Source organism: Mytilus edulis, chromosome 14, assembly GCF_963676685.1.
Source record: "Mytilus edulis chromosome 14, xbMytEdul2.2, whole genome shotgun sequence".
NCBI classification, from domain to species: domain Eukaryota; kingdom Metazoa; phylum Mollusca; class Bivalvia; order Mytilida; family Mytilidae; genus Mytilus; species Mytilus edulis.
Genome location: NC_092357.1, coordinates 50,062,979 through 50,351,336, shown reverse-complemented (window position 1 = coordinate 50,351,336; position 288,358 = coordinate 50,062,979). Strand labels below are relative to the sequence as shown.

General features: G+C 32.7%; 8 protein-coding genes and 1 long non-coding RNA gene across 14 annotated transcripts; 3 read left to right on the top strand and 6 right to left on the bottom strand.

Annotated features, from left to right (window-relative positions):
- Positions 1 to 22,643: 22,643 nt before the first annotated feature.
- LOC139502615 (importin subunit beta-1-like) lies at positions 22,644 to 53,682 on the bottom strand. Of its 3 annotated transcripts, none has more exons than XM_071292147.1 (24): positions 53,507 to 53,682; positions 48,744 to 48,802; positions 48,231 to 48,413; positions 47,442 to 47,642; positions 46,896 to 46,972; positions 43,539 to 43,614; positions 42,993 to 43,061; positions 40,918 to 41,007; positions 40,336 to 40,446; positions 39,846 to 39,959; positions 37,025 to 37,196; positions 35,610 to 35,854; positions 34,790 to 34,920; positions 34,239 to 34,314; positions 33,043 to 33,114; positions 32,580 to 32,648; positions 32,170 to 32,320; positions 29,023 to 29,105; positions 28,473 to 28,580; positions 28,023 to 28,166; positions 27,061 to 27,166; positions 26,558 to 26,672; positions 25,849 to 26,007; positions 22,644 to 24,995 (listed from the first exon to the last, which is right to left on the bottom strand). In XM_071292147.1, coding segments are annotated over exons 1-24 (2,652 nt in total). In that variant the 5' UTR covers positions 53,547 to 53,682; the 3' UTR covers positions 22,644 to 24,994. The 3 variants fall into 3 exon arrangements, with proteins under 3 accessions (XP_071148248.1, XP_071148250.1, XP_071148249.1); XM_071292149.1 differs by having other exon boundaries at positions 39,858 to 39,959; XM_071292148.1 differs by lacking the exon at positions 22,644 to 24,995 and having other exon boundaries at positions 25,845 to 26,007; positions 39,858 to 39,959.
- Positions 53,683 to 75,207: 21,525 nt separating this feature from the next.
- Positions 75,208 to 82,466, bottom strand: LOC139503713 (uncharacterized). Its single transcript, XM_071293563.1, has 4 exons — positions 82,315 to 82,466; positions 81,235 to 81,633; positions 78,283 to 78,380; positions 75,208 to 76,848 (listed from the first exon to the last, which is right to left on the bottom strand). Exons 2-4 carry the CDS (start codon positions 81,631 to 81,633, stop codon positions 75,267 to 75,269), a joined length of 2,079 nt encoding a protein of 692 aa, XP_071149664.1. The 5' UTR covers positions 82,315 to 82,466; the 3' UTR covers positions 75,208 to 75,266.
- A 10,178-nt stretch (positions 82,467 to 92,644) lies between these two features.
- Positions 92,645 to 128,531, top strand: LOC139502579 (uncharacterized). The gene is made up of 24 exons (XM_071292084.1): positions 92,645 to 92,719; positions 98,506 to 98,535; positions 98,855 to 98,890; positions 99,987 to 100,034; positions 101,193 to 101,258; positions 102,819 to 102,878; positions 104,473 to 104,517; positions 106,092 to 106,148; positions 107,060 to 107,149; positions 107,805 to 107,876; positions 108,784 to 108,834; positions 109,643 to 109,687; positions 110,632 to 110,679; positions 112,263 to 112,328; positions 113,844 to 113,903; positions 114,730 to 114,780; positions 117,925 to 117,978; positions 120,542 to 120,631; positions 121,882 to 121,947; positions 122,472 to 122,495; positions 123,608 to 123,634; positions 126,796 to 126,956; positions 127,656 to 127,784; positions 128,389 to 128,531. Exons 1-24 carry the CDS (start codon positions 92,695 to 92,697, stop codon positions 128,482 to 128,484), a joined length of 1,497 nt encoding a protein of 498 aa, XP_071148185.1. The 5' UTR covers positions 92,645 to 92,694; the 3' UTR covers positions 128,485 to 128,531.
- A 22,436-nt stretch (positions 128,532 to 150,967) lies between these two features.
- Positions 150,968 to 153,261, bottom strand: LOC139503188 (uncharacterized). Its single transcript, XR_011659054.1, has 2 exons — positions 153,180 to 153,261; positions 150,968 to 152,491 (listed from the first exon to the last, which is right to left on the bottom strand). It is a non-coding gene; the product is annotated as an uncharacterized lncRNA (long non-coding RNA).
- A 6,944-nt stretch (positions 153,262 to 160,205) lies between these two features.
- Positions 160,206 to 229,878, bottom strand: LOC139502816 (frizzled-5-like). 4 transcript variants are annotated; one of them, XM_071292421.1, is made up of 4 exons: positions 229,748 to 229,878; positions 194,856 to 194,907; positions 182,296 to 182,335; positions 160,206 to 163,481 (listed from the first exon to the last, which is right to left on the bottom strand). In XM_071292421.1, exon 4 carries the CDS (start codon positions 162,811 to 162,813, stop codon positions 161,014 to 161,016), a length of 1,800 nt encoding a protein of 599 aa, XP_071148522.1. In that variant the 5' UTR covers positions 162,814 to 163,481; positions 182,296 to 182,335; positions 194,856 to 194,907; positions 229,748 to 229,878; the 3' UTR covers positions 160,206 to 161,013. The 4 variants fall into 4 exon arrangements, with proteins under 4 accessions (XP_071148522.1, XP_071148523.1, XP_071148521.1 ...); XM_071292422.1 differs by lacking the exon at positions 229,748 to 229,878 and adding an exon at positions 218,942 to 219,045; XM_071292420.1 differs by lacking the exon at positions 229,748 to 229,878 and adding an exon at positions 216,307 to 216,436.
- LOC139504299 (probable DNA double-strand break repair Rad50 ATPase) lies at positions 223,200 to 223,751 on the bottom strand. Its single transcript, XM_071294363.1, has one exon. The coding sequence runs from the start codon at positions 223,749 to 223,751 to the stop codon at positions 223,200 to 223,202; it is 552 nt and encodes a 183-aa protein (XP_071150464.1).
- Positions 229,879 to 236,273: 6,395 nt separating the features above from the next.
- On the top strand, positions 236,274 to 245,537 carry LOC139502813 (uncharacterized). The gene is made up of 4 exons (XM_071292397.1): positions 236,274 to 236,401; positions 239,528 to 239,716; positions 242,533 to 242,640; positions 244,631 to 245,537. Exons 1-4 carry the CDS (start codon positions 236,348 to 236,350, stop codon positions 245,150 to 245,152), a joined length of 873 nt encoding a protein of 290 aa, XP_071148498.1. The 5' UTR covers positions 236,274 to 236,347; the 3' UTR covers positions 245,153 to 245,537.
- An 8,993-nt stretch (positions 245,538 to 254,530) lies between these two features.
- Positions 254,531 to 259,782, bottom strand: LOC139504298 (tereporin-Ca1-like). Its single transcript, XM_071294362.1, has 3 exons — positions 259,738 to 259,782; positions 255,404 to 255,655; positions 254,531 to 255,037 (listed from the first exon to the last, which is right to left on the bottom strand). Exons 1-3 carry the CDS (start codon positions 259,780 to 259,782, stop codon positions 254,639 to 254,641), a joined length of 696 nt encoding a protein of 231 aa, XP_071150463.1. The 3' UTR covers positions 254,531 to 254,638.
- A 12,030-nt stretch (positions 259,783 to 271,812) lies between these two features.
- On the top strand, positions 271,813 to 279,819 carry LOC139502695 (uncharacterized). Its single transcript, XM_071292237.1, has 6 exons — positions 271,813 to 272,039; positions 272,987 to 273,050; positions 274,185 to 274,255; positions 276,429 to 276,677; positions 277,700 to 277,825; positions 279,309 to 279,819. The coding sequence occupies exons 2-6, from the start codon at positions 273,021 to 273,023 to the stop codon at positions 279,478 to 279,480; spliced, it is 648 nt and encodes a 215-aa protein (XP_071148338.1). The 5' UTR covers positions 271,813 to 272,039; positions 272,987 to 273,020; the 3' UTR covers positions 279,481 to 279,819.
- Positions 279,820 to 288,358: the final 8,539 nt, after the last annotated feature.

The window sequence follows — 288,358 nt, the reverse complement described above, 5'->3', positions numbered from 1 at the left end:
TGTATGTCTTTTATATGTTCTTTCTTATGTTTCCTCGTTTTATATCGATCTGTAATTGGATCTTATCTACAGCTATTAACATATCACAATAGCATCTGATTTATTGCTATCAAAACTTATCTACACGAAATATCTTGCATAGCAATTAAATTACAAATATATCAATATTCAATTGCACGAAGCTTTACTATTTGTGCATTTCATACTTTGTAAAAAAAAAACGCGACTCTGATTTGTCAGATCTTATATAATACCTAAATGTTTGGTAGTTGGGTGTGTTGCTGTCATTCTTATGGATTCAATAAAAAGGTTTAAGAAAAAGCTTAAATTTTCAGTTTTTGGTTATTTCAAGATAGTCATCTTTAATTTTTTTCATAACTTTTTCAAATCAACTTGCATTTTCATAAAACTCTACTGCTATATCATTTTTATATTGATCTTACTGAATGCCAGGCTGTTTAGTACTTTGTTTTTTTTGCTGTCATTTTATGGATTTAGTTAATAGGTTGAAAAAAGCTACAATTTTAAGTTTAGACTAAGTTTTCATTTTTTTTATAACTTTTTCAAATCAACTTAGATTTTCATATAACTGTACAGCTATCTCATTTATATATCGAGCTTAAAGAATGCCAGGTTGTTTTATAGTTTTGTGTTAAGCTGTCAAATTTAGGAAATTAATAGGCGAAAAAGGCTGCATCATTAAAGTCAAAAACATGTCTGCCTATATTTGCTAAAAAAGACCATATTAAATTTCTTTTTTGAAAAGTAGAATAGATAAAGGGACATTGATATTTGAACTATAAACATGTTCTGTTATTAGGACAATAATTAGTAATTCAGTATATGATAATATGTTTACTAGTCCAAGAGTTATTTTTTAATTTGTCCCTTAATTTAAATTATTTCCTTTATTTTAAATCAATATTGTATTTGAGGCTAAACATATAAAATCAAATCTGTACATGTATATTCATACTGGTTTTGAAAATCAATAAAATGTATATGGTTCTGATACACACATAGATATATACATATAGAATTAACTAGCACATTTTAAATTTTGTATAAAGCCTATTCTTTGATTTCAAGACATAAAAATTTAAAAACTTAAAGATAGAAAAAGAACCTAAATCATTTTTGATTGTCTTTATAGAGTTTTAGAGGGGCAAGAACTTTTTTTATAGATTTTTTTAGATGGGCAAGGACTTTTTTTCAGAATTTAAAAGGATGGGCAATAACTTTTTTAATGAAACAATATTAAGAATGCACCGGCCCATCCATCTGATAAATATTGAACGGTCCCTAAGGACTATGTCTATCAACAAAATATCAATGGTAAGAAAAGAATGCGATAAATTTCAGCGTGTGCATGCACTCTTGTTTCGTGTTTACTTGGTTTGGTCTACCTATAGATTCTGCAGGGCCTCGGCAACCGGGTTTGTTAAAATAATTCATCCACAGTGAAAGAGCATGCATATACAACACAGATCGAGGCAGGTACAATAGGTTAAGATCTTAATGACTATAGCATTGCAAGTTCTTGTCGAATGTCGATAACCTTCTCCGGGAAATCCGGCTTCCTCCGTCACTAAAACCTGGCCGCCATGCATGATACAACCATGGTGCTGAAGGGTGCGTAAAACACAGACAATTAGTTACGCATTTAATATTTTACCCAGAAAATTTAATATATTCTTAAATACTCTTTAAGAATTACGATTCAAAGACATTTTGGTGAATTACAAAAAAATATATTGTCGTTTTTGTTTTACCATACATCTCCATGAAAAACCCAGAGAGAGTTTTACCGCCAAAACGGACTATATTTTTTTTCAAAATCGCTCAAACCAAGTAAACCTGGAACTATCGGTAATTTACCACATTATTGATGATCGAATTGTACATTATTTGTTGGAAAAAACGTTCCGATTACAAACAACATTTTTTTTAATTTGTGCAGCAACTATCTTTTAAACAATCGACGCTGAAAACAATATAAAGTAATCAATACATTTGTTTAGTTTTTCTTATCCTATATATGCATGACATATTTGCCACTGGACTTTACATGTATACATCAATTACAATTGTAACACCATTCTAACAATCAATCAATTGGTCAATACATCATTTTGAAGTCCGTATATATATAGTAAGTCAAATTTCATAAGGCTTCGGACTTATGTTTGTTTTTGTGAATTTGGTATTATAATTGAATGATGAATTTACACGTATTTAGTGAAAAACGAATGAAAAACCAGGCCTTTACTTACTCAATGAGATCTAAATTTAGATATAATTGATTTTTCCATATTTAAAGATACATACATCTCTGCTTCCAGATATTTTTTTCAGGATTTCAAAATCTTCAAAATAATCTTATTGAAAGATTAAAATTCGATATACATAAGGGAACAGTATATGCTTCTCAACGAAACTTTACCTATACTAGTATTCCCAAGTAATGGATGTAAAGCGAACCAAATATTCTTTAAGAGGTTGATTTCAAATTCATTACTATAAAAGTATCAAAATTCAACAGAAGATAATCAAAAACGTCTCTTCCGTTTTCCCCTCAGACAACACCCTTAAATATAGTGATAATTGCAATGTAATACACGTCCAGAATTAAAAGCACTCACATTACCGGGTATAGCGGAAATAATAAGCGGCCTTTTAAAGCAAGTGAAATTGCCGATTATAGCATTGACAATTGACAAAGAAAGGACGATAAGGAAGAGGACAATGGCTCGTCTATAATGTCCGTTTTTTAATTGCTTGAAATACACTTAGTTACCTTCAATAGTTAATGACAAGTTGAAGGTCGTCTGAAATGTCCATCTGTCGTAAAATGTCTGACCACTGGTAATTTTTTGACATGTTTTGCCTTATTACGATAATTACAGCAATTTCTGCTGAATGATGCAAAAGCTTTTAACTCTCGACATAGTGAATGTTTCATTTTCCCTTAGAAAGTTAGTCTAATGCCTATATATATAGATTTGCAGATATTGGAACTTTTATACAACTTTGAAATGCTTAATCGGGAGAGGAGCACATCGTTATCATATTTTGATCATAGAATTTGGTTTTAATATTAAGCAAAACAATTCAATACTTAGAATACCTGATAAAAACGATATGATGCATAAAAAGCGTACAAACTAACATCATATACATCTATCAATAAATATTTCGGATAAAAGATATCCTGCATGCACCTATGATTTGAAAATTTTAACGCTAACATGTTTAACCCCGCCACATTATTTATGTATGTGCCTGTCCCAAGTCAAGAGACTGTAATTCAGTGGTTGTCGTTTGTTTATGTGTTACATATTTGTTTTTCGTTTCATTTTTTTAATATAAATAAGTGCGTTAGTTTTCTCGTTTGAATTGCTTTACATTGTCATATTGGGGCCTTTTATAGCTGACTATGCGGTATGGGCTTTGCTCATTGTTGAAGGCCGTACGGTGACCTATAGTTGTTAATGCCCGTGTCATTTTGGTCTCTTGTGGACAGTTGTCTCATTGGCAATCATACCATATCTTCCTTTTTTATATGTAGCAAAAGTGCGTTCAGCACAAATCATTTAACACATTTGCATGTAATGTAGAAGGTACACAGTATTTGTAGTCTTGCAAGTTACATTGTAAAATATGGTTTGTTTCGTATCAGTGGAGTAATTGTTAAAAGACTAGGTATATATTCAGCATGTAGTGGCGCACTCAGAAATTTTCATAAGTGGGGGCCCACTGACTGCCTAAGAGGGGGTCCAGTCACGCTTTAGTGATTCCCTATATAAGCAACCATTTTTTCCCAAAAGGGGGGGGGGGGGGCGGTCCCCCCTGGGCCCCCTTAATCCGTCTCTGTTCAGTATTTTTGCTTGCATTGTTTGTTTCCACAACCCTTACATGATTCCGCTAATGTCATAGAGGATAAATCATTTCTTACCAACAAGTCTTAAGGCTTTCTGGCCTACGGAAAGATAGGATTGGTGACTTGATGAAGATCTTTGATAGTTTAAAGAAGTTTTTTTTATTAATGCTACACACGTATGAAGGACGAAATTATATATTCACATATCTTTATTTCAAACTTTCAGACATGGTAAACTGAGCATCAATATCCGTTTCTCCTCTGGGTTCTATTGTCAAATAAAACACTGCATGCAACATGTCACTGATTCAAGAGCATACTCTTCCACCAGTCGGAATAAGCGGGATTAGGACTACGACTAGTGGAACACCTATAGATAATATCTAAAAAATGTGGTAAAAAGGGGGAGGGAGGTCAAAGAGTCTCAAACTAGGGATTATTGAACACAGTATATATTTATGTATATTTGTAATTCTAAATGTTACTCATAAAAACAAGATTAAATTTAATGATGATTGAAGGTATTAAGTTGTCCTGCAAACACAATAAGCACATAAATCAAGGTACTAGCACATTTGTGATAATCCGACTGCTACAAAGTAGTATTGTTTAACAGGTCATCATTTATCCCTACTAATCCGTTAACTGTCGGATAATCTCACCTATTCATATGAAATGTACATTATATCATTTTTGTTTCTGTTTAATTACGTCATTTAACGAGAAATATTTCGGGCTTAAAATAATAAAAGATATTGAACCCAGAAAAATCGCGACACAGCCGGTCGGGGTGTTTGTCAAAAATACGAGCAAGAAAAGTTAAACACAAATTTAGCTGCATCATTTATCCCTACTAATCTGTTAACTGTCGGATAACATCATGAAGTAAAATGAACAACTTATGCAGCTTCAGCAATGGACTCTTTCAAACAAAGCTGACTAAAATAGAATTCATGACCATTTTTTTTTTGTTCTGATAATTTCTGCTGTTTTCAGTTTTCTTCTTTTTTCTTTAGTTTTCAATTTGGCCAAAACACAAAAAACGGTAAAACTGAAAAATAGCAACTGGATGATTGTCATGATTATGGTGATATTTGGACCAGGTGTTTCAGAGAAGAAGGTTAACAGTGGTTAACTTTAACGACGCAACCAGGAACACATATATTGAGTGAGAAAAGGTCTATTTATACATCCATCAAGCTAACGAAAGATACTCAGAAAAACTACTCGCATTAAGAGTTATCATCAACAGGTTAACGGGTGTCTATCTAATATCTAAGTTAGTCTATTGAATTCTGAATATTTTAAGGAGGTCGTCTTTCACACCAGTTCATCACACTTAAGATAAATGTAGACTTATACAAGACGTTTGCAATAAAAAAAAATATTTCAAGAAAACATCAAGCATCTGCATCAGCAACTTTGCAGCGGAAGATGGAAAGAGCCGCGTATTGTAAAACGCGGCTTTTCCATATTGTCATTTTGCATCACGAATTCTAATAATTGCATTTGAAATATCTGGCAATGCCCTTGTTTATGAGACAGTGGAACATTAGAAACGAATTCCCAAAGAAAATATTAACAATATAAAATAAGATCAGATATTGTTTCAGTTTACAAATTATCGGCTTCGATCAATATGTTTTGCCATTTTATGTAGAACCTCGGCCGGCGATTTGTTTTTCAATGAAATTGTATTGCCAACATTATAACATCCCAAATATTTGCTTGACAACCAAAAATAGATTATTGACCCGAAGTGGGCCCGACACGTTATGTATTTTAAATAATGGCGAAACGTAATTTACCGTAAACTAGTTTCTGATAGTGTCGTAATAATCATTGAACAAACAGTGGTTACTCAATAGCAAACAATATATCGTCTGGTGTAAGAAAGTGATTATACTTAGGGTCAATATTCTGTCCAAACACATTGAATAGCTTCTGAATTAATCTCTTGGGAAAATACTTCGGTTGCTCAACAAGAAACATAATTCCTGTATAACAGAAGTCTGGAAATTATAACACCCGTCTGAAAAAATCAGGGTGTCGTAAATACCCGATAAGGATAAGTTGTATTGTTATCTTTACCCGTTCTGGCACATTCAGCACTTACGAATATGTTGACCTCATTCTAAGGTAGTTTAATTTTTTTAAATAAAAAAAAATATATAAAAAAATAAGATGTGGTAAAGTTTCCATTGAGACAACTCTCAACAAGAGACCACATGACATTATAGATCATTGTACGGCCTTCAACAATGAGCATAACAACTGTAGATTACCGTACGGCCTGCAACAATGAACAAAGCCCATACCGCATAGTCAGTTATAAAAGGCCCCAAAGGACTAATGTAAAAAATTAGAAACGAGAAAACTAACGGCCTAATTTGTGTACAAATAAATGAATGAAAAACAAATATGTAACACATCAAAAATCCACATCCACTGAATTACAGGCTCCTGGCTTGGGACTGGCACATGCATACAGAATGAGGCGGGGTTAAACATGTCACCAGATGGATGCAAATACATATACATCTATCAAAAAGGCAGAGTGGACGTGGCTGGATACTTGTATATCCCAACAACAAAAAGACACTATGTCTAGATCTGAGAGTACTCGCAGTTACTGACAGCTAGTTCAAAGCCACTAACAATAAAAAAAATCATGCATCTCAATCATCAATCAGTACACATCCAACATCCAATGGGTTTAGTGTAAAGACGTCATAAACCGTCAGAGAAAAACCATGACATTGTGCCTATATTGTCGGATAAACAAAAGCAAAAACAAAAAACAAAAATAGAAAAGCAATCGAATTATTGAAAAATATGGCCAGCATGAAACCTGATTTTTATCATTATTTCTATAAGTTGCAGATGTTTTCATTAAAATTAAACGTAAAAAAGCTTACTTTTCTGTTTCGAGTGTTTTTATTCTTTAAACGTTTTCAGGTGACAACACGTCAAGCTGTGTCGTTAATTTAAATTGGTTTTATAACACCGTTATACAATCAGTGCACTTATAGGGAAAACGGTAGTATTACATTTTCCTAGCATTAGGTTGGCCTTTTGTGTACCCAAGACAGGTGAAGGAAGTCAACTTAGGAGCGCCGTGATTGGATGTAAGGGTACAATATATTTTTTTATTTATCTATGAATAACTGCAGTGTTTATATTTACAATATAAATTTTAAAACCTATTGAAATATTTTCTAGACAATCATTCGAAAAGGCTTTCAAATTTTTTTAAAATTTGCTGCAAAATGACGGTTGGCATGGATAACATAAACAAGCTCCGTTGGAAATTGGTCATGATACTATTTGGCTTCAATTTTTAAAATAGAGTAATAAAGTACTAACACCACACATAACTGTTTTATCCAGGTTTTTATTATAAAAAGTGGTAAAATTAGAAAATGTTAGTATTGTCGCCTATGGCAGAATAAATAGTACCGTTTTCCCTATATATATTATATACAACTCGTCTAAACATCAACCCAACAATGTTAGATCTGTAAATTTGCTTTCGCAAATTTTGGGTTCTTCCCTCGCCGGGATTCGAACCCATGCTACTGTGATATCGTGACACCAAATCGCCTGATATATATAAGTCCAAAAAATGGACACCTGCTTATACTGAATACACAGATGATAAAAACTGTAGACTTCAATAAGACAGCAATCCAGAAACAAAAATTAACCGACCAATGCACAATAATCAAAAGGCTTAAAGCTCCCCTTTTCAACCAAGTACAACTCTAATTACTTATACCATAAATGTCATATATAAATTTTCAGCTGGTTGAATAATTATAAAATCTCGTTGATGATCATTAACTATCTGGTTATAAGTCGCCAAATTATTATGTTTTCCCTCCAGTCCTTCATAATGTTTGAGAATCGTTCTTTTATTAAATCGTTACTGTTGAATGTTGATCTATTTAATAGTTGTTCTTTTTTTCTTTCTATAATAATATTGTGCTCATTTGGTTTAGTTATTTGAAAACATCTTCGTCGCATCACTTTGTTCTATTTTTATTTTGAGCTTTTTTTTGTTTTTTTTTTTACTTTTATATTTCGCTTTCCAAACTATTTAATGATGAAGGTTATTCACGAAATACGTATAGTGTTAACTTATAGTGGTTTTACTAAAATTTATAAACACTTAACTTCTGACTAAGAATTAAGTTATAGTGTTTTACCAGCATTTATAAACACGTAACTTATGACTAAGAATTAAGTTATAATAGTGTTTTGACTTACATTTATATTAACTAAACTTGACTAAGAATTAAGGAAGTACAACGTTTTTTTTATTTATTATATTTCCCTTTCCTGATGTATTGATTTGGACTTTAATCTGTCCCATATCTCACTTTCTCTATTGTAGTCTGGGTTGTTGTATTCTTCAGCTGCAGGTGTGAGAAAGTTCTGCACTATATTGCACTCAGGGTTGTTTCAATTATTTGTAAATAAAAAAGTACTAAAATCCCAACAGGGGATAGTTTTAATAAATACCTCCTTCAATGGAAAGACCTTGACATACTTAACCGAGAATTTTTTTCGGATGTAACAAATTGTATTAAATCATCTGCCCTTCGTTGCACGCAAGTATCTTCTATGGAAATTAGGGTCATGGGTCAGGTTCGACTCATCGGTCAGTTTTTCATATTAAAAACTTGAAACCATTCATTTTCCACTCCACTTGTGCAAGGCCAGTGATTCAATTGAAGAATTATGTGACAGGTCAGGTTGACATGGTGATAATTGATACACGTTGACTTTGTTCAATTTTCTAGTGCGTTTTTACATTGAATTGAATTCGTTTCTTTAAAATGTAGTCATTTTTTGAACAACAGAAAATTGAGGGTTGTCTGAATGCTTTAACAGATAATTATTGTGTACTTAAGATTCAAGAAGACAGATGATTATGATGCGCTGACAGATTGTCTGAGAAAGTTACATCACCAAAATTTACACAAATAGTTTTCTTTTTATAATTTTTCTTTGACAATAAAGAAAACAAATGCAAAGAACATAATTTCTTATTAGTTGAATATTTTTTCAAAAGATTATTTAGAAGCGAATCTGAAAATCTAAAAGCAGCGTTTATATTTTTGTCTTGAGCAGAACGGTTGCATATAATTGCCTACATCTACTTCATTTTAACTTTGGTTGATATATAGTTGACTCTTTTCTATCTTCATTGTTCTTTAACATTCTTCAATTTAATGCCATTCGGAATTTCCCCTCTATTTATGTTTTATAATATCATTTCATTTTAATTTTTTAAATTTGCTTCATCATCCTCTACTTTGCTTAATTTGTTTACCGAATTTCCTGTACCCTTTTTGTGGTCCATTTTATAAACCATATGTATCCTAACTGTCATCTTCATAGGTTGTTAATGTCTGTGTTATTTTAGTCTCTTGTGGACAGTTGTCTCATTGGCAATCATGCCACATCTTTTTTTTTTTTATATAATAGGTAAAAATGTCAAAATTGCAGCAGTCTTCTCATTTTTTTCTGAAAAAAGTAAAAACACTAAAATACTTAGTCAAAAGTTAAGTGTATATAAAATACAGCAGTCAACATTTGATCTGTCCTTGACTGACAATAGACAATTTTTTAAAGTGCAATATAATTAAACGTTTCATGAATTGCAATACTTACGCTGTTACACAAGGACGAAATGTAAAAACTGATATGAAAAACACCATATGAAGGACAAATTGTTTACTCAGACAAGTCAATTGATGTGTGTGAGTGTCTAACACCCGAAATTGTGTTATGCATCACCTAGATAGGTGTGAAAACACACTTTTTACTTAACACTTAAAAGTGTTAACTTTGGTGTTGTGCAGCTCGCTTCTCGAATTAGTGCAGCCTCTGTGTATATTAAGTATTGCGAAAGAAAGCTATAATTGACTTTCCGTGACCAAATCTTTAACATTTTAATTTATAATTTTTTTCTATATTAAAGATGTCATAAAATTTTACCATTGAATAACTCCAAATACAAAATCCCAGGCCAGGAGCCTCTGGCCTTTGTTAAGTCTTGTATGATTTTCAATTTTAGTTTCTTGTGTTTAGTATGACGTCCATTATCACTGAACTAGTATACATATTTTTTAGGGGCCAGCTGAAGGACGTCTCCGGGTGCGGGAGTTTCTCGCTACATTGAAGACCCATTGGTGGCCTTCGGCTGTCTGCTCTATGGTCGGGTTGTTGTCGCTCTGACATATTCCCCATTTCCATTTTTAATTTTATGACTACATCGACTACATCCCTTCCCATCCAATCCCAAACAGGGGCGTAGCTGCCGTTAGGCACTTTAGGCACGTGCCTACACATATTTTATTCACAATTTTTTTTTTTCATTAAAAAATATAATAAACAACGTTATATGTAGATGAACTCCAGTGAAGTTGTCACAACTCGAATGTCATGTGTACGCTAGTCTCTCGTCTTTAGTGAATGGAATATTGGATAGAATTGAATGTTTTTAGGTGTGTACCTTATATAGAAACTATAAACTAGAACTTTGGTTCAGAGCATTTCAATTCTATCAACAAAAATTGAATGAACCTCAATTTAGACACATGAATTTTTAATTAGTTGTTGTTAGTTTTCAACTAGCTTTCCACTTTGTCTTCACCCGACTTGTCAGTGTTGGTCGTCCGTTTGGCTGTGCAGGATGCATAAATACGTAGTCACGTCTGGTCAGAATGGGGACATTTAATGTTATGCCTAGTTGTAGAGAGAATGCCATTCTTTGAGGAGTTCGAAGTTGGTCTACTGAAAGGCAAAGTTTCTGCTCCTATCCAATAATCCCTCATTTTCCAATTTCCAGACCTTCGTCCTGTACAACACCTATTACAGGACTAAGTTCCCTGTTGTGTTTATTGTAAATAATCAATTTGTTTTTTTTTGTTCTAAACTTGCATAAATATTTTACACAGGATGTTTAGAAATCAATCTATCAACTAGCTTCCAGTCGTTTTGAGTACTCTCAGATCTACGAGTAATGACCACAATTATTCAAGTTCCTAAGCAGGTAGGGATTTTACAGCAGCGCGGTATATAAAGAAATACGAATTTCTTGAATTTTGTTACGTTAGTATGAACAGAACAGAACTTTTGCACTAGGCATCGACTATGTGTGTATGTGTTTGTGTGGCTAGGGTGAAGGTTTAAGAATCAAAATATTGATGGTTGACGTCTTTCTAGCCAAAAGGATAGTGTTATTATATAGTATAATATCAGTGTTTACGGGCACGTGCGTATTTTTTTTAATGAAGGATCGTCAATTTCTCTTGAACTGAATTTTGATGTGCGTATTGTTATGCGTTTACTTTACTACATTGGTTAGAGGTATAGGGGGAGGGTTGAGATCTCACAAACATGTTTAACCCCGCCGCATTTTTGCGTCTGTCCCAAGTCAGGAGCCTCTGGCCTTTGTTAGTCTTGTATTATTTTGATTTTAGTTTCTTGTGTACAATTTGGAAATTAGTATGGCGTTCATTATCACTGGACTAGTATATATTTGTTTAGGGGCCAGCTGAAGGACGCCTCCGGGTGCGGGAATTTCTCGCTACATTGAAGACCTGTTGGTGACCCTCTGCTGTTGTTTTTTATTTGGTCGGGTTGTTGTCTCTTTGACACATTCCCCATTTCCATTCTCAATTTTATCCATTAAGTTAAACGTATATATCGATCATAACGGAATAGATTTGAAAATACCAAACAGGGTTTACTGCTTTATTAAAGGGATACGCGGATCTATGATGGGCAGTACATACCGTAAATATTTTCTTTAATATTTCATTTTCCAATTGTACTTGTTATTTTTAAATTCCCCATTCAGATGTTATGGTAAATTATTCATAATTCTTCGAACTTTTCATCATGTATATTATAATTATCATGATTAAATGACCAGAAAATTTAATATTTTTGTGCATAAATTTTTGCAGCCAAAACCCTGAAATCCGTTTTCCGTCGGGGGGCTTCGCCCCCCTGAACCCCCTACCAGGGCTGTGCCCTGGACCTGTTGGGGGCCTTTAGCGGCCCCCAGACCCCCTGCCGATTTCTGCCTACAGCTGAATGAATGCCTAGCTACGCCCCTGCCAAATTTCGGGCCATACAAAGGATACTTTTTTTTTATTAACAGGTAAATGTGAAATATCACACAGCTCAAGTTGTTGATTATTCTAGAGATATTAGGTTTTAAAAATCAGTTTCATGTTTATTAGGCCTAGAGGCGGATCCATCCATTTTAAAAAGAGGGGGGGGGGGGGGGGTCTCAACCAACAGTAAAAAGGGGGGTACAACTATATGTTCCCATTCAAATGCATTGATCGACCAAAAAAAAGGGGGAGTCCAACCCCCGGACAAGGATCCCCCTCCTGGATCCGCCATTGAGACCCGACATATACTATTCAGTGTCGATGTGAACATAGTCATTTTTCGATTAATTATGCATGTGCGACTATTCCCTTTCAAACGTATTTTTGTTTTGTAATTGAATTTTAATATTGATAAATTCGAAAAGCTTAAACCAACAGTTTGTTAATTTTGAATATCATAGCAGATTTTAGGTGTAAGAGAAGGTTCCAAACCATCTGATATCTTACTTAACCTCATTTATCACCGAAATTAATCTCTTGGTAATAGTTAATTAAGATAAATAAATGCTATGTCAGTCTTATCCAACTGCCAAGGTCATTATCGTAACATCCAAGGTTGTTGATTACGTATCTTCCATTCACAACTGGTTCCCGATTACGTGAGAAAAGCCTTTTATCTGGTTCCGCCTTATCAGTCAAAATTTACATTGTAATATTAAGGGTTAACTAGGGACAAGGATGATTTGCCAGAATTAAATGTAGTTCCTTGGGGGAAATATACATTACTAGAATTTTCTTATTTTTAGCATCAGCTCCCATGGGATCCAGAATCATCTGAGAAGTGTATTTTGGGCTTTCGATTTTACTGAAGTGTTTCCGTGCACAAGATACGAAAGGTCTATCCACGAAAGAAAATGGAACACGAGTTATCAAAAGTATGATATTTCGTTATACAGAAAGGAGCACTAAATTGTAACAATTCAAACGCAAAAGCATACTAGCAACCGCTTGCACAATCTCCGGCGCAGAGTTCATATCCGTTCCATACATGCTTTGCAATACTGCACTTAATATTGAGTGTAGTGTTACAAAGTATTGAACGGAACGGATATGTGATCTCTGCGCCGGAGATTGCCGCTTGCAATGATTTAAATGAAAATAGTTCTACAAAAACTATATAATATACTGAACTGAATGACACATAATAAGCTTATACACAGATGTGATATTTTAGGAAATTTGGAATAAATGCCAATCAAGGCAACTTTCCACCAGTTACCAAAAGATGATGATGGAAACAATGTTATAGATCACCGTCCATTTTTCAACAATTGACTAACCCAATATTGTATAACATAATCTGTAAACGACTCCAGACTTACAAAAAAATATTCGGGATATATACCGAGTGTATGATTAAAACTCACAATTCTAATGAACAGTGGCGGATCCAGGGGGGGGGGGGGGGGGGGGTTCCGGGGGTGCGCACCCCCCTTTATTTTTGCCGATCAATGCATTTGTATCGGGACATATGTTTTGCACCCCCCCCCTTTGCCCTGGGTGCCCTGGGTTAGCACCCCCCCTTTCGAAAATTCCTGCATCCGCCCCTGATGAAACTGACAATACCATGTCACAAACGTGATTCGACAAACAAGTCACAATCACAAAACACAACACGAATAACTAAAGTCTAACTGAGCAACAATAACCCAACCGCCAACTTTGGAGGCGATCTCAGGTTCGCAGATCCCGCTCCACTAGTAGTACCTGTTGTGTTACTCATTGTATGTACAAATTCGGTGATGAATATAATTCAGTGATGAGTATAATTCGGGAATTAGCTACGAGATGATTATTCACTTTTAGAATCTAATTTGATTGACTGATTCGATCCACAAAAACTAGTTCTTATACAAGTAAAAACATACAATTTTAATCAATCAAACACACCTAGAAAAGTAGAATTTCACGAGTTACATCTTTATATCGGGTTATGTTACCATCGGCAGTCTTTAGAGATCAACTCGATGGTCAATTAGAAGGCGTCTAGGCTAAAATATACACGAAATGTTGATACATATTATCGAGCCCATGCATTGAGAATTGTTTATTTTAGAATTTTTAGAATTTGGATATACATATATATACGTTTTAGTATGTTTTAAATCAAATATTAGAATTTTAGCGAAATCGGTAAACATTAATTTGACAGCTAATGCCCCTTTCAAGAATTGTGTCATACAATTTGTTTGGTTCATCTTACTGGTCAAAATATCGGCGCAGAGTTCATATTCGTTCTGTATGTGTTTACAGTACACATTATACGGCGTAGTGTTCCTTGTATAATAGTATAGACCCGAATTGTCATGACCTCCTACATTTGCATATTGCCTTTTGGAGTGAGAAATTCATCGGCTTTTGACGCTAAAATTGCGCGTATCGTTGATGAGTTTTATATGATACTGACCCCCGTTCGTACAATACATATTTTCGCTAGATACTCTTCAACTTGAGAGCATCATCTTATTTAATCAAATTACAATATAGCTAAATTGCTTTGTGTATGTATTTTCTAATGTATACCATAGCTTGCTAGCTTATTGTTTTATATTTATTAGTTTTGAATGTTGTTTGCTCTCTTGAAATATAGTTGAGTTTTGGAAGTCGGGTCGTGTTGTTATCTCAAAATTGATAATAGTCTAAAGAAGGATAACTCTATGTTGTTTTATGTTATGATCATTTTATCAAAATTGCAATAATCGCTCAACACGATATGCGTTTAAAGAAGGACAGCTCTATATCGCTGAGTTGTATGTTGTGGCATCATAACCATGTTTTAATAGAATCTTTCAGAAGGTAACAGTCATGTATTTCAACTGCAGTTGCCTATGCATGGAGTGATATATAAATACTCTTTTTTTCTGATTTTTTTCTGGACAATTTTTTTTCTGTTTATGCTGAATTGAAATTTTAATTAATCTTTGAAGATGTAAAAAAAAAATTGTATCTTTTTTAGGGAAGTTAACCCAGGCACGTAAAAGGATGTCATGTTTATATAGCTGAGTTTTATGTTATGCCCATGAGAATTTTTCGAAAGGATACGCGTTAAAAGAAGAACAACTCTGTAAATGTAAAAAAAGAAGATGGGGTATGAATGCCAATGAGACAACTGTAGGTCACCGCACGGCTTTTAAAAATTTGCAAAGCCCATACCGTATAGTCAATTACTATAAAAGGCCCCGAAATAACAATGTAAAACCGTGATTCAAACGAGACAACTAACGGCCTTATTTATATATTACAAAAAAATGAACGAAAAACAAATATGTAACACATAAACAAACGACAACCACTGAATTACAAGGTCCTGACTTGGAATAGGCACATACATACATATGTGGCGGGGTTAAACAAGTTAGCGGGATCCCAACCATCTCCCTAACGTATAACAATACAACATAAGAACGAAGTATCAGTTGAAAAAGGCTCAACTCATCAGATGGACAAAAATACAAGTGGACGTGGCCGGGTACTTGTACATCCCAACAACAACAAAAAAGACACTAGGAACAGATCTGATAGTACTCACAGTTATCCGACAGCTAGTTCAAACCCACTAACAACTAATAAAAAATCATGCATCTAATACTAAATTATCAATCCGTACACATCCAACATCCAATAGATTTAGTGTAAAGACGTCATAAAGAGTCAGAGAAAAAGATGACCTTGTGTAATGCCAAGATACAGGTATCGACAGATTGTAGATCCATGAATGTGTATATGTATATAACATACTAGTAATATTTAGTTTGCTTTTAATTCACTGATAACAAAATCAATATTTATACCAATAAAAACAATATTCAATTATTTTATTACAGTGTTGAATTGATAACCTTTTAGAAGAAGTTTATTTAAAGGAGCAATAAGTTTACAAGGATAGTGGTGTTTTATTTTTAACATGTTATAAATTGAATCTATTATTCAAAGGAGCACTAGCTGCCAAATTCATGTTCACTGATTTGACTCAAATTTTCCCTATTTGATTTATAACATACTTAAACGTATATCCAATTTATAGAAAGTCTCAAATAGACAATTTACAATGCATAGGATTGTAAGAAGCTTCTGCAGTCTAAGTTTGGTAAAAATTCCAGGATAGTTTATGAATTTAATAAATGTTTTAAAAACTTTATCTGCAAACTGTATGTTATGTTTACAGGAAGAAAAGTCCATTTATAAAAGAAATACAGATCAACAAAATTTACCTTTGAGAGCTTTTGATTATAAATAAGCTTTTGTCCAAGTTTGGTAAAAATCCAGGATAGTATAAGAAAGTTATTAATTATAAAAACTTTAACCTCCGAGTGAATGTATTGTTTCCTTGCAGAAAAACTAAGTCCATTTATAAGTAAAATACGGAAAAAATGGAATTTTATTTTTACAAAATTTACTTCTGGATACTATCTTATGATCATAAACAAGCTTCTGTCCAAGTTTGGTACAAAGCCAGGATAGTTTAAGAAAGTTATTAAAATTTCAAAAACCACAGAGTGAATACTTGTGGACGCCGCCGACGGAATGTAGGATCAATATGCCTCGCTTTTTCGATTAAAGTCGAAGGCTCGACAAAATTGTACCATCTAAATCCACTTCTATCATCTGTCTCGACGAAAACAAAAGCTCCACAACCTGGTCAAGAAGTCGGGTAAGACAAAGGATTGAAACAAATACAAGAACATAAAAAATGGTTATACCCTTCTTCATTTTGACCAAAGAATTATTAGGCCTATTAAAATATATAAAAGCTAATCTTGGAAAACCCACACCGATGATGTCACCAAGAAGGCAAACAACACCCTGACTTTCCGAAGAAACATCGGACATTGCTCATCAAAAGCATTTAGGACCTTCGTCAGACAAACGGTAGAGTACGCCACAAGTGCATGGTCCCCATACAAAATGGACCATCAACCAACTTGAAATGGTACAACGTAGAGGGACCAGATTTGTTTCAAATGACTACCAACAAACAAGCAGTGCAAGTACCATGCTCACCAACCTGGGATGGGAAACCCTACAATCTTGAAGAGACAAAGTAAAAACCATTTTACTATCGGGTATATAAAATAGTCAACCATCTCTTAGATATCAACACTCATACAAACTAGTGTCTCCACTCGAGTACATAATATTTGATACCTCCAATTACACTGTCGAACCCTAGTCTACCAATATTCCTTCTTCCAGAGTGCAATCAGTATTTGGAACTACCTACCACAAACACTGATCAGCTTGCCAGCAATCAATGGGTTAAAACAGGCACTGCACCATCTCCTAACTTGTAACTATTGGATTTTAACTATACACATGGAAAAAGGATTGCAACACCTTGATTTTTTAAAACTTGAAAAATCAGCCTCTTTTTTTGGATGAAATATAATAAAATATATGTATAATATTATTGAAACATAGTTTATGATAACATTGGCATTGAAACGAACAAAAAATGTTTGAAAAAAAAATGATTTATATAACCACAATTTTAATAACAAAATGAAGTGTTTTTTGTACAAAAAAAAACATTTTCCAACTTTTACTGAGGGGGGGCAAGGGGTTTAGCTGTTATGCTGTTATGGGGCATTTTAATTCTTTGTTATCTGTTATTTTCAAAATATATTTGCTGTTAGCTGTTATTGTCTTATTCTTTGTTAGCTGTTATTGGGCTTTTAGTTTTTTTGTTATCTGTTATTGTGATAATGTTTATGCTGTTAACTGTTATTGAAAATTGGAATGTTAGCTTTTTTTGACAGCCAAAATTCGGTAGAAATTGAACATAATTGGACATTGGAGTCTACCACTACTAATATGTTGGTCCCGTATTCGGAGAAGGACTCCATTAACATATACCCATCACAGAAGTGAGGTCCATGACAATATTCCAGTATATCTTATGATTATCCTTTGTAATACATTCTAATTTTTTGGAACATTTTTTTAGAAATATATCTTATTTTTTTGTATGAGGATAATGTTCCTTGTTTCCCGTACGAACATATTAAATTATAACAACTCTTAATATGACAAAAAGGAATACATATGGCCAGGAATATCTGACAAGGATCTCAATTAAGGACTAGGTCCTTACAACCAGTTAACCTTTTATATTATATGGTATAGACTCAGCTCTTTTCAAAGCAGAACCAAATACATTTTACAATGAAAGTTCCTAACATTGTACTAGGTTCCGAAGCTGCACATAACTGTATATTTTAAAACAATACATCAAAGTTTCATGAAAACTGCTGAAAACATTTTTGAGTTACTTTCCGAAAACTGGAAAATACCATCTTTTTTAATGAATAAACCCCTTAACTGAATAACATAAAATCGAAAATTAATAAAAAAAAAATTGAAAGGGCGCTTACAACAATAGATATAAACAATTCAGCAGAGTTTCATGAGAACTGCTGAAAACGTTTTTGTGTTAATGTCCGAAAACTAGAAAATCAATTAATAAAACCTCATAACTCAGAAACGTATAATTTAAAATTTATAAAAATTGAAAGGGAGTTCATGTCAATAGATATAAACAATTCATCAAAATTCCTTGCAAATTTGTGAAAGGATTTTTGAGATATTATCAGAAAACTGAAAGAAACACCATTTTTATTGAAAAAAAAACCAATACTTAAAAACTCAAAATCTAAAATTAAAAAAAACGATAGGGAGCTCACGTCAATAGATCTGAACAATTTCCCAAAGTTTTATGTAAAATGATTAAAGAGTGTTTGAGCAGAGACATATATACATACACATGTGTATATATGTCTCTGGTTTGAGTTAATGTCCGACATGTTGACGACGGACGGACACGAATATACCATTTCCATACCAAATACACATCTAGATACATAATTCTAAAAAACATTTTCATAGAAAATGGACTTCATTACAAAGGATTACACCCGTAATAAGAAATACTGGATTTGTCAAAGACCCGCCTTTTTTTAATATTCATTTACTGTTATCTGTTTTTGTCCATTTTAATTGTCAAGGACCCGACATATTTTAATATTTAATTTACTGTTATCTGTTTTTGTCCATTTTAATTCCTTGTTATCTGTTATAAGCCAAATCAATTTGCTGTTTTGCTGTTATTGGGACCCCCCTTGCCCCCCCTCTTTACTGTAGTCGAACTTTACAATGTCAGACATTTCAAATGACTGTTCACATCATGGTTGTTCGTTATACGCCAAAGAATTAGTACTTTGTGCGCAGCCTCCATTCAAATAGATAACCGCATCTTAACGTCTTCTGATTCCTGCCATAAATCGACTAATTTGTTGCTAAGGTAGCAGCAACCATTTTTGATGAAGGGCATTGTTTATTTCATGATGTGTTTGAACTGGGGTGTCCTTTCGCGCACTTTCCGACCAATAGTGTCTCAAATATGCTCGATATGGTTCAAATCCGGGCTACGATCAGGCCAAGGAAGATGAACCGAATTCCATTTGAACATTGGATCTTCCTCCACGATGCTAATTTCCAACTTTGGCGAGCTCTGCACTACGTGTGATACGGAAAACTGTGTGTCTGTTCGTTAGCAAAGGTCTCCGAAATGGTCTTGTCGCACGATAACCAGTAGCGATTAGTCGATCTCGAACAGTTCTTGTTAAAAGGCTCCTGTATGGCCACCACTGACTTTTTAGGATTGTCTTGTATGCAATGGGTTTCCTTCTGACCAACCTTCATTATGCTTGATTTTCCCTAGCAAATGGTATAGGGGGTCTTCATTATCTTGGAAGGTCTTTAACAGCGTTTATTGCCGGATTTATATTCTCAAAACGACTTATAGTGGAATGGTGATGACCAACAATACGTGCAGTTGTTACAGCGACATCCCTGCTTCTCTTATGCTGATAATCTGCCATCTTGCTGCAGTTAAGAGTTGTCAAGGACCCATTACAAGGTGTCAATCACATAACTTTAAAAACTTGGTTTTTTAAAGTGTTGAAAACAACGAGGATGAAAACATCTGTTTTGTTGTTTACGGGTACAGTAGCTGCATGTGCAGATAAAAACTTATCGAGTCGATATCTATTGATTAAACTCATGTGATACTTAAATAATGTTTAACTAGTTCTATTTTACCAAATTATATCACAAAAAAATAGTGTTTTTTTAATTTCAATTTCAATTTGGTGTTGCAATACTTTTTTCCATGTGTATATAAATACACATTTTTAACTCCGAATAAGAAAAAGCTGTACTGCTATGGTACGTATGCTTCTGTGTGAATATACTCAAAATAAGTCCTACACTTAATCAGAAGAAATATTTCAGAAGGTAGATCTTTCATACTTTCTATAAGAGTATTTCAGATGTCTTATATTATGAAGTTTTAGTAGTTTTTGTCGGTTTTCTTATTCTGTATGCAATAGGTCTACCGTATTTGGTGTATGAAAAGATTGCTAAGTGAGCACGTCCAACTAGCAGGTGTCATCTGACCATTGTTGTATTAGCAATGTATATTTTGGTGTATGGAATGATAGTAAATTGTACATGTATTTCTGGTTTGGTTTGTGTGATACATGTATTTGTAGTAACGCTTTCAATTCAGGACTATCAACATAACATCAATGGTTAGTCAAGATGGCGCAACATTTTAGCATGTGCACTCTTGTTTAGCTTAACTTCATTCACTCAGGTTTTCCTGAACGATCCACAAATGTCTTCTCAACAACACCTACATAGGTTTTGCCCATCACAATATCTATAAATTGGTCCAAAATTAACTTCGTGCCCTAACCCAGTAATTTCATTTTGTCGATAAGTTTCGAACATGAACCACTCTAGAGTTTATTTTTATATCCTATTAATTTTCCAGAATTGTGTATCATGGTATGCTTTTTTTGTGCATATTAAAATTGTTGCAAGAAGAAAATGGCCTTGAGGATACCATTGAAATTTAAATTTTTTTCACCAATTCCAACAATTAGGTAAAGTTTCTACTAAATCAATACTAGGAAACTCAAGTCATGGTACAATATGTGAAAAATGGACTAAAACCTGACAGTTAATGTCCAATAACTCTAAATGACAAGCCAAGAGGAAATCAATTACAGAAAAGGAGAGTTTAAAAATAATATGAAAAATTGCTTTACATCTAAGTCAAAAGTTCTGGTATTTTGGAAGAATGTAGGACAGAAAGTCACAGGACAAAAAGTCAAAATTCATTTTTTCTGATTTTTTTTTGAATTATTCTATATAAACCAACTTTTTTAAACAAAATTTATCAAAAATTTTTCAATTATGATCAAATAATTCTTAAAAAAAATAACCAAAATGTCGAATACCCCATTTACACTGGCAACGAATTTAAATCGATCTTAAAAAGACCAGTTCGCGTTTACATTGCACAAACAAGATGGATCTTATTTAATCCAGTGCGTTTACACTACAACATAAAAAGAATCGGTCTGACCTTTATTTTCCTATCTAAATACAACAAACACCTGAAAAAAGATCGATCACGGTTGATCTAAGCGTTTACACAAAAAAAAAGGTGATCGATTCAAATAAGATCGATCTAACCCATTAACACTGGACCAAAGGACGATTTTTTGTCAGTGTAAAAGGGGTCTTAGTAGCTTGGCACTTCAATGGCTTCATGGTGCCAAGAAATATATCCTTTGCATGATTTAAATTAAATAAATCTTTATTTTTCAAATATAATGACTCATTTCCTGAACTTTATTATGCATATATGTATTAAAATGTTATTATTTCAGGATATTTCTCTTATATATTCAACAATTGTCAACAAATTATTTGTGACTTTTTGTCCTATCAAATTTGTGACTATGTCCTGTGACTTTGTCCGTTTACCTTTTGAAATGGGTCAAAAATACACCAATTCTAGTTCTATTTTTGTTCAGGTTGACTTTTGTAGATTTTGATAATATTTAATTATTGATTAATGTTCCTCTACCATATATTCCTTTCAAGACGATTGCCAATTTAAAAGATGTATCATAACCAGGTTTATTTAGGCAAAAGAACATTAAACTTCAACAACTGGTCTTTTGAATTTGTTTATCCAGTTAGCCTGTTATATAAATGTATATTTTTTTTGGTGTTGTGAAATAAAATACAAAGTTCAAGTAACCTTTTATCTAGCTTAATAAGGGTGAATTTGCACTCTCCCTAAATTTACCTCTGGCAGAAAATTGCCAGACAATATAATAATGTTTTCAGAACCTTAAACCAGACACTGAATTTTCAATGTTATTTCAAAATATGTGATAAAAGGCAACATAAATCATAAATCATAGAAACAAGAAATTTAGGGTTCAATTTCTCAAGTAAATAAAATATGCAATGCCTTCCTAACATCTCTTACAATAGATATTGTCACTATTTGCACTCCATTTACAAGCTTTCAGACTTGAATTATTTCTTTTGGGGGTGTGTGGATCAAAATAGGACGCTGAGCAACTATCAATCAACTAAGGTGTTAAACATATTTCCATGAAGATACATTTCTCAGATGTTGTTTCATTCTGGCTTTTTAGAACCAGACAACTGTATGAATAGGAAAGACACCATATTATCATAATTCATGCATTTAGAAATTTAATTTATTTATACTTTCTCAAATATTTAAGTAAGTTCACATATTCACATTTTTAAATAACATGTGGCTTCCAAAAGGAAAAGTAACAATGCATTTTTAAAGAATACACAAAACATGCCTTTAAAAACAAAGAATATCTAGGAATTTTTACAAATGAAAGACATAGTATATATCTCACTATTTGGTGAATTTCTTATTTGTTATGCAACAAATAGGCCCAAAAGTACAAATTATTGTCTATGTAGAAAGAAAGTCCTACATAATCATTTGGGCCAAATTCATAACTAAATACATTTTTTAGAAACAGAACTTTTTACTGACGACTTTTAAGTCTCTTATCATTGACTTGTAATTCAGATATAGTACTTTGTACCAAGGACTTGTAATCCTTTAAGAAATGAAACCTCGTATCATGTATATTTTAGTAACAGTTTTAGCACTTCTGTATAGCACTCACACTTAAATTTGATTATAGCACTTTAAAGTACAAAAATATCTAGCACTTTGTATTATCACAATTGTTGTACAAGTTTGCGTAAGCAATATTTCGAAATTTTTGTTTTGTAAAACAATTGGCACTTTCATTTCCAAAACACACAGATTTTTCTGAAGTACAGTAAAGTCTTCCCTTCATAATATTTTTTTTCAGAAAAGTCCATTCAACTAAACTTAACTTTTTGAAATGAGCTGAAAATCAAGAATTAGCATCTTTCTACCAAACCTGGTAATACATTAGAAAATGTGAAATCAGAAGGAATAATTCTACATGAACTATTATTAAAGCAGTCAGAACAACTGAAATTTTTGTAACAAAAAATATCTCAAATAATAACGAAACACCAGATTCAGATGACACTATTTTCCAAGTTTATATTTTAGGCAAAATAAATGACTTCATTTTGAATGGTTTTCCCATCAAAAAAGTGATTGCTCAAGAAAAACATTACACACTTTTACAAGATGCAGAATAATTTTCCATAACTAAAACTGGCCGAAATATGAGCAAAAATTTCAATTTTTATGAAATATTTGGAAAAAATGAAAATAACATCTGAATGTGGCGTTTCTTACACAAAGATTCAGTTCTGAAGACATGAACACTTATAGCAGCTACTTCTACGATCATTTTGTAAATGATTACAATATTTCAGATCCACATATTAAATGTTGTCCTTTGAAATATTTATTTGCGTCATGCTTCAAAGCTGATGAAGATTTCTAGATCTCTCATTGTCTACGAGTCAACGATCTTTCAACAACCATGGGCGATTAGAAAGACTTAGAAATGACCAGGAAACAAATAAAGGAAACTGTCCATGGTGTATTTAGATTGTTGCTCGATAGACCAACTCCCGTACATCCTCCTGGAGAAACATCTGCCTCGCGCTACAATGTATTGTGCAGAATATTTCATCTCTCGAACGTCTCGTGTTCTTCACGCCTCCACACTAGCTTGTAATGATGGAATGCTCTAATTATATGAGTCAGTAGGACACATGTTGAAGGGAAATCAAAAGAGAGGCAACTCTTGTTCAAATTCACAGCAGAATTTTCTAGGTTAACACAGAAGATAATTCATCATATATAACATTTAAAATTGGAAATTTAGCTGAAAACTGCTAATATCAGAGTAACTTATTAAATCATGAAGAATTTGATAGCCAAGAGATTCAGGTTACAAGACAATTTCTACAATAGCCATTACGGTTACAATAGTGATTCAAATCAAGATGCATTGTTCATTTTGTATCTGGCAGACCATAGTCACTATCAGAAGATCAGTTGTTGTACACCAGCCTATTTCCTCCAGAAACTGCAACAATATATAGCTTATGGTGTATACCTTCATCCAACAGATTCACCTTGCATTTAATTTTTGTTTGTTACATAAAAAATTATTTAAATACTGTGTTTTACTCATGTAAGCTATACTTAAATTCATTTTCAACACTATAAAATTGTTTGGCATTTTTCTACAGGCACACATGCTGTTTGTTATTATCTATATAAACTATTTCATCAATTCAAAAAGCCACTGCAAAGAAGACCAAGACCTGCCTCTCTTTGATTTCATTTCCAATGGCAACACGGCAAGATAACACACTCTCTCATTGTTGAACAATGTCTATAAATAGAATGTGATTACATCATGATTATTTATATCTCAGGTCAATAATTAGCACTTCAATAGTGTCACTATGGAGACGGAATCGTACACTCTCTCTCCCACCTCTCTCACATAACTCGAAAAAAACACGAGTTGTGTGCATGCAGGACGATGGTTATACACAAGTCCCACACTAATTTTGTTCCTAAAATCTCAGATCTGGCTCTTTATCTGAAATAGAGAAAACAAATGTCAACACATTGGAATAAAACAACAAAACATATCCAAGTTATTTCTTTCTATATGTGTGAGAGATAAACCAATAAGCTTGAAATATATTAAACATGTATTGTTTGATATCAGAAAAAAAATCTTTATTCATATAGTGGTAAACATTTACTTTTCATTTTGATGTTGAACACCAGTTGTTTAAGTGGCCAGCCCTTTTATCCCTCACAAAATGAAACTAACACAAGTAAATCTGAAGTGAACATATTTTTTTTTAATTTTGTATGTTTTCATTTATTTCTAACAAAGTTTTATCAATACACTTTTTTTTAGTGTTATTGGGTTGCTTTTTTGTGTTAATGTTCATCACAAATCTCCTTTTTCCCACTTGTTTATTTTACATCAATATAAATCAACCATCTTTTTGCATTAGGATGTTGCTCATTATTTATAGAGGGTGTTAAAGGGTAGTTTTAGTGCAACGTGTTTTGCCATTTTTATTTCACTTGCAGCTGTAAAATAAAGTTTGTTATTCACCGTGTTTCGTGAAATGGGTAAAAAGATCAACGTGCAAGACATTTTTAATTGTTCATTCATCGTGAAATGGCAATGTTATTTTGCGTTCTTTCGTGCAGATACCCCCTTTTTTACACGCCTCTTCAATGAGTGACTGAACAAACACAAATTCAAAAATGCGAGTAGAACACGAGTTTGTTGTTTGGTCACAAGTTGAATATTTTTTTTTAGATGACATTGCAATTGGGTTTTTCATGAAATTAAAGAAGAAAATCTAAGGAACTTTTTCAACACATTCACAATTTGTTTTTCATTATGTGTGCCACATGAATTTACTCACCAGGAAGCGTTTTTTAATTTGCGAATTTCTTTTGTGGCCCATGTAGCTAATGTTCTAGATTTACTGGCCTTTCCTCTTCTACCTTTAGAAATAAGTCCTGTGATTGGTTCTTTATCGACCAATGGCAACATACTAGCACCAAAAGCTGTACAGAGGTCACTGCAATAAGTAAGGTCATGAATTAGTTCCTTGTCAATTAAAGGTTACACACAAAAGTCAAATGTCACTACAAAGAGAATTCACATATTGTTGCACTGAACACACAATGGAAATTAAAAGTATCAGAAAACAGAAAATAGGTATCTAACAGATCCAAATAGTGCACACAAGTCTTATTCATTACTGTGAAAATGCTGAATCATTATGAAATTGTTCTCTTCACTAGGGAGACAGAAACAAGAGAACATGTTCTCTCTAAAAGTTTTAATAATACATGAGTTGATGTCATAGTATTTTTCCATTAAGTGTGTGTGAAGACTGAATTAGCTAAGAACACCAAGAGTTTTAACCTTTCAGATATGTATACTATATCAGTCTGCAATGTTAGGCACTAGTTCATGCCCCAGACTTATAATATTTTATTTGACTAGTAAGTATTTGCAAAACTTTGTTTAGACACACAATTGGACTAGAAGTTGGAGAAAGCTTTTCTTGCAGACTACTATATGCAATATTCTATGCATTAGAAATTAGATTACGTTATATTTACCCTATCAAACCACATGCAGCTGCTACGTTTTCATCGCTATGGTCTTCATCTAATGCTATATGTTCCATAAACGACATTATATGTCCTACATGGGGCTGTATTAAATTTACATCAGCTGAAACAGAATAAATGAATCACTATATTGGACATCTAATGCTATATTTTTCATAAACCACATTATATGTCTAATTCTTTATGTCAACTGAGCCAGGAATTTTGCTTTTTTTTTTTCTCTAAATTTCCTATGCTTAGCCAAGAAGCAGAAAATACTTATACAAGACACTGGCTTAAATCCACAACCCCACCCCAGACAAGCATACTACCAAAAAACTTTATATATAAAAAAAAAAAAAAAAAATAGTTGAAAAATAAGACATGTCATTCGGTGAAGATTATATGCAGACATCTAGATGTTTTTGTTTTTTTATGTTTTTTAAGTTATGTTGCTGTTTCAATGACACATATCCCTTTATTCAGTTCTATCCGAGTGTGTTTGTACCCACCATTTGGTTGATCTCCTTCACCTTTTAATCCCTGGACTATTCCTGTGTACGCCTCTAAACATCCTCCACGTAATTCATTTAAATAATCTATCATATCATAATCAGTCTGAAATACAACAGTGTCACATTAAAGGTTGGAAGGAACTCTTCAGCATTAGAAATTTTCTTTAAACTATGATAAGGAAATGAAAAAGACAGTATAAAGTGCATCACTTTGTGACAAAAAGAATTGTCGCAAATTAAAACCCAAGATAAAGGGAGTGGCTTAATTGCTTTCCTTAAAGTCAGTCACAGCAAGACCTTCAACTGTGCATGTCAGATCACATCTGCAGGGCAATTCTTAACAAATACAAATCATATCTGGCAAAGATATCTTATACGGTAATATACTGCTGTTTTTTGAAGACTATTGTGTATGGTTACCCTCAAGATAGATGTTACAGAGAGTCTGTTGCAATTGGCCGTTTCAGAATCTAAAGCATCATGGGTAATTTCATTGTTCGTACCCCAAAGTGAAAATAACGTTACATCATTGGTTGAATTTCGATTGTTTAGGACTTTTTAAACCAATCAAAACGCTTTGGTGTACGCTTTTGAAAATATTACCCAGGATGCATTAGATTCTGAAACGGCGAATTGATTACATACAAAATCAGAGTAATCAATTATTAATCAAATACACAAAAATCCTTTAAGTAATCAATTATTTTTTAGTAATCATGCTCATCGCTGACAGTGACCTTCTGTTATGAATGCTGATGCATTTATCAGTGATAGAAAGAAATGTGCGGTTACCCTCAATAAAGATGCTTACTTTTATACCAGCGTATTAATGGTTTGAGTGTGATATTATTTTTTGCCCTACAAATATATCTATAATTTTATCTCTAAAAATTGTATCTGAAGCTGTGATCCAAGCACCAAATTTTTTACCCTGGAATACAACTAAAACCACATCTTACCTTATCCACCTGAGCTTGAGAAGCTTGCTGTAGTGTATTTAAAACATATTCTAAATAGTTTTTGAAATATGGACCAATGGCTAATGCTATATCACCAAATACTGATAAAATCTGTGGTTTTACTGATCGATGGACTGTGGAATTCTGCAAAGACAATGATAGCATCAAAGTTAAGTAAATATCACATACTGTACCAATAGTTGCCCAATCATCTTTTTTTGGGGTGTTAATTCTGAAATCACTGAATTTGACTTTCAAATGTCTACCTCAGTATCTGAATTTTCCCCCATATAAACTGTGTTAACATGATGCTTTAATTTCTAAGCAAAAGATGGTCTTTCAAATTTCCCTCTTAACAGTATGCTATATAAAATGTGAAAACGCCAATAGCAATTAATAGTTTTTAAGCTGTAGACGTTCAAATAGCGCTATAGTAAAGATTCTACTTACACCTAAATTTTCTAACAACATCATCATAATCTCATCACAGTAAGGTAGTACTTTCTGACCTAAAGCTCTACATAAATCTCCTACTAAACCAACAGCAGCTAAACACACCTGAAATAGACAATGTGGGTTGTACTTTCTGACCTGAAGCTTGACATATCTCAGCAATATACTTATAGATCTCACACCAAGAAAATATATACATTCTGTATTGAAATAATCTTTTTGTTAAAATATTAATTTAAATTTCAGGTCATCTTTTACTGGAAAATACCTATTTATGTTTAGTGCATTCAATTTTGCAATCGTTAATCAAGCGAGATTCATTGTTTCAGGAAATTCTACATACATTACCATCAAATTCTAAAAAGTGGGTTTCATTTTTGCAAAACTTGACACAATTTTCCCAACAGTAAAAACAGCATAAATGTTTCTGAATTGACAGTAATAAAATAAAATTATGACACATGCATGTGTTCAATCTCAAATTCTTAAATAGGACAAGTTTATAGAAACAATATGTTGATATCTTCCAGCCTTTAATAATACTTACTGTATATTCTTCAAAGTTTTTTAAACTGACACCCAAGTATGGTTTAAATGCTTCCATGTAATTTAAGAAGTTTTCACCAAGAACTGTAAAATAAAGTATATATACATCAATTCTTAATGTTTCTCTTAGGCTAGATTTAGTAAACAAAATCTAATAGAGAAGCTCCTTGTAAAGTGATGTTTTCAATGTTACACAGTCGGCACTGTTAGCCACTAGTCCGATAATCTTGTACCAGTGTTCTCCCCAGGCCCTTAAAGGACCACGGGCCCGCGATGTATAATTTTCTGCCGCGGTGGTATCGTTCTTGCCGCGATGTATAATTTTTTTCCGTGGTGCTAAAGTTTTCGGTAAAAAAAATCGTATTAAAATCGGTAAAATTTCAGATGACTTCAACTTTACATCAAAATTGACCAGTTCTAACCAGTTTAATCCAGTATTGACAAGATGATTGTTTACACCACGTGATCGATTTACCTGTTGAGGTTAACCTTGATGATTGGATTTAATCGATGTACATGATTCTTTTGTGTTTAAATTAATTAAGAGATCATAATTTAAATAACAGACTTGTGAGGGACAAGCAGACATTTGTTAATGAACCCTATTACGCCAGTCTCAAGTCAAAATAATTTGCCTTTTAGGAATTAATTGTGGAGTTACTTCCCCTGATTTTGCTAATTACAAATAAATGCTCCTCACATATAATTTCTCATTGCAAATAAAAATAAAGTACAAATTGAATGCAAAATTATATTAGAATGTTACATTAAGGATGAAAACATTCTTAGAACATACCAACAAAAATGTTTTGCAAATTATTTTTGAGAATCATACCATTAATGGGCATTATTGATGCACAGACATATTATAATAAATGGGTAAATTATATGATGTTAAAAATATTTGACTGTAACAGGTCTAAAAAGCCTACTGCCACAACTCTAATACATTCCCATGCAGGACTAAAGCTAGGGATGAACCATGTGAATAGAAAACTCTTTTAAAGTACTCTCCATGTCTGTAACAAAGTATTAATCATAAAAACAAATTTGTTGTTGTCTAAAAGAATCAGATCTAAAACTATGGAAAATAGCTTTTAATTTACTGAAGGTTCTGTATCAAAAATCTTGTTCAAAGTTCATTGTTATGGGGAATGTGTAGTGTAACTACAAGTATCGGGACAAAATGGCTTGATCAAAATATAAGAAGTGACTTTAGCTTAAAGACTAATTGTGCTTTCTTTAAGTTTTATTTATTCTTCAAAGATATTAAAGTATACAAACTGTTTATTAATTTACTTTTTCTACCAATAATTTTCTGACCCAAAGTCCTACAACACAGTTCCACAGTAAACAAAACAAAGGCAAACAGGTAATGACAAAAAGTAACAAGAAAAAAAATAAGCGACGCAAAGCGACACAAAATACTGTAATATTCATTTCGTCACGCGTTACCCTGGTGCTATCCAAAAATCCTGGGGAGAACACTGCTTGTACTGTTGCAGTCTGGTCAAACTATATTTTGACTGGGAAGTATTTGCAAAATTTTGTTTTGACACATAGAAATATATCGTAATATTGTCTTTATGAAAGATTAAAGAACCTTAGTGAGCACGCTCACATACCCCACGTCCCCACATTGTCATTGGAGAAATTAAATAAGTATAAGAAAAAAAAATTGTATAAGTAAAAATATTGAATAATAATTTCCTGTCAATATACATAGTATGTCCTTATTATCTGAAAAGGTTTCATGAAATTCTGTTGTGTGGTTTGAGAGGAGTTGCGATGACAAGAAACAGGACTGACTGACGGACGGGTCAAAAACATTATACCCTCCGCAACTTCGTTGCGTGGGGTATAATTATGGTGCTAACTCATGTTATGCATGTCATTATTGTAATTCCAGATAGATTTCGTCCGTAGAAAAATGTCACTTGGTTCTGACGTGTTTCAAATATATACTTGATTTTACCAGTAGACAAGGTTTAAACGAGTTTTATCAAACTGGCCAAGGTCCTTAAATTGATTGCCCTACAAATACTGAAAATGCATGATTTGGTCATTGCCAGTACTATAAATAAGACTAAAACTGGTCTTGTATAAAGAGGATCCTTTGATTTTATTTTGATAAGAAATATCATTACAGTTTCCTATATCACTAGAATTACACAATTACACCTTTCTGCTTTCAATAATCAATTAAGTCTTATTGCGAACCAAATGGAAGTTTACCACAGTCGTCTGCTGTTGATCAAGGTATTTAAACTTTGGTAAGTTTTCCTGTCCCATTGAATCAATACAATAGCTATTGTTCTCTGTGTAGTTTATTCATTTGGGACCTTTAAATTTATTCTAGAAGAAATCTATCACTCATTGATTAATTTACCTTACCAAAAAAATATCATCTCTGTTGATTGAAATACATGTATAAACTCACTTAAACTGCATGTGATACAGTATTTATTCAATATCAATAATATATTTTCAATCTGTTTAATATAAACACTGATTCAATTAAAAAGTTTATTTCTTAATAGGTGCATTTTTTGGGGGGTTGTTCAGTTATAAAGAATACATTTATGAAGATCTTAATTTAAACATTATCATTTTCAAATTTTTATTTGTGAACACACTAAAAAGGCAAATTTTAATAGGTAAAATATTGAAAATTTGATCAGAAATCAACTTTTAATTTTTAATTCAGTGTTAATATCAAACAAATTGAAAATGTGTTATTGATATTGAATAAATACAACATCACATGCAGTTTTATAATTACTTATTTGTACATGTATTTTCATCATTATGAATGACAGTTCAATTTTTTGTTCAGGTAAATTAATCAATGAGTGATAGATTTCCCTTGGAAGAAATTTAAAGGTCCTGTTGAATAAACTTCACAGAGAACAGTAGCTATTGTATTTGTTAGATGGGACAATATAACTTGCAAAAGTTTAAATCGACAGGTAACTTGCAGATGAACCTATAGCAAACTATCATAGGGTTCGCAATAACATCTGTATAATTTGAATACATTCTCACAAGACATCAAGGTGTTTCTACTCTGTGTATTAAAAAAATTGTTCAATGTAATTCTAGATCCTTACATTTTTACTCATCATTCCTTTTTGTTTTTTGTACATACCTTCTACTAACGTAGATATAGCAAGAAGAACGTCCTCCTGTACCCCGCCTGTTTTTATTTGGGCAGAACTACTCAACATTCGTAACAAAGCACTCATAACTTGGTCGGATATCTTAGGTGCATCTTCTGGAGTTACTTTTCTTAACACACTCTGAAAGTCAGATTCACTCTTCATAATTCATGTGTTCACAAACATACAATACTGTTACATCATATTTTCTTTTCTTGCAAAATTTCCAACCTTTTTTTCTCTCTAAAGACACATTCAATTCTATTTTTTTTCAATTCTTCATTTGAAACTAATGAATTTATGAACCGATAGTTCGATGTCATCAATTTTGGCCATTGACCTTTGGTTTAACCGGTGTAACTCATTCTTAAAATGAAGACAAGATTGTTCTAGTACATACCTGTAAAGTTGCACATAGGAGGGACTGTAAATCATTGTACTGAGCTTTATCTGATGCCATCATAATATTCTGTTGAAAAAAATAATCAAATAAATGTCAACTATAATATACTAATTGTATTACCAGATATTCTATGGAAATGGACAATTGCTTGAAACTGTCAATGGTGGTATAAAAGTTCCTTGAAACTTGACTAAGACAAAGAAATTAAATTCAATTTTTTTGCGGTTTCTAGTGTTACAATTGATGACATATGTCTCGCCTGACTGTAATTGCATATGTTGAAATTTAACACTCGTATAAACTTTTAGTCAATAAACAATTACTGAGGGGGATTGGCAAAAATAAACTCCAAAGAAAAGAGGTGAGCTAACAAACAAATGCAGACCAGAAAACATTGCCCAAATACTATTGTATGCTGAGCTGGATAACCTAAAGGTAAAAATAACTTGAATCTACTTACCTCCATTTGTAGAACTCTATCTAACTTTTCTAATATAATTAATGTTGTTTTCTGTACTATTGCATAACAATCCTGGAAATACACAAATAAACATCTCATCAACTAATCATAAACATCAAGGCTTCATAAACCAGAGAAAAAAAATACAATTAGTAATATTATGAAAGAAATAACTTACAAGCTTCAAAATTGATTTAATGTTCAAACTTAGGAATGACTGACTGCAATTAAGATATATAACACTTTAAATGAGAGATGTGCTGCTTCTTTTAAATCATTTATGTTAAACATAATCAAAACAAGCATTCTGTGAGTATTGCATGGCAAAACATAGTCCCCTAAGGATTAAAAATTTATTGTAATTGAGCAAACCTACCACTAAATTCTTCAAACAATTTACTACTTGACCTGTAACTTGTCATGATAAAACAATACACCAAATATCAAATAAATATCTTCAAAGATGAAGAAAAAATGTCTGGAAAACTGATTTGTGGACTGACAGAGTGCAAACCTAGTCGCCTTTGACTTCCTGGGTAAGGGACTAATAAACTGTGTTACTAAGAATATACATGTAGGTTTGAAAATGGTCTACACAATTGGTGAAATTCTGTTCTGAACAACAAATCAGAATTGTCTAAAATGAAAAAAAAATCATTTTCAGTTCCTTGGACTAGTTCACACAAAGTGGTCATTTTTAATTGGTTGAGGGAGTAGACCGGAAAACTGGCCATCCTTGTCTATTAAGATAATTTCTAGAGTTATATAACCTTTAAGGTATGAACAGAATTCGCAATTAATGGTGTTTTTGAACATATTTTCTAAGAAAAATTTCCCAGGACCCTGGATATTATACAAAATTTAACTTAGGGCTATTCCAGAAAAAAATGTATGGGGGGGTTAAAGGCACATTGTATTAATAATACATGGGTGATGGGTATCAGAGCAACTTTTCACACTATAATTCTCAATTACAATTGTCTGGGTGGCGGGTGCTGACAAAAACTGCCTTCCAACCCCCCCATACATTTTTTGCTGGAATAGCCCTTAGGACTATTTTTTACTAGTACTTACCCCCATGTTTTATGACTAGAACTATTTATCTCCCAAAATATAGTTTCACTGTAGGACTATTTTCCAAAAAAAATTAATTATCCAAAGTCTGATAATAATAACAAATCTCCTGTGTCACTAACCTTAGGACTATTTTTAACCATTTCCATCAGAGCTTCATAGGCTGCATTTCTTAAATTATGCTGGTTACCATCAGCTCTACAAATATAACAATCAGGATTTTTTAAAAACACTTACAGTATTGTTGAATTTTACAAATTAAAAAATATTTCAGTTTTCCACACCTCTACGTCTCTTTAATTGTTGTACAGTTATAAATATTACATGATTAATAAAGACCACAAATTGAATGTAATGTTAATCCTGCTTGTACTATAGCAATTATAACGTGAGAGCTCCTTGTGCAGGATTTGATGTTTGGCACCATCTGCAGTACAAATAAATGGGGAATGAGTCCATGGGACATAGATGATGATGCCTCTGCTTGCATATAATGTTATAAAGGGACCCAAAAACTGGGGACATCAAAAAGTGTCAATAGACAAATTGCTTTAGTTATGTTTGTCAAAGAGACAGCAACCGAACCGTATAAAATCTGGGTGATCTATCTACATGATAGGTCTATTGTCTTTTATGAAAAAATTATCTCTGTCCAATAGGCCTAAAAACTTACCTGTCTGTAGTCTGTAATAACTTATCAACAACAGATTCAAAATAACTAGATAAACAATAGGTGTTTGGTTCAGCATTCTCGTCTGTAGTTTCTGCGTTGTCATAAGCTGCTTCAGCTAAACTAGAGAAAGCCTACAAATGGATAGTGTATAATAAGCAATTACACAAAATGACTATTTAGAGCAAAGCCAATGAGGAATTTTGACCACGACATCAGGAGTGAAACTAGTAAGTTTTTTTTTTTTAAACCAATGTCATTTGAGCATAGTTGTCTCTTCGTCAATAATACCACATCTTCTTTTTTTTAAAGTATAAAAAAATGTCAGCCCATTTATGGTTTGTGACCAGCTTGTAACATTTTAAAATATGGTTTTGTGAATCTTTAAGCTCAAGACATAAACACCATAGCTTCTTGTGTAACAATTTGTTTTGATCTTTTGTGACTGACTGCTTGATACATCTCTGACACATAGAAACATAGTAGAGGTTTCAATGTTTACCAGTCCTAAATTAATATAGTGTTTGTTTCCCCAATCCCAACCCTGCCAAGCAAGATGTGGGTAGGTAGGTAGGTAGGGAAATAATTTTATTTTTTTTCCAAAAAGCTTGAACAATATCGGACGATGTGGCAAGCCTGAAAATCATAAATGAATAAAATAATTTTCGACTTGGTTTTGACAATAAAATTTAATGAGTAGCACCATTTTTGCAGGGTCGGTCGGGATTGGGGAAACAAACAATATTTTATTTTAGGCCCAAAACATACATTTCTTTTGACACTTGATCCAGATTTTTTCCAATACTTAAGTTTGACTACCTACCCAGCATACATTACTGGCAACTCTTGGTTCTGCTGTTAATCCTTCTACTAAGGCAATTAATAATGGATTTAATGTCTTTTCATCAATCACAGAATCAGGTAATAGTTCACAAACACGTCCAACAGTCCATGCTGCTGTATCACGCACTACAACACTAGAGTCTTTTAACAATTCTATTAACATTGGCATTGCCTGTTCTACAATCGGTTTTAATTTCTGTGGATCTGGTCCTTCTAAAACTGAACCTATGGGTAAAAGAAATTATATCATGCATGTCAGTTGATAAATAAACTAGTGTAGAGAAAAGATATCATATATCAAGTTTAATGGATGTTCTGACTAGTTTTTAGCGTGTTGTTGACAGAGATGCAAACAGTTTTTTTTTCCTGTCAGACAATGGGGCCTACAGGGTACCAAGTTTTGCCAGACCCATATTTTCACTCAAAAATCAAATGAAATTATGCTATTGAACAAACGTACATCTGATACGTTTCCCGTGCGAAATACAAATTGTGCAAGTCAACACATTGTTGTTATAAAGTAACCATGATCTCCCCTCTTGCCATTTTGGGTTGAATGACCTTTCAGGTCGTTTCTCCTTTTCGTACAAAGACCGCTTTACAGCTTTATCAACTTGAATAGGTGACTGGTTTGGTCTTTTACCGGGTTTCGACCCACTTACAAATTTTATCGGCCATGACATATTTCCTGAACTTATCAACTATGCTTAATAGACCTCCTTCCTAGAGAGCCAATTTCTAAAACAAAAAACATGACGGAAATACGGAGAATTGTTCGGGGCGAGGTGGACAAGGTACGAAAGACTATTACTGGGCGGAAATACTGGTTCCCGGAGTTAGAAAATGCGGGGGAACAGGACATTTACTTTTATTAAAGATGATCGCAATTTTATAAAAAAAAATACTCTGCCGGGACCGACGGGGATTTCAGTTTTGGCGGACCCAAGCGGACTTAAATATTGCCGGCCATCAGGTCCTGCACAGCTACGAGTTTTGCCGGACCTGCATAAATTCTGCCCCTTAGGTCCGACGATTAGTTGCATCTCTGCGTTGATGTCTTTTCTGTTTTCTGGTATTTATTTCACAAAAATAAAAAAATTGCCAAAATTTCTGAATGTACAGTATCATCACATATTTCAAGCCAATATTATATGTAATACCACTTTTGATTGGATGAGGCCCCTCTTTAAATTCTTAGTTGAAGATCAGACACTAGCAACAGCATGGGGCAATTAAAGACAGATGTTTTATTTTGAACAGTATGTTAGTAATGCATTAGAATGGAAATATTACCAGTAGTGTAGTGTATTTGAAGAGTTTCCAACCTCAATCGGTCATTTGACAATGCAGGCTCTAGAAACATGTATCTTGATTTCACATTTCTATAAAACTTACCAAAAGCCATAACAGCTGCATCTCGATATCTCCAATCTTGATCACGGATGTGTTTTTGGACGAAAGGTAAAACATGTGGTACGACATCATCTTCACAACATGTGGCCATTAGCATGAGACAAACACCGGCAGCTTTACAAGGATTCCATTCATCATCATCATCTAGTTCTTCCTGAAAAACAAAATACACGGGATCATAGTTAAAACATCTACTTTAATGGGAAAAGAAGTTAATGTTAAAATCCACATCATTTATTAGTTTAAGGAGATAGACCTAGGTTAAGGGAAATAACTCTTAAAATCATCAGTACGTTTTTAAAATCATCAGTACGTCAACCATTTTCGAAAATAAAATTCTAAGCTTCTAGGTAACATAGATTATTTCCAATCTGTTTCAGGTAAATGCTTAAAATGCACTGATGAATTGGACTTATTCAAACGCATAACTGATTTAAGAAGTTATCTCCCTGAACCAAGGTCTACCACCTTAAGTTCCAGTTCACATAGATTTAATCATTTTCAATCTATTCACTTCTGATAGGTCAACGTAACCATAGATTTATTTTGACATCTTAGGCATAAATACATTACTATTGATATAAGGTTCAATTCTTATGATGAAAGAACAAGAACGTGTCCTAAGTACTCAAATGCCCCATCCGCACCATCATTTTCTATGTTTAGTGGACCGTGAAAATGGGGTAAAATCTCTAATTTGGCACTAAAATTAGAAAAGATCATATCATAAGGAACATGTGTACTAAGTAAGTTGATTTGACTTCAACTTCATCAAAAACTACCTCAACCAAAAATATTAACCGGAAGCTGGATAAACGGATGGACAGACTAATGAACGAACAGACAGACACACAGACCAGAAAACATAATACCCATAAATGGGACATAAAAACAAATGGTGCATCTAATCTCCACGGCTAAATCAAAGTTAAGCACAGTCTTTGCCCACTTATATCACGAAGAAAAGGAAATGAAAGTCAACTTTTCAGCAGACTATGGAAATTTTAGATTTTAAATTTCAAACTTTATTTAAAAAGAACTTGCTACAAGTCCATGCTGATATTTACAATGCATACTAGTGGTCCCCCCCCCCCTCTTTTCAATGAGACTGAATAGCAACTTATTATGAGTAGGACCATTTATGATCATATTTTACACCTAAACAAGTAAAATAAAATGTTGGTTTACTGCAATTTCAGTTAGAACTTATTCTGATTTTATTCTTTATTGGTTGTCAACCTCTTAAAAATTATTGTACAAACATGTAATATGATAATTTTTAATGGAATAGCAATTTGAAGGTATTAATCAAAATCATTGCAGTTTAAAATTAATGTATATCAAAAATGTCATGCAGTTCATACATTTTAAACCTAGAAAGATGTGTTATGAACAAGGTGATTTCTCTGTACCCCCAAACTTTAATTGCAGAGTTATATTAACAGAAATTGTGTGCATTTCTCTCGCCCATTGGACAACACCTTTAAACATCTCAGATAACACAAGAACAAATTGCAAGATGCTGTTGTTTAATTCAAGCATCACAATTGTTTTACAAACCAGTTAAGCTATAATTCATAATGCTGTTGCTATAATAACTGGTAAATCTTGATTAAATCAGTTAGTGTTAAAGCCAAAATGCTGATACAATCGTATAAATAGAAATACACTGCAGAAAAGCTCATCTCCAAAAAATAGCATTTCATTTTAAGATTATATACATATATAGATGTAATATTCTTTTTGTTTCTTTGTTACCTGCTGTTCAGACCAAAATAAAAATGTGTCCATAGTATACGGATGCCCCACCTTGCACTTTCATTTTCTAAAACCTGAAGCAGGACTGGACGGACAAGCGAACAGACCAAAATCATAATAACTGTATGTGGGGCATAAAAACATTACTTCTAGCAAAATTATCTAAGAGGTTGGACATTTTTTCTTGGTCTCTAACATTTGTATGCCTCTTAATTTTTTTTTATTAATGTTAATTTCATTAACTTTTCTAGACACATCTGTTTTTATTCTTTTAACTCAATATATAATTGTATGGCCCTTGGAAATATGTGCAATGCTACCACCAAGTTAAAGATATTCATAATACAGTTATAAATTAAAAATAAAAACAACTGAAAAGGCCAAGCAAATGTTCACATATTCTAAATAAACTGTCCCCAAAATAATGTTGAATTACAAACTTGAATAATTGTTGAAACAGCCAACTACAGAAAAAGGATATTTCTTTGTTGAAATATGCCAAAATTAACCATGGCTTTATGATAATAGTAAGATACTTTTTAAAATAAGGTGGGAAAATCTTGAAAGTTGATTTTTTCTTATGTTAGAACATTTAAGCTGATGTTTTTGAAAAATAAAAACGATCTACAACAAAATCTATTTTCAAATGGTTAGAGTTTATATTAATGCCCCACTCCCCTAAATTTGCTTGGCCTTCTCAGTTATTCTACAGCATCTATGAATCTTCTATCTCTTCCCACTAGCCCAAACTTTAGTCAAATCATTTTCCTGATACTTAAAAATTTGCTGCAGAGTCAATCTCCTAATTTTGACCACACATTACAGTTTGCATCAACTGCCAAATTTCATAAACTGAATGGAGTATTCTATGAAATTGAAATACATTAAAAACAAAATTCACAAGCATGTCCATGTAATGCATCATATCAAACATAGCTATGCAATGTAAATTCCTCCCCATGCCTATATTATAGATAGAAAGGCCATATAAGCTGTAGTCTTATAAATAGTGTAAAGGTTAGTTATAACTGGAAATAATACACACATGCCCGGTTACCTGTTTCGTCAAACAGACGAGTAGAATTGGACACAGGTACTGGAGAGCTCCTTTGGCATAGAATCTACTTGTTCGTTCTGGTGGTCTACCTTGTTCTGCCGCCTAAAAAATCAGGATACTTTTGTACAATGTATACTTAAAATGTACATACATGTATTATAATCATAACATCAACAGTCACAAAAAGGAAATTTTGGCATTGAGATTGACAAATCTTTAAAGTGTATGCAGCTCAGTGTATGGAAACAATTATATGTATGAAGGTAAAAACTATATTCTGACCTTAAATCAAGGTTGGATGTTAGAATGAGTTGCTTTTAAAACATAAATTGGTCTTTAACATTAATAACAATCAATGACATATTGTATTTACTGAGTACATGTACTATCTTCATAAAATTGGCACCCAATAGACATAAGTTTAAGGAATATCACAAAAAAGAAAACTTGTGTGCATCATACAATTCCCCCTACTTACTTCAGACAATTCTATTGCTAGATCAACTTCTTCATCACACACAGTTGACCAGAATTCAATTCCTTGCAATGCTATCTCGTCTACGTCTGATTTCATGGCTTCCATTGTTATCTGTAAAAAACAAATATATGATTTAATACTGTTAAAGTTCTGCATTTTGCAATTAAAAGTAAAGAATAAATCATGAACATTATGTGCCTGCTTCCACCAAAAGTCAGCCAACCAAAATGATGCAAACATCTTCATCACTTTATAATAATGTATCAAAAATCAGATCAATACTTGTATTGTGCACAATTTATGGAAAAAGTCAGAACAACTGCTTCAGTTCAGAATGACAGACAGGTAAAACTAAATACAAAGGAGAAAAATAAAAACAACAATTTTTGTTTTCCACTCTTTTAACTAATAGTTAATTTGTCTTGAATGATCAACATTTAAAAATAAAACTATCATTATAAAAGACATAAGAGTTTCAGCAGACGATCCAACACTATGTTTAAATATATAGTACTTAATGAATTCAAAATGGGTTACATCAAATGTCAGTTCTTAATTTTTCATCATTAACATATCACTTACTGCAAATAAAGCTGGTCCCATATAATGTTCCATATAGGTATAATATAATGACATTATCTTCACCAGACACTGTAGAGCAGCTACACGTACCTGAAAACAGAACCATACGTTGTCTCAATCTTATGTTATATTATTACGTTCTTGATAACAAGTGATCTGCTTGATACTTACAGAGTAAAAATTGTTGCAAATATATGCTGTAACAAATTAAGGTCCTCATTTCAAACTATATTTACACATATATATATATAGTTGAGGTTGGGGAGAACAATACAGTAAATTTAATTACAGTTAAGTTTGTGATAATCTTATGAAACAAATTGCAAACGCCAACAAGGTAAGTCAGTGAAATAGACAGGTTAACCCTTTCACCGATTGCTGCCCAGACAGAAGCTACTCTGAGACGATGGCTTCCCTGGCTACTATTACTCAAGTGGGAGATCTTCATAATAAATGTCAATAAAAACTTGTTTGTAGTTATTTGTGTATTTATTTCATTCGCTAACACCATGTTCACAATTTTGTTCATGTTTTTTGTTCATGTTTTGATAATTTTTTCTTCATAAAATGGTCAAATTTTCAACATTTTTTAGGTGAAATTCTCAAAATTCCGCACTTTGACCCCAAATCGTAATTTTTTAACCCAAAACGGCAAAATTTTGAAAAATTTTATGAGGCTGTACAAATTCCTCACACTGAACGATGTCCATTCCAAGTGTTTTGTACATAAAACGACATTTCATGTGAAAAAAGTATACTAGTTTGGCTTCAATTCTTCCATATTCTTTCAAAAAAAATGTTCCCTCATTTCAAATTCTCGTAAATTCCGTAAATTTCCTCTGATTTTGACACGATTTTCAACAAACGGTAGCGCCATGTTTACACTTTCATCCGGGTATTCATCAAAGAAAGATAAATCATGTTTGCACTGTTTTTAGCGGGAAATATAAAAGAGATATTCCGATCCCGGTAAAACAGGACTCATCGTCAGCTGTCTGAAGCGTGAATCCCGGTAAACCGGGACTCAATGGCGAAAGGGTTAAGGTTGATGAGAGGGGCTGGTCATATTGGCTGATTTTTTGTTGGACTGCAACATTTACTAAACATCCTTAATTTTGTTGTGGGCAAATTCCCCTCCTTACCCTCCCAAATCCATTTTAAAAGAAAAGTCCTTAGAATACCAATCTCAGCAAGACTAATCAAACTGATTTCATTACAGTTCATAAATAGGCAAGTTTGTCATCATTTATTGGTTAATAAACCCCACAGATATTTCAGAAATAGATCGATTGTTGATTTCCTTATTTTACTTCCTGCAAATATGTGCCAAATTTTCTTTTGCCTGCATATTCTGTTAAAATAGACTACAGAGATCAGGAAAGAACCTCCAAAATTCTTATCTTTTGAGTAAAAGTTTCAGTTCAAATGGTAAAACAAAAATAAATTACATTGTTCACACATTCAAAAGGAAAATTGATCTTTCCTATTGCAATTTATCATGGTTTACCTGTTCACAGGAAGAGGACTTAAAAGTAGCATTATAAAATATCTTTAACTGGTAGTTTGTAAACCAATAGCATTAAAAAAAAATCGCTATTGAAATTTTGTAACATATAAACTTGGGACACTTCAATTAGTTGGAAGTTTATGGGTGTTGGCTCATTTATGAAAGTGGTATGCGTCTATTTGACCTAATGCTTTTTCTAATTTTATTGAATAGCGCTTATGCCAATCTCAGCAAGACTAATCAAACTGATTTCATTACAGTTCATAAATAGGCAAATTTGTCATCATAGATTGGTTAAAAAATCTGAGGCTCTTGACATCATGTCATGAGGAAATCTTCTTTTTTTTTTAACAATAAGATGAAACAATTCAAAATATTTTAAAGTCAATAACATAAAGTCAAGCAATTTTATTCATTTCAAAATACCATGCTATTCTTTACTTCTAAGTTTTTATACTCAACAACAAAGTAGCCAGAAAATGAAAGTAAACAGGAAGGCAATTTTACAGTAAAATATCACCAGAGATATATGAACTAAATTACACTTGTTAAAACTATGTCAACTTACTCCACTTATTCTTGTCTCAGTTGACTGCGTAGCTTCACATACCACCTGCATGATGAAATGTCTTTCCGTCTGCAAATTAAAAATAATTATTGCAAGTTTACTCTGAAACTTTTCAAAATATAGTATCATTATTGCATCATTCAGCCCTCATGCAAAATTTATAAATCACACCATTTTCATTTAAAGAATGATGTATAAAATGCCTGTATTTTATCATTTAAATGTCCTTCGATATCACTTGTTTTTCTTGCTTTTGTCGTTTTTTTAAAATCATTATTGAAAGGTAGATTTTATTTTGTATCAACTATTAAAAAATTGTGCTGTGTATGAAACTAAACTTAAAAAAAAAAGGATTTTTATGTGATTCCATGTAGAAGCTGACTTACTTAACATGTTTAATATTGCTTATTGAATAATATCAAATAGTAAATTGTAATAATTTGTAAAATTTAATGCTTTTTATGTTCTTTTCAAAAATATATTTGATTAATATAAACAATAAGACGAAAAGATAAATAGCTTATATTTGCCTGTAAAAATATTCACCTCTTTGTCAAAGTTTGCCTTTGTAAATTCCAGGGAATTAAGTAAAGCATTTGTGGCAGCCAGTCTGACATAATTACTGAAATAAAAAAAGAATAATAATTCTACTTCATAATTATATTGTAAATCTGAGAAGTTACGTCATTGGGAGAGCAGATCAAACACATGTAACAGGGTTTGAAATAAGCAGGAGTCGGTTACATAAAAAAACATGAACAATTCAGTATACTAAAGATCAATTTTAGTCGTAAGTTTTTGTGAAACCCACTCCAGGGGCCCACTCGCCCATGGCCCCTAAAATATGGGGTGGGCTACCATGCCAAAATTTCAACTCCAATCCCTGATGTAACATAGTTCTTATTTAAAGAGGGGGAAAGTATATATATTTCACACTGCTCTGCATACAATTTAGTTGTGTAATTGTTCAGACAATCCTTATAATTCTACTGACCCTAAACCCCACACAAATCAATTCTTGGACAATCTCGTGATTTTTTTTTTTTTGAAGGGGGGTGGGGGGGAAACACCATAACAATAACAATCTCAGCAAGACTAATCAAACTGATTTCATTACAGTTCATAAATAGGCAATTTTGTCATCATAGATTGGTTTATAAACCCCAATGTTATTTCAAAAATTAGATTGTTTATGACTTCATTTTACTTTCTGCAAATGTGTGCCAATTTCTTTGACCTGCATTATTAGTCGACATAGACCAAGGAGATTAGAAAAGAATTTGCAAAATCCCACTTTCTTGGTAAGAAGCTTGCATTTCAAATAATAAAACAACAATAAACAAGAGGCTGTCACAACGACAGCAAACCGGATTTATTAATATCTATTTGTGTCCTGGCAATATCACAAGAACCATTACTGATGAATGGTGAAAGTGAAAATCGTCAATATCAAATTTGACCTCCATTTTGTCATCAGTATCAACATATTAAAATTTGAAAAGCTTAGATTGAATGGTTCATGAGTAAATGCAACAACGTGAATGGAAACGCCATTTTACAATCTTTCAAGAACCATAACGCCTGAACGGTAAAAGTCAAAATCGTCATTATTGAACTTGACCTCTATTTTGTCATCAGTAACAACATATAAAAATTTCAAAAGCTTTGGTTGAATGGTTCATGAGAAAATGCACGGACACGACTGGAAACACCATTTTTCAATCTTTCAAGAACCATAACTCCTGAACGGTAAAAGTCAAAATCTTCATTATTTAACTTGACCTCTATTTTGTCATCAGTTACAACATATTAAAATTTGGGAAGCTTTGGTAGAACAGTTCATGCGTAAATGCACGGACACAACTGGAAACTCCATTTTTCAATCTTTCAAGAACCATAACTCCTGAACGGTAAAGGTCAAAATCGTCATTATTGAACTTGACCTCCATTTTGTCATCAGTAACAACATATTAAAATTTGGGAAGCTTTGGTAGAACAGTTCATGCGTAAATGCACGGACACAACTGGAAACTCCATTTTTCAATCTTTCAAGAACCATAACTCCTGAACGGTAAAAGTCAAAATCGCCATTATTGAACTTGACCTTCATTTAGTTGTCAGTAACAACATATTAAAATTTTAAAAGCTTTGGCTGAACGGTTCATGAGTTAATGCACGGACAACATTTGATTGCCGCCCGCCCGACTGCCCGGCCGCCAGCCGTACATCCCCAAATCAATAACCGACATTTTTGTCACAAAAATCCGGTTAATTACATATTAAACATGTTCAAAACTAAAATTGATTTTTTTTCTATTGCATTTTATTATTGTACCACAATTAGCATCAAAACTAACAGGTTTTTTTCTCTCTCTGGAAATCTTGTAACATTACTTAGGCCAAAAAAAAATATATGTCTGTTTCCTGCTGCCAAGGCAAATAAATCAGGGTCGGTAGGTCGGGATTTTTTTTTTTTTATTATTTTTGCACTCCCTGTCAGATTTGCAGTCGGTTAAATGTCATGTTTGGTTAGGGTTCTGTACCCCAAAATGATTTAATCCCTTGAAAGAAGTTTTAATTGAATAATCCTACCGGTTCCGACATTTTTTAAACCTTAATTGTAGCACATTTGTGCTGGGAGCAGCCATTTTGATTGTTTGGGCATAGTAAGATACGGATCTGGATCGGACCGGAAACGATTTTTTTCCCGGATCTGAATAAAAAGATCTAGGGTCGGGGGGGGTTTGAGTCAGGGTCGGTCGGGAAACAGGAAACAGACATATATTTTTTTTTGGCCTTAGGGCTATTTAATTTTAATTAATCTGGGAGGATTTGTAGTAGTACATGTCCATTTGATCTAATACTTTATTCCACCTTATGCCAATCTCAGCAAGACTAATCAAACTGATATCATTACAGTTCATAAATAGGCAATTTTGTCATCATAGATTGGTTAAAAATGTTTTGGTTTAGTCCTGTCCAAAGAAATTCTCTATGCTTACATAATAAATCATTATAGTCAACTTGCAGACTAAATAGAAGTAGTTGAGAAAAGTGCAACTGATGGATTTTTTTGTGATTGCTTTAAGACATATCTTTTAAAAGTTCATTCAGCATATAGAATTTATTAACAGGAAGAAGGTGTCCGACAGATATGAAAAGTGTGCACACATAACAACACATCATAAACAAGCTGCTGATTACATATGAATACATTCTGTCCAATTGGGGGAGAAGAAATTAAGCTTCATTCACCATATTAAATATGAAAGTATTGACCAACAGGAAGTACTTGTAAGACAGATCCAAATACCAGCACAACTGTCTCCGTGTACTGAGGAGCCAATCCAGAGTTCTCAAAAAGTGGTAGTCCAAACTTCTGGTATTTAGCAGGACGACAACAAGATGTTTTAGAACTCTGCCAATCTCAGAAAGACTAATCAAAGAGATTTCATTAAAGTTCATAGAAGGCAAGTGTTTCATCACTGATTGGCTACTTAGAAATCGATTTATTTCATCAACTTGTGTTTCTTGATTGCTATCTTGTGTAGAACCCCCCTACCCCATATTATTGATATATCGTAAATAGTTTGAAAAAAAAGTTTTCTGGATTATTGTATTCCCTGTTATTTTGGACAGTTTTGTGGATTCCTGTTATTTTTGTGAATACTAATATAAATTATTATTTATTCATTTATTTTTGTGAATACTAATATAAATTATAGTTTATTCATTTATTTTTGTAGAATACTAATGTAAATTATTATTTATTCATTTATTTTTGTGAATACTAATATAAATTCTGTTGAATGATGAAAATTTGTTGCGATTACTTTATACCTTGATTTGACAAAACTGAATAGAAGCTTTACATAATTTATAATACATAAACAATGTAAATACCTGGTTTCTTCTTTCTTCATTCCATGTACAATAGCAGTTAGAATTTCATTGGACTGTGTTTGTAATATCTCTGGGTCCTGTAATATAAACAGAGAATTAAATTTAGGCTTCAACAGTTGTATCTCTAGGACATATAGATTAAAATATACAATTCCACTAGAATGTGACAAAAGAAACATGATTTAGTTAGACAGCTGAAAACAAGTGTTCTTTAAAAGTAGGAGTCTTTAAATACAAATGTTTAAAATTGAAAGAATTGCTACACAGAATAAATGTGCCTGACTCATCACTGTCTAACTGTTGTCACATTAAACATGGCCAATCTCTTCTGTAATGCATGAGAAATGATGACAATATGGCTGCAGTTTAGTCCCCACAAAAATTTAACAGTATATACTTTTTTTAACTCGTAAAAGTTTGATAAAGTTGGATACAGATTTTCGAGAGAAAAACATTTTAACATCATAATGGAGGGAATGGTTAAGTTAAAATACTTATGCAAACAAACCGTAAAATTGAGAATGGAATCATCCTGTCTATACTTACAATATCCATACAGATATAACCAATGGTCTCTAGTGTTGATTCTTTCATCATTTCTGTACTCTCAGGATTAGTCACATTGGTGGTGAGGGCAGCAATGAGGTCAGGCCACAGACCATGAGGCAACTCTGTACAGGCTATGTATGCCACACACTGTGCAGCAGAACTTGGACGGATGGTTTCTGTTCCCAATGCTAACAGGACCTGTAATACATATTTACAAGATATAGAAGCTTATTTATAACAAATAAATGTTGGGCATACTGCTCTACTAAATTAAATTAAATAATTATCGGGAAAAAATGTAATTAATTACAATACATTATGATTACACCATCCCTGACATGTATACCTTGTTGATGACAACTTCCTGACAATTCAGTACTTGTCAGTGTGTACAATAGTACATTTTAAATGGCTCAATTCTACAAGTCTGATGAACCTGAACATCTATTTAATTGGCTTCAACTACACATCTTTTTTAACTCTCAACTGTTATCTGAACATACAACTCACAACAATTATTAATGAGGCAACTATAGTTATGTAAAAAACATTTTTGGGATACATGTACTAAAATAAATTGAGATTATTTACACATTATCTGATTATATTCTATTTTCCAGCATCAAGCCAATGTTAATTTCTTGTTATGGCTTTTATTATTATCAAACTCACCGAAGTTCGTTCTATATTTTCTTCATAACATTGTACTTCATTCCCCAACATGGCCTGAAGGCATTACAAATAATTAAAGGGTTTCTTTATACAAGTTCATTATAATGCACTTACATTTTGTTTGATGTAGTTGCGGATTTCCTCAGCAAATGTCAGCCATCTTTGTTGATGTTCTTGTCGTATGGTTTGATCTTTGGAATACAATGCGTTTTTAAGCTGAAGACCAGCCTGCATTCGAACCACAGCACTGTTAGCTCCATTACGTAGAATGTCAGACAAAGATTTCAATAGTTCTTGCTGAAATTAAAAAGAAATTGTTGTGTTCCCAATGATTAAATAAAAACAATCAACATAATCAAACATTTATAACTAAATTTGTACTGAGAGTCACCTTGTTTTCTCCAAATTTGAAATTATCTGTCAGGAGAAGTCTAGAATGCAGGATTTGGCTTCATTTACACCAAGAGCTTCTAGAGGTCTTAGGCAGCCCCCCAAACTCCTTGTCGTAATCTCTTGCATGTCTGAGGAGGGCAAGTTATTCTATATATTGATGCCCAAGGCAGGCAATGCTATTTTCTTAACTTAACGGATTAATTTTTTGTCACAAAATGTAGTTATCTAAATTACCAAATTATTTTGAGATGCCTCTTCCAGAAATCTTTGGGCAGCTTCCAACTCATTTTGATCTGTAATAAAATAAAGAATACATTTTAACATTATACATAAACAATTTGGTGGTGTTAAAATATTTTGTTATTAGTTTTTACAAAAACATAAGTGTATGGAACTATTTCCAGTTGTCATCAACCTGTAATCATGAAATAATAAATTCACTTCAGAAACTTCTTATTGCCATTATGGACACAAATTACTTCACTATTTTCCTTGTTCCATTTCTGCATAATCATCACTTCAAATCTCACAAGTTAGATACATGTATATGTATGCATAATATTCAGAACACATGACATAACAGAGCTCCAGTTATAAGAATTCAAGAAATGTTTTTTTAACCCATCAATTTTGATTTAATTGAGTGAAAAATTTCGAGAGTTAAGTATCTTGTGTTTTATTAAGGTTTATAATTTTTTTTAGTCAATTGCCTGAGGTCTATAGCTAAGTGTCTTGGATCAGACTTATATTCATTTACATCACAAACAGCAGCAAACTTTTTGGACTCTTTTTGTTGTGCATGATGATGTATTGATTTTGAGTCATTGATGGATATATTTTGTTTTTCTATATACATGATATATATCTAATTATAAGCATTTGATTTACAAGGAAAATTTTATCTGAAGATGTAAAAATTTCAATTGAAAATGGTTTAACAGGTCAGTGATATTGTTTGCCTCAAATTACAGCCGAAATTCGGCTTTTTCCCCTAGAGAAAATTTCCAATAACTAAAAAAATGGCTTAAAATTACTCACAAAAAGTTTTACATTTTCCCAAAACAGTGATGGCATTAGGGTAATGTTTGTAAATATCGTATTCATGTCATTATTATGATAATAGAAAGCACTTTTGAGATCCAGATTTCTGATCAGAATCATCATGGTGTTTGTAACACATGTGGTTTTCAATGCATTAAGTACCATCATTGCGTCTGTTTGACAACCAAAATATACATGAAAAAACAGTGCAAAAAAAGACAGCAAAGGTCAGCAAAATATCAGAGATGTGTTTAGAATAAAATAAACAAATTTCAAAATTTCAATAAAAAATATGCATTTTCCCCCAATAAAAAACGATAGAGGTAGTTTTGAAAAAAGACAACAATATCACTGCAGGTTGGGGGACAATTAACTATTCCCCAAATGTGGTAAAAAAAGGTTTTCTGAACAGTTTATTTTATTAAAATCACACATTCTGATATTCATGGAGAATGTCTCCAACCTGTTAAATAATGCCCAAGAATATGCAACCAATCGATCTCTGAAATGGAAAAAATATCAGTCCAAGAATAGCAAAAAATCATTCCAAAAATATAGCTGAACCAATTAAACAACAGCTGGAGGAATATCTTACCAACACTGATACATATGAGCACCAAGAATCTCCATTTGGTAAGGCTATTAATCAGGCTATGGATATGCTAATAACAACAAAAGTAGACATAAAACTGATAGAACCAGAGTTTTACCTACAAGCAGGGATCTCCATGGCCTGTTTAATGATGGCGACCCGCCATCGTTCAAATGACTCGCGCCATCGTTAAATTGTCTTGCGCCATCGTTCAAAACTTCATCGTTTTTTAAAGCCAGACGCCATTTTTTTTATCAATTATAATCAAATGCATGTAATTGCATGAATAACCCTTAGACCTTTTATGTTATAATACAGTTCTGACGCCTGAGGGATATCCGGATCAAGATCGCGAATCACTTGTACCTGAGCTTGTAGAGGTAGATCAACAAACCAGACAAAATACTATCTGAGGATAGACGATCCATTTGTCGAATTAATCAACTAAGTTTCAGCAAATGATTATGATAATTTAGATTAAATAAATAAATTAATAATCCAGTTACAAAGAAAACAGTTTAACAAGTCGAACACGTGCTTTATTTTGACTTACGCAATCAGTATCCCCCCTTTTTTAAGAATTACAAAATAAGATGCAAAACAGTAAATATTATTTCATCGCAAATAACTCGAGTCCTGCTGTAACGATAATTTAGAATTTCTTTAAAAGTTTAAAAGTAAAAAACTTAAATATTTCCTGTAAAGAAATATCGTATAGTAATTCCAAATTCATTTCGTATGTTACAATCAAATTGATACATCCGCGTTTCCGGTTTCTATTCAGACTCGAAAGATGCATGTTGCACAACATCAATTTGCCAGATAAAGTCATTAAAAAACCTTTTCATTTGTCAATGTTTGCTTTACAAATCTCTTTAACCCTTTAAATAACCCGTACGAATCGTTTTGTTGGTGCTGCAAATCAGCCATACCGGTAATGGGTTCTGAATTTAACAGTGTCCATGAAAAATAAGCTCCACATCATATGATTTTTAACCCCCATAACAATTACCAAAAATACAAGAAATCTACATGGGGACCTTCATGACAGCTTTTGGTCATTCTTGACTAAGGGGGTCCATGAAGACTTGGCATTTGAATGGTTAAAAACGGCAATAAATGAAAATATTGATACTTCTAATTCTATAATGAAAATTCAAATAATTTACATAAGCAATGAATTAGCATGTTCACCATTCCTTGTATGGAGGGATAAAATACTTCCAATCGCGCTACACTGTACAGCGTAGACACGGTTTGTAATGGTGAAAGTTCCTCCATCGTTCAATTTCCATCCATGGAGATCCCTGTACAAGGCAGGAGTAGACTTTATGCTGATGAGAGCACCAAGCTACTGCGAGTTGTTTTGGAAGCTCTAAAAACAGAACTGCAGAGCAAACTGCCCAAAGCAAACAAGTAGTACAAAAACTTATGGGAGAAAACTCCGAGTCAACAGCTATCGCATTTACAGATGGCTCCTGTCAGGGAAATCCACGACCTTGTGGAGCAGGAGCAGTTATATATACTGAGAACCAACAAGGAACTAGCCTAAAAAGACCAGTAGCTAGAAGAGGTTCAATACTCTTAGCGGAACTCATAGCTATCCTTATGGTCCTAGAACACTGCATTTACACACTTAGAGAACAGTTCACTGAAATAAAGATCATATCAGATAGCCAGACAGCGGTTGGCATCTTGACTCTCAACTGGAAGTTATCGAACTATACAGACACTATTACAGACATGAAAGAAAGCATTGGGACCATCCTGAGAGGCAGTATACAAACTACCCTATCTTGGATCCCAGGCCATGCTAATATAGCCGGGAATGAGATAGCGGACCAGTTAGCAAAAGATGCAGCACAGGAGGCCTCAAATCTAAATGACCAGTAAAACTTCATAACCACGTCTGATGTAAAAAGCACAGTAAAGATGTCAACCAAACTAAAATGGCAAAATAGATGGACTAGAAGTGAAACTGGGAGACAACTACACGAATAAGTTCCTATTGTAGGCAAGACCCATCAACTTGATTACCCGAAACCAAACTATTAGGAGAATCATGTCTGAATTCAGAACTGGCTACAATAGGCTAAATAAATATCGTCATCAGATACTAACAGAGAAATTTAGTACCAGGATTTTTCATTATATGTAATATGCCGTCATTGCACAACTATTCAAATGAATCGACCATAGTTTACATAAATAAAACTGAAAACAAGACAGTGGCCTCCAAAATTGAAGTTGTGCAGGTGTCTTCGTACATGTCAACAAATATTATATCTGAAAATATATTACTTCTAATTGGTGCTTTTTCTACTAAGAATTTTAACTTCAGAAATAAAATATCTTCAAGTTACAATGATTAAGGTTCATGTGGACCCTATGGCTAAAATGGCTGTATTTTCACCTCAAAATTTACTCTTGAGTACAGGCAAACCTGTGCATCTGAAAAAGTTTTAAGGCATAGCATGCCCTAGATAAATAGAATTCAAATGCATTGTATGAATTAGAAAATTCACAACTTAACTGGAATTTGCCGTTCACTTTTTTTCGTCCCTGCAGAAGATGATAAAATTAACAGTTGAGTTTACCTTGATATGGTCCACTCAGGTACACACTTTAAATGACCAATTATTGTTAGGTATCTATTGTCCATCTCATGTCCATGTCAAGCAATACAGCTCACTTCAATTATTACCTGTGGGGAAGTTCTCAAACCTGTTTCCCAACTTAGTTTATTTTGGCACCTTCTGGAGGAATGAAAAAAGTGCACGGCAAAATTCTGGTAAGTTTTTATTTTTCTAAAACAAATTTGAAATTTATTTATCTAGGGCATGCTATGCCTGGAATTTTTTACAGATGCACAGGTTTGTCTGTACTCAGAGTAAATTTTGAGGTGAAAATACGGCCATTTTAGCCATAGGGTCCACATAAACCTTAATGACCTTTCATGATCACATACAGGTCAACCAGTACAGTTCATTTAAAAATCAAAATCGTGATTTTGTTAGTGATAACTGTTTCTGAGGTATAATAGCCATATATCTTCAAATAAAGCTTAACCTTATTGATCATTTTCAACTGCTGATATTCAAAATAGATACAATGGACAATTTTGCTACTTGGCATTTCACAAAGTATGGTGTTCGTTTTTTTTTTATCGTTGATCAGTCTAGTTCAGGTTATGTGATGGATTCTTTTAAGAAAAATAAACATCTCCGATCTTTTCATAAGCAACAAGTGAATGTTGACAAAATAAAAAGACATTAAAATATATTCAGAATCCCATGCAGTCCGCGAGAAAATATGTGAACAATGTCAACTGGTGAATGAATGAATGTGGAAAAAAGTGAATTACCAGGCGAAATTGTTTTCTCTAAAATGCTAACAAGGTCCATCTTGATGTCTACAGTGTAAAAATGTGTTTATATATTCTGCTCGTTCCTGAAATTTCTTTAAATTGGCCGGTCAGCCAGTTCCCATGTGGGAAGCGTGATAATCCAAGATGGCGAAGAGAAGGTTTGCCGGCAGAAGTCAGCCGAGGTATTTTAAAAGGCTTGTTTTCATTGGACGAAAATGAACTATTTGCAGAATTCTTGCAAAATGTATCCAACCAAATTAAGGTTTATTTCAGAATGAACTATTTCACATCCTTTCTTATTTTTGCAGTTGACTGTAAAAAAACTCGAAAAAAAAGGAATCACTTGACATTGTTTGAATTTCAAAATACAATGAGAATAACAATAAAAGGTATATTTCGACTTTAACTACCAAAAATAATAAATAGATTTTATGTATCCGACAAGAAATGTGATTCGGCCAAAACATTTTCCCGCCAAAAAATGAATACTATCTACTTGCAAGCTTGCAGTTTCGCCAATTTTTTTCATTCCCCCAATCAGGGACTTATAGTATAGAAAGTCCCTGCCTCAATCGAATGATATCAATTGCCTGTAACCTGTCTAAGAGCACCCATCAGTCATCTTGTGTATTTCAAATTATTTGATTCTAAAGTTTCCAAAAAAAAAATCTCGGGTTGGAACAATACTGAATTATTTTCTCCAGGAACATAAAGTTGTTAACAAACTGTTCCCAGCTTTCTCAGACAGTATTGAACATAAATATACAATTAAATGATTCATATTACTTGATTTTATTGAATGTTATTTTTTAATCTTGAACTATATTGACGTCACTTTGTTTATGCCCTTAATTCGACCGGAGTCTGCATGGCCTGCATGAGAATACAATATTCATCTGACATCTATCTGGGAACAGTATATCTAACATAATATATATGTTCCTGCATCTATAGAATAGAATACGGAATATTTTTATTTCCCAAATAACAGGGCCCATTAAGGGCATAAAATCAGATACAATTGATTATAATTGGTAACCGTCAGTACAACAATAAAAGTCACAGAGTACATGATATAAATACATATTTAGTAGAAACTGTATATTAGCATTGGTCAAAATCAAGCCAAAAACCATATATTTATTGTGAATAAAAGATTTTTTTTTACATTATATTCATTCTCAAATCATTAACGAGGGAGGGTAGGAGGGTCCTGATCCCGAAATCCCGGACTTAAAAACACCAGATCCCGAAATCCCGGGCTTAAAAACACAAAATCCCGAGGTCCCGAAATTCGAAAAAAAGAATTCCCGGATCCCGAAGGGGTCAATCACGAAATCCCGAGCTTAAAAACACCCGATCCCGGAGTACCGATAAAGGTCCTATCCCCCTCATTAACTTGACTTTTAGTGTCAATACTCATACCTGATCTCCTTAATTCAAAACAGTCACCAATATAACAGCCCAGTTTTTACATAAGAATTACATTTTCTTTGGTCAAGGGCCATAAACATTTAGAAGATTTATTTAAGATTTTAAAATTACATCAATTCGGTTAGAAATGTATTGAAAAAAGGAACTGTATATTTGAACATACAATTGCTTGATCTATATAAGTCTGGGTGGGTTCTTCATGAAAGCGAAAAACAATTAAACTGCACCCCATGACATACTGAGAACCCATGCCCGATGTACAGTAAATATTGATGCACGTGCTTCCCTCGACCTAACACGGGTGTCCACCGATGCAGGACGTGACAGCCATACTGCCATGACGTCCACAGGATGTATCGGTCATACCCCGAAAAGATGAAACGGCCACACGACAAAAACGGCCATACTTTGTAAAGACGTATCGTCCATGGTTTTTTATTTTTATTTTTTATAGATGTTATATATGAATTATTTTGATACTTATAGATGGTTATTATAACTTTTGAATAAACTATACTGTTTTTACATTATCTATCATGTTTAATTTTGTTAAATCCTCCGAAAGAAGGTTGTTAATTGCTTATTATTACTCCTTTGATGAACACAAGTATTAATTATGCTTTTGTCAAGAAATTATAAAGGAAATATAATATATTAATTCGAGATCACTATAAAAATACAGCACCCAAGCTGAGACTCAGAGTTCAAGCGGAGTGCAAACATACATTACGTAGTAAACGAGATAATGGGTCAAAAACTGGCACAAAAGAAGTTGTACCCGACAGAATTCAAACTGCACGCAAAACTGTCTATGCTCTAATGGGCGCAGGCCTCCATGGCCTTAATGGTATGAATCCAAAAGTGTCTCTTCATCTCATTAACTGTTATGTAATCCCAAGGTTATTGTATGGATTGGATGTGATTTGTCTGTCAGCAAAAGATATTAAAAACCTTAGTACTTATTTCATTAAACTCATGAAACAAATACAGCACCTACCAGAAAGAACTGCTAATACTGGTACTCTATTGTTACTAGGTCAGATCCCAATTGAAGCTGTTGTTCATAAGCGAATGTTATGTACTTTTAGAAACAGTGTAGCGAACAAAAACTCTGTTGAATATAATATTGCCAATAGACAATTAGCTATTAAAAGCAAGGCATGTTCTGAGTGGTTGGACTGACATCCATAAAGGCGTACCACATGGTTCGATACTAGGGCCATTGTTGTTTAACATATTTATAAATGATATTTTTCTTTTTGTTAAAAATGGTAGTTTATATAACTGTGCAGATGACAATACTTTGTCTTTTTGTACTCCAGATTTCGATTTATTAATTTCAACTTTGGAAAATTGGTTTTCAAAGGTTTAAACAAATTACCACCAGTAATGCAAGTCTTAGATAGCATTTCATATTGTTCGGCATTTTTTCTCTCTTGCAAAGAAACCGAACATCAAGTAAATCCCTCACATGTTAGTTTACTTTTGTCTGTATTTCATTGGTACGTTAATGATATATCACTATATATAAAGTTCTATCCTGTTACCGAGGCCGTAACTAGGCATCTTATTTTAGTGAGGAGGGTATGAAATGAATGGTGCAAAATCCTGCATTCTAGGCATTTTTAGAGAGTTTGATAATGTTTTGAATTGGACACTTTTTATATAAATTTTTCATATTTTAAGACTTTTACTAACACCAAATTTTTAACAACTTTATGTAAATTTATATGTAAGATAATAATCCAAATATCACTGATTTGAGTCTGCTGCCAGAACATAGAACAAACATAGATTCAGAAGAGTTTGTCAAATTTTTCTATGGCCGGTTCAGTCAAATCGTTTTAGAATCATAATTTGGTCTTCTGATATCCTTATCGCGATGAACATGGAGCATGGCAAGACCGCACAATCTCTCGCTCTTTTCCAAGTTTTCAGTCGTTTCAGGGCAGTCTGTGTTCCTAAAAGTAGCACATTATCATCAACACAATGATCAATGTCTTCTTCCAATTCCTTCTCCATCAGCAATTCGGTAGCAGCTTTTGTTTGCAAAAGGGAATTAAGCTTTCCTGTAAGCACCATCAGTCGCAGTTACAAAATATTAAACTCGCTTTTATGCTGACAAAGAGTAGACAAACTAGGGATAGAATGAGATAACATACATGTATATGATTCTATCTATAGAGTAAGTATATATGATATGGGTACAGGGAAATTGGAATGGAGTTTTTGACGTTTACATGTAGTTCCGTAATTTCAAATTATTTCTGGAAATAGTTGGTGGTATTTTAGTTCCAGAATCTATAAATTTAGGGGTTAGGGGTTGGGGTGTCCGATTCCGAAACCCCGAATATAAAGAAACGAAATTCCGTAGTCCCGAATAAGTAAAGACAAATCCTGTGTTTAATTAATTTAATAAGGTTCTACCATTCCTCAATAATATGGGATATTCTTTCAATTTTTAAGGTTAAAGAAACATGGATAAAAACTAATCCATGCATTCATGTTTCATATTATTTATATTTTATTTATCTGTAAAGAGAAAGATTAAAGTTCGTGAAATGAATACGCAGATAGCACTGCCCCCTTGCGATGCCCAGTACTTGATTTGTCAAAAGTTGGTGAAACGGAGAAATGAATACGCAGACAGGACTGCCCCTTTCCGAAGACCACTACTTGATTTGTCAGTCTACTTATCGTTTTTGGATTGTTCTAATGAAGTTATATGCAATACTCAGACTCTGTTCACAAAAAAAAAACTAGTTTACTAGAATTATTCCTTCTTTACCTTCAGTGTCGCTTTTCCTTTTTCTGCAAGAGCCTGTTTTTAACTAAAGATCCATGATGATTATCGTTACTAGATTAATGTTACCGAGAAACATCACCCGTTGAGATGCTGAGTTATATCCAGGAAGAATAGTTTAAAAGGAATGATGACAAGTTATAGCAATTAAGGTTGAGACAGAACAACAAATGACTATTATCTATACTATTAAACGAGAAGACCTCATTTTTGGTGTCGCTTCTCCTCCTTTCACAAGAAAATAATCATCATGCCTCTGTGTCCTATAGGTAACATGTATAGTCGCATTTGTCATCCATTCTTATGATCATTAAGTTTGGGTTATTTTGGGATAAAAAACGAAAAAGAATGCGTCCGGATATTTTCCCGTCATTGGACAAAACTTTAAGTCAGATTAGACTTCCGGTTTGTGTTTTTCTGTACTTCGAACATACAAAGACTATGAAATAAAGTATATGAATTTGCTTTCTGCTATCATTTTGAGATCTAGCATGTATCATCCTTGCTTAACGTGTTTCAGTTTGGGTTATTTTGGGAGGAAAACGAAAATGAATAATATTTGCTATTTACTATCAATTAGTTTACAGTGGCGGATCCAGAACTTTTCATAAGGGAGGGGGGGGGGGGGGGGGGCGTTGACTGACATAAGGGGGGGGGGGGGTTACTCTCATGTTTCCCCATATAATCTACAATCTTTTTTCAACGAAATGGGGGGCAGCCCCCCACCCCCCCCCCCACCCCATATGTATATAAGTACCTTTGACTTTTGATACCTCTCCTGAAATTCTCTGTATTGAGTAATTAAAGTATATATGCATGTTCATAGAGTACAGAAAAACAGAAGGTATAAAAATCTGTATTTGGAAAATAGGAGGAGGGCAAAAAAATGTGCCCAGTCCCTAAGTACCTTTGAATTTTGATACCTCTCCTGAAATTCTCCAGTCAGTATATTTTTTTTACAGTTTACATACGCTCTATTTCCCCGCGATTTCGCGGGTGTGTTCTAGTATTTATATATATGTATAAAAAAAAAATAATCAGTGTCGAAATTTTAGTGAGGCAATTGCCTCACTTGCCTCAAGGGTTACCTTTTTGTCTATCCTGTTACCGATATCAGTATTTCTCCTGCAAATGCTAAATTGGGAAGATTTTTTTCATTTCCTGAGGTTGACTATTACTTTGAATAAGTACTGTTATGCCAAAGGGATCAGACCGTTATTTATGATTATGTATGATTACATATACAAAAACCCATCATAAATCATATTAATCCAATCATTGGACGCGTATCTCTAGTACTGATCTGTTTAATGCAAATTCAGTTTACAAATTTCGGAGGTGTTAATCCTTTAATTAGTTTACGTGATTGCCAACCAATTATCAAACAAATTTACAATTATTAACGTGAAGGTGTATGCTGTATGGTTTATATGTGTGTTGTATATTTGTTTGTCTGTATGACTGAATGAATAAATAAAATATATTAAACGAAAATATTATCTTTTTGTGTTTCTTATACTATATTGGTATGATTGTCCATAAGCTTCAGACAGTCCATAATACATGTCTCCATCAACAAATGCACAAAAAGGGGAACATCTAAATCGTCAAAAAAACAGTATTCAACCGTGACAATGAACAAAGCAATACGAACATTCCTGAAACCATAATTTATCATGTTATTAGGAATGACTCTAAACTATAAGAAAGAAGAAAAACACAGAATTATTAAACTATATATATGATGATCAGGACAAATATAACTCGAATTGCCTTCCGTAGAGTTAACCTTTACACTGAGTACTGTTTGAAATTTCACTTAGACTGATTTTCTCTACAAATCTTTTGACTCGTAAAAGTAGACTATAAAATCATCACAGATTTGTTTAGAATAATATACCTTTTACAGATATAATAAAAAGATCGGTAACATGTGCTTGTAATTTGTATTTATATATATCGTCATCGACAGCGGCAGTCAACTCCTATAGTTTCAACTTCATATAAAATATATTTCTTGAAAATTATATGCAAGTCAACTAATTTGTTTTCCTCTAACAAAACTATATCAAATATTGTCATTTATTACCCTTTGTATATTTCAATGATTGAATTGTGTATATACTAGTAATATATATTGTAAATTAATGTATGAATGTATGAATGTTAACTGTATGCATGTATTTTGTTTGAGGGCCTCAATGAAAATTAGACTATTTCTAATTGAGTTACCCTCTTTAAATAAAGAATTTATTATTATTATTATTATTATTATAAGATGCCTTTATATCACATCATATTTATGTTATTACTATGAATGCATACTTATTTTATTATTATACTTTATGTTATAACCTCAATAACAAAAAATTAAAGTGTGGACGATACGTCTCACAAGGTATGGCCGATACGTCCCATGGACGATGTGGCGGTATGGACGATTTATCCCCGGCTTAGTATATATCTAGGATTTTGATTGGTTAACGCACGTCGTTACAAAACCCATAGCCCCTGGGTGTTGCTAACCCATATCCCCGGACGTTGCTAACCATTGTCCCGGGGAACTTCACGCAATTTTTCCTTCGTTCCATGATTGCTCCTTGTGAAATATTGAATTCTGTAGATTATCCATGATGTTTGTAATGAAATATTTAATTCATTACAATTTTGTCCTATTATGTCGATCATTTACACTCATTTCATTAAATGCATCACTTGACTACCACATTTTCAAGGAATGGGACTACTGACCTAGCAATGCAAATGACCCATGTTGACGTCACACTATCTATGACGTAACTATCACAACATTGAGCGCCAAATTTGACTCAATCAAGTTTCTCTGTCTCCGTATTAAAAACGACTTATATTTGACTACCTGTAGGGTTCTACCAAAGGTAGTACCCTACACCCCGTAGAAACTATGTAAAATTTCCAAATTTCAATAAAACTTTTTTAGATAATGAAGAAAACGTTGTTTTCACGTTACACTTTGTACCCAAATTTCCATAAAACTCGTCCGATTCGGACTAAGACCGGGGATAAATTCGTTATCTACGTTCATATCCGTAGATATGGATATTTTAACACCCTTCAGTACCCTGTACACCCTTCGGCTACGCCTCATGGTGTACTTAGGTACTTCAGGGTGTTAAAATATCCATATCTACGGATATGAACGTAGATAAGTATAGATTATAACATGGCCTTTTCCATATTGGCCCTGGTATCATCCCGAGACTCCCATATCGGCCTCGAGGCTTTAGCCGAGGGCCGATATGGGTCGAGGGATGATACCAGGGCCAATATGGAAAAGACATGTTATAATCTATTTATCACATATCTAAGTTCTGCAGAATAGAGACACAAAGTTTAATTATACCAATTTAATGAAACATAACAGGTAAAATTTTAAATTTTGTATCACAAGAGTGTCGTCAAGGACGCAATGACGTGACGTCATTTGGAATCAGGGCACAATATCAATATCGTCTTTTTTGCCCCGGGCAATTTTGAGGTTATTGCATATGCAAAACCCAACGTATTCGTAACAAATATGTGATAACTTATAATATCCCAGGGCCGTCATGGAAATATGGCCGTCGCGTCTCGAAAGGCCGTGTCCACTATGATGGCCGGCCCGTGTTAGGGGAGTACTGTACTATATAATTCTAGACATAAGTAATATCACAACAGGTTCGGTAATAATTTGTGAACGAAAACCGCATGCTCTAGACTACTATACTAGGAAAACAGATAACACGAGCTTATTTTACTCAGTTGGGAAAATAATTATATTGATGTTTTATATTGTGGTTTTGGGACGCGACTTTCCTGGTATGGAACTTGCGCCCTATTTACCGTGACTTATCGTGAATGTATTTGGAAAAATTCTTAGTGTTTCGTGTGTTTTCACTACACGTGAGTTCTAAAGTTGGGAAAATAATCTGCAATACTTATTTTTTATATGAGCAAGATATTTAACCTAAAGAAACAGCAAACCAACAACACAACGTAATAAACGATATACAAAGTATTGCCCGCTGAACACATTGCTCAGGGTGCTGTGTCTCAGCTGTCGGACAAAATATTTCATGATTATTTGATTATTTGATCATCTAGGATTGTTTTTGTGATTGTTTTATTATCTTGTTTAAAAAAGTTATTAACGATTATGTGACAATTTTGGCAAAATATAGTGATTATGTGATTACCTTCCCCTCCCCACCGAGGGGCCTCCAATTTGAGCATTATAGATCTCACTTGCATAGTTCTATCCTCTTAATAATTGTTTGTATAACCTTGTTACCAAAACAAATAACTTTTTCAGATCCTAAAACAACATATTTGTTGTACGTTGTATAAAGACGTTACTCATTTTTATGAAACAAAAATGGACTTATAACTAATACTTGTCTGTATTAATAACTAGATTATGTACTATAACAGTCATTAGTCAAATACACGCATTCCTCTTTACCCTTCTTTCTTTTTTTCTTGGTAAAAAATTGGGGAGGCAATTGCCTTACTATACCACAAAGGAAACTACGCCACTTACCAAAATGGTCCCCTCGTCAGTGGCTTTGAACTAGCTGTCAGATAACTGCGAGTACTCTCAGATCTGTTCCTACTGTCTTTTTGTTGTCGGGATGTATAAGATCGTATAAGTACCCGGCCACGTCTACTTGTATTTTTGTCCTTCTGATGAGTTAAGCCTTTTCAACTGATTTTTATAGTTCGTTCTTATGTTGTACTGTTATACCACTGTCCCAGGTTAGGGGGATGGTTGGGATACCGCTAACATGTTTAACCCCGCCACATTATTTATGTATGTGCCTGTCCCAAGTCAGGAGCCTGTAATTCAGTGGTTGTCGTTTGTTTATGTGTTACATATTTGTTTTTCGTTCATTTTTGTAAATAAATAAGGCCGTTAGTTTTCTCGTTTGAATTGTTTTACATTGTCGTATCGGGGTCTTTCATAGCTGACTATGCGGTTTGGATTTTGATCATTGTTGAAGGCCGTACGGTGACCTATAGTTGTTAATGTATGTGTCATTTTGATCTCTTGTGGACAGTTGTCTCGTTGGCAATCATACCACATCTTCTTTTTTATATTAAACATATCGACTGTTTCATTTGATAAATTAAACAAAAAGCGTAACGTAAAAATGCGTCTTTTAACCCCCTGGTACCCTCTCACCAAGTGTATCTATTTTACACTTTGGAAAATGGTTGACAATTATGGAAGACCCCAAACGTTTTCCGAGATTTTGTTTCCGTGTGTCTTCTGTTGTGTCATGTGTACTATTGTTTGTCTTTTTGTCTTTTTTTTTTTTAGCCATGGCGTTGTCAGTTTATTTTCGATTTATGAGTTTGACTGTCCCTCTGATATCTTTCGTCTCTCTTTTCTGACGGCAGCCGAATTGGAATTCTTTGCAACGATATTATAAATAACAAGAGGCTGTCACAACGACAGCAAACCGGATTTAACATTTATTTGTGTCCTGCCAATATCACAAGAACCATAACTGTTGTATGGTGAAAGTGAAAATCGTCAATATCAAATTTGACATCCATTTTGTCATCAGTATCAACATATTAAAATTTGAAAAGCTTAAGTTGAATGGTTCATGAGTAAATGCAACAACATGAATGGAAACGCCATTATTCAATCTTTAAAGAACCATAACTCCTGAACGGTAAAAGTCAAAATCGTCATTATTGAACGTGACCTCCATTTTGTCATCAGTATCAACATATTAAAATTTGAAAAGCTTAGGTTGAATGGTTCATGAGTAAATGCAACAACATGAATGGAAACGCCATTTTTCGATCTTTCAAGAACCATAACTGATGAACGGTAAAAGTCAAAATCGACATTATTGAACTTGACCTCCATTTTGTCATCAGTAACAACATATTAAAATTTGAAAAGCTTTGGTTGAACAGTTCATGGGTAAATGCACGGACACGACTGGAAAGCCATTTTTCAATCTTTCAAGAACCATAACTCCTGAACGGTAAAAGTCAAAATCGTCATTATTGAACTTGACCTCCATTTTGTCATCAGTAACAACATATTAAAATTTGGGAAGCTTTGGTTGAACAGTTCATGCGTAAATGATTGGACACGACTGGAAAAGCCATTTTTCAATCTTTCAAGAACCATAACTCCTGAATGGTAAAAGTCAAAATCGTCATAATGGAACTTGACCTTCATTTTGTTGTCAGTAACAACATATTAAAATTTTAAAAGCTTTGGTTGAACGGTTCATGAGTAAATGCACGGACAACATTTGGTTGCCGCCCGCTCGACCGCCCGACTGCCCGCCGTACATCCCCAAATCAATAACCGACATTTTTGTCACAAAAATCCGGTTAAAAATGGGGACGACCATGATACTGTTTGGAGATAGAAAATATATCCAAATAGATTCATACACCATTTATGTGCTACATCTGCATTATATTAAGTATGAACAGGTAGCGTTTTTACCTCACCGTGTCTAAAAGTCTAAGCAGTGTTATTATTAAGTGTCCGTCATCTTTTCGAACAAAGGATTCAATGTCTTGGGCTATAAAAATCCATATAAATAAAACAGCTAAATGGCAAAACTGATAACTATGCGCCAAAGATTTTAGCAAACAACTTTTACTAACTTAAATCGGTACTTTTTGTCTTGAAGAGAAACTTCGCAAAAAAATGAAAAAAATTATATTATGTCCATTTTGTATAAAAAAGCACAAATTCATAAATTAAAATATTAAAGTTTTATTCCGCTAGATAAGAGATCACCATCGATTTTGAATTAGAGTATCAATTCTCTGCGTGCGGCCATTTTGATATCTTCTCGGTTTAGAAACCACGATTTATTTTTTTTGCGTGTGATTCTTTCAGATTTAATGAGTTTAGCCATTTCCAACAGATTTTTACATTTCACACCAATGTCGCAGGTAAGAGGAGGATTCAGCGCTTATGTTTTTCTGTTGTGAAAAATAACTCTTGTATGTTACGCATTAAAATTGCAGCATAAAGGGTACACATATTTCAGTTGCTTGTTTTTCAGTTTGAACTGATAAGATCCAAAGGAGAAGGTCCGATAAGGGCCGATTTTGGCCTCAAATTTCTGGTTCATCTGACGAAAGATTTTTGGACACTTTTTAAACACTTAAGTGTCTATTTCAGTTGACTCAATAAGTTTATGTGAAAGATTTTAACTGATTTGTTCATTAAAAACGCTAAGATTCAATGTTTAATATATAAAAAATATGCAAAAAAATTTCACTTTTCAGATGATTTTCGTCAAAAATGAAAGTGGCCGCATCCGTGTTCATCCTCAACCTTTATATAATATTTTATGTATCATCATCAAATACAACTTACATTTCAATATTAAAAATGAACACAAATGCGGCCACTTTCATTTAAGACGGAAACCGTATTTTTGGACCAAAAAGGGGTCTTACTGGACCTAGTCCTTTAAACTACTACTTTTCATCTGTAAATGTTAATCGAGAGAACGTTAAACATCATCATTTTTATTTACACATTTTTAACGATGACCAGCATCGACGACCAACAATCTGTTGCAGATCAACCTTACTCACAGTGCCGCAGTGAATGGTTTGAAGCTACAGGTGATGGAGTACCAAAAGTGCATGTAAAAGTGCATTTGCACGCTGAAATGCCTCACATGCTTTGCTGATGATTATGATTGATTTAATGTTTGAAAAATGTTTCACCACAATAAACAAATACTTGATATCATCAATGATTCATATAAATGAGGTCAAGGTCAGATGAACCCTGCTATATAGACATGCACACCCTACAATTATTCCATATACCAAATATAGTTGACTGCCGAATATAGTACCCAAGCAGGATATAAAACCACAAAAACTTAATCTTGACCTATGAAGTATACAAATGAGGTCAAGGTTAGATGATAGATGTCAGGCAGACATTTGAAACTTAAAATAATTCTATGTATTAAATACTGTTGTTCTATTGCTTATAGTATCATAGGAAAAAAAATGACCAAGGTACCAAGCAAATGAGACCAATGTCAGACGTCCCAAAAAGACATGTACATTTTACAATCATTCCATATACACCAAATGTATTCGACCTATTGCCTATACTATCAGAAAAAACGGACGTTATCATGTAATGAGGGCGTAAAGGGGGGTATCTGCACGGAAGAACGCGAAATAAAATTGACATTTCACGATGAACGAACAATTAAAAATCTCTTGCACGTTGAACTCTTTACCGATTTCACAAAACACGGCGAATAATGAATCACGTGAAATAGATATGGCAAAACACCTTGCACGAAAAAAAAACCTTTACCACCTTCTGTAATTGTAATCTTGATTACTGATCAATGAAATGAGTTCAAAATAAGTTGAATCCTGTTACACTGATATATAGACATCACAAGGAACCCATATACAAAATATTATTATCCTGTAACGCACCAAAATGGGAAAATTACTTGAATAAAACCTCTAGTTTTTTTCAGGCAATAATTGAATCTTGAAAATAAGTGAAGTGAATTTCGTCGAAGGTAAATGCGAAAACATCTGTTAAAAGAGGCAACTCTTATACACATCGACTAAATTTCAAATATCGAGTTCTCAGACGTTGTATTTGGTGTGTAAACGCCCCCCTCCCCCAACCTACACTTTTAAATATGAAGTCTCGAATTCAAGTTCATTAGTATAAAACGCTGGACGTTTCACCATTTATGACAGTGACACTTGTAATAGAGGTCGGTCTTTTAAAGACGTATCAACCGTATCATATACGTTCACGGCCGACACTCGGCTAACCGAGAGATTGGTCGGTTAATATATATTGAGTATGCGGCTATATCGGCGGTTGGTCTGTTAATCGGGTTGGCTAAAGTCTGTTAATCAGGTGTTATCGAGAAAATCATTGAAAGTTCAGCATGTTTCATTGTATAACTTTTTAAATATATTGTTATCATAAGAATTATTCATGTCTAACAAAACAATTCAATGTACTGAATGCAGTGGTGTAATTATTATTTTTCTAGCTTCAATGTACGATCTATAAAATGAAAAGGCGGGTTACTCATCAATAAATTTATACACATTTTACACACACATAAAGTACACAAAATGACACGTTGGTTGAATTTACTTGCATGCAATAATTTGAACATCGAAAAAGTCAGGCAATTTGTTTGTTAACCATATTGATATCATTGTGTGAAAAATCTACAAGAAAATCTGTGTTTTCGTAACATAAATCAATTTTTATTTAAAACCTGGTCTGTTAATGGGTCGGATGTATAAAACCCGGTCTGTTAATTGGTCTTTTAAGAGTAATGAATGGCAATAAAGTATAATTCTATTGCTATATTGGGTGTGATCGAATCAAATGGGTAGGCTCAAGACGAGCGGCTAAAATAAACGGAAACCGCAGCACATGGGCAGTGAAACATATATATATACGGATACAACACATGAACATAACAATTTAGACAATGGAAAATGAAAATTGATAAGAATGGTTTCAAAAATATTGTAGTAATATTAATTTCATCCAAGAATGGTCGCATATATCATGTGGATTCTATTTAATTGTCATGAATGCCACCAATTTGTCATCTGCATTGGTAACCAGTATATAAATCAGAGATAAACGTCTTAATGTAACTCAACATCAGTAAGTAAAATATATTGGGATGCTAAAATATAAAGAATAGAGAAAGAATAATGAGTAAGATAAATAAAATTGAAAGAAAGTGACATAACAATTTTAATAGCACAAAAATAAACAACACCCCGATCCGGACCCGCGTGGTATATACGAGAATCTGGATGGAGACGCAGAATATCGAATAATAGATAAGAACAGTATAGACTGATGCATTGCTAAAAAAAGAGAGAACAAATAATATTTTTTTAAGAATACAGACATGAAACCCCTGAGTGTTGAAACAGAAACGGATTGCGATGTACTCATATTGGTGACAAATGCTAGAAGTTTACATGTGTAGTTCTCCTCTGCACTTATGTGGAAAAAAACTAGAAATGGAATGAAATGAGTTAAAACTTAAGATAACCGTATGTAGCTGCATTCGCTCTTTTCCATTTACTTCTTCAGAATGATTTGTAAACAACATATGATTATGTAATAGAAGAAAAGAATCAATTGGATGATTCTGACGAATTAGGATTAACGTCCAGAGACAAACATTATGTGCATATATGAGAACGACAACACGTTATATATACCCTGTGCTGTATTAGAAAGACACTTTAAGTCGGATTTGAGAACGTGCTACTCTGAACACACACACAAAAAAAGGCTGATTGAAAACGTTAATAATAAATGCATGCATATTCCAGCGGCCAATCAATAGACACATTCTTCCATAAAATGCAAAGAAAGTCAAAATAAAAATGCTCTTACTAGAAGGATACTGTTGCATCGTATTCAGTGTCATTTTTTTTTACTCAAGAACATCTCATTCTTAACTTTTTCAATTAGAAAATATCAAGGTAGCAAAACTATTATCGTGGCTAAATAACTCTTAACTGACACAATTTCAATTGTCCAACCCATTAACAGACTTTATTCCTATAATTTTCACTAAAACGAGGTATTATTCACGTTATATTACAATTATGAAATATTTACTAATGTTAATTTATTTTTTAGAACCAAAGTACTATTTTGTGTCCTTTAAATGATATCTAAATTGTTTTTTTCGCCTTTTATTAAAAAAATTTCTATGCGTATAAGCATAAATAAAACATACTTGCGCGACGCCTTTTAGTTTTACTGAAAACTGTGCAGACTATGAAATGTTTTTACAGGTGGAAAATATTCTATGATAGATAACATTTTGTCAGACACTTTTCTTTTTTTTATTTGGTTCTTATAATATGCAAAAATTCTGTATATTAAATAGAGTTTAACATTAAATTGTGCGTTTTACTCTTAACAGACGTATAACCAACCCGATTAACAGACCAGTCGCCAATATAGCCACATACTCAATATAGATTAACCGACCAATCTCTCGGTTAGCCGAGTGTCGGCCGTGACGTTGACGTATCCGCATCTGCAGATATACCAAAAAACAGTATGTGATCTAGAGTTTTAATTTTATGTACTTTCAGTAATGCAAATGGGCAACTGACTAATTTCTAATGCAGAAATTTACAAAAGAATTAGGAAATATCGAGTTTTTATGAAACACGTAATCCGACTTTTAAAGATATTCCGGATAGTTGGAACAGTTTACAGGCATGATAGGAGTGAATACGGTAAAATCGTGTGTTTGTGTATGAACTAGTGCTCACGTACACGGCCGACACTCGGCTAACCGAGAGATTGGTCGGTCAATCTATATTGAGTATGTGGCTATATCGGCGGTGGGTCTGTTAATCGGGTTGGCTAAAGTCTGTTAATCAGGTGTTATCGAGGAAATCATTGGAAATTCTGCATGTTTCATTGTATAACTTTTTAAATATATGTTTATCATAAAAATTATTCATGTCTAACAAAACAATTCAATGTACCGAATCCAGTGGTGTAATTATTATTTTTCTAGCTTCGATGTACGATCTATAAAATGAAAAGGCGTGTTACTCATCAATAAATTTATACACATTTTACACACACAAAATGTACACAAAAAGACACGTTGGTTGAATTTACTTGCATGCGATATTTTGAACATCGAACAAAGACAGGCATTATGTTTGTCAACCAAATTGATATCATTGTGTGAAAAATCTACACAAAAATCTGTATTTTGGTGACATAAATCAATCTTTATTTAAAACCTGGTCTGTTAATGGGTCGGATGTATAAAACCCGGTCTGTTAATTGGTCTGTTAAGAGTTATGAATGGCAATAAAAGTATAATTTTATTGCTGTATGGGGTGTTATCGGATCAAATGGGTAGGCTCAAGACGAGTGGCTAAAATACACGGAAACAACACATGAGCAATGAAACATAATATATACGGAAACACTGACATGAACAATGAATTTAGGCCATGAATATTGAAAACTGACATAAAAAAAAAGTGTAATATTAAAGTATTATTATACATCATGTTAAAATGCCATATTTTGATTGCCTAATACGAAGGTGTTAATTTACTGTATCACATGGCTGAGCGGGTGACAATTTTTTGGAATGTCACCCTCTCGGCTAGACCAATCAAAAATCGGCAGTTTAAACGACAATGAATTGAATCTACATCAAGTTATTTTATAGACAATGCTTAAAGTTCTAATTTACTATACAACGAAACGTGGAACGACTCAAACTTATTTCTTTTACAATTGTTGGAAAAACGTATTTCACTTGTTAATATTTTTACTTTAAAACCTATAAATCATTGTGTGTTATGCTTATTGTTGATATTAAACGCATTCGTTCACCATCGATGGGTTTCAACTGGTGATGTACATTTCATCATGTTCATTGTGATGTATATTTCTCAGCCAGATATTAGGCCTTTTGAAAGGGGTATTTACCCAAAATTTAAATAAAATAAATAACAATAACAAAATAACAACAATTGAAAATATTTTTTTTCTTGATAGCAGAGCTTTTTTCCCGTTTCGGGCCTAATCCTTGTATCGTTTATATGTCAAGTCAATGCATTACTATTGTCTATTTACTTCACTTCTGATGATTTTTCAAATACCCGTTACGCTGTCAAGTACGTGACTACATAGAAAATACTTTATAATAAAACTCATCTGTTAAAGAAAATGATGATAGGACATTCATTATAATAAATCAAATATCACATTGCTGAGAGGGTGATAGAGCAGATCGGTATCCCTCGAAAAAACATTGTCAACTTTGGCTTCGCCGCGGTTGACAATGTTTTCTCGGGACCCAATCTGCTCTATCACCCTCTCAGCTATGTGTTATTTATATCTTATCACATATTTGTTACGGATACGGATACATTTTTAAGATTTACCTGTTATCATGGTTATGTTTCATTAAATTGTTATAATGAACTTTTTTTCCCTCTTTTCTGCAACACTTAAATATTTGATAAATAGCTTAAAGATTATAACATGTTTTTCCATATTTGCCCTGGTATCATCCCTCGACCCATATCGGCCCTCGGCTAAAGCCTCGAGGCCGATATGGGAGTCTCGGGATGATACCAGGGCTAATATAGAAAAGGGCATGTTATAATCTATACATATTGATTTCATCCAAGAATAGTCGCATATATCATGTGGATTCTGTTTAGGTTGTCATGAATGACACTAATTTGTATCTAAACAGCTGAAGGACGCCTCCGGGTGCGGGAATTTCTCGCTACATCGAAGACCTGTTGGTGACCCTCTGCTGTTGTTTTTTATTTGGTCGGGTTGTTGTCTCTTTGACACATTCCCCATTTCCATTCTCAATTTTATTAACCAGTATATAAATCAGAGATAAACGTCGTAATGTAACTAAACATCAGTAAGTAAAATATATTGGGATGCTAGAATATATAAAGAATAAAGAAATAATAATGAGTAAGATAAAATAAAATGTAGAGAAAAGTAACAGACAATTTAAAGAATACAGAAATAAACAACACCCCCAATCCGGACCCTCATTGTATACACGAGAATCTAGATGGAAACACAGAACATATAGAATAATAGATAAGGACAGTAGGAAGTGATGCATTAATAAAAAAAGATAGAAAGAAGAAGAAAAAAATAATAACTGTTTGAGAATAAAGACATGAAACTTGAGTGTTGAAACAGTAACGGATTGCTATGTACTCATATTGGTAATAAATGCTAAAAGTTTACATGCGGACACCTGCAGTTCTCCTCTGCACTTATGTAGAAAGGAACTAAACGGAATAAAATGAATTAAAACTTAAGATAACCAAATGTAGCTGCATTCACTCCTTTCCATTTACTTCTTTAGACTGATTTGTAAACAACAGATGATTCAGTAATAGAAGAAAAGAACCAATCGGATGATGTTGACGATTTATAGTTTAACTCCAGTGACAAATATCATGTGCATATGAGAACAACAACACGTTATATGTGCCCTGTGTTGTATTAGAAAGACACTTTCGGACGGATTTGAGAACGTGCTACTTTGAACAGACAAAAAAATTAAGGCTGAAGAAAACGTTAATAATACATTCATGCATATGCTAGCAGGCAATCCATATCCATATATTGAAGTGACACACTCCTTAATAAAATGCAAAGGAAGTCAAAATAAAAATGTTCTTACTAGAAGGATACTGTTGCAGCGTATTGTCATTTTTTTTTACTCAAGAGCATCTCATTCTTAACTTTTTCAAAGGGAAAATATAAAGGTAGCACAACTATTGTCGTGGTTAAATAACTCTTAATTGACACAATTTCAATTGTCCAACCCATTAACAGACTTTATTCCCATAATGTTCACTAAAACGTGGTATTACTGACGTTATATTACAATTATGAAATATTTACTAATTTCAATTTATATTTTAGAACCAAAGTACGATTTTGTGTCCTTTAAATGATATCTAAAATTGTTTTTTTCGCCTTTCATTACAAAAATTTCTATGCGTATAAGCATAAATACTACATACTTGCGCGACGCCTTTTAGTTTTACTGAAAACTGCGTAGACTATGAAATGTTTTTACAGTTGGAAAATGTTCTATGATATATATCATTTTGTCAGACACTTTTCTTTTTTTGATTTGATTCTTATAATGTACCTAAAATCTGTATATTAAATAGATTTTAATATTAAAATTGTGCGTTTTACTCTTAACAGACGCATAACCAACCCGATTAACAGACCAACCGCCGATATAGCCGCATACTCAATATAGATTAACCGACTATCTCTCGGTTAGCTGAGTGTCGGCCGTGACGTAGAACCAAATTGTTAGTTGACAAATAGAGTGATACTCAGTACTTTTCTATTACCTTTTATGATAACATCGCAAATGAACAATATTCAAAGTTCCTTACATGTATATAAGAAGTGCATTTGATTTTTTTTGTGTTTATTCATGTAAGATCTTGAAATATTTTTTTAACTAGATATTCGTATACCTGCCCTACATTGGCTCCCTTTTAAGGGCATGTAAAAGTAGTTGATAGAACCCCTCATTTTTTGTTGAGCCTGCAACTTTTGTTGTAGAAAACTCGACATAGGGATAGTGATCCGGCGGCGGCGGTGTTAGCTCACTTCTTAAAAGCTTTATATTTCAGAAGGTGGAAGACCTGGATGCTTCATACTTTGTATATAGATGCTTCATGTTATGAAGTTTCCGTCAGTCACATGTCCAATGTCCTTGACCTCATTTTCATGGTTCAGTGACCACTTGAAAAAAAAGTTCAAATTTTTTGTAATGTTGAATTCTCTCTTATTTTAAGTAATAGGATAACTATATTTGGTATGTGCGTACCTTGCAAGGTCCTCATGTCTGTCAGACAGTTTTCACTTGACCTCGACCTCATTTCATGGATCAGTGATTAAGGTTAAGTTTTGGTGGTCAAGTCCATATCTCAGATACTATAAGCAATAGGGCTAGTATATTCTGTGTATGGAAGGACTGTAAGGTGTACATGTCCAACTGGCAGGTGTCATCTGACCTTGACCTCATTTTCATGGTTCAGTGGTTATAGTTAAATTTTTGTGTTTTGGTCTGTTTTTCTCATACTATATGCAATAGGTCTACTATATTTGTTGTATGGAATGATGGTAAGGTGTTCATGTCTAGCGGGCAGATGTCATCTGACCTTGACCTCATTTTCATGGTTCAGTGGTCAAAGTTAAGTTTTTGAGTTTTGGTCTTTTTATCTAATACTGTATGCCATAGGTCAACTATATTTGGTGTATGGAAATATTTTATGATCTTTATGTCAGTCGCGCAGGTTTTATTTGACGGTGACCTCATTTTCACGGTTCATTGCACAGTGTTAAGTTTTTGTGTTTTGGTCTATTTTTCTTAAATTATAAGTAATGGGTCAACTATTTATGTTGTATAGAAGCATTGTTAGCTGTACATGTCTGCCTGGCATGGTTCATCTGACCTTGACCTCATTTTCAAGGTTCATTGGTCTTTGTTTAGTTATCTTGGTTAATGTTAAGTTTATGAGACAGTTGTAATAAAACTAAGCTTTATACTTAGGACTATCAACATAATATCAATGATTAGTATAGAAGGCGAGACATTTCAGCGTGTGCACTCTTGTTTTACAAAACACCACTATTACAAATATTGAAAGTGTATGTTTGATTGTTTCGAAGAGATTCCAATTATTTTTTTTTTTTAAATGAAGCATGGTCTTATTAATAAGCTCGGGATCACATACTATTTTTTGATATATTTGCAGATGCGGATACGTCAACGTATACGATACGGTTGATACGTTTGTAAATGACCGACCTCTAATAGAGGTCGTCATTTAAAGACGTATCAACCGTATCATATACGTTGACGTATCCGCATCTGCAGATATACCTAAAAAAACAGTATGTGATCTAGAGTTTTAATTTTATGTACTTTCAGTAATGCAAATGGGCAACTGACTAATTTCTAATGCAAAAAAATAACAAAACAATTAGGAATTATCGAGTTTTTGTGGAACATGTAATCCGACTTTTAAAGATATTCCAGATAGTTGGAACAGTTTACAGTTACAGGCATGATAGGAGTGAATACGGTAAAATCGTGTGTTTGTGTATTAACTTGTGCTCACGTAATACCAAATTGTTATTTGACAAATAGAGTGATACTCAGTACATTTTTGTTTCAAATGTATTCATATGACATCTGAAGACAACTCGTGTTTCTATAACCTTTTATGATAAAATCGCAAATAAACAATTTTCAAAGTTCCTTACATGTATATAAGTAGTACATTTGATTTTTTTTTGTTTTTGTTTATTCGTGTAAGATCTTGAAATATTTTTAAAGTAGATTATTAAAGGATTGTGTACGAAATTCGTGTACCTGCCCTACATTGGCTCCGTTTTAAGGGCATGTAAAAGTAGTTGATAGACCCCCTTATTTTTTTTTACAAAACACCACTATCGCAAATATTGAAAGTAAATGTTAGAATGTTTCGAAGAGATTCCAATTAGTTAAAATAAACGAAGCAAAGCGTATAATGGTCTTTAGCTCGGGATCACATAATATTTTTTGATATATCTGCAGATGCGGATACGTCAACGTATACGATACGGTCGATACGTTTGTAAATGACCGACCTCCATTGGCAGTGTAGATTGACATGGTGGATGATTAGCAGGAGACACTCCTGGTTCTAGTTTCGTTTGGAGATCGTTTTTGTGTATTGTGTCTTTTGAATCGATTTCTGTGAATTGCACCACATTGGTAAACAGTTGTTCTATGTATCATATGAGTAAAATATTAGCTGCTGTATATGACATAAAGAAAAAGAAAAATCATTTAATGAACTTCTGTACATTCTGAAAAGATAAATAGCACATTTATAATATACAAAATGTATTTATTTCTTAGTATATGTCTTTTCCCATGGAAACCGTTTCCCATAGTTACAGAAAAACATCAAAAAGACGTCTCCATCATGACTACTAGGTAGATTGTCGCCTTGAAAACGGTATCTTAGCAAATAAGCATCACCCAAATTATCCCCATACATTTTTGGTTCTTTAGAGTTAATGTTTACAACACCAGAACAGCGTTCATATTTTGGTGGGTTTGAGCCTTTAACGTGGCAATGAGCCTCACAAACACGTCCATTGGGATCAAAAGCTGTTACAAATGTTTGGACTGTTTCACCATCACTTGGGCGCTTTAATGCAACATATGCTACAGCTTCGTTGATTGGTTGCCGTTCATCAACTATAGCATACTCTTTATATTCTCCTTTGTAGGATAACCCTGTGGTTTCAACATATATTTTAGATTCCCCAGATCCCTTTACTTTGAATTCACCAAATGAAGCAGGATTACCCTCTCGAATTTTTTCCCAAAGTCTGGGATACGCCCGTGGATCGTACAAATCGCCATCTTCAAAATGCAAACTTTCTTGTCTTTTGTGTTCCGCCTTTTCTTCCATAACTCTTTGATACTTAGCTGTTCTTATATTAAAACGGCAATTAGGTGGACGCTTATATACAATTCGTACTGGTATGTATGCCCAATTTTTTGCGGAAACCACACCATTTAACAGGAAGTCATTCTGGATGGGTTGATTACCAGATGACACAGAATTGGATTTGCTAACAGACAATTTGTGAACATCTGCTGATCTTTTAGAGATTTTGCTTGGCTTGTTTCTTTTGTCATTAGTAGAAGCTACGAAACCCTTTGTTATCTTAAATGCTTTTTTAAAAAGACTCCGCATACCTTGATTCCGACGCACAATGAGATCTTGTGAAGAATCATATTCAGCAGAGTAGCATACCTTCCTCGTATCATTTCTCTTAATATGGGGATAGTTGCCACAGTTTGGATATTTTGGTGATTTTGCAAAATTTATTAAAAATTTATCTGAGAACATATTGTGACTGCATTGTGCTTGGGTAAGATTAACCTTCAAATAATCTGCTATCATAGGAAGGAGCCGGTCTGGTTCGTGTAAATCCATAGTGTTGTTAGGGTAATCACTGCCCGGATCTACATTTTTTCTCCTTTGATTTTCCCTAAATTTTTCCCAAACATAATCAATGTAATTATGATGACAAAAGAAAAATGGATCATTTGGTGCGAAGTTGAGATCACCCATAAGACCCCCAATATACACATGAGGGTTGTTGTGTTGTCTTTCAATTTGGCCCAAAGTTGTTCCTAAAGTGACCTCTCGCATATGTTTAAGGGACATAGTTTGTTTATATCCTTCATCTGTCATATACGAACCAAAACGTCCACCATCTCGTTGTAAAAGTACGCCTGCAGTCGTATTCCAGCGTGTTAACGCGCCAATTACAACAAGTCCTCGGAGATTACCGAAATACCGTTGACTAAATAAAATACTTTTTTTGGGGTCTATCATGTTGTGGTCCAAAGTTGTGTCACAATATGGTAACATAACTCGGGGATTCTTATCCCAGAGAGCAAGCTGTAATCTGCAATGTAAATAATTCACCATTTCAAAATCTAAGGGAGCAACCATTTAACTTCAAGTAGGAAGGGGGAGGATTATAGATTTTTGTCTGATTTTTGATTGATCTTTGTTCAAAGCACGATCATTTGTTAGTTTTCGACCCTATTAATCAAATTTTTTAACACTATAAAGTATATTGAAATCTGGTTTCAGTTTTTTTTTGTCATCTGCTTGACCACAATATTTTTTTTTTATCAAACTGGGGATCAGAATATTTTTTAAGGAAAACACGAAAATGGGTAAATTCCCACCGATTATTGGACAGGAAACATAGGGTCGACAACAACGATCTTTTAAAATAATGTTTGTAAAGACATTTTACTTGTTTACCTTGAAAATTTAAGTTTGTCGAAGCCTGCGCTCCATGTTTTCTGGTCCTAGATTTGATTGAAAGTTGTCCAATTTTGTGCAATTTTGCCAAATTTCTAATCTGGACCAATTTTGGATGTAAAAATCAACGCTTTAGAATAAAACTATGACAACAATAGTCCTATTGAACTTTCTCACATGTCTTAAAGTCAGCTTAAAACATTTTCATCATTTTTAAACATTGAAGTTTTTAATCGGGGCCAAAAGTAGCCCTTACCGAACTTTATACATTTTTCCAAAGTATAACATATTAGTTCTTATTGTAATGCATTAGAATCGGAACAATAGAACTATATTGAACAGTTGCCACCGTCAATTTTGATTTTTTCCCCGTATTATTGTCTCTGATAAGAGTCGCCGGTTAAACTGCATTTGCGACTGTCAAATCGTCAATTGACCCGGCAACTCCTCAACTACAGTACTGTTATTCCTTAAATAGGACACCATCGATAAAAATATTAGACAGCTTAGACTTCGAAAACATTGCGCTATTGAGTTCAGGCACAAACAAATATATTCGTGATGGGGACCGTAAAACTTCTGGTATGTCTATTTCGAATATACCAGTTTATCATAACAGATTCCCCTGACAATAATCGATCAGTACAGGTCACTATGTAATGCTCACTTGAATCTTTTTTAAAAAAGCGTACACTCAAACGTTGTGATTAGTTAATAACGTCATGAATATGGTCATACATAAGATTCTATTAAAAGAATATCATTATTTCCATTATTGTGAACGCACATTGAATAAACGTGATTTTGTAAAAGGGAAATTTCGTACTTAAAGTATTGGCAACCGTAAAATTGTTCGAGTGATGATAGAAGGATAGGCTAAATATACCATTAACTGATTTATGTCTGATGCATCTCCAGTAACATACTTGCTTTTGGTGTCTTCAATAATAATGAATTGTGTTGCCTCGACAACAATCCAGTTGACTGCCTTTAAGTGAAGCGGTTGAAGAGAAGTAATTTACAGGTAAATGAAACAAAAAAACATTATAGAAAAAAGAATACTCACACTAAATTATATATTCTGTGCCATCCTAGAAATCCAGGTCCAAAATGTGCACCCATTATGGCTGTCTGTTGATGAAGTCTTGTAAGGGCAAAATAGGACTGTAAGTAAAATATTTATTCAAATTTGTTCAATATAATCAAAATATCTAGACCATAACTAATATGACCCTGAAATATTTAAATTAAAAAAATAATTTAAAACAAATTCAACCTTAGGACAAATGAAAGTATTCTAACATGACGATCTCCTTTTGATTTCTAAATTAAACAATGTTCTAATCCCAATTAAGCATGGAGTGTTTGTGTGTAAAATCAAAATTATAACGTCAGCCGCCGTAGATCAAAATTTCTGTTGGTGTTTTTTGCTAGGAATTGAAAAAATGTCTTTTGATGGAGCACGTTTGAATTGTAAAATGGATTGTTTGTTATGCTGTTTGAGCTTGTTTATTCAAAATGTCCGATTATTACAAATTGAATAGCAAAATGAACAACATTTGCCTCTCCGAAACGGCACTATTTAAATGGATAAAATCTTTATCGTCACACACAACTTTTCCTTTATATTTCATTTAATCTACCTTTATTTCAAAATCAAGCACGGTTATTCCTGGTCTTGAAAGTAACTTGACATCCGTGATGCTCGACAAGACAACTTCAGAAACAAAATAACGTTGCATGAGACGGACAAATTATTACGAGTAATGTAGAATCAGTTTTACAATTGAATTTGTTTCGATTGGTTAACATATTTTTATAACAGTTTTCTAATCTTTCGAAAGAATTACAACTCGTTTTAAAAGATTTTAAGGTTTAATGTTAAGAGCATGATGTACATGCCAAGCTTTCCACCAAAATTTCTTTTTAAATCTTAATTGAATATTCATTATTTATATATGTTTTGTTTAAGTTATCATTTTTTTACAAATTATAACTTGTTTGTAGAAATTGTAATTTGTCAAAAAAATGCGTGTAAAAATTTCAACTTTTACAAAATTTGACTCAAATTGACATATAACTGGCACAATAATTTATAATGTGGATTTAGTTTAAAAAAGTTTTGATGCACACTATCGAATTTTATATTGAAGGACCACACAATAAAATCATACAAAATATTTGCAAAACACAAAAACTATCATTTGTTTGATCATTTGAGTGGATTATGGTATCAGGAATGGCACAACATCTTATGATTTTTCAATTCCCATTCAGAATTGATGCACTTACGTTTTTGCATCTACACGAAAGAAAGCCTACTATGAGTTTTTATAGTTTTTTTTTAAACTACTTCATGTAGCAAAAGTTGAATATCAGAAACCATTGCTGAGAATAAAAAATGTATTTAAAAGCTTCAATTTGATTTCTTGATAAATATTCTGTTAAAATTCCCAATTTTTTTCCAATGTGGTACATAATAATACCATATTCATCAATCTTGCCTAAGATTCTGTTTTATTTCGAGGATTAGTTGCGGCAAGATCAGATGAGGAATAGGCATATTGACATTATTCATCCCATTTTTTTTATATAAATTCCAATTCGTTTTCATGGTAAGATATTCGACTTTGATCTGTTAGCGAGCAACATACGCTTCCAGGCACGTATGGTACGTGCTTTAAAGTATAAATGAATTTTAGTAAAATTTTACAAATTGTAATTTGTACAATTTGTTTTGGACAAATTACAACATGTACAAAGTCAAAACACAAATGATAACTTGTACATTTTCTTTTTACACATTAGAATTTTATAAAGCAAAAATAAATCATGTCTGCTTCATTTCAGTAGAGTTACAATGTAACTAATATCGTCTCCTTTTGCCAAGTAACATTTTGGCGTGTTTTAAAAGTTCAAACACGCAATATGATCGATATGTATTTTCACCCGCCAAAGACAAAATTTTTAGAATTTTTGTTCCCAAACGCATGGCTGTAATTCAACCAGATTATTTCGTATAGATCAGTTGCTCAATGTGCTACCTTTCAACTCAAATAGGTAGTAAAAAGTAAAATCACAAAAATACTGGAATACGAGGAAAATTCAAAACGGAAAATCCCTAATCGAATGTCAAAATCAAAAGCTCAAGCACATCAAACAAATGGATAGCAACTGTCACTTGGCAAACGCATTCTCTTTTAAGTAGAAAATGGTGGATTGAACATGGTTTTATAACTTGCCATACCTCTCACTTGTATGACACTCAAATCAAATGGCAATAGCCAACGATGTGCGAACAAAACAAAGAGACATAATTGGCAAAAATGTCAAAAATGATAGATTGTGTTTGCATATTGTAAAATAATATGTTGTTTTTAGTCATTATTTTAACAGATGTAGCTCTTTCCTTTGGCTTAAACCCTACGATTTTGATTGTTTCAGTAGGTTAGGATTTATGGCAGAAAAAAAGATTGGGTAAAACTTTCTATACGAAACAAGAGAAATATTTTGGTGTCAAAAGTTGAAATAAATCTACATTGTAATGCCAAAATATTCCTCTTATCGAATTCATATATTCCCAATTTCCATTCTCAATTTCATATATAATTTAACAGAATTTTAGCAGTGAAGTCTCACTTAGCCGATCATATTGGATCATTCTTTATCGGCAAATGTGCTAGTATTAGTAAGATGATTGTTCTTAAAAGTAAATACCAATAAAGCCGTCATATCATACTTGATCACTATAGAGCTTGTTGGTCCCACCGAGAACTAACAATTTACACACAGTGGTATTAACCCAGTGCTAGTACGTGATTTGCGTTGTCTGACATTTTGATTAAAACTCTTGTATCGTGATCTGCAAAGTGCAACTAACAATATGCTAATGCTTATTTAGTTTTTGTTACATAGTCGAGGATCAATCCCGATTGATCTTATAATCAAAATGACTACTTAAAGTGAACATAACATGAACACTTCCGATTATTTTGCAATATGAATTTTGAAAATATACCCCATCTTTATGTAAAGCTTTAAGAGCAGCAAAATAATCATCAAGTTCTTTGTTTGTCATCGTCCGGATTTCCTTTCTTTGATTATTCCACTTCCATTTAGCACTTCTTTTCCTTCGTTTGTATTCGGACTCTAGTCCCTGCAGTCGACGACCAAGATGTTTAAAGTATCGTTCGTTGTCCTCGGTTACCGGACTGACCACATCATTATCCACATTATTGTAAGCAACCTGGTAATTTTTACACTCGAACAGGATATCAAATGCTGGTATTCTTCTCGGGGAAACTCCACGACTACGATCCATTAAGCATTTCTCCATTGGACCAGGGAACCAGTCCTTGTAAATGAGAGCTTCGACTCCATTTATGATAACTAGGAGAAGAGCAAAGTACCAATACATCTAAAGTGAAAGAATAAGAAAATGTTATTCCCTCATACACAATTAATCATTTTCATTCCATAGTTTTGTTACATTAACACTAGATATATAACTTTGCGATATAGTACGATACAGTACAATGCAATGTAATATATTCCGATATTTTACTGCTTAATGTCACATTTATCTTTAACGTCTGTTTGGACTGGTCATCCAATTTTATGATAATAACGGAACTGCAATCAATTATCAATCAAGTCAGATTTTTTTCTTCGCAAAACACATGTCAGAAATTTGGCAGCCGTTTTCACTTGTTCCGTTGATTTTTAGCATTTGATTTGGAAATTTAATATGGAATTTTCTTTTGGGAATTTAAATTGGAGGTCAGTATTTTTGTTAGACTTTGTGGATTTGTTTTAATCTGCACGCGCTTTTATATAGAATTCCACATCATTTAGTCTAATAAAATAAATTGTGTCCTAAAGCAAAAATTGTTATAATGTATATACATTTAAAGGGACTCTAGCTATGAGATATATATATATAAAATAAATTAAAGTATGATTTTTTAATTATTAATGAAAGTGAAATAGTGAAATTATAATTATCTTTTAGCAGACAGTATGGTTCAATATTGTCAAATTAACCAAATAAACATTTATGATGCATTATTCACTGCAAGTGAAAAAAAAAAATACGTACCTTTCTCCTGCCAGGATTTAAGAAGTGAGTTAACTAAGATTCTAATTGATCAGAAGAAAGTATGTATTGATAAGCAATTGTTCGTAGCATATGTCACCGATTGAAATTAAAAAGATCACACCTACAATGTAAAAACAACTAATAAACTATATAGTCAAAGGTATTATTCTTTGTTTACTCAACCTCAAGTAAACACAATAAGATTGATTTCATACATAACTAAGTTTTACATTAATTAATATAGTAAAAATGTGAAAACATCTACTAAGTATAAGAAAATTAGTGTTTATTCCATACTCTTTATTATTTACGTAAAATGAAAAAGAAACTAAAACTTCCGTCTTTACGTTGATATACAGTGTAAATTAATTTATATTCAGTACTTCTGAATAAGTTAAATAAGCATATATTTTTAAAATGAATAGTTAATCATAACATTTGTCAAATTGGCAATTAAATCTTTCCATACAATTTGTATTTGAATTAGACAATGATGAAGCTGGTTGTTATGCTGTATATATACGAAATATATTGACGTATGGTTATATATTAATGTAAATTTCAAGGCATTGTCCTTTGGAACTTTGAAATTATGCATGATCGAATAGATATATTTGTTAAGGTTACTAGTACGGAATATTGTTCGCCGACTTAATACTAGTATACCAAAACTAAATATTCTGAATATATGAACAGTTTGGTTAGTGATTCTATGTTAACTTCACATTAAACGTTACGGCAGAATTTACTTTTTTTTTAAACCAATCTCCTTTCTGACAATGTACTTAATCATTTTATCCCCTGGTTATTAATTCTCGACATTTTTTTTCAAAATAATTTAAATATAAAATACAGTTGTTATACTAATATCTTCGCCATAGCAACATAACAACTTAAACCCGAGTATTTAGGTTAAATACAAGAGCTTGCAGCCAATACCCAGACTTTTCAAACATCATCGGTGTCTGGGCCAATAAAAAATGAGCCAGGGTTTTGCCAAAGAGCGTCTCGTCCTTTAAAGGGGCACTAGCTGTCAAATTCATGGTCACCGATTTGATTCAAATTCTAGCATTTGATTAATAACAATGAAAACATTTATCCAAATCATAAAAAGTCTAAAATATGCAAGTTGCATGGCATAGGGTCATGTATCTAGCTTCGTTTCGTGTGTATTTAAGTCTAGACGCCATCTAATTAATTATCGAGTTGGCCTCCAAATACTTCCGATGACCATATAAGTGATATAAACATAAATAAAAATATAAATAGATGAAGCGAACTCGTGTAATTGGATTTTTCTATGTCTGTTTAATTTCATATTATAGATTAAAAATATAAGTTAATCGTCGTTTTTATCCGTATAAGAATGAATATAAAAAAGAAGATGTGGTATGATTGCCAATGAGACAACTATACACAAAAAACCAAAATGACACAGACATTAACAACTATAGGTCACCGTACGGCCTTCAACAATGAGCAAAGCCCATACCGCATAGTCAGCTATAATAGGCCCGATAAGACAATGTAAAACAATTCAAACGAGAAAACTAACGGCCTTATTTATGTAAAAAAATTATAGAAAAAACAAATATGTAACACATAAACAAACGACAACCACTGAATTAAAGGCTCCTGACTTGGGACAGGCACATACATAAATAATGTGGCGGGGTTAAACATGTTAGCGGGATCCCAACCCTCCTCCTAACCTGGGACAGTGGTATAACAGTACAACATAAGAACGAACTATAAAAATCAGTTGAAAAAGGCTTAACTCATCAGATGGACAAAAATAAAAGTAGACGTGGCCGGGTACTTATACATCCCGACACAAAATGACGCAATGAACAGATCTGAGAGTACTCGCAGTTATCTCACAGCTAGTTCAAAGCCACTAACAACTAATAAAAAAATCATGCATCTAAGACTAAACTATCAATCCGTACACATCCAACATCCAATGGATTTAGTGTAAAGACGTCATAAACAGTCAGAGAAAAACATGACCTTGTGCAATGCCAAGTTACAGGTATCGACAGATTGTAGATCCATGAATATGTATATGTATATAACAAACTAGTAATATTTAGTTAGCTTTTAATTTACTGATAACAAAATCAATATTTATACCAATAAAAACAATATTCAATGATCTTATTACAGTGTTGAATAGGTAACCTTTTAGAATAAGTTTATTTAAAGGAGCGACAAGTTTACATGGATCATTTCTAAATTTCCGGGCACGGTTAACAACATTTCCGTAAAAATGAGGATGTGCTATCCCGTTTGAAGTTTTTGTGGATCGAATAAATCAATTAAATGATTTACCTTTGATTCATTTTCAATGTTGACATTCTTTTCCTGTAAATAACTATACACCACGGCCGACACTCGGCTAACCGAGAGATTGGTCGGTTAATCTATATTGAGTATGTGGCTATATGGGCGACTGGTCTGTTAATCGGGTTGGTTATACGTCTGTTAAGAGTAAAACGCACAATTTAATGTTAAACTCTATTTAATATACAGAATTTTTGCATATTATAAGAACCAAATAAAAAAAAGAAAAGTGTCTGACAAAATGTTATCTATCATAGAACATTTTCCACCTGTAAAAACATTTTTTAAGTCTGCGCAGTTTTCAGTAAACTAAAAGGCGTTGCGCAAGTATGTAGTATTTATGCTTATACTGTGGTTCTAAAAAATAAATTGACATTAGTAAATATTTCATAATTGTAAAATAACGTAAATAATACCACGTTTTAGTGAAAATTATGGGAATAAAGTCTGTTAATGGGTTGGACAATTGAAATTGTGATAGTTAAGAGTTATTTAGCAACGACAATAATTTTGCTACCTTTATATTTTCCCCTTGAAAAATTTAAGAATGAGATATTCCTGAGTAAACAAAAATGACAATACGGTGCCACAGTATCCTAGAAAGAGCGTTTTTATTTTAACTTTCTTTGCATTTTATTGAAGGGTGTGTCACTTCAATATAGCGTGATATGGATTGGCCTCTGGAATATGCATGAATTTTTTATTGACGTTTTCAATCAGCCTTAATTTTTGTGTCTGTTTGAAGTAGCACGTTCTCAATTCCGACTGAAAGTGTCTTTCTGATACAACACAGGGTACATATAACGTGTTCTCATTCACATATGAACATGCTATTTGTCACTGGACGTTAAACCCTAATTCGTCAGCATCATCCAATTGGTTCTTTTCTTCTATTACTTAATCATATGTTGTTTACAAATCACTCTAAAGAAGTAAACGGAAAGGAGCGAATGCAGCTACATTTGGTTATTTTCAGTTTCAATTCATTTTATTCCGTTTAGTTCCTTTCTACATAAGTGCAGAGGAGAACTACAGTTGTCTATGGTGGCTGGTGAAGTCCATTTCACGTTTTCGCGATTTCGCCTTTCATATTCTATAGGGCGAAAAGGCGAAATCGCGAAAAGGCGAAATCGCGAAGTCGAAAACGCGAAAACGCGAAGTCAAAAACGCGAAAACGCGAAGTCAAAAAAGAGAAATCGGTTTCGCGTTTTCGCGTTTTCGACTTCGCAATTTCGCGTTTTCGCCTTATAAAATATGTAAGGCGAAAACGCTAAAGCGCTAAAACGCAAAATGGCATTAACCTGCCACCATAGTTGTCCGCATGTAAACTTCTAGAATTTGTCACCAATATAAGTACATCGCAATCCGTTACTGTTTCAACAGCCATCGGTGTTTCATGTGTGTATTCTTAAACAAATATTATTTTTCTCTCGTTTTTAGCAATGTATCACTCTCTACTGTCCTTATATATTATTCTATATTCTGCGTTTCCATCCAGATTCTCGTGTATACCATGAGGGTCCGGATTGGGGGATTGTTTATTTCTGTATTCTTTAAATTGTTATGTCATTTTTTTTCTACACTTTATTTATCTTACTCATTATTCTTTCTTTCTTTTTCACATTTTGTCATCCCAATATATTTTACTTACTGATGTTTAGTTACATTACGACGTTTATCTCTAATTTATATACTGGTTACCAATGTAGATGACAAATGTGTGTCATTCATGACAATTAAACAGAATCAACATGATATGTGCGATCATTCTTGAATGAAATTAATATTACACTTTTTGAAACCATTTTTATCAATTTTCAATTTCATGTGTTGTTTCCGTATATGTAATGTTTAATTGCTCATGTGTTGTTTTCGTATATTTTAGCCGCTCGTCTTGAGCCTACTCATTTGATCCGATAACACCCCATATAGCAATAAAATTATACTTTTATTGCCATTCATAACTCTTAACAGACCAATTAACAGACCGGGTTTTATACATCCGACCCATTAACAGACCAGGTTTTAAATAAAGATTGATTTATGTCACCAAAATACAGATTTTCGTGTAGATTTTTCACACAATGATATCAATATGGTTAACAAACATAATGCCTTTCTTTTTTCGATGTTCAAAATATTGAATGCAAGTTAATTTAACCAATGTGTCATTTTGTGTACATTTTATGTGTGTAAAATGTGTATAAGTTTATTGATGAGTAACCCGCCTTTTCATTTTATAGATCGTACATCAAAGCTAGAAAAATAATAATTACACCACTGAATTCAGTAAATTGAATTGTTTTGTTAGACATGAATACTTTTTATGATGAAAATATATTTAGAAAGTTATACAATGAAACATGCTGAACTTTCAATTATTTTCTCGATAACACCTGATTAACAGAGTTAAGCCAACCCGATTAACAGACCAACCGCCGATATAGCCGCATACTCAATATAGATTAACCGACCAATCTCTCGGTTAGCCGAGTGTCGGCCGTGTACACACACAATTCACGTGGTATACATCATGTGCTAAGGGGTTCAATGGAAGTTCATATGAATATGGATTTAATGGGGTCGTATTATTCACTTGCAAATGAATAATACGTTATCAATATTCCTTCGCTTATTTTGACAAAATAAACCCATCGTGGCTGCTAAAAGCGAATTATTATTTCACTATTTCACTTTCATTAATGATTGAACAAAAATATTATATTTTAGATTTTTTATATATCTCGTCGCTAGTGCCCCTTTAAACAAAAAATCTTCATCAGTTATAGATTCTAGGTGCTAAAAATTGTATACCTTCTTATCTAATTTACAGTTTTCTCTTTATTTTTGTTTGTGCTATTATGTTTCTTTCGGTCTTGTACTTTTGAACTAAATTTGTATTTATGCATCCCGCTATCGTGTTTAAGCTGTTGGAGCGTTCCTGGTGCAGGTTGGTCATGATGTGCGATTCGGACATAAAACGTTTTTACAGCGTGGTGATCATTTCGTGGCTCTTGTCTTTGTATTTTTATTAATCGGCACTATACCGAGAAAGAATGCGCTAAATACGAAATGTCCCATAGAATACACGCACATTTTGTTGGCGTCTTTTTCAAATTCACTTACAAGCACTAAACGTTTCTGTTTGATTCTTTGTTAGATTGATTTGTATATTTGTTTGAATGTTTTATTCAGTTATATTATATTTTTGTCAATGCTGCTTTATCTGAATAGTTGTCAAATTAACCTATTATGTCTATTTAGGTTGTTCCACCATTTTTGTTAGATACACGAACTATAAACAGCAGTCATATAAATGAGAGGTTTTGCTAGCTATATAACCAGGTATTACTACTTGTGGGAAATGACTATACAAATCAGTAATATGTCAGTTTCTTTACCGCTCATTTTATTGCTTCATAACGTGTGTTGGTGTCAGTTTTTATTAGGGACTTCTCATCTTTAAATTTGCCCAATATAGTTCGGCATTATTTCATACTCTTTTAGACTTACTTTGAATGGATATATCTTTTTAGAGTTTAAATATAAAAAATTATCAAATGTTTAATCTTAAAGACGAACACACGAACCTGTACCTTTAATTTTCCAATGATAATCTTTTTTTTCATATATCACGTATCATCATGTGGAATGTGGTTATTTAGTATTTCAGTAGAAACGATTTTTAAAAAAGTTCTTTTATAGAAACATTTCAATACGTCATTTCATAGATTTAATGGTGCAGACCTTGGATTACTACTCAAATAATTTATATCATGTATGTTTCATCCATGCAAAGGTCGTTGGTTTTCTCTGGACATTCCACGCATTAGCCCCCAAGCGGTGTTTAAAAATGGCATTGGAGCACAGAAAATCGAAAATCCATGTTTAGAATATACTTATAAAATGTTTGAAACAACATTCTTGTTACTAAGACTTGAAAAGAGACAGTTATCCTTTAACCGTGGTTCCTCGCCATCAAAATGGAGAAAATTAACAAATATTTTCTCACTGCACTTTTCAATGCCGTATACACATGTTGTTAAATACAATGGGACCTGTCCAAACCGAACGCTGTGTAAAGCAAAAACCTGTATAAACTGAAATCTTGAAACAGAAAAGATGGCACCCTTCCTTTAATGGTGAAGTAGATATAAGGATGTTAGACACACTTTGCACGATTTCATATCTCCGATTTATATGAACTTCTTCAAGAGAAATCTTCAATAAGTGGTTTTGGATTTTTTTTCTAATATACTTTCTAGAGAGACATCATTTGTAGAAATGTGCATCTGGGGCAATACAATTAGTACTGTTAATGTTATGACTATCACTGGATCGATTACTGTTAGTTCCTGGTAGTATCACAAGCTTAGTAGATATTGTTCTATTTAAAAAATATTTTGTTATAAAATTTCGAATAAAAAAGGGCAACAATTGTATTGCGATGTTCAAAAGTCATAATACGATTGAGAGAAAAGAAGCCGGGTTGCAAACTTAAACCTAGGGAAGCCATTATAAATAAAGACTTCGAGTATTACTGAAGAGACATAATTTGCGCATCTGATGCATGACGTTTATATGATAACTTCGACTTAATTGATACCTTTTCTTACTGTTCCCGGTAGTTTTATCAGGTTTAGTAGCTATGACTTCGGCAAATGCAAGAATACATATATTCTTCTATTTAAACACTTTGTAATAATGTCTCGAAATCATTTTGAATTTAAGTAATATATACCCTCCTGCATATCTCTGGTGCATTGGTAGGACTTTAGTTTGGATCTTTGTTGCTTTTGTCAATTTTGTTAATGTTTACATTATGTTGTGGTCATTTAAATAGGATGGCCTCGAGCATCACTGAACAAACATTAATGATCGAAATGTGCATCTGATACGACAAAAGTGGTACTGTTTATGTGATTGTATTGAGTATTTGAAAGGATTTGATAAACTTTATCATACACCCTTTAAACATTCAGTTATAATACTCAGTTTCAGATGTTATTTTGATTGTTTTGTGTTTATTTCGTTTATTGTTTTGTCATTTGTCAGGTCGTTTTTTTTTTTTCTTGTAGGAATTGTTGCACATTCTGTTAACTTATGTCTGGGCCATTTATTGTTGACTATACATTATTGTTTTTTCTTATTGAGACTTATAGTTGTTAACATTCAAGTCAATTTACAATCAAGTGGAAATAAACTCATCATATATATCAAGATTAAATTTTAAATTAACAACAGACGCGCGTTTCGTCTACAAAAAACTCATTAGTGACGCTTAAATCCAAAAAAGTTAAAAACGCCAACTAAAGTACGTAGTTGAAGAGCATTGAGGACCAAAATTTCTGAAAGTTTTGCCGAGCTAAGGTAATCTATTCCTGAGGTAGAAAATTTATGAATATGACCATATTAATGATAATTCATGTCAGCACAGAAGTGCTGGCTACTGTGATACCCTCAGTGAATTAAAACTCCACCAGAAGTGGCATCGACCCAGTGGTTGTAAATAAACTTTAAAAATTTTGAATTTTCACCAGACGCGCGTTTCGTCTACAAAAGACTCATCAGTGACGCTCGAATCCCCCCCCCCTCCAAAGGCCAAATAAAATACGTAGTTGAAGAGCATTGAGGACCAAAACTACTAAAAAAATTGCAAAATACAGCTTAGGTAACCTATTCCTGAGGTAGAAAAGATTCACAAATTTGTAAACAGTTAATATATAAATATGACTATATCAATGATAATTCATATCAGCACAGAAGTGCTGACTACTTGGCTTGTGATACCCTCGGGGAATTAAAACCCCACCAGCAGTGGCATCGACCCAGTGGAAAATGTCTGATAGGCAATACCATATATACTTTATCTTATTCGTTGAATAAAGTTACAATATCAATCATGCGCTGAATTAAATTTCAAATTTCTGTATTGTCTCGATTTAGATAAGAATAGAATCAAGACGGACAACTAAGGGGATGTTTCCTATTGCAGTTGGTAAGTTTGCCTCTCCAAGTTAAATAAATTACAATCATGGTATTCATTCAAAACCATTGCTTGGTTCATTATATTCTCATCATAAATAATAAGCAAGTTATCATTTCTAAATAAATTGTTTCTTTCTTAGTTTTCTTGAAAATCAATTTGTTTCAGAACAGTAGTGACCCTCACTAACTTGAGTATCACAGCACAATGAAAGTTCGACGGATTAAACTGTGATGAAAAAGGTAAACAACAGTGGATTCTAGGAAATCAGAATAAAATTAACAATTCTTGGATAAAAATATCACCAAATCATTATAAAAGACTAAATGACAAATTTTAATAAACAAATTTGGACGCATGGCAAATTAAGAAAACTCCTACGCAAACCGCGCTCTCTTCATGTTTTAATCTCACATATTTGTCACGTGTCCATGATTTGTGTTAATTGTTTTTCAAAGTTTATATCAATGAACTTCAATACGAAAACCATAAAATTATTGTACGGCTTTCAATAATGAACAAAACGTATACCGTATAGTCAGCTATAAAAAAAATTGGAAAGACACAATGATAAAAAGTTTAAAATTGAAAAGCAACGGCCTGAATTATGATTGAAGCAATAAACAATAAAAAGTTTGATTATTGGAATTATAATTATACATTTAATAAATGGCTTAAACAATACTGTATACATATTTTATTTTCTGGTGTTATTTGTTGAATTCGTGTTGAAGAATAAAGCAGATATTATAAATCTTATCTATTGTTATATATTAGCAATCGACCTTTACATAACTTCTGATTACTTATGTATTTGATTTATTTCATATTTGAGGTATACCCACGTCTATTTTTATTCACGACACAGTATATCAATAAAATAAAGTTAAGATGAACGACCTTATTGTGCTAACTACATTTTCTTGTCTTTAAAGCTCTTTACATAATCTTGTATAATGGGTACCTGGATTCTATTTGATTGATTGTACATCTGTTTTTGGTCAACATATTTCATAGGGGTATCCAAGTGAGTAAAACCTACGAACCCATGAAAGTGAAGCGAAAGACGGCCATCGATTTTCACACATTTCAGTATAAAAATGAAGATGTGGTATGATTGCCAATGACACAACAGTCCACAAGAGACCAAAATGACACAGAAATTAACAACTATAGGTCAGCGTACTGCCTTCAACAATGAGCAAAGCCCATACAGCATAGTCAGCTATAAAAAGCCCAGAAATGACAATGTAAAACAATTCAAACGAGAAAACTCAAGTCTTTTAGTTATAAACAAAATAATACTGTACCGACAGGAACATTTAATACAAAACAATTAAAAAACTGAAGCCGTCAAGTAATCACATGATCGACTATCTGTAAACATGCATTTGTTTCGATTAATAAATTAAAGAGACTGAAGAAACTTTTTTGTGAATCTAAACTCGAATGTTGAAAAGAGACTTACAAAATTATGACAAAAAAGGGAACAAAAAACGACGAGAGACCACCAAAAACATAAAAAAAAAACTAAACACGAACCCCCGAAAAATTGGGATGTTCTGATAAGTTAAACAAAATCTGCTTCATGTGAACACATATTGTGGTAATCCTGATTTGATAAGTAATTTCCCTAACTGATTATATATCACGCAATATTGGATTGGTAATTGACATTTATTCACCATAACAATGTTCTCCAAATTCATGATACCTTAAAGATTTAAAGATATAGACCACTTCCTTTACAAATAGGATTTTCTTATGTCTGAACAATACATGACGTTTTACTAATTGGTTAACCATCTTTTTCTATTGACCGAATGTGAAATATAGTCAAGATATTGAATTTAACTGGTACTCCAATATTTGTTTTTGCATAATGCAGAATTATTGTGGTGTGTTGTCAGGAGTGGGACTTCGAGAATACACTTAACAACTATGATAGACATATTTAGATCCAAATTTCAATTGTGTCACGCATATAACTGACCTTTGCAGATTTACTGAATTGTCACGAATTAGATAAGAACAGTTGAACAGTGACAAACATGGGGTTGCTTCACGTTGCTGTTGGTAAGTTTGTTAAGATAAACCCAAGTTGAACTACTGGTAACCTGTAATGTAATGCATCTTAGCCTTGCTATTTGATTTAAAATTGATTTGAGCAAAATGCACTACATAAATGCTTTCTTCAATGAGATAGTTATATAAATCTGATTTTTAGTGCATTTGTACTGCGATTATCATTTTAGTGGCATTACTAATCCATAGTTGTATTGAAATGAACCCATAATGTGTAAATAATGCCATAATGATAATATAGTAATTGTTCATTTAAAATACGACGAATTTCGTATTGATTCGTATTTTGTAAAGTTAAATTATATCGATAAATTTGTTTGAAGCTTAACTTAGATTTGATTGATTTTTGGCGTTTTCAAGCCAATTTTAAGCACCGCATTTAGGCCATTTCGTGGCGGTCAGTTTTTATTGGTGGAGGAAGCCGGAGTGCCCAGAGAAAACCACCGACCTTCGATACAATTTTTTTTCAATCCCAGTCATTTAAGATTGTAGTCGAGTGTACCCACACGAGCGGTGTTCGAAGTCAAAACCTCAGTGTTGACTGGCTAGTTATTACAGTAGTAACTACTTAGACAACTCGGCAACCGACCCCCCTCAGCTTTTCTTCGATGAAATGTCATAGTTTTTTTTCCAACATTATGTAAGTTCATTACACAAAAGAATCACATATTACACTCAGTTATGTATCTTTCTTCACTGAAATCTGTTTATCTTTTCCACCTAATGGCAAACTGTTTGTCATCCTTTTCGATTTATGCGTTTTGATTTTCTCTAGGCATTTTAAAAATCGTGTCTATCATTTATAAAAAATGAAATTCTAATAATAAAAAACGACGGCGAAAGACACGCGGCGGTATTAAATTTGCGTTTCGAAAAAGTCGCATTAATTGTGATGTTCTTATCTTAACAATGTACGTCGGTTAAAAACGGGAAAAAGCTGACAAAAAATCTTTGGATTCTTTTTTTAATTCAGTAATGAAGATAGTTGATATACGTATTCAACATTTTAAAGAACATTTTACTATAAACAATAACCACAATAAACCTATTTCTCGTATCAAACATAAACTAAAAGAACTAGCCAAGGAATTTGTTTTTGTCCCGGCAGATAAAGCTGCTAATAATATTATTATTGTTTGACGTAAATTTTACATTGAGGTTCTGAAAAAGGAAATCACCAATTCACCAACATTCCAACTGACTCCATTTTCAGAAAACGAAATCTGTAACAAACATAAACTTTTAGCCACCGCTTTACAAGCAGAGCCAAATACAATGAAAGTCCCAACTATGTATTGGCTTCCGAAGCTACACAAAACCCCTTACAAATATAGATTTATTTCGTCTTCAAGCCATTGTTCAACTACTAAATTGTCTATTCTTCTTACCAGCACACTTGGTACAATTAAAAACCTGATAATAAATTGTTCAAATAAGGCCTTCGAAAATAGTGGAATAAATTACTTTTGGAGTGTCAAGAACTCGTTGGAAGTACTTGATAAATTGCATGCTTATATTGGTGATTTTGAATCTGTTCAAAGTTTTGATTTTTCTACCCTGTATACCACATTGCCTCACATTCTCATTAAGAAAAAATTCACACACCTAATTAAATGGGCATTCAAAAAATCAGAATGTGAATATATATGTTCAAACTCTTTTAGGTCATTTTTTAGTAGCAATAAACAAAAAAACTATGTTAATTGGACATGCTTTGATACTATATATGCCCTTGAATTTTTACTAGATAACATTTTTGTTCGCTTTGGAAATTCCGTATATCGTCAGATTATCGGAATTCCAATGGGGACTAACTGTGCACCACTTATTGCGGACCTGTTTTTGTATTGTTATGAGTTACAATTTATGACAAAAATAAGCAAAGACCCATCGAAACAACATCTGATAAACAAATTTAATAATACTTTTAGATATTTGGATGACATTTTGGCTCTCAATAATGACGACTTCAGTATGTATATTAATGAAATTTATCCTGTTGAACTTACTTTAAATAAAGCTAATACTAACATTGACCACTGCCCTTTTCTCGATCTTGATATCTATATCACTAATGGAAAGCTGAATACTAAAATTTATGATAAAAGGGATGATTTTTCATTTCCTATCGTTAATTATCCGTTTTTAGATGGTGACGTTCCCTTGTCACCATCTTATGGTGTTTATATATCTCAACTTGTACGATTCGCTCGTGTATGTAACAATGTTTTAGATTTTAACGAGAGAAATTTATGTATTACTGAAAAATTATTACACCAGGGTTTTCGATATCACAAACTAGTCAAAACATTTACTAAATTTTATCATCGGTATAAAGACATCATTCGTAAATATAGCTCAACATGCAGACTTCTAATACGTTCAGGTATTTCACATCCAATTTTTTATGGTAATATTCTTTATAAAGCACAAAGGTGTCAGTATTCACCTCAGAAACTTACAAAACCTTTGAATAGACTTATTAAGAAGGGATATAATTACGATACTGTTGTCAAGTCATTAAAGATTGCATATTTTGGCGTTAATATTGAGTCACTGATAAGGTCTTTGCATCGGAACTAAACACATTTATTCTAAAAACAGTTGTTGGCATGACACGGGTTATGTTCTTCTCATATATGTTATGATGGTATGATACTAAACCCCTAACGGGACGGATTGTGCCTGATGTTCATATGATGAAATCATAATCTTTCAGTCAGTTTAATTGAAGTCTGGAGCTGGCATGTCAGTTAACTGCTAGTAGTCTGTTGTTATTTATGTATTATTGTCATTTTGTTTATTTTCTTTGGTTACATCTTCTGACATCAGACTCGGATTTCTCTTGAACTGAATTTTAATGTGCGTATTGTTATGCGTTTACTTTACTACATTGGTTAGAGGTATAGGGGGAGGGTTGAGATCTCACAAACATGTTTAACCCCGCCGCATTTTTGCGCCTGTCCCAAGTCAGGAGCCTCTGGCCTTTGTTAGTCTTGTATTATTTTAATTTTAGTTTCTTGTGTACAATTTGGAAATTAGTATGGCGTTCATTATCACTGGACTAGTATATATTTGTTTAGGGGCCAGCTGAAGGACGCCTCAGGGTGCGGGAATTTCTCGCTACATTGAAGACCTGTTGGTGACCCTCTGCTGTTGTTTTTTATTTGGTCGGGTTGTTGTCTCTTTGACACATTCCCCATTTCCATTCTCAATTTTAATTATCATTTTAATGTTGAAAAAATAGCAGAAATTCAAAATATTAAAATTCAAATCATGCAATTTAAAGCGTAAAGTTCAACTTCACGTAATCATGAGAAATCTTCAAAGACCGGTGATCAATATGTACACATCTCGGAAGTACTTACAGAAAGTTTATACATATCAAGTAAAAAATTAAGGAGGAGATTACAAAAAACACAGAAATAATATGAATTCTATCTTTCTTCAAAATGTAGGTAATCATAATTTAACTCTGATATCAAATTAACACGATTGCTAAGATAAAAATCGCTATCTTACTAATGGGCAAATACGAAATCCAGCAAAACAGAAAGATTTTGTATTCACTAATTCATTAATTTCTATAATGACATATCTGCTGTTGTATTGACCTTGTTTGTTTTAATGGCCTGCTTCTGTGCAGCCGTCTCGGTCACTGGAGTGTTATTTCTAAACATTCTCTAACAAGATAAAATCATCATAGATACAAAGATTTAAATTTTGTAAGCCGTACGCACGTTTCGTCTACAAAATTTCACCAGTGACGCTTATATGATATTTGTAAGGCCCCTGACTTTTTTTACGAATTCGGTTATCTATTAGTATGAAGAGTCAATACATTTCTTCATGTAATTATACATACTAAATATTTAGTATTGAGTTAATAACACTACTGAACATGTATTCCTTTTCCTATTCTAGTTCGTATTTTTAAACTTCTTTTTCAAGCTTTTTCTTCATTCAAGACTATGCAAGTTAGTTTACCACCACCACTCGTCATTTCTTTTATTAAAAAAAAAAATGGTAGCATAAAGTACAACGCAAGCTAGTTTATACAGTCATACATTTTTTTCATCAAGATTAAAATAGAAGTATAATGTATTGCACAAGCTAGTTTTGCTACAATTCTTTCCTGGAGATTAAACTGGTGGCAAAAAGTACTAATCAGGCTACTTTTTCAACGCCAAAACTATTCGTTTTATCAAAATCAAAATGGCATCATAACGTACTATACCTTCTAGTATAGCACACTCATTCTTTTTTCCTTTTTTCAAGATAAACATGATAGTTAATAATACTTTACAAGCTTCTTCATTATATGTTTAGGTTCATTTTTGTTATCATTGAAGAGTTATCGTCCTTATCTTTTTTTAATATCTACTAGTAAGTATTTTTGTCCTTGCTTGACGTTGGTCATCAAAAATTGGCAATTAATATCACCGATTGTATTTAAGTATTAACATAAATACCGAACTCGAAGGAAAATAGGACAGGGAAAAGTCCATAAAACCTGACAAATTAAAAGATCAAATATATAATTAAAAAGGAAAGGATAAAAAATAACTGCTATATGCTTTACTTGGTATACCCATTTTTCCTTTGTTAATGGTATATGTTTATTGTTGTTCTGCGGTTTCCTTTTTGTGTCGACTATTATATTATTTGTTTAAGCGATTATCTGTGATGAATTGCGTGTGTTTGTGTTGTGTTTCTGTCGCGTAGTGTTTTCATTTTAACGAGATGGTTTTTTTTTAACATTGTCATAAAGTGTGAGGATTGGCTATGTTAAAAAAAATTCTTAAAATGTCAAGCACTAAGTCAGGAATATGGCAGTTGCTATCGTTTCTATGTATGTTAGTGTTTGTTTTGATACACTTCAGTGTTTTCTTGTTCCTTTGTTTTAGTTTGTAACCCGGATTTATTTTTTCTCAATCAAAGTATAATATTTGAACACTGGTATACTACTGTTGCCTTGGAGTAATTCATTAATTACTCTCATTAAATGAACAATATAAGCGTGGTAAAGAAACTATTTTGTTACAAGTATATATAATGTAAAAAATGTATTACCACAACTCATCATAAATACCAGGATAAAACATGTGTACACTAGACGCGCGGATCGTCTTCAAAAGATTCACCAGTGAAGCTGGAATTTAAATATTTAAATCATTGCCAAATCAAGTACAAAGTTGAGTATTGTCCATTTGGATGCCCTTTGTATAATATACTAGTCAACAAAAGAAACGACACAAGGCAATGCATTTCCGATATATAAAGAAATCGGATACGCTGTACTTGTAATTGATTGCCCAATTGGTCTAATGTAACCGAGTGTTGTATTATTATCAGAACCATTGATTTAAGGCAAATACAAGAATATTTATTGTTTGCAATGATTGTTATTTGCAAACATCGTATTTTCACCCAAAAATTCAAAATCGATATTATATTAAATTTAAACATGGTTTGCTTAAAACATTTAATGCCTTTTCTCATCTTTGTAATTAAGTGCCGACTTTTGTCAGCATTTTCCACAAAATAAATTTGACCTCTGTGTTCAATAACACGGTATATTCTCCTTTTCCAATTTGGTTAAATTCTTTTATTCATAATTATGCAACGATTTGTAAATGATTTATTTCATTGGATAAATTAAACATGTTTTTTTCTATATATTATATTTTAGAATAAACTGGAATTGAAACTTGTGTATCGTTACTTTTGTTGACTAGTATATGTGATAATTAATGTGCCAATCATTTTTATTGCAGTTGCCATTTTGTTGCAATCAACTGTTCAAGGTATGTTAACCATTGAAATGTGTAGGGTGCTTAAAACAATCTTTTGAAAATGTTTATTTTGAAACGCTTTTTCTTTTTTTTCTTTGGATAATTAGCAACATTTTAATTTGAGATGTATCATGAATCTTAAGTCTCCAATAATCTGCTAACTTCGAAATACTGGAAATGGTTAAATCATTGGAATCCAATTGGAGACGATTATCACTACAACAATAGAAAAAAAAGTAAACACACCTATCCACACGCGAACACTCATACGTAAGCATGCCAATACACTTATTGTATTCCACTGATTTACTATTGTTTTCTTTTTTAACAGCTCAAAGTTACTGCAGAAATGATCAGTCGTATAAAGGTTGTAATATTTTATACACACACATATATATATATATATATATATATATATATATATATATATATATATAAACCTTATCGGTTGTTATATCATGTCTTCTCTTAAATGTGTTGTTTACTTGGAATTTTGATATCTTTGATTGTTGAAGAAACTGTTACAATGGACAGCGGCCTTATCGGGTTATCATGTAATATTTTGGTACAGCATCGTATCGTCTAACAGAGAAAAACACTATGTTTTATCTTGTTGGTCGTGTGAAATTATGACTCTTTTCTGCACATGCTTTTATCGAGTTATCATTAAGCGTTGACATAAAGATTATGTGCAAGATTAACACAAAGGATCGAATCGATATATTGTTTAAAAAGGCAACAGAAGTAAACATCTGTTCAATAGAAATAAATCGATTAAGCGAAAACTAATCTGGGTCTAGGGAAACACATCAACTATAACAGGAAAATAATGAAACAACAAACACACTGAACTGATATTTAAACTAACGCCAACAATCGGACTATTTGAAAAACAACTGTTGCTGAACAGTATTTCAGATCTTCGTAACAAGTCATCGTGTAACGTTCTACCACAGCACTTCACACATTCATTATCGATTTATCCTTTAATGTTACGACACAGTTTGTCAGACATTCATGTCAAGTCATCTGCACAGCATACGGTTCTAATCGAGATATTGCAAACATTTTTATCTTTCTTATTATTCATGGAAATTTTGGAAGATAATCAACAAATCGGGCTTGGACTGAATAAAACTGCATGATTATGATTCTTTTATATTAGACATTTTCCATTGATAACATTAATTTTTAAACTGAAAATAAAATATGTGTTTCCAGGAAGAAATTGTTCGAATGGATCACCATGATTTTGTTACAAGTACATTATGTGTATACATATAAATAAAGGCAACAGTATATAATATAAAACCGAACACAGTTGAAACTATATAGAATAACGAATTTCCCTACATGCTAAAAATAAGCAAATTGCAATTTAAACGCACAAAAGTACAAATAATTAGGCGAATGTCAGTTAAAAATCTTCATTTCAGAAAATTAACAGTTGTGTTTTTTTACAGCGTTGTTTAGTGCTATTGAAAATAACCCATGCCTACCCGACTCTCAAGGTAAATATATAAACACGTTATATATTATGAGATTATTTATCAGACATTTTGTATTTCATATAAATCAATAAAAAAGTCATACCAAACGAACTAGAAGCCTAACATATAAGTAAGAAGAGCAACATTCCTAAACACAAGTACAATATATACTGTGCTGTGTGGACCTTTTGAACCCTTTGTTACAGGACTAAGTCATTTTAGCTAAATTAAATAAAAAAGGAAATAGCGTAGACAATCATGAGACAATTATTCAACAAGACACAGTGCTTTAACGGCCAGTCTTATTTATATATATATAAAAATCGAATAGGATGACGTTTTACAGAGCAAATTCTTAGCATTATCTTTGTCTCTGATAATGTTCTCAAAAGCAGTTCTATATTTCATCAAAACCCTCTATATCATAATCGTCAATGAAGGAGAATGTATAGCAGTAACAAATTTGAAATATATGGACATATATATATATATATAGTAGTCTGTTGTTATAAATGTATTATTTTCTTTTGTTTCCTATTCTGACATCGGACTCGGACTTCTCTTAAACTGAGTTTTACTGTGCGTACTGTTGTGTGTTTGTTACTCTACATTGGCTAGAGGTAAAGGGGGAGGGTTGAGGTCTTAAAAAACATGTTCAACCCGTCCAAATTTTTTCGCCTGTCCCAAGTCAGGAGCCTCTGGACTTTGTTAGTCTTGTATGATTTTTAATTTTAATTTCTAGAGTATAATTCGGAGTTTAGTATGACGTCCATTATCACTGAATAAGTATACATATTTGTTAAGCGGCCAACTGAAGGACACCCCCGGGTGCGGGAGTTTCTTGTTGCATTGAAGACCTATTGGTGGCCTTCGGCTGTTGTCTGTTCTGTGGTTGGGTTGTTGTCTCTTTGACACATTCCCCATTTCCATTCTCAATTTTACAGCCTACCAACAAAAAATTATCTAGACGTTGTCTGATGAGTAATCTCATAATCGTAACTACAAAGTCGAACAAGCAAACAACATGGCCTTTCAGAAATATTTTTGAACTAAGCAGTCCTGAAATAGATGCAACTGTTCATGTTCATGTTTGCATTCATATAATAAAGAGTTTTTCCATGTTGAAATAAAAACAGTCGACACCTTGTATGTCCTATACTATGTTTATTTGTATTTCAGTTTGGCATCTATTAAACGGCATAAGTCATACTTCTTGCAAACATCTTGCAGCACAGAGAATGTATGGTATGTTTGTAAATATGAACTGTTTCAAAAATTATAATAAAAGACTTTAGACAATACGAATCCAAAATACAGCCCTTAATTAAGAAAGTGCATATGATACCAGTTCTTATATACTAGGTATTTTGCGAAGTGCTATGTATTTGGTTTTTTTTACTAAGCAGTCTCTGCCATCGGTCACTCGAAAATTCTAGATTTCTATCATTTAAAATCGCACAATGCTATAAATTAGGAATGTATGAATACACAACACTCTCTGTTCTGAATTCATACCCTTCGTCAACTTTTAAAATTAAAATTATACCAATCCAAATCAAAAAGTGGTATTCATTTGGAATGTATGAATACACAGCCTCTGTTGAAATCACTTAAAAAAAGAGGGACGAAAGATACCAAAGGGACAGTCAAACTCATAAATCTAAAACAAACTGACAACGCCATGGCTAAAAATGAAAAAGACAAACAGAAAAACAATAGTACACATGACACAACATAGAAAACTAAAGAATAAACAACACGAACCCCATAAAAAACTAGGGGTGATCTCAGGTGCTCCGGAAGGGTAAGCAGATCCTGCTCCACATGTGGCACCCGTCGTGTTGCTTATGTGATTACAAATCCGGTAAATAGTCTAATTCGGTAGGTCACATTCATGAAAGGGAAGGGGATTGTAGTTACGACGTAAGGAACATATCCGATATCATTAGTGAAGCGGTTATTCCATAACGGTCAACCAACTCGTGATGGCGTCCGTAAAATTTACGAAGGGATGATTTCAACTTCACCATTTGGAACTTTTGGTTTAATAGCTTCCTTGTGAGCAGTAACCCTCTATCAAGAAAATCATGATAGGAAATGCAAGCACGAGAATAGCGTATCAATTGGGAGATATATACCCCGTATGCAGGTGCTGCTGGAATGTTGCTACTTAGAAATGGAAAGTTCACAATTGGAAAGCTGAAATCATCTCTTTTGTCAAATTAAACTTCGACAACTTTGAAATGTTTTGCATGATACCGTTTCTAATTGAGTAGTGTTATTGATTGAGGATTTATATCTACGCAATCTCTGATGTAATTACAGTGTATTCTGTGTTATCCGAAACACTGAGAGGTCAGAAAAAAATGTCAAATTAAGCAGGGTGTCAGAATAATCAGGTTTTTTTTCTGCAAGGATAGGCATATTTTAGGACTATGAAAATATGTCGGTTAAAGCAGGATGTTGGAATACTCAGGTGTCGGATTAGACAGGTTACATTGTACTTAACTTGTGTGAAATTTTTCAGTTTCCAGTTCTTATCGCAACTTACTATTCTTTTGAGATTGTTTTAGCAATATTAGAATAATCTGCCAAGTTGCATTATTCCAATAAAGGATATCTGTCATCTTAAAACACTGCTATTGACTGTTTATTCTAATTGGTGTTAATTTGTATACTTTTTAGACATATATGTACATGGGACCAATGATAAGATACAGTTCTAGTCACATATTGTCATTCATTTTGGTTGCAAAACCAAGCAGTTTTTGTTACGTTTTTCTCAAATTAACGTATATATTGTAGATAAATTTCGACAGTATGATGTGAGCCAGTGTGGATGTACAGGACACTATTCATCCTGGCGTAAGATTGTTAAACTAATATTTTCAGTGGTGTTATTATATTCAGAAACGTAAACATATCTATTTTTTTTAAGACATCCATGTATTTTATCGATTTAGATTAAAAGGTATACTCTTTTTATTGTTTTACTGCTGAATGATTGATTGTTGGTGTTTTTAAGCCACCTTTAAGCGACAAATTGGGCTATTTCGTGGCGGTCAGTTTTTATTGGTGGAAAAAGCTGAGTTGCCTAGAAAGGGGGGGGGGGGAAATACCGACCTTCAATAGGAAAGTTGACAATCCAAGTCGATTAAGATTGGAGTCGAATGCACCCTTACGAGAGGAGTTCGAACTCACAACCTCAGTTTTGACTGGCTAGTGATTACAGTAGTACACCACTTGGCCACCGAGGCCACTGCTGAATGATGCTAGGTAGCTGTTTGATTCACAAATATCCAACATCCCCATTTTATCATACTGATATTAAACCAAATGTCATTGAGAAATATGCAAATCAGTCACTAGATGTCTTTAATTTAAAAAGAAACTCAGCTTTATGATTTTTCCATTTTGATTTAAAGTATTATGGCATACAATTTTGTTTTCAATGAGGATACATATTCTAATCCTCTGCATAACATACAAGGCACAAAATGGCAACATTACACGTAACGTCGTGACTAAGGAGATGTGGTATGACTGCCAAAGAGGTAACTAGAGTTCATTTTATGTGGAAGTCAGCATGTGTAGGTAACATATAAACGGCAACAAAAAGATAGATGCGATGTAATTCAAACAAGAACTACAATGATCTGTTTTATATAAATTCAATTGAGGAACAACAAATATGACAGACACGAACCAACGACTACTACTGAATGGTTGGCTCCCGACTTGAGACAGGCACATACAGAAAGTAGTAGGATCACATATTTTTGAATGGTGTGAATATAACATATACAATTGAATGATTAACCAGGCAAAAAAGAATCAGTGACCCTTAAATCAATGAAATAAAAATGCATATCATTTTTAAAGGAGACTCGTAGAAATAGTGTTGAGAACTCAGAGTTTTAAGTCTTGTATGTTTACTTCCAGTTTTACATTTACTCTATTATTTCATTTTTATCGAATTATAGTTATCAAATTTTCTTTATTCTATCATAATCATAAAGTTTTAAAATTATAAATTAATTTTAAACTTTATAGATTTGATTCGTCCAAAACATTGTGTTTGATATACCATCAAACCCAATAATTTGAAAACCAAGGAAGGATTAATTGTAGAATACACAAGGATCTACATGTCCAACAGGCTTGATAATGAATCGTTAAAAAATAGAAAAATCATATAAGGGTTCTTTTCACGAGAGAGTAGGCACCTCAATTCTTATAATTATCTATTTATAAATTTATCAACGATGAGGATGATTTCAAGTTATAAGAATTAGAGTTCACAAATGGCTAGTGTATTCGAAGCACTGCTCTGAATTTACTTTCATAAAGAGTGCCCTATAGAAGTTGGTTACATAATTTCATTCGATATGTAAATGCATATCCATATGTTTTAGGTAATTATTTATATACATGTATATATATAACTTTTTTTTTGTAGAATTCTCATACTCATTAAATGATCATTGTGAAAGTCATTTTAAACGTGAGTATTTTAAAATAAAATTAAATGAAAGAGCAACCAATTTATATTTTTGAATGCACAAACGAAAAATAAGATAAAATAGTACCAGGAATATAATTAAATACGTCAGACGCGCGTTTCGTCTACATACGACTCTTCAGTGACGCTCAGATCAAAATAGTTATAAAGCTAAACAAGTACAAAGGTGAAGAGCATTGAGGATAAAACAATTCCCAAAAAGTTGTGCAAAATACGGCTAAGGTAAAAGAGGGACGAAAGTTACCAGAGGGAAGTCAAACTCATAAATCGAAAATAAACTGACAACGCCTGGTTAAAAATGAAAAAGACAAATAGACAAACAAAAGAACACATGACACAACATAGAAAACTAAAGAATAAGCAACACGAACCCCACCAAAAATTAGGTGTGATCTCAGGTGCTCCGGAAGAGTAGGCAGATCCTGCTCCACATGTGGCACCCGTCGTGTTGCTTATGTTTTAACAAATTCGGTAAATAGTCTAATTAAGTAGGTCACATTCATGAAAGGGAAGGGGATTGTAGTTACGACATAAGGGACATATCCGATATCATTTGTGAAACGTTTATTCCATAACGGTCAACCAACTTATAATCTATTCCCGGGATAAAAAAAAATCCTTAGCTTAGATAAAAGCCTGATAGACGTTATTGAGAGACAATATAGAGTATGGTTGTTTCCTATCTCTCTTTCTACTTGAATTTGTGATGCGTTTCCTCACTCAGATTAAGGACTTTTTTTAATTATTATTAAGGAACAGTTAAATTAAACATGTTTTGGATAAACACTTCAAGTCCAGAAAATTCTTTGTTGTCCACGGTGTATTCTGTTATTTTTGTTATTTTGATGAATTTATTCACTAAAATAAGTGGGATACCAATTTTTGACCAATCATCGATTTTTAAGCGTTTGAGCAAAACCACAAACTTAAAATATCCATGAATATACTTATTGTTCCTCGAAAATTAGTACACGAAAGATAACAAAAAAAAGAGGAATACACAGTATATAAAATATTTTAAAAATATTTTTTCTACCTTCCGTCTTCTCTATTTTTTTTCTGTCGTGATTTCCGGGACTAAGCATAAATGGAAATATTTTGGACCTTATCTTTACTAATTCTCAATAGAACAGTTATGAACTCTTTCATGATAAAATTTGCATAATGGGATAGGAATTTTAGTTGGATATCAAATTCATGATTTTGTGAGCTGGAAGTTTTAAGACAGATTATTTTATTTAAAGCATGCTTAAATTGCATGAGACGATATCTATTGGGTCGGTTGAATTATCAAAGATTAGCACAAATAGAAAAACCTCGGCATATTCCGATGTAAAATTTGACGAGGTGACCCGAAAGAGTTCTATACTTCGTAAATGGCTTCATAATTAATTTGTTAATTGAAAAAAAAAATGACATTGTTGTATTGCTATATTTATTTAAATGGTTTATACATTTAGTGGAAGTTAGCCTGAATAAAAGAAAAATTCTTATTTGTAATCAAATTAATTTTTATTGCAATATTTACTAATTCGTATTTTGTATATCTTTCACAGGACTGCTTGACCATTATGGAAATACACATCATCATAATTGTAACTCTCATCTTTTCTGTGAGTACTGGTTACGTAAATGCCAATAACACAAAACGCACGAATTTACCTGCCCTTTTGCATTGCTGTAAAACAAGTGTAAATATGCAGAATACACTGTGATCTCACAACTTATTCATATACTAAAATATAGTTCTTATTCAAATAATATAAAGGCATATATATACTATATCTATATACAATCTGATGAAATGAAACGTTTTCAATCACGCCACGAGTGAACAATAACTTTTATATGCCCAAAGTTTAGCAATGTGCATTAAACCTGGTTTCATTATTTTTCTATTTTATGTTTTTAAAAACATGTTTCATGTCAATTATACAATTTTCTATACGGCTCTCCTATGCGACTAACGATTTTCTTATCTGGAGGTTTAAGGGGTGGGGTGAGTTTTTAAGTCTTTCATCAATTTGAAAAAGAAAGTAATAACAAGTTAAAAGTTGAGACATTTTGTTCACTCTATGACATGTTTAGAAAAACTTGTGATTTGAAATTAAAATAACATCCAGGATTTCTCAAAAATACCGAACACCGAGAAAAATTCAAATCGGAAAGTCCTTAATCAAAAACTCAAACACATCAAACACATCAAACGAATGGATGATAAATCTCATATTCCTGACTTGGTACAGGTATTTTACATATAAACTAGTACTGTTTGGTGCTTTATTCAGTTTTTCCCCTGTATGTCAGAACCGTTGTACTATATTTGTTGAGATTTCTGACTCCACATGGCATGTTTATTTGCAAAATAAGAAAATGAAATAGCAACCTCACAACAACGTTCAGATAATGACATGAACTAATGCATAGCACACCAGTTTCTTTATTTCAATAACTTTGAGTAAATGCAACCTTTGCAATGAATTTTTGATGATATGATGCCTAAACTACATTGATTTCTTCAAAGTATGGAAAGATCTGCAGCAGATACCGACGGATAGACATGGTCAATACGATCGCACTTGTATATCTGATTTGACAAAAATATTAGATACTAGTAAGTAACTTTGCTACAAGTCTTAGTTGACAATCATTTTTTTTATGTTTTTTGAACTACACGAACTTATTCTGAGAGCATTTTTTTTTCAAAATTAATTGTTTCTCATTGGAAATCTTAAAATAAATCTCTTGACTTTTGTATTATTAAATTGTAAATATTCTAAATATTATTTTGCTATGCATGTAATATTCAAACTGATATTTAAACGACACAGTAACGGCTCAGATGATATTTCTTTACTTATGTAAATGAAATATACACTTGATAAATTAACTGCGTCATAATCGCTTTTGGTGATTTCCGTTCACCAGAAACGCTCAAACCTATACATCTGTTAGCAATGAGTGTGTTAATACACCTATATGACCAACATTAATCTAAACATAATGATTAAATTCATCATAACAACAGGTATACAATGCCTGAGCTAAGTAAATAACAAGTTGATATTTATGTTTTCCTGATTAATTATCAATGAAATTAACATAATTTTGAAAGGACTAAAACATTTTACCTTTTCTCCTTTTTACGTGCTAAATATTCCCTGCTCCGTTTTTGTAGTGTTCTCGTCTATTCAAATGAATTCATCAACTGTTTGTTTTGGTTTTACTTCATTTTTTATTGTACTTATTTTTATTTTTTTTCCAACCAGCTATGCGTTCATCACCTAATAATTGTCATTGCGTGGAGACTGGACATAATGGACAATCCGGACAACAAACAGGTAAGACATATTCACACAAAAAACAGATTGCAGTAAAAAAAGATCAAAACAAAATCTAAAGTTCAAAACCTGTTTTTATATTTGATTTTGTCTGAAACTTATTGTTTTCTATATACAGATTAGAGCATTGGTTCTTATTGGGAACTAAAGTTGATACACATGTTCCACTATACAGTTGATGTCCTCTCACTAAATGCTAGTAATTCAAAGTTTGGTTATTATTTTGAGCGTATCTATCCATTATACTTTAAAAGGGATACAAACATTCAGTTTAATCTGTCTCAAATCTTGACTTGCATCTAGATGAGACAGTGATATCGAGTAGAAATTAAACATTACAACAACTGAGCTGATTTCCATTTGTATGTAGCAACATCCATCAGTGTCTATATCTGGAATATATATCTCGAAAAGAGGGACAAAAGATACCATAGAAAAGACAAACTACAAATAATAGTACAGAAGACACAACATAGAAAACTTAAGACTAAGCATCACAAACCCAACCAATAATGGGGGTACTCCGGAAGAGTAAGCAGATCCTGCTCCACGAAGTTGAAACGACTCCCTAGTATGTGAAATATCGTATTGTACTCATTACTGGTTTTGAAATAACATGAGCACAACGACGATTTCACAAGTGGTGAAACATATGATTATCCTTCTTATGTCTCGGGTTTTTGTGGTGCTCGTGATTTTTTAGTCTTTAGTATTCTATGTTGCGTTTTATTTACTTTTAAAGAAAAAGAAAAAAAATGTTAGGAAACGTTTTGTTTTTCAAACAATGCTGTTTAAAAACCCAACAATTAATGAATTTTCATAAGATGGAATAAATCAAACCTAAAAGGATAAATACGTTCTTGGGGGTTGATGTCAGTACATTATATGTTTTATTTTGAAATTTCAGATCCACCAACTACAGGCGCTCCTGTGTCGACTATGTTTATTACAACATCAGGTAACTTTGAAGATCTGGATAGCATTCCTTGGGGTTACCTCACAATGGTAAAAAAAATAAAAAAAGATGATTGTTACGTTTCAATTACAATAGGATAAAAGTATGGCATATAAGGTAAAAGAGGGACGAAATATACTAATTAGTCAAACTCATAGATAGAAAATAAACCGACAACGCCATGGCTAAAAAAAAACCAAAACAAACAGACAAATAATAGTACACAAGACACAACATATAAAACTAAAGACTAAGCAACACGAACCCCACCAAAAACTGGGGATCTTTATTACATTGCATAGACATCATTCTATGAACAAAATATGCAGGACATGATGTGAAACTTGAGCAAATATATAACTCATCAAGTTCTTGACAGAAATTACGCCGTAGTACTATCAATATTTGTAACTAGTTTGGATATTAACAGTCTTTCTGAACAGTACTTTGAATTTCAAATGACCGATTCGAACACAGATGTCTGAAAAACTTTCACAAAAGGTGTAGGAAAATAGTTGTGTGATATGACAAGATTTTTCAAATACTAAATATCTATCAATTAGGTCGGAACAATTTTATTGTCATTATTTTGGTCTAAAGTCGCAGATTATTAAAAAAAAACACGGCATTTAATTAATAGCTGCAAATAAACATAGGTCAAATCAAAACGCAAGGAAAAATCTGTTTTTACAATGTGCACTAATGAATTGCACATGTTTTTTGTTTTGTTTTTTGCTGTGTATGAACTGATTTTGTGCCATGGAGGGATACCCCATACCCTTTGTTTTTCTATTCTATAATTATTTTTTAGTATATGCTGGTTGCAACGATCACACTGCCAACGGAAAAATAACAGGTAAAATAATTGTTCCACCTAAAGTCAAGCTACAGCTTATTTCATATCATCAAGTAGTTTTTGAAAATATATAAAGAACCCTTCAACAGCACTGTTTTGTTTAAATAATACATGATCAAACGTGTAATATGCAAGAACTAATTAAAGAATGTAGATTATGATAATAAGTAATATAATATCGTTGCGTATTTGTCTAGCGTACTAGTGATATAAAGCTTTTAATCATTTCTATTTTTTCGAAACCTTTTGAGGAGAAGAAATACTAGTACATCCTCATAAGAACTTTTCATTATAATGCACTCTTAAGAAGGCTCGAGGGTATAAAAATTAAGGAAAAAAATGAAACAGTTAATTTTCATTACAAATTTTATTTATTACCTTTATTAGTTGTAACTTTATCATATTGTACAAAAATCATTAAAAAAATCAATTCGTCACAGATGACTTCTAAAATGTATGTGTCATTGAAAAACTTCGAATTATCTCCTTTTGGTGAAACAATGAAATTTTATGGCATTAAAATTGAAATATCTTTTTTTAACTCATCGGTGACCTATATTTTTTATTATAATTTTCAAATAAGCTGTACTTAAACTAAACTATTTCAAAATTTGAGCGATTTCTGTAATTTAGTTCTTTTTTTATTCCGATATTACCTCTATTTCTCCTATTAGTTCAATACAAAAAAGTACTTTTACAAAAATGTATGCTTCTTTCGAAGGCAGATTGTGAGCGTAAATGAACGGTGACCCCATTTTTTTTTTTTTCATTTTTCTATTAAGTATAAGATAAAGTTCATTTATAGAAAAATATAGCAAAATCCTATATCAAAATAAAATTTCGATTTAGACCCGCGAGCCCCCTAAATTATAAAAAAAAGCTTGAATAATCTTTCACATTTAATTATTTTAGGCGTTTAATGATCTTATATACTCTCTTTATAGAATTGTTAAATGGCCTTAACAGTAGTCCATGTATGGCAGATACTCAAGGTATATTGAATAATATAGACGGTAACTTAGAAAAGGTAACTCAAGTTGTTAACAGCATATTTGTCAAACATAACTTATTTTTATTCTCATTATTATATCCGTGAATAATTAACAAATCTGTTATATTGATTGATTGGTATTTTAACTATGCTTTACTGTGCTTTGTTATGACGGTCAGTTAACATTGGTTGAAGAAGCCTGAGATTCTGCAGACAACCGCCGATAATATAAGCGTTAGTGGAGCCTGCCACGTGTCGTATTTGAATTCACAACTTAAGAGTTGACAGGCCAGTAGTTTAGAAGTTCTACTATTACGCCTCCGAGGCCCACAATGCTACATTGTACTACATTAAGATTCATTTATTTTCGTGGGTATCAATTTTCGTGGATTGTTGAAAACTTGCATATTCGTGGATATTTAAATTTCGTGGTTTGCCATTCTCTGTATACAAAGCCTATTGAAAATATAATATTCGTTGAATATTTGAAGTTGTGGTTCTTCTTTACCCACGAAACTCACGAAAATTGGTATCCAACGAATAATAATGAATCTACAATAGACATGACATAACTAATGTTATTGAAGTTCTCAGATAAATCAGACAATCTTTTATGTTGCATCTTTCTCTTATTTGATTTTCCGCACGGCAATACTTAGTATAAGGAGATATCGTATAGCGACGAATACTATTTATTGAACACTTCCGGTTCTTGATATTAAATACTTCTTCATAAAAACTATATTTAAGTACAAATACTTTTTGGAACATGTTGCACAATGTTACAGGTTTTAAAAGATGCACCTTTTTAATCATATAAAATCTAACAAGAAGAAAATTTACCCATTTCACATTATAACAAATTTAATTTGAAGCACTAGATTAAGTATTCTCAGTGATGTTTTTCATCAGTGAATTAAAAAAATTATCAAACACATAAGCGAAATAACCCTGAAAGCGCACAAAAGGAATCCAATATGACAATATGACAGTTGTTTACTATTTGTTTGATGTGTTTAAACTTTTGATTTTTTCATTTCTTAAAGGACTGTCCGTTTTGTATTTTTGTTATTCTATTTTTTGTTTCAATGTCGTTATGGCAATTTTACTGTACTGTGTCAAGCAGCCTACTGTAGCTTCATGTAATTGAGTAATGCCTTTATATATATAAAAAGAAAATGTGATATGATTGTCAATGAGACAGCACTTCACAAGAGCCACAGAATGACAGAGAAATTAGCAATTATAGTGCACCATACGGCCTTCAACAATAAACAAAGCCCATACCGCATTGTCTGCTATAAAAGGCCGACAAATGACGAATGTAAAACAATTCAAACGAGAAAACTGAAAAATGAACGAATAGCAAATATGTAACACATCAACAAACGACAACCACTGGATTGCAGGCTCCTGATTTGGGATAGGCACATACATACAGAATGTGGCGGGTTAAAATATGTAAGTGGGCGCTCAACCATATACATGATATTTAAGACTAGATAATGTTATGAACAAAACACCATGGTTTCCTTCTCATAAAAGATGATAGATCTATCTAATAAATGATGACGATTGTTTCAGTCTGGGACTTGATTTACAACATTCGAAAGCCAGAATGCAGGCATGCGGCAGCCGAAATAGTTCATGGTATGTTTTATTAGTAGTTACATCTAAATGTATTTTATACTAGTCTAGTGTTTAACAGTATGAGAGCAAACTTATTATGAAAATGACTATCGCAAATTGAATATACTACCATTTTGAACATTGCTTATAACCATAACAAATTAAACAAGTTATAAAAGATATTTACTGTTCGTTTACGTTTGACTCATAATGCATACACGATAAGATAACAGTTTTTAAGGATTAGTAAAAAAAATACCTTTGAATTTAACACTTTTCATCTGTGGTTCCTGATAAAACCGTCAGATTAAGCTAATTTTTCACATGTTGCATATTGCCTAAAGTATGTTTGCACTATTTTACATCAGACTTTACAATTATTGGGGTTAACGAACGTAAACTACTTTTCAAAATGTTATGGTTTTTAAAGAGTTATTTGACTTAAACATCCATATCTGGGTAGTTTACAAAAATTGCGCACTTACTAGAGTACGCTTGAATTAATTTAGTTCAAACTATGTATGCATTGTTGCTTGGATTCGTAAAAGTTTATTTTTATTTTGAAGACCATTTAATCTGTCATTCTAGGGTAATAACTCTTCCAATTACCAATGAAATGGAATTACTAATTTGTCGTGCTTTAATACTTTATCCCAGTATGATAAGATTAATTTACTTGAAAATATTTCCCCCTACTTTGTTTTTTAAATTAGTGAAAGTTGTCTCAATTTTGATTTTGAATAATTCTATTTTTTTCATAGACCTTATTTCGCCTTTGTTGAAATTGGCTCAAAATATCTTTTTGTAACTACAAACATGCTAAGATAGTTCTTTTTTTGTGATTATTATTCGCGCCGATCTTGTGGTACAATGCCGCTTCTCTATATTATGATTTTAACCTAATGGATCTTATCATCAGCTTTTATCTTAATATAAAATAACTGAACATTTCCGACCATTGTATAATGGACGTATTATCCGTCCGGAAGATGCAAGTTCCTCCTCTATGTCGCTTGAGTTCCCGTTGCTTTAATTTAGTTTTTAAGGGGTGTTTGCTGTTTCTTCATTTTCCGTATGGTTGTGGTGCTGTCAATCCTTGTCTGAACTATGTTCTCGAATGCAATAACAGCTTCCTACTTCATAAAAACAAAATATGTACGTGCTATATCATTGTTGTTTAAATCAAGGCAACAGTAGTATACCTTTATTCGAAATACATAAATCGATTGAGAAAAAAACCCAAATCCGGGTTACAAACTAAAACTGAGAGAAACAGATCAAATATAAGAGGAGAACAACAACACAACAGGAACACAACAGGAACACAACACTAACATGCAACACGAACACACACAAACGAAATATGATATAACATTGGCCAAGTTCCTGACTTGGTACAGGACATTTAAAGAAATAATGGTGGATTGATTGTTTGGTGGCTAGCCAAACCTCCCGCTTTTATGGCAATAAAATATAGACTATTGAAGATTGACACTATTTAAGGAATTCTTAATTGTTTCTATTTTGTCGTTCTAGACAAACTTCACAACTTTAACAGAGACCAATGCGAATGCAGTGGTTCATACACCCAATGGCGTGAGTATAACTTTATTGACTTAAACAATGTTATATGATAGCTATTGTAAATTAAAAGCAATAACGGTCAAATAACCAATAATATATAAATTTTGTAAATTATAAATGATACCTTAATCAAATAAAAGACTTAAAATGTGTATTTGATGCGAAGGAACGTTCCTGTTGATTCAATGGGAAATTGGTTTTGATAATGGTTAAGGATATGGAAATTTTTAAATTCTGTGTGTTTATGTCAAACAAAATCACAATTTTACGGAACATATAAAGTTATTTTGGTATTTTGAACTCTTAAAAAATGGATTGTACAATTACATGGTATATATCATATACAGAAACGGAGTTAAAGGAGCTTATATATGAGAATCGAACATTTGAATAAGATTAAGAAAAAAATATCTCATCCTTTTTCACTCCATACCGATGCAAAGGGCCGTCTACAAAATGCTGTGAGGTGAGGTTTTGTTTTGGTTCATGTTGAAGGCCTCACTATGACTTCACGATGGAGATTAGCAAATCAAACACTGTTGCTTTGTTTTTTGTGTTTAGTTAGCTGTGCGTGTACAGAGACCACACTTACCCTTTTTCTAGAGAGGTTTGAATTATTAAGATAGTTTGTGATCCAACATAAAATCATACTTTCGATAAATCATCAAAATGTTCCTTCTTGAATTATAAATTGAACAAGAAGACCATTCAATACTAAACCTGCGCGCCACATTAGTGGACTAAAAATGATGGGTAAAATCAAATATGAAAACATGCACTGACCGAAAAGATTTTGAATTGAAAATGTGTTACTTTTAATGTTTTTTTTTTACTTTAGCCTTACATTCTTACAAGTATGAGTCAGATCACTGTGACAGACACTTTGGTAGTAAGTATCAGCATATTTAGTATACCTCACGATATGACAAGTATGAGTCAGATCACTGTAACAAACACTTTGGTAGTAAGTATCAGCATATTTAGTATACCTCACGATATGACAAGTATGAGTCAGATCACTGTAACAAACACTTTGGTAGTAAGTATCAGCATATTTAGTATACCCCACGATCTTACAAGTATGAGTCAGATCACTGTAACAAACACTTTGGTAGTAAGTATCAGCATATTTAGTATACCTCACGATCTTACAAGTATGAGTCAGATCATTGTGACAGGCACTTTGGTAGTTAGTATCAGCATATTTAGTATACCTCACGATATGACAAGTATGAGTCAGATCACTGTGACAGTCACTTTGGTATAAGTATCAACATATTTACTATACCTTACGATCTTACAAGTATGAGTCAGATCATTGTGAGAAATACTTTGGTAGTAAGTATCAGCATATTTAGTATACCTTACGATATGACAAGTATGAGTCAGATCACTGTGACAGTCACTTTGGTAGTAAGTATCAGCATATTTAGTATACCTCACAATATGACAAGTATGAGTCAGATCACTGTAACAAACATTTGGTAGTAAGTATCAGCATATTTACTATACCTTACGATCTTACAAGTATGAGTCAGATCATTGTGAGAAATACTTTGGTAGTAAGTATCAGCATATTTAGTATACCTCACGATCTTACAAGTATGAGTCAGATCATTGTGACAGGCACTTTGGTAGTAAGTATCAGCATATTTAGTATACCTCACGATATGACAAGTATGAGTAAGATCACTGTGACAGTCACTTTGGTAGTAAGTATCAGCATATTTAGTATACCTCACAATCTTACAAGTATGAGTCAGATCATTGTGACAGGCACTTTGGTAGTAAGTATCAGCATATTTAGTATACCTCACGATCTGACAAGAATGAGTCAGATCACTGTGACAGTCACTTTGGTAGTAAGTATCAGCATATTTAGTATACCTCACGATCTTAAAAGTATGAGTCAGATCATTGTGACAGGCACTTTGGTAGTAAGTATTAGCATAAATTAAATACCTCACGATCTTACAAGTATGAGTCAGATCACCGTGAGAAACACTTTGGTAGTAAGTATCAGCATATTAAGTAAACATTACGATCTTAAATTGATATTGATTTTACTAGGAGACACATCCCTTTATGTATATCTTAATTGCGAAACATGCATCTGGTGCACAACATTTTTTACCGTTAATATTGTCCTTCGTAACAAAGATTAATTCACACCCGTAGTAAAATCTGAATATATTGATATGACAGCTGATCGTCAACGTCATTGATTGTTTGGCACGGTTTCAATTCCCCCTCCCCAAGACGCTTACTTTCTGAGAATGACTTACCTCTTGTCAGATGGTGTAAATAAACTCATCATAGATACTAGGTTTGAAATTTTATATTTACGCCGGATGTGCGTTTCGTCTACAAAAGACTCATCAGTGACGCTTGAATCAAAAAGTTTTAAATAGGCCAAAAAAGGTACAAAGTTGAAAAGCATTGAGAACCAAAAATTCCTAAAAGTTTTGCCAAATACAGCTAAGGTAATCTATTCCTGCGGTAGAAAAGCCTTAGTACTTCAAACATTCAAAGTTTTGTTAACAGATAATTTATAATTATGAACATATCAATGATAACTCAAGTCGACATAGAAGTGCTGACTACTGGGCTGGTGATACCCTCGGGGAAATAAATCTCCACCAGCAGTGACATCGACCCCGTGGTTGTAAATATACTCATCATAGATACCAGGATTGAAATTTTATATTTACACCAGACGCGCGTTTCGTTTACAAAAGACTCATCAGTGACGCTTGAATCAAAAAGTGTTAAAACTTAAAACTTGTAACTGACGTCACGTCATTGAATTTTCACGTTAGAATGTAATGAAACTTTTTGACTGGAAAATGTACGGATGGAAAACTGAAAGACGATTAGGTATTGAAAATTTGTTGAAACCCCATCTTCTTAAATGAAAGTAGGATAGTTAATTAGATTTTCCAATCTTGTATGTAATTGAAACTCTTTTGAGTATGTAAATAGTTATTTTTTTCGTCTTTTATGTCCCCTATTGGAATAAAAATAATTCGTGGGGGCTTGAATTTATATTGATTTCACCACGAGTGAGACCTTTATGCTGATATTTAATGTTTTGCATTAAAGGCCAAGCCGCCGTTAATTCACGATAAATTCAAACGCTTATGAATCTTTTTTTCAATAAAAAGAAACGTTAATCATGGTCAATATAAATATGCTCAAACAAAATCATTTAAAAGCTAGGGACGAAGGAGTGCGTTCAAATGCTAGGAGCTATATGACCAAAAGGGACTTGCTTAGGTCAACTTTGCCTTAGTGTGTTCGAAATTCTGTTTACTGTATTCTCTTAATGAGGAAAAATAATTTTGAAAAATATGTGTAAATTATATCAGTAGCGACGCCTTGGTAACGTTACTACTGAGCTGATGATATTCAAACAACAGTGGTAAACGAAAATACACATTACCAATAAGGTGCATCCGGAGTTTTCCAATCAAGACATTTGAAAACAAGATTTCATCAATGCACAATTATTTATTGTCTTCTCGGGTATAACATACATCTGATTATTTAATGTTGATTTCATATTTGTTTGCAACTATCTATCTATTGGTTTGAAGAAGAATATCAACGCTATACAAGAAAAAACGATTCTGTCAAAAAAAAAGTCCAGTCTCGAATAATTACATTACATGTTTGTTTAATTTTGATACGTTATTTTGATTGGTTAACAGCAATCTCGCATCATTAAGAACATAACCTTCATTTCATAGTGAATTGTAACATTCATGATGACACAAGCTTCCACAATACAGTGCACAGGTAATATTTTTATGATCTTAGCATTCCAAAGTAATTGTAAGTATTGGATGCTCCTTTTTAGTAATTTTATAGGGGTGTAAAAGCATTGACCCCGCGGAAATCTCCTTCGGTCAGCGCTTTAACAATCCAATAAATGTACAAAAAGAAGCATTCAATTCTCAAATAGTGTCATTCGTTGCTAGAGTTAAATATATTAATGTAAAACAACCTATAATTATTTTGAACACTTTTGCAGGTCTTCTAGCGCATTATAAAACCTTCCAGCTGCATTGTCGAACTCATGTCTTTAGTAAGTATCATATATGAATCTTCTCCTCCGTCTCGATGTCAGCATTTTCACATATGGAAACACAGTTTGTAAATCTTTTAGGAACGATAAAGGCTGAATTTATCGGTGCAAATTCACTTTAGAATCTAAGCGGAATCAAAGGTTTATAATTTTTCTGCAAAGACAAGGGCTCCGAACACTATCATGTTAAAATGTAAATTAAAACAAATTACATGTAAGTCAAATAAAGGCAACATTAGTATACTGCTGTTCAAAATTCATAAATTCATTGAGAAAAATAATCTGGGGAACACAACTATATGAGGAAATTAAAAGTAAAATCACAAAAATATTGAACTTAGAGGAAAATCAATTCGGAAAGTCCATAATCACATGGCAAAATCAAATAACAAAACACATCAAAACCGAATGGACAAGAATTGTCATATTCCTGACTTGGTACAGGCATTTTCAAATGTAGAGAATGGTGGAATGGTGGATTAAACCTGTTTTTTTTAGCGCTAACCCTCTTACTTTGATGACAGTCTCATCAAATTCCGTTATATTTACAATGATGCGTAAACTAAACAGACACAATAAATAAAAATAGTCAAAATATGGGAACAGCAGTCATCATCGTGTAACAATTTTAAAAGGGACAATTTGACAGAACACAAAAACATCTATCTACAAACATATTCATTGATTCGCGTGTCTGACATAAGAAAATTGTATGCGTCACATATATTTGTCGTTCAATGTACATACAAACAATTTTAAAATTTCACATAGGCAATGTTAGCATACAGGGTTAAAAAATCAAAAGTATGTAAGAATAAATTTCAGAAATAGACCGAGATTTAAAATAGTCCAAAAGTTATATAGAATTTCTAAGAATCCACAAATAGTTAATTCCACTACGCGATTGAATGATTTTGACGTTTGTGGTTCAACGTATTGTGTAATTCATAATAGAAATATATCAGAATGACATATTATAGCACCATATCATACTGACGGGATCTTTTAAAGTACAGAGTCACGTTATAAGAACCGAAGGAATACAAAGGAACAACAGGAATTCTGAATTGCAACATAAACAAACACCAGAATACAGAGAAACGAACTATTTGATAACAACTGCCATATTTCGGACTTTGTACATGACATTTTTAGAAAACATTTGTCCTCAAAAGACAATATAAACAACAGCTCCAATAAACCTCTGTTCAAAACACGCCAATATTCATTATATCGACACACAAACCGTGCTTTGAAATCACATGAAAATATCTATTGTAGGCAATATGCGGATTGCCAAAAAAATAAAGATCAAGTAAGAGCATAATGCAATATTATTTCAGACCTATCAAAACTACCAGACTTATAGTTATGTACACAAGACATGTGACTTCTCCGTTTCCCATTATATCAACCTTATTCTTAAATTAAGGTAGATAGAAGAAATCGATTCACGTTTTATTACAAACGAAGAATCAAGACGTATATTCAGAGAAGGGTCTTAAATTGGTACTCTGTATGTTGTTATTATAGATTAAACGCCTTTTTAACGGAATTTATTGGTGAATAAACTCGACCAGTTCACTTACAAACATATTCGAACTTTTAATGATAAGTTTGTGAGTCACTTGCTCAAGTTTATACACCAATAAATTCCTTTAAAAGGCGTTTAATCCTTATAATTCTTTGAAATGATATGTTTGTGTGTGAATTGGTCGAGTTTATACACCTATAAGTTCCTTTAATACGGCGTATAATTCTTTAAAAATGGAGATATATAAGTAATTTATTTCACCACACTCGTAACCTCTATCACATGTAAATTGTATATTTGTTTGTGTCAATGAATTGTCCTGGCGCATGAATATAGTTGCTGGTTAACGCAAAAATATGTACTCCATGAAATTTCCTATCTGATACTAAATAAACCGAAAAAAATATTTTTATTATTCAAATGAATGTTTTGCGTTTATTATCTAACTCAATGATTAACGCGAAGTGAAAGTACATTTTATTAACGTCGAGTCGGATTGTGTTATCGGCGCCGCCATCTTGTTTACATTAGTAACGAAAAGAAATTCGGTCAACGTCGTCTATCGAAAAATAAACAACGGCAAGAACAACTACCGGAAGTCCTATCGTCCGATCAAATATCAACGCACCATAATATGCAAATCATATGAGAATTATTACAAGAGAAGAGATTTTCATAAGTTCTAAAGTATGAAGTTGATTTAGCCGCTTCGTCTTGAATGATAGCATCGTGAATTTAATCTGTAATTAAAGTGAACACGATTTGTAAATATTTTTTTTAATTATGTGTCCAATTGGACATATCACCAAATGATTACGTATCATAAGCAGCATAACAGATGTTACTAGAGGAGCAGAAACTGTTTATCGGTCAGAGATACGTTTGCCCTTTATGGTTCGTCGTTCTTTTACTGTCTTTCTGTCTGGTTTTTTCCTGCGGGTTTTTTTCTTTTTCACTTTTAGACTCACTTTTCCGTTTTTTTTTCAATTACAATTTACCTCACATGATTTTTTATAAACTTTTTTCTAGTATGGAATAATTTACGCCAGATTCCGGTTGACGATGATGGTCAATATAACTATTTGTGTATTTATCATTTAGCGCAAGAAATCAAAAATGGTAAGTTATGCTACAGACAATGTAAATTTGTTTAAAATTATTTTGTTTAATGTATCTTTAGCGCTATAACGTTCAAAATAAAGCAAAAGACGAAACTATAGCAAGGGAAAACACATCATGAGTTTGACAGAGATACATACAATGTTCTGGGTACTTAAAATGATTTAAACTATCTTTTTCATCGAGTTACGTAAATAAATTCAACTTATATTTGTAGTTAGTAAGTTCACATTCTTAAGGGCACAGTCTTAAAGTTATAGTTATAGACTAGTGAAGTTGGATTCTCATTTTTAAACAAAAACCCGTCGGTTAATTACATCGATAAAAGCTTTATTGATGAACAGGGACCTCAGTCAACATTTTAGAAATGAGAAAAACTAAAATAACTATTTGAAATGTGGGCAAAATACCAGTCAGGACAGATAGCTATATTTGTTCCTTCTAAAAGTTTAATATATATTAAGCGAAAACTGACCAGTGATGACTATATTAGTTTATGTTTTCAGAACATTCACTTATTGCTATATTGGTGTGCTGTGAAATGAATGTTCTATGAAATGAATATTAAACTTTTAAACTATAATAAAAATTATGACTTTAACTGTGCAAGGTCAAAACAGTCCTAAGCCCGGATAAATCATAAGAAGCAAATATTTTAAAAGCGCAAATTGTACTATATAAAAAGCGCAAGTGTCTTTTTTTAAAAGCGCTAGTGTCCTTATTTAAATAAGTGCAAGTGGAATTCGATTTTTTTTAGGGCATTCCAAAATAAGAACAGAAAGAAATATTAAAAAGACAATTCAACATCGACCATAAAAACACATGTGAATCCTGAAACTAATTGGAGAGTTAAGAAAAAAAAATGAAATCTGTTGAAAATTTCGTAGGCATTGTTATCGAAGTATAGAGTGTGAGATGAACTTGACTATAGATTTGGGAAATGTATTGTTGACAGATTCAAACTCTTTTCGCAAATTTATTAAAACTCCATGTGGGTCCAAAAACTAATTTTTGGATAAAAACAAATAGTATCATACGGTTTTACTATTTCCAAAGTTTTTGTTCGAAATTACATGTCTTGCAGTGATACATTGGCACAAGACGTAAGAGTTTATTTCTACGATCGTTATTTTGTTTATTGGATTTTAAATATCAAAGTGTAAATGTACCATTTGCAAAATTACAAGCGCTTTTAAAATAATATTCCAAAGTGATCATTTATTATTATACTTATTATTTTTTGTTTACAGCAATGCATTCTTCAACAAATACATGTCAATGTGGGAAAAAGACTATTATTACAACTGACGCCACAGGTACGATATAAAAATCCAACGCTCTATTATATTATCTATTATCTATAATATCCTGAAGTGTCCAGATTGAATCATTTTGTTTAATAAAAATACAGGAGATACCAACGCTGCAGTAAAAAGAAACTATACATCGACAATACAAAATACATTATAACACGAACAGCATGCAGTCCACAAAACACTTCGGAGAACATAAGACTTAGCAACATGAACATTAAAACTAAGGAAATGAAATCACAGCCTTTTAAAAAGTTCTGTTCTTTTTCACGTTACATCGCTCTTGCTACGCATTTAAGATATAAATCCTGTGATGAGTCATATCTTGTTATGTAGAAAAGCATTGAACACCTAGTTCAGATGATAAAAGAAATAAAAAATGAGGAATTTTGGCTCAACCAAAACACGTAGGTGATTTTCATGCCTTAGCAGCATGGAATAGGCAGTTCCTTCACCAGTACCAGTAATAATCCATTTGGTTGTTCACGTATGCATATGTAAAATGTATATATTTTTAAATTTTGCAGTTCCAATCACTCCGCCAACTCCAGGTAAATAACTTATTATATATCATGAATATAAAATTCAGTGTATGGTTTAAATTAAGCTATCGCCGGATGCATTGAATGGAAGAATTAGTATACTTACCCGTTTGTGCCCCCGATCCCTGTACGCATGAAATAAGGAAAATTGATAGTTTTTAGATTTATTAATACGTCTTTCAACAGCGTACCCATCGCCCAAAACGACATTCAATACGATTAACACAAAAAAGAACTAAATTTGAACCTGTGAGTCTGTCTGTTAATAGAACCATCTCAAAATTTAAATGTCACCTTTTTCGGCAATTATTCGTGGGACGATTGATTTTGTAGGAGTTTTACTCCATGCACAACAGTAAATGATACATGTGTCTCTTCGTTATAGTATTCACCACAGCATAGCATTCTCCGATTTTCAATATTTTGATCGGTTGAATTAGAAAATTGCGATTTAGAAATGTACATACCTTTCGAAGCGGTGACAATTACTCCACTCAAGCATAACTTGAAAATCCTCTAACGGTTTTTATTGCAGAACCAATTGTTCTGCGTGTGTAAATTACCAGCCGTGAAATTGTTCTTCATAAATACATGTTGATCATTGTCATTTTGCTTATTTTTTTCAGTCACCCGTTCTTACATCAGACTAGGACTTCTTTTAAATTGAGTCGTCTGCTGTGCGTATTGCTGTGTGTTTTTTCCTACTTTGGCTTGATGCATAGCGGAGGTTGGAGATTTAAAAAAGAAAATCACCACATTTTCGCACCTGCCCCAAGTCATGAACTTCTGACCCATGTTAGTTGTGTATGTTTTTTGTTAAATTTGGTTCACTTATGTGTTTTGGAGTTTAGTGTGACGTCCATTTTCGCTGAACAAGTATACATTTTTGCTTAGGGGCCAGCTGAAGCCTGCATCTAGATGCGGTATCTTCTCTCTGTGTTAAAGACCTGTTGGTTGCCTTCGGTTGTTTTTTGTTCTTTGGTTTGGTTGTTGTCCTTTTGACACATTCCTCGTTTCAATTCCCAATTATATTCTTAATTTGACCTACATCTAAAAATTGACAAAGAGATTCGGTTGAGAACTGATAATGTGTGTTTATATATTATTTTTTTTTGTTTCAGTTCCAACAGTCGCTCAGACTACGGCAGGTAAGTAGAAAACAATCTACTTGCTTTGGACAAATAATAAGAAAGTTTTGTCTTTTCATTCCACTTGATTTAGGCCACTGCTGATGCACTAATGCAGTAGATTTTAATTACTCTGGGTTAGGGCCACTGCTGATGCACTAATCCAGTAGATTTTAATTACTCTGGGCTAAGGCCACTGCTGATGCACTAATCCAGTAGATTTTAATTACTCTGGGTTTAGGCCACTGCTGATGCACTAATGCAGTAGATTTTAATTACTCTGGGTTTAGGCCACTGCTGATGCACTAATCCAGTAGATTTTAATTACTCTGGGTTTAGGCCACTGCTGATGCACTAATCCAGTAGATTTTAATTACTCTGGGTTTAGGCCACTGCTGATGCACTAATCCAGTAGATTTTAATTACTCTGGGTTTAGGACACTGCTGATGCACTAATCCAGTAGATTTTAATTACTCTGGGTTTAGGACACTGCTGATGCACTAATCCAGTAGATTTTAATTACTCTGGGCTAAGGCCACTGCTGATGCACTAATCCAGTAGATTTTAATTACTCTAGGTTTAGGACACTGCTGATGCACTAATCCAGTAGATTTTAATTATTCTGGGCTAAGGCCACTGCTGATGCACTAATCCAGTAGATTTTAATTACTCTGGGTTTAGGCCACTGCTGATGCACTAATCCAGTAGATTTTAATTACTCTGGGTTTAGGACACTGCTGATGCACTAATCCAGTAGATTTTAATTACTCTGGGTTTAGGACACTGCTGATGCACTAATCCAGTAGATTTTAATTACTCTGGGCTAAGGCCACTGCTGATGCACTAATCCAGTAGATTTTAATTACTCTGGGTTTAGGACACTGCTGATGCACTAATCCAGTAGATTTTAATTATTCTGGGTTAGGGCCACTGCTGATGCACTAATCCAGTAGATTTTAATTACTCTGGATTTAGGCAACTGCTGATGCACTAATCCAGTAGATTTTAATTACTCTGGGTTTAGGCCATTGCTGATCCAGTAGATTTTTATTACTCTGGGTTAGGGCCACTGCTGATGCACTAACCTAGTATATTCGAATTACTCTTGGTTTAGGCCACTGCTGATGCACTAATCCAGTAGATTTTAATTACTCTTGGTTTAGGCCACTGCTGATGCACTAATCCAGTAGATTTTAATTACTCTGGGTTTAGGCCACTGCTGATGCACTAATCCAGTAGATTTTAATTACTCTGGGTTTAGGCCACTGCTGATGCACTAATCCAGTAGATTTTAATTACTCTGGGTTTAGGCCATTGCTGATCCAGTAGATTTTTATTACTCTGGGTTAGGGCCACTGCTGATGCGCTAACCTAGTATATTCGAATTACTCTTGGTTTAGGCCACTGCTGATGCACTAATCCAGTAGATTTTAATTACTCTTGGTTTAGGCCACTGCTGATACACTAATCCAGTAGATTTTAATTATTCTGGGTTAGGGCCACTGCTGATGCACTAACCCAGTATATTCGAATTACTCTTGGTTTAGGCCACTGCTGATGCACTAATCCAGTAGATTTTAATTACTCTTGGTTTAGGCCATTGCTGATGCACTAATCCAGTAGATTTTAATTACTCTGGGTTTAGGCCATTGCTGATCCAGTAGATTTTTATTATTCTGGGTTAGGGCCACTGCTGATGCACTAATCCAGTACATTTTAATTACTCTTGGTTTAGGTCACTGCTGATGCACTGATAGAGTAGATTTTAATTATTCTGGGTTAGGGCCACTGCTGATGCACTAATGCAGTAGATTTTAATTACTCTTGGTTTAGGCCACTGCTGATGCACTAATCCAGTAGATTTTAATTACTCTTGGTTTAGGCCACTGCTGATGCACTAATCCAGTAGATTTTAATTACTCTGGGTTTAGGCCATTGCTGATCCAGTAGATTTTTATTATTCTGGGTTAGGGCCACTGCTGATGCACTAATCCAGTACATTTTAATTACTCTTGGTTTAGGTCACTGCTGATGCACTGATAGAGTAGATTTTAATTATTCTGGGTTAGGGCCACTGCTGATGCACTAACCCAGTATATTCGAATTACTCTTGGTTTAGGCCACTGCTGATGCACTAATCCAGTAGATTTTAATTACTCTTGGTTTAGGCCATTGCTGATGCACTAATCCAGTAGATTTTTATTATTCTGGGTTAGGGCCCCTGCTGATGCACTAATCCATTAGATTTTAATTACTCTGGGTTAAGGCCACTGCTGATGCACTTGTCCGGAAGATTTTAATTACTCTGGGTTTAGGCCACTGCTGATGCACTAATCCAGTAGATTTTAATTACTCTGGGCTAAGGCCACTGCTGATGCACTTGTCCGGAAGATTTTAATTACTCTGGGTTTAGGCCATTGCTGATGCACAAATCCAATAGATTTTAATTATTCTGGGTTAGGGCCACTGCTGATGCACTAATCCAGTAGATTTTAATTACTCTGGGTTTAGGCCACTGCTGATGCACTAATCCAGTAGATTTTAATTATTCTGGGTTAGGGTCACTGCTGATGCACTAATCCAGTAGATTTTAATTATTCTGGGTTAGGGCCACTGCTGATGCACTAATCCAGTAGATTTTAATTATTCTGGGTTAGGGCCACTGCTGATGCACTAATCCAGTAGATTTTAATTACTCTGGGTTTAGGCCACTGCTGATGCACTTATTCGGAAGATTTTAAATACCAACGTAGTATTGATACAAAATAAAATAATTATTTTGTACCTTAGCTTATTTAGAATACTTGTGTTCCTTGGGGCTCGTTGGTTTTTTTAACAGTTATGTATTTCGAGTACCAATTTTGCATATAGATACGAAAAAAAAAATGCAAGAAAGTAACCATGTGTAAATCACAAACCACAAATCCAAGATTGACAGAGCGTGCTCTGGTTCAAAGAAAAACGAAGAAAACATACATTTTAATGCAAAAGATATTAGTTGACGAAACATGTTAGAAATTAATTTGAAATGTCTTTAGCATAGTCTTTTTTATCGTAAATTTATCAATCTTATATATATTTATTAAAACAAATTTAGCATATAAAAGCTATTAATTTAAGTATATCGAATATTCAAACTGATAAAAAATAACGTTTTCCCATCATCTTCTTTTATCTGCAGCTACTTGTGATCCCGTAAAAACGTTGGCTGGTGTTGCTCACAATACGGTAGTGGGACAGACCTCGAAATGTCTCGATGGCATTCATAGTCCAGCTATTTACTTTGTTCAGTCTGCTTGCAGCTTAAACTATCGGTTGTCAGATTTATCACCAGGTCAAAAGGTAAGATTTTTTTATTGAACAATTAAAAATTAAAAATTAAACCATTATAGGTCAAAGTTCTGAGAGGTACACACATATGCAGCGGGTTACAACGTTTTAACAGGCGCCAACCTTTTGCATAATCTGCGAGTGTGGTGTAAAATCACAAGATAGAAAGACAGACTATCAAAAAAACAATTGATAAATTGAAATGGCTCAACTCAATTAAAAAGCATATTAACAAAATCAAGTAAACATACCCTGAACATTCACCCTTATCTGAAACAATCGTGTAACATCACACCATAAAGATACAAACTAAAATAACAATTTCAATGAAAAAACATATTAACACAAGTGAACATACACTGAACGAATAAATTTGATCTATGACACAATGTTATATCCACTATATTGCAAATATACTATTCCTCCGTCTGGTCATTCAACAAATACATTTCCCACACTTTTTTTTCAAAAATTACAAACAAGCAGCACCATGACCAAACTCCTATAGAAATATTCCTTAAAAAACACCTTGTTTTTCACAAACTGTTTTCTTAAATTAGGCTGTTCGTTTTCTCAATTGAATTGTTCCATACTTTTGTATATGGGCACCTTTTATGAGATTTTTAAAGCAAAATAAGTTATCGTCCTGTACCCCCAAAAAACGACCAGTATGTAACTTACAATAATTTATGTAACCCCTTTTTGTTTCAGATGAAAAATGTCTGTCAGACTCTTCCACACTACACTGCAGTGGCTCATTTTGTTGGCAATGTTTTGGACACTAGTACGACAAACAGAGATGCTGGAATTTTCATTGGATGTGGAACAGACCACTTTAAAGTAAGAAATGTCAATATGCAACGCACATCGGCAGATGTGATCTGATTGCCAATGAGAAAGTACCATTTAAACAAAAAAGGAAAAGAATGTAAAAGATAACTACATAGTACGGATTTTAGTTCTGGACGTACCCCATAAACTATAATAAGCTTTATTAGGACATGGATAAATAAATAGATGAAAATGAAAATCAATTTAAGCAAATATCATTTAAAAAAAACCAGTATGACAAATGGCAATCAACGATAACTATTGGACTATACAAGCTTTATTTAAGGAATGACTGAAATATTTTTTCTGTCTATGAAGAAATAACATAAAAAAATTGGTGCACACTGAATGACCCGCGTAGCGGGTTATTTAACAATGTGCACCACATTTTTTTATGTTATTTCGAATAGACAGAAAACATATTAGTCATTTCTTATAATTTAATTCTAAATTCCATTTTAAACCGTAGAAAACCATGAAAAAACGTTGGCGACGTCATGGTCACATGACTAAATTATGTCTATGGGCTGATAACAAAATAACGTCAGCCAATCAGAAGACGCGTTACTTTCAAAATTAAATTATTATTCATATGTTTTTGTTTTTTTCCCAGGTTGTTACAGAAAATTGTACTACTAAACTACACGTAGAGCACATTCTATTTACCGACCCGAAAGCAGATAGTTACTTTGTAATTAATCATCCATAAAATATAAAAATATATAAAATGCAGAAATAAATGGCAAAGATGGGAAATAGTTGAGTTGTTTATTACGTTTACCATACATATTACTTTGCTCCCCCAAAGTTCCGGTTTGAGCAGAAATGTTCCATATGTCATAATGACTTTTACTGAATACAGGTCAAAGCAGCAGGGCACTCCATATACAAGATGTTGTTGTTCGATGTAAGAACAATAATAACTTTGGTGTATCAATATATGAGCATATATTCAAGACACAGAATCCCAGGAATGTCCATTTCAAATTTTTAAATGAAATTGACACAACGTAAGCTCGTTGCGGGATCGTTGTTTCTGTGGATTGGATTTGCCCCACACACCCTCGAGTCCACGATTGGTACTCCACTCCATGTACTCAACTCTGTGTACTCCAATCCATGTACTCTAATCAGCTCAAGGGATTTTTTTTGTGAAAGCCAAAGAAATATTAACAGACATTTAAAATGACATATATTAAATTATTTTTTTTATTCTATTTGTAAAACATTTGAGCTTGCTTGTTCATGACAATTTGTTAAAAAAAAACAAAAAAAAAACAAAAAAAAACTCCAGCAAGGACAAATTTAGTATGAGATATAATTCATCAGTACTCATAAACATCAAACATTGGTGGTCTCGTGGTAGGATTCTATCCTTGAATGTGGATGTTCGTTGATTCGATCACGCTGTTGATTACGAATGGTCTCCCTTATACCACATACTAATCTCGGCTATCACAGTAGATTTTTAGATTTTTAATCCATGATCGCCGTATTTATTCCATAGCTATGTAAAGAGTCGATATTAAATAATTGCTACCCACGGACCCTATTGATTACACTTAAATCAACTGTTATTTACAAAGGTTGTTTTTATATTACTGTTCTCTCTTAAAAAAAAGAAGCAGGATATATACGACGAACGAGATATATGTATACATATGTACCACACAAACAGCAACACTTTTAATATACCTGTTATCTATATTATAGAAAAAAATCCTATATTTTTTTCAAAGTTTTTGTTATATCTTGATAGAAGTTCGTTCCGTTTACAAATTGAATCCCTTATCAAATCAACTTGAAAGAGTTGAAACCAATTTTATTACCAAATCAGAAAAATATTGAACCAAAAAATATAGGAAGAAGTTGTGACAATACAAAAGTCTATCCATGCATGCAGCACACAATAAAGTGATTGAGAAAAAAAACAAAAAAACTTTACATCAAAAAATTAAAATAAACCGAGCAAAATCAGGCCACGTTGAAATGGTTAAAATGTTATTGTAAATTTATTTGCTGCAAGTCATATACAAATTTCTTCTGTGATTTGGAACTTTGGTGACCTAACAGAATTAATATTTTCTTTTATATCCATTCCCAAAATGTGTTCATTTACTGTTTTGAATCACAGTGTATGGCCAATTCCGGTTAAAATCAGTTTTAATTCCAAAATAAATAACCCTCATCGCTTACTTGATGATACCTGCTTCACATGATCAATGATTTTCTAATTATACTGTGGATATTTACCCAAGAAACTGACGTGCGACATAGCGCAATGGATTGCTTTTGCGTCTTACGTTAAATCAGTTCGAGGTGTATGATGAAGACAAAATCTTTCAATCAGTTTAATTGAGGTCTTGAGCTGGCATGTCAGTAACTGCTAGTAGTCTGTTGTTATTTTTGTCTTTTGTTACCTATTCTGACATCGGACTCGGACTTTTCTTAAACTGAGTTTTACTGTGCGTATTGTAATGCGTTTGTTTTTCTACATTGGTTAGAGGTATCGGGGGGAGAGTTGAGATCTCAAAAAACATGTTTAACTCCGACGCATTTTTGCGCCTGTCCCAAGTCAGGAGCCTCTAACCTTTGTTAGTCTTGTATGATTTAGTTTCTTGTGTATAATTCGGAGTTAGTATGACGTCCATTATCACTGAACTAGTATACATATTTGTTCAGGGGTCAACTGAAGGATGCCTCCGGGTGCAGGAGTTTCTCGCTGCATTGAAGACCCATTGGTGGCCTTCGGTTGTTGTCTGCACTATAGTCGGGGTGTTGTCTCTTTGGCACATTTCCATTTTCAATTTTAGATTGACATTTTGTCTTGGAAAAACATTGTTAACATAATAGTATCTGTTGGATAATGGTACTAAAACGAATATTATGTTACGTCAATGGCCATACGATACTATAGGTTTATCCTAAATATACATGAGATATTTGCCGCTTAAAAAACACCAAACAATCAAACATTCAATCAATCAATCTATCAATAGAAACTTAAAACGATATACAAATATTTTTAATTAAACATTTATAATTCAATTTTTCACACGTCTTCTGATTAGCTGACAGTGTTTTGTATGGAACGCCATAGCTGTCTTATGTGTCTTTTTTATTATAATAAGGTGGGTTTTTATTATACGAAGGTGCTTTTCTATTATACGAAGGTGGTTTTTTATTATACGAAGGTGGTTTTCTATTATACGATGGTGGTTTTCTATTATACGAAGGTGGTTTTCTATTATACGAAGGTTGTTTTTTATTATACGATGGTGGTTTTCTATTATACGATGGTGGTTTTCTATTATACGAAGGTGCTTTTCTATTATACGAAGGTGCTTTTCTATTATGTGGAAGAGCTTTTCTATTATGTGGATGTGGTTCCCGTGATTAACCGGAAGTGTGGCGTGTCACATGGTTTGAAAACAGGGACGGGTCAATTGCTAAGATATGGAAAAATCTTAAATCAAGAAAATCAATTAAGTCTTTAAAAGTTTTTATGGACCAATTTTGACACAATCCAATCTTTCATTTGCGCCACAAGGTTATATTTCATTTGCGTCATTTTACAGGTAACATATAACAAAGAAATTTGAAATATTCATTGATACATCGTGAATAAGATGAGTTTCTTTAAGTATTCCTCCCTGTGTAACTAATTTAAAAAAGTTCATACTTATTGTTTAATATAAAACAGCGAGTTTCATTATGGTTACGATGACTAATTTCGGTGGAATATATTTTTTTTTATGCAATCAAAAACTTTGTTTTGGAATTATTACTAAAAGTCTCTTTTGAATTAACTTTTTTTTTATACTATTTACCTGTATTTTCCTGTATCACTGGTGCTAATGAAATGGTTTTTTTTTTTTTGCGCAAATGAAAGACGTTTTGGAGCAAATGATATGCCAAGTGGCCCAAAAGCAAAGCACCGCTTGAACATGTTTGAATAAGTGATAAACATTTTGACATATTAGGCCATGAACATTTAGTTAAATAATCTAATTTTGACACTTGTCGTAATTATACCCCACGCAACGAAGTTGCGGAGGGTATAATGTTTTTGACCCGTCCGTCCGTCCGTCCGTCAGTCCGTCCGTCAGTCCGTCAGTCCTGTTTCTTGTCATCTCAACTCCTCTCAAACCACACAACAGAATTTCACGAAACCTTTTCAGATAATAAGGACATGCTATGTAGTTGTGCATATCGACGGGAAATTGCGATTCAATTTTTTTTCTAGGAGTTACGCCCCTTTGAACTTATTTACTTTAATGTACTACTGCAACAGTTTGTCATCGCAACTCCTCTCAAAACACACTACAGAATTTCACGAAACCTTTTCAGATAATAAGGACATACTATGTAGTTGTGCAGATCGACGGGAAATTGCGATTCAATTATTTTTCTAGGAGTTACGCCCCTTTGAACTTATTTACTTTAATGTACTACTGCAACAGTTTGTCATCGCAACTCCTCTCAAACCACACAACAGAATTTCACGAAACCTTTTCAGATAATAAGGACAAACTATGTAGTTGTGCATATCGACGGGAAATTGCGATTCAATTTTTTTTCTAGGAGTTACGCCCCTTTGAACTTATTTCCTTTAATGTACTACTGCAACAGTTTGTCATCGCAACTCCTCTCAAACCACACAACAGAATTTCACAGAAACTTTGTAGATAATAAGGACATACTATGTAGATGTGCATATCAACAGGAAATTACGGTTCAATTTTTTTTCTAGGAGTTATGCCCCTTTGAACTTATTTGCCTCAATGTACTTCTGCAACAGTTTGTCATCTCAACGCCTCTGAAAACACACAACAGAATTTCATGAAATTTTGTAGATAATAAGGACATACTATGTATATTGACAGGAAATTATTATTCAATATTTTTTCTTATACAATTTTTTTTTCTTATACTTATTTAATTTCTCCAATGACAATGTGGGGACGTGGGGTATGTGAGCGTGCTCACTAAGGTTCTTTAATTACCAATCAAGCCAAATAACATGTCATTTGAGTTTTCACACAAGAGATCAAATACATTTAATAATTAAATTGACTTATTCAATCAGTTTTAACAATTCAGTTAATGTTTTCATAAAATATCATTTTAACAATTATTCCTCATAAAGATTTATTAATTTCAAAATATTATTAGATATAAGAAATGTTTTACACTTATGTCGATCAGCTCATTATTGTTCGTGGTGAAATCCGTCCGGTCAATTTTTTTTTTTGTTACAAAACATTTTTTTTTCTATGAAGTTTTAGTTTCATTAAAAAATATTGTAAAACAATAGCTACATTAATACTTTTTGTCATTCATTTCAACTATTTTTGCTTAAAAATATTGTTTAACTTTTTTTGTTAGATTTTCAAAAAATATAGTTATGTATCTCTAAGGTCTTCAAATATTGAAATAATCTATCAAATAACAAAAAGTTCTGACTATTTATATCTCATCCGGTCAATATATCCTGTCCCAATCCGGGCAATCGTCCTGTCGTTAGTGCAACCGGGATATATCGCCGAAAACAATGCAGGGTCAACAGGTGGACGAATTCCGATATATTGATAAATTCACTTATCAATTATCATTAATTGATTGTTTTATTTCAAATAAAATAGTCCATAAAAACTTTTAAAGACTTAATTGATTTTCTTGATTTAAGATTATTCCATATCTTATTAGCAATTGACCCGTCCCTGTTTTCAAATCATGTGACACGCCACACTTCCGGTTAATCACGGGAACCACATCCACATAATAGAAAAGCTCATCCACATAATAGAAAAGCACCTTCGTATAATAGAAAAGCACCTTCGTATAATAGAAAACCACCATCGTATAATAGAAAACCACCATCGTATAATAGAAAACCACCGTCGTATAATAGAAAACCACCTTCGTATAATAGAAAACCACCATCGTATAATAGAAAACCTCCTTCGTATAATAGAAAACCACCAACGTATAATAGAAAACCACCTTCGTATAATAAAAAACCACCTTCGTATAATATAAAAGCACCTTCGTATAATAGAAAAGCACCTTCGTATAATAAAAGCCCATCTTATTATAATAAAAAAGACACATAAGACAGCTATGGCGTTCCATAGTTTTGTCTATCAGCCCATAGACAAAATTTTGTCATGTGAACGTGACGTCATCAACCTTTTTATGATTTACTAGTGTTTACAATAGAGTTTAGAATTAAATTATAAGGAATGATCGTAACAATTTTCTATCTATTTGAATTAACATCAGAAATGTGGTGCACACTTGAACATAAACACGCTAACTACGCGGGTTCATATTCAGTGTGCGCAACATTTTTAATGTTATGTTTTCATAGACAGAAAAAAAATTAGTTATTCATTAGATAAAATAACATTGTCTTTTATCATAAATTTTATATGAAAGTTATCAAGTTATCGTGAGTAAAGCACGGAGTAGAGTTCTCCATAAATATACTTGACACATTTCTATTCAATGTTCTTTCGGTTGCTATGCCATGGTGTTATGAATTCTGCATTGGTGATATTGAGGAAAGCGTACGTTTTCGTCTAGAGCAGTTAAACCAAATTTCTTCATTTTGGGATAGGACCAATAGCGTGATAGTTTAATAGTATCTTTAGATTTTGAAACAACACGTTTGTGGCAAGAATTTCTATTTTGACTCAATAAAAATAAAATCTATACACAACATGTACTAGTCATTCCTTTTTTTAAACAGATGCGCATTTATTCAGTCGACTTCGGCTGCCTACAAAATTGTATATATCTGATTACATGTTATCTGATTACCAAAACGTATCAAGAAATTGTTAAGGACTTCGTTTCCTTTAACACCTGACCAATAATTAGGCAAACGTTCATGTTATTTTTAAGTTTTTAAAGGTTTGGGTAAAATAAAAAAAAATAACAACAAATAAATTCGAACATCTTTTGCAAATAAAAAATAGTCAAAAGATAATCTCGATTATAAGTCATGTGTATGTTCTTAATGTCATAATGTGGTCTAAAAAAGCATGATTTTCACAGTTTGATCATATGCTGTGCTGGTACGCCACAACCCCAGGTTAGTTTAAACATAGGTATTTATAGTGGATTGGGACTGCAACTTATATTAATCCCTTTCCACTTTGCGGGTGCGAGTGCTGCCTTGTAGCGGCATTAGCCTACTCGTATCTCGTATCAAAATCTACAAGGGTGTTTTTTTACGTGCAAGAGATTTGGCTCCCTCTTAACACGGGTCAGCCATTTATCGTCCCCTTCCGACGAACTACCATCGTTTCCTCAAGACCATACTCGCAAATGGTGCCAAGGGAGAGCCGAAAATTCAGTCCCTGAAATTTTCATCCTGGAACGGGAATCGAACCAGGAACCTTTGTGTTAGTAGTCCTACTAGTCTTAGAGAATTAAGACCCATTGCATGATAGTCAGTATACAGCTGTTATTAATGGTCAATAGTAAACTATGTTCACTCCAAGTATGCGAAAGCTAAGCACTTATGATATCTTTGTCCCCCGAGAACTTTATGAAACTTAAGGGTTACTGTATCAATGCAGTCCAAAGTAATAATAAATATTTGTCTTTTGCTAAAAATACTAATACCGTCAGAAGCTTGTTAAGAATTGAAGTTTGTTGTCCGCTTCCATGCTCAAAGACGGATAATGGATGTTTTGAGACTGTTTTCATATCTGCTTTGTTTAACATTTATCGCTAAATAATGACAGTAAGATTATGCTGGCATTGACAATGCTGAAATCTGAGTATCCAAGATTGAAGACCAAATGCAAGACCCGAATCGAACATTGCTAACAGGGTGTTAATGAATAATCAATAACTTAATTAAATCCCCCATGAAATAGAAAATCTACGCAGCAGTCCTTTATCATGATGTATATGACTTCGAACAACATCATGTTTTTTTACATAGAATTTATAGTATCATTGGTGCATATATTTAATGTTCTTAAATGTACTATAGGGAGAACACGATTGATTTATTAGGGAGCTACCATTTGATTTTTATGGAGGGCTAGGATGACATTTGAAAAAATAGGCAGGACAGGAGTTTTGAGTAAAAAAAAAAAGGCAGGATGAGACAATTTGCCAAAAAAAAAGTCAGGACGACAATTTAGGTAAAAAAGAGTCAGGATAAACTAAAAAAAAAAGCAGGACCAAACAGAAAGAAAAATAAAAAGGCAGGACAGAGATTACAGCTAAAAAAAATGCAGGACAAAATTTTTCATCCTAGAACCCCCCCCCCCCCCTAAAATCAAATGGTAGCTCCCTAAGTTGTGAGCTAATTGAATTTTAGTTTGTTACTATTTTGTGCTGTTACAAACATATGTCACCGACTGCATTCTCTATGCACCTGTCTCATGTCGTGAACCTGCACTATAGTGGTTGTTGTTGGTTAATATCTGTCAAATTTGGGTTTTTTTGTAATCTGGTCGCGTTTTAGTCTTTTTGACACATGTCCTTTTCAGTTTTCAATTATATCATTTCAAATGTGTAGGGGTTATCGTACCTGATTCTTTTGAAAATGTTTTGGACGCACGAAATATAAACAAATTTAATAATACTTTTAGATATTTGGATGATATTTTGGCTCTCAATAATGACGACTTCAGTATGTATATTAATGAAATTTATCCTGTTGAACTTACTTTAAATAAAGCTAATACTAACAATGACCACTGCCCTTTTCTCGATCTTGATATATATATCACTAATGGAAAGCTGAATACTAAAATTTATGATAAAAGGGATGATTTTTCATTTCCTATCGTTAATTATCCGTTTTTAGATGGTGACGTTCCCTTGTCACCATCTTACGGTGTTTATATATCTCAACTTGTACGATTCGCTCGTGTATGTAACAATGTTTTAGATTTTAACGAGAGAAATTTATGTATTACTGAAAAATTATTACACCAGGGTTTTCGATATCACAAACTAGTCAAAACATTTACTAAATTTTATCATCGGTATAAAGACATCATTCGTAAATATAGCTCAACATGCAGACTTCTAATACGTTCAGGTATTTCACATCCAATTTTTTATGGAAATATTCTTTATAAAGCACAAAGGTGTCAGTATTCACCTCAGAAACTTACAAAACCTTTGAATAGACTTATTAAGAAAGGATATAATTACGATACTGTTGTCAAGTCATTAAAGATTGCATATTTTGGCGTTAATATTGAGTCACTGATAAGGTCTTTGCATCGGAACTAAACACATTTATTCTAAAAACAGTTATTGGCATGACACGGGTTATGTTCTTCTCATATATGTTATGATGGTATGATACTAAACCCCTAACGGGAAGGATTGTGCCTGATGTTCATATGATGAAATCATAATCTTTCAGTCAGTTTAATTGAAGTCTGGAGCTGGCATGTCAGTTAACTGCTAGTAGTCTGTTGTTATTTATGTATTATTGTCATTTTGTTTATTTTCTTTGGTTACATCTTCTGACATCAGACTCGGACTTCTCTTGAACTGAATTTTAATGTGCGTATTGTTATGCGTTTACTTTTCTACATTGGTTAGAGGTATAGGGGGAGGGTTGAGATCTCACAAACATGTTTAGGCCAACCTTAAAAATATGTTTGTTTGCAGTTTTCCGACTGTACCTTCAGACTGAAGGGTCGGAAGGTAGGAAAAATATTTTATTTTATCAGCCAAAATACAGTTTAAACAAGCAGTTACACTAAACCAAGTTTCTTGTGAAGAAAAAAAAAACATTTTAAAACAACAAACACTGGACATGCTGAAAACCAACATCAAATGAACAGGCATATTCAGATAAAAAACTTTTTAACCAAAACTGAAACTTTAACATAGTGTCATTATCCAATTTAATATGACATAAAATATGGTATAATTATTAAATACTGGAACACATATAAACAAGGAATGTCATTATGACTAGAACTGTTTTAAAGAAATATATTCAGACATGTATGCTTCTTGACTAAAATGTTTTCATGAGTAGAGTATTTTCATCAGAAAAATGTAGATATTAAAGATTTATAAAACAATGTATTAAAGAGTGTATTTTTAATATAAAAAAAAACCATTGAATCTTCCTCAATTGAAAGAAAGGCAACTTGAAAAAAAAGTATTAAGGCATTCGACTGTTTTCATATTTCTAACAATATTTAATTATATGTGATAAGGTTATATTTTTGCCAGGCTTTAATGAAAACCAAAGAAATCTAAAGTTTGGGGTGAAATCCATAGCACCCCATTAAAAGTAAATGGTCTGTACTGAAATGTTTGTAATGCATAAAATAAATTGGCAGAATAGCTCCTAAGGACATGTTTTAATTGAATTCACACAGGCCACACAGTTTGGGTATATTTAATATTGTAAGAAAGAGAATAATTGCAATGAGTGGGGCAGCCCCCCTTATCCTAAAGGAGCATACTCATTGCAATCGAAGACAGACTACGCGAATGAATTTTATTTTTACAGGACATTCGGTCTGGTAAGCATCCTAGCTTTACCAGACCGAATGAAATTTTACCAGACCAATTTTTTTTACATCTAATTGTATATTATCCAACAAAAAACAACAAACATATGACTTTGTTGTGCGCTACTCCTCCCCAAAATGCACAAATTAAAACAAAATGATGTAACAAGAGGGGATATTGTTATGAAAGGTGAATGCATTTCAGTGAAGAGTAATTTCCCATTTTATTGGATTTTGACAATGTTTGTGAACTCAACATAATTTAGAGTTTCCGTATAAAATATTATTTCCTGTTTCTTCTTTCTTTTTCATATATCTTTTGGTTTTCAATTCTTGTGGTTATATTTCATAGCTAAATTTTGTAATCTGCTTGGATTTTTATTCATTTATTGTATTTAAATCGGCAAACCCGGAATTATCCTTATCCGTTCCCAGAATCTGATCCGGTTTTATTTACATTTCCGGTTGTGCCAATGATGGCATCCATTGTTGTTTTTGACAGTCAGATATGTTTTTACCTGGATTTACACATTACTGGTTGTCGATGTTCGGCATAAAGCTAGCGGTTGAACAAAATAATTAAAACATCGCTGTGATGAATAATAAAGATGAAAATGAATTTGAGATCGTTTGGCAATTTTGCTAGAATGTTACATGAAAAAAAAACACCGGACATTCGGACCGGAATTCAACAAAATTTTACCAGACCGATCCATTATTCACCGGATTTGTCCGACGGTCCGACGTATTTCGTGTAGTCTGCTTGAAGATAGATTTAATATAGAGAGAGTATATTTATTTTTCAAGCTAACCATTTATTTTCTCTACATCTTTGTGTAGTTAGGGTTGCTTCTTATTGATTTGGCATGATCTGTATCCATTAACTTTTAAAATGAGCCCTTCCCCCGTACAGGCGTGTTTACAGATATCCATGAAGATTTAAGTCACGGAGGAGTAGTTTCATCTTTGTCGTCTTCACAACGATTTGTAGAAAATATGCCATACTTCAAGCTGCTGTCGAATTATTTAACCACTGAAATTGGTTCCATAAAGTCAGGCTCCACAGATTCTGTACCCGATTTGTTTGAGACAGAATGGTTATCGTGTCAGTTATGAATATCCGCTGCATCATCGTCAATGATATCATCACACATCATTACATGTGCCTGAATCTGTATAAACAGTTTACTAATAAACTTTTTTGTTTGTTATTTGTCTTAAAATTAACACGAGACGACAGCGTAAAGTACTCCTCCGCGACTTCATGGATACCTGTAAACAATTTCCATGTGCTTTATCATTAAATGGTCACATGAACGCTTGACGGGAAAATAAGAAAAACCGAACTTGAAATGCGTAATTGACCCAGACTTTAAATCATTTCCGGAAAGGACCCAAAGTTCCGGATCGCGTCAATAGAAGTATTAAAAAAAAATTTTCTTCAAATTTAAAGCAATAAAATTTTCACAGTCGGGAGGATTTTCAAGGGTCGGTCGGTAAACTGCAAACAAACAATATTTTAATTTAAGCCTTAACCCCGCCGCATTTTTGCGCCTGTCCCAAGTCAGGAGCCTCTGGCCTTTGTTAGTCTTGTATTATTTTAATTTTAGTTTCTTGTGTACAATTTGGAAATTAGTATGGCGTTCATTATCACTGGACTAGTATATATTTGTTTAGGGGCCAGCTGAGGGACGCCTCCGGGTGCGGGAATTTCTCGCTAAATTGAAGACCTGTTGGTGACCCTCTGCTGTTGTTTTTTATTTGGTCGGGTTGTTGTCTCTTTGACACATTCCCCATTTCCATTCTCAATTTTATGTATACAGTCTATTTTCTTAATTCATTCAATGATATTTAATACATTTTTTTTAATAGTAAATTTGGAAATTTTAGTATATTACATGATTGACCTTAACCAACGAAAATCGCATTTAACTCAGTCGTTGATTGTGGATGAAAATAATACCTAAACATACAAAGCGCTATATGATTCTATTACATTACGTATCAAATCTCAAATACACGTTACTTGTCAACATTTTTCCCATAAAAAGAAATCTTAAACTTACAATTTTCACCAATTAAGAAATAGTTTTGACAAAAAAACACCCACTGCGCGCTTCTTTCATGTTTCCGCAATTTTTCCGGTTCGTAAACAAATTAGCATTTAAACTATCTCTGCCATAGTTAATGACCAGCTTCACACAGGCGCTTGCCGAGAGCAGTGTCATTCTATGGTATCTCAGCAGGTTTCTATTTCTTTGTTCAGTTTTGAGAACCACTCGTGAGTTTTCGGAGTATCGTTAAAGCTTGTTGCTACCGTAAATGTTATAATTCTATTCTAAAGATTACGTTCACATAAAACTAACGAAACGTCTCGTGAATTTTGAAGGAATTAAGAGCTCTTTGATAGTCACTTGGATCAATTCACAGTTTGATGCTCGTACATTATCCAAGACTGTAGAAATTCTTTATATATCGTTCGATATTTTTTTTTTGTGCAAAATAAAAAATATTGATGCAACGTTATTTTGAGAGGATCAATGATATCAAATAACTTTATTGCTATAATTTTTACGTCAAATAATTTAGATACGCAAATGTGATGGTTGGCGCACACCATCGTAAAACATGTTTTAACCTCACTACATTGTGTGTCTGTATCCAGTCAGGCTTTTTCGGACCATTTGTAATCTTTGTATTTGTTTTGTCTCTGATTTTAAATCCATTTTCGTAGAGGAGACTGTTGGTTGTTGTGCATTGTTTGTCCTGTGTACTGTCCAATGTTTTTGACAATTATCTATGTACTTTTTACAGAACTGCCGTTTAAGGAACAATTACTTGAGAATTTTAATGACCATCGTTCGATAATTTCAAAATGAATTTCAATGATAAAACAATTATAACAAGAACAATTCCAAACACAAAAAACAAAAAATGAGAAAGCAAAAGTTGTCACAGGAGCCCTTTCCACGAGACTGTTCATTAAGAAAATGTCCTCACAGGAAAAGAAAACATTTCATCTGCAAAGTAAGAGATGGGTCTGTTGCTTGATATTGGTCTGAACAATGTATCTTTCTTTCTGATATTTTAGAATTTCTATCTTGTATGCATGGTGTACAGAAACCTGGATATGTGCTTACTAAATAGCGACTCATGAGAACTTATCAATACATTATAATTATAAAAAAGAAGATGTGGTATGATTGCCAATGAGACAACTATCCACAAAAGATTTAACTCTCCCAAATATACTTGATAAATAATTAGTCTTTAATAAAAATGCAGTATTTGGTTCATTTTGTTTTTAGGCATTTATAAATATGAAACTGTCGTTCCAAGGGGTAAGTAATTAAAATGTAATTCAAGTAAGAATATAGACTTTATGACCCTCAAAGAGTTTTTAAATATCTAATTTTGTAAAATATTTAACTTTTCACAACTTTTTCTTCAATAAAAATGACATATTTAATCTACTATAGGAACTGTGTTTACACAGGACTACGGTAAATAATTTATTTATTGTCCCATTCTTCTTAGTACAGTCACAGATGTTAAAAAATAAACTGCATTATAAAAGGGGCGTAACTGTATTTAGCGGAAGCATTGTATTACAAGAGCTAAACGCGGAATGGGTCTGACATGTTATTGTCGTAAATTGTTGAAGCATGGCTAATAAGACAATCTTCATTTAAGCCGACAAATCTTTGTCAACATAATTCAACATTCATCTCAGTAGACACTTCGGTTCCTTGCTGTGAAATGTGTTGTGAGAAAAAATGTACTTAATTTTAATGATTTGGTAAATTTACTCGTACGCCTTACTGTACTATATTTCTGTCCGGGTCATACGATAACGTTAAAAAAATATGTAAAATATGGATCTGAATATGTTGTTGGGAAGGGAATAAATTTGATTAAGATGATAACACAATGTTGACTGCTGTACCCCTATTTTTTTTAACATTTTTGCCTGTTGTGTCTGTTTGTTTTGTTCAAGCATCGGTGACACTATAATGGAGTTTGATGCGACTGTCAACAAGTGAGAGGTTTAGCTAGCTATAAAACCAGGTTCAATCCACCATTTTCTACATAAGAAAATGCCTGTACCAAGTCAGGAATATGACAGTTGTTGTCCATTCGTTTGATGTGTTTGAACTTTTGATTTTGCCATTTGATTGGAGACTTTCCTTTTTGAATTTTCCTTGGAGTTCAGTATTTTTGTGATTTTACTTTTTGATTTGAAATAAGAGTATTTCTGATATAAATATGACTTGGGGTGCAAGATTTAAAGACATACACCATATCATCTACAAATCAAAACAAATTCTGATTTACACGCATGCATAAAGGAACACTTGTATCATGTTGTCCTGTTCTTTTTGCGGTTTGTTTTTAGATTCAGCAATTGCATTTCATTGATGCATAATACAGACTCAGATTAATTGAACTACTAAAGTTGTTGTGTAAATTGTTCATGCCATTATGAGTTGGTCCATTATTACTAGTCAGCAAGTGAAATTTTTAGGCTCCTTTATTAAACTAGGAACTGAGGACAGGGGGCACTTAGGGTCATTTGTTGTGTTTAATGTTTTGGTTTATTTCTATTTTTTATGTAAATTTTAATGTCGCCATTATATTGTTGTTATTACATGTAATTGTGATGCCTTTGGCCCTCTTATGGGTGTAATTTGTGCTTTAATAAAGTTTATTATTTGATGCAGTTACAGGCAAAATTTAATACATACACGTGTGGTACAAAATAATAACACAACAAGCGACCAAACTTACAAAGTACATTGTATTGTATACACAATATATGTAAACATTACTTCCACACAGGAGATAGCATTGTTTATGAAGATAACGTTTAATCAAGCGTCAATATTATTTAATCAGTGACAGAGTTCAAGTATCTTTACCAACACTAAATTATACAGTACAAGTTCGATGAAAAATATACAAACGACCCAAACTTCTAGTGAGTTACATGTATTTTTGTAGAAATTTAAATTGGCCCAGGTCTGTAGTGAGTTACATGTATCTTTGTAGACATTTAAATTGGTCCAGGTCTGTAGTGAGTTATATGTATCTTTGCTGACATTTAAATTGGTCCAGGTCTGTAGTGAGTTACATGTATCTTTGTAGACATTTAAATCGGTCCAGGTCTGTAGTGAGTTATATGTATCTTTGCTGACATTTAACTTGGAACCTAACGTTTCGCAAGTCGAGTATTAACTTGCTTTGTATTGACTTATCTATGTTGTCATTTAAATTAGAGCAGCTCGATCTGTATCAGCGTTTCGCCAGTCGACTATTTAATTGCACCAGGTCTGTTTTGAGTTATCTGTGCTGACACCTGGTGAGCCTTATCAACCAAATACATATATTTGACTTGCACCGGATCTGTATTGAGTTGTCTGTGCTGACATTTAAATTGAACCAGGTCTGTAGTAAGTTATTTGTGTTGACCCCTGGTGAGCTGTGTCAGAGTTTCGTCAGTCAACAGGTCTGTAGTGCGTCATTTATGGTGCTGACATCTGCAGGTGAACTGTATCAGCGTATCGCCAGCCAGGAACATGTATTTTTCCTCCACCAGCCTATGATGAGTTATACATGCTGACATTCAACTTGAACAAGCTCTGTAGTGAGCTGCATGTATCTTTGCTGACATTAAACTTGAACCTGCTATGTAGCGAGTAACATGTATCTTTGCTGACATTAAACTTGAACCTGCTCTGATGCGAGTTACATGCATCTTTGCTGACTTTTAACTTGAACCAGCTCTGTAGTGAGTTATCTTTGCTAACACCTGATGTTTATTTTATCTGCTATAAAATAATCATATGATAGCAAAAGTATAACAAATACCACATATACTAGCTTTGTATACTGTAAATTCAGATAAAGGGACATGGACCTATTCATTTAGAGAAAGGGATGCGATTGTTTTTATGTGATAGTTTGTAGAATTTGTAAATCTGAATACAGTTTGTTATTGTTTGGTTGTTGTCGTTGTTGTTTTTATATATGAAATAATGTAAGTTTGACGAGCTGTTTAGTTGCCTCATAGGCGTATACTCCCGTTGAGTTGTTTAGTTGTCGCATTGACGTATACTCCCGTTGAGTTGTTGAGTAGTTTCATTGACGAATCACGTTGAACTGTTTAGTTTTCTCATTGACGTATTCTCCCGTTGAGCTGTTTAGATGTCTCATTGACGTATACTTCCGTTGAGCTGTTTAGTTGCCTCATAGGCGTATACTCCCGTTGAGTTGTTTAGTTGTCGCATTGACGTATACTCCCGTTGAGTTGTTGAGTTTTTTCATTGACGACTCACGTTGAACTGTTTAGTTTTCTCATTGACGTATTTTCCGTTGAGCTGTTTAGAAGTCTCTTTGACGTATGCTTCCGTTGAGCTGTTTAGTTGCCTCATAGGCGTGTACTCCCGTTGAGCTGTTTAGTTGTCGCATTGACGTATACTCCCGTTGAGTTGTTTCATGGACGACTCACGTTGAACTGTTTAGTTTTCTCATTGACGTATTCTTCCGTTGAGCTGTTTAGATGTTGCATTGATGTATACTCCCGTTGAGTTGTTGAGTTTTTTCATTGACGACTCACGTTGAACTGTTTAGTTTTCTCATTGACGTATTCTCCCGTTGAGCTGTTTAGATGTCTCATTGACGTATACTTCCGTTGAGCTGTTTAGTTGTCTCATTGACTTATATTTCCGTAGATTGTCTCATTGACGTATTTTCCCGTTGAGCTGTTTAGTTGTCAGACCTTGCAGTACGCAACGCTAACGTGGTATTCCATTTTTCGGCAAACGGTTATACGCCACGCTCTGCATACATTTAACAATATCGTCATTTCAAGTTATATTTATTTTTAGTTCAACCACCTCCTTATGAGTGTAAATCAGATGATCATTTCAGGCCAGAACAAAAACGAGTTGAAACGAGTGCAAAAGATTTTCAGACAGAATGTTCAAAGTTTTATTATGTTTAATATTTTCTGTACACATTCGACCAAATTTAAACAAAATATGTTTGAATTAAATTTCGAATTCGGTTGTGTACACAGGCTAAATTTACATTTCTGTATAGGACTTTATTTAAATTAGTTAATGAAAGTGTCACGTGACATTTTTGAAGGGTTTGGAATTGACATTAAGTGAAAATGCTATAAGTGTTTTTGTAGAATGGGAAGTGTTTGACAATTTAAAACTTCCTTTCGCAAGGTTCAATGTGTTAAAATGTTTTCACACACCACTTTTAACAGGTTAAGTGTCTCTATTTGTCGTCTTATTATACTTAGAATATTGGAGTTTTTTTTGCCCTGATTATATATTTAGATGCCGATATGCCATTTTTATACTATTGTAAAAAACATGTAATTTTTAGTATTTTTTTTTTACATAGTACTTCTTTTGAATTGATTTACACTTTTCATGTCGATGCCTATATTAGCATTGTAGCTCGCAGTGCGGTATCTCGAAAAATATATGCTGAGATTCCAAATTTTATGAGATAACTTCTTGTCCGATTAAGTTTTCAAGAGTTCCTTAATGAATATATCATCTTGTCATGTTTATCTGACTGGCCCTCTTTGGTTATAGTATATAGTTTTTTTTCGACATTGATAGAATTTGAATATGACAATAGATCATTGTCACTCGCAAGATTGTAACAGAACGTTATTGAAGAGTCTACAATATAGACATTCTTTGAGAAAAAAAAAAACATTTGTACGGAAGCGTATTTACGGAAGCGTAATAGCGCCACACATTTTAATTCCCCCCCCCCCCCCCTATGTTTGCGTTATACGCAAACCTTTGTTTTATCTTATTTCTTATTTAAGATTCAACGGAAACAGGAGTTATCAATGGAGGAGGCTGTATATATTAAAATTTATCACCTTTGTTAACATTGCAAAGTAAAATGCTTGAATAATTATATCATTGACTAATAATGAGCAGAATAATATTAGAAGATGTGGTATGAGCGCCAATAAGAAAACTCTCCATCTAAGTCACTATTCGTAAAAGTAAACCATCATAGGCCGAAGTATGGTCTTTAACACGGAGCACTGGCTCACACTGAACAACAAACTATAAAGGCCCCCAAAAACGATATCCATGTTGAAAATCGAGTAAATTGAGGTTATACCGAAGAAACAAATCAACCCTGCTAATATAGCTATAACCGAATATAAATATACTTCCAAAGTAAGCTCTCGTTTGAGAACTGTGTAAAGTAGGTTAGATCCAATCACATGTATGGTCAGCTCGTACTGGACCATACGCGTATACTCATACGGTCCGACCGTACGCGTACGGTCCAAATACTCATATGGTCTGGAACATATATATTAATCTATGACATTTAACATAACTACAATCCCCTTCCCTTTCATGAATGTGACCTACCGAATTAGACTATTTATCGGATTTGTAATCACATAAGCAACACGACGGGTGCCACATGTGGAGCAGAATCTGCTTACCCTTCCGGAGCACCTGAAATCACCCCTAGTTTTTGGTGGGGTTCGTGTTGTTTATTCTTTAGTTTTCTATGTTGTGTCATGTGTACTATTGTTTTTCTGTTTGTCTTTTTCATTTTTAGCCATGGCGTTGTCAGTTTGTTTTAGATTTATGAGTTTGACTGTCCCTTTGGTATCTTTCGTCCCTCTCTTAAGAAATATCATTAGTGAGATTGGTTGAAAAAAAAGCCGTTCATAGTTGGAAACACGTTTTGGAAATGAGTATACTGTCTCTTTTAACAAATTGTAGTCTCAATTAGAAATTAGATAAACACATATCGGGTGCAGACATAGTTGTGATCGATAAAATGCATGCGAAAAAGGTTTAGAAAACGGTGGTTCTTGCATAATATTCGTCTTTTCTAAAAGTTTCCCAAGAAGGGGATGTTTAAAACCACAAACTCTAGATGTATCAGCAGAAGACCATTTATATATACAGGTCCTTTCATTCAAGCCAAAATTGTGTTTGCTTGTGGTGTGGGATGTAGAGTTAAGCAGGCACCTCTGGTCGGAACAGGTAGGTTTTACTCAAATGTTCGTGTATACAAAGAAAGAGTGTCACACACTCTTTACTCCAAAGAACCCTTGTATAACAACATCAAGAGGAGCCTGTATATGTGGTATGTTTCTGCCAATTTATACAACATAACCTAATTTTGGAGTCGTAAATTCGATATCTTATCTATTGCATTAATTGTTTACTTGTTCTCGAGCTGAATATGCATGTAATATTTGCCACTGGACATTAACAAAACAAAAGCAATCTATTAAACAAACTATCCATGTATAATTTGTTTAGTTCATTCAAACAATTTTTAAATTTTAGATATTTAAATACTAAGTATTAAAATGAAAAAGCTCTAGGAGTTATGAGGGCCATGATTTCAACGATCTAGTCCGAGAAGTTTGGTAGAATGACACAACTCATTAAAGTGTTCATTAGTACTCGGACCATTTGTTTCTAAAAATAGGGAAATGTGAATATAAATTGTTAACAAAAAAGGTGATCTTGAATTACCTTTAAATGCCAAAAAAATTGTAGACAACCTTCTTTCTCAATTCAAATTTTTGTCATTAGCAAATATCATTAACTTCCCGGCTTTTTAATTAGTCTGTGGGAACTATTGTTTATTTTCGATCTGTCTGAGTTCAACTAAATGCATTTTAATCATGCATTTGTAACAATTGAATAACAATTACTACGCGAATCGGCAAACATGCATATTTTGCATATCTACTTACACGTAACAGCAAATAGTTTAATCGCTAACTTTGTACATTTTGCTATTTTTTTTCTGATGCAAGATATTTTAGACTTTTTTTTTCAACATTTGACGCGATTTCACCAGCAATTATTTAAATATTTCTACGCTTCTCTTTATCAATGTTAATCGACGATATTTTTACGATTGCTTCTCTCTTTCCATGTTTATTGTCGATAGTTTTAACATTCTATCTTTCAATGTTAGTCGTCGATATGTTTTCGTTTCTTTCTTTCAATCTTTGTTATCGGTAGTGTTGATATGTTTCTCTCTCTCTTGACCTTGTTGTCGACATTTTACCTTTCTCTCTTTCAATATGTGTTATCGGTTGTCTTATGTTTCTCTCTCTCTCGACTTTGTTATCGCCATTTTACTTTTCTCTCTTTTAATATTTGTTATCGATAGTTTTACAATTCTGTCTAAACATTTGTTGTCGATAGTTTTACGACTCTCTCTTTCAATGTTTATCGTCAATTTTTTTCTCTCGATTCTATCTCCTTTTAATGTTAATCGTCGATAGTTTACGACTCTCTCTTTCAATGTTTATCGTCGATTTTTTTCTATCGATTCTATCTCCTTTTGATGTTAATCGTCGATAGTTTACTACTCTCTTTCAATGTTAATCGTCGATAGTTTTACGACTCGTGTTATTCGTCGATAGTTTTACGTGTCTCTCTTTCAATGTTTAGCGTAGATAGTTTTTATACGACTCTCTCTTTCGATGTTAATCGTCGATAGTTTTACGACTCTCTCTTTCAATGTTAATCGTCGATAGTTTTACGTCTCTCTCTTTCAATGTTTATCGTAGATAGTTTTACTTCTCTCTATTCAATGTCTATCGTATATAGTTTTACGACTTTCTCCTTCGATGTTAATCGTTGATAGTTTTACGATTCTCTCTTTCAATGTTAATCGTCGATAGTTTTACGATTTTCTCTTTCAGTGTTTATCGTCGATAGTTTTCTTGATTCGATCTTCTTTTAATGTTAATCGTCGATAGTTTTACGACTCTCTCTTGCAATGACCACTTTTTGATAAAGTTTCCCAACGCTTCTTTCTTTAAATTTCAGCTGACAGTTCAGTTTCTCCATAGCCAAAGTCAACAAAATTGTTATTATATGATATCATAAATCTTAGTTGCATCAAACAATTTAAGAAGAAAAAAACCGAACATTTATTATTGTCATGTATTATACATATATACGTTTATGTGTGTTTGTAGAGATTGCTATCCGCCAGACTTGAAATGAAGATGTAGTTAGTAAGTATAGGCCACCACAAGGCTTTGGACAATGAGAGATTTCAAACCGTATAGTCGGCTTTAAAAGGCCATGAAAAGGTGAAAACCGTAAAATAATGGGAAAATGTATTTTCTTATCATCAACTTTCAGTAAATTTAACCTTGATCTTAAGATCTGGTGACCTAAATTCAATTCGGAGATTTTTCTTATTATTTGTGACCAACTATTTAGTATAAGGTTTAGTATTTGATCTAGCACCCAGAAATTATTTGTCTGAATAAATTTCAGTCTATTTTGGTAGCTTTGACCGAGCTCTTCGATGGGGATACATCAAAAGCAATAGGGATCACGTTGTCAGTTTTGCTAGCAACTTTGATTTTGACTTTTGGGGTAGTTACCTCAAAATCGATAACAACCCCTTCCTCTTACTTTATGTGACCATATTATATATCCGCGTATATTTGCTATCCCTCTAGTATTTGATTTATCATCAGATAGCCACTTTCTTCACAAACTTCTAAACATTTTTCGTAATTATGACCGTGAACCTGGACATGTAGTGACCTCATAATTTATAGAGATCAACCTCACTGAAAAAAATACCTAGTAATCTCTACTAAGTAAACTAGTAAACTTACTGTCCATGAGATTACTAGGCCAGAAGTATATTTACTAGCCTACTTAGTAACTATACTAGGCCATATAAGTAAATTTACTAGGCTACTTAGTAATTACACTAGGAGTCCCTTGTAATTTTGCTAGACTGCTTGGTGACTTTACTAGTCTGAATAAGTAATTTTACTACCTTTTAGTAACATAACTAGGTCCTCCTAGTGGCAAATTCATGGTAAGACTAGTGATTCTACTAGTTTCAAGTAACTCTACAGACGTTTCTAGTAGGAATACCTCCTTCAGCTAGTAACTTTACTAGCTATAAGTACTTGTACCAGGTTATCCTCGTGTGGTACTTTTTTGTACCTACATGTAGCAATGTTACTGGGTTAAGGATTTTTTTTTATTTTGATTTGTATGCATAGTTTCATAGCAGTGCAATTTCTTATAGCTATTTCTCTATTGTACTGGTACAAACTTCAAAATGATAAATCCATTTTTTTTAGAAGGGAGACTGCAATAAAAGGGGGCTCACTCAAGTCATACTTCAATTTTTCACTGTATTATCAATAATGTTTTTCCCATGAAAGGGGCCCTAAGGGCCCTTAAATCCATCACTCAGTAAAATCAACAGGAAGCTTCTAGGTAGTAATATGTATTTGTGATCTTTCAATTCAGGAAACACAATGACAATGTTAAAGCAATAATTATGAAAGATAAATATACGGCAATGACCTGAAAAGACTAGCAAAAACATCAGCAATAGGTCACAATATCCTCAATATCATGAATATGAATTGACTTACAATGTAAATTTTGGTTGCCAATGAATGCAGATAAAAATTTGCTGCATCTGTAGTGATAATTGACCTTCAATGTCAATAAAGACAAAACTATTTCTTTTCACTTCTTGTTCTTGTAGTTTTCTCTTTCACATATTCTCACTTAAATTTCGCCATGTTAGACCTGTAGGCTTTACTGTTACCTAACTAAATTTGTCAGTGTGCGAGGTTCAGCATAATAATTTTTAAGATAAATCCTATATATTTTATTTACATAGGACGCATAACATCAGATTCAGAACTGTACAATATATTTGAGTAGGCAATACAAAGTAATTAATTTCAATTATAGAAAAAGTTGTCCAACGGAAAACAAACAAATACATGTACATTGTAGGTACATGTAACATGTTCTCAATTTACTTCAAAGTAACCATTTAAATTCATGTTTCAAAACCATTAATAAGCTGTTCCCTAATCAATATTAACAATATATCTCATACAAGTATTTAGAATATTTAGTTTATAATTCTAAAGTTATTTCAATGAAAAAAAATTAAAACATCAGTTTAATAAATTATAACCCATCTAGTTATTGCATGGCCCCTGTTTAAATCAATCAGCTCTCCCTGCAAAACCAAATTGAATAAACTCTCCCTCGAATATTTATTTTAAAAAAAGAACAAAGTAAGAATATCAGTTTTTTTATGCGTTCCTACTTCAAAGTTTACATTTTAAAACACTTAGAAGTAAAAATAAATTGTCAGGAAGTAAGTATACAGATTGTACCTAACAGTTTACAATTTATAAAGCATGATCACTTATCATTTTTTAAAGCACTGTAAATTTTAATTTGAGCAAACAGATCCAACTCAATGTCACCCCTCTAGAGCACCAGGATCTAAATACATGTCACCCATCTCATATTGCACTAGGATCTAAATCATTTTCACCGTTTGCTCCTACATTGATATTTTATATTATGAAACTTTGTTTTATCTTATTTTGACCTTAATAAACTTGAACAGGATTAGGTCAAAACTGATTTTATAGTCTTATTCTATTGAATTCTAATATTGGCTTGTATAAGTTTATAGATGAATGAATAGGTTGACAGAACTTGACACAAAAGTTTGTTAACATTTTCACGGAACTGTCATGTATACAGATAACACTTTCTCAAAATTGTTCATACTAAACATGTATGTCATAGATCACAACAAAAAAAATAATCATACTTGTACTGAAACATCAACAGATATAAATATAAACGTTCATTATATAAAAGTTTTCATGCTATATGTATCTGTATTGTTACATCAAAGGTCCTAATTCTGGCTTGAACTTGACGGTAGAGAGCGGACTCCTATTGACAGCCTTGGTGAGCTGTCAGTTTTGAAGCTCTCAACTGACTTGGCGCACACTACTTCTTCTTTCAATGAATCAGTTTTTAGGAAGAATGAGTTTTTAAATTGCTTGTTTTCACAGTTTGTTGTTTCAATAGCCTTAACCAAATTTGTAAACTATCACTTTCAAAGTCTGCAAAGTGTGTCGGCTTGATGTTCCTTTTTGGTAAAGATTGCTTGTTACCAATAATTTGTCAGGTTTGGATAGCTAGGACCATTCTCTCAACCATTTTGTACGGTAATACTAGTCTTTTATCTTGTTCTGGTGAATTGCAGGTTTTTCAAGTTCCAGTAAGTGTTGCATGTTGGTGATTGATCCTTCTTGTCTAAATGTATCATCCCCTGTGATTTTTTCAGAACCTGAAATTATACAAAAATCCTTAATAAAACTTCATGTAGTGTTGTCAATATTAATTAATATAGATTAACTAGAACTCTACTGTCAATTTCTAATAATATATTGTATTTAAAAAACTATATTTCACTTTGTTTCTTATGTGTGATAGGTGAGTCATCATGTCAGACATATAGAGATACACACTGTACATTTATGTGCTTTTTTTTTTAGCTTTTTAATGCAATTACATACAAGTATTTCAAGTAAGACATTAACAAGCGTAATTTGTATGCATTAATATTAAATCTACAATTATACTGCTATCCAGAGAGTTAAAATACTGGCAAAAACAATAATTATCCCAGAGCCATGTTTAAAATATACTTTTATAAAATTTTATATTTAATTAAAAAAACAGTTAAGGCATCAACCTTTCTAATCCAGTGTTGGTAAATTATCCCAAAAAACATTAGTAAATTAGGTAAAATTGTATTAGCCTTTATGAATTTTAACACTTTCTACATTCATCCTGAAGCTACAAGACGGCTAGCTTTTTAGAAAAGCTATTGTTTGGAATTTGAATGCATTTGTGCACTCAGAGTCAAGATGCAAATGTACACCTACGTGGTGCATGTATGTCATCAAGTACATTTTGTAGTGCTTTCAAATGTTCTCAATTTTATATTTGATGTGAAAATATTGAAGATATACCATGTATTGACTGTGTTTATAGTTTTGGCAGGTTCATATTTTTTCACTACATGGGCGCAGCCATATTAATTTCATATCGAGGCGCACTTTAATTATACAATCATAAAACGTTTCGGATTTAAGTTACGGTTTTCTGTTGGGAAAGGATTATTAATTAGTTTTCGTATTAAAAAAAAAGAAGAAAAGGTGTTAAAATTATAATAACGAAATCTGCATCTTGTAAATCTTAAATTAAATAGATAAAGTTTGTTCCACGTGTCACAATGTTATCTTGACCCTCTTCTGTAGTATATTTTATTTTACGTGTTCAAAAGGCGAGATGATGTGGTTCTTTTTTTGTGTAAACAAGTTAAGCCGATAAAATAACACACAAATTAATTAAAATACTTACAGCTTTTCAATGAATCAGGCCGAAAATCACCAAGATTCTTTATTCGTTTGATTGCGGCCATCACTTCATGTACAACAGAACTTGGCCACGCGAATATGATATCGTCCGGCGGGAAATCCTGTTATCAGTTGCGCAGCTGGTTCCTGGTAATACGATGCATCCACGATAGTAAACATACTAGTCTAATTAGTTATTTGATAATCTACTAGGGACTTTTAATGAAGTACTAGTCAAACTAGTAATAGTTACTAGGTATTTTTTTCAGTGCTTTTTCAACTTCGAGTTTGAAAAAAAAAAATATTTCTTCATGTTCTTGAAAGCAAAAGTTTTTGTTGTTGTCTTTTCCTAGAAAAAAAAGGTCGTTGCATTATGAATCATTGTTCATATTTGTACCATCAGGCGATCCTTTTTTTTACTAAACGGCGTTGTGGATGTCTTGTTTTACTAAGCGGCTGTGGATGTTTTTATTGACATAGGTTTTAATTTAAGGTCCTTTTTGATTTCATCGGCTCCTCAAAGGATTTATTTGGAATTGGATTTTCAAAATTTTTGGTTTCGCGCATCAATTGACGAAATGCTCATCTCGTGCAGTAAACTTTTGCGTTTGTAGGTTAATTACCATGAGCTGGCTTTCTGTAATAATGATAGAGTGTAAATATGACAATATTTCTCTTATCTGTTAAAGTCATTTATTTTCATTTTTTTACATTTTATTTTTATATCATAACTAGTATAATTATCAGTAGTTTGTAATGTATCTGATTTCATAAAGGTCATGGCCTTTTTAGCATGTGTTATATATATATAGTTTAAGTAGGATTTTATTATGTATAAATAGGTTGGTGCATTTTTGGTGCATATTTGGTGGCAATTTAGGTCAGATAAACAAGTAGAATTTAGATCAAATTCTTGGTGCATAGTTGGTGCATTTTTGGTGGCAATGTGTATATAAGAGCCCTCTGTTTTAGTGTAAAAAAATTTGAAGGTGAGAAAGGAACTACAAAATGAAACGTTTAAAAAGATTTATTATTCTGGGCAGGTTTAAGCCTATTTTGGGAGAGCTTATAGATTCAAGTCGTGTTACATTACTATTCAACTGTATGTATTTTTGAAATTTTGTCCGCTCAGCTGCAGACTGTGGCGTGGTTTTGGACACTATATGCGTGTGTGTTGTTTTTCATTGGTGTGCACAGTATTAAACACTGTTGCTTATTCTGATGCGGAATGTAATGAAATCCATTTGTGATGTGTGAAAGTAATGCGCCAATGAATATTTGAACCGATGCATTTTATAAACTGTATATAATGTAAATAGTTTCCTGGAAATTCCGAATGGAATTTTAATAAATACATAGATTAGTGAATTTAATTGTATATTTCTTTGACAACACGACTACACATTATTGGATTATTTGTTTTTGAATTATCTGTTATTTCAATATACCCGGCCTGACCAGAACGTTTCATGTTACTCGACCTCTATGGCAATTCCAAGCATCCTTCGATACGATACTGTTTATTTTTGTTTTCTTGTTCCTGTATTTCTGTTATCTATGATGTCAGTATTCGATGCTATTTTCTATGGCAAATTGGAGGCAACAATAGAATTTTCTTCAGTAACAGTTGATTATGTTTCCTATGTAATTTTACAATTTGGATTTGTTTACAGAGAGATCTTGGACAGATTCTGCTTAATTTTCATTGGTCTTTTTTAAAGTCGTTAGTTTGACCTGTAGACGTCCTTTTGCGTTGTGTGTCGTGATGTTTCTGTCTCGTTAGTGTATACTCCTACTACTTTTTTTATTTCGTCTCAGTGTTGAGGTCCATACCTCATTTTCCATAGGATTTTATTTCCCGTTGCAATGTTTTCTTTGTAACAAAGGATAACGTAGTGACTGTACTACATTGTATCTCTGCATTTATTACTAAATTACAAAAAAATGCAACAAATTATTACTAAAATGACTTTTAAAGATCTTATATGCATAAACCAGGCCGCAAGTTTAATGGTTTGAATTGTTTTACACTTCTTCATTTCGGAGTTTTTAATAGCTTACTATATAGTATTGGTTTTGCTCATTGTTGAAGGCAGCAAGGTAACTTATAGTTGATATCTTCTATACTATTTGGTTTCTGTTTGGGGTTGTCTCTTAGCAATCATGCCACATTTTCTTTTTTTCATATTGCCATCATACATATAAAAATGTAGCAGACACCTTCAAAATTTAAAAGAACCTTCAAGTGAAATTTAAACTGATCTAAACTGAATAAAAGCCTCGCCGGAATAAATTTTGGAACCAGCTAAGATACGTGTGAACCAATGGACACAAGCATATTTAATACTAAGCATGTGTATTGAATATTTCTGCTATAATAGCCTTCATCCAGTTAGGTGCTTCCCAAAAAGTTCAAAATGTGGAATGTTAAACAGAAAGACGACGACGTGTTCGAAGCAGTTCAAAAGACTTCTAGCAAGGTAAGCTTAAAAGTAATTATGGATTTGTACCAATGAGACCTGTTAAACCTTGCGACAAGTTACTTTGACCTCCTCAGTAGTTGTTTTTGCTTATGTCTTGGAAATTTGTACGTTGGTTTTGATATAAGATACTTTGTACACTGTTTAAACAAACAAAAGTTGTCAAGATCTAACAGTTAGTTGCTTCATCACTGTCCCAGAAAAGTCGGCTGAGGAACAAGAAACCCGACAAATTTTCTACACGCATGAATTAGGCCGTTGGTTGTAATCTTTTTGATTGTTTCAAATTTTGTGATAAAGGCACACGGGCACTTTTCTAAGCTTACTACATTTGTGGGTGTTGCTCATTGTTGAATGCTGGTCTACGTTGAATTATAGTTGTTCTCTATTTACGCTTTTTGATTTTTGTTTTATGGTACTGATGTACTGTTTGTATTGCTGTCTTATTGAAACACTACCTACACCGGAGCACCTCAGATCACTCCCAGTTTTTGGTGGGGTTCGTGTTGCTTAGTCTTTAATTTTCTATGTTGTGTCTTATGTACTATTATTTGTCTGTTTGTCTTTTCTTTTTTAGCCGGTTTATTTTCGATCTATGAATTTGAATGTCTTTTTGGTATCTTTCGACCCTCTTCTACACCTACATTTATTCAAATATACTTTTTTTTCATTTCTATAAAACAAAAACAAATTAATAATGGTTTGATTTTTGTATTTTTCTCATAACTCTGACTTTGCCGTCAGCATACATAAATAATAAACATTTACAGACCCGTCTCTTAAACTCGGGAGAAAAGCAAATGATAGATTCTGTCTTTTTTTACATAAAACAAAACATGCACAAAATCTATTGTGTATACATGAAAACTATAGTGTATACACGAAAAAAACAATAATATATACAAAACAAATGATTGTACATACTAATATCATATGATCTTTTGTCTGAAAATTTATCAAGAATTAATTGCCAATGGAGAAGAGTCTGAACACTATTGAGTTGTGAGCCACAATCTAGATCCAATTGTCAATCTTAAATTTAATATTAACGGAGTTTGATAAAATAAAAAAAAAGAACTTTATAAACTGAGAAAAGGTTTCTCATGATGTTTGTTGCTAATATATGACAATCTTGGAAAAAAAATAAATTAACGGACACAGAAAATACAATTTTGAGAGGAATCCGACTAGGAAAGGTTCTGTCCTTCTTGAAATCTGTTGTCCGCGGTCACTTCAAAGGGTACAATTATCAGACAGTTAATACTTTCCTGTTAGCACATGCAATATAAATACAGGTTATCCCCACTAAGACAAATTTTAATAACTACATGTACTAAAAGTAACACGATTTTAATCTTAAGCTGTATTAAAACAAAGAAATAATAACAATCCTCTTATAGGTTCTCTGAAACTTATTACGATAACGTGGAAGATAAAGACATTTATTTCTATTTGTATTCATGCCCGATTGGGAAAAGAAGGCCCGGATCTAAAGATGGTGTGAAAGGGCTCTATAGGGACCCGGCTTGAAAAGGCGACTTCCAGCGTAATTTTCATTAGTCAGTTTTACATGCCTACCACGCCCCCCCCCCCCCAAAAAAAAAACCCAAGGAAAAACGAATATAACGGTTAATAGCCATTTTGTCAGCTGGCCACGGTTTCCCACAAAAGAAGCCAATCTAACATGATTTGTATTAGGTTAATCAGATTTTACTTCAATAAATTTTGGTTTATCTTGATTATCAAAAAATATAGTAATTCAAAAGTTAAGTTTGTATAAAGGAACAAAAAGGAACAAGGAAAGGTCAATACTATTTAAAAAAGTACAGTTCAACGAGGATATCTTGAAGGGTTAAATGAGTCCAGACAAAAGATCATATTTCATAAACAATTATGGCATACGAAATGTACATGCAATATTTTTCTTATAGCACCATTAGACAACAAACAAAAATCTTTTTTGATTGTCAACGAAAATAACAGATAAAACATCACTTTCTTTAGGTGTGTAACCACTATATACAAATTGTTAACACAAAATAAAACCCAGTTTTACTATTCTTGTTCTACTATCTGTATGTACATGAAATTAAGTACAACTGTTCAACAACAAAAAAGAATATAAACAGTTCCTTCTGATTCAATGGAAAATATAATAAAACATGTCATCTTCATGCATGTAATAAAAATACATGTTATCCTACTTTAAGAAAACCTAATAGCTACTAGACAAATGTGAAAATCACTTTAAAAAAATGTAAAAGTTGTGAAAATTTAAAAAAATTATATAAATGAGTCCCTCTCTTATAAGAAGCTCCTTGCTACATGTACTTTTGGAAATAAACGTATTTAATATAAACTTTCATTTTACATTAAATTAATTAAACAAGAAACAGTGATTAAAAGACATTTTTCTCTTTATAAAATGTTTGGGTTTTGCTTCAAAAATTAACAATGATTCATCAAAAATACAAAATTCCAGAAAAAATAGATCTTTGTATATTATATCACATTATTGCAATCGTTGTTTGGAAAACCTATATCTGATATGTGTGAACGTATAAATTACACAGCTAATGATACAAAAAAATGCATCAAATTGGTATTGTTTTCCCCGAGTAGGGATTTTCCCTTTTTCACTCTATAAAATGACTGAAATTCGTTTATAAAATATTCTAATTTAATATTTAGCAACATGAAAAAAGCTTTTGATTCCGATAAAAAAAGGTACTGCTCTTTAGCTTCTATTCAAGTATGATATACTGATATTCAAATATGATATTGATATTATTTTTACTCAGTGGCAGATCCAAGGGGGGGGGGGGGGGGGGGTTCCGGTGGTTGGCCGATCAATGCATTTGAATGGGAGCATATAGTTGGACCCCCCCTTTTACTGTGGGTTGGGAACCCCCCCCTTTAAAATGGCTGGATCCGCCACTGTTACTTCTGAGCTTTCAGTGACAAATATTTAATGCACATTAATGACTGTTTCTTATTAGATCAAAATTGGACCACTATAGAGTAATATTAGTTCCATGGTTATCATTCAAATTCAATTAGTCTTTGACAGTTGCATATTACTGTATAAATAGATCGAAGTTATTTTTGTAATGTAACTACATTTATCTTTTTAATGAAATATGTTTTATGCCCAATATAATTATATGTAGTTTTGATAAACATATATATTTAACATAAAAAAAACCAACATTCTTCTAACATACACATTGATTTTCCCCCATCACATTGACCTAGAGTTACATTGTAGTCACTGCCTTTCTGAATAAAAATCGAAATGCATTTCAGTGCAAAAAACTTTCCAATACTCTACCATACAATCCATTTCGTAACACAAATCGCCCATCGATAAAACTCAACAAAAAAATGTCAGTTTCTCTGCTTCCATAATAATTAATTTTGTGTGAATTTATCCAATTTTAATACTAGACTCGCCGTGCCACGGTGAATTGATTAAATATATCTTTTCAGCTAAAAAACTCCTCCATTTGGTTATGTAAATATTTAAAGTTTAATTCATTTTGAAGAGGACAAAAGGTTTTTTGTGTAATTTTCTGATATTTTCGATCACAATTAGAACTATCAATTAAAAAAGGAGATAGAATTTTAAAATACATCACTGACACATGTGCACTGAGTGTAGATGGGGTCAAAGTTTGTCTGAGTTCACAAATCGTTTTCAAAAAAAATGTATTGTATTATTTAAAAGATGACATAACACATCTTACCACAAAAATTTTAAAACATAAAACCAAATGAATGAAATTTTCTCTAAATTTCTGATATATACCCCAATCGAATAATAATAATTAATAAATGAAATAAATCCCAAGAATCAAGATAATTGTACAAATGTTACTGTAAGCCCTTTTCTATTATCTTACTCAATATCAAAAAGAGTTATGATCTTGAAAAATATAAATTAATGAAATTTTAACAATTACAAAACAACATGCAATATAATACATGTTATATAATCACAATACTTATACATGTATGATGTATATTTCTAAATGCTAAATGGACAGCACCAAAGAAGTAAATTACATATGTAGGCTGATGTGATTGGTTGTGCAGTAGCAAACACTACAGTAGCTGGTGTTTATTTATTGAATACACCTGTATCCATTTAATTAACTTATTTTTCCTAGCAAAATCATATTAAGACATTTTTTCCCAAACAGAAACATCCAAGTAATAATCAATTGTGCTTTCTAATTTTTCTGCACAAAATGGTTGTGAAATTAATTTCACTAAGTATTTTATCAGTGAAAAAGGAGTATTTGTAAATTTACCTTCAAGTTTTGAGTATTATATACGAATTAATTACGAACAATAATTAAAAAATAATCAATAAGAACACGATAAATATCATATTTTTCGACAGAATGAAATGTTTAAAAATTCTTTGGTCACTGTTTATAATGAAAGTCAGCGTTTGTGTACCAGTATTTAATTAACAAACCAAAGTCCAATAGTGGTCTGTTTGACCTCTTAAAATCTTTTTGCAAACACGACGTGCAAACATCCGTTTTGTAATTAATTTACAAAAGGATAACATTGAATTCAATATTAGTTATTTTTCATTTAAACATAAACAAAGGGGAAATTAGAAAAACACAAACTTTCATAAAAAAAAAGTAGTTTGTCATATGTGAAAAATTAAATTAACTTTCTCCTGAAATTTGTTTTAAAATAAATAGTAACGTTAATTCACGTATATGTACAATGTAAATAATAATACATGATCTTAAGATTCAGGCTTATTCCAAAAAATGTCTCACGAACTTTCTTAATTTTTGTTTCAACTTGAAATCTTAATTGAAAGAAGAAGCATCCGAAATACTCATTATACTGAAGTCTTCATTCTTCATCTGATGGAACTTAAGCCCATGAAGATTATTTATCTCAGAACTACTATAATATACAATAAAATATACAGAATGAAATTAAACCTGACTTAATGGATGCGGTTTAACCCCAGGATACGACTGATTTGACAGTTTCGTATGTCTTGAATGGAAACTATCGTCTGCTTTTTTACAACAAAAGTATTTTCCAAAGAATTTCTTCCACGAATCAACTGTCTTTCCAGTCCATATCCAGAAACCGGAAGTGATTCCGACCACTAAGCACATAAAGTATTTTAACATGAATACTGAATAGTCTGGGGAGTATTCACCGAATTGACACGAACAGTTTAATGATTTCTCCCATTTGTCTTTCAAATGTTGTTCGTAAAAATAGCACGCAATTACAATTGTAGCTGGAACAGTATACAACACAGTAAAAACGCCAATCCTGATCATGAGGCGTTCTAATTTGTCTATTTTACCCTGTCCTTGTCTTTTAATTACACTCCTAATTCGAAACAAGGAAACAAATCCCGCTAAAAGGAATGATGTACCTAAAATTAGATAAACGAAAAGAGGGGCTAGAACAAATGCCCTCAAATTGTCAACGCTCTGGTTTCCGACGTAGCAAATTCCGGCGACGGGATCGCCGTCAACAGACGACATTGCAAGAACGACAATCGACTTTATGGATGGAATGAGCCAAGCGGCAAGATGGAAGTATTGAGAGTAGCTAGCTATAGCTTCTTGTCCCCATTTTAATCCTGCTGACAAGAACCAAGTTAACGAAAGAATAACCCACCATATTGATGACGCCATTCCAAAGAAATATAGCAGTAGAAACACAACAGTACACAGAGCCGGTCCAGTCGTTTCGTATCGAATCATTTTGCCGTCACATGCAACCGCAGAATGTCCAACTGCCATGCGTATAATATAGCCGATGCTGACCATAAAATAACAAGCGCTGAGGAATATAATCGGTCGTTCGGGATATTTGAAACGCTGCATATCAACACAAAACGTAAGAATCGTCATGGCAGTTGATACACAGCATAGAACCGACCACAAGCCAATCCAGAATGTAGTGAACGTAACTTCATCTGGTGTTAAGTACGGACTCGTACAGTTCATAGCACAGTTCGGAAACCCTCCCGTTTTAACTTTACCATACAGTTCACTTGAATCGTCTAATTGAACCATGCTGCATCCACATTTCTTTTTACATTGATTATTGATTCTAGGAATATTTAGATGATCTCTTCCAAAATTTGGAAATTCTTGATCAGAAGTTTGTGGATTATTGTTTGTATTAGGCTTTATTCCCGGATTGATATTAGAGCCCGGGCGTTTTCCTCCTTGGCCCCCGGGACGATATGGTTGCTGTGTTCGCGGAGGGATAGGAGTTGATCGATCCGTCTGGTTTACATCCATACACAGTTGATCTTTATCACCATAGACTGGAAGTTTGTCGCAGTTCATTCTTTCAGGCCAGGCGAATCCGTACTGAGCCATGAGTGGTGCACATCCTGCCTTCGCCCGCTCACATACAGACCGGCATGCTGGTAACGGCTTCTTGTAGTTTACGATGCATAGAGGGGCATACATGCTACACAGAAACAGCTTTAAATCGGGTGAACATTGTATCTCCACCAGGGGCCAAAACTGGTGGACCTCTAGTCCGGCTTCTTCTTGTGTTTCGTGGTTGAACTGATTCGGAAAGTGAGTTAAATTGTACCCGATTCCTTTGCACATTGGAATAGTTATTTCTTGACATTTTCGTTCATCGTCTATTCCACTAGCTGTCACAAAGTTAATCCAAAATATAAATATTACACATAAAAATACACAAAAAATACTTGGTGGCCTCAGGACGCTGTTTATCTCCATGTTCATTACACGAGTCAATCAGTTTACCGCTGACATTTGAATATTAATATTCATTTACGAAAATAACAAATATTAAAACACCGAAAATTGTTATGAAAAATCCATACATACACTTTTTAATTCGTGGTAGAAGTTCTCCGTTGAGTTGAGTTCTAATTCTTTTCAGTTTATTTGAAACGCCGTAACAAAATCCTCTTATATATTAAAATGTTCCATAAGAATTAAGTCCAAACAGCTCGGTACACTAAGATGCATTTAAATCGAAAACATAAAGTGTTTAAATTCTGTATATATTGTTGTTCGGTTATTTCAATTTTAAATCCCAAGGCGAGGTTTGGTTCTGTTTTTTAAATACCACCTTAATAGCTTATGTCAAAACTTCAATTTGTTCTAAACAAGTCCTTCCAAGCATGTCATATCGCAATCAAGATTTGATGACTTTATCGCTTAATCTTTGGTTTATAGTCGGTAGAAATATGAATTATTTTCAACATAAGTTGACACGATGGATGTCAATCACAACAAAATGGTCCAATCGGATAAGCGTGTTTACCAAATGTCATTCAATACTAACTCCGCCCACTGGATTATGAATAAACGAAAGATTTCTATCAAAAGCCCTTTGGTTATTTTTCGTCAATCTTTGTCAATAATAAAGTCGTAGATCATATTACCTGTGAAAATAAATAACAAGTTAATAATATAATAAAATAAAACAGTTTCTTTAATGAGGCAAAGTTGATAGTAGTTATAAACTTGTAAAATTGTAATAAAAGCTTAAAAAGGTTTAAATAGTAGATCACTACAAATTTACATACTTATTATTTGCCGGCCTGTTTCATGTTAATTTACAAACATTGCATATTCAAATTATAACCTGAAATAAACATTTTAAAACAAAATCATCTCGCTATTTCTTTTCTTCATTACACAAATATTCTTCATTTTTGTATTTTAATTCTGTTAACGTTTTAAACATACTTAACGTGCAACATATTAAACATATATTTGTTTTAAATATGCTAAACAAGAATAATTATTTACTTATTCTATTTTGGTTTACTGAATTATAATTATGAACAACGAAACCACTCTGGCACATACAGAAATATAAAAAAGTAAATAATTTTGCACATCATTTTATTTTTACAGGATACCAACACTTCTGCAAAACATCTTTGCCAGAATAGAATCATATTCAAAACAGTGTAGCTGTGGCCATTGATTAACAACCTTAAATTATCCCATTGACTGGGGCAGATTATGTGAACGTTTATCTGTAACAATCGCTGCTCACTATGTACTTGTTAAAGGCACTTAAACTGTGGGGTCACAAAAGGTTCTCAACACCTAAATAAAGAAATTAGAAAAACTAATCAGGAATAACACGATGTTTTGATTTATATCAATAATATAAATCAAAATCCTGATTAATTTTTCGAACTATTTTAATATTAAAGGCGTTAAGAACCTTTGGTGACCCCACAGTTTAAATTCTATAATAAGTAAGTAGTGAGCAGTTGTCGTTACAGACACACGTTCACCTAATCTGCCCCCGTCAATGGGATAATTTAAGGTTGTCAATCAATGGCCACAGCTACACTGTTTTGAATATGATTCTATGTGTTATAAAAAAGTAAAATCACAAAAATACTGAGCTCCCAGAAATATTCAAAACGGAAAGTCAAACTTTTTTTTTTGAAAACATAGCAAAATCAAAAGCTCGAACACTTCAAACGAATAGATAACAACTCTCATATTCCTGACTTCGAGCAGGTACTTTCTTATGTAGAAAGTGGTGAAAAAAAAACTGGTTTTATAGCTAGCTAACCCTCTCACTTGTGTGAAAGTTGAATGAAATGATTCCATTATATTTAAGATATAACAGACAAATGTGGACTGCACATATATCAAAATAAATTTATATAATTGATTCCCAATTTTCGTTCAAGTTTTGAACACACAAGTTAAAATAACTCAAAACTTGGGTTTCGTTATGCTTTTGTTCTATATCGCTCGCGCTTAACCCCTGTTTGTATCTTATAAAAAATATTTTATTCTGTCTAATTTTCAACTCCAACTTTTCTCTCTCTTAACAGAGGCATCATATTAAAACAATTTTATTATGATGTCTCTGATACTAATAAATGAAATTAAGACCCATCTGTGCAACGAATTGTAACCAAATTAATGATTTAAAATGAAAATAAATTTATTAGACAAGTGTAAATATGAATATGCGTGTGATTTTATGTCGTGGTGAAAGGTTAAAGATTCGAAACTAATGATCAGATTTCCCATAGCTACTGTCTGTACGTGACCGCTGAATTTTTTTCTCGTGGACAGAAGGGTTTTATTTTTTACTCTAATTGGACAAAATTTGAACAAAACAATTAGTGTTCTCTAGACAGCACGCTGCAGGATAGCTTTATTAAATTCAACTGTGTGGAAATCCATTTTATTGTTTGACAAAATCTCAGATTTTCAAGTGGGGAAGAATTTAGCGACATTTCTATGCGTTCATTATGACAAGAAAATGTGAACAACAAAGTCTAATTACAGCGATAAAAATCTATTAATTAAATTAGAAACATTCCGAACAGAATGACCAAATCACACTGAGAAAATTACACAGCACGGAGCAATCCGCTTCCCATAAAAACACATATTTTTTCTGTAATACGGTAAAATAGAATCCCCTATAATTATTTCTTACATAAGAACGTACATCTTATATATGACTGTTCATAGACTGGTAACTTTGACACCAGTAAATGATTAATGTCCGTTCTCAGTAAATACCACTGGTAAGTATCACAGCCCTGCCCTTAAGAAATCGATCACATTGTCCTTTTCAGAAACTGACACCCCACAAACAACCAAAAAACTAATGACAGGCAAAATACTAATTATTTTTTGCAGTAATGACATAGCTTTTACATTAATCGTGATAAACACTGGTTGAATAACCTGTCCAATAGTTTGTATGATTCGTGTTTCTTGTACATATGGACATGACTCTGCAATTTTATGACAAGATCTTACTAGCTGTCATTGATTTTGTCTCCGTTAGCCGTATTTATAATCGAAAAACACTATGTATGTGAAAAATACAATGATGACAAAAGGGGACAAGATAAACAAATAAATGGGGAATGTGTCCAACGGACAAAGATGATGTCACCTCTTTGCATATAACGTTACCATGAAAGGGATAACACAAGAAGGTAAAAGTGACGCTACCCTAATTTGTACTTGATCTACGTTTTGTGGTAATAAGCATTGTGTATAAGTTTTACAACATTCGGTTGATGCCAACTTAAGCTAGGGAACCGAAACCGAAAAATTCAGCATTATTTTCGATTTGTAACGGGCATAACTCAAAAGAAGAAAAAGTGACGCCCACCAAATTCAATCTTGATCTGTGTTTTTTTTTGGTAATATTTATTTTGTATAAGATTCATTACATTTGGTTGAGACAAATTTTAGTTATAGAACGGAAACGAAAAATTCTGCATTTTTTTCTTCTTTCTTAAAGCTGCATTACTCTAGAACGGTAAAAGTGACGCCACCAAATAGCAAACTTGATCTGTGTTTTGTGGCTTTAAACATTATGTATAAATTTCGTAATATTCGGTTCCGCCAAACTAAAATACGGAAACCAATTCGAGGACGTACGGACGAACGGTTGTACAAACGAGCGGACGGACTTACAGACGGAGAAAGGTAAAACTTAATGTCCCCTGCATTACGGCTGTAGTATAACAAACAATGCAGCCAGGTTAGATATTCATAGAGCCGTGTTTGAAATCAATTTTTTACTATCTGGTATCTATCATGAATAGTCCGACTATTCAATTAAAAAGGACAGCACACTTATTTCACGGAGAGGCATACGGTACCCCTGCTTTACGGAAGTTCAAATGTTAAGTTTGTTATTTGGGAAATATTCGCGTCAGTTGAGCTGAAGCAATATTTAACGGTAAAAAAATGCATATATTATCTTCGTAGTAAGTTCCGATCTAATTGCAAAATATATGAAAGGTCCGAACAAATTGCTAAAATAAAAACACGACTTTCGTTTAGAGCATCGGAAAACAATTTAAAGTTACAAAATTTCTTAAAAGTGAATATTCTGACTCTTTTATCTTTTATTCAGTCTGATATTGGAGGTTTATCAATATGTCATGACAAGTATAAGAAAATATTGGCTACTTACGTTTGCACTGACTTATGAGTACTCATATTAAAAAGAATTAGTGGTGTTCTTGCCAAAGAACATATGATGACATGTTCTGACACGCAAAATAGGCCAATAATTAACTTAGAACTACAGGGGTTTGATAAACAGCGGTTAATTAAAATTCATGTGTTTCACAAATTCTGTCAATACCCTTTAGGGTAGCTAATTAAAAGAGTTAATCATGGTGCGTATTTTACAGTTCGAACGGTTACTGTGAAAAACGTTGTTGTTGAGAATCGGAGATACAAAAAATGTTGTTCACACATATTCCAATTGATGCTTTAAAACAAACCTATTACACCGACAACACAGCATGTGCCACACTGGATAAGATTGTGAAATTTTTTCACCCCCCCCCCCGCCCAAAGAAAACGGGGAAAGAAACGTTCTTTAAAAACATTGGGACACAATTCTAGTAAGCAAGAGAACACAACATTTTATATAGACTGGGTGTGTTAATGAAAAAACCCGAACTATTAACAGTTGTAGCGTATTTTCGGAGAAATGTGGAGATTCAGAATAAGATACTCCCTTATTTAGCAGCCTAGTTTGGTTTCAGAACTATGTTTAGATGGATCCATATACAATTCTTGCAATTTACACTACGTACACTATACAAAATGTTTTTTTTATCATTATTCTGACCGTTTTGATTTGTTTAACCATGGAAGTATTCTATTGTCAATAGAATACTTCCATGGATTTGCGTACTGAATGAAAAAACAGGCATGAACAGTAAATCGAATCTGTTATAATCGCAAAATGTATGAAATACAATAGGATTATTATATTTAATATAATTATCATTTTATCTTAAGTGGAACTATTACAATAGATGTCAATTACAGTCGCTAATCCCCTCGTTTGTAAATTAATTTATGTAAGATTATCCTTGATAAGACATGAAAAGAATAATTGAAAGATTTCAAAGATCATTATCAAAAAGTGGCACTTTTTGTTATCCGTCCATTATCCATATGTACTAATAAGATTATCTCCCCTTATAATCCGTTAGATAGGTATGTTTTATAGATAAGGAACCTCTCAAACCTATCCTGCTAAACTTTATGTTTATAAAATAATATAATCCACGTTATATTTTGTAATTAGTTAAATTAAAATGCTTACCGATCCTTAATTTTGGTAATTTGGATACTTCATGACGTAACAGCACGTGTCGTGCGAATTTTAACATGTTTCTTTGTTTTTACTTGGTTCTTCAACAGATGGAACAACAGAAATGTCTTCCGGGATGCCGTCAAACATCCAAAACTTATTAATTACAAAAACTGAGCGCATATTGCGGAGATATAGAATTATCAAAATAAAACACACGTCAGTTTCAATTTGGCTATGGACATTTGAAAAGTTTGTTTTAGTTTATATTTCCATGTTGTACCTACAAAGTTTGAAATCTTAGTTGCCATTTTTGCGTTAATTGAAAATAGATGGTATCCCATTCACTTCCCGAATTATTATTTGTTTTAACCAGGAACTTTCTATACTAAGTCCATGGTTTACCAGATTTTAAGATTGACATTTTTCACCTTTGCTGTAAACGTATTTTACGTTCAATACTATAGAAAATTGTAGATAACCAGGCATAGTTTACCCACTTACGATTTAGAATCCTAACGGTGACACATTCGCTTAAGGATGTACCTTGGTGAAGTTTCAGTGGAATAAGTGTCAAATGTTCGGACTCCTTGGTGTTTTCCCATATGATACAAGGTAAAATATTTTGCCCCATAACAATTATTTATCTTTTAACATAAGCCTTAATAGCTCATAAAAGGTCATTTAACAAAATTAAAGCAGATTCTTAATTTCCTATTTTTTAATTTGAGACCCAAATAATACCAATGCAAAATATAAAGTAAAAGTCCGAGTTAGCCTTTTCCCGCCATATTTTATTAATCAAATATCTTGAAAAGTAGCTCCATGACCTATCAATATTTCTAGCTTATTTTGATCTTGAACGAATACTCTTCCAGCTTAAAGTAGCAATTTTGAATTTTGAATTCATTTTATTTTTACCTTAGATCACCTAAGTACATCCTTAAAGGAAATGGTCGAAAAAGTTCTATCCTGAAATTTTCAACGTGAAAGAATGTTTTTGGCAATAATTGCGACAACTCGAATGATGTGGGAATAGCGTCAGTGAGATACAAATATTCATTCGAATGCAACAACGTATGTAACGTTCATTTTGATTGGATAACGTCAAAAATTTACATGGCATCAATTTACAATTATGCTATGGAACGTACGAGCAAGCGCAGACGATATATAACAGATATGAAGATAGCCGACATTATTCAAAACCATTTCCTATTGATGGTCAGTTTGCTATATAAACCAGTTGACCTATATTCCCACTTTATAAGTATATACTGTTAACAGAACGTTGATGTGTGATTGTTGAGAAAACGCATCAAAAGTTTTATAAAAAACGTGATGATCATTTGAAAAGTGCGATGAAATTTCACAAATGTCCATCATGAGTAAGATTTCATTTGAAAGTTGAAGAGCGGTGCATGAATCTATCTGTAAATGCATCACACAGTTTAACTTGATGACATATAGCCTGATACACCATCCGGAGCTCTGTTTTCCGGTTCCCTATCAAAGTGGTAACAACATTTTACGTACCAGACGGACGGACGGTATAACACAGACGCATTCACGTAAACCAGTATATAAACTTCATTTGAAGCGGGGATACAATTGTTGAACAATGCAGTTTATGTTAAATTATTGTGTCAAACTGAAGGGAATGCATGTTTACAAGTGTAGTTCGTGATTTTTTTTTCAATATTGCACTGTATTCTACTTCCTTATTAGTTGGTTTTGAGAATTTCACTAAAATACAAAAAAAAAAAAGGGCATATAGCCTACCATATTATGTGGTAACTAAATATTTCGTTTTTTTACTTGTTACGAAAAGTGTTTCCTGGTAATGTATTAAAAATACTATATTACCGTCATAAAGAAAATTAATTATAAAGTATTAATGTCTATTTCCCGAAATCGAAAAAAAAACCAATAAAAAAATAAATGATATATATCTTTAACCCCCCTTTTTCCCCAAAACAAAATTATCCGAAAAGGTCCTTGGTCAGGTGAGCGATAAAATTTTGTTGGTTTTCAAAGTTTACCACATGAAAATTTCATTATCATTATTATATCCGACAAGCCAATATGTTAATACTTATATTTAATCATTAAATTAAATTAATATTTGAACATAACTTTAAAACTTTGAACCAGATACACGTACCTGATGTTTGAGTATGCAAATTAAGGTCCTTGGTTATACTTCTCTATCGTGTCAGACTTGTTAGGTAAATGGTCGGATTATAATATTTAAAATATCCTCGTGAAAGCAGACCTAATTATTATAAATATGGCACTAAAGACCTAATACCCATGAAATCTCCTCGTTGTTTTTGAACAAGTAAAGGGTATTACAGTCCAGGTTTTAAGAGGCCTTATTACGACAGTTTTAATCAATGTTAAAGCGCTGTTTGTACCATCATGTTGACAATTGGGTAGATAAGCTGCAAGAAGGATGGACGAACTTTACATCGTTATATAACGAAGAGGCCAGGATGACGGACCCTCGAAGCTACTCCCGGGGATTTGGGAATGTGGACATTGGTCAAGAAGTATGTTTGTCCATACGTCGACAGTCGTAGTCGTAATATGTTGATATAAAAGAGTAAACAAATTAACCAAATGTTATCATAATAATTGTGATTTTTTTTCATATCAGAGAGAACTGGAAACAACATGTCATAAATATCCAATGGCAAATTTAGAGGCATATTCATTTCAATAAAAAACAATGCAAATAATATTTACCGTCTCGGAGGTTCGAACCAAGCACTGCAAGGGATGGCTATTTGTCAAACCGGAACAAACAGAAGAATAAAAAAATGCTATTTGATGCTGCTCTGCTATAGGCATCCGCCATGTAGAACAAGGTTCAAAATAATTTATACGTGCAATAAAAGCATGTTTTTGCTGTGTTTTGATAATTATGAACTAGTACAGAATGTACATTGAGAGTAATTTCAGCGTGATTAGTACCAGATACATATAATACAATATGTCTCTGCTAGTACATGTGCAAAGCAGGTTTTTTTTCAGTTTTATACCACAATAAAATATCATAGATAATATACGAATCGCTAATTACATTCTAAAAAGGTAATGTTTGTTAAACCTACTACAGTGTAGATCTTTATGGAATTGTTATATTCATTAATTTTTCGAATTTACTCGATAAATTTAGTTGACCGCTGTTACCTGTATTCCGCGCACTAACCTCTTAAGCCCTTTTATGTCAAATTTAAGGAAATGATCAAAGGTGATTTATTTTTTCGATAAAAAAAACTCTGATAAAAATCACATGAGTGGCATGCTTTTAAATTGCAGTAAAAACATATCACAAATCAAACGTTGAAGCCATTTCTTCTAATTGCATGAAAGGACCGGTCCCGGACTGGACACGTGTTATTACGACAATCCGATAGCAAATATATTAGAGTTAATCAGATGTTTACAAATATTATTGTATAATGGTTGATAAAGAGGATTTTGGACAGTTGGTCTGATAAACAGGGTGGGAATTCAAACATGTTTTCAAATTTGAACTTTAATCTTAAATGGGATTTTCAACACTCGAGGTCGATATGGAAAAAAAATATGATAAATTTTTCATAACCGTCTCTATCTAGCCTGAAAATGCTTATACGTTATTTTTTATAATGTGGTCAAATTTCATCAAAATATACCAATCTAGGTTTAAAGATGGTGAAATGATGAAAAGAACGATCCCCCTATTTTTCCGAACTTTCATATTCGGACTTACAATAAATAAAGACAAATGGATTTTAAACATTGACCTCTTAATATAAACACAAGGAAATTGATGTCTGATTAACAAGAGTGAAGACAATTCTGATGAACTTGTCGTCTGCAAATGTGTAATTAATTTACTTCTTGCATTATTTTCCACTAAAGAACATATTTTCATAATCTCTGAGTCACATATGTCATTGGGGCTTCTTACAGGGTCAAATATTTGAAGATAAAAAAAAAAGCTTAAAAATTTAATTCAAAAATCAGATTTTTTTTTCTGAACTACTTTCGAAGAAGAGAAAAGTAGATGCAAAACTGAATTTCAAATTCATAACTAAATTTTCAAGAATTGATAACCCTTAGATACCTTGCCAATCTTACGAATATTTCTAGGATTTCTTGAAGTGAAAGTTGCCTCCGGATAATTTTATCCAAGTTATTAAAGACGCATTCACATGACTCATGTCTTGGCATCTAAACTGCAACGGACATCTTAATCAAGTTAATTACCACATAATTTGTCTTTCTCGTCTGATTCATAGCAGTTTTATAAAATATTAAGTTTGGTCAAAAGATTGCAATCGCAACACCTGTTTAAAATCACATACATATATGGTTGGTCTTGATTTACGTATATATTAAAATTAAATAAGGTGTTAATTGTGTGAGCTGACACTTTTCTGTCTTAAATCTTTTACTAAGTATGCTATGCCAATTACTGATTTTTCGCTTACGACGGCAAGGCCCAAACTGGTGCATTACATGTGTGCACATTGCCATTACATTTGCGCACATTGCCATTTCATTTGCGCAAATTACCATTTCATTTGCGCCACAAATCGACGTCTTTCTTGCTTGACAAATTACTCCACGTTATTTCTACTCTGATAACTATAACGCGAACCATTGAATATCTTTCTACAGTTCTTAAGATTTTCTGTACATTTTTGAAGATATGGGTCGTTAGTTCAAATCCCGAGGCCCCCGAAAAGAAAGTTAACAACGCCCAGATCAATCGATAACAAACAAGAACCTCTTAGAATTTTAGCTTCACAAATTTCTCCTTTGTCGTTGATTATTGTTCTTCATGAATGTACGCTACTATAAAATTCACCATACATTATTGGTCTACATGGGGTTTTCCAAATCTAAAAATACTATTAACTATATTAAACTCAGACAAAATACTGAATAATGGCCAAAAATAAAGACCTGAGAAAAATGTCATAAAGAAAAGAAATACGAAAGGCCCTCAAATATTTAGGAGTTGAAGCTGTTACATGTACCTTTTACCATTTAAAAACATTTATTGTGGATACCGCCTTACAAAAACAATTTTACTCTTTGTATAAATATCGTTAGAACATGTGTAATTTATCTGCAGGTCAAAGGTGGAAATTTGACATATGAAATCATAATTAACTCACTTTATATAGACATAACTCGACTTAGCAAACATAACATGTTGTGATTTATTATATAACGGGAATCTTAAATTTTACAAGTTTTTAAATCCATGTCAATATGTACAATTGTTATATAATTATTGATATAAAATCCCCTCAAACTATCAAGCGGTTCTTATTATCAGCTCTTGATCAAATTTTATTTGTTATCATAAATTATGAAATATGTAAAGTCATTACAAGTAATTATGATTTAATAATCTTTATTAAAAAAAATATAAAGACTTGTGTTTGTCAAATTCAATCCGCTAGCTGTCAAATTCACAAAATAATATTTTCTTTATGTCCTTTAACACTGGAAAAAAATACCTCAAGCATATGTCGGGTCAGGTTTTTCCTTTTAAGATTAAATAATAAAATCATAAAGATTCTTTTCAAAATAGAAAATGTAATTTTCTGGCTTCTGTTGACTCCTGACGCAGAGAATAAACTTATGATTAAAGTTTCGTAATTAATTTCCGGTGAAATTCGAAAACCTTATAATTATGTGTACTACGTAGCAATTATCGCGATCCAGTAACCGTAGCTTTTTGTAAAAATGCCATGTGTAAACTAATCTAAACACAAATGGCGGACATCTCAATATCAGATTTCGATAATGAAACACAATGCCGTAATATTCTTACATACTTAGCTATAATTGATGTTTTGCAGTTTGTATCTTTAATGCAAAATCGATCGACTTATTTCTTCATCCAGCGGTTTAATTTCTTGAGAAACAGAAGAAGGCAGCATACAAAAGGTCACACCAAATATCGAAGTATAATAATAGGAATTTCTATAGAATAATAAAATTTTGTTTAGATATACTTCAAAATATTTAGAAAATAGTTCTAACGGTGTAATGTTCGTTTCACGTAAGACGTAACGTCAAAACGTATCATTTGGAATAATCCAGATTTAGATGAAATTAATAATTAGAACCAGATGCTCCGCAGGGCGCAGCTATATACGACCGCAGAGATTGAACCCTGAACAGTTGGGGCAAGTATGGACACAACATTTAAGCTGGATTCAGCTCTAAATTTGGATTGTGATTAAATAGTTGACACAGCATAGGTTTCTGACACAGAATGAATGTGGTCTAATGAACTTAAAATATTTTTTTTGCCTTTGAGCAATTCACTATGCTGTTGAATATTAATCCTCTCAAAAAAATGTTAGAAGAAATTTTCTTTTTATTTATGAAATCTGAAATGAGAAAAATTTACCCCCCATTTTTTTTCACATCCCCCTTTCCCTTTTTCCAAAACTGATCTCAATTCAAATTCCTAATGGAGTTTGCAACAATAACTACTCATTTAAATACATCATAAAATATTAAAATGTAAAATAAAGTGCTTGTTATCACTGAATGGTAAAGATTGTTTTAATTTATCAGTTGGTAGTTAAAGTGAATATACATTGTATATTGTATAAAACAATGGTTTAAGTTGATTCAACTACTATTCTGGACAAAGAAAGATAACTCCAATTGAAAATTTCTTGCTATTGCACAATATTGTGCAATTAGATATTTCTTGCTATTGCGCAATACTTTGCAATTGAAAATATTTGCTATTGCACAATACTGTGCAATTGAAGATTTCTTGCTATTGCGCAATACTGTGCAATTGAAAATTTCTTGCTATTGCACAATACGGTGCAATTGAAGATTTCTTGCTATTGCTGAATACTGTGCAATTGAAAATTTCTTGCTATTGCACAATACTTAATATAATAATTTTGGATCCTGATTTGAACCAACTTGAAAACTGGGCCCATAATCAAAAATCTAAGTATATGTTTAGATTCAGCATATCAAAAAAGGCCAAGAATTCAATTTTTGTTAAAATCAAACTTAGTTTAATTTTGGACCCTTTGGACTTTAATGCAGACCAATTTGAAAACGGGACCAAAAATTAAGAATCTACATAAACAGTTAGATTTGGCATATCAAAGAACCCGAATTATTCAATTTTTGATGAAATCAAACAAAGTTTAATTTTGAACCCCGATTTGGACCAACTTGAAAACTGGGCCAATAATAAAAAAATCTATGTACATTTTTAGATTCAGCATATCAAAGAACCCCAAGGATTCAATTTTTATTAAAATCAAACTAAGTTTAATTTTGGACCCTTTGGACCTTAATGTAGACCAATTTGAAAACGGGACCAAAAATTAAGAATCTACATACACAGTTAGATCATGTAGATTCGGCATATCAAAGAACCCCAATTATTCAATTTTTGATGAAATCAAACAAAGTTCAATTTTGGACCCTTTGCGCCCCTTATTCCTAAACTGTTGGGACCAAACCTCCCAAAATCAAACCCAACCTTCCCTTTATGGGCATAAACCTTGTGTTTAAATTTCATAGATTTCTATTTACTTATACTAAAGTTATGGTGCAAAAACCAAGAATAATGCTTATTTGGGCCCCTTTTTGGTCCCTAATTACTAAACTGTTGGGACCAAACCTCCCAAAATCAAACCCAACCTTCCCTTTATGGGCATAAACCTTGTGTTTAAATTTCATAGATTTCTATTTACTTATACTAAAGTTATGGTGCAAAAACCAAGAATAATGCTTATTTGGGCCCCTTTTTGGTCCCTAATTACTAAACTGTTGGGACCAAAACTCCCAAAATCAATCCCAACCTTCCTTTTGTGTTCATAAACCTTGTGTTTAAATTTCATTGATTTCTATTTACTTATACTAAAGTTATTGTACGAAAACCAAGAATAATGCTTATTTGGGCCCTTTTTTGGCCCCTAATTCCTAAACTGTTGGAACCAAAACTACCAAAATCAATTCCAACCTTCATTTTGTGGTCATAAACCTTGTGTCAAAATTTCATAGATTTCTATTCACTTTTACTAAAGTTAGAGTGCGAAAACTAAAAGTATTCGGACGACGACGACGCCAACGTGATAGCAATATACGACGAAAAATTAAAATTTTTGCGGTCGTATAAAAACGAAACAAAAACACCTGATCATTGCTTGTGTAACGAAAAAAAGAGACCTACTATTTTCATCCTAAAAGATTTATCATTCTTATTGTTAATAAACATATTAGAATATGCCATATTAAAAGTTCATTGTATGTCCGATTTTGTTAAAGGCAAATTTCTGAACGGAGTTTAAGTAAGAGAGTTATTTCCCTTTTTAATTAGTATGGATAGCTACACAACTGAAAAATGCCTAAACATGAAGATTCAATTTTAGCTTTTTATAACATCACTAGAACACACCCGTGATATCACGGGTACGTGACTGAATTATAGTATATAACTATGCGCAAGCCTTATTTTAGTATTAGTATTGTCATCTGATAAAGTCATGCCGATTATAAGATACACAGTTTTTCTCTGCTTTCAAGTCTTTCTGTTTGAACCCGTCGAACTGAAACAATAATATTAATTATTTGGAAATCAAAAGGTCCTGGAATGGAGTATTTTTTAATCAACAGCATTGTCCTGTATAAGTTATAAATACAGTTGAATTCTTTGCTTCGCTGTTTTACGTCATGCCCACTAACAAATTGAAAACTGTACCTATACGCCTTATTTTTAGTCCAGATTTTTAGCATTCGTATTGTTATCTTAGAAAGTCTTACTAATTAAAATACTACAATAGGTAACAATTTGACAATTTAGTAGTGTCAACCCTGTGGTTATGACCCGTGTATATAGCATATTAATCCTGAAAACAACGTTTGGTGGTGCGCCTGTCAGATGCGGAACGTACAGATAAGGTAATAGGTAACAGGTGAATATACTATTGGTATCGGTAGCGGATTCGACCCGGAACTTCTTAATTATTGGCAATATTAATTACATGGAAAACAAAAGGGCCTGGAGTGGTGTAATTTTTAATCTACACCTTTGTACTATATTAGTTATATATAAAGTTGAATTCTGTGATTCGTCGTTTTTACGTGATGACGGCTAACAAATTGGACCTCGTAATTTTAGTATTATAGATATACATAATTCCAATTTATCGTTGGTGAGGTACGTGGACAAGTGAGGTAAACATTACACTTTTCATTTAGTCAATAACAGTGGTTGATCCTCGGTTTGTGGAAAGGAAAAAAAAAGGGGTTGGGTGGGGGGGGGGGGGGGGGGGGCGGGGCTTCCAGTATTATAAAAAAGAGGGTGCTGTAGTCCTTTCCCCTCAACTTAATCCATCACTGATTATTATTGTGTTTTTTTTAAAGGAGTAAGTCCGGTGAGGGCCGATTTTGACCTCAAATTTCAGGTTCATCTGAGGAAAAATTTTGGACATTTTTTAAACACTTAAGTGTCTATTTCAGTTGATTCAATTAGTTTATGCGAAAGATTTTAACTGATTTACTTACTCACTAAAAATGCTCCGATTCTAGCTTAAATATGAAAAATCTATCAAATATGATAAAAATGTCACTTTTCAGGTGGTTTTTGTAAAAAATGAAAGTGGCCGCATCCGTGTTGATCCTCAACCTTAATACAACTTATGTATTATCATCAAATGCAACTTACATTTTAATATTAAGAATGAACACATATGCGGCCACTTTCATTTAAGACGGAAACCGTCTAAAATTTAACTAAAATGCTAAAATTGTGAAGATTTCAGTAATTTAGCATGGCTAAATGATGCTAGTACCCGATATATGTGCATTTTATTGTCAAAAACAACCCATATTTATGTAGCAGAAGCATTCTACTTTTCAATAAATGACTAAAAGTTTACATTATAACAATTTTGTAAAACTGCTATATTTTGGGGCCAAGAAGAGGTCTTACTGGACCTACTCCTTTGAGTTTAATTAATCCGTTTCGCCATGTTCGTATAATCGAGTTTGGCCATAAGGATGTTGGAAATCTCGCATTGTTTATGACTTTTGTACTTCTATATATACCAAATATTACACGATATATCATACACAGGAAATTGAAACAAATCAATACCAGTTTGTACTTATTTACTAAGGCATTACACGGGAACTTAATCTGAATAAAGTACAAACCCTGTATTCACGCTCTGCTTACGAGACTTTAAGCGAGGCGTGAACACAGAATCTGGTTTTCAATCAGATTGCGATAGAACTGATCCAGATCTATAATATTGTGAGAAATCTATAATATTGTGAGAAAAGCACTAAACTGGAGTTCTTATACTACAAAATCCAACGGCTAAGAACAACATTGCAACACATGCTTTTCTTATACCATTTGTTTTAAGTATTTTCACTAAATTTATTGAATATGTATACTGATTTAAAATTTTGAATCTGAAAAACATGATTTTGCATTCATTAAGGAACACAAGCGAGGCGTGAGCACATAATCTGTTGTTTAATCAGATTGCGACAGAACTGATCCAGATCTATAATATTGTGAGAAACGCACTAAACTGCATGGAGTTCTTATACATGTACTTCAAAATCCAACAACTAAGAACAACATTGCACAAGGACATGCTTTTCTTATACCATTTGTTAAGTCTTTACAGTAAATCCATTGAATGTGTAAACTGATTTATTTTTAATACATGGTTTTGCGTTCATTTTTTTGTACATAAGTAAGGCCGTTAATTAGTTTTTTCGTTGAATTGTTTTGCTTTACATTTGTAATTTGGGGCCTTTTATAGCCGAATAAATATACGGTAGGGGTTTTACTCATTGTTGAAGGCTGTACGGCGACCTATAGTTGTTAATTTCTGTGTCATTTTGTCTCTTGTGGAGAGTTGTCTCATTGGCAATCACGCCACGTCTTCTTATTTCTTTTCGTTTGAACTAGTGTACAGTTTACAGTAACTGCAAGTATTCTAAGATCAGTGCCATGTGTTTTTGTTCAGTTTTTTGTGTGCTTTTAGTGCAACTCTGTTGAGTTAAGCCTTTTCTAAATGATATTTATTGTGTGTGCTTATGCTGTATTGTTACACCATTATCCTAGGTCATGGAAAATAGATGTTTAACCCTTCATCATTCTTTATGTGCCTGTACAAAATCAGCAACTCTCGATTCCATGATTGTTTAATATCACATAATTTAGACTTGCATTATTCGGTGAAATATCTTTGCTTACTGCATGATGTCAAAAAACGAGATATTTTGATTTAAATATTGACACAGCGCTCTATATGTTTATACACAAGACCTTTTCGATTGGCAATTTTAGTTTTAAATTTATCAGAGGTTTCGTTTTTGGCAGTTCGTGTTCAAGTGGAAATATCATACAGGAAAGTTTAATTACAAACAGTTAAAACTGGACAAAACTGTCCGAAAGAGACATCAACCCGGAATAATGTTTAACAACCCATCAAAACTATATTAAGCAAGATTTTTGTCTATCAAATTAACACACTCAACAAATATTTACGATAGTTAAACAAACATTATGCTTGAAGTAAGATAGAAATGTCAACAATTTCTTTACAAATCTCCGGAACGTGTTATTTACTGAGATGACTTAAAACGTTTACCAGATTGCCCCTAGGACTGCTGCATCCTGGGAGTAAAAGGGATGACACGGTATTTATTTAACGTCAAGAACGGATTAAGTTTTCAATAGCAAACAAGTTTTTTATAGTTCATTATGTACTCTTAATCCGGACTCCTACCTAGTCGCACCAGATGAATTATCGCCCTTGGCTCAGTAATTAGAAACATAACATCAGTATCGACAATGTCAATTCACATGCGAAAATTTTAAGATAAAGCAGAGATATATTAGTGTTGTGTATGACGGAAACTAAGAAGCAGCTCAAAAAGAAATACAGACGTGGTTCTGTTGTTTCGTAACTCTTTATAAGAAAAGAACGTTGTTGGGGTTGCTTAGTCTTTTTGCTTATTTGTAGTGTTTTGATGACGACTACATATATATTATAGTTGTTTTTTTCGACATGCATGATGCTATTGTCGGTTATTCTTTGAATTGAGATTTTTCTATTGCCATTATGTTGTCTTCTGCCATTTTCACCCTAACTTTCTATTATCTTCCATAATTTTCTATAAATTGGCTTTACGATTGTCTCTTAGTGATTGGAAGGTGCTACATTGTAACCTTTCGATTTTCAAGATGAAAAGTTGCAATCAAAGACCGTTTTTATTATTGTGGACTAATTCTTGTGAAACTGTCCCCTTCACACACACCTTGTATTCCATCTTTTCTAACTTTAAGTACAAGCTTCTAATTAGTCGATTTCATTATAAATACCATTTCAATAAATAGAAAATATTATACGATGTCAAGCTGTGACACACGACAAAAGGGAGTCAGCCCTCTGACCCATGATTTTACCATGTTAAAAATGAGGATTCTTTTAATTCGGTATACCATGTTGACACGCTATTTGTTCAAATCCTGAATAAAACTACAAGACATCTCAGATGGTTAATCTTGATTATGATTTACAAAAACACCTGTCTATCGCCCTTAATTAGCAACTTTTCTGGTCATTTAAGTATTTTGTTGTGAGAGCTTTTCTATTCTTGTCTAAAGAATTAGTGATTCGTTTCGTTTCTATAGCTCCGTAATAATGAAAAGACCTGCAGGTAATCCCCAAATCGATTACGATTGGAGAGCATCGATTTTCCGTACAAAACTGACACGTGCTTTTGTATACCTATTTTCAAGTGCCAATTAAAGTGTCTCACAAAGTGCTGAACAAATGCATGTTGTGAAGGGTTTATTGATATAAAATTATTTATTTAAAACTGCAGTAATTTAAATCAGCACTTCAGTTGCTTGTGATGTTCATCTATAAATCATTAAAGACACCATACAAACTTTGCAAATAGAACCTTTTATCCTCTTTTGCACAATAAAATCAAATAATTAGACATTAAGTACATAGAAGTTCAATAAAGTCTACAGCAATTTGGTAATGAGTCCGTGAGATTGGAAGTTTTTTTTTACTGCATATTAGCAGGAAATCATGTGTCACATGATAGTAAATGTAGATAAGGGGAATAACTCTTGTTCAATTCCCTCCCTATTCGAAGTACTTCATGCTCTTTAAGAACAAACCCGCAAACACTGACATCACCATCCATAAAATTGAAAGTCAAATATTTGATTTAAATCAACACGATTGAATTGCATTATTGGGCTTTAGTTAGGTCAGGTCTGTTTAAAAATTGGCTTAGGTCGCAAAGTCACGTTTAAGGTGGTACCCAACAAAATTAATTTGGCTCGTTTAATTTTCTTAAAATTTTGACAAAGTATTTAATTTGACCCCTTTTACCAAAATATAAAAATTTCAAAAATTTGAACCAACCGTTTTATCAGAAAAATTACACTGGTTATATAGCAGTTTGACAAACACTTATTTTGATCAATGAAAAGCTTAATTTTCCCTTAACAACACTACGTAATTAAAACGTTAAGATGATTTTACAGAGTTGTCTCCCTGTAGTGTTAGGTACCACCTTAAGCAAACCATTTAGTTCTAAACTGATCTGATCATGGGTCTAACTTCTTTTTTTGAAAAGTAAAAGTCGTTTTAAATGAGTCGTTATGACTAGTCACAAGGTCATCCATAAGCCTCAAGAGATTACAGTTTTAATTTGATACAGTTTTAATTTGACCATGTTTAACAACTTATTGTTTTATCGTTTTCAAGGTAAATTGAAATCGTCCATCTTCTGTTCAACGTAACAACTGCAAAGAGTTCGACAGAGCAGTCCAATTCAGCTACATATAAAGGACAACATAAAACTGGACCCCTGTTGTGTTCACTTATAGCTACACTAACCGGTACGAAGCTATAGATGGAATGGCGGACCAGTTTAAGGACAACACCATGTCCAACAATTACCCGTAACAGAGAATCATTGTTCAATATGAGAACTTCAACAGGTGACAAAAGTACAATAAAACATATTTCAACAGTGTTTTTGAACGCAGTGTAACGATGTAACCTTTTGAATTTACTCACCTAAGTTTTCATCGATCTGCAAGTATTCTGTCACAAAAGTCTGAAATAATAAGAATAAAAAAAATCTCATTTATTATGATGTCAGTGTAATATTTAACACTACCAATCGCTAAAATAATCATTTGCCAGTATATTGACAACAAGAAAAATTATGTTTAAACACAACTAAATGTGCTACACTGTATAATTGTAAGACGTTAACTATCGAAGTTGAACGTCTGAAGTAAAGTTAGAATTTATTATTAGTCTCTTAAAAATCTTTTTTTTTTATAAAATAGATGCATACAAAATAAGCCGACTTACAATAGCGCTTGTTTCAAATAAATCCAAGTTCAACCACACATATATCAGACATTAATAATAGTCATATAAAACCATTTGCCAACGTACAACCGCAGCTTTACCACACATATATAGAGACGAAATACTAATAAGAAGAGAATTTTCTTGTCACAAATAAGACACCTGATTATTAAGTGGTGATCGGATTAGCAGGCTGGTTGACTTTAACGCGCCATTATCTTGTTAAACGATGGTCGCTGGGACAGACGCCAATTAAGCTCTATTTTTTCTTAAGATAAAAACTTGTCAATAAACTGTCTGTTAAAGAGAAGATCACGGTTTGTCATAGCATCAAAACAGATTAATAAACATGAGAATCGATGTATAAATGACAAATAAGTATATATTTGGATTACAAAATCTACACTAGGAATAGGCATGTACTATTACAGGAAGTTACTCCTGTACAGTACTTACATGTATCTCTACAGTATGTGAAAAAAAAGGAAAATAACAAAAAAATACCGAACTCAACGGGAAAATACCAAATGGAAAGTGTTCGATCAAATAACAAAATTAAAAGCGCAAACACATCAGACGAATAGAAAGCAATTCCCATAGCAAACGAATAGAAAACAACTAGCATATTCCTGACTTGGTATAGGCATTTACTTATGTAGAACATAGTGGATTCAACCTGGGTGCATGTACAATTATTATTATTATATGTATGTATCCTATAAGCTGTATTGCTTTTGGAATAAAATGTTATTATTATCAATAGCTTAACCTCTCACTTAAGACGGGCAGTCACATAAATTCCATTATGAGGAAAAGTTCGAAAAAAAATAAGTTTGAGATGTGTTCTGCCAAACAATTGTCATTAGTATAATTGTGTGGTTAGTTGTTGCAATATCGACTAGTTCGTTATTATTCCAGTTAAAAAAAACAACAACAACAAAGCATTGCTCTGTTTCTTGTCGGTCATATCTTAAAATTTATGCGTACTACCCTTACACACTGTATGTATAATTTTTGGTAAGCTCATAGGCGGATCCAGAGGGGGCCCTGAGGGGCCCGGCCCCCCTTTCGTGGGAAAAAATTGGTTGATTATATAGGGAATCATTGAAGCATGACTGGAGCGGGCCCCCTCTTAGGTCAGTCAGCGGTCCCCCCTTAGGAAAAGTTCTGGATCCGCCACTGAAGCTCGATTAATACATATGTAAACTGCCAAAATATAAGTATTTTAAGTCAGTGCCAGGAGGAAGAAAACAAAAATATGGTATGTTTCGCCTTGAATCGTTGAAACTTATTCGAGACTAACTATCCTATTAAACATCAAGATGAAAAATCCTGTCAAAAACCAACGACAAAATCATTACGTCTTTAAATAAAAGCATTCTGTGAAATTTTCTGACAGCTTTGTGGCAGACAATAGCTCTTCAAAATCTCTCCACTTCAGCAAATTAACAGAGAAATTTGTTCTGACATTTTGTCCTGTCAGTTTTCGAGACAATGGACAGGAAAGCAGCCGACATAATAATGATGTCGACTGCTCTTTAAAAATGGACGTGAAAAATGAAACTTAATTATGACAGCCATTAGTTTACAACTGATGATTACTGTCTATATAAGATGATGGACAATTCAGAGTTATATATAATTTTATGCGATTATAACCGGAAATCTGAGAAGTGTCACGTTGGACAAATAGACCGGAAGTAGTAATCATTAAAATCCATTAGTCTTACTAATGTATTGTTTCGCATTCGGAAAGATATACGATAATCGTCGAATGAGTATGAATACTTAACAATTAAAACAAAAGTATTGTCTGTATTAACAGGAGTCGCTTAGTCACGTTGTATTACTTAATAAAATAACAAGGACACTTAGGAGAAACAGGCGAAATCGAAGACTGCGCGCGAGCATATATTTCGACATTTAAATATCGCGTTTTGTACTTGAAAATATTATAATTTATCTCTCACATCTTTAAGATCGTTAAGATGCAACTATTTGAACAGCAGTGGTCATCTTTAAACCTCCTGAGGACATATATCTTCGATGATAGGAGAGCATAAGAATAAACGAACTTGTTTAAAGTCTTGTGGATTTTTTGCACATTAATTGCCTACGTAACAGAACTTCTTTGATACTTTTTCATACTCTGTCATGGGTAGCGATAATTGGTTTACCAATATATGTGCACATCATATTTTATTTCCGTGCTTCTAGATAGTGGTCACCATATATAAGTACTTGTCCTGTGCATGTTTGCAGCGGGTTTTTATTGTGTTGATGATTTTAATAACATAAGGTTTTAAAAGGCAAAAGATGATACATGTGCGTAAGTAGAAATGGTTAACCCCAGCACATTGTGTTCCTGTACTGACCATGTTAAGAAGGTTAATTCGTTTGTCTTTTGTCATTTCCTTTGAGTCGGGCTTCAATGTTTAGTATGAACTATTGTAATCTATATTGTTTGGATCAAAAACAGAAAACGACAAAAATACATCAAAATATCTCTTAGAAAACTAGACAAACTCCACCCAAACCGTGGGTTACCTCTGGTTCCCCGGAAGTGTTAGGAGACAAAAGGATGAGAAACGTCAATACCAAACTAGAAAAAAAAAAATTACACGATGAAAAAAAATAAATCTTCAGTTGTAGTGTAACTTGCTATAATAGTTCACTCAACGCATTGTGACTTGGATGGAGAGTTGTCTCAAATTTTTTGTCACTCATACCACATCTTCTAATATCTATTTTCCAGCTAGTTTATGTCAATCTTCGTTTTATCCAAAATTATCTCTATTGGATATTTCATAGAACTTAACGCAGCGTTAAGAAGATTCATAGATGCCTTTCCTGGAAATCGAAAATTGTATCTTTCTTCCGATTGTATTAGCTTTTCTGACTTAATAAAACAAAACAAAGATCCCTTCCTTTTCATCATGGTATGAAAATATCATGCAAATAAAGCATACATTTCTCATCGAAATTCAGTATATGGTCATACGATTAGTACTTATTTTTTTCAAAAGGTGCTAGAGCTATAAACGATGTACTTTGAAATAATCAACGAACGATATATTTTTTTCACAGAGGTCAATATTTTCTGCAGCAAGCAGACATCACTATTATAAAAAAGCCCACAAACAACAGATGAAACAAAATCCTAATCCTCAGGAGTTGTCGTCCAAAATTATATTCTTTAATAAATATATGAAAATCAATCAGTCTTTTTAATTATTTTTAACGACATCAGGTGTCTAAATACAAGAAATCTATTAACTTCTAGGAACGAAATCCACGGGAATGCATAATATACGGAGTCAATTTAGAGACGCCTCCAGAAATCCGGTATTTTATTACAAAAGGCTATTTCTGAAATATAATCAAAGATTAAGAGTTTACAACCTAGAAGAAATAATGACTTGTTTTTGGTATTAATTTGTAAGTAATTGCTTGTCTGGAAATAAAAGTTCAATTCAAGTTATGATCTTAATGTCTGTGATGGAAACCATATACCGATTTTGAAAATACTATTGAAAAGCTGTATAGAATAAAATATGACGAAGAACCAAACCGAGATCTAAGAGGTGATGAGATTTAAGAATAAAGGAAGAAACTGTTAGTGGTTTTTTTTTTATCTTCAGCTGCCGTGTGATTTAAAGGAACTTACAATATGCTCTTAATTTGCGGTTCCATAATTATAATATGCTCACACAAAGCATAAGCTTCAATATGAAGTCAAGATGAAATGCAAAATTTGTCAAGTACATGTATCAACTTTGCTCAATCAATCAATCAATCAATCATTCTTTTATATGGTTGCCATCACATCAGCTACTTAACAACACTTGTTTAAGTACGTTTCTATGATAGTAACATTACTTTTCCTGTTTAGCTGTTCGTCTGTAAACATGTTTAAACCAAACACATTTTGTATGTGCCAGTCCTAAGGTATGAACATGATATTAAGTAGTGGTCATTTGTTTCTTTAAATAATATTTGTTTTTTCCTTTTATTTAAGTTGTACATAAAACAGGCCATTAGTTCTTTCCTTTGAATTGTTTGTAATTTTTTCGTGTTGAAGCCTTTCTATAAATCGCAAATGTGGTATTGGTTTTTAGGCTACATGGTGACTTCTATACGTCATGTTGAGCTGAGAGCTCTGGCGGAAAGTTGTACTGACTCGCAATCACACAACATCTACTTTTTCTAATAGATGTATGCAATTTGTAATTTTTAAAACCAAAAATTAAGAGGAAAAGGGGCTCCTGTATTTTACTCACGTTAATAAAAAAAAAGAAAAGAGTCTGCTGAAGTAAAAGACGGAGAGAACCACCTCCGACTGCGGAATTTCTCGCTACGTTGAGGACCCATTGGTGGCCTTCGGCTGTTGTTTGCTCTTTGTTCGGATTGTTGTCTCTTTGACATAATTATCCCCCATTTCCATTCTCAATTTGGACTATACTTAAATATTTGAACCTATGGTGTGACGGTAGTCATTGTTAAAAAAATGCATTCTTAATCCAGACGGCAAAAAAAAAAAAAAAAATAATCAAATCTCTATAATTATAATAATGATAATACCCAACATTAAGCTAAACCATAAAATGTCTGTAAATTTTCAATAACGGATACGACTAATTCTCCGAACACTGATCGAAGACAGCAATAGCTAACATTTCATTTAAGGAGAATATTAAAGAATCAATTTACTATAAACTATATAATTAGCCTTCCAATCAGAATGCGATTATGTTTTTTAAATTATAGATACGAAAACATAATAATTGAGAAATTACGGAAAAACATTTCCGGAAAATTGGGTATAAGTATTACTCGGAGAAAGGCTGCACGTTTAACTGATCAAAATATAATCCAAGGGGCGGTATGGATCTACAAATTAAGAGTTTTATTTCTTGACATATCAAATCACGAGTAGAAAATAATTCGTCTTTTGTCTTGTCGTTATTTCAAAACCACTATTATTAACATAAGGTGTCATTGTCTTTTGTCTTGCAGTTAATTCAAAACCACTATTATCAACTTTCAGATACTCTTCCTTTCGATCTCTTTTTGAAATGATGAAGCACTGGAAACAGTTCTAATGAATACACGAGGTGGAAAATAGACCAAATGTTCTGTTTGCCGAAAGTTTGTCCGAAAAATAGAGATTGCACAAGGTAATTCGTTTCTCGAACTGTCTTTACACTAAATCCGTTGGATGTGTAATGATTGATATATACTTAATTTTAAAAGAAGATGTGGTATGATTGAAAACGAAACAACTATCCACAAGAGATCAAATGGCACAGATATTACCAACAATAGGTCACTATTAGACTTTCAACAATGAGCAAAGCCCATACCGCATGAGATCGGGAGAACATGATATTATTTAGTTGTTATCGGTTTTGAACTAGATTTCAGTCACTGTGAGAACTCTTGTATCGTTGATTTGTGTTTTTCACTTTATGTTAGTATTAGTTGGTTTTGTGTTAGTGTCCGAGGATTCTGATGAGTCAATCCATTTGAAACTAGTTTCAGAACTAGTACTATATATAATTTTGTGCTGTTAAGCAATTGTTACAGGTTATGGGGACAAGAAGATTGACTAAAAACTCAAGTGATGAACTGGATGAGCTAGACTACTCTAGAACAGATTTTGACATTTTAATTTTAAACTGCTCCTGACAGTTTTGCTTAGAACTACTACTGATAATTCAACCCTTAAACAGGACAAGGATAGAACTACTACTGATAATTCGAACCTTAAACATGACTAGGATAGAACTCTTCTAAAGTTGGACTTTTCAAAACAGTTTTTTGACAGATTATACGAACAAAGATATAAAAGTTTATAAATCTGCAAATAACACCATTTTCTCCAAATAACAAAACACACTAGGATTAACGTATACGATAATTACTGTATATTATTATAATTAAATATCATTGCTGGTGGAGATTTATTTCCCCGAGGGTATCACCAGCCCAGTAGACAGACACTTCTGTGTTGAATTGGGTTATCATTGATATGTTCATTATTATAAATTAACTGTTCACAAAACTTTGAATTTTTGAAATACTAAGGCTTTTCTACCTCAGGAGTAGATTACCTTAGCTGCATTTGGCAAAACTTTCAGGGATTTTTGGTCCTCAATGCTCTTCAACTTCGTACTTTATTTGTCATTTTAAACATTTTTTGATTCGAGCGTCACTGATGAGTCTTTTGTAGACGAAACGCGCGACTGGCGTAAGTGTAAAATTTTAGTCCTGGTATATCTATGATTAGTTTATTTTCAAGCCCTAAATCAGTATGATTTAAATTTGGAGTTCAAACGATTTTTTCGTTTCGTTAAGAAAATAAATATCTAAAAAAAAAGTTATGAATGCTGATTTGTATTTATTATACATATTTTTTTCTCCTAAAATCCGATTCAGCCGAGTTTGTAAAGAGTACATGTATACTTTAGCCTTTTAATGTATAACTTTGAAGAAAGATAACATCTTTCGATCTTGTATAGTGCAAAAATGCACATATAGAAAATTACCGTACAAAAGACCTGTTGAAATTTAGTTAAATCTTTTTTCTGACAAATCCAGATTTTTATCAATCCAGTGTAGCGCCAGACAACCACGATTAATGTTGATTTTAACCTATCAATCAATATTTTGCCAATACACAAAGTAATAAAGAAATACATTGTATTAATGTAGGCTACTGGTGACATTTATTAATACTTGTACAAATCGTCTAAAAATAGCGTCAAAATATTTTTTTTAGTATTCTGAAATGAGTTGAATAAATCTCAATAAGTCCGCATGATGATATGATAAAATTTAGCATTAAGAAAACTTGAAGAATTATAAGTCTGAGGACATGAATGCCCCTTCTCAAGTTTCCAAGTTAAGTAGGGAATTACTCTGGAACGGTAAATGACATTCTGCCCAAATTCGATCTCTGTCTGCATCTTATGGACCCAAGCATTATTAAGCATGAGTTTCATAAAATTTGGATTAAAAAAACTTATATAAGAGAGCTGAAACTTAAATGGGACGAACAAAAAAGACAGAGGGAGGAACGAAAAGAAGGAGGGCAGACGGTAATGGTAACCCTCAATGTCCCCGTTTCGAACGGCGAGGGCAAACAAATAAAACAAGTAATAATCTAGAAACACGGGACAGTGATACGTAAGCTATTATATTCATAATCAATAATCAGTCAAATATGCATGAAATTTTAACTTTACATATTTTTTCAGCCAGTTGATGTTATACTTTTATTCTGTTCGACCTCTAGATATTTCACTTTCGAAGATACCGATCTGCAAAATGATTTAAATAATAGAGCATATCTTAATTGAGATTTGATTACGGAGTTCGAGGTGACATGCCAAATTCCTGCTTTGCATGTTAAAATGTATAATGTATCAAGGAACATTGTATGAACTGGTACCTGTTCTGTGACATTTCTGGTACCACCCAAGTACTGGGGCGAGGGCAGACTAAATGATTATTTATCCGAGACATCTTTCTATCAAGGAAACCAATTAACCTCCGGAATATAAGACCGTCTCTGTTCAATATTTAGTATCCAAGGACTGGAATGCAATTTATTTGAGTATTTTTTATTAATGCTTGCAAAACCAAGGCTCAACTGCATCCTTAATTTATGAATGACAGAGAGGGCTTTGTTGTTCTGTCGTTAAAAGACATCATAAATAGATCTGAATACAGTCTTCAAATATACTAAGGAGACAGTATAAGTTTAAATAAAACGTGCATACATTTAACAGAAACTAATCCCAAAGAGCTGCATTCGAGACCAGTTCTTCTCTGGGACAACATCACAACCATTAAGAGAAAACTACACAAAATGCTCAATGTACTAGTAACAACTTAAGGGGGACTGAGTTCTCGAGTCTTTCATAGCAAAACAACAAAACACTTAGCATGTATAGCAAAAGATAAAAATTTATATAATGTTAAATCTGCGAGAATCCCCCCTCCCCCTAACTGTATATCACATAGGTGTTCAATAACATATTTGGAACCCAAAAACATCGAGTTTAATGCCCCTCACTGAGATATTTATGACTGCACGTTTGGAATAAAAACTTACATGTTTAAGAAGTTGGGTTTTACTTTAATTTAATATATTTCTTAAAACAAAAGACCACCCAAACCTTTTAAAAAGTCCTTAAAAACATTAATCTTTGTAAACAAGAAATAAGATTAACAGATAGCAGTACAATAATCTCAAGTTGTTTGGTTTAAGCTTCAAATTGTTTGGTTTAAAGTGCACCAGGTTCAACTGTAATATTGACAGCTTTCAAAACATGACAACATTTTACAAGTACAAGTCAAGTACTATTTTGTCATTTGGTATACATGATACAATGCGATATTTGTTTATATAGCTTGTCATGATTTTCGAGATTTGAACCCGTCGAGATCCTATATCTAATGCTGGCGGAAGCCTCTTTTCCAGGCAGGAAATTAAGCATTTGAAATACCACAATACGCGACCTTTTCAACTTAGACAGTTAGAAAAGTAAACAAATGCATGTCAAAACGCACAGCGTGCAGTAATCTCCTAAAATTAAGACAAAGTACAACATGGTTTATTTTAAAGTCTGTATTTATATTTACAGAAAAGACAAGATAAACTGAGTACAAGTACTGCTATACACAATTTGAAGCCTTGCATACGCTTTCATTTCAATTTTACATGGACAATAAAACCCAACAAAAACCAAAAGCGAAAAGAGGAATATGTTTTTTTCAGTTAATCCTTTTTGTTATGATAATTGTTTATAATGAAAATAAAATTAACAATTTAAAATAATTTTGAGTGCATTCATAGAAGTTTCATTTGTGCCGCAATGCATATAACACCCTGTTATAAGTACTGCAGATGCAATAGGCACCACAGTCCAAATTCGTTAGTTCTGAATGCAAAAATTGTATTGCAATGGAAATCAGATCGGCAGATTTAAATAGGTTGTACATGGAAGTAAAAATAAAGTTAAGAATGACTTTTGAGGAAACATATACTATTTTAACTGTCGCAGAGTCATGCGACCAGAAAATGTCGGACTCCACCAAAAATGATGTATGTAAGGGAACGACCATTTAAGTTCCAGAAGGGGTTATGTTTTTTTTTTCTTTCTAAACAATATTCTGATGACAAAAAAGTTAAATGGTTGCTCCCTTCAGTAACAAAAATTAACAAATGTCACGTGATACAACCTTTTGAGCCTCCAAATTGAAACAATAATCATCTTAACTCTTATTAAAATGCTACGAATAAAAAACATGTGTGTGTGTGGTTTTGTTGACAATTTAAACCTGGAGATTTAACTGAAAAGGACATGTATAAAACTACTCAATTCAAAGTCACAACAATGTTAACGGGTCCAAAATAACTTCGATTTTACAAAAAAATCGTTTTCACTGGTACAAAATCAGATTACTGCCAGACGTAGCGGCTATTTTGTATTGTATTATTCGCGTGTCAAAATAGATTTTTTGTTTTTCAAAATTTAAATCTCTGACATAATCCATTTCATATTGAAGAAAAATGACATCGTTTCAAGGGGTTAAAAGGTTCGAGATATCATAATTTCGCATGTGTATAGGTAATTATCAATAGATAATTCCAATTATGGTTTAATACTTTTGTAAAAAAAAACTCATTAAACTTTTAACTTTCTAAATTGTCATCCATGAATGAAAACAAAGAATGAACAGTTATTTGACACTTTAAATTCATTTTTAAAATAAAATCGAATTTTACGGAAATAGAAATTTAACACAGTTTTGGAATATCCATCATGGATGCCAGATTAATTTACTACATTGGGAAAAACTAATTTGTGGTTTATTGACTAATTGATGAATTAAAGATGTGATAAAAAAATAACGGTTTGAACAGTGTTCCAGCTGTTTTACTTTGTTGAAACATTTTCCCCGTATCTATAAAATATTAAAATAATTTGAGAACACAGATGATTCGAATTCCCCAACTTGCACAATCTATAATGTCATTAAATCTCTGGTCATAATAATGATATTAAAGGGACATAACTCACTTGTGTGTTCTTTTATATTGTATATCAAGTTTCTCTTATTCCCCCTTTATTCAATATACCTTATATCAAAGTTTCCCATTATTCTCTTTTCTTTATATTTTCTCCAATTTTTCTATTCTACATTTGGTTGCTCATTTGACTCTATTAAACCCCATGGAGAAGATAAAGACGAATACATTTTTTGGGGCAAGATAAAATAGGAAATTTGTCCATAATTTTCCCTCATTGATCTGCATGTTCATTCATCTTAAGACTGAATGCGAAAATGTTAAAAACAATTGGCACACAGTACTTTGTTATATAAACGGAAATGACAAATTAATAAACAATATTGAAGAAAAAATAAATATCTTTCTCTAGGTAAAACTACACTGTACTGGAGGTCCATATATATTCTTACTTAATCGGAAGTCTGTAAAACCTTTCTTTCAAAATATTTACAATATCTCTTAAAAAACGATCCTTAAAATTATACATTAATTCAATATAACTGTAACATTGTGTCGTTTTCAATGACTCTCAGACCCACCTGTACTTCCCATAAAAGATATAAATTATGTGTATTTGGCAGCAAAATGATGGAAGTTTTGTTTTTCACAAGGGTCCACTCGACTTGGAGTGTTATTTCAAGTAGAATTTCATACAACGTTAACAACCTGTTAAGATCTTGGAAGTTATGACATTTTTATATATACTTATAATACAGTTGTTTTAATGTTCATTCCAGACAGCAAGCGTTTTATGAGGAAAGAAGAGGATCTAGGGTATTATGTTGTATAGTGAGATGTTTTTTTTTAATGTAAAACCATAATAATTCATTTTTATCTATACTGTAATATAACATATTTCTGCTATGAAATATGAAAACAAGTGAACAAAAAATATGGAAAAACGTGACTGTCACAATAATCTACACACAAATGCTAGAACTGCAAAAGCGGATACAGATATGAAATTTTGTTTTTGAATCTATCCCAGAGCATTATAATGGAAAGTTATATTAATGTTTACTATAGTCAAGTGTTATCTGAAGAAGTGAAAAAAAAGCAAACTCAATACAATGTATCATCTCCAGATTTTGAATTGTCCTTAGCTGTAATTTTCATTCCGACTCGCTTACTGATTCAAAATTCATATCTCAAAGAACATACAAGGTACGGCTTAAATAATCAATTCCAGGAATTCTTAGACAGAAGACACAACTTCTTTTTTTTCTGTTTTTGTTTATGTACGAGATTTTGCTATAGCGATGATTTTAATTAGAATCTATTTTGAATAGCACAATAATGCAGAAAAGACATCTAGATTCAAGTAAACCGTCTTCAGCTTTTATAGACGGTCGTTTGCGCCATAACTGCTGTTATCCTGATTTAGAGTAATTTTCTCGTAATTTGATTGGCTGATATTGTCTTAAAATATTTCAGTACACATTTTTTATTACGTCAATTGGAATTATCTCCCTTATACCATTGACCTAATAATTTTTTTTTAGTTGCTGTATAGTCCTGATTTTTTCCATTTTTCACAGTTTTAGATTAAATATACAAATATATTTGGTTGATATTGTCCTAATAATTGAATTTGAGTATAATAAAATGTAATAATTATAACAAATCAAATATAAAAAAGAAAATGTGGTATGATTGCCTTTTAGGAGACAACTCTCCACAAGAGACCAAATGACAAATAAATTAAGTCGGGTTTAATGTGCATGCATAATTGTCCAATGGTCGTTAAGTTAGCAACGCGCAATTGAAAAAAAAACTATAAATCTTCATTTTAGATATGAATACATATGTATAAGACTTGTTTTCAGCCCCAAATTCCATACTGGATTAAAATACTGGGACAGCTCAGAAGTGGGATAGTCCAAAAAGTACTGCGTGTAGCAGACTCATAAATACATATACATATATTATACAGTTATGCTGAATTTGATATACTTCATTGTAACTGTATACTAGTACTGCTAGAGTACGCCATAACAAATACTAGATATAAATGTGCATTTGAAATATTATATCTTTTTTCTAATACAAAATCACACATCTCCACTCTAAAAAGTTCAAACGAACAGTTTGGTGAAACTTTAATTTTGTCAAACTGTTAACCTGAAGGTGTCGCACTTTATTTTGTAAAGAAAGAAAAAATGTAAATCATACTTACTGATATTTTGAACTTTAGTCTGTCCTCTGAACTCTTGATATAACGTTACATTCTGTAAAATGTAAACAAACACGAATTAATAAACATCCTTAAAAACGGTTTGATCAAAACCACAAATACATTATATTACGATTCTCACGCAATGGCATAAATCAAATGGTCTAACCTAAAATATAGTTTACATGAAACATTTAAAAAAAAAATGTCACAAATACCAACATTCGTTTTAAATTTTAATGGCAGAGAGTTCAGTTTATTTAATAACAAATAGGGTTTATTATATTCAACTTGGTTTGTTTTGCACTTTGAAAAGATAAAACTTTGCCAAGATGTCAACTTAAAGTGTCACATTTTAACAATTTAACAAAAGAATTTTAAATAATTGGTAACCTTGTCTGAACTTAGGGCGTAAAGAAAAATACGACGTTGAAAAAAATCATGGTTTTTAACAAAATAACATGCACTTTATTATATTTATTTATCATGCTTTGTAGGTTCATAGATTAAATAATTTACAAATCGTAAATCATTTGAAATACCTTATGTTAGGCCTTACCAAGTTTAAATTCAGAATTTGTTGGTTTTTTTTTCACTATGAAAAATGTCACAATTGAATGCGCTGAAAATAGATATAGTGGAAATTTATTTAGATCGTTTGATTACAATTCTTTCTATTGTCGTCAAAACTGAAAGAGTTAAAAGCTGTTACTACAAGCTCGATTTCACTTGACTCAAAAGCCCAGCTGCACAGAACTTGAATTCATGTCAATCAAAAAATCGTCCGTCCAGAGTTTGATTTCATGCGACTCAAAATACCCCAAAATACCATCTGCCCAGAGCTATATATTTTATGTCACTTCTTAAAAAATACCCACAGTCTGATTTCAGGTGACTCAAAAATACATATCCATAGTGACGTATTTGACATCTTCTCACAGCCTGATCCCACGAGACTTGAAAGACCATCGTCATATAGAGGCTGATGTCACGTGACCCAACAGACCAGCTTAGTACCAAGAGGTTGATTTCACGGACTTAAAAGATCCTCTTCCCAGTGCGTCATTGAACGGTTTTAAAAGACCATTTTCCAAAAACCTGATTACAAAGACCGTCTTCTCAAGTCTGAATTCACGTGACTTAAAATATTTTCTGCTAATAACTCCAATTCATGTGACTCAAAGTTTTATCAGACCAAAGACTGATTTCACGGGACTCAAAAACACCATTTACCCAGGGCTTAATTTTACAGACATGTGCAAAAGACCATCTTCTTAAAACCTGAATTAACATTACTCAAAATACCATCTTCTTCACAAGGAACCAAAGATAGCACCTTATCACATTTGAAGTGGGCATCCGCACTATAGTTTGAGTTGAAATTCAGAACGGTAAATTCCTGCATTCAATATCAGGAAGTGTACAACTGGTAAAGACACAGGAAAGAAAACAAACGTTATAACTAAACACTTACAAAAACGTATAACATACGGTTGTTAAATATTTTTAAAACCAATAAATATTTTGACTGGCCTTCAAATACAAATTGAATATGTTTTTAAGAGGCGATTGACATATGCACTAGACCCTGAATACACAAAGATAATAGACCTTAACAAACAGTGGAAATTCAGTTGACATGTTAAACAACGATTACTTCTTTTGACATTACTATACACCATGTTGCACATCACTGCCACATATATCTTAAGTGATGAAGTTTCAATTAGCTTTTTTTTTTAATTCAAATCTTTATTGTTTGATATACACCTTATCGCTATTTAGTCCATTCCGGGAAAAACAGTCATTTATACAACTTCCTGTTTGAGGTCAACGGCCGAAAAATGGAGGTCATCAGTAGTGAGCTAAGGAAGAAAAAACTTTAGAAAGTAATCATCAAGAAACTTTGTATGATCCACTTTTTTCGAAATTAAAATTGAAGTAAAAAAATATTTTGTTTGAAGTATTTACGGTAGTTTAAACAGGTCTCATTAAAAAGTATCATGCATGGTGAATTGTTCAAACAGGGTCCCAGATAGCTTCAACTGGATGAAAAAGTTGCGTAATTTTAGAACTTATCCGGAATGGAATAAATAGCGATTAGGTGTATTATTACCATGCACCATGTTGCACATCCATGGCTCAGATATTACAGTGATGCAGTTTCAATTATATTTTTTTTATCAAATTAAAATCTTTATTGGCATCCAAGATAAATAAATTTGTGTCAATAAGAAAAATATGAAATACACTTTGACGTATACATTTTAGAAATACATGTATGATAAGAATCAATAAATACTGTATGAACCTCCTCCTCATTCCACAGTTCTAGTACATTTATACTTGAAATGGAAATAATGACTAAGAATTTAAAGATCGTGTTTTACATATTGTCGGATTGATAAATGTAATACTGGTTATATATTCAAATTCAAATGTGTATTGCCATGTAAACTTTATAAAAAATAAGTCTTTGCCAAAATTTAATAGTGATGTAGTATAATAAGACAAATTGTTTGTAAACGTTGGTCACAAACTGTAAAGTTTATACGACAATAGAATATTTGATTTGATTTGTCAATATTCAAGTACTTTATATATATTGTAATTTCGACGATAAACTAAAACGTGTTTTTCATCGTCTAATGCATTACAGCTGTTGTGTAGTTTTTATTCTTTATTCCATCACACAAGTCGATATCATATTCTGATATTCAAAGCTCATATGTCAAAATATAAGAGCAAACACAGTTGAGGCTAGTTCTAACTTCACTAAAAATCTGACAGGAGCTGTCGTGAGAACTGTTACAGAACAAGCACTAGAACATATGTATTGACACCCTTAGAACAGTTAATGATAGAAGAACACCATAGGAACAGTTAATGATAGAAGAACACCCTTAGAACGATTAATGATAGAAAACACCCTTAGAACAGTTAATGATAGAAGAACACCCTTAGAACAGTTAATGATAGAAGAACACCCTTAGAACAGTTAATGATAGAAGAACACCCTTAGAACAGTTAATGATAGAAGAACACCATTAGAACAGTTAATGATAGAAGAAATCTTACCATAGAACAGTTAATGATAGAAGAAATCTTACCATAGAACAGTTAATGATAGAAGAAATCTTACCATAGAACATTTTAGATCAAATGATAACATTACTAAAGAGACTAGAATTGACCCCAAATCATAAAAATAGCGTGTGGCAAAATGAAACAACAAAATAGAATTTTCTAACTCGCGCAAATCGTTGTGATGTAAGTAAGTAAGTAAGTGAGTAAGTAATTTTTATTGGTTTAAAATCCAAAATTACAGGATTGATACCAAGACAATACAAATTTGTTATACACAAACATACAAACATATATTGTGATGTGTTTCTCAAACTCAAACAAAGCACAATGCATTCGGCATGTTGGTTCAAAGACAAGGCTGCGTTCTGTCTCATTGCATTATCAAATCGGCTTATTCTTTTTTCGTCCGTTTGTATAGGTCAACCAGATGCTCCGCAGGGCGCAGCTATATACGACCGCAGAGGTTGAACCCTGAACAGTTGGGGCAAGTATGGACACAACATTTAAGCTGGATTCAGCTCTAAATTTGGATTGTGATTAAATAGTTGACACAGCATAGGTTTCTGACACAGAATGAATGTGGTCTAATGAACTTAAAATATTTTTTTTGCCTTTGAGCAATTCACTATGCTGTTGAATATTAATCCTCTCAAAAAAATGTTTGAAGAAATTCTTTTTATTTATGAAATCTGAAATGAGAAAAATTTAACCCCCCCCCCCCCACAATTTTTTTTGCACATCCCCCTTTCCCTTTTTCCAAAACTGATCTCAATTCAAATTCCTAATGGAGTTTGCAACAATAACTACTCATTTAAATACATAAAATATTAAAATGTAAAATAAAGTGCTTGTTGTCACTGAATGGTAAAGATTGTTTTAATTTATCAGTTGGTAGTAAAAGTGACTATACATTGTATATTGTATAAAACAATGATTTAAGTTGATTCAACTACTATTCTGGACAAAGAAAGATAACTCCAATTGAAAATTTCTTGCTATTGCACAATATTGTGCAATTAGATATTTCTTGCTATTGCGCAATACTGTGCAATTGAAAATATTTGCTATTGCACAATACTGTGCAATTGAAGATTTCTTGCTATTGCACAATACTGTGCAATTGAAAATTGCTCGCTATTGCACAATACTGTGCAATTGAAGATTTCTTGCTATTGCTGAATACTTAATATAATAATTTTGGATCCTGATTTGAACCAACTTGAAAACTGGGCCCATAATCAAAAATCTAAGTATATGTTTAGATTCAGCAAGCCCAAGAATTCAATTTTTGTTAAAATCAAACTTAGTTTAATTTAGGACCCTTTGGACTTTAATGTAGACCAATTTGAAAACGGGACCAAAATTAAGAATCTACATACACAGTTAAATTTGGCATATCAAAGAACCCCAATTATTCAATTTTTGATGAAATCAAACAAAGTTTAATTTTGGACCCCGATTTGGACCAACTTGAAAACTGGGCCAATAATCAAAAATCTAAGTACATCTTTAGATTCAGCATATCAAAGAACCCCAAGGATTCAATTTTTGTTAAAATCAAACTAAGTTTAATTTTGGACCCTTTGGACCTTAATGTAGACCAATTTGAAAACGGACAAAAAATTTGAAATTTTGGACCCTTTGGGCCCCTTATTCCTAAACCGTTGGGACCAAACCTTCCAAAATCAAACCCAACTTTCCTTTTATGGTTATAAACCTTGTCTTTAAATTTCATAGATTTCTATTTCCTTTTACTAAAGTTATGGTGCGAAAACCAAGAATAATGCTTATTTGGGCCCCTTTTTGGCCCCTAATTCCTAAACTGTTGGGACCAAAACTCCCAAAATCAATCCCAACCTTTCTTTTGTGGTCATAAACCTTGTGTCAAAATTTCATAGATTTCAATTTACTTAAACTAAAGTTATAGTGCGAAAACAAAGAAAATGCTTATTTGGGCCTTTTTTGGCCCCTAATTCCTAAAATGTTGGGACCAAAACTCCCAAAATCAATCCCAACCTTCCTTTTGTGGTCATAAACCTTGTGTTAAAATTTCATAGATTTCTATTCACTTTTATTAAAGTTAGAGTGCGAAAACTAAAAGTATTCGGACGAAGACGACGACGCAGGACGACGACGCCAACGTGATAGCAATATACGACGAAAAATTAAAAAATTTTGCGGTCGTATAAAAACCTATTAGAGCAATTATTATTGTTACACTTGTTTTACTTTTTGTATTTGCTATTTATTAGTTTGAGGTTTCTGTATTTGACACTTGTTTTCTTGTACACTCATTCCATATTTTCCTTGTACCTTTTTGATATACATATATTAAGGGGAAATACAATTATTTCCCTTCTTTACGAAAACAATCTTCGTGTCACTATTTCGCAACATGATGTTTACTAATATTTATATGTATATATCACCTGCATTACTGTTAAAACACTACCCGTCAATTCCATGTAAAAGTTTGTACAAAGATTAAATATATCATTGTTCGAATTTGACATTTTTTCCCCATTTAATTCAACAAATACTTCGTAAAATACATTTGATCGCTACTCAAGATTTCCGATAAAACATTAGTTCATTGAGCGTTGGAATTTAAATTTCAGATACTGTCAAGCGTTGATCTCGATAAGGCCAATAGATCAATGCAAACTCGAAGTTTTTAAATTTACGACATTGGAATAAAAACAAAGTTTGACAAAAAAACATTTCATTTCAAAATTAAATGCTTTCCGATCTGAATTAAGTTGTCAAATATTAGAAATTCAAAATTTGAAAAGAGAATAATATAAAAAGATTTTTTTGTTTACTTAACATGATAAGGTCATAAGTTTGAACAAGAGGCTTATTAATTATATAAAAAAAAATGCTGTTTCACTAAAGAGACTGACTCATTTATACAACACATATATGAACAACATGCAATGTTGGACTTTTCTTATTTTCTGTTCAAAGACAGAATGAAAGAGAAATTGGTTACATTTTATTTGAAATCAAAGATATCATCTATATGTTCGTGAAACAAATTTCATTATAACTAAGGACAAGGAAATCTTGCAATATTTTTCTTAATCTGTTATTTTATCTATTTTTTGTGTTTTTCTATGTATGTCTTTGAATATGTCGTTGTATGTGCAATTGAAAAATGACAATACAGGGTTGAATTGAATTGAAAAAACAGTATCTATACGTAACTTGCACGTGCATGTCATATAGTGACTATCGAAGAGTATTCAGTATATAAGGTCGGGGTTGACTCCGTAATTTATACTCGTCAAAGTGACATCTACTTTGTCAATCTTTCACCCCTTGTGACAACCGTACAATGGAATCATCTGTTTTCCCGTGTAATGATGGGGTCGAGTTTCATTAGTATAAAAGGGATATAAGGATCAATTTTCTGCATAATTTATCAAATTCTTGTTATCCCACCTATTTAGCACCTGTATAATAGTATATTTCATAAAATTATATGAAGACAATTTGATCCCGAGCTGTTAGAGAAAAGAACCCCGACATCAGTAATAAGAGAAAGATAGTCAATGGGAGATAGAACCCCTGCTCACGTGTGATATTGTTGTCACTGATTGAGTGCAATATTAAATATATCATAATAATTATAGAATAGATTGGGTTCAAATATTATGTCCTTAAATTCTTGTACAAACGTATCTTGACTATTATAGATGGTCTCCCTCATTTTCAACTTGAAGAAACACCGGATTGAGAACATATTAACCCGTTCATCTGAAGATTGTTGATGATGCCAATTTGCCCCGAAACAATATCAAATCTTGATAGGACTGACCTTACATTTTGTTGTTATAAATGTACAAACTATAGTATTGCTTGAAATTTCGCATGAAAACGTCAAAAAAAATACCAGGAATGATACAGTTCTCTCCTTCGATTCAACTTCTAGGTAATGAGGTTAAATTAAAAAAAAATAGACATACCAAAATCCATAGTATCTTTGTTATTAAGAGCATATAATCTCAATTTTTTTCGGTAAATCAAGCCATAGTTTACACGCCAAACACATTATATAGACATGCAATGCCTGGTATATTAGTGAGATCATTCAGTTTATATGTAACCATTGAACGTTTCCCTGTTTGATGTTTACATGGTCATTAGCAATATGCAATCAATGCCGAAGAAAATAAACATACTGACAAAAACAACACAAAAAATGCGTTGAAAAGCACGGACGTTCACAACATAAGTAATCTCGATATGCAGTACTCAAGAGGTACAGACCTGACCTCAGGCAAAGATTGACAATACAAACATCACTATAGGGAGAATCAAAACGGAGATGGTTAATGAATGGCTTTTATCTATTTTGAATTTATTGAACCATAAAACTAATTTTTGACTCTTCACATTGAATAATCCGCGAAGCGGATTATGTAAAATGTAAAGAGTCAACAATTAGTTTTATGGTTCAATAAAATCAAAATAAATTATTGCCATTCATTATAAATAAATTTCTATCAAAAATAAGGCTTAAAGAACTTTTTATATTATTTATATTAACAATAACAACGTACACACATGTTGGCGTATGAATACACAACGTCAGAGTGGGCGTGTCGCCATCAAAATTGACAACATTGAAAATAAAACTAATAATTTTAACCAATCAGAAAACAGTAAATACACCAAATTTATTCATATAAGTAATGCGGCAAAAGTTCTGAGTTTCTTAATGCATTTGTCCGATTAAAAAAAGGTTCCTCCACAATTTATAAGTGGTCATCTCAGTCTTACTTTGTTCTAAATCTCGAATCCACCAATGAGAAAAGATGTGAATATTGGAATGCATCTATATGATCATAATAATAATAAAGAACTTTGATTTAAGAAGTTGCATCACATAGGGAACCCTATATATGGAAGTTATAAAAGGTCTTTTTTATTTTATAGAGTACGTTATTCTTTCCCTATGCACGGCATTGGATTTAACATACGGAACTTCTGACAGGGCGTGGCCGCGTATTAATACATCTCACACGATCAAACAGACAGGCGTTAATTGTCGTAAAATTAAGGGAGAGAGAAGCCAATGTTACAATATAGCTATACCGCGGCTAACTATTGGTTTTTATAAGCAAAGTTCAGACCATATCTAATTACATATCTTCTTTTTACGTAGGCAGTCTAAACTCTTAATGTTCAGTACTTCATCCCAGTCTAGCTACTTTGCAGAAACTAAAATTTCAGGTATGATTTCATTGATATACGAGTGAAATATTTGCCACTGAAATATTTGATGTTGGACAAACAACAATCATTCAGTCATCCAAGACCGGAAGGAGTACTCAAATCATGCAACAGCCGTTAAATATCCAATAAACAAGAACATAGAAAATAACATATCTTTTGTAAAAAAATCTGCAAAGCCTTTCAATGTAAAGAACGAAAAACTGTTTGACAGACGCCCGCCCCCCGGACATCCCTAAATCAATAACACATTTTTACTTCGAAAATTCGGTTAAAAATGAATGAATTAACAACCTGACAAGTCAAGGAATAACCAGAAAAGTTATGAAAGAATCGCTTTTAAATCGGAAATGAATCGCCTGTGAGAAAATAGATCTGTTTTACAGACATTTAAAAAAATGACCACTTTCACTTCATTGAAAACTTTAGAAAACCAAAGTTTATCAGATAAAAGAAAGATTTTTCCTTGGATAAGAGAATTGATAATCATCTTCGACCCTCGTAAATTATTTCGACAAACGAAACGGAACTCTTTTTTATGCATTGATCGCGTGTCACTCATTCATCAGTCTATCAATTTAACCTTTATCAATAAATACAATTTTTACGAAACGAAAGATTTAAAAAGAAGGGTCTGTGTTACTTTTTTTATTTGAAATATTTCTCTTTTGTGTCAGAATTAATTTCATTCAGATTTTAAATCTTGATTAGTTGACATTTGAACAAAGTGATAGTGTTTCGTCGATTTTATTTCAAATTAAAAATTTTATTTGACTTGTAACATGGCTTATTTAACGTTTTGATTTTTTTTTAATGTTTCTTTTTTCATATTATAAATGTCAAGATATATATTTAATTGAAAACGAGTGACATTTGTTACTGAAAAGTCAAAACTGACACATTAATCCAAAACTATATACAGGTACTATATTAGCCGATGTTTCACAAAACTTCACGAGAAGGGTCGATATTATGAAGTCCATAGGGAAAATACGCCTCTCAAACTAGTCAATGGATTTGAAGACGAGAAACGTGTCCTATTGGAAAGATACACCCATATACAATTATAAGTGTATACATATTTAATAAGTAAAATTAGGAGAAAGAAAATATGTCAAATCCCAAAGATCACAAAATTATTAAATTATCAAATCCTATATCATTAAAACATGAATCTATAATATTTAATTAGAACAACTGGACATATGCAGCCTAAAATTCATCTTGCCTTTTTTAATTTTTTTTTTTTACATATCTTGAATTATGATTAATGTTTGCTCTATGTTGCTTACTTACAAACCTTTGTAACAAACATTTAATTTGTCTAATAAATCACAATTATGATTTTCGATTTGAATTAACCCTACAAGTAGTATAAAAAAAACCTCAAATAATTGTAATAAATAAATGCTATGTTTGGTATACTCTATAAATGTAAAGTTCAATCCCAAATTAATAGAATTATTTAAAATGCACGATCTTACCATCTATATCTGCATGGGAGACAACTCTTGCAACAATCTAATTTATTTGTTTACACATAATCATTTATATAATCAACAATCATCGTTTCCCGTATTATGCAATTTAAAAAAAATGAATATAATGCACCTTCATAAATATCTTTAAATCTGATCAAATGATCAAAAATTGAATGCACGCAATATTTGACCACCCAAATACTAAAATGAATCAAAATACAATAAAGCATGGTTATCAGGAAAACTATCGTAATATAAGAAACGAATTGCTTTATAGTATAGTCATACGGATTTATAGATTTTAGGGAAAAGCTACTTCGAGTGTGACGACAATGCTTTCAAAATGGATACTGTAACCAGATCACAAAACAAAATCACCCATTGTAGCATATCAAATCATTGAACCACCAACTGCAGGACCAGTGGTATAACAAACAATATTTAGTACAGATAGCTCAGATCGAAAATCTCGCACAATATGGTGAAAAAACTTGCTTCTCAACACAAGTGGTAATCTAAAACATAAAACACGCTATACCCAAATGCTGCACATTACAGTAGTCTTTAGTCAATTTCTCACGTCGTCATGTGAACATTGCATACATTGTACATGCTCGTAACTTCTTAAGGGTTTATAATGTTATATACCCTAAAAAAAAACGTCACGGTGGACCAGTGATCGAAGTTTCAAATCAAACTAAAGACTAAACAAAGAATATTGAACTATAGAATCCCATGCCACGATCATAAAACCACACTTTCATGCTCAGGGAAAACAAAATCTAATTTTGGCATTTCTTTAAAGTCCACATCGTAATAAACATGGGTAACACAGGCTTCAAGATAATACCAAACCTTTTTGTCAATTACTTATTACTTTGAAACAACATGAACTTTAACATGATACGGGACGAACGGAAGGACCATCAGACGTTTAGACTTTCCGCATACGCAGATGCTTCTCCGCTGTAAGCAAGGGGTATTTAGTAGTAAAAGCAAGACTGCTTAAGGATAAGGGGATAATTCTTCATGCGCACTGTTTTCTTGTGAAAACAATATCGACTCAGTGTGCCAATGTATATAGTACCAAACTAGTTCATATTCTTATCACGTTAACATCCCCCTTCAATATGCATATAATAATTGCTATTTGACTGCAAACAACCACCCATTCATCCCAAAAAGGACAAACACATGGGCGACAACTCTATTTCAACTAATTTCAAAAGCATATGTAAATCAAAATTAACTTACCCTTAAGAAGAAAAATTGAAATTTAATTCCCTAAACAACTAAATCAAAATCCCAATTAATTTTCAAATAACTGGAAGTTCCATTTAGGAGGTACTTGTACTAAGCTGAGAGCTCATTTAAGAAGTAGTTTGATAATAAAATAATACGAACTATAATTCATTTCATGTTTCATATTTCAACCCCCACACAAGATTACTGCAAAGTGCAACTTATAAGTTTGTAAATTTACACTTTACTTAAAAGATTGTGCGTAAATCGACACTTTAGCATATAGATTGCATCAAAAATGTACAGCTATCGTAATGTTGGCTGTAATTTTACCTTGTGACACCTGTCAAACAAACCAGGTAGAATTTTAAAGGTAAACAAAAGAAATTGTTTATTATAGTTTCAAGTATTAAAATACTGATAAAACTTCATAATTTGATTCTTAATTCTTGCTTTGTCATGTCGCTAAAATTTAATATATATGCATTTTATTAATAAGAACCAGAAGGGGAATGTAACGAGCTTTGTAGTACCCTTATACTTAAACCATTTACTTAATCTCAAATTCATATATATAAATATGACTTAAATCCTATCAAAATAGAAAGTTAATACTGATATATGTATACACTTCTTTCCCTCAACCTATAGTCTCATGCTTACGTGAGAAATGACAGGGTGTCTGCTTGACTATAACCATTAATATCTGGTGTAAAGTGACTGTGAACGTCGAAATCCCAAATAGAGTACATATTTCGGACAAGATCTTTATGAGAGACGTGACGCATAATGCATTATATATGCAGTTGTTCATTACAAGAAGAAAGGATTTTTCACAACCAACCGTGACATATCGGACACCCAAGTTAGAGTATAATTCCTTCTTTAAAATTCTTAAATGTTAAACGGTTCAAGCAAACAATAAAACGGGAAAATGTCGCACATGATGCGTCATATCTAACGTTATAACTATCTCTCGAGCTCACGGTGGGCATGCTTTTGGTAACTTCATGTGTTTCTTCTTCCGTTTACCCTTCCGGGGTAGCTAAGTTAAAATAGGCTTTCGTTGCTTATAAATAAAAAAAAATCGTTTTTATAATTTTTGTATGTATAAAGTTAACAAACTTAGTGAGCGATTACTTCCGTTATGTATCAATATATGATTATTTGGATTTATACTCACAAACAGCCTTTCTCAATCCAATATTACATTGATCCAATATTGCATTGAGAAAGGCCGTTTGTAAGTATAAACTAGCTATGTTGATAAAGTCATACATTTTCAATGTTTTTATAAAAGTGGTGTACAACTTCCAATTTTTGCTTTTTCAAGAACGTAACCGCCTTGATAGACCTAGAAAAAAGGTAACAAAAAGTTACATGTGTAGGAAATGTGTTGGTTTAAAACCAACACATTTCCTACACATGTATACAATTCTTAATTAATAGGTCATTTTCAGTATTATAAATTGGTATACTTTCTAATAGAAGTCACATGTTTGTAGATACAACAAAACTATAATCGTCATTAACATTGATATATACTGCGTTTAAAATTACAATCGAATGCTGATAATCTTATTTGATCAATACAATAGATAACTAATCGTTTTTACGGCCAATTTTTAAAATGTAAGACATAGACAGATTTCTAATTGAGCGAAATACCAGTTCTCAAACTCATAACATATTTGGTATATATTACAGAAAGCAAAATTGAATGGTACATGACAAAACTGAATAACATTTTTATTTAAAATAAACGCGTATCGGTAAGTTTTTATTAAATATCTGATTGCTTTTTTAGTATCGAAATAAAATTCGAGTTATCTCTCTTTATTCTTTGAGTAAAGCGAAGAACATTCCTCCGAATAAAATTAACTATCTTCGCTTAAAAGATGTAGTTACGCAACTGCTACCCTTATCTTGTTACTAACTATAAAACAGATATTAAAAATGTATGATTTATGATTACATATTATGTCACTCTTCACAATAGTGCAAATATTATCTTATTTTATACACTTATGTAAACATCAACACAGGTGTTATATTGAAAGACGCTCCACAAATAATGTCTAATTTGAAGTTTATTAAATTCATGAAGTTTGGTGCATTTGAGTTTAAAGAAAGTTTGAAATTAGTTGCCCTTCAGTGGCGGATTCATAAATTTTCATTAGTGGGGACCCACTGACTGCATAAGAGGGGGCTCGTTCCAGTCATGCTTCAGTGATTCTCTTTATAATCAACCATTTTTCGTAGAAAGGGGGGGGGGGGGCCTTGAAAAACCCACTAAATTCGCCTCTGTCCTTGTGTTTTCATGACGGGCAATTGGTCTCCACGTGTCTCTGTGACACGCTACACTGTATAAGCTATATATAGGTTCATCACGAGGTTGTAATTATATAAATTAATTTACGATTATCTGATTAACTGCCACTGATTACTTGATTATCATCATTTATGTAACATCAGAATAAAATTTTTGATCAGACAAACATTGCTTTTGTTTGTTCAGCGTTCAATCAATGGCAGGTTTTATTAAAGCTAACACACACAGTTCTTCTGTAAATCTTTTCAAAATCAAGAACTCTGGAAAGGAGTAAGGAATTTAAAAATGTTGCGCACGTTGTTCTTCGTAGTTCAGGGCTTTAATTTTGCTCAAGGTAAAACACGAATGATTTCTCATTCAAATTATCTTTGATTACAAAAAAAAATTTAAAAAAAAAACACACACACAAACACACATACTAATATTTATATCCGAAATAATTTTGTCTAATTTGGTTTAGGGGCCAGCTGAAGGAAGCCTCCGGGTGCGCGAGTTTCTCGATGCATTGAAGATCATTGGTGGCCTTTGGCTGTTGTTTGCTCTATGGTCGGGTTGTTGTCTCTTTGAAACATTCTCCATTTCCATTCTCAATTTTATATGGTGTCAATCAAAATGCACATGCACAATCACATAAATAATGTAACAGAAAAAAATTGCAGTTAAAAATACATACATGTAAGGTTAATAACCCTGTTTTTGTCGTTGTTTCGACGAAAACAATCAAAGATCAGCCACAGCCTTAAATGCTAAGAGGAGATGTGGATGCAAATATATGACTATTATCTATTACGAACGGACGTACAGACGGACAAGGGTAAGACTTAATGCCCCCTCCGCCGCGGCGTGATCATTAAAATATGACTGTAGACACATTAGCTAGCTTTTTTGAATTAATAGACTAATATTATAAAAGCGATGATCTGTAATCAAATAATCAAAATCAATGGTTTATTTAAACGCCTTATATGTCGATATAGCACCTGGGAAAATTAGACAGATATGTACAGTGGTACATGTTCATGTAATTTTGAACAATAATTATATCAACGGTAATCCCACATGTTTGTCTGTTGACAAGTATTATGTAGACATTAATTACTTGTAATTATTTTCCCGATCTATATTGCTGTCATGTTTATGACAAAACCAATTATCTCCCCTTCCTGATTTTGATTTACGAGGTGCGAAATGACTGACGCGTAATACAGAAATATTGACGACATGCATGTAGACGGATAAATAAGAAAATACAAAAATGGAGCAAAGACTGACAAGTTTAACGCAATGAACGATCAGAATGTTTCGAAAATGAACAACAGTAATGGTCATTGATCATGTGTTTTCTATCTTTGGCGTCCTGAAATTTTGAAACGGGGGCATTATTCCAGAAATTTCTTTTGGACGATTTTGTACTAAAATGACATATTTTTTAATCAAAGCAGGGCGTACCACCCGTCTATTCCCCTCTCCATCTGCCACCAGTATCGTTGACGTATTCCCCATATCTCCTGTATTCATATGCATAATAGTGTTTCTTTTTAAGTTTAATGTCGTTGGGTTGCTACCTCATCATTGACGTTAATCCGATACGGCTTCACATTAGCATGATTGCGCGCAGATTTGTAATATGAAGCGTAATATATTACACCAAAGACTCGTATACTCACACTTTAACAATAGTTATAAAATATAAGTCTTAAATTTCTGAGGTTTATAGTTTCGGATTTCACCAAATTAATCACCTAACAAAATACAGTTTAATGACCTGTAACCGGAATTTACACTCGAACTTGATTTGGACATACGAAGGCATTAATCAGACAAATTAGCGTTATCAGTAAAAATCCATGTTATTCAAAAAACAGATGCTATCAAAATCAGCAGGAATTAGCGGTTTTAAGTACCTCATCTAAACAGATGTCACAATATTTATATCTGGTTAATTGTACAAGACCTTCCGAATGTCAGGCGAGAATTTTCGACATGTTTTGTGACGCCATGTTATTAGATTCAACTAAAGACCACCCTTTGCAACATAACCAAGATGAACCCATGTTTAGATAGATATGTTTTGTGTTACATATGCTTTATATAACACCTGTATGAGTCTGTAAGATAAGTAAACTGAATTGAACTTGTATACATTGTATACAATCAACTCTTTACACAGAGTGCATCTTTCATTACGGATTTATCATTTAAGTCATCCTTTTTCATTTCAACTTTTACTTCAGGAATCCGTAAAATTATAATAAAATATAGCTTTAAAAATGTGTACTAGTATACCCGATACAAGACGAGGCTTTACAATGCCGCACATTAACAACTCTGATTACTCATGCTTTTAATTACGAATTTTATAATGATCGAGTAAGGTGTTTCTCCTGAGAACGATATTGAGGTTGGAGTGTATGGTATATTTTAATTGAGAGGAACAGTAGATAAAAATCCTCGCAAACAAAACTCGTGAGAGGTTTAGCTAGCTATAAAACCAGGTTTAATCCACCAATTTCTACAAAAGACACTGCCTGTACCAAGTCAGGAATAGTTATCCATTCGTTTAATGTGTTTGAACTTTTTGATTTTGCCATTTGATTAGGGACTTTTCTTTTTGAATTTTCCTCAGAGTTCAGTATTTTTCTTTTAATGAAATCAGCAATTCTAATACTATTATGTAGGAAAACCCTTGTTTTTCGAGTGTCCAGTACAGGTCTTGTTAGGGGCGGGGTAGTAAACAATATTTTATCTTTTACTCGTGTGCACTCGTTTGAGTTTAGTAAATAGGTAGCGAGTAGTAGGGATGAGCTACCAAATAGAAATAAATTCACGGCGAAGTTTTGTAAGATGCAACACCATTAAGTTGTTACGTAACCATAGGCGGATCCAGGGGGGAGGCTGGGGGCCTGTGTCCCCACTTTCGTCGGAAAAAATGGTTATATAAGGAATCACTGAAGCATGACTGGAGCGCTCCCACCCCTTATGTCAGTCAGCGGGCCCACCCTTAAGAAAAGTTCTGGATCCGCCAATGGTTACCGAAGTTATACCACTTTTTGGTTTGATGAAAACAATGGAAATGTCACTTGCCGTTACAAGAGGCGAAACCTGTCCACTTGAAAGCAGAACTTTGCAGCTACATTGTAGCTTTGCATGGACATAGTCTAGTTTTAAGCATGTATCATCACCCAATTTGTATACAGCAAGCAAAGCATTTACTCTACTATCCCCTTGCTAAGTGTGAAACATTATTAACATATTTATATATACTGGATGAGATAAAGGAAGATAATTCAGTGATAGATAGACACCGATAATAGAAACATTCTTTACAGAAAGCATGTTGATAGGAACATTTGCATGAATATATCTTGAAGGATATTCACATAAATTTATAATCAAAATGACATAAGATATTTTCTCCTCATAGATCGCAATAAATATAATTAACACGTGTGAAGCCAGAAAAGTGGAAAAGAAGGTGTTTAAATCCTATAAATTTTATATAAATCATCAGAATTAACGGCTAGACCAATTGAATTTCAGGCAATAGCAAATATCCCGGTTCAAAGACGTTGAAAAAAAATAAACTGACAAGACTAGAAAATGTAACCCCTCTAACTATAAGAAACATATGAAAACTATCATTTTCTATGTTCAGTGGATCGTGAAATTGGGGTAGACCCTCTAATTTGGCATTAAAATTTAAAAGATCATATCATAGGGAACATGTATACTAAGTTTCAAGTCGATTGGACTTCAACTTCATCAAAAACTACCTCGACCAAAAACTTTAACCTGAAGCGGGACAGACAGACGAACGAACGGACGAACGAACAGACGGACGAACGGACACACACACCAGAAAACATAATGCCCCTCTTCTATCGTAGGTGGGGCATATAAATCTAATTTGGCCTTAAAAGTAAAAAGATCAATTAATAAGGAACATGTGTACTAAGTTTCAAGTTGATTGGACTTTAACTTCATCAAAAACTACCTTGACCTAAAACTTTAACCTGAAACTCACACTTTTAATTACTATGTTCAGTAGACCATGAAAATAGGGTCAAAAGTCTAATTTGGTTTAAAAATATGAAAGATCATATCATAAGGAACATGTGTACTAAGTTTCAAGTTGATTGGACTTCAGCTTCATCAAAAACTACCTTGACCAAAAACTTTAACCTGAAACTGACACTTTAATTTCTATGTTCAGTGGACCATGAAAATGGTGTCAAAAGTCTAATTTTGTTTTAAAATAAGAAAGATCATATCATAAGAAACATGTGTACTAAGTTTCAAGTTGATTGGACTTCAGCTTCATCAAAAACTACCTTGACCAAAAACTTTAACCTGAAGTGGGACGAACGGACGGACGGACGCACAGACGAACGGAGGCACAGACCAGAAAACATAATGCCCCTCTACTATCGTAGGTGGGGCATAAAAAACAAACCTCTGTCAATTTTTAGAATAGATACTCTTTCCATTTACTTTTCAATACTCAAATTACCTCTTTGTGAAAAATGTTGCTGTCCGAGTTTTAAAGTATTTGACAAGTACTAATCGTCTAGATACCTTCATGACAAGACAGGACCTCATATTTAAATACCACCTCAAAAACAAGACACATTTTAATACTGCCTAAAGAAAACAAGACTGCCACAAGGACAGCATATTATTAACCACCTCGATAACCGAACGGTCACAAAGATCATTTCAATACTGCCTTCAGAACCAGACTGCCACTACGCCCACTTATCTCAATATTGCCTCCATATCAAGACTGCAATCAGCCACAGATAGTACAACACTGCCTCAAGAAAACAAGACTGCCACAAGACCGCATATTACTATCCTAAATAATACAAACACCATACAGTTCAATATACTGCCTTCAGAACCAGACTGCCACTACATCTATTTATCTCAATACCGCCCTCATAACAATATTGCTACTTGGCTTATATATTACCATGCATACTGCTTCAAGTAAACAAGACTGTTACAATTACCGCAACGATAACCGAACTGCCAAAAATATATATACCACAAATTCAATATGGCATGAGAACCAGACTCCTGCTACGCCCACATATTTCAAAACCGCTTTACCACTATATATAGGCCCATATATATATTTCAATACCAGTTCGAAAATAAGACTGTCACACGAACCGCATATTTTAATTTTTGAATTAATATACTGTGGATTTTAAATTTGACTTTAGATAAATGATGTAGTATAAATAAACAAGGACATTGGAAATTGAATTATCCAATGACTTTGATGTAACGGAGGACATGTTTGACTGTTACAAGAATGAGTCTTTCACCAGATTTTTACTTGTTACAAATGTATCAAATGTAGGTACATGTATACATAAATAACGTTGAGTAACAACTTAGTGAAACCAAGGACCTATATATATGCTAGTTATACGTCCTTGGTGAAACCCTTCCGTCCCCTGATTATATTCTAGCTTCGGACATTTCAAAGTCTATGTTGAAATTGTTAATTTTTTTTTATCTTCTAGAGATGAACAGCGATCCTTGTCGAGTGACAGTTTTGTAAACATGACCTTTGAGTACTCAGTCTGCATGACAGTTAATCTAGTGAAATTATGTAATTTCATTTCACCTTGTATTTAATTTAAACATGGCAAAGTGCATTATTAAGCAAACATTTCAAATTTTTTACTTACCGTCTACATGTATATATACGAACTACATCATAAAGTCAAATTTGTAAAAACCGTCACCTTTTTTCAACAAAACATAATTCACCCTCTCCTGTATATACTCCCTACATATTTTTTGTGGCAAATTCCATACTGACAATGATAAAGTTTTTCTATTTGGGATACGATAACTCTTGATATAGTTTTACATAACGATAATTTACACTTCAGTGTCAGATAAGCAATACATTATATACTCTGTATATCTGGTTACTTTAGTTTAATGGGCTCTGAGGGTGTATTCAAAACATTATTAAAAACAACCACAGGACAATGAGTGTTAACCTTTAGTAAATGAGGATATATTTTATACTTCTGTCTCAATAACAATTTATTTTAAATCCGATACACCAAGGACAACTCTTTCTGTATATATAACACTTGACTAGTTACTGCATTTGAAGAGTCACTGTCAATAGGTCACGTGACTAGTAAGCATTCGAAGAGTCAGTCAATATGTCACGTGATAAGTACGCGTTTTGAAGTGCCACAGTCAAAGGATATCATGTATGATAAAGTGCAGAAAATTAAGTATGCAAGATATACAATTCCGTATGGCTTTTGATTCTTGGTTAATTGCGAATTTACTATCTTTAACTTTTCAATCGTGTCATGTGAAATTGAATCCGAACCAGAAAGCGCTCAACTACTGCCTACTAATGACGTCACTGGTACCACTTATAATGTGTTTTATTTTGTGTCGTAGTATTGTTGTCTACTTATACCACATCTCCATTTTAATAAGTATTATCCATTTTCAAGGTTGTCTCCCTTTCGTTTTATTTCTGTAAGAGTTATCTCCCTTCGACAACGTTATTTGAAATATAACTATATATAAGATATGTATGATTTATGTGGAAACCAATGAAACATGTGTCAATAAAAATATTGATTTTGGAGATCAAAGCCAAAAATTATACAATATAACCCGTAAAGAACTACATTTTTCAAGACACTCACAAAAATATGAAACAATATGTAAGTTAATCACAATGTATATGCAGCTAAGTTCTAACCGTCAAAACTTTATCAACTTAAAATAGTCTATGTTTTCCTTACTTGACCCCGATGACCTCGATAGATTTGTTGTGAAGGCGAGATACTATATTAGATAGACAAACGAGATAAAAACTTACTAATTTGTAAATGGCAAATATTAATTGTGTTATTTATGAGAAAAATGATTTTTCAAAAATAGCATGACACTTGCAATACACTGTAGATACAAGACATTTGTCAGGTGACAGGCTCGGGTCACAGCAAAAAATGCATCCAATCTGAAGAAATGACATAAAGAAGGATGTCTTCAATTTGAGAGAATGATGAAAAGTTGTGTTGGAAAACTTCACCGCGCCCACAGTGTTATGTTAACAATCTGCTTGATTTAGTGTCTTGCAAATTAATGGCGTCACTGAATGGCGACTTTATTAATAAGTATTTTCACTATTTTGATAGAAAAAAATTAAGCAGATGTAGACAAACTGCCAAGCTTTTTTTCTGTGTAAGTGATATGTCTTTCGGGAATTTCCCGACAATTTTACAATTATTACTAATTATGTAGTTTCAAAAATAACATGATTATTATAAGTAATTTCTGACGAAAAACAATAAACAGACCATAATTTGTTTGCATATTCGTGTAATAATGTTGTAGTCACATATATACAAGACATTACAACTTCGTAGAATAAAATTGCAAAGCGAAGCCCAAGGCTGACAACACGGATAGTATATACATATGTATAGGTATGGAGGGGGGGGGGGTGAAAATAGCACCATCTAAATGTAAATGGGATGTGCTTTTCTGGATTTTCCTTCACCGAGAACGCTCAAAGCGATTGAAAGCCATTGATGTAGACACACATAATGTGAGGAGCAACACACAGTGACATAAAACAAGGAGCTATATGATCAAATTGGACCTTAAATTATAGATAAACAAATAAGTGATGGCCTTTCCATTGTTCCTTTGTGCCAAAATAAGAGATCTTTTAAACTCTTGACTCGGGTTAATATCACAACTACAGGCAGCTGAGGACTTGATCTTTGATATCAAATAATTCTGAAGTTCGACTTTCAGGATATCTATTCTTATCAATATATATATACAATCATCTTTTGGTATGCATGTAATTTTCAATGATGTGAATAATTGAAAATCTGCTGATAGAATCAATGGAATAAGGGAATCTTTAGGTCATTTTACATTGTTTAAAGTTGTATGTATTCCGTCACACAATGAACAAAGTCCTAAAACTTTGATAATAATTTTAGGGAGTGGTAGTCTAATCGTGGTATCGTATAAAACTTCTACAAAATTAAAAAAGTTTGCTTACCCCTTTTGCGCACTAAAATCAATTTCAAAATAGATAATCCATAAAATAAATATCAATGAAATGAACAACTAAGAAATATACATGCATTCACAATGTTATGATAACAGTCTATCGATAATCTCTTTCCCCACCTCCAACACAGCACGGGACCAATGATAAACACATTAGCTATATTATCTATCATATGTAAATTGTGCGTTTGACAAGCATGTAATAACAACAGCGAGGGGAATACATCTTTATCTTAAGAGATGAACATTTTGAATCTGCGTTTATTTGTTTTACAGCAGGGGATCTATCTGTGTTTTAAACAGAAAATTAGTTTAAAGTGCAATATTCGTGGGAACATCGTTATTTTTGAATGAATAATTAGTTATAATTAGATTTTGCATATATTCGATAATTAATGCATGTTTTACATATTTCCTTGTTATATAGTATGTTGCTCCATTCAAAAACAATGTGGAAATCAGAGTCGTTAACTATACAGCTCACAGCATCATTTCATTAACATATTTTTTCGGAATCTTGCATGTTACATTTTTCTAATTTTTTCTCTTTGTTCAATTATATAACTTCATTGCCAAAGAAAACCCTGATAGGTTAAACGAAACATAAAATTTTGACAGTGAATCAATTATAATTTTACACAAGGTACAAACAACACAAATATCAAGTTTATACAAATACAAATGTATAGAGTGTAGAGATACATGACCGAATGTGGTCCTCATTTTAACTATTTCGTGGATTCCCTTAAAATTAGTCATCAACATCAGACAAATTTCTTTATTTGTAATTCAAAATAGTTTGTAGCTTTTACATTCGTAGGTTGGGTCAAACTAATGATTTCCAATTTCTCTAACTTGACAATGAAGGAAATCGTGTTTCTCCTCGTCTAATATTTCACTTTCAGTATAATTTTACAATCTTCATGTTCTTGAAATTTTTCTTATATCAACGTATTTCGATGCCACAAACCATTTAAAATCGACATGATACGAGGCTATGCATTTTAAGAGAATTAACTTTCACAAAATTTTATTACACCTGTCACATATTTCTTGGATTTTGTCGTTTGAAGGGGGTATACGTTTCGTTTTCACGGGTCAAATGATTATTTTAATCAAGTACAAATTATAACAAAAATAAGAATAAATGCTTTCATTTTTGTTATTTGTCAATTGAAATAAGCGATTATATTTTTTCAATCTTTCCACCCAAATTTTTTTTTATAAATTCAAAATATTAAGAACCAAACAATTATAAAGAAAAATGTATCCCACCCCTTTCCAAAAGCAACAGAATATAAAGTAAGAAGAACAATTTGAATGATTGGAGTCTTACTACAAATTTAAGATTTAAGACCACCTTCATGCGAAAATAAAAGGCTATTGAATAGGATTAAAACTGTTGATAACTTGAATATTTAGAATTACTAACAAGATCGTAAAAACATCCGTAGCATATTTCATTTTATCTTCCTGTTAGCACATTATCGTAAAACGGTGAACTTGATTACTATCGAACTTGCTTTTAATTATAAATTTATGTTCCCTCTTACTGTGCGGGGCACGAAGACTGCAATTTGATCTATAATAACTAATCAAAACTTCTGCAAATCCTAAATTATAAACAAATTATGACACACTTGTACAAGTAATCACTTCCAGCTGGCCACCAACTACAGACGACAAGCGATGCCAAACAGATATTCGGAACTGATGTTCTTAATGCATTGTTGTTTATAGACGATGCATTCCGATTGTCCAGCGTTAACGCATTTGTTTTCATAACAAATTGCCTTTGTAGCTGTCTGATTGCGAGCCTTATGACTATGAACGTTATTTCTTGTATTGAATGCATCCTTTCCAATGAAACAATGAACCTACGGGCAAGTTTAGGCGAGCAAAATGATCGAGCGTATCGTATATTATAATCATATATTTTTTTTTCTAGAAAAAGTCATTAAATATGACCATTGTATTTTTTTTTATAACTTAACCGAAATTGCAAAAGAGATACTATTTATCTGGAATTTTAGCGTCGAAATTGGGTTTAAATAATCATACCAAGATCAAGACCAAGGACGTTATAACGCTCATGGTGAATTTAATCCAATTTTTCACTGGTCAACCTTTAATGTTTATAATAAGTGGATTAAGAGAAAATCGCTGAGGGTTGCAATTGTGCACCATCTAAAATTACATGCCTTTCCCACATAACATATATTTTACGTCTTGTAAAGTTTGGCTTTCAGCCCTTTCTTGACACCAAAATGCTTTGCACGCGTCTAGTCGTGTGAAATATCATAGATAACTAAACCTCTATTTAGGTTCAGATCCACACATGCATCAAATAGCATGTTTGCATATTGCCAAGAATGCACAAATTAACATTTGATCCTATCGACTTTAGTATTTTTGTTGGAAAAAATTTACATGTATGAAATAGATAAACTAGACGCTCTATATGTTTTGTGATAAAAATACCAACGGACTGACGGACGGACATTAAACAAAACGAACGGCATTCAGGATCACTATTGGAATTCAAAGACAACACCCCGCTTCTTTGTTTTCCCACCCAGATAATTTTCTTTCTTAACAAATAGATAAGTAAACAATTACCTTACCTATACATTGTCCGACATTTTATGTACCAAGTGAACACCTTTCTTTACAAGCCCATGACGACATAATGTGTTGAGTGATTTATTTCCCTGCCGAAGGTGACACTTGAAATTTACATCGTTGTCAGTTTCCCATGCCATGTTCATTTACATATGTAGAGTGCGATGTCATTTTTTACATTTAATCCATTACTTAGCTATATGTCATGAACCGTGTATTTTCGTACATTTGTTATATCTGTTAAATTGCCACTAATTGAATACAGAATGATTGATCAATGGTTTCTTGTTTGCTTTACGTCCAGTGACAAATATTTCGTGCATTTTCAAGGCGAATACCAGGGTTGGTTTCAGGATTTTGCATTAGACGAGGAGTAAAATGATTCAATGAATCTGGGGACCAATTAATGTCTTTGATTTCAGTAGGTCCAGGGCCCTCACCCTTACAGCAGAAGCTGTTGTTTCTGATCGCGGGTATTCACTTTTTGTATTTATCTCAAAAAAGTTTGACAAGATCATCTGCAGAGGCGGATTTAGAGGTGCCCCCTCCCTTTCTGGGAAAAAAGTGTTGATTATGTAGGGAATCACTGAAGCATGACTGGAGCGGGCCCCCATCTTAGGCAGTCAGGTGGCCCCAATTATGAAAATTTCTGGATTCGCCATTGTTTTGGTACTTAGTAATATCATGCTTTTAAAATATGTTTGTTAATGACCAGTGGCGGATCCAGAAATGTTCATAAGTGGGGGCCCACTGACTAACCTGAGAGGGGCCCGCTCCTGTCACGCTTCAGTGATTCCCTATATAAGCAACCAATTTTTTTCCTAAAAAGGGGGGCCTGCCCCCCTGGGCCCCCTCCTAAATCCGCCTCTGATGACAATTTTAAGGCTAGTATTATATCGATGACCAAAGTTTCCCCCAATATTGTTTTTTTCAGGATTAACCTATCTGATTTTATTCTGACCACAAATGAATCACTATGCAGTACGTCTGATTCTCTGCTATGATTGCGCTCTTCATTTAGGAGATAAAATCCTGATGTTTTGCAAGTTGGTCGTGTTTACATGTGTTGATTATTGTTGATATAAGCTGATATACTTATCTATCGTAAAACGGATGCAAAAGAAGTGAGATCATATAATGTCTGGCAAAACATTTCAAATATCGTTAAACGAATGATACTAAAATATTTTACAATGGAAACCAACAGTATGCTCTCTTGAAATAGGATCTTATCATTATCTTTCGAAAAAAAAAAGTTGAATATTATCAAAAATTTTTTTACAATAAAATTGAAAATAAGCAGTCCTTGAAAAAAAGGATATCGAAAGTAACTATCTTGACTATTTTTAGTCTGGATGAGATACCGATCTTTCCTCAAATAAAATTAGTAATGAGAAGAGTAGTGCCTTGAAATGAAAAGCATGAATCTACGATTTTATGAATAAAGTAAAGTAACGGTTCAATATATATATATTCTCTGGGCATTGAATTGGGAAGTAACAGAAACATTCCAAGAGCACAAAGATTATGTAAAAAATGTGGAGTCCTAGATGACGAATTTCATTTCTTTTTGTATTGTGACATTAACATATCATTGCGTTCTAATGTTTTTGCTTATCTAAAAGAATATGTATCATAATTTCAACATCTTGATACATTTAATAAACTAAAACACATTCCAAACCCCATTCCTGAACTTGTTTGTCATATTGGAGTCTTCTTTAAGCAGTCTTTAGAACTGAGGGGTCAGACTCATTTCAGACAAGCTCATTATTGTGTTTTAAACATCAATTTATAATTTGAACTCTTAAGATATGTTCTGTTATATTGTATTGTATTGTGTTTAAAATGTATAAATGTTTGTTTGTATTGCTTGACCCTTACGGGTGTAATTTTGCAATAAAGATATATATATATATAGATTCTACCACTGCATCGAGTGTAACACGATATTTATCCACTCGAGACAGTTAAATTTTCAAAACACGAGAGTGGATAAATATCGTATTACACGAGATTTGGTGGTGGAATCTGTTTCTCTAAGGATTTTCTAACATTATCCACCTTCTTTTCGAATGATCTGCAAACAGATGGGTGACTGGGGTATAGAAATATGGTCACTTGGTCTTCTCCCGACCGGAAGTAAAACGCTTGCCTAAATGGGGCGTCCGTTTGGCTGTGCGGGATGTATCAAGTTTGCAGTCACGTCCGGTCAGAAGGGGACGTTAAATCCGATGGCTCGTGTAAAGAGAGTGCCACGCTCTTTGCACGTTGAGAACCCTTAAAACAACTCTTTGAGGGGTCCGTAGGTGACCTGTTGCAAGGTAAAATTTCTGTCACTATCCAATATACCCTCATTTTCCAGTGGCAGTCCAAATTTCCCCGACTATCATTCCAGATCAGATGGCCTCTATTGTTTCAACCTACCTATTGTATTTATTGTGAACTTGTTCTCGTCCTAAATATGCATGAAATAATTGCCATTGGACGTTAAGCAACCAACAATCAATCAAAGCAAACAGATGTGATCTTTCTATGTGACGTCATCAGGCATGGTCGCCTTTTTTCATGCCGTCACAATAGGAAATTCAGAGGAAAGCAAGAAAATTCGACGTCATAATCGGATTTTAACCAATGACGTACTAAGATCAAACGAACCGCACGTTGATTAATTTTTTTATACAATGGGTGCAGAAATGGATAAATTGACGAAGAATTAGAGAAATATTTTTATTCAAAATATCTTAAAAATAACCTATTTATTAATGTATTGTCCACGATTGTACATATCCAATCAAATTCTGTTTTATCGATAGCATGGAATTATTTCTTCTTTTATAGTAATACGTGTACTGTGGAGATCACTTCTAACCTCTCGTCAAATCTGTCAGAATCTGTCAAGAAAACTGTTCTAGGACAGTATGTAGAACTGTCACACTGACACCTTTTAGACAGTTCTAGCTAGAACAGTTCTAACCTAGAAATGATCCTTACATGCATTTCTACCCTAACGTGACGGTACCCAAATTGCACCTACTTTGACAGTTTTTCATCTACGTTTTTTTATGATAAAGACAAAAATGTCCATTCTGAGTTTATTTTGTAGCCGTATCCTTCTTTATTATAAAGGTACACCAATTTGATTTTTATTCCATATGGAATCATAGAAAAATTGGTCTAGTTTTGCTAAAAAGGTGCAATTTGGGTACTCGGTGCAATTTGGGTATCGTTACGTTAGACAGTTTAAGACAGTTCTACCTAGAACTGATTCTGACAGTTCTACCCTAGAACAGTTTTAATCAGTTCTACGATTAGAACTGATTTGGTCAGTTCTACGGCTATATTAAATTGATGTAGTCAGTTCTATCCATTAAACAGTTTTAAATACTCTTTGTCTTCAACATAAATAAATCAAAAGAATATAATATACATTCTAGTGAAAATCATCAACTCAAGTTATTTTCAAAATTTTAAATGCGAGGATTACCGAATGTTGTAGTCAACGGAATAAAGGTTTCTGTTAATGACTTTGTCACCGGGGAAACGAGGTGACTTGTTGGGTGTGTAACAAGAGCCTGACTGAATGGCCTCTTGTTACTGAAACTGTGTGATGCACCTGATCACACAACGAATGATTGCTCTGAATAGCAATGAGAACTCTGACACTGAAACTCTGGTGAAAACTAACTCTTGAGACTTTGGAACTAGCGAATGAATAAACCAATAATTCAGCATGGAATACTAATACTTTTATTACAGATGGACTGTGTTCAGTGTAAAGTCCAGAGTCCAAATCTTGCTTATAAAAATTATAAACAAGTATTTATACACAATTGAAATGACAAGTATAGACATAACAAATAACAATTAATTTGAGTAATATTGTTCACTGACAAAGATTAAACTATTTTTAGAACTTAAAGAATAAATATTAAATGATTATCTGATTAAGACAATTAAGAACATACATTATGAATAAAGTAAAATGTCACTAATTAGCTAACAGATTGAAACATGTCACTCAATGTCCAAACTAAGAATTAAATTGCATATCAAAGCATTGTCGATTTTAAGTCCTGGATATGAAATGTAAATAGAAACGAAATTATCAAATAAAATGAATTATAAATCACAGAGAATTAAAGTCTGAAATATCAAAATTGAAAATTTTATGTTAAAGTCCAAAATAGTAAACGAAGCTGCTTTTTCCCTGGTCACATATGCCTCTCCTCCCAATTAAGTCCGTCCTCGGACTTAGCACTATCTAAATCGGCCTCCTCTGCGGTTGTTATAGTGTCTGTTGTTGTAGTTAGGTCGCTGTTGGTGTTGACTGGAAGACAACATATAATTTTCATGCCGAAGGCTTTGCAGTTCTTTTGTCAGCTGTTTGACAGAATTTTCTTGAGATTGAAGTTTAGAATGAAGGTCTGATTTTTCATTTTTCAATGTTTCTATTTCGTCCGTAAATTCGGTTGAACGCATAAAGTAAAGATCTTGCACCATTTTCACAGTCTTGTCTTTTTCAATTACTCGGTCCTTTAATTCTTGAATTTGATTCACATATTCCTGTACGTTTAAACGCGAGGCACTTTCTTCTTTATGTTTACTAATGTTTGCAAGCTCTTGCTTAAACTGATCTCTCTCGTATTTAACACTCTCTAAATGATTCAATTGAAATGTAAAGTCCTGAATGTGCTGTTGTTGTTCTGAATTTTTCCATTTTTCCTCTGATAATTTCGACTTAACACCCTTTAGTTCTATTTTTAACACATTTGCAATGTCCAAATGTTGAATGAAGGCCGAATTTCTCATGCCAGAGAACGGTAAGGATCGGATGATGTTTTGGACTCAGAACTTTACACTGAACACAGTCCATCTGTAATAAAAGTATTAGTATTCCATGCTGAATTATTGGTTTATTCATTCGCTAGTTCCAAAGTCTCAAGAGTTAGTTTTCACCAGAGTTTCAGTGTCAGAGTTCTCATTGCTATTCAGAGCAATCATTCGTTGTGTGATCAGGTGCATCACACAGTTTCAGTATAACAAGAGGCCATTCAGTAAGGCTCTTGTTACACACCCAACAAGTCACCTCGTTTCCCCGTTGACAACTTTATGACAATTGCTGAGTGCAATACTCCAAATGGATATGGCGGGAAATTTTAAAATCAGCGAATGGTTTCATCTAAATTTATCAAACTGGTAAGAATTGTTATACATGCAAACATACATATGTTGGAAATACATGTACATGTGCAAGGGAATCAGAATCGAGCTTTTCATGTTGTGTAAAGTTATTTATTAAGCTAGATCTTGGATGATGGATGATGGAAATATGGTACAGTGCATCATAGTTTTGGAATGCAATATGAACACAAATTCAAAAAAAAATCTAGCATTGTTTTGTTGAATTATCTGTCTGGTTATAAAAAATATTTACTATATAAAATGCATCAGTTGTACCAAAAACGAAATAAAATGAACCAATTATAATACAATTCAAGTGTCTTTAAAAAAATCCAACTATATAAAATGTATCCCTGAATTTTGCATATTGTCAAGTACATATAACGCACAGATTCTTGTCAATATATCAAAACAGATATAATGTATTGTCTATCAGAATTGGAAACAATAAAAGTTTGTAGGGAAAATGGAGGTATTTGAAAAATATATTGTTTTCGCAAGTAGGATGAAATTAAAGAGTGAAATACAATTCATTAGTTTATTGTAGTACATAAATAAGTTTCATTTATGTACATTATTCGCAGAATATTAGGTTAACAATTATCCTAAGAACATATAGTGCAACAGGTAGAGGGGCCATGATTTCTAGTGATCTGTGTGATGAAGATGGATTGAGACTTATTTTACCTTACATTTTTTTCACCTGTCGAAGAATCAAGAATGGACTGGGTTGAGCCCCTTAAAATGGAAGTAATTAAATGAGGCGTTAAAAATCACTTAAATTAATTTGATCATCTTATGCTTTGTTTAAGAAGCAATTAATCTTAAATAGACGCTACATGCTAGTTAAAATACAGATGTCAAACTGAGGCTAATGGACTGGTTTTTAGGTTCATATAGCAGATTCCAGACGATTTTTCTTAGACGTAGAAAGAGTGAAAAAATAAGTAAAAAAATGTTATGGGTAACAATTAAAACGTATGCATGCACCTTTGTAATTAAGACATCTTAATAACAATGTAAACAAAAAGGTTGGAATAGTTTGTCATGATGATATAATTTCACATGTTTCGTTTTAATATTTTTTTTGCTAGAGTGGATTGGTTGCTGTCACATTAATAGTGCGACAATCAGTAGCATGAATCGGATATGTATCACCCTCAGCAAATATCGTTAACCCCTCTCCTTCAATAAAAAAAATAATTAAAACAAATCGGAAATTGTAAAAGCATTAGCTTTTTTTCTAGAAAGTCTACTTCTAAAATGGGGAATGTGTCCATGGGACACAGATACACCTCCGCTTGCATATCATATCAAGTTGTAAAGGGACAAAACTGAAGAACATTAATCAAAGTGCTGTAAGCACCGAAGGGTAAAGAAAGTTTTAATTTTCTTAGAGAACATTGGATTGTATAAAGTATTGGTTGTAGTTGGTTCAACTACAATTAATATGGATAAATCCAATTTTAAAAATTAATTTTAACAATTACATCATTGATATTTTTAGAACAGATATAAGATTCCTATTTTTCCTTTTGGAAAGGAGCATAACTCTAGAACAGTTGAAGTGACACCACCGAAATTAAAACTTGATCTGTTTTTTGTTATAATAAGCATTATGTATAAGTTTCAAAACATTTGGTTGAGGCAAACTAAAGTAAGAGAACGGAAACCAAAAAAAAAGCATTTTTTAATTTGTAATGGGGCACAACTCTTTCTAACAGTAAATGTGACACCGCCAAAATTCAAACTGGATCTGTGTAAAGTGGTAATAAGCATTTTGTACAAGTTTCATAACATATGAAGTTAGAGAACGGGGAAAAACAATTTTGGGACGTATGTACGGACGGACGGACGTGCGTTCAGACGGACAAGTGTAAAACTTAATGCGGCTGCCCTCTTCCTCTCGTACGACTGGGGAAATTAAAAAAAACCACTCTTATCATGTCAGTGTTCAGTGAACCATGATATCTAGGCCGACAAATTATTTTTCATATATTCTTAAACGTTTCACATCATACTCAACATATATACAAAATTTCAAGTATTTTTTACCACATCTTCATGGTAAATCAACTTAAACATGTTAAACCCAGAAATTTAACCTATCTTTATTTTTTTTTAAATCGATACTTGACGGACGCACATAACGTAAAGCATAATACCCCTTGAACTATAGTTAGCGGGACATTAACATTTAACGCTCACATTTAAATTCTAACTATAAATCATTACTTATGTATAGCACTATAAAAATCATGTTTCATATCATCACTTGTTATGTATACTTTCTGAAATCGAACTTGACTTTTGTTTTACATCATCAAACTTTATGTTCATTTCTGTTAATCGAACATGACGTGTAGAGAGAAAAAGTAATTACGTTCGGTTTGTACATATTTATTTACCACACATGTAGATCCGTTTAGTATAATTTTCACTCATCAATTCACAATTATAAAATATAAATAATAACGTTTCTACTATTGACACTGACCCAATCACAAAGGGAGATAAATTGTCATTTTTTTTTCTTCTTCGATATTTGGATACAAAATAATAGTATGTAAATGCATACATGTGCAGGCATGTAGATCTATATTCCACTCATGAACGTGTGTTGTGAAATGATACTTCAACGGGATTGAGCCAATCAAAAGAGTAAATGGATCGAAACGAAAATTTGTATTCCACCCATTCATGGTAATTTTTCATATATTTATTTCAAAAAGATATAAGAAGATGTGGTATGAGTGCAAATGAGAGAACTATCGACCCAAGTCACAATTTGTAAAAGTAAACATTATAGGTCAAAGAACGGTCTTCAACACGGAGTATTTGCTCACACATCAACATAAACATATGTATACTAAGTTAAAGATAAGGTACGGCAGTTATTAAAAGAGGGACGAAAGATACCAAAGGGACAGTCAAACTCATAAATCTAAAGTAAACTGACAACGCCATGGCTAAAAATAAAAAAGAAAAACAGAAAAACAATAGTACACACGACACAACATAGAAAACTAAAGCCTAAACAACACGAACCCCACCAAAAATTAAAGCTTACTGAACCTGATAAAGGACGGCAGATTCGGCCGTAAATGGAAGGACGGACGGACAGACCGAAAACATAATGCTCCCCATCGCTATCGCGATTGACATACATATAATTTATCATTATAATAATATAAGATTTTAGAATAGCATCATGATAAACATGTAAAAATAAGACGTCGCAAGATACTGGTGTTAAGTTAAAAAAAAAAAAAGAAGAAAGAAAACCTGCTCTATACCTAGATTTTCTAAAGCCAGTTGTAGAAGTAATAAAGAACGAGCTGCAAACATGAGATATATCAAAAGGTCCGTAAAGCACAATGGTAAAAATGTCATTCAACTCTAATGTTAGAATCAATCTACTTTACAAAAAAACTTTTAAAAAATGAGTTCTTTCCCTTTGAACAGAAATCAAGTAATTGATAAGTATGTCATCAAAAATTTAGATCCAGGGAAAGTTAAATAAAATGCTTCGCTGAGCGCAGCCTGATACGACCGCAAAGGTCGAACCCTAAACAGTTGGGGCAAATTGGGACCCAATGTTCAAGCTTGATATTGTCTGGATTTAGATTGTGATTAAATTTTTGACATAATATAGGTTTCTGACAAAAAATAAATGTGGTCAAAGATCTTAAAAAAATTTTGCCAATCTCTTCTTGAAACTTTGAAATTTGAAAAAAAAAATGAACCCCCTAGAAAAGGAAAAAATCTCCTTCCTCATTTTTTTAATCCCCACTTTTTGGACTTTTACCCCCAAACTCATTCGCAGCATTCCCTTTAAAGTATGGAACCTTGTAGTACAATTTTAGAGAAATCCATACACTTAAACACACGTTATTGTCTGGAAACTAGACAAATGCATACTTGTTTTTTGCCCCATTTTTGCCCCTGATTCCTACATGTTTGGGTCAATTCCCCAAAATTCAACCCAGCCTTCCCTTTATGATATGGAACCTTGTTGTACAATGTCAGAGAGATCAATACACTTACACACAAGTTATTGTCCGGAAATTACAAAAAAAACACTTGTTTTTGGCATCTTTTTTCTGCTGGTGGATGTTTCGTCCCCGAGGGTATCACCAGCCCAGTAGTCAGCACCTCGGTGTTGACATGAATGAATATCAGTTATATGGTCATTTTTATAAATTTCCTGTTACAAAACTTTGAATTTAAAAAAAAACTAAAGAATTTCTTATTCCAGGAATAGATTACCTTAGCTGAACTTGGAATTTTTGGGTCCTCAATGTTCTTCAACTTTGTACTTGTTTGGCTTTATAACTATTTTGATCTGAGCGTCACTGATGAGTCTTATGTAGACGAAACACGCGTCTGGCGTATTAAATTATAATCCTGGTACCTTTGATAACTATTGTGTTTCTAATTCCTAAACTTTTGGTACCATACGACGACTAAGCAGACGACGACTTCATCATTCATCATATGACCCCCCCCCCCCCCCCAAAAAAAAAAAAATGGATTTTTTTCCCCTTTGACAAGAAATCTAGTAATAATAAGTATTAATTTTCATAAAAAAAAATGATTCTAGAGAAAGGGAATTACTGAACAAAGAGAAAGGCTAAATCCGAGAAAATTGAACTTGACCTGTAACTTGTCATGATAAAACAATACACCAAATATCAAACAAATATCTTCAAGAATGAAGAAAAAAAGTCTGGAAAACATATTTGCCGGACTTACGGATGGAAAGACAGACAGACAAATAGATGAACCCATCTTCGGAAGAAAGAAAAACTTGAGTACGGAAAAAGGTTTTTATAACGTGATTTTGAGAGGACATGACAATGTTTCTTAAATTAATATTTTACCTTGAGATCAAAAAGGTCAAGATCATATATCAACTTTCGGAAAACGCGAGACATCATCTTGAAGTGGTCATAACTATATACCAATGAATAACATTGTTTATACAAGGTTATGTTCAGGACATGAAAATGTCAATAAAAGCAACCATTTTAACCCCGAGGTCCAAATTTAAAGGTCAAGATGATACCGCGACCCACTGTGTTATGGAAATTAATAACTTTATGTTGATTGTAATTTGTCAATTTCAAGACAAAAAGTTTTGGCCCATGCAGGGTGGTATGACCACTAGAGGAGGAAAAAACAGGAAGAAGAAGAAGAAGCAATACTAAAACAATATTTATTTATTCGACGAATCGAGAACATAAAAAGACAAATAACACAACGTACCGATATACGAGTTCTCGCAGTTACGTTAGCTAGTGTAAAGTCAATTCATCCCCAGAGAACGAAATATCGGACAATATATAAGGTGATGGAAATCGCATTCAAGTTATATTTGATATTTGAAACTAGTCCTAGTACTTTCTGAAACTTTAACAGTAAATCCCCATTTGATTTCATTTTACAGAACAGTCCCCTCAATTAAAACAATGTTCAGAATTTAGTTATTTCTGTTAATCTACGACAATAAAATTTTAATTACTGTTTTGGTGTATGCTTTATTGCAATAGATTGTCGTTAAGCAGGTGCATGCCGTAATTTTTCGATTCATTTTATATTGAAAAAAGAAAAAAACTACTCACAGCTTTATATTCTTCTGTAATCACCAACGCAGAAAATATTTCCAATATATAACATTTCTTTTTAACCACAGACTACAAATTGGCTCCAAACATGCAGATAACGGGCTATCTCTCACTTCAACTGACATTGATAAACAAGTCACAGGAACGTTTTAAAGATAAGCAAGTCACACAGACGCTTCACGCCCATGACGTACTGTCCCATTTTATATTTCGGAATAAAACTTCTTTCTTGTGAAACTCGAGTCGCTTATATCTGGTTCATGTTAATTGTCATGATAATTTGAAAAATATATCTATCTTTTTGTTGTATAAATATAAGAGGTTCATTTGGGAAGCCCGAATTCTTATGTTTTTTAATAGACATCGCATTGATAACGGCACTGATTTGCTGTTTCGAATGCTTCAAACAAAAAGACAGCTTTCACTCGCGTCATTTTCATTCCGAAAAGTCCGAATACTTTTGAAACGTTTTCAAAATTTTAACAGCCTATTTATATACTAAATTAATTTTGTTTATGTAATTTATATTTTCGTTTATATGCAATTGAAATTTCGAAACTCAAATAAATGAGAAGGGTAAAAAATAATAACAAAATAATCAGCAGAAAGTTACATTTATAACAGTATTATAGAGTTTCTAAAACGCAGATTGGTAATTTGTCTAAATAAATATGCACCTATTAAGCCTTAGAGATGTGCTACTTTTGGTGCATTGTAAACTAATTTACACTGGTTATGTTATGTAATTCATAATTTATAATCACACAGATAAGCTAAAAACCGAGAAAATTAAAACAAGCATACAAACATTGATCCATCTTTTTCTAGCTAAGAATAAACCATTTTTCTCAATTTTCAAAAATATCTTTTTTAAACAATCAGGAAAAGCAATGTTTTTAATCAAATTTGTGTTTATTTTTTTCTAATAGTTTTCATTAGAAACAACCGAATCAAATTTAGAAAAAAATATTATTCCTAACGAAAGATGAATGGGTTGATGCTTTAATAATCTGAGTAACTATGCACCTGAAGATGGGTGCACTCATCTGAGTATCTGTAAGTGAATAATTGATCGGACCAACAACAATAAGGCAGCATGCATCACCCTCTACATATAATGTTTAATATCAGTAACATTTCTTCTTCCACCGATCATTCAGTATACATAATTCGTTTTTCATCTCCTCGCTATCTTATCTTTTCAGATAGGTTGTGCTGAAAGAAGTGAGGTATTACAGAACACTGTCGTCCATTTTGTTCGCTTCGGGGCACCTCTGTCTTTATTATAGGTTCTAATTTGTCATAAGATAAAAGGAAAACAAGTCGTTACATTTGATTAATAACTAAGATAAGGAAAGAGATATATTCACGAAAATGCCAGTAATGGCGCGAGAAAATGCGAGATAACGACGGTAATTGAATTGTTCTGACAAGGATCTGGAATCTTTCATCACATCACATGACAGGCTGTAGACAGTTGTAGCTTTTCATCCCGTATTCAATTTGAGAAATGTTTTATTTCTGCCAATTAAAAACATTTAAAAACACACATTAAATTTGGGTGATTAATATTCCAAGGTAAATATTTGATCTAACACGTGGTCAGAAAAGATGTCGTGTACACGACAATGAGACAGCCACACAACCACATGTGTTATGCAAGAGGTACATTTGTAGGTGTAAACAAGAGACCAAATGAGTCTGTCTGGTGTCTTATTCGTGGGTTGCTGTCAGACTGATGTATGTCATGTATGATAAACCGTATTTTGACTTCCAGATAGTCTTGATTTTATACTTTCTCGTTGGGTTGCTGCCTTATTGACTAACATCATACAAATCTACGTCGTAGTACTTGTCATTTTAGACTATAGGAAAGTGTAATAGAATAATTCAAGAGCTGTTGAAACTATCTAATAGCAACACCAGATTCCCTCCAGACAAAGTGCAACAGACGAGGCAAAAACTACCGCACTTAATGAAATACCTGTTTTAGACGGGCCCATAAATTGTGGTTTTATTAAATTGTTTGTGAGTTCCTTATCTTAACTGTTTTTTTTTAATCCATATCTGGTAATTCGGGGTATAAATCTCAAGTATCTTACCTCAATCTGAGAAATAACAGAAGATGTAGATAAAGACACACATGTAAAATATGCACTAAGTAAATCTTACTCACAGGAATAGATTACCTTAGCAGTATTTGGCAAAACCCTCCGGATTTTTAGATTATCAATTATTTTTAAAGGGGGGCGAAAGATATAAAATGGACATTCAAACTCATAAATCGAAAATAAACTGACATCGGCATCTAAAAAAGACAAACAGACAAACAATAGTACACAAAACACATCATAGAAAACTTCTCATCAGTGACATCACGAGTCCCACCAAAATCTGGGTGTGATCTCATGTGCTCTGGAAGGGTAAGCGATCATGCTCCACATGTGGCACCCGTCGTGATGAACATGCTAATGCAAACCCGGGAACAAGTCTAATTCGGAATGTCAGGACTTTATTTGGATATTTAACGAGTTTATTTACTGGTAAGCAAAACGATCCTTGAAGATCTGATTACATATATATTCAATAACATGCATTTCTTCCTACACAGCCCATCTACTAATTAAGGTAAAGTAAGTCATGTCCGATTTAGATTTTTTTTACATTGAATGTTCAAAACTTATGTCCATTGGTCCTTAACGTTTTTCGGTTGATAATTAAATACCATCGGACAATTTTTCGGAAAGATTTTAACATAATGAATGTCGTTAACGATAAAATACAGCAAAAGTGCTTTTGACGTCTTTTACAGTTTCTTCGACGGTTGCCGTCGTTCAAAGAGAGATAAGGCAAACGAGAATAAGACAATTTACAGTTGGAAATCTAGTGAAAAGATATTACCTCCCCTGTAAACATTGAAAGTCATAACTTTTTTCTGACCACCATGATTAGTCGATCCTAGATCGTTTTACTTCTCCATCACGATAAATCAATAGCTGAAACTTTTCCTCTCCACCAATATTAGTTGATAACTGAACCTTTCATTAAAAATTTCGTTGCCACTACGATACCTTGATAGTTCAGATCAGTCGATACCTGAACCTTTTCTTCGCCATCTAAACTAGTCCATGTCGGGACATTTTCGTCGCCGTCATGATTGGTCGATAGCTGCACTAATTCCTCGCAACTTCGACTAGTCGAGAACTGAACCTTTTTGTCGCAATCACGATTAGTCGATAGCTGCACTAATTCCTCGCAACTACGACAAGTCGAGAACTGAACCTTTTCGTTGCCATCACGATTAGTCGATAGCTGCACTAATTCCTCGCAACTACGACAAGTCGAGAACTGAACCTTTTCGTCGCCATCACGATTGGTCGATTTAGCTGCACTAATTCTTCGCAACTACGACAAGTCGAGAACTGAACCTTTTCCTCGCCAACCCAATCGTCAATACAATTAGTGGATTCGCTCTAAACTTAATAATTTAAATTTATGAACGTAAAGATTGACATTAATAAACAAGTATATAACATATGGATTGATTGTCACTGTTCCATGTTCAGTAGAAAGTGTTTCACGAATATTCTGGTCGAGAACTTGCAAATTAACAAATAATTCAATAGTTAGGTTTCGAAAGGTGGCAAGATCGCGGAATTTGGCCCGGGTCTTGATAGTGAAAGTATGTGGATAGGGGCAGAAATATCAATTCTTGTTTTTCTTCAAATGTTACTGGGTGTGACCTTGAATAGATAGAAAGGTAATACATGCGTTAGAATAAATCTGTCAGCTGCTTTTCGCCTATTTTAAAACATCTTTGATAAACGTAGTTAAAGAATTAACAATTGAAAGAGAGACAACTCGATTTTGTTTTATGACATTTTACGCAGTAATTGTATGACGGATCAAGGGTTACTAAAATAGTTGTTATTGGTTTTAAATTAACGTTCAGTAGCTGTGGGTACTCAGATCTGTACTTAATGTCTTCTTATTTTTGTTTTTGCTTTGTATCGATCATCTTGAATCATTTTTCAAATGATTTTTATAAAATAAAATCCACGATAAAAAAAATAAGTACAAACACAGTAAAAACACACAAAAAGCAAAGGAACAGCGCTTTATTACTGTTCTTCATCTCAAAGTCACAGTGACCCTTCAACACGGAACAAAAAAAAATAACAGCTCCATGAAAGTTTTAAACATCCCATCGATTAAACGTCCAGTGGCACATATTTCATGAAAATATGTCACGATAATGTTCAGATAATATGCAATATAGAAAGGAAAAAAAAAACAATGTTAATTGTAGATTTAAAGTAAATGCTCATATACTAAATGAAATTTGATATGCAAATTAAGTTCGGTTCCGGTTAAGTTAAAATTTCCAGACCCTAAAATATATAATTATATAAATATATAAGCGCTAATGGTGTTTGTTATTAAGCTATATGCTATGTGAATGTATTTCAAAATTATACTATTTCATAAGAAAACAATTCCAAGGACAAATCTTAAGGGCGGAGCGCATGGCTATAAATAGGATACAACGAAATACAACGTTTTGATTTTTCCATTTTTGTATATTTATCGTTCTAAGGTACAACGAAGGAGTTAACATTTATACAATTCAATATCCATGATGATATCTTTAAAAAGTAAAATTATTTTTGAACTTTGCATATAATTCTCAAGTTTGAAGTAAATTTGGAGGGAAAATAAACATTACTATAATTATCCGAGGAATTAACCAAATCAGGTAAAAAATCCGCCAAACAACCGATATCCGACCCCACCGCAGGAGGAGATACCATGATTGTGAGTAACATATAATAAAAAATCAAAGAGAGACAATTCGATCGATTTTTTCTAATATTTTGAGCGGTGATAAAAGCGGCCAGTGTAAGAGTCTATAACAAAGTCGATTTAAAGGTTACTAAAATAGATGTTTTTTTGTTACATTTCTGACGAGTGAATCCCCTTTCAATTGATTTTTGTAATTTGTTCTGATTTTGTACTGTTACACCACTGTCCTATATAGGTGAGTAGAGGGTTTGGCACCAGCTAATATATATGTTCACCCCGCTGCATTCTGTACATTACCCTAACTGATTGTTTAACATCCAGTAGCAAATATTGCATGCACATTTTTGAAATTCTCATTAAAACCATTTGTACAGTTTTTTTATAAAGGGTGAAACAATCAGAATATATTAAATGATCTTAAATGCTCACAATAAGTTTCGAGATCCAGTTACTAATATGACGGTAAAGTGGGTCGACCGGGGAATTGGAAAGTAAAAGATATTAATTTAACGTGGGTCAGATAATATACCTTGCAACAGACCTCATGCGTTCAAAAAACGTTGTTGAAAGAGTTCTTTGATTTGACACCGAACCTATACGAGGAATCAGTTCTAACTACATTTTTCTGATAGTGTTCACAGCAGTAGATGCAATGGTCACAACGTTATATGCAGTCGTCACATACATGTTACCGCTGCATATAATGATTCCATGACTGCAAACTATGCTGTGACCACTGTATATATTGTTATGACCAGTGCATATGAGGAATTATAACAAAATTAAAGCTTTCAATGCATCTGTTACGTAATTGCTCTTGTTTATTGTTCAGATGGTCCAAAAATGCATGAACTATTTGCCACTGAACGTAAGTCAAACGTCGGATTAATCATATCTTACATAGCCCGGCTAGATAATCTTATGCATGGTAAGAGGACCTTGAAGTTTAAGAACAATGTGTTTGGTAGTCTCATTTTTACTGTAATAAGCTACCTATGACGATGTGTGCTAGTTGTAATTAAGCTATGACAAGTCAAAGTAAATATATTTCATTGTGTATACATGTACTATTTTATAAGAAAAACCATTTCAAGGACAAACTTTCAGGGCGGAGCGCACATCTATATATAGGATGCAATGTAATACAGCGTTTAGATTTTTCCATTCTCCGTAGACTTGTCTTTTCAGGGAACAACAGAGGAGTACAGCATTAAAAAATCATATCTGAAAAAAAATATGATTAAAACATATTTGAACTTTGTATATTCTCAAGTTTGAAGTAAATTTGAACGGAAAATATTCGTCAATGATCTGAGCGATGAAAGAAATTGTGTATAACCATCGAATTAATTTATCAACAACCCTTCAGTTGCCCTTTTAACCCTGTAACCCAATGACCCATATCCAAATACATCACAAAAGGATACACTGTCGTATACTTAGTTGATTGTGAGATTATCGGTCCAGATAACCATAATGCGTTCTTACTAAATGTATACATGATTATAGATAGTAAATTTTTTTCAAATATTCATGCAAAAATTTGTAAATTTCAAATTCGAGCCTTTAATAATTTTTATTGTTGAAGTCACCCCTGAGTTGTTCCCCTTTGAATACATAAATATTTATATATAAACACAGTAGCTAGTCAAAAAGTTACGTATTTTTAAATCACTTGTCTTTTGGAAAACACCTAATTCTATTTATGCCTCTAAACACTGTCAGGTACTATTTATAAATATATCGTAACGAAACCAACCAATCAGATTGCTTGAATTTTACCGACTTGGGATCATGTCAGGACTTGCCAGATCGACAAATTTACAACGTGGTTTAAATGCTAGCAAGGTAAGCTTGTTTATTAAGTAATTCAATGGTTTTTTGATTAAAATCATGTTTATTAAATAATTAAATGTTATCTTTAGCTCAGAATGCGAAAAAAGAACTTGTTTTTGGATTTTGTATGGAAAATATAATTTTATTTCAGTAAAAAGAGTGACTCAGATTGTTTATATCATTTTTAATATATTTGAGTTTAATTATGTATACGTAAATGCATAAAAGCTTATATTTATTTAGATTTCAACTGTTAAAAGTAAAATGTCATACACTTACATTGGAGGTCTGCAGTAATTTATTATTTTTGTAAAAAGGGGGAGGGTAACTCAAAGCCTATATGCCCTAATAATATTTTACTTATAATGTAAAATGTGCTGTTACTTCGAACTCATATAAACCTGTAAATCCTGCTTTTTCACTTGATTTTTCAACTTTCTAGAATATGACGCAAGTCTGATTATTTACTAATTACAAGTCTCACAAGACTCCCGGACCCACTATATTTATAAATAAACGAAGAATGGCAAACTTATAACAGAGCGGTCGTTTTCATTAAAAAAAAAAAAAAAAATTCATAGTGATTTATGTGCTTTAAAATTAGCTGTTGTCTTAAATAATTCTATAAACAATTTTTTTGTAGATACATTGTTATTCAATAAATATTTAGACATCTGCTTTTATTTCACACAATATCACATTTAAAACAAAATACATTTTTCGTAAGTTTTTTTATCATGTTTATGTTTGGATTTTCTTTAATGTATACATAATCATAGTTAATTTTATTAAGCACATAATTCGCTTCAGGAATAGACCCCCCTTTTTCTAGATTTTATTTTGTGCTTAGATTTTTTAAAGTAAATTAATTGATATTTTAACTTATTTTCAGTTATTCAATGTGTAATTGTCCCTGCACATACGATTTGTTAGTTTTAACAATATTTTAATTTGAAACTACATGTAATAACATAAACATTTCAAAACTGACAGTTTAGTCATTAGATTGTCTAAAGATGTTTTTGTTTTCTCGTGATTTGAACATTACGATTTAAATTTAAATTTGATGAAATATCTAGCAAATTACAGGACGAAAATGATACTTGCGTTTTTAGCATCAGGAAATAAAATCAATTGCTTATTTTCACTACAAAAATGCAGGGACTTTCTATACTAGTAGACTGTCCCTGAAAAATGTAACCCCTCCCCCACAAAAAAAAGTTGTTCGACCAGTTAGTCAAATGCGTTTTGTTAATATACTTTTTCACTCTTTTGAAAAATGTTGTCTGTGCTGTATTTAGATCCCACTACCATGCAGTTTGTTTTACATGCACAAAGTCTGTAAAATTGCGGTTTATATCTAATGCAATCATATGTTCAATTTAGACTTGTACATACAGTAATATATATATAAACTTTACAAAAATAATAAAAATTTGAAGGCGACCTTACAGCATAACACCATACTTCCAAATATTTAGCACTTCATAAAACAACAATAGTGATTAATCTGAATAGTTGTAAAACGTAATTAAAATTTGTTCACTTCGTTTTGTCACTGAAGAAAAACACGGCTTTTGGAATAAAGATTTTATATTGGCAACGGAACAAAAACTTGTGAGCGACAGATTTGTATTGGTTCGTTGAAATAAAAAAGTAAAAATTTCAGGGGCAGGTAGCTATTCTAAAAAAGAACACAAATACGAATCTTTTTGTCGCAATTGATCCGTTCGGTTGCAAAAGTTCTAACTTTTTTTCACTAACCACCACGCTCTTTCTATCCATTGTCAGCCTTTTTTTCGGGTGTGAGGCAAACAACTCTCAATCATTTATATCACATATTTTGTGTATCATCTTAATTATGCGTGAACTATTTGCCACTGAACATTAAGCAATCAACAATTAAGACATTTAAATCAAATTACAAATGTAGTATTTCTTCCCTGGTGCTTATTTTAGAGCTTATGTTACGAACAAGTTCTTCGTATTGACACTACATTGTAGCTGTGACTTTTCAGATGTCCGCTAAAGGGCTGTAATCTGTCAACCAGTCAATCAAATTCCGTGATTTAATTGAAGTTTCTCATCTGTTTAGTGTTACACATTTATGTATATTCATGACAGTACAAACGGTGTGTAAGTTAATAAATCTTTGTATGGGTGTGAGTTAAAAACAAAAATCGATCAAGCAATTAATCAATCAATAAAAAAATTCATTAAAATGATTTTCTCATTAAATATTATTTAATATAAGACATTTTCCCCCCTTTAAAACAGTATACATAAGTATTTAGAGGAAATGCTGCTTAAGTCTATTTTATTCATTGAATTCATAATTTAGATTATAGACAAGGAACATGATATACTTGTAACATCAACAGTTCATACACAATTGCTAGCATTGTTTCTGTAATTAATCAACCCATTTATGTTTCAAAATTACGAGTGAAAATAAAATTATTTTTCTCCCTATTAGTCATCGAAATAAAACTAGGAATAATATCATAAATTTCATTAAACATATTCATTCTTGAGTAATTGAGTTGCTTGCACATTATTGTAAAATGGAATTCATCTTCCACCTCTTTAACACATGGGGGAGGAGCACCTTTTCAACAGGTGTTTTATTATATAATAATCTTTATTGTCATATACACAAATTCTTAATTTATTCCAATTCATTGAAATGTCGTCATTAAAAAGGCTACTAGGACAATGTATGTATGAACTATTTGCCACTGGATATTAAGCAAAAAACCATTGATCTGAAGTATAAAAAAATAACATTTAAATAATTAAAATGAAAGTCCTGAGTGTTTACTGTTTTCAGTGCACATTTCTTTTCGTTGGATATCGATATTCTGACATTTGCGATTTTATAAATGTGTGATTCGAGTTTCAAAAATCCAGATTCGAAAATAATCATATGAACTACAAGTATCCATGGTATCGTAAGATTGATATTTGTACAGGCAAGAACTCAAGTTAAAATGAGTTGAAATATCCAGAGAATGTTAGAAAAAACTAAATAATTAACCCTTTGGTTCGGAGGGGAAATAAGAAATAACGGGTTGTCAGTTTGTTAATACATAAAGGTTCAAATATATCTGAATTCTATTTTATTTATTTACAATGAAGATGACAACATCAACACATATTTGCGCGGACGAGGAAGTGATGAGCGCCAGCAAGAAAGCGCTGGAAAGTGGAAGGATCACACCCCTTTTAAAAGTGGAATTGTGGGCCAAGATTCAGGCAAGAAGACTGTCCGAGGGAAAAGAGGAGATGCAAGTAGATTTTGAAAAGAGTCCTCACAGTTCTAATGAGGTATGTTATAAGGATATTTACAGGGGTAGGGGTGTAGTGGCGGAGCAGGACAACATTGTACGCAGTTGGACATTTGATTGTAATATATTTTGGCATAGAAACAAAGGAGTAGGTCCGGTAAGGGCAGATTTTGTCCCCAAATTTAAGTTTCATCTAACGAGATATTTAGGACACTTTTTAAACACTTAAGTGACATTTCAATTGATTCGATTAGTTTATGTAAAAGATTTTAACTGATTCAGTCATTAAAAACGCTCTGATTGAAGCTTAAATATGAAAAATCTATCAAATATGCCAAAAAACGTCACTTTTCAGATGGTTTTCGTCAAAAATGAAAGTGGCCGCATCCGTGTTCATCCTCAACCTTTATATATGTTATGTATTATCATCAAATACAACTTACATTTCAATATTATGAATGAACACGAATGCGGCCACTTTCATTTAAGACGGAAACCGTCTAAAATTTAACTTAAATTCTATAATTGTGAAGATTTCAGTAATTTAGCATGACTTTATGGTGCTAGTACACGATATATGTGCATTGTATTGTCAAAAACAGCACATATTTATGTAGCAGAAGCATTCTACTTTCCAAAAAATAGCTAAACGATTACATTTTCACAATTTTGCAAAACTGCTTAATTTTGGGGCCAAAAAGGGGTCTTACTGAACATACTCCTTTCTCGTGAAGTCAATTCTTAAAGTGGGGATTATTTTAATGTCACTTGTAATTTTTATATGGTCGCAAAATGCTGCGTTCGTATAATGTTATCCCTTCGGCATAGAACTTAGTTTGAAAGTTTACGGGATGTATAAATGCTTTGAGAATGGACAGATTAAATGTGCTCCCGCTTATTTACATATGTATTTATATCCGTTGATCGAATTATATGACATCATGCTGCAGACGGAAACCAAAAATTATCGCTTCTCATCTCGTGTACAAATAACAATTTGAAAATGAGCTTCAGTTTTTTTTTCTCAAACAAGGCACATGTCATGCATGCGAAGATAAATGTATCAAGTGAAAAATCCTAACTCTGTACTATTCTTAACGAAAAGTGACATGGATAGTCATACCACATCTTCTGAGAAATATAATTATTACCGTTTCCTGAAATAATTTTCTATAAAATAAAATAGATACATTTGTTCGCCCAGTGAATGGAAATATTATATATGTCAATACAATACTTCCATGCCCACTTGCAAAAAGTAAAATCACAAAAATACTGACCTTCTAGGAAAATTCAAATCGGAAAGTTCTTAATCAAGTGGCAAAATCAAATGACAAAACACATTAGACGAATGGACAGCAACTTTCATATTCCTGACTTCGTACAGGCATTTTCAAATGTAGAAAAATGGTGAATTGAACCTGGTTTTATAGCGCTAAACATCTCTCTTGTAGGACAAATACATGCAGATCAATAATTTGTATATAATTAGGAATTTTGATGTTCCTTCAATTATCCAAAAAAATTGAACAGTGGTAAATTTTCTAATTCAGCCTAATGAAAAGTCCTGTATACTAAAGTATTCATTTGTCCTAACTATAGCTACTAAATCTATAAAAAAAAAAAACATACAGAGGCACATTTTTTTGAAAATAAATGGAATATCGACAAACAAATTACAAGATGTTGATTTAACAGATATCAATACTACATTTCTACATGTTCATCTGCCTATCCGAAATTATCTTTTGTTTATCTTACGAGGTCGAAAAGCGAGACTTTTTAGATGTGCAGTATCTGGCGTCAACGGTGAGGCTTAAACAATGTAGGACTTTTTAGTAGTAGTATGTCGATGATATTTAGAATGCCGTTGTGAACAGATATATCATGTTAAGGAGGGGTATTTGCGAAAAATACCAGTCGAGAGAATGTTAAATTTCACGAGCCGTAAGGCGAGGGAAATTCATTCTCAAGACTGGTATTTTTCGCAAATACCCCTCAATAACATGATATATCTGTTTAATTACACCGAATGTTAATGTACTAAAACGCATTGATGATCGTGACGTTACAAGCGTCCAGTCGGATAGAGTTTTTTTTGGCAAATACCACGGCAGAGAGGGTAAAAAAGGCATATCCTTTTAGCAAATACCCCGGCGGCGTTAAAAATGAACGATATTCATTTGATAATAATAAATTGGTGAAAAATACACTGGCTATTAACCAATCAAAACCCCGGATTTTTACATAAGGTGTAATTATATAAGAAATAACACATCTCATTTGTATGGTAATTAAATCGCCCTCCCGCTTTTGTGGTCTATTAACCTTGAAACTTTTAGCTTAGGCTAATTTTGAGTTATTGCCCGTGTAATGTTATTGTGCAGTTTTTGTGTTATAACTTAGAAAACTAGGGAAATTTTAAACGACAAGAATGCTCAACAAAGTAAGATCTACCAAACAAATCGAAAACCAAATTCGTTAATTGATTTCACTTAGGAGTTATTGCCCTTGTAAGACAATTTGTATTAAATTTTTGATGTTTTTTTTTAACCAGAAACTATGATAGCTAAGGACACATACTTTACTTGGTAAACATGTTCAGCGAAATAGTAGTTTAATAATTCAACATGCAATTGATCCTTTATAGTAGTAATTTCCTTTGAAAGATTATTTTTACCGTATTTTTGTTTTTAAGTTTGAAGAAACTCTGACAAATGGACATAATTGTGAAAGGTAAAAATGTTCATCAGATGATTTTATACTAAATTTGCGTACACATGTATTTATAAACATTATACAGCAAAATAACCATTCATGCAAGATCTTCACAGGAATAAGTTTTGTGTTTTACAGTTAACCAAAGACGAGCAAGAGAGAGCCCGAGGAAGGAGAGCTAGCAACAGGGTTGCTGCCAAGAAGTGCAGGGGAAAGAAGAAGATGGAAAGAGTCAATCTTGATCAGGTTAAAACTATTTGCTTAAACGATTTCTTATGTTGTATTTATTTATTGAAATTATATCGATCCATGCATAAATGCAAATTAATAAATTAGTGTACAATTAATTGTTAACGGAAACAAACAAATTACGCACTAGCTCATAACATACATGGTTTTGCTCATCGTTGAGGTCTGTTCGCTGACGCGTTAGTAATTACAATGTATTTATATACGAGTAGTGATGCTGAGTCCGGTCATAACTTGGATGAGGCGTGCGTTCAGACCAGTTCTTTATGCAGTCATAGATAAGATTCTATCAATATTATTTTCTCCTGAAAATTAAACTTACTGTTCGGATTGTCGGACATACCACATCCTTTAATGCTTATATCAGTCAGGATTCTACTTCGTCAAAATTATCTCCCCATTACGCCAGTTCATTTTCACAATCGTAGAAATGGAAGCCATTGTAGGGATGACGCGCTGCCAATTTTGCTCTCGGAAACCGATAAATTTATCCACATTGCACCATTACGATCCTTATATGTCAGTTGTATTTTAAAAGACAAATGTATCAACAAGCTAATGAGCATCAGTTAATGATCGTGTCTGCATTGATTCAACTTAAAACTATTGTCTGATCGGTTGTCAGGTGGAATTTTCGAAAATTCATAAACATTTAAAAAAAATCTAATTAAATATTTCGTGGAGGGGCAGATTAGATTTTTTAGTGGTTGAAGACTATAAACCCTAGTTTTCACACACAAACAATTATAATTTTTCGAAGATATGCATTTTCATCATCCAACTTGAAAGACTGTCGTCAAGTACTTTCAGTAAAAAAATAGCTATTCGAACACACCTACTCTGTTTTTGTGATTCATTAGATAGGTATTTCACTTGACCCATATATTTCATCTTTTAGTACTGTGATTTTTTATGTTATAAAGTCAACCTGTAGCTTTGATATATAAAAATTATAGAATCTGAAGCGAGACGATGTATGAAATATTCTAATCTTGCTTTGTACGATATCAAGACAAAATATTCAACTCAAGCACGCCCTAACATAAAAAGGTGCACTCGATTTTCTCTTTTCGATACAATTGTTACCCATTTTTTGGAATTTTTTCTTGAGTCACATAATGGAAGCAGAGGCGGATTTAGGGGGGGGGGGGGGGCAGGGGGCCCGGGCCCCTCCTTTTTTGAAAAAAATTTGGTTGTTTATATAGGGAATCACTGAAGCGTGACTGGAGCGGGCCCCCTCTTAGGTCAGTCAGTGGGCCCCCACTTATGAAAATTTCTGGATCCGCCACTGGGAAGGGCAGACACGAAAATTACTGAACTAATAGATTGATATGTTTTCCGTCCGTGGTAAATTTTTAAAAGAAATCGGAGGTTATAAATTTTCTACATCCAACTTGAAAGATACCCATGTCGTCGACTTGATATCTAATTGTTCTGCTTAACAATGTACTAAATAAATTGAAAACTTATGCAAATGGTGTTTTTGAAATAAAACACTTCGTAATTGAGAAGAAATTGTAATTTTGTTTGTTTCTATTAACTTTAAAAATTTAAGCATTTATCGCCTTCTCTAACAAAGAGATTCGATTCTTTTGTTCTATTTCAACCGGGTTTCCGACTGATAAAGCTGTTCGTAACTATAGATTGTTATACACATAAAACTTCGAAACAAGTTTTACAACTTAATAATGACGCTTACAATATCAAAATAACTTAGAAAACAAATTGAGTTACCTCTCTTTAGTCTGCTATTTTCTGAACACGCACTTTATATACAAACATAAGGAGATGTGGTATCCGTATTTTTGCCAATGAGACAACTATACCAAACTGGCGTACTCTGTAATTGGTCTTACACTAAGGAATCAACAAAAAAATATAAAACCAATAGGAGACTGATATATAGAAATCAATAAAACATAATACGTCCAACGATGATGTGGATTACTTTTACAATTGATTTTAACTAGGATGTTGTTTATTTTAGTTGAAGGACGATTTGGAAGTAAGAAATCGGAAACTTAAGGCACAGGTTCAAAGAATTGAAGAAGAAAAAATCAAGCTAACAGAAAAACTTCTCGGAAACGTCGGTGTTTTAACAAATCACATTGAAGAGCCAGTACAAATTCCTGCAATGGGATCAGAAATGACAATGAACACTGCCTGTATAATGACAGAATTTAATAACTGTGACGTAACATCTGTGAATATGTGTGAAATGCAGATACCAGAAGAAACATATGAAGCATTAGACGTTGAGGATAAAACAGATAGCCACGACACCATAGAGTATTCACGAGCAGGCGAACAGGAGGATCACGGAGACATAGAAGATTTAACTTACTTTCGTAGTTCTCAGGAGGTACCGACAGATTCTTGTTCAGAAATACAAATGGAGGAACGAGCTCCATCGAACATCACAAGTCCACTGCCAGAATTCGAAGATGGCGATGATCTAGATGACTGGATGGGGACAAGTTACATTAATTTGGACAAATATATTTTATAAACTGTTGTACTGCCAGCTATTGCATTATGAGGGTTTGGATGGGGGAGCGGGTTTCTCCATGTCTGTATTTTTTATGTCATTGTTCTATATTGTTTATGTTTTGCCCATTATATTCTATTCTTTATATTTTCGTACCTTATTTTCTTTGATCTGTCTTTTGTATGTCTATTTTTCTCTTTTATTTGTTTTTATATACAAATTTTCTGTTTAGCTGGTACATTATTCACTATTCTGTTCACCCAACCCAGACCCACCATTGTTATCATATATATCATGACGTTTTAGGGCATTCCTTGGCCATGTTGGCTATTTAGAACAATTAAGATTTTCAATTGTTCCTTTTGTATTTGTATATACTATGAATGATTAAAATGTTTACAATGTATGTGTTTTCTTCATTTTGATGTTTATAAAAATGTTTGTGTACATGTGTGTAAAAGAGTTTTTTATTGGACGACATTTTTATGAATACAAAGGGGCATAACTTTGACACAGTTGTGGGTGAACTAAATATATATATGGAACTTTAGCTCGATCTGTGCTACAAGTAGTACACATAAAGCATTGAAAGATCGTTATCATATATCACATAGAAAAGAAAAACAAAAATGGGACATTAGAAAATGACAAGTCAAAGAAAATAATAAAATATTGAATCTTGAAGAAAGAAAACACCTAACACAATTGTAAAAATAACGAAAAAGAGACAACAATTCACAAAGCATGACAGGGGAAAAAACCACCAAAACCAGGTGTGTTTGGGTGAAATAACGTTTCCAGAACAAAAAATGAAAAATAGTTATTGACTTGATTTATGTTAATCTTGACAAAAAGAAAAAAGAAAAAAAGAAGGCAGAACTAGGGAAAGTTACAGAAGGGCTGGAGAGAATAGTTGGAGATGGTAGGCTACATAGCTTATACTCAAATTAAATTAGGGAATGTAGTGGTAACATGATGAAATTATTACTTCTTACATTAGAAGAACCCATAAATATTTATGTTTGCCCCTTCATTCGCCTACTATAATCTTCAATACAGTTTCATAACTACGTTCTAGTGATTTTTAGACTTGTAAGAAATATAAATCATTTTGCACATCACTGTTTTTTTCCGCGGGGGGTTGGGGGAGACTTACCATGGGCTGAATCTGACAGGACTTTGTACCTTCCTGTTTCTATGGTCAAACATGACACAATTTGTCCCTTGGTTCAACATAAAGTTGAGAAAAGTAATTTATCATGGTACTTAGATATACTTAGATCGTGTAAGGGGCATGGTCTGGATTCAGGACTTGCAAGTTCTTTGAAAATGTTTAAATGTTTAAAGCAAAAAAGTAAAATACTAACAAATGAAATAACAAAATATTTTTAATATTTTCAATATTTTGCATCTGACATTACTTCTTAATCAAGTTATTCATGTAAAACCACCTACATATTATTAGTTACATAGTGTGCTAGTGACCTAATACGGTATATATGGGGTCAGTAAATACCATATGGGGTGAGAGCGAAGCTCGAATCCCCATATGGAAATTACTGACCCCATATATACCGTATTAGTCACTAGCACACTATGTAACGAATTTATCTTACCGACTATCTTAACGTGTGAAATTTAGACCTATCAAAATGAGCAAGTCCTCAATACTGTTAGCATTAAGAAACTACTTCCATTGATCCTTCAAAAACATATACCAACAATAACAACTTGTGAGGTCTAAATGTGTTATATGAATTTATTTCAATCTTAATCATCAATTTCTTCGTCTGTTGAAACCTTTACGATTTTTTTCTCAGTACCGTTTCTCAGTACCGTTTTGTTTTCATAAAGGGACGTAACACCACTACTAACCGTGTATGAAATAAGCCCCGCCTCCCTTCTACCTTATATGGAATATAAAGAGACGTAACTCCACTACTTACCGTGTATGAGATAAGCCCGCCTCCCTACTAACCTAATATCAAATATACACGGTCTCCACGAGGGCGCTTTTAACCAATCACATTCCTAGAAATGTATAGGAGGTAAGATAAACTACCTTACAGTTTATGTTTGTTTTCGAACACTTAAAATGTTATCTGTAATCAGTGGTTATGTCGAAAATCTTTGAATTTAACTTCTTAGGAAAAATATTTAACCATAAACAAATTTAGATACGTACATTCATGAAATGTTTGCTAATACATACCAATCAAACAACATAAAACAAAAACAAGTCTCATGTTGGAGAGAGTTAGTGTTGTATGCTGCAAGATTAACACTACTTATGCTAAAAAAAAAAGATCCTATGGTTCATTACGATATAGGATTAACGCCAAATTTCATCCTAAAATTTAGGAGATATCAAATTGCACAATTTATTGATGTTAATTAACCCATTCAACATATTACAACCTCTTATCAGACTCCCTGCTGGTAGAGATTAGAATGTCAGATGAATGGGTATGAAACTTTTATCTTTGACCATGGTAATCAGACCACTGACCATAGACTAAATCAGAAACAATATATAAGGGTATATTTCAGAATTTGTAGAACACTATTGAATAGAAACTTATAACGTGAAATCTGTTCCAGGAATACAACATGTGTAATATATAATATAAATATTTTTAAAAGAGTTCTTTGTATAAATATATTTGAAAGGATTTTTACAGGAATTAATTACTAAATTAATAAAGGATTTTGAAAAGGGGATGCAACAAGGCATCGTTAGGAGTACCTACATTTGAATATGACTCTAATAAAGTCTTGAATTAAAATTATTGGAAAACATTTTTTTTTTATCAATATCATTACCGGTATTTAGAAAATAATTCAAAATTAATTTTGAGAAAGGTTATTGATATTTGTTAACTTAAACCCTATACTGTATCTTAATATTTATTAAACAAAAATAGTTATAATCATCAACAAAAAACAGAACAGTTCAAATAAAAACTAGACAAAATGATATCACTGCACTCCACTGTGAAGTTACTGTATTATAACAAAGTCAATGTTGGATTTTCTTAAAAGATACTATCGTGTCTGGAAAACACAAATGATGCCCCCCCCCCCCCCCCCCAGATGCAAAGTTGAGCATGGGAGTACATAGGTCTATGGTTCACTGTTGAAGGAGTTATCCAGAACGCAATGCACCTATGATGCAAGTATATACTCCAAAAATGACAAAATTCAACTTTTCCCCAAAAGAGCAAATTCTAATGACAAGAGTGCACAATCATAAATGTCTCGACTTCTTTGCTGACCATTGATTTATGATCCAAGATAATGAGGTCAAGGTCAGATAAACCAAACCAAAAATACATGTACACCTAGCTTACATTCATTCAATACGCCAAATATAGTTGACCTATTGCTTATGGTTTCTGTGAATCAGACTTAAACAGGAAAACTAAACATTATCAAATGAATCATGAAAATAAGGTCAGATGAACCAGACATGCACACCTTAAAATCAATCTGTGCGTTAAATATAGTTCACCTATTGCTTATAGTACATGTATTTAAAAAAAACTTAACCATGAAAACTTTACTTTTGATATATACTTTTCTGGTTTGAAAATCTATCAGTTATTCATTAAATGATAAACAAAAAAGGAGAAGTTTTGTTTTGCAGAATATACAGTATCTCTAATTATATTATATATATATATATTAAGAATATGTGGTATATTTTCCCATGAGACAATTTGCAAAAAGAGACTATAATAGGTGCCATACGTTCTTCGACAATGAGCAAAACTCATACCAAAGAGCAAGATGCTGGCAAAGAGAAAATATACAGCTAAGATATGAAACATGTTTTTGTCAATTCGCAAGCAACTCCTATTTACAGACCACTAAAAGAAACGTCTTTATCGGTTCTTTGATTTCAAGGAAGTACACGGATGCCAACTCGCACTTACAATTTCTTTGTTCAGTGGACCGTAAAATTGGGGTCAAAACTCTTATTAGACATTCAAATTAGAAAGATTATATCATGGGGAACATGTGTACTTACGTTTCAAGTTGATTGGACTGCAACGTCATCAAAAACTACGTTGACAAAAACTTTAATCTGAAGCGGGACTGACGAACGGACGGACGGACGACGAACGGACGCAATCGAGTAGCAATAATTACAGCACTGGAAATCGAGGACACCATGCAATTGGCTTACTGATCTTTTGCTATTCATGTTGGAGATATTCTTTCCTTTGTCGTATAGAATTCTAGAACTTTCAGCATCACATTTTATAGGGTCAAACACAAGTTCAAATGAATGCCAGTAGTATGTATTTATAGTTTTGTAAAACAAACATAGAAAACATAACTTTGGAGAATAACAATTATTATGGACCAACCAGTGTAACTTTCATAGCTTATAAATGCATATGAACGCAAACGTTATTCTGTTCTATAAGTCAAAATACGGATTTTAAGCTGCATGCTTAAAATTCGTATTTTTACTTGTATGCTACAATGTGTTTTCCTTAATAATAACTCAATGCAAGTCAACAGCCTTTGTTTTACATTCGTGAAAGCAATAGAAGCGTCACATACCTATACTAATCAAAGTAATGAAGTACTGTTCCGATGACCTAAAGATCTGTTGATTGAGGAATAAATTATAGTAAATTTAATTGTGCTGTAAAATTGAATATTCTCACTCAATTAATTTTTTTCCTGACCTGTTGATTATTTTTTTCAATCAACGTATGGTTTGTTAGATCTCAGTTCTTCATTGTTAAAGATTGCGATTGTGCCGTCATGAAAAAAAATGATACCATGTCTGATGACGTCACAAAGAAAGAACACTTCTCTTTGCAGATCAGTGAGATCCCTCATGGGGTGTCCAAGTAATCATATAATCATAATTTTTTGGTCTATGTATAAATGACATAATCATTAACTAATTTTTTAAACAAGATTATCAAATAATCAAAAATTGAATCCTTGATTATTCAATAATCAAATTATCATGAACTATTTGGTCTGGTAATCAAATAATCACTATAAAACGGCCAAGTAATCACGTAATCAGAAACCAAATGAGGTCAATCAGTCAAAAAAAAGAAAGAATTAATGATTGTCTGCATATCGTTTAAAATCACTTAAGGATGTACTTAGGTGAGGTTAGGTGAAAATTAATAAATTAAGAAGTTAAAATTGATACTATAAGTTGATAGAGCATCAAATAAGGATAAAAATAAGCTAAAAATATTGATAGGTCATACACCTCCTTTTCGAGATATTTGAGATTTTAAAAAATGGCGGCAAAAGGCTGACTCGGACTTTTACCTTATATTTGCATTGGTATTATTAGATCTCAAAACAAAAGAAAGAAAATTAAGAATCTTCTAAAATTTTGGTAAATGACCTTTCATGAGCTACTAAGTCTTATATGAAAAAATAAATGGGTGTTATGGGGCAAAATATTTTTCATTGTATTATATGGAAAAACACCAAGGAGTCCGAACATTTGACACAAATTCCAAAACCTCACCTAAGTACATCCTTAATAGTGAAAAATATTTGGGTCATTAAGGCGCAACTTTGTTACGTTTGAACTGAAGATATGTAACCTTTCTGAAAGGGGCATTACCTCCTTAAATAATTTCTGAACGACAGATTACACCACCAGATATAGTACACTACGATATTTACCCACTCTCCATGCAGTGATAGAATCTATAACTGTTTAAGTCATTTATATGAATCGTCTGACTATCGTTTATAATCTGGATTGCAGGTTTTTTTTATATCGATAAACATGTATAGTTATGTATGTATAACAATGGTGTTGCAGATCATCTGTATAACCTAAACGTACATGTCTATTCAATGCCCACATTATATTCTAACGTAATGTTTGAGGAATGTGTACTTCCTATACATGTTACTTATTCGTTAACACATTTTCTTTTAAGAAAAATGTTTAGGCCCTTAACACAATTCTTACAGCTATGTGATCCAACATGTTGTTTTTCATAACTCGCAAACAACCTTCTTAAAGATCACTGGAAGAAACATCTTGATAAGTTTTTTAATTACAATTTCAGATATGTTGATGATAGCCTGGCACTCAATATCCGTCATTTAAGCATCTACATGACAAACTTTATCAAAACAGAACATTTACTTTAAAGATATAGAATTATAAAACAAATACATACAGATACACACAATGAGTGCCAATAAGTAAACTCGATCAAATCGAATGACTTAATATCAATTTAAGTGAAAACGAAAAAAAACCCCAGTATATACCAAAATGCTTAAATTTCGTTCTGAGTTTGATGCATCAACATCCGATGTTATATGCAATCTTGTCACCGGATAAAACGCCTTTAATTTATCATTATGTGTGGTGTAAATGTTACAATTTCTTAATAATTTTCAATAAATACTATATATGTTACATTTTGTGCACCTTATGCAAATAAGTAAACTACCGACAAACAATTAACCTATGTTTGTTAAAGCGGTTGATTCGATATCTAAAATAGTTTAATAAAACTAGCCTTTTACATTTTCATAGGCCTTTCCGAATTCTGATGTATGATCTTTTATTTTTGACTTGCGTTGACGAAGTCTAAAAAGCGAGATTTATGCGTACGGTTTCGGTGGCAGTAGTGGCGCGTTAACGAAAGTCTGGATATTTTTAGCCCTATTTTCCTACACTGTTAGAGCCTTCCTTTTTTAATGTACCTAATGGTAAATTTTCCTAGAGATTCATAGACATATACTCAAGTCATTGTCCGGAAACCAGAAATCTTTGTTTTCTTCACCCTTATTACGAAACGGTTTGATTGATAACGCACAAACATTAATTTCGTCTTTCCTTGTGAGGTATGGTACATTATCTTAGTAATACCTCCTATACATTTCTAGGAATGTGATTGGTTAAAAGCGTCCGCGTGAAGACCGTGTATATTTGATATTAGCTTAGTAGGAAGGCGGGGCTTATTTCATAATGGTTAGAAGTGGAGTTACGTCCCTTTGTATGGTACATTGTTGTACAATTTCATAGAGATCTACATATACTGTAATTATACACAAATGATTGTCATTAAACATGGAAAAAAACTAGTTTATGTCGTTTATTCTTAAACAGTTAAGATAATAACCCTCAAAATCAATCACAACCTTCCTTATGTAGTATAACACATTGCAGTACTTTTTCATAGCGATACATACACTTTATATACTCAAGCTATTATATGGAAACCAAATGTCTAGCTTCGAACGGCGACGACTATGTCATGTCATACTATTATAATACTACAAAATAATTGCAACCATTTAAAACTATAAAAAAAATGTCTCTGAACTATAAGAGTGACTCCAGGGAGAATGGACTTATGACAGAGAGAACTTCGTAACAAAGTCGTGTATATTGTTTATAGCCTCAAAGTTTTTCTACTCTCGGAAATTTCAAGCTGTATGCAAATAGCTTATTGTGTCACTGGGTTGTTATGCTATACAAAACACTAGTCCCAAAATCAAAACGCAATTCAATTTTGAAAGCATATCATAAATTAGATATTAAAATTTGTGGAAATTTTAGCCGCAAAAATGTATTTGTGATTTTTTTTTTACAAATACCAAGTGTTCTACCACATTATCCTCCTTAATGTTACAATACACAAAGGACCTTCCTTTTATTTTCATTTCCACTTTGAATTTAAACTTATTGAATCGATTGAGGCAATCTTGGCTAATCGTATGACATAGACGTGTTGACAAACAGGAAGAACAAAGTGATTACTATTGAGAGCAGATGTCAACAACTAAGCTCTTATTATCAACATTATCTGTCACAAAAAGATATACAGTGGAACTTGCCTAATCCGACACACTGGGGGACCAGAAAAAATGTCAAATAAAACAGGGTGTCGGAATACTCAGGTTTTTCTGCAAGGATAGGTCTATTTTGGGATCAAAAAAATGTGTCGGTTAAAGCAGTATGTTGGAATACTCAGATGTGGAATTACGCAGGTTACACAATCAATTTGTCAAAATATGTCGTAAAGATGCACAAACCCCTCATTTCTGTAACATTTGGTATCTTCTAGAGCGTTGCCTCATTGGCAATCATACCACGTCTCCTTTTTGATATTAATCAATTTAATCGACTACTAGTCTTAATGCCACATGAAGCATATTTTTCTATGTAAAGAATTTATCTTACCAACTATCTTAACACTTGTCATTAATTAATCCACTCCGAAAGATCCATAATACCTGTGCACAGGGTTAATCCAGGACTATTTGACAGAATGAAGTTGATATAATAGTTCGCCGTGAAAAAAAACAAAGAGCCTGTGTTATAAAATTCGAAATTTAAGGCGAAGGACATGTGAACAAAATTCTATAAAAGAAATTTGCACGTGAATATAATAGAACTGCCACTGGAAAACCAAACACAATTGTATTATGGAAACAGCACATTGAGGTAGATTAATTTTCGATCATTTGAAATATGGCGATCTGATGCTCTTTTTAGCAGGTAAGCTTTAAAATTTTTATTTCGTGTCGAATATTTGATTGATCGTTGACAACGATCGGTCCTTGACAACGATCGGTCCTTGACGAGTTGATCTGAAAGATGGTCCACAGATATTTGTATGTGACGTCAGTAGTTTCCCCTGCAATCTTTATAAATGTATGAAATGTAATAGGAGTCTGCTACGAAACATCGTTGTTGTAAATTGGAGAAAAAAATAGTTAATATTTTCGCCTTTCAACCTTATTGCAGTTTAACTGCAATAAGGTTGTTGAAAGGCGAATGTGTTGGTCTAATAAGTGATTTAATTTGTAATTGAGGCTAAAGTTTGTAGTCTACCATATTAATACAAAATTATTTTGGTATTGGTTGTACATGTATCTTGCAGATATTTGTGAATAAATGACTAAATTAAAACCTTCCGAAAGCGCTCCCTCCCTCTCTCACAAATGTTGCTAAATATTTAGTTTTTTGTCGTTTTTATTTGGTGTTATGGGGTTGTCTGTTTTGATTGCTCCTTTGGTTTTATCTCCCTCTTGTGTTATGGTTTTTACCGTCCTTGTACATGTGTTAATGGTTTTTTTTATCTTTATCTTTTTTTTTGTTTCTATCTCCCTCATGTGTTATTGTTTTTATCTTCCTCTTTTGTTATTGTTTTTATCTCCCTCTTGTGTAATGGTTTTTATCTCCCTCTTTTTTTTTTTATTGTTTTTATCTCCCTCATGTGTTATTGTTTTTATATCCTCTTATGTTATTGTGTTTTTATTGTTTTTATCTCCCTCTTGTGTAATGGTTTTTATATTCCTTGTGTTAATGGTTGTTATCTCCCTCTTTTTTAATTTTTTTTATCTCCCTCTTGTGTAATGGTTTTTATATCACTCTTGTGTTATTGTTTTTATTACTGACCAAATAAGGTGATATAAGATTACCTTTCAATCATATACATTACAAAAACAATATTTCTTTACCATGTTATGTTAACTAAAAGTTTAAAGTAAATTCCGAACACGTGTTCTCAAATTTTCTGCAAGGTCAAGTAACTCCCGAGGTCGGACGATGATACGAACGTTAGCCTTATGACTGGTTCCCATAATTCCGACGACTTCAAATTCACTGTCCTGTATAGAAATTGTTCTCGTATGGTAGTAATACTCTCCGCGTCTAAAATTTAATCCACGACGACCGCTTGATCGATAATACATTTGTCTGTACCAGTTTCTATGATCCGTGTAGCCTCTATCAGTGAGTCCAACCCCTAGCCAGTTGCTGTGGAAATCAAAACTGTATGGACAACTCCACATGACGACAGCTCTCTTCCTAGCTGACGATATCAACCAGGATGCAGTTCCGTAGGTACCAGTTGCGGTATCCGGGGTTTTATGTGCTATCTGCAAATTTAGAAAAAACAAAAAGTATATGTGCAGTTTAAACTGGAGGCGATACATTGTGCAGAATAATGGAGTAACTAGGTGTGATAAATAACCAAATTATATGCATCGTGCACAATTAAATATGAATATACGTTTGTACGTATGACGATATCTGAATTTTATCTAACAGTTATTTTTTACATGCATTCTATTCCATCGGATCTTTGTTGTAAGACCAGTACTGTGACAGCGCAATTGTATCAGAACAAATTAAACATACCTTATTTTAAACATTAGTAAGAATTGCTAATCTGGATAAGCCATTAAAGTTTTAAATGAACAGTAGATCAACACATGGACATGTAATGATATTATGCTGCTTACAAATTGTTCCCTTTGACCAGGCAATACTACAACTGGAGGAGATTTAATGATTCCGCCATTATTGCTTGCATCTGGTGCCATAAGTGGATACTTAGTCCAGTTTTCGACTTCTATTGTACACACAACTCGATAACCGGGGGCACCTGGAAGGTTAAAAGTTCCACCGGAAATAACTGCACTAGAAGCCGCTTCTGCGGCAGTAATATCTACTGTCCAGTCGATAACACCAGTCACTCTGCATGGCGACCAGACCTACAATAAAAGTGTGTTGCGTTTTGTACATTCTACATTAATTATATAATGGTGTTTGAAATCTTTGTCAAACAAATATTGGATGTTCCTCCTTTACCGGTCCATAAATCAAACAACTATCTGTGGTACGTTTTAATAACCAAATAACTTGTACAGAATTGGATACTCTCTGGATTGAAAGTTAATGAGATTTTGTTTAATATTACGAAATAAGTAGGAATTGAAATATACTCAAATAGGAATCATATGTGTTCGCAGTACGTTGTGGAACATAAAACGAATAGATGAATGATATAGAAAAAACAAAGGAATTATATAATTATCACGTCACTTTGTGCCTTGAATAGCTGCAGCTGTGCTGTGTACCTTCCTGTCCCTAAGGTCAAACTTTGTCCCTTAATTCAAAATAAAGTTCTGAAAAGTAATTTATCATGGTACTTAGATATACTTGTAAGACTTATATTCAGGACTTGCCAGTTCTTTAAAAAATCACGATGCAGGCTATATGTAAATGTTTAAAGTAAAAAAATCCACATCAGAAAAATACTGAAAATGATATAACAACATGTGTTTAATATTTGTATCTGACACTATTTCTTAATCAAATAAATGCCTCTTCCAAAATTTCATAAAACTGATGTAAAACCACCTACATATATACTACCTTAACGTTTATATTTGTTTTCGAAAAGAAAACATGTAATCTGTAATCAGTGATACTGTCATACATCTTTGAATTTAACTTCTTACAAAAATTATTTAATCATTAACAAATTTAGATACATTCATGAAATGTTTGCTAATACATACCAATCAGACAACATAAAACTAAAACAAGTCTCATGTTGGAGAGAGTTAGTGTTGTATGCTGCAAGATTTACACCACTTATGCTAAAATAAAAGATGTTATGGTTTATGCATGCAGGCAATACACATTCCACATGTAATCAAACGATTGAATCAATTGTTCATTCAGGCATTGGAGCATACCAAACTTTACATTCGTGTTTTATCAATAAAATATAGTGGTCACCACTTTATGCTTACAACAACCGAATCTTTCAACTCGTCGTCTGTACTACATTGGTGAGAAACTTTCGTCCCTAATTTATAAGTTACAGAAATGTTTTAATTGAAATTTTCTGGAAAAAAGTGCTGTCATGTTTGCCCATTTATGATGAATTTTTAAGTGATCCCAACTATCGATTCTGTAAGTGCAGGGTTTCCCTTGGGCATTAGTAGTTTATGGGTTTTAGATCTCGTAAATTCTTCAGAATATACAAATCAAGATAACTTAAAGACTGTATACATGGTATAGGGAATCGCATGAACTCAAACAGGTGTTATATCAAAATTTTGTCTTTGGCAAATTGATATAATAATTTGGTCGAATTTCAATAAAATAAGATAGCTATTCTGGTAAAAAAAAATCTATAAGTTTATCATAAAGTAATGACAAAAAAATAATTTTGATTTACAGAACATCCAGTATATTATCTCATAATATATGTGTATCCAAATTAAGGAAATTTGATATATTTGCCAATAAGACAATTTTCAAACAAAGACTTTTTATAGGGTGCCATACGTTCTTCAGTAATGAGCAAAACTCACACATAAGAGCAAACATCAAAAGGCCCCGATATGACAAATGTAAAACAAGTCTGTCATCACAGGGTGCTATTGATACCCATAGATAGCCATACCTGCAACCTTCCAATAAACTGTATTGCTGAAACGTCCGTATAGATGTTTTCATGAGATAATCATTTGTACAGCTATGTTATCCAATATGCTTTTGTCAATTCGCAAACAATCTCTATAAAGACCACTAGAAGAAACGTCTGAATTTTGATAAGTTTTTTAATTCTAATTTCAGATATATTGATGATGCCCTATCAATATATATTTAGTGTGTATAAAAAAAGAAGGTGTGGTATGATTGTCAATGAGACAACTGTCCACAAAAGACCAAAATGACACAGAAATTAACAACTATATTTCACCGTACGGCCTTCAACAACGAGCAAAGCACATACCGCATGGTCAGCTATAAAAGGCCCCGAAATGACAATGTAAAACAATTCAAACGAGAAAACTAACGGCCTTATTTATATAAAAAAATGAACGAAAAACAAATATGTAACTCATAAACAAACGACAACCACTGAATTACAGGATCCTGACTTGGGACAGGCACATACATACATAATGTGGCGGGGTTAAACATGTTAGCGGGATCTCAACCATCTACATGACAAACTTTGTTAAACTAGAACATTAATTTAAAGGTATAGAATTATAACACAAACACACATAGACACACAATAAGAGCTAATCATTGTTCTCGATCAAATCGAATGATTCAATATCAATTTAAACGAGAAAAAAAAGTATTTACCAAAATACTTACATTTCGTTCTGAGTTGGATGCATCAACAACCGACAACGAAGATATATACAATATTATCACCAGATATAACGCCTTTATTTTATCATTATGTTTTGGTATAAAGGTTACAATTGCGCAATCATTTTCCATCTATAGATATTGCATTGTGTGCACCGAATGCAAACAATCTACCTATTTTCGTTAAAGAGGTTGATTTTTAATAAATAGGCATGTAAAGTTGTTTTACAAAGTTATAAATCAACGGCCCGAAATTTAACTGTTAACGGAAAACTTTTACATTTCATGCATGTTGCGTAGGGACATCAATTTTGCCTTGCAAAAAGTAAAATTACAAAAATACTGAACTCCGAGGAAAATTCAAAAAGTAAAACCCCTAATCAAAAGGCAAAATAAAAAGCTCAAAAACATCAAACGTAAGGATAACAGCTGTCATATTCCTGACTTGCTACAGGCATTGTCTTATGTAGAAAATTGTGTATCAAACCGGGTTTTAAAGCTAGCACTAAACCTCTCACTTGTATGACAGTCGCATCGATAAATAAGCGAAACTCTGTGCATGTTCGAGATCAGCTATTTCAAAACGTAAAATTAGCCAATATTAAGGGCATACGATACAGTTTTGATCCCGTATTTACATGTTGATGAAAATTTGCATACAGGCAATTTTTTGCCTGATTAAATCAAGTATGTAATAAAAAATATACCTTCATGTGCTACATTTTGAGGAAAATGAGGTCGAAATTTCAGATATTTGCTCAAAATTCAGATTTGTGGATGTGTCTTTCCTTCCGAAAGAAGTGCATAACTTCTTTGTTTTAAAAGAAAAACACGGTCTGTTTTTTGTTAAATTATTTGTAATTTCTCTTTTATATAAGTATCCTATAAATTTATGATTTTATTTGTTAAGAAATAACTCAAAGTTATCCATTGTTTATGAATGTACAAAAAAACGTAATTTTTTGCTGTATATTTATCAAATTTAAAAAAGTTGCACTATTTACGTTTTCATGAAAATTGGTACACATAATTTTCTTAGGTAATCAAACCAAATGTCATTTTAAAAAAGAGGGGTCCGAGAACTCGTTTTCAAGTTAAATAAGTTTGAATGATAAAAATCAGTCGAAAACTGCATCTTTTCCCGATAAGTCAGTCTGACGTCGCAAAAATAACATTTTTCGTTAGCAACGTCATTACCTAACCTGTAACTTATCGTATGCCCTTAACGTAACAACTTATTATAATGAAACATACATCTAATGGAATTATTCGATAAAGTTATCTCATTTATATAGTGATACGCAGTAATGCGTGTTTAAAAGCAAACTCAGAATTTGGCAATAACATTACTATAGATGACCTCTCACGGTCATTCTAATACAAATGAAAAGCATCAAGGCCTGATCATTCATATTCCTGTGAATAAATGTATCATAGCAAAAAGAATAGTTTCAACTAAGCCTAAACGATATGTTGTATCCTTTAGTACTGCCACGGCGTAATTTACTGAATAAGATGTAATGGAAACTATATGTTTTGCATTGGAAAAAATAAGAAGTGTAGGAAACAAACACACACAACAAAGAGCTGTCATTGTACTCGATTCAATCGAATAATTCAATATCAGATTAAATGAAAAATAAAAAAAATATATATTTTTCAAGATACTTACATTGTGTTCTGAGTTGGATGTATCAACAACCGACACAGAAGTCATAAGCACTACTGTCACAGGATAGAACGCCCTTATTTTATCATTATGATGTGGTGTAAAGGTTACAATTGTGTTATCATTTTCAATAAATAGATACTACTTTTTTTTGTTGCACCGAATGCAAATAAGTAAAATAAAGACATACAATCTACCTATGAGCGTTCAAGAGGTTGATTTTAAATAGATAGCCATGTAAAGTTGTTTTACAAAGATATAAACCAACGGCCAGCAATTTAACTGTTGACGGAAAACTTTTACATTTCATGCGTGTTGCGTATGAACACAAATTTTGCCTTGCAGAAAGTAAAATTACAAAAATATTGAACTCTGAGGAAAATTCAAAGTGTAAAGTCCCTATTCAAATGGCAAAATCAAAAGCTCAAACATATCAAATGAATTGGATAACAACTGTCATATTCCGGACTTGCTACAGACATTGTATTATATAGAAAATGGTGGATTAAACATGGTTTTAAAGCTAGCTAAACCTCTCACTTGTATGACAGTCGCATTGATAAATAAGCGAAACTCTGTGCATGTTCGAGATAAGCTATTTCAAACGTAAAACTAGCCCGTACAGAACCAAACTCCGATACAGTGATGATTGACATAATGTTACGCTTCTTTTACATAAAAGCGTATTTCAATGAAACATTCATCTAATGTAATTATTCGATAAAGTTATCTCATTTATATGTTTATACGAAGTAATGCGTGTTTAAAATCACACTCAGAATTAGCCCATTACATTGCTACAGATGACATCTCACGGTCACTCTAATACAAATGAAAAGCATCAAGGCCTGATCATTCATATACACTAAGCCTAAACAATATGTTGTATCCTTTTGTACTGTCACGGCGTAATTTACTGAACAAAATGTAATGGAAACTATATATGTTTTGCATTGGAACAAATAAGAAGTGTAGGAAACAAACACAAACAACAAAGAGCTGTCATTGTACTCGATTCAATCGAATGATTTAATATCAGTTTAAATGAAAAATAAGAAAAAGTATTTTACAAAATAACTACATTGTGTTCTGAGTTGGATGCATCAACAACTGACAACGAAGTAATATACAATGATGTCACAGGATAGAACGCCCTTGTTTTATCATTGTGATGGGGTGTAAAGGTTACAATTGTGTTATCATTTTCAATAAATAGATACTATTTTTTTTGCACCAAATGCAAATAAGTAAAATACCGACAAACAATCTATCTATGTTCGTTAAAAGGTTGATTTTAAATAGATAGGCATGTTATTAAGTTGTTTTACAAAGATAGAAATCAACGGACATAAATTTAACTGTTAACGGGAAGCTTTTACATGTCATGCATGTAAACTGCCAGAAATTTAATTGTTAACGGAACACTCTTACGTTTCATGCATGTTGCGTAGGGACACAAAGTTTGCCTTGCAAAAAGTAAAATAAAAAAAATACTGAACTCCGAGGAAAATTCAAAAAGTGGAGTCCCTTATCAAATGGCAAAATCAAAAGCTCAAACACATCAAACGGATAGTTAACAACTGTCAAATTCCTGACTTGGTATAGGCATTGTCTCATGTAGAATATGGTTTAAAAGCTAGCTAAACCTCTCACTTGTATGACAGTCAAATCGATAAATAAGTGAAACTCCGTGCATGTTCAAGATCAGCTACTTCAAAACGTAAAATTAGCCCATACAGAACTTAACTCCGAAACAGTGATGCCATAATGTTACGCTTCTTTACATTTGTCGAGAAAGGGAAGTATGACCCGATGGATATCGATACATGGAGTTCGATACATGTATTACCAAACTTGTCAAATAACCAGTCTGTGTAACCTTTGACTGCTGATGCTGATGCGTTATCAAGTGAAAAATTCATTCTGGTGCATTTATGGGTACAAAACCGATTTAAAATCTTTTCTTATCAATAATAACCCCGAGTGTACACGGATAATATATATTATTAGTTATCAAAGGTACCAGGATTATAATTTAGTACGCCAGACTCGCGTTTCGTTTACATAAGACTCATCAGTTACGCTCACATCAAAATTTTTATAAACCAAACAAGTACAAAGTTGGAGAGCATTGAGGAACCAAAATTCCCAAAAAGTTGAGCCAAATACGGCAAAGGTAATCTATGTCTTGGATAAGAAAATCCTTAGTTTTTCGAAAAAAATAAAGTTTTGGAAACAGGAAATTTATAAAAATGACCAAAATGACCACATAATTGATATTCATGTCTGCACCGAAATTTTGAGTTCTGGACTGGTGATACCCTCGGGGACCAAACGTACACCAGCAATGGCATCGGCCCAGTGGTGTACATAGTTATCAAAGGTAACAGACGCGTGTTTCGTCTACATAAGACTCATCAGTGACGCTCATATCAAAATATTTATAAATGATGTGATAACTCATGATAGTATTACAAATAAATGTTCTTTAAATTTCATTCATAATAATATATCTTTAAAGCGAGAGAAAATGTTATTTTTCAATCGATAAAGTTAGCTCATTCATATATTAATACACAATAATGCGTGTTTAAAATCACACTCAGAATTTGACAATAACATTACTATAGATGAACTCTCATGGTCACTCAAATACAAACGAAAAGCATCAAGGCCTGATCTTTCATGTGCTTGTAAAGAAATGTACCATAGGTTAAAAAAATTAGTTTCAGTTAAGCCTAAACAGTATATTGTATCCTTTTGTACTGCCACGGTGTAATTTACTGAACAAGATGTAATGGAAACTATAAATGTTTCGCATTGTAAAGGAGTGTAGGAAACAAAAACACACCGACACACCCAAAAAGTAGCTTATCATTGTATTCGATCATAACCGAATGACTTGATATCAATTCAAAAGAAAACGAATAAAAAAATAATATTTATCAAAATACTAACATTGTGTTCTGAGTTGGATGCATCAACAACCGACACAGAAGTTATATGAACTACAGTCACAGGATAGAACGCCCTTATTTTATCATTGTGATGTGGTGTAAAGGTTACAATTGCGCAATCATTTTCCATCTATAGATATTGCATTGTGTGCACCGAATGCAAATAAGTAAAATACCGACAAACAATCTAACTTTGTTCGTTAAAGAGGTTGATTTTAAAAAGATAGCCATGTAAAGTTGTTTTACAAAGATATAAATCAACGGCAAGCAATTTAAATGTTAACGGAAAACTTTTACAATTCATGCATGTTGGGTAGGGACACAAATTTTGCCTGGCAAAAAGTAAAATTACAAAAATACTGAACTCAATTTGTACTTCCACGGCGTAATTTACTGAACAAGATGTAATGGAAACTGTATGTTTTGCATTAAAAAAAGAAAGTGTACAGGGAAACAAACACACACAGACACACACAAAAAAGAGCTATCAGTTTAGATGAAAAAGAAAAAAACCCAGTATTTATCATAAATTTTTACATTTTGTTCTGCGTTTGATGCATCAACAACCGACACCGAAGTTTTATGCAATATTATCACAGGATAGAACGCCCTTATTTAATCATTATGTTTTGGTGTAAAGGTTACAATTGTGCAATTATTTTCCATAAATAGATACTACATTTTGTGCACCGAATGCAAATACCGACAAACAATCTACCTATGAGCGTTCAAGAGATTGATTTGAAATAAATACATGAATGTAATGTTTTTTTACAAAGATATTAATTAACGGCCTTAACTTTAACAGTCAACGGAACACTTTCACAATTCATGCATGTTGCGTAGGAACATAAATTTTGCCTTGCAGAAAGTAAAATTACAAAAATACTGAGGAAAATTCAAAGTGTAAAGTCGCTATTCACATGACAAAATCAAAAGCTCAAACAAATCACAAAAATGGATAACAACTGTCATATTCCGGACTTGGTACATACATTGTATTATGTAGAAAATGGTAGATAAAACCCTAGTTTTAAAGCTACCTAAACCTCTCACTTGTATGACAGTCGCATCGATAAATAAGTGAAACTCTGTGCATGTTCGAGATCAGCTATTTCAAACGTAAAATTAGCCCATACAGAACCAAACTCAGAAACAGTGATGATTGACATAATGGTACACATCTTTTACGTAATAACGTATTATAATGAAACATACATCTAATGTTATTATTCGATAAAGTTATCTCATTTATATATTGATACGAAGTAATGCGTGTTTAAAAGCACACTCAGAATTAGGCAATAACATTGCTACATATGACCTCTCACGGTCACGCTAATACAATTGAAATGCATCAATGCCTGATCATTTATATTCCTGTGAATAAATGTACCATAGCAAAAAGAATAGTTTCAACTAAGTCTAAACAATATGTAGTATTCTTTAGTACTGCCTCAGTGTAATTGGCTGAACAAGATGTAATGGAAACTATTTATGTTTTGCATTGAAAAAAGGAGTGAAGGAAACAAACACACACAGACACACTAACAAAAGTGCTTATCATTGTATTCGATCATAATCGAATGACTTGATATCAATTAAAAAAAACGAACAAAAAAGTAATTTATCAAGATGCTAACATTGTGCTCTGAGTTGGATGCATCAACAACCGACACAGAAGTTATATGAACTACAGTCACAGGATAGAATGCCCTTTTTTTATCATTATGTGGTGTAAAGGTTACAACTGCTCAATTAATTTCCTAAAAGGATGTACACCTCTGAGGAGCCAACAATTTCTATAATTAAACTTTTTTCTTAACCTGATGTTTGGGTCTATAAGACTGTAAACAAATAATTGGTGAAGAAAAAATCACATGGTGGTGTGTTACGGCCCTCTGAAAGTACCCAATTTGGATGATTTCCTCTTTTTTATCTAATTTTACCTATGTTTGTGCTATTATCGTGAAAAAAATCACAGTTCCACAATTAAACTTTTTTTTCAATAATAAAAGATAAAGTGGACCAATCTGAATGAATATATATAAAAAATAATATAGGTAGGTGTTAATATAAGAAAGTTTTATCATCTTTTGAGGCTTTTTTTGTGTCAAATTTACCATGCTGTCAATTTTGTCAATTTGTAATTTTTGCTGTTCTAAGAACAAATGCATTTTTTTCAACTTTTTTGTTATAAATGATTGAAAAATACGTATCTAAGAAATTTGAAAAGAAAAAAGGGTTATGGGATGTTCATGTTTCTGATAAAATAATTGATTGTATCCCAGGGCCTTAAACATTTTCTCAAATTTTTAACTGGAAAGACTGACTTGATTGGTCTTAAAATTTGAACAATTGATTACTCAAAAACTGCTCCTTGAAAGTACACATTTTTTCGCAGAGTAAAGTTTTATTATTACATTTGTTTTATATTCATTGATATATTCCACTTTCATCACATATTTTGAAAATAATTCCAGAACGGGATTTCAACGACACTGAAACGTCAGAAGAATACATCCCAAATAGAAACTTAGTTCTGTGCACTGAATGCAAATAAGTGAATGATTGACAAACAAACTACTTATGTTAGTTCAAGAGGGGGATTCAATTTCTAAAAAAATATAATACTTGGCTCTGGTGATTCTATTAAAGAATTTAATGGCAGAAATTTTGAGAATGTTTTTCTATGTTTATCAGGTCATCTGCGTTAAAGATAGAAGTTTGGTTTATCTTTTTTGTCTAATACTCTCCATGGACTCATATTCCAGCAAAAATGCTTAACATCCTCTTCAACTTTGGTACACAGCTCACATATTCTAGAGATTTGATTTTTGCTAAATTTTTATTTAGATGTTTGAAGCATGTAGGTTCCAGTTATTAGCTTACTTTAGAATTCTGCTTTTTAATATCAATCTGATTGTTTCTGACAAATTTTCAGATAATGTGTGGGTTTTTCTTAGATTGACAAGTATCTAATTGTTGTTTTTGTTACGCATTCCTCTCTATAAATATTTTACCAGTATCTATGTATGGCTCTTTTCAGCATAGTTTGCCATTTATATTTTGATGGCGGGTTTTCTATAATATGTTTTGGCAAACTATATTTATTTAAGATTTTTCCAATTCTGTTTATAAATGATTCTGTGAAGTTCTTTTCAATTTCTAGTTCTTATTGTAGAATATTCTTTTCTATTGCATTTCAATGTATTAGTGATTGTTGTATGACGTCAAGCGGGACTGATTCTCGGGTCAGGCGGGACAGATTTTCAAATAGCGATTAGGTGTATTATGATTTGCTGGAACTATAAATCGGTTAAAATTATCCGATAATAAAATATGTTCATTTCAACATGTGTCAATTCCATGTGGAATAGTAGGACGTAGACCCTCTCCTGAAATATAGAATTTAAATGTCGAGGTTAGATAGTTTGAAGTATCTTCAGAATTGATCTTAGAAAGTATAACACTGATCTATGTACATGTATGTTCCTCTTCAAACTGGTACCCTGCCCTTTATTTGTTTGACTATATACAACGTTACTATGTAGATACATGTAAAAGGGTATATAAACTCATCATAGATACCAGGACCAAATTTAGTATATACGCCAGACGCGCGCCTCGTCCACAAAATACCCACCAGTGACGCTTAATCGAAAAAAGTTAAAAAGGCAAAACAAAGTACGAAGCTGAAGAGCAGCGCGGACCAAAACTCCTAAAAGTTTTACCAAATATGGTTCACCTACTTCGTTAAATAAAAATAACTTATTTATTATTGATTTAAAAGTTGTGTCAACACACCAACACATGACGTTATTTTTTTATATCGTTTTGTTCTTATGTAGCTTCGTCCATTTTTTTTCAAAATGGATTAAAAAAGTTACAAAAATAAATAAATAGTCATTTCTTTGTCAACGTTGATGTTATTTTTCTTCAAATTTATATATATATATTGCATAACAGGAAGTCATATCATGTAAGAACTGACCATATTATAAACTTATTTAGTTTAAATGGCAGTAATAATATCACATGAATATAATATTCACTAGAATCCGTAATTTTGAATGCCTGACAATAAAATCAACGGTACCAATTTTGTTGCACCAGATGCGCATTTCGACAATACATGTCTCTTCAGTGATGCTCGTGGCCAAAATATTTGAAATCCAAAGCATATATAAAAGATGAAGAGCTATAATCCAAAAGGTCCAAAAAGTATAACCAAATTCGTGAAAGGAATCAGAGCTTTGCATGAGGGAGATACATTCCTTAATTTATAATAATTTCTAATATTTTGTAACAGCAAATTTTAATAACACAAAAACATCCGTATTTTCATGCCAGTACCGAAGTACTGGCTACTGGGCTGGTGATACCCTCGGGGACTAATAGTCCACCAGCAGAGGCATCGACCCAGTGGTAGTAATAAAATCAACGGTACCAATTTTGTTGCACCAGATGCGCATTTCGACAATACATGTCTCTTCAGTGATGCTCGTGGCCAAAATATTTGAAATCCAAAGCATATATAAAAGATGAAGAGCTATAATGATCGAATGTTCAAAATTAGAATTTATTTCTGAACAAAACTCAACATTCGTCACATCACGTCCTTTCCTTGAAAACGCAACAACATGAATTTGGAAACTAACGAAAAAAATAAAGATAACTCTTAAGGTCAATGTTGTAGCATATACATGTATTTATAAGAATCGAATGTTACATTTTGCAATTTTACAAGGGTTGTAAAAGCGATTATCGTGCGTACGTTTTTCTGAAATTAGAATGAAGTGGTTCCAAAATGTGATTTTAAAATGAGCAATTCGACATATATATACAAGTTTTAAGATTTTACTCGAATTGCCTTACTGTAATTTTAAATTCTATGAACTGAGGTAGTATGTCTCTAAACTGGATTGGTGTATTTCCACTTGATTATTACTTCTCTGAACTCGATTATGATTTCTCTGAACTTGTGTATTATCTTTTATAATGACTTTTATATCTGAACAAGGCGTATTATTTTTTAAGTTATCTTGACTTTTCTCTTAAAAAAATAAAAAATAATAAAATCACAAAAATACTGAACCACGAGGAAAATTCAAAACAGCAATTCCTTAATCAAATGGCAAACTCAAAAGCTTCAACTGTTCTTATACACCATTTGCTTTCAAATACTGAAGCTCTGATCGTTCATAAAGGTAAATCCCGAAATGCTCTTCGGACGCATGCGATTTGTATTGTTTCCTTTTTTAGCTCACCTGGCCCAAAGGACCAAGTGAGCTTTTCCCATCACTTGGCGTCCGGCGTCCGGCGTCGTCCGTCGTCGTTAACTTTTACAAAAAATCTTCTCCTCTGAAACTACTGGGCCAAATTAAACCAAACTTGGCCACAATCATCATTGGGGTTTGTAGTTTGAAAAATGTGTCCGATGACCCGGTCAACCAATCAAGATGGCCGCCATGGCTAAAAATAGAACTTAGGGGTGAATTACAGTTTTTGGCTTATTACTCAAAAACCAAAGCATTTAGAGCAAATCTGACGGTGCAAAATTGTTTAGCAGTTCAAGATTTATCTGCCCTGAAATTTTCAGACGAATCAGACTACCCATTGTTGGGTTGCTGCCCCTGAATTGGTAATTTTAAGGAAATTTTGCTGTTTTTGGTTATTATCTTGAATATTATTATAGATAAAGATAGACTCTAATAAGCAATAATGTTCAGTAAAGTAAGATTTAAGTCAAATGACCGAAATGGTCAGTTGACCCCTTTAGGATTTATTGCCCTATATAGTCAATATTTAACCATTTTTCGTAAATCTTAGTTATCTTTTACAAAAATCTTCTCCTCTGAAACTACTTGGCCAAATTAATCCAAACTTGGCAACAATCATCTTTGGGGTATCTAATTTGAAAACTGTGTCCGGTTATCCGGCCATCAAATCAAGATGGCCGCCACAGCTAAAAATAGAACATAGGGCTAAAATACAGTTTTTGGCTTATAACTCAAAAACCATAGCATTAAGAGCAAATCTGACATGGGGGTAACATTGTTTATCAGGTCAAGATCTATCTGCCCTGAAATTTTCAGATGAATCGGACAACCGGTTGTTGGGTTGCTGCCCCTGAATTGGTAATTGTAAGGAAATTTTGCCGTTTTTGGTTATAATCTTGAATATTATTATAGATAAAGATAAACTATAAACAGCAATAATGTTCAGCAAAGTAAGATTTACAAATAAGTCAACATGACCGAAATGGTCAATTGACCCCCTAAGGAGTTATTGTCCTTAATAGTCAATTTTTAACAATTTTCATAAAATTATTAAATTTTTATTAACATTTTCCACTGAAACTACTGGGCCGAGTTCATTATAGATAGAGATAATTGTAGGCAGCAAGACTGTTTAGTAAAGTAAGATGTACAAACACATCACCAGCACCAAAACACAATTTTGTCATGAATCCATCTGCTTACTTTGTTTAATATTCACATAGACCAAGGTTAGCGACACAGGCTCTTTAGAGCCTCTAGTTTTATCACTTAACCTGACTATTATAGTGAACTCAAGACAATATCGCGTATTAACGATTTCAACTTTTATATTCTACAGGGTGAAAACGCGAAAACACGAAGTTTGAGATGTTCGAAAACGAGAAGTTAAAAACACGAAAACGCAAAAAAAGCGAAATGGTTTCACTTCTCAATTTTGCGTTTTCACTGTATAGAATATGATAGCTCAAATCACTTAAAAGAGGTTATTTCCTTTTCTGGCTACCATTATTTACTGCTTTATTATCATTTTTTTTCTAACAACACCTAGGAAAAAAATTATAAGTTGTTTTACGTGAACTAATAACGGTAGGTAGATGATAAAAGACCGATTGCAAGATACTGGTGTATTACTTTGAAAGAACACTCCAATGTGTGTATTCTGAAACATGTTTCAGTATTAATGTTACAATGTACTTCTTAAATGCGATATATCAAAGGAAAGTATTGTTTTCTCTTTTTCAAGTGTTTTGCAGGTAAGAAATTTATGAGAAATGATAAACTAAAGAGAAAAAAAGTTTAATAAATGATCCTATAACCAGTTTTTTGCGACGTCTCAAATCACTAATTAAGATTTTATTTTATTTTATTTTATGACATACTTTTTTAAGTTCCATTACAGAACATTAAAAAAGAGTTAAAAAGTATTATAGTAGTTAATAGTATATTTATTATCAATTCCCCTCACATATAACGGATGTTAAATCGAATAATCAAATTATTTAATTTTTTACGTCATCTTCCGGGTCTTTTTCAGATAGAATATTACAAACAATTCCATTGGTTGTTCTTTTTTCAGATGCATATTATTAACAATTAAATTTTTGTTATGATGAATGTAATTATGGTAATAGCCAAATATTTTTTTTTTTTATAAAAATATATAAAATATTTAAATTGGAATATGCAATGCACATGCGCGAACGTATTCTAGTTAAATACAAATACCTTATTTGTCTTACATATCAACCACTCGTGTTTGATATGGGTTTCCCAAATTAGCATCGTAATTTCTGACAGAAAACCGCCTGATGATTTTTCTATACCAAATTTAGAAGTGACAATTTCATAAATGATATCGGTGATATTGTAGAAAAGTTTCCTTAGCAACTATTTATATATAAAAGTCAGAATAGTTTTAGTTTCATATGCACATATTTCCCTAAAACGGTAAGACTTGTTTTCCATTTATATTTCTGTTTATTAATACATACAACTTATTCTTTTTTGGTGATTAAACAATTTGGTAGGCTTTATTTATTTAAAATGACGCGTCCAGTTTAAAAAGAAATTAAAACCAAATATTTCATTTTTAGTATCGTGCTGATTTCCAACTGATTTAAGCTGGTACCCAACACTTTCACTAAAATTAATTTGGCTTGTTTAATTTTCATAAAATTTTGTCACAGTATTTACTTTGACCCTTTAACAAAAATATATATAAATTTCAAAAATTTTGAACCAACCGTTTTGTGAGAAAAATTACACTGGCTATATAGCAGTTTGACCAACACCAATTTTGATCATTGAGAAGCTTAACATTCCTTTTACAACACAACGTAATTAAAGCGTTTAGCTGACTTTACAGAGTTATCTCCCTGTAGTGTTGGGTACCATCTGAAACAGTTTTCGTCTTCGGTTGTGTTACAAAAAGTTTAAATATACCCTCTTCTTAAAGAAGCTTTCAACGTAATTAAAAGGGCACTAGCTTTCAAATTCATGTTCACCGATTTAACTCCAATTCTCATATTTGATTTATAACAATGTAAATATTTATCCAAATTTATAAAAAAAGACTAAAATATACAATTTACAGGGCACTGGCTCGATAACATTGAGCTTCGTTTGTGTGTAAATGTATATTAGTCTAGACGCTAACTTATTAACTATCGAGTTGACCTATTTTTTAGATTTTAAAATAACATTTTAGATATAGATAAATTTTAGTGTTCAAAACTTTATCTTCATTGTAAACTTAGAAAATAAAATCAATTAGAAGACAAGATTTAGACCAACAATGACACATATCATTTTAACAAAAGACAACTACTAAGTTATGAATGTACATGTATATCACGGTGAATTTGGGATGAAGAATAGCAATAAATGCGCTGTTCCTTCGTTTAAAGAGTTTTTTTGCTGTGCACATACTGATTTTGTGTCAATGAATCAGAATGGACAATGTCATTTCCTTCCTATTAGTCCCAATTTTAAAGTTTTCAAAACACTATTCAACTACTGTAATAACAGTTTAGCCAAAAATTACAAATAATTTTACAATTTGGAAAAAAATTATACAAATATGACAATTCATCCCCTTCAGCTATTTCATATTTTATATATTTTATACTAACGAAATACATAAAATCGATTTTTAATTCCCATACAATTATTTTTCATCCAACGGTGAACTTCTATATATATCTATCACTTCATCGTAACAATAATAGTTAATGTACCATGAAGCTAGGGTAACATAATCATGTGTTATTAAGTTCGGTTATAACCGGATATAAGTAAGAAAACAATAAATATAATTGTTAAATTTCAATAAACAAGTCACATCATTTATAAGACGTCAGATGTTTCAGAACGGAAAAATACAATCCAATCAACATTCAAAACTATTTCGGAAGTTATATATAGGATTGTTAACATTTAATGCTGAGTCACGGTTGAACAAAATTAATGTTTAAAATTATTTAAACTGTTGGTGAAGATGCGACATATTTATTTATATTTGATGAATTCGAGTAACATTTGGAAAAATTAAATCAAACAAAAAACAGTAAGTACAAATACATGTATGGAATTATATAAGAATAAGAATATACCAAGACGATCATGCACGTTTACACAAGACAATATTATACATCAATTAGTAGAATATCAATCATATTATGGCGTTGATATCCTTATTACTAAGATATATGTCAAATTTCATTCCATTTCATCCCCCATTCAATTATAGAAACATTTTTTGTTAAATAGAAGTGTTCTTTCACTTCAGGAAAAAAGTTGAGAAAAAAGTAAATATTCAGTAGTTAAACTAGGTACGAAAACAACATGTGTGAAACATAAGCAATTTAATTAAACAATAATAGGAATCTTCTTGAGAACAATTAAGGGTAGGACATTGAAAAAAAGTTCCAAGTTTTTTTCGCGCCGGAAACTGTAGTGCTGCTCATGAATTTAGTTCACAGTGGTGTTCAGTTATCAACGAGAAAAGAAGAACAATATCTTGAATGTGTGCAATTAAATACGGTTAGCTTTCAACATGTCAAAACTTTCCTTAAATCCCTTAAATAGATAAAATTACATTTAAAGTCCATACATACTCATTTACAACCAGGGTCTATTTTCTATTAAACAATTTTGACATGTATTAGAGATACATTTAATGTAATTAAAATATAGATCTCTGATTTCGTTATACTACGTTACTACATATGAGTATTACGTAGTATAACGAAATCGGAGATCTATATTTTAATTAGATTGAGATACATTATACTTTCCTTTGATATTTTTACAGGTTTTCATATCAAAATTTAATATCCGTCTGGTTGTTATAACAGGGAGCTATTAGAATCATTTTGGACCAATTGGGTTTCTTCCCTCCAGTGATTGCATGAAAATATGTATTCAGTTCCTCTAACCTGTCCATCAACGGCAATTGTACACGTTAATCTTGATATATATATTAGATCTAAAAAATATTTAACTATATTTTAGACCTTGCAAAAGCATAAATACACAAATAAGCAGAATGGCAGATTCATGCTGTGGAAGAATATGGGTAAGTATTGATCTTCTGTTAAAAAATATAAAAACATTCAAATTTCATACAAATATAACACGAGAAAAAAAGCAAAGAGGAAGTTAAATCGCAAAGAGTGAAAAAGGGTCAGACAGATATGAGCTATTTCAAGGGACAAAGATGAATGTGACAAACAGTAATTAGACAAGTGTACGGACAAACTGGCATCCTACATTTATCGAAACTAACCAAAATACTAGTCAACTGAACCTACTCACTATATTATACATGTGCCTGCTATCAATTGATAGACAGATTACGCTATAACTGTTTTACGTTGTCATTTTGGGGTCTTTTATACATGTAGCTGACTATGCAGTATGGTCTTTGTTCATTGTTGAAGGCCGTGCGGTGACCTATAGTCGTTAATTTCTGTGTCATTTTGGTCTCTTTTGGAGAGTTGTCTCATTGGCAATCATACCACCTATCTTCTGTTTTAAGGTTACGCTATCTCTGTTTAGGACCAATATTATATTAACAATTGAACGCATATTCTGTATAATGCATGCATAGGGTCAAACATACACTAGACAAGTGTATGAATATTCTTGAATGAGACAGATTTACCGAAAACTGTTATAAGAAAAATGTAAGGACAATCATTAACGAGGCAAATGAACGCATAAACTGAAGCGCGACAACTATAGAGAAATCAAAACCGAGACATAAGATACACGAGTAGGGGAATCCAAAGCGAGGCAAGCAAACATATACACTGTTATGAGAGACAAATGAAGTAAATACCATTACTAAGATAAGTACAAGCATTCACAGCGTGTGATGCACAAGAAGAGATAATATTTGTTTGATAGTTTTTTTACGTTGATGAACAAGTATTTTATTATTTGAGGAGTGAAACTATTGTATCAAAACATTACATTGAAACTGTGCACCCCTTAAAAAAACACCATAAAATATAACCAAAAATCGCAGTCATTGAAACGTCAAATGCCCACATCAAATTTTCGTTTTGTTCCAAAATCCGATATTATTTTATGAAGATACCCATACGTTTATTTTGATAGCTTTTTATAAAAAGTAACGGTATTAATTGTAATATACACTACTAGTATATATTAGGTCATCTAAACACGTTATTTTCTTTCTTTACAGGTTGGTGTCGCTTTCACTTTTATTGCTACAACCTTCGTATTAGTTGGAGTAATTTGTTATAGAGAGTTTATGTAAGTAACCATGCTATGTTTGTGTTTTTTTGTTGTTGCAGTATAAACGTTATGATTGCAAATAACACGTTAGAAACGTATGAGTTCAGTTATCATGTTCTAATTTTGGTCGCAGTAAACAGGTCTATATACGGAAACACGTTATATACTGTATACATATATGATTACTGTAAACAGTGAACACCTTCCAGTAATGAATACTGTAAACAATAAAAACGCAATACTTATAATTATTGTACCTGATTGATATGTACAGTGGACACGTTCTATACTTATGATTAATTTTAAATTATAAAAGGTTCTACTTTGATTGCTGTAGACAAGCAGTGAACACGTTCTACTTAGGATTGCTGTAAACAATGAACACGTTCTACTAACGATTGCTGTAAACAATTATCACGTTCTACGTATGATTGCTGTAAACAATGAACACGTTCTACTAACGATTGCTGTAAACAATTATCGCGTTCTACGTATGATTGCTGTAAACAATGAACACGTTCTACTTAGGATTGCTGTAAACAATGAACACGTTCTACGTATGATTGCTGTAGACAGTGAACACGTTCTACTTATGATTTCTGTGAACAATAACCACGTTCTACGTATGATTGCTATTTATTGTAATCACGAACGACTTGTGCTTACTTTAAACAATGGACACGTTCTACTTAGGATTGATGGAAACAAGGAACACGTTCTACGTATGATAACTTTAAACAATGAACACGTTCTACTTATGATTACTTTAAACAATGAACACGTTCTACTTATGCTTGCTTTAAATAATAAACACGTTCTACTTATTTGCTGTAAACAATAAACACGTTATACTTATGAATACTTAAAACAATGAACACGTCCTACTTATGATTACTTTAAACAATGAACAAGTTCTACTTATGATAACTTTAAACAATGAACGCGCTCTACTTTGGACGATTTTAAACAATGAGCACGTTCTACTATAAATGTTTGCTGTAAACAATGAACTACTACTACTACTTATAATTGCTGTAAACATTGAACACATTTACTTATATATTATTATTGTTGCAGTAAAAAAACAGCATACAATACGTTCTACTTATGATGGCTGTAAACAGTGAACACTTCATACCTTTGATAGATATACACATGTTCTACTTATTGTTGCATTGTTTGAACATTACCTGTCGTTGTATAAAGACATCGACTTGGTTAGAACATGCTTTGCACAAACAAAGCTCTTTGTTGAAGGATGACAATCACTTAGGCTTGCCCGAATTTATTACGCTACGTATAATCATTTATTTTAGTTTTTTCTACAATCACTCATTAACGACACAAATGTAAGTGTGTATATAAATTCTGTGATAATTTTCTAACGGTTAGATATCAATTTTTCATTTCATTATTTATTATTCATTACTCAATGTTAAACATGTTAAATGATAAAGTATGAACTGTTTCGTTATTACAGGATTAAAACACATTTTTTTCTAGATGTTATTCCAATTCAATTATTTACAGATATGCAAATCATATACGTACTATTCCTTATTGAATTCTGAATTTCGAAAAATGAATTATAGATGTACCTCAGCTTAGACTTCTGTCTATATAGAACACATGTTATCATTCATAAAACGTTTACATCACATCTCATTTTTTGATCCGCGTTTGATTACAAATATTCGACTTAGATATGATAAGCTCTGTGATTAACAAGGAAAAGGTGTCGATCGCAATGTTGATATAAATATTGAACTTCAGACGATTATTAAACCAAATGTAATATCACGTCTATGAATCTATGTGTAGTCGTAAAGTATGTTGCAATCAAGTTTTGCCATAATATGTTTTCATTTAAATGTTATGTTTTACATTACCATTAACGCGTGATGTATGGCTAGCCACAAAACCAGGTTCAACCCACCATTTCTTTCTTAAAATGTCCCGTACCAAGTCAGGAAAATTTCCATTGTTATATTATAGTTCGTTTCTGTGTGTGGTGTTTTTTCTGTTGTGTGATAGCTCTCCTCCTATATTTGATGTGTTTCCCTCAGTTTTAGTTAGTAGGCCGGATTTTTTCTCTCACTCGATTTATGAATTTCGAACAGCGGTATACTACTGTTGCCTTTATTTAATACACTAGAGGGCTGTTTGCTAAATTGTTACTATATATTTTAAGATTTCACAAGGAAACGGAGGACACCAGAATTACGCGAAAGAATCTCATCAAATTTTACCCGTCCATATTTAGTATAGACAGTACAAGGTACAAACAGATTTTACTAGATGGTGCAAGGAAACGTACACCTACGACAGATAAATTCCGGACCGAATATGAGTGTAGTTTCAACTGCACATTGGAGAATAAAGGCAGGAAAAAACGTCAAGACACACCATCCAATCTACACAATCATGGCTGCTGCCGATCGTAAGTTGTACGATAAACAAATGCTTAATAAAAGTCAATGCATATAAAGTACTATAAAAGATGCATTTATTGAAAATGCGTTTTACAGAAAAGATTTTAAAAAAGTATTTCGGTTGGCCCGATCTGATCGAGGCGAAAATGTGTTAGAAGATTTTATACCAATAGTTTATATACTTTGTGAAAAAACGTGTCCTTACCCTTTTTATTTGCGGGACTACACCCTCTTGCTTGGTTGCCATTGGTCTTGAAGGGTAATTTGTTCTGTTTCCCTAGTTATCTAGTGTATCGGATGTTGAAATTCCATTCAAAATTAAGCCTCCACAGATGTTGGAAAAGTATCTTATATAGCATTAAAGGGAAAATTCGAGATTTTTTACTTATGGTTTAAATATGTTCATTATGACATAATATATATATATTCACAAAGTTTTATCGCTATATGTGCAGTAATAAAGGAAAAATTCAATAAATTTAAAGATTGCAATTACAAAAACAATGTTGACATGAACAGCTCTTAAATGACTCAAACATAACATATTTTGATCATGTTCAGTATTTTGTCAATTTTCAGTCCATTGCTGTTAATTACTGTTCAGACAATCAGATTGTACATCGTTAAATACATTTTCAGTCTATGTCTAGACTGTTCAGAAGCTGTCACAAGAAAAATAAAAAAAAATATCAAAGTCTGAGGAAAATTCAAAAAGGAAAGTACCTAATCAAATGACAAAATCAAACACAGAGTCTTTTAAACAGGCATTTCCTTATCGACAGTGATTGATTGACAGCATGCAGATTTCTGAACAGGACTGAATTGACAACAGGAAGATACTGAAAACAAAATAATTTTCAGACTATCAGATGATATCAAGAATAAAATATCGTTCGTTTACTAATGCATGGTCTGGGTATTAAAATATTTTTTTTCAGATTTATTTAATAATTTCATATGATTCAAGTAACTAATCACTTATTAAATGTTGACAACTTCATTTTCTTACATTTTTGTATATTTTGTTTAGATTTCCTGTAATTCGAGCTCCTCACTTTTGGGACAGTATATCTAACGGGTTGAGAGAGATAGTACAGTTTAATGACACATCTTCCGTATATCCACTGCTTCAAATATTCTTCCAGGAACAATGCAGGTTTGTATACAATTTGGATTTATCAATGTTTCTTTCTAAAGTGTATGAAATGTAGAGTCGAGACGGAACATATTTGGGAAAGACATCTTATGCAATTCGATTTTATGCAAATTCGATCTTATGCAAATTCACGTAACAAATATGAGACTTTGATTGATTTTGGAACGTTAAAATACGAAATGAAAGACGAAGTATTTTTTGTCTGTTTGTAGATTTTTAACAGACTTTCCATAGATATTTTAACCCAGAATATATTAATAAATGTATTGATTGGAGTTTGCATAACACCGATTTCTATCCGACGCAGCTCACATTTTACGAATAGAACATGGTCTCAGGCAACTTTGACTTCCTTGACCCATAAATAATCTCATAAACTTACAACGAACCTTTGATAAACAAATAACTGTTTTGTGTGTTGCGGTGTAATTTAAAAAAGGAACGCGTTTTTCAAGCATCATTTATAAAGATAAACAACTTATAAACAACTTCAATACATTATGTGACACTCATGTTACATCTTTGTATAAAAAAAGGAATAGTATTGATCTGAGTTTTGACCAAATGTTTGGAATAATAGATATGTAAGTTTAATTAGTTGGGTGTCTAAATTATGATCAAGAATAACTCCAGTGTAAACTGTTTCCATTCATGTTTTATATTAGATGTTATGATCACGTTTATTTATAACAGAACTGTTTTTCATAAAGGTTTTAACATTACTTGACGTGTGGTTTAATGTCGACTGATTTCTGAGGAATATACTTTAATTTGCAAACAAAAGCTTTTATTATCAAAAGTCTTTTTTTAAATATATAATTTATACCATTTACCTGTATTTACCTGTAATATTGGCGCAATTAAAAGGTTTTATTTGGGCGCAAATAAAATATTGTTTGTGGCGCAAATGAAAAAGATATTTTTTTGGGAAAAAGAAATGCCAATTGGCAGGCGCATTGCATTTGCGCCAATTTTTTAAAATTACAATCTTTCATTTGCGCCATGTTGACACAGAAGAAACCATTAAAACTTTTTATTCATAAGGACAAACTGAAACAGGTGTTGTACCTATGCCATACTGAGAGTGGATGCCATCTTCGGGTTAATAGGACCTGTTAAAACAATTCATTGATTCCTACTGTATATTTAAAAAAAGGTTGATTTAGTCTTATTATTTTTTGTAAATTAAATTATTTGGTATTAGACAAGACTATTATGCAAATGGAAATGATTTCACTTTGAAAAAATATTCAACAAAGGTCAAAATAAAATATCTTTTCAAAGGACATTTTTACACAGAAGTGGACAATATTTTATAATAAAATTCTGTCCTTTTATAATGACCCAAATACTTATGCGATGATTTCATTTACCCTGTCATCGCACGCGGTTTCGCTTCTTTTGAAGTTTTGTTTTGTTTCCTTGATTTGTTGTCTGAATCCATTCGTCGTTTTACATACCATTTTTGTTTTATTTCTTTCAGTCAAGCTATTGGATGTACTGGGTGTACCTGTGAATACGTTGAACAGGCGACTACAGCAGTGGTTTATAAAGTTGGTTACAGTTCAACGACAGCTACATATATGTCACACCTAGAAATAGACGTGTTTTATTTACATGGATGTTGCAAATGTTTTAACTTTAATCCAACTTAAAGGCGTTTTCTGTGGAAACTGTATAAAAAGAATTAACATTATATGACCGCAAACATGTTATATACCAGAAAAAGCATCTATGTCATATTGCTAAGGAGATAACTGTACTGTATTTGAAGCGAAGCCTATCATTTCACATTTAGATGTTACTCATATAAACCGTTAGATTTATCAAATACACTTTTTTGAAAAGAATATCAATTGAGAAATACAGATGCAGCAAGTTTATTTGAAAACTGTCTTTATCACACTTATTGTCCTATATCCTGTCGGTACTCAAATTTTTACATTGAGAATTTCTAAAATAGTTATGACGTATTTACATGAAATAGGTTAAATGTATGCTGAATAATATTAAAATCGGAGAAAACTTGAATTTTTTAATTGACTTTGCAGTAGTTTTCACAAACTGTGATTACTCTTAGATCGGCACGTTGTGTCATATAGTTATCAAAAGTACCAGGATTATAATTTTATACGCCAGACGCGCGTTTCGTCTAAATAAGACTCATCAGTGACGCTCAGATCAAAACAGTTAAAAAGCCAAACAAATACAAAGTTAAAGAGCATTGAGGACCCAAAATTCCAAAAAGTTGTGCCAAATACGGCTAAGGTAATCTACTCCTGGGGTAAGAAAATCCTTAGTTTTTCGAATAATTCAAAGTTTTGTAAACAGAAAATTTATAAAAATGACCATATAATTGATATTCATGTCAACACCGAAGTGTTGACTACTGGGCTGGTGATACCCCCGGGGACGAAACGTCCACCAGCAGTGGCATCGACCCAGTGGTGTAAATAGTTATCAAAAGTACCAGGATTATAATTTTATACGCCAGACGCGCGTTTCGTCTACATAAGACTCATCAGTGACGCTCAGATCAAAATAGTTAAAAAGCCAAACAAATACAAAGTAAAAGAGCATTGAGGACCCAAAATTCCAAAAAGTTTTGCCAAATACGGCTAAGGTAATCTACTCCTGGGGTAAGAAAATCCTTAGTTTTTCGAATAATTCAAAGTTTTGTAAACAGAAAATTTATAAAAATGACCATATATTTGATATTCATGTCAACACCGAAGTGTTAAATACTGGGCTGGTGATACCCTCGGGGACGAAACGTCCACCAGCAGTGGCATCGACCCAGTGGTGTAAATAGTTATCAAAAGTACCAGGATTATAATTTTATACGCCAGACGCGCGTTTCGTCTACATAAGACACATCAGTGACGCTCAGATCAAAATAGTCAAAAAGCCAAACAAATACATAGTTAAAGAGCATTGAGGACCCAAAATTCCAAAAAGTTGTGCCAAATACGGCTAAGGTAATCTACTCCTGGGGTAAGAAAATCCTTAGTTTTTCGAATAATTCAAAGTTTTGTAAACAGAAAATTTATAAAAATGACAATATAATTGATATTCATGTCAACACTGAAGTGTTGACTACTGGGCTGGTGATACCCTCGGGGACGAAACGTCCACCAGCAGTGGCATCGACCCAGTGGTGTAAATAGTTATCAAAAGTACCAGGATTATAATTTTATACGCCAGACGCGCGTTTCGTCTACATAAGACTCATCAGTGACGCTCAGATCAAAATAGTTAAAAAGCCAAACAAATACAAAGTTAAAGAGCATTGAGGACCCAAAATTCCAAAAAGTTGTGCCAAATACGGCTAAGGTAATCTACTCCTGGGGTAGGAAAATCCTTAGTTTTTCGAATAATTCAAAGTTTTGTAAACAGAAAATTTATAAAAATTACCATATAATTGATATTCATGTCAACACCGAAGTGTTGACTACTGGGCTGGTGATACCCTCGGGGACGAAACGTCCACCAGCAGTGGCATCGACCCAGTGGTGTAAATAATTATCAAAAGTACCAGGATTATAATTTATGTGTGATTCGAGATAATATGATGATGCAAGCCATTTCCAGCTTATTCTTACAAATGGTTCTTATAGATGGTGCTTTACCGTTATAGCCAATGGTCGAAAGTGTTCAGCATTCACAAACCCGTTAAATACCGCCGTTTTATGAATTTTTGATCCTCAATGCTCTTCAACTTCGTACTTTATTTTGCCTTTTAGATTTTTTTTATTCGAGCGTCAATCATGAGTCTTTTGTAGACGAAACGCGCTTCTGGCGTTATTATAAAATTTTAATCCTGGTATCTATGATGAGTTTATTTCTATATATGTCTGTTCCAATTTAAGGAGCTTGCATTTTAAGTAATTGTTGTTTAGTTATCTCATTTGCAATCCTTCCACATCTACCTATATAGATCACAAAATATCATAGGTCGCCTGTTTAAATTCCTTTATGTTAAATTCATTTTTTAGATGGTCTCGGCTGTTCTGTTTATTTCTAAGAGTTCTTTTGTCTGCTTCTCATATTCAGGCACTTAATTGGAAGAAACCTCCACAGCTGTGCTATTGAAATGAGGTCCTGTTCGTTCTACAAAACTGGATGTTATTACACATCCAGGTAATTGAAGCTGGAAAGTAAAAGCTATATAAATATGAGTGTATCTTTGAAATATTTGCAGTGATCTTACAGCCATATGTAAGATCAATTCCACAAAAGTTGACACAATTTGCACATTTTCGTACACATTATGAAGGGGGAAATGTTGACCGAATGCGTTTACTTCAATGGTAATACATAACTACTTGTATATATCGGTGGTCAAAGTGTCTATATCACTTAGCTCATCTCTGAATAAAATTGCATGTCACGGCTTTGTGACGTCAAATACGTCGACCCGGCTTTAATTACTTTTACTCGGACATATCAGCGACGTCATAATGTTTGAACTGACGTTTATAAGTTGACCCAAACTTATCAAATCATTTTTCCGGTTTGGTGGTGAAACAAAGAAAACACTTCCAGTAGACGAAAACACAGCCATATAAATCGATTGTCAGGATATTTACATTGTATTTTGGTAAAATATCACCTGGTTGGCACAATAGACATATTTACCATTGCCGATACCGAAACAAAAACCGGAACCGATACCGAAACCATAAAATAGTAATGAGGTGAATGGTAAATGTTATAATGTTTAATTAAAAGGGGGCGAACGATACCAAAGGGAGAGTCAAACTCATAAATCTAAAACAAGCTGACAACGCCATGGCTAAAAATGAAAAAGACAAACAGACAAACAATAGTTCACATGACACAACATAGAAAACTAAAGAATAAACAACACGAACCCAACCAAAAACTAGGGGTGATCTCAGGTGCTCCGGAAGGGTAAGCAGATCCTGCTCCACATGTGGCACCCGTCGTGTTGCTTATGTGATTACAAATCCGGTAATTAGTCTAATTCGGTAGGTCACATATAACTCAATCATTTTACTCCATTGTTTGCAATTTGAATACACGGAGTATTACTCCAATTCAACAATCTTTATTCACGAATCTATCAAAACAAGCAAAGTTTAATTCAACGAATATTAAGTACACTTATGCAAGTAATATACAATTACGATGCGGAAACTTTATTTATGGTATACATTAATTATGAATCAAGTTTCGTCGAAGGGAAATATTTGTACAAATTCCTACGATATGTGCCAAATGGTTCCAACTCTTTATATGAAGAAAACCTTTAACTTACAAAAAAAGCAAAAACATATGCTTTTGACGGCAAACATTTTATTTCAGTGTAATTGTGTTACTACTGTTAATCTGTATCAAAAGATGAGGATCAAATAAGCTTGTGTGCGTTCGTCAAAATTAGTTTCAACAGTTTGTTATAGTACACATGGAATCAAACAGAGTGCAAAAACAAAAGAACTGTTTGATTCCGTGTCGGATATATTCCATTAAAAGTAATTAAAGCTGTATCGGAAATGTCTAAAAATCTGTGTTGTGCAGTCATGCCTTTATTTATTTTATATAAATAAACTCAAATAATATAATCGATTTTCAAAATAATGTTGATATAGACAAAGAAACCAATATGCATTTGTTTTAAAGTGGACACCGTCATATACACTGTATTTAAACGCAAATCATAATAGACACAGAAATGAAAATGAAATAAATCTAATCTGGTTCCCTATGTCATAACAATGACGCGATCACTTACAGATTGATGGATGGGATTGGTCCGCACGACCGTTTTCTTTGTGATTGTCACTTAATTGGCGATTCCATATTATCATCTAAACATCCTATTACAACACCATATACTGTTAGGTAGTTGCACAGTCAAAATGTAATAGTTCGCGTTCAACGCAACAATAGCAATAAATCAAAGAGCAGAATGCTCTGAGGGATACGATTGCCATAGTTTTCATTGACACATGTATAGCAGTTCTGCCAAATTTTCATTAAACAAATGCATGAGATTTGGCCAAAATTGAAAAGATCAAAGAGGAAAAAAATAGATCCAAGAATACTGCCGCAAAATAATATGAACATGCGGGAGTCTCAAGCATTTTTGGCCAGTAACCCTGGTACAGCTGGATAGTATTAATCTCTAAACTAATTCAACTGCACATGCAAAATGTAACAATCTGAATAGTCACTCAACTTAAAGAATAGCCAATCCCTGTTACAAGTGTATGAGCCATGTACTTATTGTGTTTTATCGAATTATAGTTATCCTGTACCATTGTAAACTCGTACCACTAAAAAAAACTTGTACCAATGCAAACTCGTACCATTGCTAACTCGTACCAACTTATTTAAATGCATTCAAATGGTGTTAAATGATGAATATACATAATATACGTTACTTTCACCCAATACCTCTTAAGTCTGTAAAATGTATATAATTTGAAAGTACAATGACCAATTTGTAGCTAATGTTCCTTGTATATTGGATAGAAAATACTGTGGCAGATGTAGATAATTAAAGTATTAACAGTTTCACTCGAAGACAATTTTTCATGAATAATTAAATCTTAGCAGTTAGTCAAAATGATTGCCAAAATTATTTTTACTGTCTATAAATAACAATGAAATGTAACTGATTCCTGTTAAGGGGGTCCGCATTTTCCCCGCAAAAAAAGCACATGGCTTTCAACAATTGTAAACATAGCATTTAATTTGTGATCATGGATTACAGCTTTAATTAACTTAAATTGGATATATATATATTCAACATGTTCAATTTTAATAAAGTACAGTTAAAGCAATGTTTTAACTTTCCTCTGGATTAAGTTCTACAGTGGCGGATCCAGAACTTTTCCTAAGGAGGAGCCCGCTGACTGACCTAAGAGGGGGCTCGCTCCAGTCATGCTTCAATGATTCCCTTTATAATCAGCCAATTTTTTTCCACGAAAAAAGGGGGGGGCCTGGGTCCGCCTATGTTCTAGTTTGAAAGATCAGTTAAACATTAATGCTTCAACACATTCTTTATTTTTGTCTAAGTTTTCATTTAACTCCTGTGTAAAATTCAAGTAATTCAACTTTATTTCTATTAAGTTTACAAACAGAAACCCATAAAACATATTTTTTAATATATTTTTCTGAATGGTACGACTTCCCAGTAGTACAAGTTAACTTTTTTGGTTCCAATGCCGCGGTACGAGTTAACTTGCTTCCGTATCTTATCACCGTAATTCTAGGAGGAACCCTAAACTGGACCCCTGTTGTGTTCACTTATCGTTACACTGACCTTCGGTGCGAAGCTATATATAGAACGGCGGACCAGTTTAGGAGGAACCCCATTTCTTACTCTTTAGTTATTGAAGTTCCTTTGGGTCAGATGGCATGACTCCTTTCCGTACACACTCCTCTGTTTACATTGAGATCGTTCTTAATATAATACGACGTTTATCGGTATTAACGAGTTAATTCTTCTTGACCAATACTTCGAAAAGGGAGACAAATCGTTATCACGATAATATGGAAGATTCCATTTCTGCTGAAGGGGTGTTATAGGAAATTTTTACGATGAAACATTTATTTTAATTTAAATTATGCATATGATTTAAAATTGTGCAACAACAATAGCCCTCCATATGCAGACAGACATAGAAAGAATCCCATGAGTTTCAAATTAATCAATGAAGCGGGGAATCACTCAATCTGATACCCCTTGAAATCAGGAAAACTACACGCATGTGGGGTCTCACTAATTAGCGACAAAAATCGTCAAGAAGCGACAAGAAGAAAAAAAAATAGTGACAAAAAGCAACAAGAAGCTATTTAGCGACAAGAATACATTTTGTTATCACATACATCAAAATATTTTTTTAGGATTATATTGAAAGATGAAGAAATAAAAAAATTTCGAGGAAGAGATTGTGTACTTTTTATATGAAGAAATTAAACATGTGTAAGAGCAAAGGAAATGTAAACGCTATAAAATGAAAATAAAAACAAAGATTTGTCACCTTCCTTTTGAAGGATTTAATAAAAAAAAAAAACATGAATTATTATTTCCTTCCTAACTGTACAATTAATTTTTCCTGATAGGACCAACATTAGCTGTGGCTTCACTCTAAGGTAATATACAATTCAGAGCATCAAATGAGATTAACTAGGTGTGTGTCCTTTGTTTAATTGCTACATCCATTAACACCTTCATCTATTACATGCACCAGAATATACAATTATTGTACCGAATAGTGAACACCTGACTGTTGAAAACTCAAGATTGTCATCAGTTTCCTTTAATCTTCAATCTATATGCATAAACATGATAAATATCGTTAAATGAGACAATACACTAAATAAAATGATGAAAAATATTCACGTTTTAGTTATGTTTTCCTCTTATTTGATTTCAGTTCTTAATTTGTATTTCACAATTTGTGTATGTATTTTCTGGACAATTATGCACAAATAATGCATTTTGCAAGTTAATTATATATTGTACAAAAATAGTTTTAAAAACAAATAAAAATCAAAATATATTATTGTTCTAAAACACAAGTAAAAGTAATACCATAAAACGACAGGGTACAGGTAATACTTCCTGTGATACCTTATATAAAATATCATGTAAAAAGTAAAATCACAAAAATACTGAACTCAGAGGAAAATCAATTCGGAAAGTCCATAATCACATGGCAAAATCAAATAACAAAACGCATCAAAAACGAATGGACAAGAACTGTCATATTCCTGACTTGGTACAGGCATTTTCAAATGTAGAAAATGGTGGATTGAACCTGGTTTTATAGCTAGCTAAACCTCTCACTTGTATGACAGTCGCATCAAATTCCATTATATAGTCACCGATGCGAGAACAAAACAAACAGACATAATAGGTAAATAAATGTAGCAACTGAATTAGATTTACAAGTTTAATTTTTTTCCCTATCAAAATTAATTTTCCTGTCGTTGAAATTGTTTTCTTTTGGATATCTTTTTAATATTTATTTCGAATAAGTATAAATATAAATAAAAAAATGTTTTCTTGTCGCTAAATAGTTTCTTGTTGCTAATATTATTCTTCTTGTCGCTCCTTGACGCTTTTTGTCTCTACAATTCTTTTTGTCTCTAATTAGTGAGACCACGCATGGGCATTAATACATAAACAAACCGCGACTTGCGATTTGGAACAAGAACGTTTATTAAATGATATGATGAATGGTTCTCCATTTCTTTATGAGAGTACAGTATCAAATATCAGTTTCATAACGGTAAAATATAGAAATACTCCACTTCAGTTCTTGTGACAGAAATAGAATTATCGATCGGCTTTCAGAGAACTCTCGCAAGTTATCAAAATTTGGGAATTCCCTCTGACGTGTTTCTAAATTTATAAAAACACTAAATATAAATACTGTTTAATTCTGATTTTCCGTATTGTTAAAAACACGCATATAAGTCAAGGAAAATATCACACATGAAGATTATGAGTAAAACATTACAGGAAAGTTGTTTATGTTCAATTGTTTTGCTTGTTTTTACCTTTTAAAGCAAGACAATCATAAGAATCTGAGATGTTGCTGAATGTTTAGAATAAAACGAATGACGTGAGGGAGTGTATCATAGGGTCAATGGTAAAAGTCTACAGATTGCTTGACAGCAATCGTATCCCAAAAAATACGTGCAAGAGTTAATGTAGAACATTCCATAAGACGAATGAAAATTTATAAAATAATAGGTTCTCGGTAAAGACATAGTTAGAACAATACTGCACCTTTAATAAAACTATGTGCAGCTCTTTCCCTACGACGAAACTTGCTTTATGATGTATGTACATCATAAAGAATGTGTACTACCATCTTAAATAGAGTACTACTTGCATAACTGTATTAATTAATGGTTAAATTTTATTTTGCATTTTTGATAGATTCATGGGAACTGGCGAATAAAAGTAATACTCCATCATGTGTATTCCAATCTCAAGCAATATAAGAGAATAACAGGGTTCAGTTAAGAAAAATTATAAACATGTACCATTTACCCAACTACTATTTTTGGTTTCGTCGGTATTGGCTTATGGTGAACATGGCTAATATCGTTGATTCTTGAATATTTCTATATTGTTTTGAAGATAGGGTTCAAATCTCACACAGATTTTTCGCATTTTTTGTGTTGAAATAATAAATGTTAATGTTTGCTAACTCATAGAATCATTATGAATCATTTTGACTATATATCATTTCATTAAAGAAAAAAAGTGTCCCTTATTGTGTGCATTCCTATAACTATCCATATTCTTGACTTACTTTCTATCCCTGTGTTTCCATTTATAATATATGTTTTTTATCCAACGCAATCATAGGTTTGAACGTAGTTTTCAATTTATACTCGTTAATATTTTTTCGTTTCGGCTTGTATCATATTTTCCCTCCGGTTTTTATGATCTGTTCATCCTATATTGCCTCTTAAAATTCAAGAGTCAGGATCTAAAAATATGGGTACTTTTTATATGGCCTTCCAAATACCGTTTCGATCCCT

Coding starts and splice junctions, on each gene's coding strand:
- LOC139502615 (XM_071292147.1), bottom strand. CDS start 53,546: ATGGACCTTGTTAGCATTTTAGAGAAAACAATTTCGCCTG. Junction 47,643..48,230: donor GCAACTACATCAAACAAAAT/GTAAGTGCATTA, acceptor TATGTATTACAG/GTCCTGTTAGCATTGGGAAC. Junction 41,008..42,992: donor CTGAGACAAGAATAAGTGGA/GTAAGTTGACAT, acceptor TTCTGTTTTCAG/GTACGTGTAGCTGCTCTACA.
- LOC139503713 (XM_071293563.1), bottom strand. CDS start 81,633: ATGTATTGGTACTTTGCTCTTCTCCTAGTTATCATAAATGGAGTCGAA. Junction 78,381..81,234: donor AAGCTTTACATAAAGATGGG/GTATATTTTCAA, acceptor TTTTACTTACAG/TCCTATTTTGCCCTTACAAG. Junction 76,849..78,282: donor CACAGAATATATAATTTAGT/GTGAGTATTCTT, acceptor TTTACATTGCAG/ATTACAGCTTGCTCTCTGGG.
- LOC139502813 (XM_071292397.1), top strand. CDS start 236,348: ATGTCAGGACTTGCCAGATCGACAAATTTACAACGTGGTTTAAATGCT. Junction 239,717..242,532: donor GTCCTCACAGTTCTAATGAG/GTATGTTATAAG, acceptor TGTGTTTTACAG/TTAACCAAAGACGAGCAAGA. Junction 242,641..244,630: donor AAAGAGTCAATCTTGATCAG/GTTAAAACTATT, acceptor TGTTTATTTTAG/TTGAAGGACGATTTGGAAGT.
- LOC139502695 (XM_071292237.1), top strand. CDS start 273,021: ATGGCAGATTCATGCTGTGGAAGAATATGG. Junction 276,678..277,699: donor AATCATGGCTGCTGCCGATC/GTAAGTTGTACG, acceptor TATTTTGTTTAG/ATTTCCTGTAATTCGAGCTC. Junction 277,826..279,308: donor TTCTTCCAGGAACAATGCAG/GTTTGTATACAA, acceptor TATTTCTTTCAG/TCAAGCTATTGGATGTACTG.
- LOC139502579 (XM_071292084.1), top strand. CDS start 92,695: ATGGGGTTGCTTCACGTTGCTGTTG. Junction 98,536..98,854: donor GTTGCAATCAACTGTTCAAG/GTATGTTAACCA, acceptor CTTTTTTAACAG/CTCAAAGTTACTGCAGAAAT. Junction 113,904..114,729: donor TGGTTCATACACCCAATGGC/GTGAGTATAACT, acceptor TTTTTACTTTAG/CCTTACATTCTTACAAGTAT.
- LOC139502816 (XM_071292421.1), bottom strand. CDS start 162,813: ATGAACATGGAGATAAACAGCGTCCTGAGGCCACCAAGTATTTTTTGT.
- LOC139504298 (XM_071294362.1), bottom strand. CDS start 259,782: ATGACTTCTGTGTCGGTTGTTGATACATCCAACTCAGAACACAAT. Junction 255,656..259,737: donor CATCCAACTCAGAACACAAT/GTAAGTATCTTG, acceptor CTTTTATTGTAG/GTCTGGTCGCCATGCAGAGT. Junction 255,038..255,403: donor CTGGTCAAAGGGAACAATTT/GTAAGCAGCATA, acceptor CTAAATTTGCAG/ATAGCACATAAAACCCCGGA.
- LOC139504299 (XM_071294363.1), bottom strand. CDS start 223,751: ATGAGAAATTCGGCCTTCATTCAACATTTGGACATTGCAAATGTGTTA.